Source organism: Pieris brassicae, chromosome 5 (assembly GCF_905147105.1).
Source record: "Pieris brassicae chromosome 5, ilPieBrab1.1, whole genome shotgun sequence".
Taxonomy (NCBI): Eukaryota; Metazoa; Arthropoda; class Insecta; order Lepidoptera; family Pieridae; genus Pieris; species Pieris brassicae.
In genome coordinates, this window is record NC_059669.1 from 11,729,056 (window position 1) to 11,952,691 (window position 223,636).

Here is a 223,636-nt window from a genome sequence, read left to right on the forward strand (position 1 = left end):
GACCAAAACCTGACGATGGTTTCGTTGTGGTAGATCCTGCAGTTACTGGAGGGTTATATCCGAACATCGGTGGATCGACGTATCCCCAAAGACGAGCACCTCCAGTCCCAGAACCTCCACACAAACAGAGTATATGTGACCCCACATTCCACTATTTGCAAGGAGTGCCGTTTTCATTAGCTCGTGAACTGCAATTGTCAGCTAATCAGGATTCAATTGCAATGCAGATGGGAGATCTTTTGGCTTTCTTATCCCATAAAGTAAACATAGACTCGTACAGTTACACTTTTACTGTTGAAAAAAGTGTATTGAAAGAGTGTTAAGTGTCACACTAAATATACTAAATTATTATATTCTCAATATATTCAAGATTGCATTCTAAATCTCAATTTCATTCGATTTGGATAATACTTGAGCATGATGATATGTTTAGGCTTCCAAGCTACATTTTTATAAGAGTTAGTTCACAACTTTTTGTGTAGATGTAAATTTTTTAATTGTGTTCTACAACTTAAGTATTTTTACCAACAATGACTCTTTGATATTTGTAATCTTAGAATAAATAAATAGAATTGAAAGCTCCTGTGACTTTCAGCTATATTTAATAGTTGATAAAAGTGTATTTTCAATGGTTATGGTATAAAGCTCTAAATTTGCCTCGTACTTGTGATACCAACAAAATTACCCTTTTATCCTTATTTAACTTATGAGTGTGCATATTAACCCTGGATGTGTAGATTTGAATTACTACTCACTCACAGTAATTCTTTACTACATTCTGAGAAAACCCATCACAAATGCTAAAATTAATGATCACAGAACAGATAACAAATACAGAAATTTGGGCACTGGTTTTTTTATAAATAGAAAATAAATAAATACAATTTACCATAAATACTATTTAATATATTTGTGATTGTATCTTTGAATTTAATAATTTATGACCAATTATATTACAAAAATATTTTTATTATTAACAACTAAGATACTTCAGATATCAAGAATTAGACGATTACAATATATTTAATTATACTAAACATTAATTGTTATAGTTATTTGTTAGACACCTTTGTAGTGTTGGCCCATAAGACCAATCTGAGGGGTTACTACAATCATTAAGAAAGGTAATCTTATCACTGAAACATGTGAAACAATTATCACTGGTGTGAGGTTCTCATCAAATTGTCACATGCTTTATGTAATCCTATTTTAACTATTAAGTTTTATTGTTTTTAAAGTTTCTATTTTTTGTATAATGGGTGATGTTGTCACTCCAAGATTGTATGGGCCAGCTGAAAATCAGTAGCTGATGACTACAACTTACAAGCTGAGTAGGGCTCATTTTTGGATAGTGATTACATTTTTATATCTTTTAGTTACTTTAATCAAATAAATATATTGTAAGTTCATGTCATAGCACAATTGACAATTTTTGAATATAGAAGTTATAATTTTAAATTAGGCATTAATTTCATGTTTTTTTTGCCATTTCAGTGTGTTGTTAGTTTTTGTAATCTATTTTTCAATCAGATATGATAAATATTAGTATACATTGTCAATTACAATTATAGGTGACAATCTCTGTTGTTTTCTTTGTATTAAACATAATAATTTAAAAATGTAAACCTAAAAAAATTCAGTCTCTTGCTATATTACATACAGAAAAGCTTAAAGGAGCGTGAATCATCTTCAACAGATTATTGTTATTGCCATTTCATATATAAAACTTTTTATCAGCTATTACATATATATTTTTTACCTCAGGGGGGTACCACACGTTTCCGCTGTGGAGAATCCCCCTCTGAGCGTCCATCATCGGAACAATGAGTATTCGGTGGTGGATGCACAAGCTGCCCTTCGTATTCTGGGGGGGGGGGGGGGGGGGCAAAAACTGCGCAAAAAATTTGGGTTTCGATCTACCCTTCCACGCTGTCAGTGGACTTTACCAATATTAGGGGGCTCAATTCTAATCTTAACGCGGCTCACTTTCACCTCGAAACTGCGAAGCCGGCATTATTCTTCCTTACTGAGACTTAGATATCCTCCCCGGCTGATACTTCCTACCTCTCCTACCCGGGGTACAAATTGGAACATTCATATGTTCCGCGGGCGGGAGTTTGCGTGTACGTCAGGGAGGATATCTGTTCTCGTCGCCTCGGGACGCTTGAAGGAAGGGACCTATCTAGCCTTTGGCTGCGCGTAGACTGCGATGACCATCCGCGATTCTACGCATGCCTGTATAGGTCCCATAGCAGAAATACCGAAACTGACTGACTCATTGAGCACATCCAAATGGCTACAGATTCCCTGCTCGAAGGGGTTCCTACCGCTGAAATCGTGATACTTGGCGATTTTAACGCTCACCATGCCGATTGGCTCGGCTCGGAAACCACCGATTACGCGAGAAGATCCTTTCACGACTTTGCTTTAGCTTACGACCTGTCACAAATGGTCCCTGCGATTACGCGAATACCAGATGTGGAACATCCTCCCACCCTCTTTGTTGGACCTTCTGCTGACCTCACATGCGGAGACCTATCAAGTCTCTGTTGACCTGCCATTGGGTTCATCGGATCATTGTGTGGTCCGGAGTACTGTGCCTACTACGCGCACTCCTCGGCCCCGTTTTTCGAGCACCGGAACAAACTTGTGTCTAAAGTCGAAACTCTACTACGTGGAGTCTCGGACTGGGGTAGACTAAACCCAGTCCAATTTAACCCTAAGAAGACACAAGTTTGCGCGTTTTCCGCGAAAAAAACATCCTTTGTCGCTACTGCTCTTTTCAAAAACACTCTTCTTGAAGCCACAGCCAGCATCGAAATACTTGGCGATGACATATCGAACGACGTTCAGTTTCGCGGTCGGTCATTTGGAGGGAAAGGCTAAATTAGCCTCCAAAAATCTTGGTGTGCTCAGCAAGGCGAGACGGTACTTCACTCCGGGCCACCGCTTGCAACTTTATAAAGCGCAAATACGGCCCCACATGGAATACTGTTCTCACCTCTGGGCGGGGGCTCCCCAGTACCAGCTTCTTCCACTTGACGGTATCCAACGAAGAGCGGTTCGAATCGTCGATGACCAACCCCTCTCCGAGCGGCTCGATCCTTTGGCGTTGCGTAGAGATGTGGGGTCACTCTGCATCTTCTACCGCATTTACCATGGAGTGTTCAGAGGAGTTGGGCGGATAAATACATGCAGCTGAGTTTCATCATCGCACGTCGAGGCAGAATACAAAATTCCACCCGTATCACCTCGACGTCCGACGTTCCACGACTGATCGTTTTTCAAAGCAATTTTTGCCGCGCACCACCGCTATGTGGAACTAGCTGTCCTCTGAAGTATTTCCGAACCAAATCGACTTAGGGTCCTTCAAGAAACGACCGTACAAATTCTTAAAAGGCCGACAAGCACTCGCGAGCCCTCGTATGTATTCAAATATTTTTTCTCAGATAGGGATATTAAATTAATAATTCAAAAATTAAATCCTTTTTTTAACGCGATGTGTATGACAGATGTAATGACGTGAAAACACATGCATTTTATGTCGCATGCCGAAACTTAAAAGAAATAATATCGCGAAGAATTTGGTCAGGTTCGCGATATTATCACTTATTGTGTTTCGGAACGCAACATTGCTTAGACAACAGTGAGTGCATGTAATTTAATATGAACTTTATTGAATAGCAATAAAGTTCAAATTGACTCTACATTTTATTTACAAAACGTTTATATGGGAAAAAGAAAAGGGCTGTTTTAGGGTTTTCCCGGAAATTATTCGAAATTTTCTCGCCGTAAAAACTATCCTTAGACTTCAACGAACACTTAAAAAAAATTGGTACAATAATTGTTCCAGGCGTTGTAGAGTTATGCGCTTACCAACACATTTTGCGATTCATTTTTATATTCTAGGAGATGTTCCAGGACATGCTGTTTTGTTAAAAAGTATGTTTTTTCAAACTATGTTTAAGAGATCTGTCATTCATCCCTAGGTTCTTATGTCAGAATAGATTTAGTATCCTAATAGGAAACTTTTTGCACATTAATCACCCTTAAAGGATAATAGGCCTCGTGGGCCTTTCTTTCTCAGCAAACTTCTCTGTATCTGCAAACTTAGGTAAGTACCTATCTATGTCAAGCTGTTGAATAAATATATTTTCTAACTACATAGTGAAGAGACAAAAATATAGGCATGGGAAAGACAAGCACTTACCTGGAAAATAATGGTTAACATATAATTTGAATGTAAATTGAAGTTTTATAACTTTTTTTGAATTTATCCATTTATTACTATTTATTTGAAATTGCCAGTGCCAATACATTAACAAATGGTCTATATGATTGCAGCCAACCCACAAATAAAGGAGGCTATTAAACAGAATGGTAGCCATGTCTTTAATAACGCTGCAAAACTGAAAATGAAAACAGAAATTAATTTATTTTTAAGTTTACATTTTTAAAAATATTTGAATTAGTATATTACATTATGTATATATGTTTAATACCTAGTTTGTACATGCAATTGAATCTAAAAGGTAAAATAGGATTCTTTGGCCAGTGATTGTGTTACTTACCTTACATATTTAGAATATGGTATCATGTAGAATGCTAGTTTTACCATATTCCAATTCTTGCAACCTCCATAATTCATCATATTTAATGCTGTTGCTACATGAGAATGGCAATTGTCATAGAATATTATGTGCTGAAAAACGATATATAAAGTTAAATTGCGACATCAATCTTATTTATACACTTTGTTACACTACAATATAAAAAAAATTGAACATAATTAAATCAAAAGGAGGGCAACTGGCGGCCTTATCGCTTACGAGCGATCTCTTCCAGGCAGCCACTGTGAGTAAAGAAAATATAAAAATGTATTAAATTACATAAGATAGGCAAGTAGTGCAAAAATACATGTTATACACATTTATTAAGACAAAACTAAACAGGAACCAAAAAAAAACAAACTAATCCAAAAAGATGATACATTAAAAAAAGAAAGTAAAAAGACACATAAATCACGATAATTTAAGGTAACTACTTAAAATAGATTTACTGATTTATTTGTAGCTATAAATATATTCTATATACCATTCTCTTTTTATAAATCTCTGAAGCTTCAGTAACTCCTGCGTCCCAGCCTGCTGGACCATTAGAAGCTTTTTGAGGAGATAGTTGCCAATATTTGGTTGGGTTTCCAAAAGCCATTAAATCTTCTGATACAAAATAAGGCCCAGCAAAGTCTCTTATAATTCCGTTTGACATACAGATTCCCATATGGCCCAAAAATGGGAATAGCCATCTGAAAATTATTAACTTAAAAAATCTACAATACTCTGAGGGATTTTTATGACCATTGAGATATTTGGGATACTCATAAATCTACATGGGTTCCATTTTGTAGTCATAAGGATATAAGATTTATGCTATGTGCATTACACTTTTAACCCTATTGAGCAAGGCTGGATTGTTGTTAAAAACTGTGATAGTTTGTGTATCAGCTTTCTGTGTTATCCACACAGCATAGTGACTATACTATAGAATGATAATATTCATATATAATATATTGCACAATAAATGTACTTCTTTTATAGCTTAGTTAGTACAAGACTGGTTAAAAAATATAGGATGTCTTACGTTAGTACTGGTATAGGGGTCCAAACTATGCAATAAGGGTAACGGGCTCGAGAGTGATCAATACTGTCCATTAGAACGGTTTGGTCGAGGTCTCTTAACTCTATTGGAACGTCAGGACTAAGATCACCAAACATATTTTTCATGCTAAATAAAAGCCATTGCCATCTGTGGCCTTGAACCTATATTTGACGACTTTTTTCTGCTAACTTTGCATGACAAACAGGCTCCATAAAAAAATATAGTTTTCGGTAGCTTTCCTAGAAATTGTAATGGCGAAATTATTAAAAATTCAAACGCTAATTAAACATTAAATATCTATGTAATTTTTTTTTTTTTTTTTTTTCCTTTCTTGGCCTGCACGGTTTGTGCGTCAGCCATGCAAAAAAGTTAGGGAGTGTGTTATTAGATTTATTTTATTGGTTTGGAAATTGGATCGGAATTTTGAAAAGGATCAGATAAATTAGGTATATAATAAGTACATAAATGATTATAATTTTATATTGTTATGAAAAATGAAACTGGCTAAAATTCTATATACATCAATATTTATATTAGATAGAAGGATAGAGATTGAAGTAGGAAAAGGAATTTTAATGGACAAAAGCGAGGAAATAAAAGCGGAACGGTCATGTTGAGGACAGGCAAAGAATATATGATTAAAATCCCCAACGTCATTGCCACAGTGACATATATCGTTAGGTAAAAGTTTAAGCCTTGCCAAATGCAAGGGAATGCATGCATGGCCAAGCCTCATACGAATAAGGGTCGAAGTGATAGCTTTACCAAGCGTCAGAGTTGAAAACCACGGTTTAGGAGGTATATCGACCTGAATCGTGCTGTAATATCGACCTTTAGTCTGACTTGAAGAACGCCAAATGTTTGTCCAAGAATTCAGTAACTGAGATTTAGGTAGGAGAGCCAAATCACAAGAAAAGTTTTTGTACGGAACCAGATCTCCGTCATTGACCGCAGCCTTGGCAAGGCTATCGGCCTTGGTATTGCCAAAAATACCTGAGTGCCCCGGAATCCAAGCAAAAGAAACTGTGCAATTCTTGATGCAACATCGATACAATAAATCACGACATGCAATAATGACTGGATGATTATTTCGGTTACTGTTAAAAGGAAATCTTTCCAAGGCTTGGAGGGCACTTTTAGCGTCAGTTAAAATTAATGAGTTTTTTAACTTCATGATTAAAATATACTCCAGAGACTTCAGCAGACCAAAACATTCTCCAGTAAATACTGAAGTCTCTGGAGGCAATTTTATTTTCTGTACAATGCCAAACTGTTGATGGAAAACTCCAACTCCCACACACTCCTCGGGTCCGGGTTTGGAAGAATCACTAAAAATTAAATGGCAATGTTTCCATCGGCTGTTACTGTTAATAATATCTATAAATTTGGCATTGGCAGAAGGGTCTTGTTTACATATACCAAAATCAAGCAAAATAGAAGGATTTAATGTTAAGGCATCATAGTTAACACAAAATATAGGAAGGAATTGTGATCTATGTGTTGGAGCTTGAAGAGCTAAATATTTTTGGAGACTAACAATAAGGCATGGCGGCGATTTATGAGCCCAGTACGGATAATCCATACAATCCAACAGAGACCATAAATTAGAGTAAAGAGGATGATTATAGACTTGGAATGCTCTAAACAGGAACCTGTCAGAAAGAAATTGTCGTCTGAGGTGCAGAGGGGCTTCAGAGCATTCAACCTGCAAAGCGTTAATAGGGCTCGAACGCATAGCCCCAGCAATTATTCTTAGAGCTTTAGACTGGATAATGTTTAACTTATAGAGAGCTACTGCATTACAGGGTTCAAGTATAAATGTTCCATAGTCTAAAATACTTCTAATTAGGGCATTATATAAAAGCTTTAAAGAGAAAGGGTGGGCTCCCCACCAAACTCCAGAGAGGCAACGCAGTATATTTAGAATCTTCTCACATTTGGCACTTATATAGTTGCAATGAGGGTTTCCTGTAAGTCTTGAGTCTAAAATTACCCCTAGAAATGTTGCTTCACTTTTAACGGGAACTCTAATGTTATTATAAAATACAGACACTGATGGAGGAAGTCTCATACGTGAAAATAAGACCATAACACTTTTAGGAACCGAAAGACTTAGAGAATTATTGTCAAGCCAGACTTTTAGCAACTTAAGGGAATATGTCATAGTATCAGACATTTTGTCAACAGAATCACCTGAGATATATAGGAGTAAATCATCTGCATATTGGAGTGAGTTAACTTTACCCTTAAGGGAGGCTTCCACATCATGAGAATATATATTGTAAAGTAAGGGACTTAAAACTGAGCCCTGTGGTAAACCTTTCCAGGCAATACGGGATTGGTAGGAGTCTTCTGATATTACTTTAAGCATTCTACCAGAGAGAAGATTTATAGTGAAGCTTATAAAAATTTGAGGGATTTCTAAATTAATCATTTTTTGTTTCAGAATTGAAAGGTTAACATTATCATAGGCTGCAGACACATCTAAGAATGCTGCTAACACAGACTTATTACATGAAAATGCCAATCTTAAGTCTGTCATAAAAATACTGATACTATCCATCGTACATCTGCCTTTCCTAAATCCAAACTGGTTTTGAGATAGTAAGCCTTTACTCTCAATAAACCATTCTAATCTATTTTTAACTAAATGTTCAGAAATTTAGGAAATAACTGAAGCTAATGCAATTGGTCTGTATGATGTTGGATCATTAATCGGTTTGTTGGGCTTATGTATAGGGATAACTTCATGGATTTTCCATGATGAAGGAATATTACCTGATGTTAAGATAGAATTAATTAAACTGAGAAAATAAGAAAGGCATGTGTCATTCAGGTTTTGTAGAAAAGAATATGGAATTCCATCACAACCTGGGGCTGAGTCCCTAAGTTTTGAAAGAACCCCTTTGAGTTCTGAAAGGCTAAACGAAATGAATGAATCGCTACTATCATGCTGGGAGAAGAGAGAAGGCTGTGAGTCAGAAGAAATATTTTCTATAGATGGGACATATGGTGGAGCTAATTTGTCAAGAAACAAATCAACTGTATTGCCATCCATAAAGCGAGACCTTTGAGGTTTAAAAGCAGATCTGAATCTACGAATATTTTGCCAAACTTCAGATGAAGAAATGTCTGGTGAAATTGAAGCACAAAAAGATTTCCACCCATTGAATCGTTTTTGTTTTAATAATTTACGTGTTTTAGTTATAAGATTACAAAGAATATTAAAATGTTGTGTTGTAGAATTTTCTCTGTAATGTTTTTCGGCCATCTTTCTCTCAGCTATAGCAGCAGAGCACTCGCTGTCCCACCAAGGAGGTGATGGAATATGCCCATTGCCACTATTATTTTTAATTGGAAAAACTTCCTCAGCAGCCTGTAGTAGTGCCCGTGTAAAAGCTTCAGCACAAAGATGATTATTGCTGTCATTTACTGGAGGTATTGTTGATAAATTTTGTTGAACTTTATCTCTAAATAATGACCAGTTGGCATCCTTAAGTCTATATTTTAGCCGGGGAGGAGCCTTTAACGTCTTTTCGCCAATTTTTTGAGGAAATGATACAATTAGCGGAAAGTGATCGCTTCCATATGAAGACGATAGAGGCCACCAGTTTAATATAGGAGCAAGGGAAGGACTACACAGGGTAAGGTCTGGTGCACTGATACCCTCATGGGGCTTTGTCCTTCTAGTAGGACAACCAGAGTTTAGAAGGCATAAATTATTATCATCTAAGATGTCTAAGATTCTAGCCCCATAATGATCAGACTTAGAACTTCCCCACATAGAATGTTGTGCATTGAAATCTCCCATGACCAAAATAGGGCGCGGGAGGGAAGATAGAATGCTACAAATATCGTCAAAGACTTCAGTGGAAGGGTGTGGTATATACATATTTACAATACAAATATTATTTACACTAGCAGCAATAATGGAAAATTTATCACTGTGATTAGGCATGGGTATGTGGACAAAGGGCACACTTCCCTTAAGAATTAGTGCAACTCCACCATACCCATCTGTTCTGTCTTCTCTAAGACAGATATATCCTGGGATTCTAAAATTGAATCCAGGACGAAGCCAAGTCTCTTGAAGAGACACAGCAAATGGTTTGTAATTATTCAATAAAAAAATTAGGTCACTTTTTTTACTATTAATACTCCGGCAGTTCCATTGAATCACCAGAGACTGGTTTCGTGGATGGTCCTGTCTGTCCATGAGTTAAAAAACTTTTTGAAGAAGTGGCATCGTTGGACGGTATTTTAATTATGTCAGATTGTGAAAGGTATTGAATTATAGAAATTATGAGATCCTTTGTTATGATTTCTGACAAATCATTATAATTTTTGGGACAACCTGTAGAAAAGGAAGGAATGTTGCTGTAATGTTCAATAAGCTCTGCATGTGCTTTTTGATCGTATCCCTTACTAGTATTTCTGGGACGAGCTTTGGGTTTCATGTATACTGTTTTCCTAAATGACTGTGTGGGGCTTTTAGAAGGGCTTGTTAAATTATAGGGACTGGAATAAGGAGTAGTCGGACCAGAAGGGGCCGATGAAGCAGAAGCAACAACGTCTGCATAGGATTTCGAAACTGGTGGATGTACTTTACTGGCTTCTGAATAAGATATAGAGTTTCTAGCCATTGTTTCTTTGATAGCTTTTTGTCTAGCGTACTCTGGGCAATTTTTGTCTGTTGCAAAATGAGAACCAGAACATAAGATACACACAGCATCATCTCTTTCAGTCTTACAGCTTATACTTGGGTGGTTGTTAGCACATTTGTAACACCTTGGAGTGCCTCTGCATTGCATTTTTGTGTGACCAAAACGGCAGCAATTAAAGCATTGCAGTGTGGGGTAAATATAAAGATCTACAGATAGGGAGTTGAAACATATAAAGACCCTGGGAGGTAACACCTTTCCATCAAAGGTTAAAACTACGGTCTCAGTTGGAATGAACTTGGGCGTCTCGCCTTCATATACCTTTCTGTTTAGTCTCCGAACTTTCAAAATACTTCCACAGTTCTGCGGAAGCTCAATATTTTCTATAATGTCTTTCTCGTCCCAGTCACATGGAACACCTCTCACTATTCCCATGCGAGTGATAGTGAAGGCCGGAATAAATGCTTTATATTTATTAATTTCTAGAGATTTGTGATTTAAAAATGTGTTAGCATCCTGAAATGAATGAAATTGCAAAGACAACATGTTCCTTCCAATTTTTTTGATGCTTCCCTCTACTATGCTTTTTATAGAACTTTTTTTCAGGAAAAATCCAAATTGTACTGGGTGAATAGACCCAGTTTGATTTGGTTGTAATATTTTTTGAATATGGACAACATAAGGCGCAGGGTCTGACGCCTGGTAAAGCGACCTAGCAGCGCGAGGGTTACTTGAAGCAGATTGAGCAGCCTCATTATGGTGTATTACATTGATTTTATCATCAAGCACTTTAGAAATAATATTATCCTTTAAATTATTCGGGGAAAGTTGGGATTCTGACGGACTCGTATGTCTATGATTCCTTCTCTTCTTTTGGTTTCTACCTGAAATTCTTTTTCTTTTAATCGATTTCGTGCTATCCGAACAGTCCGTATCTAAAATTGAACCTTCCGTTTCCATTCCCGATGCATCGATTGTGACTACATGAGACACCTGGAGGGATGTCCCTCCAGGGTCTTCAGGCTCCAACATGGACGCCTAAAGAATATTCCTATTTACATATAATACAATTCAATTACTTACCAGGGGAAGAAAATAAATAAACAATAATAACTACTAATATATACACTTTACAACTTAACTGATCCTGCGATATCAAATTAAATTTAATTTTCAAAAGTTTGGCGCCCGCCTATTTCAAACACTTCCCGCCTTTTTTTCCAGTGTGGTGTTTCATACAAACTTAAGTTCAATTTGTGATTGCATCTATGTAATTGTTAATACTCATTTGATTTTGATGTTACAGTTACACTAGACTTGAGTCTACCACAGAGCACAGACCAAGTAGAGATAAGATATATGCTAACGTTATAACGTAGGTTAATCTATCGGAAAACTAATTCATATTTGAGGTGAGGCGTATATCAAATCACAGGTTTTGCTTGAGACGTGCAAATATTAAGTCCATCATTTGAGCACGAAGGTCCGTGATCTAGATGCCGACTCTCAATGTAAAAAAAGGCCTGGTAGACGTACACGATTACGCAGGTACCTGATTGGGCAACTTTGAAGTTGGCCTCGCAGTATTATTTAACATAAACGTTAAATACTTACAAAATAATGATATCAAGTAAGCAATAAGGATTTTTACGAATCTGCCTGTGTAGCTTTGACTTTCTTAGCTTAAAACAATTTTATTGCTTGGTTCTTCTAAGACTTGAATTTATTAGTATTGTCTTTGGTTAACATAGCTTTTACACATTGAAAGAAAACAATTTTTAACCGGATTAAATATATTTGTATTATAAGTTTATAATAATACAAATAGCTTTAATCCGGTTTAAAAGTTGTTTTCTTTAAATTTATTAATCGAGCATTAATTTACTCATATACGGGATAAGACTGTGCTATTTTGTGTTAATAAATTAGTTCAGTTTCCTATTAACTCTGAACAATCAAATCGAGAAGGTAAGAAGTAAGAAAACGCTTACCTACTTTTCTATAACGAACTAAAAAACAGCTGCCGAACCATGTTACCGCGATCTATTGAGCTGTTTGCTTAATATTGATTTGAAATTTTGCAAATTTAAAATTTTACTTTAGGAAAAATAACGAATCCTTATACGTAAACGATAAATGTCGACAGTAGAATATTTAAGCAATTATGCGCTAAAATGATAACTACCATTAAGTCAGTTACATCCGTCCATAATTCAGCCTTATTCATAAAAATCGTATTAAATTATGTTGATTGCATTTTTTACAGCTTACTACTTAATGCTAATACTTATTGCTCTTTTTATTTAAAAAAACATGTTGTTTGTGTGAAGAGGACCGTGACTATACAAGGATAGTACTTCACCTTATTTGAGATCACACCTGTAAACAGCCTTCTTCCGTCAGCGCCGTATATGATATACATATATACTAACAATTGTTGACATTATTATAGATTCATATAGGAACATAAATTATTTATTCAATTATTAACCCGATATTATCTAAATACTACACTTATTAAGCAACGTAAAAATAACATGCTTTGAATCTAAAACTAAAAATATTAAAAAAAATATAATAATGTTACGAGCTAGGGGATCGGATAGAAAATGTCGTAGATTTCTTCAATGGTTTATTTCTTGATAAATCAATGAGGAATTTATGAACACAAATATTACACACAAAAACAGTCACTAATTGCTTAATTATGCACACTTCACAAAGTACTTTATCACTTCACTTTATTCAAACTTTATCGCTTCGGTGTTTATCCCTTCATATCGCATTCTTATATATCCCTCGGAATAATCTTGTACCATATTCGAGCACTCTCTAGGTGGGATTGCTTCTGAGTAGCGATTACACAATTATAGAACGTCCGCACTCTTTATCTCTTTAGCACATTGCTCCGTCCTTGTCGTACGGCGTTCTATAGTGCTCAGCCTAGCTTCGAGAAGGTTCCGATCTTCCCTCTCTATCATTTCTTGCTTGTCCCTACACCTAGAAGATTCGGTCTAGAATATTCCTTCATCAAAGGGGTATAATAAGGCCTGAAAACGCCTGAAAACGGGTGTCGTAAAAACTGAACCACTCGACTACACATGTTCTGAAACTGCCAGAAAAATAAATATTCCTAATATATGATTGACCCTCTCCCGAAACGGTCAGAAATCATACTTCAGCCTGCTGAAAAGTTCTCTAAGTAGTGGAAATATCTAGAAACATTCCAGTCGACCCGTCTTCGTAACAATATAATAATAGGTTCCGAAGATACTGGCAGCGTTCCCTCTTTAAAAAGCTAGTCTAATTCTTTGTCCGAAGGAGCTGCCAGCTCTTCTCAGTCTCCTGTGATGTCAACTAACCTTTTACTATTTTCTAAAAAAGCCTAGCGCTAGGGTCTCGACACCGAATGGGACAAAATACTATTTGGAGCCTAGACCCCTGTATTTGCATGCCTTTGGTTTTTCAGCCGCTTCGCAAGCCGCACCATCTCTGTTGTGGGTTCATCAACAAAAAAAAAATGGTTTTGACTTCTACCACATGCAAGCCAAGGCGGATCGTGGGTCATTCCCCCCCCCCCCTCCTTTAAGCTCTACTATTTTTTCAATGTAATACGATGCAAACAGGCAGGAAGCTCACCTGATGTTAGTGATACCGCCGCCCATACTCACATTGCCAAAAGTCTCGCAAGTGCGTTGTTGGCCTTTCAAGAATTACGCTTTTTTATAATAAAGCCCATTTATTTCCAACAACCATAAATATTCATCTAAAACTGTGTTATTGAAACCCCATGTAGGGTAATGGCCTCCTCTAGTTCACTCCATGCTTTTCTGGTCCAATCTTTACGAGCTACTTGAATTATTTCGTCGATCCATCTGTTCCTTGGGTGGCCTCTTTTGCGTTTTCCCGCAGGCCCTTCCCATGTTTTGGTTTCTTATGTCCATCTGTTGTCCTTGTATCTCGCTAGGTGTCCTGCCCATCGCCATTTTTGCGTACGAGCATGATGAATTAGGTCTATTAAGTTGGTTTTGGCTCTTATATCTTTACTTCTTATTTTTTGCATTCTTCTTACTTTCAGTATAATAAAATTTGCGTTTCTTATGGGAGGGACTTAAATTTAAACCTAGATTTTTCATGGCTATCTTTGCACTTTTGCCATCTTATACTAAAACGACTTTCGGGAATCAATAAAATTTGACAGCGGTTCGACTGCCCCAACATATTGTATAGAATCTCTGTATACCTTGCATTATATAAACTTCTCAGCCGATTATTACTATTGTAACCGAGTCTTTGTAAGCTAAACCATTGTTAAAAAGAGTGTCCATGGAGTTTCTTGCCGGTTCTTCTCTATAAGACCCACTTTTTGGAACCGTGCAACTAGACGTTTCATAAGAGCCTGCAAAGGCCTATTTGAAATAAAAACTTTATATTTTGATTTTGAACAAGTTGAATTTTTACCTATATTAAGTTATCCAAATTTCGAATAAAATATAATATGTTGGAACAAGGTGCGAGGAGTACGATGGATGTCTTAGACATTCTAATTGCTGCTACTCTAATTCGGTAGCAGTCACAGCAGCAGCAGCAGTGGCTTGGAGCGATTGACCAGCCTTGGTCGTTTAGTAGCCAGCTTTTCCATCATGGTTTGTAGTTGCTGACAATAGACTTCTACCTTAATCGTCTAGCCAGATTTAAGAAAGTTATAGTGAACGACTCCGGCACTAGTCTACCAAATCCTAACAAGTAACTTTTTCGGAGTCAATTTTTGCTTGGGGCTCGATTTGGGTGGTTCGGCTGTGATCAGCCAATGCAATGAGCGCTTCCGATTATTGTACCGATTATTGTCAAGAGTTAGTACACTCTTTTCTTGAAGGACCCTAAGTCCAATTGGTTCGGAAATACTTCAGTGGGCAGCTGGTTCCACATATTGGTGGTGCGTGGCTAAAACTGCCTTAGAAAACGCTCAGTTGTGGAACGACGGACGTCGAGGTGATACGGATGGTTTTCTATTTTGCCTTGACGTCCGATAATGAAACTCAGATGCAATTAGATTAGATGCAGAGCGACCCAACATCTCTACGTAACGCGCAAGCCGCACGGAAAGTGATTGGTCAAGTGGAAGGAGCTAGTACAGGGGGAGTTCCCGCCGAGAACAGTATTCCGAATTTGCGCTTTATAGAGTTGTAGACGGTGGCCCGGAGTGAAGTACCGTCTCGCCTTGCTGAGCACACCAAGCATTTTGGAGGCTAATTTAGCCTACCCTTCAAAATGACCGCGAATCTGAACGTCATACGGTATGTCAACGCCCAGTATTCCAATGTTAGCTGAGGCTTTAAGTTGAGTGCCTTCAAAGGGGAGTAGCGACAATGGGAGTTGTTTTAGCGGAAAACGCGCAGACTTTTGTCTTCTTAGGGTTAAATTGGACTAGATTTATTCTACCCCAGTCCGCGACTCCTCGGAGAAGAGTTTCAACACAACACAACAACACAAGGTTGATCCGGCACTCATCGACAATAGACCCAGCCTGTGTAAAAAGTATCCCCAGTGCTATCATCCGCATAGCAATGAATGTTGCTAAGTTGCAACATATCATTGATATGCAGAATAGACAGGGTCGGGGATAGGACACAGCCTTGACACCAGCATTGAGGAGTTTAAGATCATAAATAATCTACTTTTTACAGGTAAATTATTCGATTTAAAATCCTTTCATTATTGTGCCAGTTGAGTAATGTAACGCAGCAGTCGACGCGCGTTGGTCGATTTGCTTCAATCAATTTGTGACTCCTCACAAGCTTTTTTACCTTCCCAATTTGCTTCAAGTAGATTAATGCAGTTTTATCAGCCTGCAGCTAACTCCGACGTAGTTTGTGATGGATCCGCCGCGATCCATTACTTCAATTTTCCATAACATGCTAATGAAAGGCTACCGGCAAACGCCTACCTACTTCTGATGTTTTTTAATGTGCTCCGAGGATACAGTCAGTAAAATATATTTTTTGTTTTATTTATTGTAGTTTTGAATGACCTCTTGTAAGATTACATGCCGAAGCTGGTTCATCAAAGCGCGACGTTATTGCTTTTCGGCTAATATTAACATCTGCTCGTACATGTTATAGTTTACTTCTTTTAAGAGTTTGCCTGAAGTAGACTTCTACTGCTAACGATGAAGGTGAAAATGTAGGTAACTCTTTTTGTTTTTATATTTATATAACATATTTTTGGAAAGTCAATTTAAATTTTCAGTCCATTAAAAGAAAAGGTGTCAGACCAGACCAAGGCTAGTCGCTTCGCAGTTTTTAAACGGAGAGGGAAGAAAATTAAAATTCACTTAATTAAAATAGTATCCCAGGGTAAGTATCCAGAATTCATTGGCTATTTTCTTACCAAAGTACTATCCGGTTAACAACCTCTTTGTCTGTTGAACCATTTTTACAAACAACATAGAGTGTGAAGTTTGTACGGTGTCAAATGTTTTTATGTCAGCAGTGTTCACTCTTCGCAAGCGTATTCCACAATTATTTAGCAGTAGTACCTATTAATATATAACGATTTTATTGTTACAAAAATAATAATAATATTTAAGATTGATATTTAATTTGATAGTCTGTAGTAATTTCATAGTACATATTTATTATTGATGTTGAAGGAATGGTTTTAGTCAGGTGCTACTGTCATTATCATTTAATAACATCAAAGACAAATTAGTTTGCAACGATTAATACGAATGGTTTATTTATAAGTGTGAATGTTGCTAGATTTATAAATTATTGACTATTCTAAGGTGACTCCATAGTCATTATTATTATTAAAAGTAATATATCCTAATTTTAAATATCAGAAACTTAATAGCAATAGATATTAAAGTTCATATGACTACCGCTTGACTCTGTAGTCGATTCGGGTTCGCTCGTGGAACGAGTACACGAAATGTCACGAAATTTGTTTATTACAAATTCTGGTTGCCATAAATACAGGAACTGGTTGGTTCAATTTAGTGGTCGAACCAAGCAGAAGCCTTTAAAATAGACTCTAATGTCGGAATTAAATGGCCGATGCCAACAAACTAATCTACTGACGTCATTATCGTCAAGAGTTTATCGGCAGGTCTTGTCTTTGTTAAAATTCAGATCGTGTTTTGGAAGACATTTTTCCGTTCAATAATCGATCCCTGTCTCTTTCTCTATATAGAGGTGTCTCTCCGTCATAATTAAACTAAGCGATATGACGTGTGTGTTTTATTATAATGGAGTCTGTACAGGATAATTGTGGCGAATCGCCGACATAAACTTAGTACACTTGAATTGATTTTTTAAATATATTTTTTTTACTTAATTACAAAGTTGGAATAGGTTAGGGAAAAAGTTTCTTCGCATTTTTTATTAAAATTCACAACATTTTTAAATATAGTCTATTTACATTAATTACCATTTTCTTCTGATCAAAATACAGGTTTTGGCAGTCCTCTCGTGATGTTAACCTGACACTGCCTAAAGAATTCTAAAGAGACCGAAACAGGTGGAAATCTGAAGGTGCAAGGTCAGGACTATAGGGCGGATGCATTAACAGCTCTCAGCCAAGCTCTCTTATTTTTTTCTGAGTGAGTTTAAAGATGTTTGAGGTCTAGCGTCATCATGATGAAAACCACACCCCGTCTGTTGATTAATTCCGGCCGCTTTCTCTGAAATTTTTGCTTTATCTCATCAGTTGTTCGCAGTACAGTTCCGAATCAATGGTCCTGCCTGGTGGTAACAGCTCATAATGAATAATGCCCTTCCAATCCCACCACACACACAGCATCACCTTGTAGCGAGTTAATCCGGGTTTCGCCACAGTCTGTGAAGCCTAACCGGCCTTCGACCATGAACTTTTTCGCACGTTCTTGTCGTACGTGATCCACTTTTCATCACCAGTTATCAGCTTTTTTATTAATGGTTCGGTTTCAATACGTCGTAATAAAGAATCACAAATATGTACACGGTTCATTAGGCTTCTTTCAGTGAGCTCGTGAGGTACCCAAATATCGAGCTTTTTTGTGTACCCAGATTTTTTCAAATGCGCCAAAACTGTTTTGTGGTCAATTCCGAGTTCATCAGCTACGTCGTAACTACTGATATGCTGATCTTGCTCCACTTTTGCAAAAATGCTATCCATTTTATCCGTAATAGGATGACCAGAGCGATGTGCATCTTTGACATCAAAATTTCCCGATTGAAAACGCTGAAACCAAATTTATGTTACTCTCAGCACCAACTCTGTGCTACACTGCACTAGGTCATCGTCGTCGTCAACATCGCAATTTTTTTCGCGGTTTACGTTGCAGTTTTACCTTTTTTGTAGTAAAATTTAAAATGCTACATTTCTGGGTATCATATATACAGAAAGAGAACAGTATGTAAACTACATAGAGTCCGTGTTGTATGTCGATTTTCTTTCTATGTGCGCATTTAACATTAGCTCCAACAGTGAAGGAAAACATCGTGAGGAAACTGGCTTACCTTAGACCATTGTTTTTTACCACTGCGAGCGGAACGGACCCATTACGGACTCTGCTATACTCATAACGTTTAGCATGAGTTTTACCCGCTCTAGCGTGCCTTTACTATACACAATAGAATCGAAATCAATCAAATGGTTGACGCAAGTACAGACTTGATATTTCGTCAATACAAAAGACAGATTTAACGAAAATCCTACAGACAAAACGAGGGTTTGTATCAAATCAAAGGATTTTATGAATATTACTACTGTGAGAGTATTATATGATGCCCTGGTTACTGGTGAGAAGTCAATTGGAGCATAATTCCGCGATTTGGGTTCCCTAAATATGTAAATATATAATAAGGTGATCTTGGAGCCTGGACCCACAACGCAAATATTGGAACCACATTCATTTTAGGAAATACGGTGAGGATCCTATTTAATCTTGGTTCTATGAACTCAAACTAGCTTCGAATTCGCCACGCTTGCAATGTACTTAATAAAAAGGTTACATGGCAAGCACAGCAATTCGGCAGAACTACAGCTTAGCTGATGGGCACATTGCCCATCAGGGTTGTGTCAGGCGCCGACATCATCCAACGTTGCTGAATGTGGCCAAAGCAAGGACTCACCTACATAAAACGGCAGTTACTCGTATTATTAGCTGTATATATGTTATCAGACCTTGTTTTATCGTCTGTTTATTAAACTAACAAAATTTCTACTATTTCTTAGTGCGTATAATAAAAGTTTTTTTTTCATTTTGTAAATATACTTTAGCTTGTTTTGCCTAAGTAATTTCTCATATTTGTTTTTATTTCGTGTGTGACCTGAAAATTATGTATTTGGGGTGATGAACGCAGACCGAAATTTAAAGCGTTACATTGTATAACTTCATTGAATACAGGCGCCTTTGGAGATTAAGCCTGTAACAATAAATAAACTGCGGTAAGAAAGCGTGAACTATAAAAACATGGAAATGATTTTTATCTTTTCAGGAAGCAGTTTAATATGCTTGACGCTGGCATGGGTGTCTCTGGTGTGGGTTACGTCGCTCGATCTCTCAATTTCTTCTTTCGACTCACCGGTCTATCCGGAAAATGATATTCATGGTATGTATACTTTCTGGAACTTTATGTAGGATTATGTTCGCTACCTTTTCAAAATCGTTTTCTAACTGTTCTGTACCAGATGGAGAAATGTTCGAATACATAGTTGTGGGCGGGGGTGCTGCGGGTGGCGTAGCAGCGGCTCGACTAGCACAAGCTGCACGCGGTGTGCTGCTTTTGGAAGCGGGTGGTACGCCCGGCCTGTTGACGCGGCTACCAGGAATAGGCGGGGGTCTCATCGGCTCAGCTGCGGACTATAGCTATCCAACGCAACCCAATGGTCGTTCGTGCCTATCGTCTATCGGCCGATTCTGCCGATTTAGTCGTGGCCGCGTGCTCGGTGGCTCTACTGCCATTAATCTAATGATGTATACTCGTGGGCACCCCGCCGATTACGACTTCGGCCTGCCCGGCTGGACCTGGCCAGAAATTCGTCCATTCTTCTTGCGTTCTGAGGGGCTACAAAATTCACATCAGTTACCGATGTCGTCAGCGTCTTATCACAATACGGACGGCGTCGTCCCTGTCGGGTTTTTTGGAGACTCGGAAAATCCATGGCAAGTTCGGGTCTTGAAAGGTTTTAACTCTCTGAACTTTACATCTAACCCTGATTTAAACGCTGAGTCCCAAATCGGAGTGTCTCGGGTACTATCATTCACGTCAGGCGGGGAGCGCGTTAACACTGCCGAGGCATACCTGCGGCTTCCCGGTGTTTCACCACACCTGCGCCTCGCTACACATTCCACCTGCCTTCGTGTGCTTATTAACGATGTTGGTGAGGCTTTTGGAGTCGAAATCGCTCGGAACGACCGAACTTACCGGATATTTTCACAACGAGAAGTTATTCTCGCGGCAGGGGCCATTGGTTCGGCTGAGATTCTACTTAGGTCCGGTGTTGGGCCAGCGGACCATCTGCGGCGACTTAATATCCCGGTGCGAGCAGATCTATCGGTCGGGGAAGGTCTCATTGACCATGTCGCGCCACTACTATTTATATCGATAAACGAAAAGGCTAAGTCATCGATCGAGATGATCCTTTCTAAACTGAAGGAAGGAATCCGTTGGGTGGCGATGCGAGAAGGACCTCTCGCCACATCCGGCTTATCGGATCTAACGGCTTTTCTTAATACACAATGTTACGACTTCAAAACAAAACAATTGAGAAACGATGGTAATCAGTGCGAACGACCTACGGTTCAATACATACATTCGTACTTTGAGCGGGGCTTTATGGGAACGGGAAGATCTCTATACGAGCAAGTAACGCGTCACGAGGCGGCTTTCGTGCACCAGCTCGAAGCTGTCAACGAGCGACATGCTCTACTGGTCGTAACGGCGGTGGTACTGCAGCCTAAGTCACGCGGCCACGTGCGCCTGGCGAGCACACACACATTTCAAGCCCCACTAATTTCGCCCAACTATTTGGAAGACGAACGGGACGTTGAAGAAGCTGTGCGTGCTATTAGAATTCTGGACGATTTGACACAGACACCAGAATACAGGAACTATAATGCGTCAATACTAAGGCCTAAGCTACCAGGGTGCACAATGCTGGAGAGCACAGATTATTGGCGGTGCTACGTCCGCCACATGACGGTTTCTGTGCACCACGCGACAGGCACGGTGGCTCTGGGGCGTGTAACGGATGAACGAGGGCGCGTGCGGCAGGTGCGGGGGCTTCGCGTGGTAGACGCGGGGCTCTTTCCACGCCCACCTTCCGCCAACACCGCAGCCGCCGTCATTGCTCTGTCTGAGCGCATCACACAATTCATTCAACAAGACAATATATCCGTGTCGCATTATATTGACAGAAAATAAAATTATTAAACAATTTCCATATTTTTTAAAGATATGGATATATGCTAGCTAGTGGACTGTGAAATGAAATGTGTTTAAACTTTATATGTATTGAATGTCGGGAGTATCTGTATAGTATATGTAATGTATGTATGACCAAGCTACTCTAGATAACTAAATATATGAGGGTGCAATGTAGGAACCTAACAACCCTAGGGATCCCTAAGCCCTACAGACGGAGCCCTATGGGTAGGATCAAAGGTTCAAGGTGGTGGGATTATCTCAAGGGGTAAGGGCTTGAAGCAGTCTTCGCCACTTTGAGAGAAAGCGAGAAATTAATACGACAGAGCAATATTCAAATCTGATTTATTGTTCAAAGACAATATCTTAAATACTACTTATACCTATTCAGACATATATGATATTATTTTAGTGAGCTGTTGCTGTATTCCTTTACACATCCTTACTGCAGGCTTGGTGTTTGATTTTTTTCTATGTATTGTATGTTCTGTTTTATGTACTGGAAAACACTTTGATGACTTTCTTCCAAGTTTCTATCGCAATCGTAAGTATCTATCTTTTTGTTGGTAAAGTTTATGTAAACTGATTTAGTCTTCTCCGCCATTTTGTCCACAAGCCAACAGTATTTATGACTTATAACAGAATAACTATTAAAAACACTTAAAAAAAGAATCCAATACAAAATGTTTATGGGCTTTGTAACTGTTAAACATTTAAACAAACCGAATGCTGGATCGATCAAAATTTATGGGGCCTCATGAACGCTATACCTACCTGCAAATACACCGCACGTATGTGATGTGATGGTATTTTTAAAAATCGATTACGACATAGCAATACTAATTATAGTATTGCTACTATCGATTTCCATTCTTCGCAAACATTGAAAATTTGTTGGAATCACTCATTCAAACTTTAAATCAAATTCAAAACAAATACACCTTGACAGTGGGGGACAATAAGATTGATATAAAGGAATTGTCTACTAATATCAGCCTTGATCAGAAATTATATGGTATTGACGAAACCTAGAACAAGAATATTTGCTTATAATCGATTAACTATCTTAGTGTGGTCAGCAAGGTGAGATGGTTCATTCTGGGCCACCGCTTGCAGCCCTGCACAAATTTGGACCCGCAGGAGTACTGTTCGGACCACTGGACGCGAGCTACCCGGTACCATCCCCTTCCACTTAACCGTATACACTTTAACGAAGAGCGATTTGAGTCATCTATGACCAGACAATTTTCCAGCGGCATATGCAAGCCTTCTGGCAGTGTTAGTGCCCATGGGCGATTTCACCGGTCAATGGATACGATACGATAACAAATAGGTCATAAGAAACTAATTAAATAAAACAAGAACGAGAAGCTTATCTAATACTATATATTACAAGCACAAAACTTTAGTCAAACTAGCTAGCACTTAGCTTGGCTGTAGTATTGATGGTTGTTTGTAGTAAGTTTTACGATATCTGAGGTAAATGTCTCTCCAGAGGCGATAGGCACTGGGGTTTGGCATTGCACCCATGTGGCTCACTTGCCCGATATGCAAAAACCGTAATTGTCCCGTATGGCTTGGCTCCCAATGGACTAGACTAGGTTGCTTTGCCGGACTCGGATTCCTGTAATACAATACACATTTTATTAACGCTTTACTTATGTTTGTTTGCCTCCGAACATGATTTGACTATGTCAACTAACCCGTATTTCGCGAAATTAGACCAAAGGGAGGTAAGGAAGTCTACCATAGCACGGTCGGCGTCGCTCAGACGAAAGGGCAGCACGGCAGCATCAAACAGATAGAAAAGCTCGTCCCCATGACATGCGCCCTTCTCACCTCCGCCACTTCGCGACGAGCGAAACTTTAGCAGGTTACGCTCGCCAGAGTAATCAAATATATAGTTGAAAACTGGCTCACTGCTTGCGTTTAGCAGAAGCTCTGACTCCAGAATAGAAGGAACTTCGAAATATAAATGCGTATATAGATCTGTAATATTATTAATTCTTTCGATAGAAATACGATCGGAGCCGAAATAATAGTCTTGCGCGGCGCGGGATACGCGCATGCCCTCCTCTACGCTGGAGAAACTTAGGTCACTTGCAACGATGTATTTACCGTTCCTTCCCTCAACAGAGCCATCCACCTCAGCAGTCAGGAACATTCCCTCTCGTGAGTTAGTGCCGTATACGACCGGAACGCGATTTTTTTTATTAATAATTAAATTCCAAGGCAGATCTGTGATCACCGACATCTCCCCTGGGATTATTTCCTCGACGCAGGGCAAATGGAGTAATTGAGTCTCGAAAAACAGTTCTTCAGGTTTACCATGCATAACTGGAACCAAATCCCGATAATCAGTTTTGTTTAAAAATTCGTAGAGTTCGTGTGGGTCCTCTGAATGAAAGCCTAATTTGGAGGCGACGAGGCTCGCCACCCGAACAGGTTCCCGATTGATAGCCCAGTTCGATATCGCACTACCGCTCTGCAGGATAGCGCGTTTGAAAAGGCCGGAGGCAGCGTTACTCGCCATCAGAAGAGAAGCGGAAGTGGCACCCGCGCTTTCTCCGAACACTGTCACGTTGTCCGGATCACCACCGAATGCACTAATATTATCTCGAACCCATTTCAGAGCGGCTATTTGATCCTTTAAGCCGGCATTACCGGGAGCCTCTTTTAAACCGAGGCATGTGAATCCCAGAGCGCCGAGTCTATAGTTAAACGTGACGAGAATTACGTCTTTTTTCATGAGAAACTCCGGGCCATAAATAAACCGACCACCGCTTCCGACGATAAAAGCTCCACCATGTATAAATACCATGACGGCGCGCGGACGCACCACCGTCTTCGCTGGCACGTAGACGTTGAGTTTAAGACAATCCTCCGAGCCCACCACCGAGCCCGTCACGATGCTTACTTGAGGGCAAACCTCAATATCGTTGACAGCTCTCAGCATGCCTTCCCATTTAGGCGGCGGTCCTGGGGCCTATTAATCATATCGGTTATCGTTATTCTATATGTAATTGCATTACCTTGCAAGGGTACCTTATAGATAAACATTCACAATTAACATACTTATATTATGCTTTCACTCAATTCGCTCACTAGTTGCTTTGAAAACTCAATATTTAAGGGACAGAGCCCCAAGAGAGAGGGTGAAGTTTTGAGCCAAACTAGGTTTCAATAGTACTAGATGATAGTGACCCTGATGAACTAAAAAATGAAGTACTTTAACAAATACAAAAGGCATTTTATGAGAATAATTTTCAAGGGGAAGTAATTTGTTTCTTGTAGAGTTGGAGACAAATCATATGAGAACCAAAAATATGAGGGTTACTGGGGAATTCGAAGGCCTTATCTTGTTTATCTTCAATGGGGTTGGTTCAGAATTTGTTACTGAATCATGACATTTTCCATTATCTTAGTTTGACCTATGTTTCTTACCTCAATCTATAAGATTAAGTATTATTATTGTCTTGACATCAATGTCTTTTAATTGTAAGAGACATTATGCAAAAATATCTGCCACCATGGTCACGTCAAGAAATAACTTATGCACATAGGCTAGTTAGATGGAAATCCAGTTTTATATTTTCCTTTACAGTTTAATGATTATATTACTTATATGATTTTTTTAAATGGTTTTATTTAAGCCTCAATAACATTTAATTCACTATTAAATTTAAAAAAAATCTAAACTAAACAATGTGACTGTAAATGTATTCCACCAGTGTCATCAACATATTGTTAGTATATCCTTCTACCTATATTAATTATATTGTTATAAATTATCAGCTCTTTTCAAGTGTCCGAGTGAACCTACTTAGACAGTAAACTACTCCTTAAAGAGTATCATTCCTTTCTATTAAGCTCTCTCTAGTACAAAAAATAGTAGCTGTTGTAAACATTTGTAGAATATCATTATGAAGATAGACTAGTAAAATCTTAAAAATAAATATTTACAGTTATTCTCCAACATGGTGAAAAAGAAGATATTTATTGTACCTACATTTTAAAATAGCATAAAAATGTTGAAGCTAAATTTTTCTTGATAAATATAGATATTGACAGATACAGTCATACATTTTTCTGTTTCAATCTGAATCACACAGTAGTAAGTTTAAATTTCTAGTTTTTAATTTCAAGACCACACTTTAAGTATAGTTGATAGTGTATACCTATGGTGTAAAAGACCTATGTGATAATAGAAGGTGTGTAAGACAAACCCTAAAACGGGTGGCGGTAGCGTAAGGAATGCCAGTGTACAGAAAGAAGGAGCCATCAGCACTGATGATGCCCTGAACCCAACCGCCGCTCACTCGAACCTCCGGTGACGGCTGCTGCACCAGGGACGCCGCCACGAACGACCATAGTACTACGCGCTGTTTCCACTGCATAATACTCTATAACACTACACTACCATCTTCTTTCACATGAAATCCTTAGCCCTCACGGTATTATGCTTACAGAAACATCAATAGTAGATAAATATAAACTACTAAGTTGTGCAAGAGTGTGATGTGATATGTAATTAACTACTTCTGATTTGTCATCCAATCCTTTAGATGATAATAACAAAGTTGAATAATTTAATAATCACAAGGTAAATGATAACGATATCGGATAATAAATACTACTCCGATATTACGTTTAGTTTATATTAAGAATTATAAACTAAAGTAAAGCATAGAAAGCGTCTTAAAAACAATTTCGAGTTTAATATTATATTTCTTCGGACTTCAACATTTTCAAACTCATGTTTATTTTCTCGCTGTTTCAAATAACATTAACAATTACCATGGACTATGGAGTATGTACGATGTGGCTACTGGCATCTGACAAGACGCCTTGGAGTCAAGACAGATTACTATCGAAAAGTTTTCGACATACAGTAAGGCTTTCTTACAGCCAAGCAATATATTGCGATTCTACTGCAATATTTTAATTTTAATTGCATGTCAAATTTATTTAAGGGTTGTTTCATGTTCCATCAGAAATATGAGGGTATAAATAATTAAAATATGATGAACCTGTATTGTTGCGATTGACTAAAGCTTTTGATTTGGTTTGAATGTGAATTTTAATTCAAAGTTGATGTAATTTTTTTTAAATAAATTTTCTCTGCACGAAGTAGTACTAATAAAGTAAAATGCCATCCGAGCAACCAGTACGATTTACGGTGACGAAGACCTATCGATATACCAAGCGGAATTTTGAAATTACACTACGACGTTATCAATATATACTGGCTGATAATATTTTGATAGTTTGTTGTTAAAGTTTATGTAAACTGCTTTAGTCTTTTATGCAATTTTTTTAACAGTATTTAAGGCTTTGTGTAGTTTTTCTGCCGCTTCCTTTTCAGTTCAGTTAAGTTATTATTATCGAATAACCATAGTTTATCTTAGTGACTAGCTGACCAGGTAAACCATCAGCAGCAGTTCGTACCGCCCAGTAGTCATTAAAAGTCGTGTTAATGAATTCGCAACCATCACCGAATAGTAATACTCAACATTATATTGTACCTTGATTTGTTGTATATTTGTAGCTTGATGTAGTTCACACTAAATATAATTTCTGAACGCACTCATAAATATTTGCGCATATAAATGCGCTTCCGTATTTATATGCACGAAGGTTTGGTGTGGTAAGAAAGTAGAACGTTACTAGTAGTTTCATATTCTGAATCAGGTAGATCGTTCCGTATGTATGTAATGTATGAAGTGATGTGTAAATCCGAAAAATAATTGTTCTTATTAGGACAGTGAAAGTGCAAATTACACTCAATATTCAGTTTTTAAGCGCATGGTAAAGTTGTCAGGTATGTTGGACTGTGTGGGTTTGATACTTTTAGTTTATATTATATTTTTCATCGGTACTTAATTGTGACTTCTTTATAGGGGTTTCCAATACTACAATACTACGATACGGCGAATCGTAGCTGAGGGCTGAGGGAGAAAGAAAATCGACTTGGACAGTTATGATTTACAGTTAATTGGGAATAAAGTTAAGGAATTCTATACAGTAAAGAAAAAAATTCCAACAGTAATGAAATGTTACATATTCTTTGACAAAATATTAATTTAAACATCATAACATAGAGTGTGATAGACTAGTGGGAATTCCTTTACTGAGAATTAATATAATCGAGTTTAAAATAAAACGTAAATATACACAAGGATATCGCGATGAATGGGAGCAAGATCCCTCATTTAAAAGTTGGTTATCTAAAGTAAACACTACGAGTACTCATGCAACTGTGAAGTACTGAGTAGAGTGGCGTCTTTACAGGAACACATGGCTACATCAAAGCATATAAAAAATATGAAAGGACATACGCAAGGTACTTAAATTAATATGTGGAATGTAATTCTTAGTTAATTATTCTTGTAAAGATTTTTTTTATACTTCGCTGTTTTAAGTACGTTTATTATCTACACATTTACATAACATTTACTATACAACTATGTGTGTTTATGCATGTTAAATGATATGTTAAAATTGTTAAGTTTTTGATACTATATAGCGCTATATGAAATGTCCTGCATACTTATTTTTAACTTTTGTTCGTTATAGATTGATACGATTTTTAAAACATCAACTATTTCGGAAGAAGTAAAAAAAGCAGAAATCAGCATTGTAGCTACCTTAGTAGAACATAATATTCCTTTTCGCGTAATGGATCACGTAAGCGAAGTTATTTTAGGGCATTTCATGACTCTGAAATCGCAAAACGTTTTTCCTGTAGAAGAACCAAATTTGCCGCAATTTCCTACGTCTTAGGTTATAACTTCGAAGAAAAAATGCTTGCAGAATTACGTCCAAGACTGGAAAATGAAACTGAGCCCAGTATTTTCGCTCATTATCGACGAAAGCACAGATGTCAGTACTACCAAGGTACTTGCAGCAGCAATAAAGTACTACTCAGAAAAGATGCAGTCTCCACAAACAATTTTTTTGTGTATGGTCGACTTAAAAGGTGATACTGCGCAGTATTTGTTTGATTGTTTAACATTGCATTGTTTAACAGTGCATTATCTGAAAGAAATCTTAACATACCCAATTTAATAGGGTTCACTGCTGATACAACAAATGTTATGTTTGGCGAAAGAAATACCGTGGTATCTAAAATTAGGGAAGTCAACCCAAACTGCATTTTTTTTCGTCTTTCAGTGAGTTATGCATGCAAAAAATTACCTCGTTGTACAGAGTTGTTTGTCAAAGATATTTATTCATACTTCTCTCACAGTAGCCAACGACAAAGAGAGTTTACCGAATTTCAAAATTTTACTGACCCTCCAACTCACCATATGAAGCATATGATACCACCTGATATCATGATATAAGGTGGCTTTCTCTACATCAATGCATTCGCCGAATTATAGAGCAGTGGTCAGCATTAAAAACTTTTTTCAAAATGAGATTTTAGGCAATGCAAATGCTACTTGTCAATTTATATTTGATCACCTTAACAGCGATGAAACAAAACTTTATCTTTACTTTTTAGATTTCATATTACCCATAACTACAAAATTTTACGTTAGTTTTCAAAGTGATCAGACCCTTATTCATAAAATTGAAACATACATAAAAAACATGATGAGTTCCATTTTGAGTTGTTTTATGAAGATAAATTATATAAAAACTACTTCGCTTCAGTCAATAGATCCAAATTCAAGAATGCATTTCCTTCTTATACACAACCTGAACCTGGGCACAAACGTAGCAATGACATTGGAATTATTCAAAGATGATGTTTGAATGAGATCTAAAATTGAAGAGTTCTTTAACAATGTCAATCATTTTTGATCAAGTTGAGTAACCAATTTCTCCAAAGACTGCCTAGTACAAGATAATTTCTTGTAGGATTTGTCGTTCATCGATTCCCAAAAAGCAGTGTATGGTGAATTTCAAACTTTGATAAAAATACTCCGGTTTCCTAACTTAGTTGCAACAAAAACATGCAAATTGCTGACAATGAATATAGGGAACTAAAATTAGATGTTTCCGTGTCTAATTTATTGTCAACTTCAAGTTCAACGTCTGAAACTTTTATGGTAGATAAATTTTGGAGTGAAGTCAGCCAAATCTGTGATGCGAATAGCAAACCAAATTTGTCCCGATTTGTGAAGCAAATGACGATACTACCTTTGTCAAACGACATAGTAGAAAGAATAGTTTCCGATATTAATAGGATATAATAGGATTAAAAATCAAGATCGAAATCAATTTAATAATAAGAATGTTGCTGCAATAATGCATGAAAAAGACAGTTGGAAGGAGGATGTAGCCGATATAATCCTGACAGAAGTATGATCAAGTTAATGGACCCAAAACAGCTTTATGACAATGTTACCCAACATAAAGACGAACAATCTTAACTTTAACTTTCTTTTTTTAATAGTATGTTTATTTAGAATTAAGTTTAAAAAAATTGGTTTCTTTAATTAATCTTTGTTACTTTTATTATTTTATCGTTTAATCAAGAGAACATTCACGTTGTAACACGACAGCAAAAAAATATAATAGATTTCTGGTAATTTCTCGTTCCTTTCGGTAGAATTTAGTTGTTTTTAACCTGCACAAGCAGTAGATTCGATTAAAATCTGGTCACACTGCTGATAACCGTTTCTGTCAGCTTGCCGTTTCCAGTCGCTGTGATCCGAGGTTGTTTATTTTGATTATTATAACCAGTTTTAAAAGATTTTAAAACTGGTTTAATTGGAAGAAAAGTTATGTAGAATTGGGAAGGCTAAACTTTCCAATATGGACCGTCGATTTAAAAGCCCATATTTTTATTGTAGTACTCACTAAAAGAATGAGTTTTGCAAAGTTTTAGGTTGCGCAAACTTACGGTTCATGAGATACATTTTTTTAAACTTTTCATACAAATTGGTAAATAACACGCCATTACAAAATATATTTGACAAATAATTGATGTCAAATGTCAATCACTTACTGTAGCGTTCCGATTATTTTGAAAGTATCGATACTACTCTTTGAAGAATTTTGATAAATCATTTGGATGCATACGAAGAACTACTAAATTAATTTCATTGTTTGTAACTTTCTGTATTATCTAATTCTTACTACAATTAAGTGTTTACTTACTTATTTAATATCCAAAAAGTACCCAACCAATCCAACCAAACCTATCCAAAAGTACTATCCACGTGGTCTTGTCTGACCTACCCCTAGAGTGTATATAAAAGCTCGGCGCGCAGGAAGAGCAGCCCTCAACCGCTGTAACAAAGCACAGGTATTATGCAAGCCGTAGCGGCTACGGCTGGCTGGCTGGACCAAAAAGCCGAAGCTACGGAGGCTTGAGTAATGCTGGGCTGCATTTCCCGTAGCGCCGGAGCAGTCCAAAAACCAATTATTATCTATTGTTCGGTTAGGTTAGGTTAGTATATTAATATTTTTTTTAATAACTGTTTCTGGCGCGTGAAAGTGGTTAATATTCTAAAACTTAAAGTTCAAAAATTAGGAAAAAATCGGTAAATATAAAAAAAACGATTTTTATACAGAATGTCACGTCTCTAATAACCAATAAAAAAAAGTAGAAGATGTACGATTTATTTACGAATTTGAATACACTACACAAAATTTCAAATCATTTTTTTTTAATACTTAGATGCAACTCTGGCAGCAAAAATCACTTGGAGGTGTTCCAATCAAGGTACAGAGTACCTACATAATCAGTATCATCGAATTTGGGCCACGGTTTCTAAATCGTTACCATTCTAACCTCAAAACTTTAACCATGAATATCTCCATAACCCCCCATGGTTATGGAGCAGATTGGGGATGGCATAGGAGGGTAGCCCTCAACCCCTCCCCTCCTTTCCACCCCTAAAATCTCAAATATCGACGGTCCATATTGGAAAGTTTAACCGGATCAGATAAATTAGGTATATAATAAGTACATAAATGATTATAATTTTATATTCTTATGAAAAATGAAACTGGCTAAAATTCTATATATATTAATATTTATATTAGATAGAAGGATAGAGATTGAAGTAGGAAAAGGAATTTTAATAAACAAAAGCGAGGAAATAAAAGCGGAGGCATTATTGCGAATTAGTGTTGCGCACCTCATACATGAGGCACCTCAAATGTCACCCTCAAAATTGTCAAATGTCGTCAAACTCGTTGAGGTACCGAATGCGAAGAAAACCTGTTCACATTGTAAATTGTAATACAAATTATGAATCTGTGGGGCACATTATCTTTAATTGTCAAAAATTTGTAAACACTAGGTCATAAAAAAAAGAGTTTCATATTCTGTGAAAACATTCAAAATAATATATATAACAAGGCCGTATTTCAATTTCATAACAGTAGAAAACTTTTACCGATTAGCCCTTAATAATAACAATAACAGCATCTAATTGGTTTCACTTACCTTGCCTGATATTGTGCTATCGAAACAACTGACCTTGTTTTTCTTAAAGGCACAAGCTGGCTATAAGACGCTTGTTTATAACTGGACTCTGTAGTATATCCTTTAGGCGCAATATTAACAGGACTACTATAAGGTAAGAATTTAAGTGTTAGTAGATAAGAACTTAGATTACAGGATCTGTTGGGTTAGGTTAGGTTAAGCAAAAAAATGTACTGAAAATCTTACACATTTATTACTATAAGATTTCCATCATCCTTAAGACATCAGTAACACATAGGCTGTAATTTTATTAATTTATAACATATGTAGAGTCAGAGAGAGATTCAGATTAAATTTTGAAATGAGCATTGAACAATTTCAGTATTGGCCATTGAAACATGATAATTTAAGATATCAGATACTGTTTTCTTAATTGATGTAGTGACTTGCATGCTTGAGAGCATTGTTTTTTCAAAGCAAACAAAATAAGTAACATAAAAAAAATATTTGAAAGAAGTCAAGAATAAATTGCTTATATGAAAATGGTTATGATTTAAATCACATTTACTACATAATCACTTAATCATATTCCACTATATGAGGTTTGTCTTAATGAGGCTGGTATACCTATACAACTTCAAACTGACATGGGAGCAAGATTTTTTATGTCCAATTAAGTTTTAAGACATGGACTGATGACTCCAGCAGTGTTCATGAGCTAAATCTTACTGACTGGCAAATATAAAGGAAGAGAAGGTGTACTAATATCAATAGCCGCTTCTGAGGGGTCTACACCTGTTTTACTTACTGTAAACAAATCAGGAGGAATAAGATTGAGATTATGTGGTGACAGAGTACTATCAATGAGGCTTTAGAAACATATACATATCCGCTGCCAACCAACCGCAAATTATGTATTTGCTTCAGCGAGGGAGACGTATTTCACAGCACTTGATTTAGGTTGCGCATTTACTAATAACAGTAACAGAGTTAGTCTGGGTGTTTTTCAAAGATGATTTCATTGTTGGCAGGAGGAATGCTGCAAACTGGGTAGGGTGGCTGTTCCGATAATGCAATGTAGTGTGGACTCAATTTACGCACTTAGATACTCATTTGGTCCATATTGCGTCTCATTGATATTATAAGTGGTTCCAAAGAATCAAAGATTAGATCACTTAATTAAAGTTTCAGGAAAACTAATTAAAGAACAGAGTGAGAGGGGAAACAAAGACCAACAAAAGAAATGGACTCTGCTTCATATAACACCAATGGTGGCACAAGTGTGTGTGATGAATTGGAAAGGGTAAATAAAGGAAATGAATATGACAATTTTATAGAGATACCCAACGTAGATTGGTGGGCCGAGGTGTTAATAATACTTCTAGGGGTAAAATAGAACAAAATCAATGTACATTTTAAGAGACCTCAATTATATTATATACAGATATAAAATTTAAATTGTTTATTTTTTATATATTGTTTATGTACTTGCTCTATATTTTTTAGATTATAGTATAGTGTTGGAGGACTCGCTATTATTATTATTTGATAATATTTCGTGATATGTCACTGTTTAAATGTGCACATGCAGTTTCATTTATATATTATGCATTTGCATTATATATACAAATCATGTTGCAGTTGGCAGACAAGTCGAGCGCAGCACAATATGCCGGAGGCGGCATTGGGACGTGCCCCGGGCACTCCGGCCACTCCGCCATCTTCCGGAGGCAGCGCTCTTCCTGCTACTGGAGTCGACCGAGTGCTGCGACGCTATGAGAAAATCATCAAGAGTCCAGAAGACAAGAGAGTATACCGGTATGATATTTTCCAAATACGTAAATAAATAAAGTGACCCGAGCGAGATGGCCAGAAATGTATACAGGAAACTGACAAAATTATTCACATAGACATAACATTTATTACTAACAAAACACAAAATAAAAAAAAATTAAAGAACAAGGCACGTTTTAAGTATGTTTCTATGGTCTCTGTTTGTGCATAGTGATTATTTTGCAGAGGGCTGCAGCTGGGCAACGGCATGAAGGTGTTGTTGGTGAGCGACCCCGAGACCGAGAAGGCGGCCGCCGCACTCGACGTCAACGTCGGTACGTATCGCGCTCGGCCGCGCCCTTCGGACCGCTCCCTCCATGAAAGGTCCGAGGCGTATGGGCAATGACGAAGTGTTGTGGCAGGGTACCTCAGCGATCCCGAGGAACTGCCCGGCCTGGCGCACTTCTGCGAACACATGCTGTTTCTAGGCACCGAGAAATATCCCCAGGTGATGCGCCATTTTAATGTCAATCGTTCGCTTTGAAACCGAGTAATACTTTCCGACTTCTATTCGGTAGGAGAACGAGTACAGCAAATTCCTGTCGGAGCACGGCGGGTCGTCCAACGCGAGCACGGCGGCCGACCACACGACTTTCTACTTCGACGTGCTGCCGTCGCACCTCGGCGCCACCCTCGACATGTACGTACCAATCGGCCCGATCGCCCCTTTCGCCCCCTGTCGGCTCCCGTCACTCTCGCTCACCTCACGCCCTCTGCAGCTTCGCGCAGTTCTTCATCGCGCCGCTGTTCACGGAGAGCGCGACGGGCCGCGAGCTGAGCGCCGTCGACTCGGAGCACGAGAAGAACCGCGCGTCGGACGGCTGGCGCCTCGAGCAGCTCAACAAGAGCACGGCGGACCCCGGACATCCGTACCACAAGTTCGGCACCGGTTGGTATCTCGCTTTGCGGTCCCCGCGATCTCATCGTTCGTTCCGCTGACGCGCCTCGTCGTCGCAGGTAACCGAGAGACGCTGGAGACGATCCCGCGGCGGAAGGGCGTCGACGTGCGGGCCGAGCTGCTCGCCTTCCACGCGCGGTGGTACTCCGCCGACATCATGGCGCTTGTCGTCGTGGGGAGAGGTGCGTCTTCCTTCGCGCTGTCGAGCGATTCCCGATTCCTGACTCTCGTTAAACTCTCCTCGATCGCGCCGGCAGAGTCGACGGACGAGCTGGAGGCGCTGGTGTCGGAGTTGTTCGGCTCGGTGAAGGCGGGCGGCGCGTCCCCACCCCGCTGGGACGAGTCTCCCTTCCCCCGAGAATGCCTGCGCAAGCGCGCCTACTGCGAGCCCGTCAAGGACCTGCGTTCGCTGTCCGTCGACTTCCCCCTTCCCGACTTCCGTCGACACTACAAAAGCGGGGTGAGGGTTCATATTCACCGCCACACTGACGATACACCACACGACGGAGAATACATTACTGTTCCTCCGCCGTGTGAAATAGTTTCTCGTGTATCGTCGGTCCGGGCCTTCGAACGATACCGTCGTCAGACCTGATATCAAACGTGACACAATTCGCACGTCGCAGCCGAGTCAGTACCTGTCGCACCTGCTGGGCCACGAGGGGCCGGGCAGCCTTCTCGCCGCGCTCAAGGCTCGCGGCTGGTGCAACAGGTGAGTTCCGTCCTCGACCCGCGTGCGACCGAGACGAGCCCCGGCACCGAAACGTGTTCTCGTTCGCCAGCTTGGTGGGCGGCAGCCGTCTGGGCGCGCGCGGCTTCGGCTTCTTCAGCGTGCAAGTGGACCTCACCGAGGAGGGCGTCGAGCACACGGACGACGTCGTGACCCTGCTCTTCGAGGTGACCGCCCGACCCGACGCGCCGCTCGTCGATCCGAGCCGATCGCGTCTATTGCGTCCGTCTCTGTCCGCAGTACCTGGCGATGCTTCGCGAGGTTGGCGAGCAGCGATGGGTGTGGGACGAGCAGCGAGAGCTGTCGGCCTTGGAGTTCCGCTTTCGCGACGCGCTCGAGCCGAGGACCCTGGCCCACGCGCACGCGCATCAGCTGCAGGTGCCTTTCGTCCGCGAACGCGTGGCTCGTCGCTCGCGACGATCGCCTTTACGGTTTCCCCTTACGAACGGACTCGCCCGCCTCGTTTCAGGAGTACCCGACGGAGGAAGTTCTCAGCGCGCAGTACCTGCTGTCGGAGTGGCGGCCGGACCTCATCCGAGAGACGCTGGAGCTGCTTACGCCGGACCGCGTCAGATTGGCCGTCGTCGCCAAGCGAGTGACTTTATCCGTTACCGAGTCTCGCGAGTTCTAGTCAAGTTTAAAATATATATTTTACGTCAAATTGCAGACGTTTCGCCGACCGCTGCGTTTTGACGGAGCCCTGGTACGGCACCAAGTATCTGCAGGAGGATATCGACGACGAGACTCTTCAGGTACGACCGCGGCTCCGGGCCCTCCCGCGCCGCACGCGCGTCCCTGTCCGTCAACTGCGTTTCCATTCCAGAAATGGCGGACGGCGCGAGGTGGCGCTGAGTTGCATCTGCCGCCGCCCAACGAGTTCATCCCCCGCAGACTGACGATGATCGAAGACGACGACCCCACGGCCGGCCAGGCGGCGCCGCTGATCGTCAAGGTGAGGCCTCGCCGGGACGCCCTCGAGCCCCTCGAGCTCCGATCCGCTGACCCGGACGCCGGTCGTTCCAGGACACGCCGCTGATGCGCGTGTGGTACAAGCGAGACGACGAGTTCCGACTGCCGAAAGCGTTCATCACCCTGGAGTTCGCCAGTCCGCTGCTGTACTCGTCGCCGACGGCGGCCGGCCTCGCGGCGCTGTGGGCGGCGCTGCTGCGTGACGCGCTGCAGCAGGAGCTGTACGCCGCCGAGCTGGCCTCCCTGCGTTGGGGCGTGGCCAACGCCAAGCGCTCGATCAACGTGAGTGTCCGGCCCGCCTTCGTCCCTCTTCCGCCCCCGACGGCCGATCACGCGTCCGTTTCGCGCAGGTGACGGCGGCGGGCTTCGACGACAGGTTGGCGGCGCTGGCGCGGCGGGTGGCGGAGGCGCTGCTGTCGTTCCGCGTCGACCCGCGCCGCTTTGAGATCCTCAAGGAGGCGCATCTGCGAGCCCTCGCCAACTTCGACGCGGAGCAACCCTACCAGGTGGGCGTCTCGCCGACCCTCGCCGACCTCGGTCGACGCGGCGGACGAGCCTTCTAACCAATCTGACGCGCTCCCGCAGCACGCCGTGTACGCGCAAGCGCTGTGCCTGTCCGCCGAGGTGTGGACGCGCCGAGACCTGCTGGAGGCCGCGCAGCGTGAGTTTCGCGCCCCGCTCGTCGCCCGCGATTCCCGTCCCGACCCGAAAGCCTAACGAGCCCCGTCGCGTCCCCAGGCCTCACGCCGGAAATGCTGGACGACTTCGTGTCGCGCGTCCGCCGCAGCCTGCACCTGGAGGCGCTCGTGATGGGCAACGTGAGCCGGAGCACCGCCCTGGAGCTCGCCGCGCACCTCGAGGCCACGTGAGGCTCCGTCGCGCTCGTCGATCGCCCCTCCCCGGGTTCCCGGATTGATCTTTCCGTTCGCAGGTTCCCGGTGGACGCCGTGCCTCTGCTCGCGGCGCAGTTGACGCCGTCTCGTGAGGTGGAGCTCGACGCCGGCTCATGGTACCTGTGCTCGCGTCCGCACTCCGTGCACCGCTCGTCGTGCGCCGCCGTGTACCTGTGGTGCGGCGGCCGCTCGTCGCGCGCCAACGTGACCCTCGAGCTGCTGGCGCACGTGGTGGGCGAGCCCTGCTTCCACGCGCTGCGCACGCGGGAGCAGCTCGGCTACATCGTGTTCAGCGGCGTCCGGCGCTCGGCGGGCGCGCAGGGGCTGCGCGTAATCGTGCAGGGCGACCGCCACCCGGCCCACCTGGACTCCCGCATCGTCGCCTTCCTGGACTCGGCGCGGGAGTACCTCGAGAAGATGAGCGAGGAGGAGTTCCTCAAGCACCGCTCGTCGTTGGCGGCGGAGCGCCTGGAGCGGCCGAAGAGGCTGTCGGACAAGGCCGGCCGCGTCTGGGGAGAGATCACGTCGCAGGTGACGCGTCTTTTCGGTTCTCGTCTTTCGATTCGCTCCGACGAGACCTTTCCGCTCAGCCGACGTCCTGTCCGTAGATGTACAACTTCGAGAGAGCGCGCGTGGAGGTGGACGAGCTGAACGCGGTGACCAAGCGGGAGCTGCTCGACTTCTACTCGGTGAGCGTCTACTCCCTCCTACCCTCCTCGCGGTCTCCTCCTCGAGGCCGTTCTTCACGCGTCGGTCGGGTGCTTTCAGAGACACGTCCACTCTTCGTCGCCGGAGGCTCGGAAGCTGTCCGTCCACGTGGTGTCCGTGGCGGAAGGCGGGGCCGGACACGCGGACGCCGGAAACGCGGACGCGGAAGGCGAAGACGCGTCTCGAGCGTCCGAGGACGAGCGTAGGCGGGTGAGCGCTCGTTTCCGATTTATTCCAAGCGGTGAACCGCCCTGATAAACGAGTTGGCCGTTTGCAGCCCGCCCTCATCACGGACCTGGTGGAGTTCAAGAGCCGCAGAGGCCTGGGGCCACTGCCCGCGCCGCACGCGCCGGTGCCTCGCAAGGGCGCGCACAGCAAGCTCTAGCTCGCTCCTCGCACTCGCTCGCGCGTCTGTTGCTTAGGTAATAGAGGACGCCTCGATCGTTCATGTCAAATATAAAATAATAATTGTGTACAAATTATTCTCCTATAAAATATGTTTCTTGTTTGTGACACGTTCGTTAATGATGCCTCGAGCGCGATGATCTCTAGTATTAAATGTGTGATGTACGGGTTTTAAAGAGTTCCATATTGCTTGACATGTGGAACCGAGGGATAGTGTAAGAGGGATGTCTAGAAATAAAAAGATAAAGATGTATGAGAGTTTATTTTTAATCTTTGGTCGAGCCGAGGCTGTACATAATTGTCGGAGTTACGTCCCGAGAGCACATCCAGGGGTGGGCAATCTCATTGCGTTCATTATTTTCATAGTGAGTAACATTACATTATTTCGGATATTCTATGGTACGGAGTGGATAATTATAGAGTAAACATAAAATCGTCTATTGTTTAAAGCACCCCGATGACCTGGAACGGTACAATCCTAAAAGTATAAGTACTATTGGGCCTAAGCAAAACAATTAGCTAATTTTAATTTGCCTCTACGGCTACGTCATTGTTTTTTAATAAACAATAGTCGTAAAGAGGTTTCATAGATTCTTGAAATTTCAAAGAATTCGTATGAATTCCTTTCACGGTTCTGTTACACATTTGTTTTAATTCTTCATCTAGTACAGTAATTTTACTTATTAATTTAATAAATTCACATCGGATGTGCCGTTTAGTAATAGTTTGTGACGAGTTAGGTTCGGCTCGCGACGTGGTATACGCAGATTTGTCCTTAGGAAGTGTCGGGCGAGCGACGGAAGGGGAAACGGCGGTTACGGCAGAAGTAGCAGCTTGCGTGGGAGTCACTACGGAAGTTGAAACAATTAAGGGGGAGATTGATGAGGCACAAGAAGCTAGTGTAGTGGATGCCGGAGCAGAAATCTGCGTGAGGTCAGGGGTTGTTGAAATAGACGGAAGTAAAGAAGTAGCGAGATTAGATAATGGAAGAGGGGTAGGCGCTGAAGTTGACCCAAATGACGGGATAGAGGTGGCTGGTGCGAGATTAGATAATGGAAGAGGGGTAGGCGCTGAAGTTGACCCAAATGACGGGATAGAGGTGGCTGGTGCGAGATTATATAATGGAAGAGGGGTAGACGCTGAAGTTGACCCAAATGACGGGATAGAGTTGGCTGGTGCGAGGTTAGATAATGGAAGAAGGCTAGGCGCTGAAGTAGACCCAAAAGACGGGATAGAGGTGGCTGGTGCGAGATTAGATAATGGAAGAGGGGTAGACGCTGAAGTTGACCCAAATGGCGGGATAGAGGTGGCTGGTGCGAGATTAGATAATGGAAGAGGGGTAGGCGCTGAAGTTGACACAAATGACGGGATAGCTGGTGCGAGATTAGATAATGGAAGAGGGGTAGACGCTGAAGTTGACCCAAATGACGGGATAGAGGTGGCTGGTGCGAGATTAGATAATGGAAGAGGGGTAGGCGCTGAAGTTGACCCAAATGACGGGATAGAGGTGGCTGGTGCGAGATTAGATAATGGAAGAGGGGTAGGCGCTGAAGTTGACCCAAATGACGGGATAGCTGGTGCGAGATTAGATAATGGAAGAGGGGTAGGCGCTGAAATTAACCCAAATGACGGCATAGAGGTGGCTGGTGCGAGATTAGATAATGGAAGAGGCGTAGGCGCTAAAGTTAACCTAAATGACGGCATAGAGGTGGCTGGTGCGAGATTAGATAATGGAAGAGGGGTAGGCGCTGAAGTTAACCCAAATGATGGCATAGAGGTGGCTGGTGCGAGATTAGATAGTGGTAGGGAGATAGGCACTGAAGGTTTTTGGAGCCTTCTTATCTCCGACGCATGAGTAGATGGTGCATTATGTACCATAACTCTCGCTGAAGTAGAAAACGATGTAGTTTTAGGTGATTTCATAGCAGCAGAAGAGGAGTTTGCACGGAGTGAGGTAGATCGTAAAGGTTGTACATAGGGAAGATTAGCGAGTGAGCCCATAACTGGTGTAGGTGCGACCGTGTGATCTGGTACAGCAGTCGCGGGTCGTAAGGGCTTCGGGATACAATTATATGTTGTTATTAGTTTCCGAAACTCTTCTGTATCATACGGCGCCGGCAAGAATGAAGGGCAGGCGTTTGTGTCATGACAGACTGATAGTTCATGGAGCTCATTGACGACTGCGCTTATTGACGGAAGTGGCGCGGTCGTAGACTGGTGACCGGTAAAGCGGCGCGAAGAGTTGTAAATGCGGGGCACCTTTGCCAGACGAGGGTCACCTGAAACATAAATCGGCAATTCTAAGACAATATCGAGAAGACGCGTTTCCTCTTTATACCCTAAATTAAACTAATGTTCGGTGATGACTTGTCTATGTAGTGACATACTGTCCGACACCAGGATGTGTCTGAGGAGTGTAACTTTTACTGAGTAGTCAATGAGTTTTATTGAAACCCTTGCCGCACTACTCTCACACTCTCTTCGAAATCACTCCTTAAAGCCTCAGCCAGCATCGGACCACTGGGCGGTGACATATTACGCGACGTTTACCTTTGCAGTTATTTGAAAGGTAAGTCTAATTTAGCCTCTAAGAAGTTTGGAGGCTCCTCTGTACCCGAGAGCTCCGCCGGAGGTGTGTTTTAACTCCCTTCTTCCACTTGACCGTATTTAACGTAGAGCGATTTGAATCGTCGACGCCAATTCACTTTCCGAGGGGCTTGATACCTTTGCGTTGGGTAGAAATATGCGGTCTCTCCGCATCTTCTACCGCATTTACCATTTCGAGACAACACCGTCCTACCTCGTTTCTCAACTGAGCATTTATATGGCACTTTTTGACGCGCACTACCACAGTGTGGAATCTCTATAAAAAAATAGATTACCTGAGAAAATTGGCTGATCATTTGTCATTGTCCGAATCCAATCCTGGCCAGCGTCATAGTTATCTGCATAAAAAACAGACAGCATCTTTACAATTATGTCGGTGATTGCAAAAATATTAAATGGATATCAATATTAATGATTCGATATTATTCGTTGGTACCTGTGCCGTAGACGCAGATTACGCGCCGCAAACCCCAATCGGGTGAGGGCGAGCAGCCAAGGCGAGCCCAAGGGCCGAGCTTCTCCATGTCGGCCGGCCAAGCCGCAAAACAGGAGGCGCCGAAGGGCAGGCTAGTGCTGGTTCTCGGCATAATCCAGCTTCTCGGCACACAAGCGTACTGTTTACGCAAAGAAACATCTGCTTGTACCACGATGTATCGAGGCATGTCCGTCGAGTCTCGTGGCCCGCCGTGGCCTAAGTATGTAATTATAATAATAAAGCTTTTCGGAAAATAAAGTAGTTACAATATTTGATTATTATTTTTTTTCTAAAATCGTTAAAATTAATGTAAGATGTCGTCAACGGGTTTTAGTCCATAGATTTTAGTGTCTTAAACTTTAGTTGAAAACTCAAATCTCACTTTAGTGAATGCCTTTTACCTTTATTTAACAAAGATACAGCTAATTGTTTTTACCACATTATTACCAAACTTGCTACTCCTCTGTCACCGAGCACTCTCTAGATTGTTGAATAATAGCCCCAATTGCAAGAGGTGTACCTGTATGTCCTTTTCCCACACGCTGAACTGCCGGCGGCGAAAGCTGTCTTTGGCGCTTTCTTGAGGCTTTGTCGCTATGGACCACAGCGTTCTTCTCCGATGTGTTTCTTGACAGCAATAGCCACATCGAGATAATCTCAAAATCGTCTATAATATAGAAATATAAGTAATGCATTATTTAGAAATCACATTTGTTTTATAATCTTCTTTCTATAATATAAAAATGAATCGCAAAATGTGTTGGTAAGCGCATACCTCTACAACGCCTGGACCAATTGTACTAATTCTTTTTTTTAAATGTTCGTTGAAGTCGATTCGAATAATTTCCGGGAAAACCCTAAAACAGCCCTTTTCTTTTTCCCATACAAACGTTTTGTAAATAAAATGTAGAGTCAATAAAGTTCATATTAAATTACAAGCACTCACTGTTGTCTAAGCAACGACAAGACAGGACAACGTCTGTCGGGTCCGCTAGTTATCTATATAAATGTATCCAAATCTAAAGCAAAGGGTGTCGAAATAATATGTACTCGTATTCAGAAAACATATTACCATTATGGAAGTGCAAAACAGCAGGAGAATATTGGTTAGAGTCCGTGAATGGTGAACGGACTTTGCAGGCGCCAGATCCTCGCTCAGGCTGTAACTGAACTAAGTCCCGCGAGACCGTCTCGCGCCGACCGGCTTTTCTGCCCTGGATCCACTCTACTACACAGAACTTGCCGAGCGGAGCTGTATTTACCTAAAAAAATATATATTTTTTCTCAGCATGCAAAGACAAAGCGTAACTGACTCACATACGCAAGGTCAAATAGACACTTAGATACCAAAATATCTTATCTCTAATAAAGCATATGCACAGCTTGTAGGTATGTAACATACGATAACATCTACGTATATATAAGTAGATACTCACATTCATTTTATCTCTGTATTGTGGCGGCTGATCCCCTGATGTGCCTCAAGTGGCACAAAAACACAAAACTCCAGACGAAAGTCCGGCCCGGCTGGCAACGTTTAGCCAGTAGCGACTGACTAGTGACGATATCAACATAACAAGAACGTAGTCGCCAATTTGGTGGAGGGGCTGCGGGGTGTAACCGATAGCATTCGCCCCAGTGTTGCCAGATCAGAGGATTTCCCCCTAGTTTTAGGGGGTTTTCCTCCGAGTTGAGGGGCAGAATAGGGGAATTTGGGGGATTTTAAAGGGTAAATTTAAAAAAACATGCCAAATACAGTTTTTTTGCTATTGTATATCACGTTTCTGATTTTGGAACTAACTTGAAGTACGAACACATCGTAAGAATAGGACCCGTGTGGTTAACCTTACTAATTGTATATTCGTTTAACCAAACACCAAATATACTTGAACAAGTCAATACATTTTCTATTACTATTATTATTAGATACTTTGCGTAATGTCTTTCATTTCCGAACAATCCCAACATGACCGCCACTTTAAACAATTGCGCCTTGGTCCATGTCACCATCCGCTTGGTGAGGGCGGGGGTTTTCTGCGGGGAAATCAAATTAGTCCAGGGGTACGTCGCCGAGACCATCTGGCAACACTGATTCGCCCATATGATGGTGGGTAAAACCCGCCTCGAAATTACGTTTGTTATTTTCCTAGAAGTTCCGAGTAAGTTGACCTCGTAATCAATAATATTCAATTCAATCAAGCAAGATTCTGTTACAGAGGTTATATGACGAAATAATCACCCACAATACGTAATTTGTTACGTTAATGTTGTTCCAATGAAATATGAGAACAACTATACTGATATATGCCATACACTAAAAATGCAAAAAACTACGACTGTAAATGAAAAAACTTTGGTGTGCGAAGGAATGACATAGACACACTACACTACACGACATAATTTAAGTGGATTATATAAAAAATATTCCCCTATATAAACAAGGGCTTGACAAACTCCGCCAGTCAACTCAATATCTTGCAGTTAACTTCAAGATATGATAAGGACATATATAAAAATAATTATTATCCAAACACATCACCCAAATCACGAAGACTTACACAAACATTATTAATTAATGTAACCTATTTATACTTTATAATCAAACATATTTATAAATGGATTTAGGTTTACGCAATCAATATAAATTCTTATATAATTTACTTATTAATTAAACATAGAGGTAGTTAGTTGGTTAGTTGATTAAGGACATTACATTAATTATAAACAAACGCCTGCTGCAGAGCTATAGTGAAACAAACGGTAAAACAATTAACAAAACTAATCTCTAATTAACAAAATTAAAGTATAAAATTTTGGTATTCTTCTTATATCAGCTAACCAAAATACCATTTTATAATTAGCCCAAATTATCTATATAATTTTGCCATCTATATTCTATATGTAATAGGTTTCAAAAGAATCTGTGTAGTGTATCTGCTGTAAATAACTAAGTACATGGGAGTCTGAGAACCAAGAACCTACCAACTCTGCGGATCCCTAAACTACAGCTGACTTCCCCTGAACTCCTCGGTCATGTTTCTTATCCTCTCTGTTATTGAAATACTTTTGAGTTATTGTGAAAATCTCTACAATGATTTTTTTCTTAACGTTTACTTAGACACAATTTCGTGCTCCCCCTGATTTCAGGTACAAATAAAAAAAATCATTATCCCCAAATCGATTTGTTACTGGTGATATTTTGTTTTGTAATGTATTTGAAATCAAAAAAAAATTTAAAATATGTAATTTTATGTTTTCCTTAAAATCTGTTCTGATACGTCTCTTTATTTTAAATAAAAGCAAATTGATTACACCATTTGTTATGTTTAGCAGTCTTGGTATAATCAATATCTATGCAATATTAAGGGTGTGACGGTCGGGACAGGTGGCCTGCAAGATTTGAAGACGAGAATAAGACCGCGCTTATGAAGCAATGATAATACCTGAATTTTAAACCGATAAGATTGCGTTAAGTTTTTATAAGCGCGTGTGAATGTTATTAACACAACTTTCGCCATGATACCGACCCGTTTGTATCTTATGTTCTGTTGTCTCCTTGCGAGAGCTCGTGCCGACCGCTATCATTCCGCGGCTTCCGAGCAAGACGTACCGGCATTCGCCGCCGTGGCCGCTGAAAGCACTGCCGAGTATTGGGCGTCAGAGGCGCGAGCCGGAATCGAGGAACGGTTGCACCAGAGGTACTCTGGGGATACTAGAGCCGCTCGTAATGTCATCATGTTCTTGGGAGACGGCATGTCGGTTCCTACGATAACCGCCGCGCGCACACTGCTCGGCCAGCGCGCTGGAGGAACCGGGGAAGAAGCGCAATTGTCATTTGAAAAGTTCCCCACTGTCGGTTTCAGTAAGGTAAAACTTGAGTGCTTCTTGGGTTTTGTTAGAAATCTAATTGTTATAAGCGTGTGAGCAATAAAATTTTCTTTTAGACGTACTGTATGGACGCACAGATCGCGGACTCGGCGTGCTCGGCGACGGCGTACCTTTGCGGCACTAAAGCCAACGAAGGCACTTTAGGTGTCACGGGTGCTGTACGCCGGCGGGACTGCGCTGCTTCTCAGGTCCCCAGCTCTCGCCTCACTTCCATCGCCGCCTGGGCGATCGCCGACGGCAGAGACGCGGGTAAGACAGCGCAACAAATCTGCTGCAAAACTAAACATATAAATATTGTTTTTTCATAATGATTTTAATTAAATAATAAAATTTGCGATCAATGTACAACTCTTTCCTATATATACAGGTATTGTGACGACAGCACGAGTAACACACGCCTCCCCGGCGGGTGCGTACGCACGCTCCGCCAACCGCGACTGGGAGAGCGACACTGACGTGACCACGGACAACGTCGACTCGACTCAATGTCCCGACATTGCTGCGCAGCTCGTAAACGAGGAGCCAGGAAAGCTCTTTAAGGTATTACTACGTTTACATTAAACATATAACTAAATACTTTATACAGTTATAGATAACTATACTACTACTACTATGGTCTACTAATGGTAGACCACACAAAATATTAAACGCCACAATTTTAGGTTATATTAGGAGGAGGAAGACGCGAGTTTCTACCGTCCGGAGTAGTGGACGAAGAAGGAACCAACGGTAGAAGAAGCGACAACCGAAATTTGATTGAGGAGTGGCAGGTTGATAAGAGGAGTCGTAACGAGACCTTTCGCTATGTGTGGAACCGTAAGCAGCTCTTGGAGGCGCGCGAGCAAGGTCCGCAATATCTGCTCGGGCTTTTCGAAGGTAGCCACATGCAATACCACATGGAGGCTGACAATCACACAGAACCTTCGCTCGCGGAGCTTACGGAGACCGCGATCCGGATGCTTTCGCGCAATGAGCGAGGATTTTTTTTATTTGTGGAGAGTGGCCGTATCGACCACGCTCATCATGAAAACCAGCCCGAGCTAGCATTGGACGAGACCCTAGCGTTGAACGCCGCCGTCCAGCGGGCCACCGCGCTTCTGTCAGCCGAACGGGACTTGCTCGTAGTGACGGCCGATCACGCGCACGTCATGGCCTTCAACGGATACAGCGCCCGTGGCAACGACGTGTTAGGACCGTCCGGGACGCGAGATTCGGATGGTGTACGCTACATGACTCTGTCTTACACCAACGGCCCGGGGCACCGCGCATACGGAACGCGCCCGCGAAGTGATGTCACGCTCGAGCCAAACTACCGTGAGTCACCACGATTTCTATTTTGACGTTTCGGTAATATAAGGATTTCTATTAACTATTGTCGTATGAAGGGTCGACACGATGGATGTCGCACGTGGATGTTCCACGGTCGTCGGAGACACACGGCGGCGACGACGTCGGTGTGTACGCGCGAGGGCCACAGCACGGGCTATTCGGGGGCGTCTATGAGCAAAGCCGACTTCCGCACCTCATGGCTTACGCCACGTGTCTGGGACCCAAGCCGCACGCCTGTAGCGGCGCCATAAGCAACACCGCATCTGCAGCGCTGCTCGCTTCTGCCGCTCTGCTGCTCTCGTTGTGCCGTGGGGCAAATTGAGTACTGTGTACTACATGAACTGATTATTTTTAAAAGGATTTAGTAGAGGATGCGATTGATAAAAGTTAATAGACTTAATAGTTAATAGTAAGATAGACGCGTCTGTAATATTGTCTCGGGATTTTTATACGATAATATTATAAGTTAAAGACCTATGCAGGGAAGGAATTATGTATTATTATGAGTTCTTTATTATTTCATCTATATTAATCAAATAAGTAAACAACAATAGCCTTTCTTTTCTTTAATATAATGTAGGTACATTGTGCCATGTTTAGCTAGAAATTAAACCTCATTCAACTACATCAATTCTTAAGTGAAATGAAAACGTGAGACTACCTATATCCCGACGTTATCAAATCGCACAATAAAGGTTTACGATACATTAATTATTTATATATTATTGCTGTTACTCGATAAGCATTATCCAAGTTAAGCTATTTTTATCTATAATGTAATATTTATATTAAAAACGGCTGTTCGCTTGTTTGCTTGATGGTGCCGATGCAGTATTGAAATGTCGAACACCTGACTAAAGATTCATTCATTGAAAAGGGAATATAAATATATGGCGTACAAATTGATATCGAAGAGATGTCAAAATCTAACACAGACGTTTAATGCAAGCTATGTCATACTTGTAGTAAATAAAGCCGTAGATGAGTTCACTTATGGGACTATGGTTGAATTTCTTTGACTACTTTGATTCATACTATTGTGTTGTAAAAACAAACAGATAGTAATATTGAGTAGATATATGTCCGTTACTCCCCATTCTTCAAATATTGTATGTAGGTAGACACTTTGATTGATTCTGATTGAGCACACGTGCCGATGATTATCACCCCGTCAAAAGTGTAGGGACTTAATATAATCTAAAAACTGATAATATCAATTAGGTATTATGTTAACAATCCTTACGAGTAGATAATAATGGTATCATTGTAAGATATGTACCTACCTACCTACGCTTTCCTGACATGGTTTCTGTCTTGAGTTAAATGATTTGCAAATAAAAAATACGTATAGAGAATAATGTTCGGTTCGTGCTTGTGTGTGACCGAGACTGGTTAGAGAATGCCACCAACAGCAATTCTGTGCATCTGCTTCTAATATATACTATTGAGACTCGATCTTGATTCTTGCAACGGTGGTGGCATTCCTAAATCTTCTTTCAATACAACAAAATAAAGATGTCTACAGCATTATATGTCCCATAACAACTGCGGCCTGTGCCTAAGTTTGTGAAAGAGCTTTTATGAATTCACTTTCGTTTATGTTGTGGGTAGGTACGTTTGAAGAAAGTAGTTTAAACTGTCCCACGTAGTCCGAGGCTAGTTGAATATAAAATTGTTCGGGACAGTCTCCAGAACTAGTTTTACAGCCGACGGTATTTCTAACTAGTACTAGTGCCGCTTACATCTTATATATCAAATTCTCGTGTAACGGTGTTCTAATAAAACTTCTCCGAAATGGCTCGACCGCTTTTTGAGGAATTTTGTGTGCTAATCGGTTAGGTCTACTTATCGGACAACACCTATTTTTAAACTAATTTAAGATGAATAGGATGCGATTGTTTAATTTTTACATGTTCTGAAGTGTCGTATGAATATTTCAATAAATCATTGTGCCGTGTAGACGTAGCTTATGACAAATGTATCTTTGTAATACATCAAGGTTTAAGTTTAATTAAATTGGGTTAACTCTCGTTATTAAATTTAATGTATAAACCATACGTAGCATCATATGACTGTGAAAAAGCGGTGTTCATAATATTGTGTTTTATAGTAAGCTGTAGTGCGAAAACGTTCTGTTTTTACGTACGACCCAAGTCAGAGGTTATACGTATACGAATGCCCTGCGTGTGTCTCAGCAGTTATATCTTTTTCTGGAATAACATCCGGCCATTTCGTCACTCTACGGATAATAGTAATCGTATTTGTTATCTTCGAGAGTTGGTTAGAATGGTCGGGAGAGGGAGGGAGAGGAGGAGAAAAAAATAGTTTTTCAGTATTGTAAACACCAGTTGGACTTTATCAATAAATGAAAACCAAAAACAGATTATGAGCACTAATATATTTGATTTACACTTTATAACTTAAAACAACTGTCTAATGGTGTTTGTCTTTTGGCTCGTCCTTGCCAAACTCTTTCTCCCACAGGGCTACAAATTCCTTCTTACGTTCCTCGCGCCGCTTGAAGTATTCAGGGTACTGCGCCTTTTCCAGGGGATGCCAGTAGTCCAGTACCCAGTCGGGCGGAGTCACAACTCGGGCATATGCAACACCGCCTGGACTCAAAGGAACTGGAATAAAGAAGTTATACATTAACTGTCTCTTGTAGTAAATTGCTTAATCAAATTGTCAAGAAAAGTATACTTTGCTCAGAGCCAGACCGAATGTTGGTGATAATATCACTGAATGATAATTGAATATAGTAGGAATTACATGTGCCTTAGAAATTCTTTGTCGGTTGTGTGCCTGGGTACACCCCGGGGCCCCGAAGAGCTGGTTGATCAGACTTGCTCATGTATTACATTACTGTTTTAAGAAGGTTTCTGTTCAGTCAGACTTCCTAAATGCAGTATTTAGAATACCACTCTTCACACATGGTTAAAATATTTGACTAAGACTAAACTATGACTAGCTATATAGTGGCACTTGCTTTAAAGGCTCTTTGGAGTAATTATCCTATTGTCTTGTGATTCCATTTTCCGGCATTATAGAGCTATTGCTTCCATGTAATGACAGAAAATGGCAGTCCCTTCAGCACCACTATTATAAAATGTCAATCCCAAGGACATTAGTGTTATTTCCTATAAAAGGTAAGCAAGGTTTATTATTAAATTTGTAAAATTTAATTTTTAGGTATATTTAGGTACCAACCTTTTTAGCAGGAAAGAGTTTGCTAAACCTTAGATAATAATACTAAACATTTGTTCTACTCGTGGTTATATATACAGGTAATAGGTATATTGTGGCAAAGAACTTACACTTCTTCGGTATAGGATGTATGATTGCAAAGAGTGAGTCTTCTTCTTCTTTGAGGCGTTGATTAAATTCACGCTGGTCTTGCAGGGCAGCGATTTTGTCAAATCTGTCCCTTAGCAATACTGCTTGGAAACGGAATACATGTCTAAAAATATAGGTGTGTTACCATGGGCTCTGTTGTAGGCACTATATACTATATTACATAACAATAACAAGCTACTATACTTGTACTTTCTAGATTTTAATGTAGTAACCTACCTACTATTTACCTTTATAATAAATTATGAATATTTTGAAAGTGTCTTCCAAGCACAATATAATACATATCAACAAACATACACATAACTAGTATGTAATACAATGATAAAATGTGATTGTTTTTTTACACTACTTCACTTTATACAATATTTGTTTAACATTACCTCTCAACTTATGCAGGGTAAATCATTATCATGAAGAACATAAGCACTAATGCATTAGCATTAGCGATTTGCAATATTTTTGGAGATCAGAACTGCAAATGTATTTTGTGAATTGCAACAGTCATAGCTTGTATACAACTTTAGGTTTTTACACAAACTACTTGAGGAATAAAGAAAGCTTACCTTCTATCATAGTATGACTCCAAATTACGTATGGCTCGTTTATATAGGTTACATAACTTTTGTGTTTGTGTTTTGATACCCAGCGGTAGGGTCGCCATCTCGCCAAAGCCTTATTTTAAATAAATATTATTTTAAAAATCTGACTAACCATTAACTGTGTAATGAGTATTTATTAAATAAGGATATCTCGTTTGTAAATCGGGTTCAGTACTTCAGTACTTACTTATTTTTTGTTAATTATAAATAACAGCTGACGCTTGACAAAATATGGTGACAGCTAATAAATGACATTTGATATATAATACAAATTGAGTAACCTGTGGGAATCAAATCTTCCACAAAAAATGTTGCCCTATGCAATTTGATATTAATCTCATGCCCCTGGGGGCACGCTGACGTTACCCATTGTCCTGTCAAATAAATTTTGAATCGCAATTTTGGCACTTTGCATTTTCGATATATTTAATGATACATAAACAATGTGTAAAGGTTTTTGTGTTTGCAACCCTCGTTAAAAGTTGAAATTGTTTAAAAATGTTTTTTTTTCAATAACTAAAAAACTGTAAAAGTAAGGCAAAGTTGTTCAAACAAAATTAATTTCAGGGTAAATTATAATATGAAAGTAATAATATTCTTACGAGCGTGTCCTTGTCGTACGGCGTTCTAGAGTGCTCAGTCTAACTTCGAGAAGGTTCCGATCTTCCGCCTCTCTCGCGTATCATTCCGTTCTTGTCCACACCTAGAAAATTTCGTCTAGAATATTCCTTCATCTTAGGGGTATAACTAGACCTGAAAACGCCTGATAGCAGATCTCCTGAAAACTGCACCACTCGACTACACATGTTCTGAAACTGCCAGAAAAATACATATTCCTAATATATGATTGATCCTCTCCCGAAACGGTCAGAAATCTTATTTCAGCCTGCTGAAAAGTTGTCTAAGTAGTGGAAAAATCTAGAAACATTGCAGTCGACTCGTCTTCTTAATAATAATAATATGGCCTTTATATTCCGAAACTCTATATCTGTGATTTAATATATTTTCCCTTCAGTATATGTCGGAGTTCGGTGTGCCTCTTTGCAAAGGCCTCCTCTAACCACTGATCTCTTTTCTTTGCGACTCTTCTCCAGTTGTAGTGACTAGATAGTAGATAGTGATTCAGGAGTTCTTAAAGTCCTGGTATTGAGCGACGCTAGATATAGGCGGTAGTCTGAACTTCCCATTGCGACCAACCATTGAGGGTAGGCTTCTTGATTAGGTTGTTAGCGACAAAGGGAGTTTTTTAGCGGAAAATCCGCAGACTTGTAAGACACAAGTTGGGGTTGAATTGGACTAGATTTAGTCTACCGCAGTCCGAGACTCCACGTAGAAGAGTTTCTACTTCAGTCACAAGTTTGTTCCGGCACTCATCGACATCAGTCCGAGAAATACCTGTCCGGCCAGTGTAAAAAGTATCCCTAGTGTTGTCGTCCGCATAGCAATGAATGTTGCTAAGTTGTAACATATCAGAGTAAACAGGGTCGGGGATAGGACACAGCCTTGAGGGACACCAGCAATCAACTTCTCCATATCCATACAAAATATCTATCAAACAAATACAATTAAAATTTTCTCATGACGTTGTCACGTTCAACTGTCGTCAGATGACCGACTTTACAGACAACCGTTTTTTATTGAACGCAGAATTGCTCCCCCTCCCCAAAATACGAAGGGCAGCCTGTGCGTCCACCACCGGGTGCTGAGTGTCCCAGTGGTGTGTGTGTGTGGTGTGTCCCCGGGGTAGCTTCTGTTTCTTCTACACCTTCACATTTCTTTTAGGGGGGCATGGTCTCTGGGAATCTTTCTTGACTTTTCTTTAATGGCTCTCACAGCATGGCACTCCTAACAGGAAGAGAATAATGTCTGTCGCAGGTTATTTCACCAGTGGGCGATGGTATTGTCAACACGCCCCGACGCCATTAATCGTGTTTTTAAATCCTATAGCTAGGAAAGTGGATAAATTTATATTTTTCTACTTCTAGAAAATATAACTAGGTGGAGGCGTTTTAACGAATTTGTCTTACAATCTATGTTTTGTAGGAACAAATAAAATTCATAAATATTGATGAGATTGAGAGCGATATGACTTATTAAACAAATATTGAGTATAATAGATAATTTTGTTACCAGTTCGTATGGATGGCTAATGTCTCTGTAGTATTTGTATTTCATTTTGCACTTAGATTTTTCAAGAAGCAGTGCTTCAAGTTTAACAGTGTTATGAATCAGTTGGAGCCTCGTTAAAACACTTGAAATTCTGATGTATTTCGTTCTCTTGAGCACTGACTTTACATCTAACTATTACTATACTATATAGTAGTAGGTATTCTTGGACGTTTTAACTGTTATTAAAGTCACATTCATAGCAAATTGTGTTATTAAAAAGAAAAACAACAAGGAGCCTATGTTATGTAATAAATTTTATTGTTTAAAATGAAATTTAACAATTTGCACGTTTTACATCAAAATTTGAAAGCGTACAAGTTTCTCGTAAAATTGCCGTAATTGTACGATAGAAAATAAAATAAAAAAAATTTTTTTTGTGATTCTAATTATTACATTATGTCGTATTATGATAAAAATAGAGCACTATTGCAAACTCGCTATTTTATTAAGTTCAGGATTGACTTTCTAACTAATCCTTTGCGACCCGTATGCAGTAATTGTGGAATTGTAGTAGAAGTGGTAGTACGTAAGTGAGATGGTGTTACTTAAACACGAATTTTTAAACTTCTAGTTTACGCGTCATATCTCTGGAATTGTATCAGAATCACGAGGTAAGTTGTTACTGCGCCAAAAATCTGAAAAATAAGCATTTCATATATTATTTCATCGGTTATTTAGAAAAATAGAATGTGGTAAAAGTCTCTTGAAGATAAGAGTGAACCCATCCGAGAGATATTCCTCGTGCTCGAACTTTTTAAATATGCGTAATTTTTGCGTTTTTCCACAATTATGTATAGAGTTTACCCCTTAACAAGATAAACAATTTCTAATAATAACAGCAGGAATGTACAGTAAACCATTTAATTGGCGTTTCGAGTTAAACATATTTTCAAACACAATATCTTTTCTTTTGTGTTTTGTGAAGTTCCAAAAATGATCATATTCTACATTTTTATTTTCACGAGAATGATTCACTAGAAAAAGGAATATGAAATGTATTGCCATTTTACCATGGGAGGGGGAGTGAACATACTACAGTAAGCCTAATATAGTGATTCTCTTACAGAGGCGACGAGTGGGCGTCCCAGGGTGCAAAACCCCATAGGTGAGTAGCAAACAGATTGCAAGGAGAGTTGTCGCGAGAAAAGGTCAAGGCGTCCGACCAGCATCGAAACGCGGTCGCTGCTCGCTGCCCGAAGCAGCCGACACACCAGCTCCGCCGTGCGACGACCCTGCACATATATACGTGTGACTCATAGGTCTGACGTAGACACACAAAGTGAACCTTCGAGGGTCACCTCCGTTATGGTGTAGTGGCAGGGCTCCACGACGACCAGGATACGCAAAACGTGCGTCGCACACCACAGGAACTGCAGCACTAGAAAGTGGATGCGGTGCACCGATACGACTGTAACATACATACAAGTATAACAAATGAGTTTAAGGAGGCTTAAGTGCGAGTGGACGGCATGCTTACTGATCTCCATTATGAAGAAGTAGGGTGTAACGATGAGGTGCATCAGTGTGGATATCAGAAGCAGCGCTAACGGCAACCCATAGGCGGCATCCAGTCGGTGCAAGGCTTCGCATAGTGCGCCTTGCAATACTGCAAGTCGTTCCAAAGCTTCACCCGCCGGCACCGCCAGTTGTCCGCAGTGTCCACCGCGTTCTAAGTTTTAATCTTATTTACAGTCAGCGCCACTCAAAGCTCTAAGCTCAAATTTTGTAAGACATTAAACTCAAGCATGTAAACGTAACGGTACAAGTGTAAAAAACCTCTTCGGACGATGAGGTGGTTTCGCCTGGTGTCCGGCGCGGTATGGCGCCGGCTTCGGGCACACACATGGAACGCAAACACGTTCAGCGCCCCTTGATTTGTCTTTTCTACTGGGAAGTAGTTTCCTGTTCAGCAACGTTTTCATTTTGTTATACCGATTTCAAAATATATAAATTAGTCAATTTGTTCATAATGTTTATTATATAAGAAGAGTACCGGGTCGGCAGAGATGGTCAGCCGTGAGCGCCAGCGCATCATTGAGGGCTCGAAAACGAGCACGCACCGACAGCGCCGTGAAGGCAAACTGCAACTCCAGAACGATAACAACGAACCACAATAGGTAGAACCCACCGTAGTTGCGGACAACCTCCCCTGTGAAGCGCATGTTTAAATAATTAAGTATTTCATAATAGCCGACCCATACGCTACCGACGCTGCGAGTGAGGACACTCACAGTGCCTGTCGATTTTCTTGGCTTGGAGTGCGTAAAAGCAGAAATCGTCGGCAACAAGCAGCGTAAAAAACACCAGAATAGCGAGCATAACGCCGCTCACACGCCGCTCTCGCGCTCGCGAGAAATGCGCCCCAATGCTTTCATCCACCTGCGACATAAAAACATTTTGAGGATGGTGGAGGTGGAGGAGGTGGCTGCGGAGACAATGTGTGTAGTATACGTACATCGGCGACGGTGTCCATAAAAGCTATTATGATACGCATCCGCTCGGGCGCATGGTATACGGCAGCGGCCGCTGTTAGCGTCACCACCAACACGTCGCATGCAGAAACCAGCTGTGCCGTTTGCGAAGCCATGCGCGGTGACGCCGCCGTTCCCGCCCGCAGCTCCGCGCACAGCCCGTACACCGTGCCAGCCACTACGATACCACATCGCACTCCATATAGACACTTTAGTTACTTGCAGTAGTCCTTAGAACTAGACTCACCGAGTGCGGTAACCAGTATGTAGCTGTAGAGTGAGGCGGCGGGAGAAACCCGCACAGCCCAACTCTCGCCGCGCGCCTCGAACCGCAACGGTGCCAAACCGAACACGCGCGATATCTGCAATAACACCACGCCCCTTTCGCCCTACAAATCTTAATTTCAGGGTTTACTTTTTACGTTGACGTTTACGTTTTGGAATAACTGATTTCCGATAACATACCCGCAAAATAAAGGCATGCGCTCCTCCAATGGTACACTCCCCCTCGGTGTGGTACGCTCTCGGCCCTTCCGGGGGAAAACTAAACGATGCCTCGGTTTCGGCTTCTGGGTACATAATGTGAGCACGTAAAAATTACTTGTAACAACAGAGTTGATACGATACGATAAGAGATGCGTCGTTATAGCCTCAGCAATAACAGCTATGATGAGAGTCTCGAGTTTTGAAATGTTAGATTGCTTCTCATTCACACCTGTTTTATAACTTTGTTTCCCATTTATAAACTTCGTTCGCTTCCATTTTATACGATATCTTTAACAAGTTTATTCGATACAACTTATTTAAAAACATATTTGATAACTATGAATTATGAACTCAGCCGATTTTTATGTCTCTGCGACGTACGTATACTTATTTGTATAATGACAATGTGTCGTGAAAGCATCGGTGCTCACTCACCCCCATAATTTAGTTATCTTCCAAACATTTACTTGGTGTAAACACTAAAATCAGTACACTAAATCTACGCCACATTATCGAGTATTGTAATCATAAATAAAAGTCTTGAATCCTATGCGTCATGATCCTTGTGATAGGCCTGCTTATATTTGAATTTAAAAAGCAACTTCTCATTCGTCTTTATGAATTCTATTTATTTATTATGAAAAGGCACACTAACTATAATTTGTATGACCCACTACTTGGCGATTAAAAAGAGTGGCGGAAAGTTTCTCGCCACCTCTTCTTGCCCGCTCTACGCCTTTGACTTGCGAACTTGGTAGTAAAATGTAAATTTACAATTAATTTAACTTCTTTTTGACGTTCAGAAGTGTACTTGTTTACGTATAACGTACAACTTTTAAAGGGAAATGTTATAATGATAAAAGAGAAAAGAAATTATACAATAACAGACAATAAAATAGTTTAAGAAATTAGAATAGAATAAAAAATTTATATATTTCTACTACGCAATCGTTTTTATTGGTGATGGATCATGAGGGGCTGCAGTATCTTACGTCTGAAGACACAGGGACTATCATGAAATGGATCTGCTTATATATAGATATCTGTTTAGAGGAACATTACAACCGACGTTGGTCCTCACTGCCCGAACGTAAATTCTCGTTCTCTTCTCTTCTCTTTCAGAGGAAATTCACTCAACCGTAGACGTTTGGTAAATCTACTTTAAAGGTTAAAAAAGCTTTGATTTTTACTGTAATAATGAAAATATGCTTTAGATATATAATAAGTTTTATATTACAGAATGAGTTCTCTCTCAAACACTCTTAACTGTGAAGTTCTATGGTAAATTGCTCAATTACAGAACTCGTTTGTTAAACCTCTGTTTAAAAGGAAATCATATTTTTTTTGAAAAGGGGCCGCAAATAGGTGCGATGAGATTCAGAAGCATTTTGTGAACATATATTATGAAACTTATGAAATATGTTGACGTTACCTTGTATGTTCAATTTACAGTGTTTAACAATTATAAAAATGATGTTTCGTGTCACGTACCGGCTTTCCTACGAAAATCGACCACAATAATAATTACGAGTTTCACATTAATTCTCTTGTACACGAATAATATTTTATCTAGACACAAATGTTCAGTTTGTACATGCAGACTTCAATGAAATTGCATTGAAATAAAACTAACTGTAAGTTTACCAATAAAAGCACGAACCTTAACAAGGTAATTGGTATTGGTAACAAAACTGAAAATAAATAAACCAGATAAGTCAAACATATGATTATACAGCATTATCAAAGATGCTATTATGAAATATCTTATAATCTAAAAGATTTCAGGTCGATAATTGGGTTTAGATTAAGCAACAAATAAAAAAAAAATACCCATGTATATCGGGGTCGTTCACCAAAAGCAACGTTATTTCAAGTAATGATAGGTAATACTGGGCGAGGACACAGAGCGCTACGAGTAGCGTAGAGGATTCGCGATGACCGACTGCGCTTCATCCGGAAGGCGTAGGCCTGTAACACGGGATATATTAATGCAATATCATATTACAATAATATACATTACTGACAATAAAATCTTGAAATATTATTAATTTAATGTATTCATCAATTAGAGCATGCAATTATTTCTTGCAAAGGTATATCTGATAATTTAATTTGGTGAGGCTAAATCCTACGCCTAGCACAAAAATATGGCAACATTGTGTGTACGACATTTTGCTAGATATCGCTCAGCTAAACTCATAAACCGTCAAATTTTGGTCTTAGAAATGGCAGATTCCTTAGCCTTAGCCACTAAGCTTACTCTGCTGAGAAATAAATATAGGCTCCATTAAGGACCCCAAATATCAATCGTACATTTCCACATGTTGTTATTGAATTCCACGGTCAAAAAGGTTTCCGATACGAGATAGTATCAAGACGTAATGTACGTCGCGTTCATACAGTATCTTACATTCACAGCTTGCCATTCTGCGGTTCTCGTTCATCAATCCTCAGTTCACGTAGTTCTCCTAGTTGTTTACCTTCACTTTAGAGCAGTTTGTGTTGTGTGTCGACAACGATCAGGCTCCGTTCAGATTACGGTGAGATAATTTTTACAATTGTTTTCAAAATTGTACGTTAAATATTTTTGTTGCTTTGTTAATAGTTCTTAGCTTGTAATTACAAAGGCTTTTTAGTCTTTGTAGATACTGTTTTCAATATGCTTTTTCATATAAATTTCGCAAAAGTAATGATTAAATGTTGTCAATGAGTTGAACTTTATTTATTGACTAATTTAATGGTCCATTTTAGAGGAATTAAATTATTGAGCTTGACAGTGGATTATTGTTAATACCTTCGGTTTTAAAGTTTATAAAGTTGATTTAGTTACGATAGTGATCGTTTTCTGGTACTTCAGTATGTGTATCTTATCATACTCTAAGCTTTACTTGAAATGCTTGCGATTCAAGGATTCCATGTGGATCCGTTGTTATATTTGACCAGAGGTAACAAAAAATGATAAAATGTGATCGTGAATAAAATAAACTCCGCTTTACCGATTCCAATCGCTAATTATTTAATTCCTGGTTCGTTATACTTACACGAGAAGCTGTCAGTTTCTTTTCGCGTAAATGTTGGTAGAAAAAATGTTAGCTGTATTATTTGTAAAAAACTCAACATGAGTTGAATGAGTGAATTACGACCCAAAGAGGTGCCTCTCATGTGAATGCCGAATGCCAGGGTTGCACAAGGCAGATCTAACTCGCCGATATTATACCGCGCTTAAATAAATATTTAGGGTTATTTAAATAACCCTTTCTGTAACTAAATGTAGTAAGTAAAAAGTACTAATTGTAGACTGTCGAGATTTTGCATAGAGCAAAACAAAACTAGATCCGATAACATGAGTTACGTAAGGCTCGCAGTGCGACCTTTCCTCCACATTAGCAGCACATCTCACTTCTAACATACGCCAGAACAAGGTCAACTGTTGTTTTACCCATCCGAAGTATTTCTGCGGTACATAATCACGTTAGTTGCACTGACGTCGTGAACTGCATTTGAAAATAACAATATAATATACGTAACAAAGTCTTAATTCAATGAAAGTTAGATGTCACAATTAATCTCGATCAAGAGTTGAAATAGGAAATAAATAAAATCCATTTTAATTTTCTCCTTATATTTTTAATAATTATTGAAAGATACAATTTAACGGCTGCAGGTGAATGGAGGAGTGGAAACAATGCCTCAGTGGGAGGGTAAAAAATGTGGCGCGGAAGTTGGTGGGAAGCCAACACACGTTTGCGTTTTTCTAATAATAAGATAAAATAAGACTAAATCTAATAATATGGTTTTTGAAACTTAAGTAGAATTAGTTGCGGGCGTCAGTGTATCGGTGGGTATCAGTGGTCGAGCGATCGGGTTGCGTACACGAGCTGCTGCTCAAGTGGGCCAAGGCCCAGATGAAAGTGATAGGCGCCGGTCAAGGGCGACTTTGCACTTTCGCTGGGCTCCGTAATGCAACAGATCTATATATCAACAAATGATATACATTGGCTGTTCATACTATTTCTGTCGAATAAGATGGACGTCACAAAAATACATGCCGTATTCGTACTTCGAAGAAAAAGTAAAAGTTCTTTAGCCTTCTAACTGCCAAAGGATTTCACACAAATATGCTATAAGTTGCGCTAACCGAGTGACGCGTGAAATTATTAAACGTCATTAAAATCATTTAAAACAACTTAATAATAAATACAATTTTCATTAAACTGTTCAATGTATAAGTCGTAGAAATCATGATCTGATGTCATCGTCTGAGAGATCTATCGATAATAATATATGATGATGCGCAATATCGACTCGAAGTGCGGAAACCTCTAGATCATTGACGCGAAACAGGATCTTCCTGCGAAACTAACGTTTCTTAGCGGGCTTAACTCGGTCACAATTACTTATTACTAGTGCATATCTCGTTTGTAGGTGGTACGTTTAAGCCGCAATCGTTTCGCCAATGTCTAACTTATTTCTCTAAAGGCTTCGCGGATAGCTGACACATTAGGTAACGCAAATATTGTTGACTTTAACAATAATTATTTGGGGTTTATTATCAACGAAAACACCACCTCGTGTATCGTCCGCGATGCGGAAGAGTGACGTCAGCATGAAGTTCACATTCCGGCCGTGGCACCGGACATTTACATGAAACATATTGCTCTTTAATAACGGGCCAAAGACTATACGTAATCTGACTTTCCGTGTGGTCTTAAATGAATATTGATGGTTTCAGATGTTAGCAGCGACGTTATTCATATGCTCGGTGGCGCTAAGCGGAGCGCGTGCTGACGCAGATGCCACGACGACAGAACCGCCGCCGCGACCCTACGCCTTCTCGTACACAGCGGGACGCTATCCCGGACACACTGACCGACAGCACGCCGAGGTCAGCGATGGCAGTGGCGTTGTAAGAGGTGCTTGTTTTCTGTAATTAGCACGTACAAGCGTCTTATAGAAACCCACCACTGTACTATCTTTGCTTTTTGTGTCCAGTTCGTGTATTGCAGAATATCTGCCCAGAAATGTATTATTTTATGAAGGCTAAATATTAAGAGTTTAAGAGCATCTCTCGACCTAAAACCCGTTCTGATGATGTCGTCGTATATTCGATTCATTTGAATAAATTCTTACGTCCAGTTTTCGGCACATGAGTGACCTTTTCAAGCCTTGCTTTATATATTTAACTCTCTCTGACCAGATAGTATTTTATGAGTAGTATAAGTAACTTTTTACTTAGTACTATTTTTTTTTCTAATATTATACCTACAAAAACTTATTATGTGTGTGAATGTCGATGCTCCGGTGGACAGAAATTTTTTAACCAAATTTTAAACTTTTATTCCAATAAACTTCATACATATATGCTAAAGGTGATAAATTCCTAAGCCTTGAGCTTCAATTACTAAACTGAAAAATGAATAATTATCAGGTACATTTTCGTACGTGGATCCGGCGCAACGTGTTCGTACCGTGGACTACGTGGCTGACCGGGAGGGATTTCACCCAGTGCTGAGTGATCCACTACCCGCCCTGCCCCAAGACTCCGAAGCCGTGGCCGCCGCCAAAGACCGGCATCTCTCTCTCTATGCTCGTATCGCGGAGGATCACGCGACTCATCCGCATCCTGACGGTAAATACTAAGCTATTTTTATGTTCTTACGTACGTAGCTTAATAAAGAGTAGTCTTAAGTATAAGACCTTGAACAGGTAAACCAACTATTACGTAATCCAATAAATACGTAGATATGAGTTATATAATATAACGATAATGTTACTAATGTCTTCTCTTGATTTACTCAAAATGTAAAATGCATATTTCAGAGTCGTACGTGCCGCGTCAGTCCGCAGCGGTTTCGGCGGCGGCAGCGCGACACGCGTCCTTGTTCCGCGTCATCGCCGAGCAACACGCGCGCATCGCCGCCGAACGAGACGCGCTTCAGCAGGAAGAACAGCTCGAATAAACCGATTAATGACTCGGTGTATTTCATTTTATTAAAACCGCAACAAAGTAAAGAAAACACATTCTGTATTCATAAAAATTACTAAACAGAAATGACTATTTGTAACACATATTTACTTAATTTGTATAACCGGGTAAAGCCGAGTGATTCAGGCTAACATATGTAGATGTCCAGTGACATAGCATAGGATTTTATGTAAATTGTCATCTTGTATACGTATTACATATCAAATGTGTGAAATGTACGTATTTCTTCTTAATTATTGTGGATCATAATTTGTGGTTAGTGTATTAAGTGCGAAACTTGTAGTGCAAACACTACACTTTTACATAGACAATTGATGGCGAATCTCTCGTTTCGGAATTCGCGTTTATCCGTTATATCTCTTAATTATATACATTTTTATTTTTACCAATGTTACCATTTCATACTTTTATATTTTTATACAATTTCTGAAACATTTTAAATAAGTTTTAAACAATATTACTAATTAGTACAATTGTTTTTTTCAATAAGTTTCAATTGTTACAATAAGATAATTTGTAACGCAATCTACGATTAAATCATAAATATGAATAATTTTTTGTTTGTTTGTTTGTGTAACCCTATAAAAATAGCATTGGAACTTGAAAGAAAACAGAAGCGATAGTGTTATACAATTTATTCAGTATCCGTTGTCGAGAGCGTACGTGTTGAGCCAGAAGATATCGGCATTTAGCCCGTTGAGTCTGAAAGCAAATTGAAACGTCTCAGAAATCGTCGAGGTGGTCCGTTATCGTTGTCATCCTAGATCATAGCGAATAATACGTGGGTAACCCTGAAAATGTTTAGACCTATCGTTTTTCGAATTTCAACTTTAGAACTCTTTGGTTACCTGATGTAGTATATTGCATTCATTTGTCATTTGTTTTTCTGAATTGGCGGTAAATCTAAAACGTGAAAATGGAATCCTCCTAACGCGAGAAAATTTTCGGTCAATGATTTATTATGACTTTCGTTGTGGGCTTATTCAACGACAACGCTATGATAGGCTGCGATTAGCATTTCTTAATGAAGCAACATGTCGTGCCACTCTTTACAATTGGTTTAACGAGTTTAAGCGTGGACGTAGCAATCTCAACGATGATCCGCGTGAAGGACGTCCTTTAACAGCGACTACTGAAGATAACATCAGTGCTATGCGACGCATGATAGAGTAAAATAAGAGAGTGATCTATCAGCAGATACGTGAAAGCCTAGGCATTGGTATGAGTCACGTTCAAAAAATATTACACGAACATTTAGGCGTCTGGAAGCTTTGTACCGAATGGATGCCCTGGAAAGGTCATTTCGCAACAGTTGTGCTAGAAGATATAAGGACAGTTACTGCAGACTGGTATGTCAATCACTGTTTGCCTGTTGTCTTGGAAAAAATCGACAGCAGCGCCCTCGAAGCAGGATGCTCCTCCACCACGACAATGCTTTGAATATTTGACTATTGGTATTCGCTTTACGAGCCCTGAAGATGCGGTGAAAGCGTACGAAAATGCAATAGAAGAGGAAGAATGGGCCCACTGCTTTTTTCAGTGGTTCCATAGAATGCGACGATGTGTAGAGATGAATGGAGATTAGATTCGAAAAACAATAAAATTATGGGCAACTTTATAATAAAAAGCCGTTTTTCAGTGTTACCTAGGTAGTTAACCAACATTATCAACAGTAGATCTATTTAATCTGTTCTAACGACTTTGTGTGTGTGGAATAAGGTCAAACATCTGCCAAGTGATCCTGTATATAAGTTTTTCGGTAGGAATCAGCCTTCTGGTACAAGCGAGGGCTACACTGTCTGCCGACACCTAACTACTGTATGTCAAAGACCTATCCGCTTACTAGCGGCACTAGGCTCTTAAAACTTTACAATTCACTTTATAAAACCAACTTACTGGAAGGTGGCGGCGGCGGCGGCGGCGGTCCTCGGCCGTTGCATCCGGCGGGCGCCTCAGGACCTTGGAAGCCCACGCTGCGGCCTACACTCATACCGCCCTGCACACAGAAGCTTTATAAAAACCTTATACCTGCTGCACCATATGCAACAGTGGTAGGACCACCCACCATCATCCACTAATAACTATGACTAAGCCTACTTGATAAACGATATACAGCAACTTACTCATTAGTAAGTTAACTACATTTACTCACCACAGCTGCGACTATGACCGCCAGCAATGTAAAGAACAGCACCAGAACCTTCATTGCGATAGCGAAATACAACTGGACACCGGTACACCAACACTTTATATAGGACGACACCACTGTTTCGGCTGCTTATTGTTTCACACAAAACTAGTCTCAAAGTCAATGTGACAGAGTCAAAAGTAACATTATCCTTGAGTGATGAATAATTCTAAATAATTGGTGCGTTTAAATCTGTTTGAATGGGCGTCGAAGCGTTTATAGAGTCCATTTTAGTAATTACTTTATAGAAAATCGAGCGAAATTTCGTTGTTTAATTGCAAATTGAAATTCACACACTCGCACCTTCAACAGAGCGACAGTTCACTTGATGGCGCACGCGTCTACGTTATACTCGTATTGTGTGTCTGGTTATTTAACTATGGTCTGAAGCTTAATTAGTTTATAGCCAATCTAATATAAGGTAAGGTTTAAATGTTGTACAAAATTGGAATAAAACACGGAAGTAAAGCCATACATAATGTTACAGTCGTCGAGAATTCTTTTGGCGTATTTTTTATTTCCTCAATAAGATTTTTGTAATATTAATAAATAAAGAATTATTTGTATCTTTTAATATTACATTTTGCATATTTAAGTGTTAAAACATTCCAGTCTTGAAATATTAAACTGAAATAAACCGTTTGCCCATAAATTAACTAAAACATCTTTGGGCCTTCAACGGACTTAGTGGGCGTATGATCATCTGTGATCGCTGTCAATCTATATCGAGTTTCTTAAAGCTGCCTTGTATTCCGAACACATCTTCGATGGTGGTCTTTTTTCCCGGCCGAGCTGACTCGGCCACTCGCTTCTTGCTTTCTTCCTCGAAAAAGTCCAGGTTTGCTTGGATTCGAGTTATCTGCTCTTCTGAAATATTAAAAGAATACTAAATAATTGTATTATTTATTATATTATTTAAATTAATAAAGTCATAGCTACAGAGACTGATTGACTAAGTTAGCCATAAAAAAGAAGAGCTGATGGGTACCTTAAGGGTATGTTATGGTAATAGTTGATGTTAAAGTAAACAAACACGTGATAAGTAGGTTTAGGTTATATCGGTAGAAGGTAATACATATGTATTAAAGGATATGATGTTATAACTTATAGAGAGTTTGAAGCAGCAAACAAGTATGCGTAGAATACTTTGTACAGTTTTCCGGCGTTAAGAGATAAACGTGACGAATGACAACACATCCGATGACCTAAGTGCTATGAGTAATAAAATATAAATAATAGACAACTCCTCGTTTCACGCTCACTTGGTGAGTGTAATGACTGTGAGACTCCTCGTCAGTTCCATTCATGTGGATCAGTTAAATAGCAGCGCTTTATTCACAAATGAGTTTATTAAAACTCTACCATGTGTGTTTTGAGTCTTAGATGCATTTATTTCTCGTAATTGCGAACTATTTTATTAAAATAATATTTACTTTTTCAAATTATTAGATACATAATAATAATAATATTCTGTAAATACCTTTAAGTATGTTCCTACTCTTAAAGGCGCCCCCGTCCTCTTGGGGTAGAGAGTGAGTATGAACGAAAGGGTTTAGCGTGTCCGAGTCTCGCTGGTGGATGCGAAGGATGTCAAGCAGCTCCTTCTTCATGAAGGGCTTGATAAGCATCATCAGTTTGTCGATCAAAGGTGTTGCGTTCAGGAAGTGTAGCTCCTTTAGCTTCACAAGCATACTCTCCTGCAAGTATAATACACTATTTTACAATACCTTTGATTTACAGAAATACAGCGATAATCTGTTGGTCTACATGACCAAGTACTTTTAAAAAGACTTACTTAAAAAAAGTGGTTGAAGTTTAAGGTTCAAAGTAACCATTATCCTAAGGAAGTAGGCCAATTATAAAATCTAACCTGCAAGAAGTATAGCGCCTGCTTTACGCTCATGATGTCCAGCTGGGCGATATGGGCCAACGTTGCTTGGTCCATATCGATCATTATTACGAAACTGAAATTTAATTAAAATGTAAAAATTATAACAAATCAGCATATTTAATGATTATTGGGTTAGTATTGATACCATGCAGTATGTGTTTATAGTTCGCGGTCTTTCAAATCGTACTAACCCTGGCCATGTTCCTTCTTCGTACTGCCACAGCTCGAATACCATTAAGAAAAGCTTGACGATGTCACAAAAGATGAAGTTTTTAGAGTCAGTGTCGAGCAGACGGCAGTATATGACTCTGTAGCCGTTTACGGAAGGTGTGGGCAGCGGCTGGATCAGACTGTAACCGTAACCAAACATTCGCGCGTCTAAAACGACTCGTCTTTGATTAAAACAGCTGAGCTGGTGGGAGAGGTACATACGCAGTTGAGAGTGCCGTGCGCAGGCGTTGATCGAGGACGCGTCGGCTGAAGAAAGCAGTGAAAAGGGTCTTAAGCGTGAAATGCAAGTCCAACACCTGCTTGCTCACCTCGGCACTATTCTCGCAACAGTGGTACGTCAAGATTAGATCCAAGTCTGTCGAATCACACAATTATATTTCATTTAGCATAAACGACAAGACGGCATATGTTAAACATAAAAGAGTTTGAAGCGTCATAACAAAAGTTACACGAACTTACCTCTTAGGCATGGCACGTACGAGTAAAGTAAAGAGCCGTGTCCAAGGTTTCCCAACTAGATGTGAGGTACGTGATCATGATAAATATTAAAGTAGATGTGTTTAGTAGGAGACTAATCTTGTTGTTAAGATCAGGCACATTTTTTCGTATTATTATTGTAAGTCGCATTCTTATGAAGCCAGAACTACTGGAATGTACTTACTTGGCTAAATGCGAATAAGTACATTCCAGAAGTTATTAATTTTAGATTCATATTCAAGCCGTATATATATAGTAATACTGTGTCCACGCAGACAAGTCGCTACAGCCAGTAAAACAATAAATATTCAGTAAACAAAATACAAAACTACATACATTTAAAGCTTTAATGTATTTTCAAATGCCATAAACCGTTTCTACAACAGTGAAAATGACATTACACACTCTTCCTCCATTGCTGAATATTTCGCCATCACCTAGATTATATCAATAGACTATAACGTCAAACGAAGAATGCCTTTAAAAATACTTCTAGCGATGAATAATCTGTACTGTTAATTATAAATAAAATAATATATATTACATACAATGAGTATTTTGACTTTTAAATATACTCTAAGTTATTAAAAATTTAAAGTATGTACTAATAAATATTTAGTTCTGTTAATGTAATAAAATGGATAATAACAGATAATAGTATTATTTACGGTTAAATAGATATTGTAAGTACGTACCGGTGATATATTTGGACGGCAGATGAGGTTGTGTGCTCAGCCATTCACGTAGCTTTCCAATGTCATCAGGTGTCAATCCAGGGTTCTTTTGGTATTCCTGTGCCAGCTCAATCGTTTTCACACGAAACATTTTGCCCTTCAACAAACTGATAAAAATGTATCGTATGGTTGGTTATTTCATAGTTGGTATAGATCTATTCAACTCAAAATAAAGTCGTACCAACGACTTGTTACAAATTACCGAAACTGTGAAATCCCTGAAACTGAACGTGATTCGATATCTCAACGCCCAGTATTCCGATTCTAGCTGAGGCTTTAAGGAGAGTGCCTTCGAAGAGAGGAATAGCGACAAAGGATGTTTTTTAGCATAAAACGCGCAAACATAGACACAATCTTTTCACTGGCTCGCTGGATAAGCTGGGAGCTTCTAACCTTACCATGTTGGTCATGGCTGACTAGACTTACTATCAGCGCCTCCCCTATGGACGCAATGATAGTCGCTTATCAGCTGGTGGCCATCTAGATTCCTTAGGAGCTGGCCGTTGATAATGGATTTTATTTTGGAGATCGAGAGGTTTTACCTATTGGGCGATAGTTGGACGGATCAGAGCAATCGTAGAAGCCTAAAATCGGTTTTTAGGGGTTCGGGTGTATAGGTCTTCCAGAACTTGGGGACAATGCGAAGCGACAATATATATTAATATCACTCAACTTTTATAGAAACATTTATTTAAAGCGTTGCGTAACGGTGTTATTGAAAATAATGATATTTAATTGTCACAGTATTAATTATGGACAATGAATATCCGCCAATAAGGGCCATTATGTTTTGCCGGGGACACATAATAGTCGTTATTACAATAATTACATTAATATTATATTTAGATTAAAGTAGATCAATCTCACGCTCTTCAAAACAAATTAGATTTTTGTTATGCGACTCGTTGTTGAAATGACATTCGTGAGAATCATTTTGAAGTACATGAAATAGTTACTTTAAGTGAGATGTTTTTTTTAAAATAAATATGTTTACGCTTGACATTGAGTTGATATGAAATAATAAAACATAAACTGTTATCGTTTAAATGAAACTTTAAATGCGTATTGTTAAACCACGGAAAGTCAATAAAACGTATTGGCAGAATTATCTAATTTAGCTATTGCAGCTCGCTCTGCCCCGCGGATTTACGTACCTCACGATTGTTTTGGGATCATTTTAACACGTAAAATATAAATGTAATAAATATGTAATTTAAAACGACACATACGCTAGTATTAAAACAATCTCGTTTGCCATAAAAGGCTAATGTAAAAATACCCGAACACTTACTACATTATACACGAATTCTGCATAACTTTTACTATTTTCGCAACGAGTGTTCATAATGCAATTATTGTTCACGTTTTAACGACACTTATCATTGTAAAGGGATTTTATCTCGGTTTATGTATTAAAGGATTTTATTTTATACATATATACCTCGTCAATACGAATAATAGTATTATGTGTCAAGTATACTAACTTAAGTTTTAAAACTAGTACTACCTTATATTATGCACTTTCCACTATTTCTAAGACACTTACTTCGACGACGGCGAACTATATAATGATTTATAAACAAAGCAATTAGGTAACTAATTGTTGATTACAAGCAATATCAATAATTATTGCGGTCTAGAAAAAAAGGACGGAGTGTCGGCACCTGCGCGTGCGGCTGTCGGCGTGAATGAGACTAACACTAAAGTACTTTACTCCAAGTAAGCCTTTTAAAACAAGTACGACAAGTATTCGCGTCCTTTTTAAGATTAAAAAATAAAGCAGAACTTACATTTTTATATTGATATTATAAAAGTAAACACGTAGACAATACACGAAACCAAAACACATTACATTGATAAACAATTAATGTGAAACAGAAAACATAGCTTCATTAACACTGTTACAATTTATACTTAAACAAAAGTCAAGGTCCCTTCCGCTTCTTCAAAAGAGCAAATGTCTTGCTTGCAGGTATACTACCCCTCTGGACCTACGCGTTAAGGAGGCCGCGGGCGCATACCTGGCGCAAAAGTGGCAAGACAATGGAGACGCGACTGCTAAACGCTGAGCTGACACAAAAGACTTAAAATAACTTACAAAAAACTGGTCGACCCGTCAGAAATCGATAACAGACGGGAGGAAAACGTCCGCGGGAGTAGGAGCGGCATGAACTGAGTGGCAAGATAGGACTGAGAGTAGAAATATAAAATAGGTGAGGCTGGCTCCGTACTGCACAGTGTACCAGGTGGAGCTAGGCGCACTGAGGTACGCAGTGACATATTTGACCAAGAGGAGGCGAAATGCGGCTCTGTTCAGCGACTGTCTCGATTGCGATAACGCTCGATCTCCAAGTTGCCGAGATTCGCCAGAACCTAGAAGAGTGCCATGAAAATGATATTAAAATTGAATTCTTTTGGGTGAAGGCGCACGTTAGCACACCGGAAAACGAGGGGGCAGACGCTCTCGCGGGGCGCCGTCGGGGAGACGGGGGCACGAATACGTTACGATGCGTATCCGCTTTCCTTCTTGCGACCACTGACTTTAGACATCTGGAAAGAGAGCTATGTGGGGCTTGAAAAAGCCTCAGTTATAAAAAAGTTGTCACCCAGTCCCGGCGGGAGACGCCAACCCTTTCAGTTAATAAAGTCCCTTTTTAGGAAAGGGTAGATTTCGACACTCCCCTGCTACTTAGCCTCTCGGTCATATATCTGTTTACATATACATATATATGTTTATATAAAAAAGGTGAAAAATATAATTTTCATTTTAATTACGCTAATAATTTGTGTTCGTATGGGGCATACGGTGGACGGGTTCTTTGAGAAATTAACGACAAGTTAAATTCAGTTTAAAAAAAATAGTACGTAGTCCCAAAGTTCCATGATTTTATAAAAAAATTGTTGCATATTATTGAGTTTGACTGTCACCATTTTCAAGTTGCTCAAAAATTTGAATATAACGCTTAAGTATTGTATTTTGTTAACATGGCTTTTACACATTAAGAAAACACTTTTTAAACGGATTGAAGCTATGTACTATTATTATAAACTTACTCGCGAATTTAAATGACATACCCGTATTAATAAATCTATTATACGTATTTCGTATCCCGTATTTCGTATTTACGTATTTAATATTAGATTGTGCCTGATTTGGTGAGAATGATCATGCGTAATTAATACCTACCTACATCACTTTTTTCTAAAAATTCTTTCACAGTTAACGTTAGTAATAAATCTGTTTATGGTTGAATTTAATCGTATTGTTGAAATTTCATTTTATTTTAATATTTTATAAAGTTAATTTTGGAATCATTAATAATTATTTGTTGATAACATTGATAAAAGAACAGAGGCCGGTGAATGTTCACCAAACGAGTTGGAACATGTTCCAAGTTCCATATTATTATTGCAAGCACGACAAAATTCGTATTTTTCTAAGATTCAATCATTATATGATTTGACGTTAAACCTTAATAGTAAGGAAGACGAAAAAAATTCCAAATCAAAACGTCTAATACGTAAGCACTTCGTACTGAATTTAATGACTTAGTATCTCAATTAAATATTGAGCAAATGAAGCATAATCCTCAATTCACTCCTTCTTTTCACACATGGTAGTCCTTTCAGGACCTGTACGCAACCATTTTTTTTTTTTTTTTTTTTTTATAAAATAGGGGGCAAACGGGCAGGAGGCTCACCTGATGTTAAGTGATACCGCCGCCCATGGACACTCTCAATGCCAGAGGGCTCGCGAGTGCGTTGCCGGCCTTTTAAGAATTTGTAATATACATATATACATACAGGCTAAGCTACAGCAAATTAAAAGTACTACAGTTGAGGAGAAATTAGATCATCCAAAGTTAAAATTGCCTTCAATTAAATTACCAGAATTTAATGGCGACCCAAATAATTGGCTTCATTCTACGAAGCCTATAACCATTTAGTGCACAACAATAGGGAAATTTCAAATTCCGAAAAGGTGTTCTATCTTTGTGGGCAACTAACGGTTTAAATAGTTTTCTTGATAATTTTGTTACATCAAACGCAGCTTTTGAAAAACTAGAAATACCTAACAAATTGGATTTTTGGTTTTATTTTTGGCATTTAAAAAATTAGACAACGAAACAATTATTTCATTTGAGAATTCCTTTAGAAAAGAAAAAATACCCTGTTATAAGCAAATATTTTTTTTAAGGGAACAGTGCAAAGTTTTGGTACGAAAAAATTCTATTATGATAAAACCGGCTAATAATAAATATTCCAAAAGCGTAAAATCTTTTGTAACTTCTAATTCTGTTCAAACTAATTCAAAATGTCCTTTATTTAATAGTAAAATTCACGATCAGTTATACAGTTGTCCAGATTTTTTAAAATTAAATACAAAATAACGATTCAATATCATTAAAAAACGGAATTATTGCGTAAAATGTTAAAGCGTAAAACATAAAATCACCAATTGTAATTCTGTTAAAAGTTGTAAAACGTGCAATACCAATACGCACAATACATTGTGCATTTTTCGTCAAATCCCAGTTTATTTGAAAAACAGGCGAAACCGTTCGAACCTGTTATAGGTGGACTGCGATCAAACGCTCGAGCCATTGAGTCGCAGCGTGAGTCATTGCTAGTCGATAGTACTCCGCGTGTCGCATCTGGCTCTTTAGACGAACCTAATAACATTCTCTATGTTCATTGCAGAATGAAGCGAATACTTTGATATCACAAGCGTCAACGGTTTTACTTGGTACTGCCCGCGTATGTACTTTTGATACGCGTGGTAATCCGCATATTTTGCGTTGTCTTTTAGACAACGGCTCTCAAAATCATTTTATAACAACTGAGTGTTGTACAAAGTTACTATTAAATTACAATACGTTTTCCGCACCTATGTATGTGAACGGGTTTGGTGGCTGTTCGAATGATATAATAGGGACAACTAATATAGTTATATCCTCTCGTTTTGACAAAAATATTAAATATTCCATTAATGATTTAATCGTGAAACGTATTACTGATTATTTACCCACTTCTAAGGTTGATAGATCGAAGTTGGAATATTTGTTTAACGTACCGCTTGCCGATGATATATTTCATGAACCCGGTCAGGTTGATATGTAGATCGGTGTGCAGCTGTTTTTGAAACTACTCAGGCAGGGCAATCCAGGGACCGCCTGGATACGACCTGCCTGATGCTGTTCATACAACATTTGGTTTTATTTTAATGGTTGAAGCGCCTATTTTATCTTCAAAGTTGAATATAAAAGGTTCGTCGGCTTTATACGCTTACTCGGGTATCCCTTTAGAAAATATTTTGCGTAAATTCTGGGAGCTTGAGGAGCCGTCATCTAAGTCTTCCGCTTTCCTAAGTGAGGAAAAGGAAGAGTGTGAACGCATATATAAAACTACAACTTATCGTGATTCGTCATGTCGATATGTTGTACATTCAAGAAAAACCCTCTTAATTTGGGTTCATCTATAAGACATAGCTAAAGGCGGTTTATGTCACTCGAACGTAAATTACAGTCATCGCCTACTTATCGCGAGGAATATGACAAAATATTTATTGAATATCTGGAAAAGGATTATATTTCACCTGCAGTAGATCGGTGCGACAATATAGGATACGTTATCACGTTCACATCACGGCATAATTCGTGAGTCATCTATAAGCACCAAAGTCAGAATGGTGCTCGATTCGTGGATACAGCTTCCGGATACCCAGGCCCACACACATGCAAAACGAATAGATGTATTCGCTACAAGAAAAAAAAGCGCCTGATAATAACTTAATAGGAATGCTATTAAATAACTATGTCCCAGTTAGTTTTATAAGGCTCAATTTGTTATGAATGTCAATAATGAAGCTAAGTATAATTTAAAAAATTAAAACGCCCCGAAGGTAGGTTACAACTCGGATCATGTGTTTTTTGTGGACATCCACATACACAAAATATCGGAGTGTTTCAAGCACAGAAGACGAATCATGACTTGCCTATTGAAAAAAATAATTGATCTCCGAACAGAAACAGAAATCTGATGTTCAAACCTAAAAGTTTGACAAGGTTGAATGTTTTCGTCTGTTAACGAAGAAACTTGACAATTCAAATTTGACTATTTATAATATATTTTATAATTATACACATTATTGAATATTGAATCCTCCTTTAAGTAATGTGATTATGATCATCATTGAATTAAAACCTACTTTACTCAACAAAGCTTCTAGGAAGAAAATCCCTTCTCATGTCAGTTCTGGCCTTCATCGTATTTAAAATGTCACTGGGCTGAGTTTCTAAGACATCATTTGGAGCGAACGAAACTCACGGTTTGGTTAAACATAGTAATTATCGATAGTGGTGGTGGCTGCTCCACGATTTTAACATTCTTATAACATAGTTCTTTAAATGACATTATTATTTCTAACTAACACATAAACCGACTATTTTCAATATTAAATCGAGTTCTATTGTATTGTATTCGATTCTTTTTATATAATTGCATTTTATCCGACTTAGAAATGGATTTAATAACGCATATTATTTAATTGTAGGAGTTCAGAAGAAAATGGTTTTGTTACGTATCCCAATCGAAAAAAACAAATACACTTGTAAGACTATAGGTGCATAGTGGTAAAATTAAACTGGGTATTTTAAAAACAAAAAAAGAAAGAGATAATTCGTTTAAATCTTTTGCTCTATGTAAATCACATAAAATATTTATATTTCGCCTAGACATCATTCGCCTAGACCAAGCGTTGCGTCACTACAGCGTGACCTCTCAGTGCGTGAAACTGCAAGCCATGCCCGTCCGTGGGAAAGTGCGATATTAAAATGTTAAAATTGTGAATTAAATGTGATCGTAGTTCAATTTTGATTAATCCAAGTGAGGTACAGAAAAGTTCACAATTCTAAGTGTAACTGAACCTAATTACACATCCTGCTAGCCAAGCACACACATCTAATTTGTACTGGTTTTGTAATTGTGTAACACATCTCGAGAAAAACTAGTCTTAAGAGCAACTACGCACGCCCTCCGCGTGTTCGAAACCCGCGGGCGTACGTAAGCTCTACGAACTAGTTAACCTTAATGTATACCACAATCGAAGCTTGCTCAATTACATAAAATCACGTTTTTCTAAACTATGAATTTGAGCATTCGACACCTTCCCTTATATTGTTCAACTCAGGCATGGTGCCACAACGATAAAACCACGAATAAATGAATGAAATATTTGCTTTTGCTGTACACGGCACATCTCGGGTTAATATGGAAGCGACCACTTACAGAACTGGAGCATTAAAAATAAATTATAATCAATATTTGTTAGACAATTAAAGTAAACCTTCATTTACGGCTATAAATCTTTCAAAATGATCGCAGTTGTCATGGAATTTTTCGCGTAAAATATTAGTTTTTGTAATTTATATTATGCTGTCTACAATCAAGACGAGATCTTTGCACGACATTTTTAATTATTACAATTCTATTATCGCCTTAACGACTGCTGCACAAAATAATGTGAATGTCAACCAGCTTCTACTAATGTTTTTAACATTTATTGGACAAAATGTCACGGCTCAAATGACATTTGGGATTATATTAGGTTGGGGAAAAAGTATAATTTTCGTATTATAGTATGTATGAACTTGTAATAAAATCTCTTTGGCTACACTATTTGTATCTGGCTGGTTTTGGGATTATTAAAAGTTTAAATTTTAAAGAACATAATTCCAAATTCAAATTAGGATTGTTTTGTTACTGTCAAGAGTAGTGAATCTAATGAAGAAATTCGATACATTATCTAATTTTACTACAAAAATGGTAAAAATGCAACGGAAGCCGCGAAAAAAATTTGCGATGTTTATGGACCTAGTGCAGTGTCTGTGAGAGTAGCACATATTTAGGTCTAAGCGTTTTCAATCCGGAAATTTTAATGTCAAAGATGCACGTGGCTCTGGTCGCCCTATTACGGATAAAATGGATGATTTTTGAAAAACTGGAGCAAGATCGGCGTATCAGTAGTTAAGACGTAGCTGAAAAACTGTGAATTGATCACAAAACAGTTTTGGCGCATTTGAAAAATGCTGGGTACACAAAAAGCTCGATATTTAGGTACCTCACGAGCTCACTGAAAGAAACCTAATGAACCGTGTAATCATTTGTGATTCTTTATTGCGACGTAATGAATTCGAACCCTTTTTCAAGAAGCTGATAACTGGTTATGAAAAGTGGATCACGTACGACAAAAACGTACGAAAAAGGTTGTGGTCAAGGGACGGTCAGGCTTCACAGACTGTGGCGAAAGCCGGGTAAACTCACGACAAGGTGATGCTCTGTGTGTGGTGGGATAGGAATCACGTAGGACCATCGATTCTAATCTCTATTGCGGACAACTGATGAGATTAAAGCAAGAAGTTGGGAGAAAGCGGGCGGAATTAATTAACAGAAGGGGTTTGGTTTTTCATCATGATAACGCTAGACCTCACACATCCTTAGCCACTCAGCAAATAGAGATTAAGAGAGCTTGGCTGGGAGGTGTTAATGCATCCGCCGTGTAGTCCTTCAGATTTCCACCTGTTTCGGTCTCTTCAGGATTCTTTAGGCAGTGTCAGGTTAACATCACGAGAGGACTGCCAAACGAATTATCGCGGTATTTTGATCAGAAGCCCCAAAATTTATATGCGATCATGTCCCTACCTACAAGATGGCAAAAAGTTATCGAACAAAATGGTACCTACATACTTTAGTTAAATGTAAATAAACTATATTAGAAAATGTTGTGAATTTTCTTAAAAAATGCGTAGAAACTTTTTCCCCAACCTATTACCTAGTCCACCCATAAGTTATGTTACAAATGAAAATTATTTTTTTTCCGCTCTTTAATTATTTTAAAAACTTCTTTCAATTTTGGGCCAATTCACATTTTTTCGTGTTCATTATCAAATTACAACATGGAATGGTTGAAGAAAATATTTCATTCATTTTCCAGAAACTTCAAAATCTTTTTGTCGCTATACGATGATGTCAGTTTCCTCTTTTCCGATGAATTTTTTTGTCACGATTGAAGAACACTACAAGAAGCAAAATGATAAGGTGTATGCTCACAGTTCTAAAGAAGCTACAAGAAGAAGAAGGTACAACGTATGGCTAGACTAGTTAGTCAACTAAACTAACTAGTTATCATCTGAAAACATTCCATATTACCTTTAGAAAACATTGTTTAAATCATTAATGATAACTAACACGTGAGTATACTGTATGTTAATTATATAAGACATTTTTCATTAAATCATTAGGAATTCTCTTCTCTTCTATCCTAAGCTGGTTAAACTCCCTTGAAATTAAAACATTTTTACTTTTTACAAACTCTGAAGAAAAGTTTAAAAGTCCACAATAACAGCTGTAAAAATTACTCAGTTGAAACCATCACCTTAACCATTGGCTGCCTTCACGGTAGTTAACTTTGAAGGTTTAAAATTTAGAGACTAAACACTTACAATAGCTCGTCTCACTGATTAGATTATTTCTTCATAAAAAAAACCTTAGTTGCTCTCATAGGTACATATATTGAATAAATTCACTCTAATTTTAAGTAATTACTTAACAAGGTGCTAAGTGGAGAGAGGCAAAGTTCCGAGACTCGTGTATCGCGGATCAATTCGAAGTGAATAACATGCATTGTCTCGCTAATTAGATAATAGAGTCGTCACAGTTCCGCTCGCTGTGAGGACCGTCCGCAATCAAATGTTAAATCGCGTCTTTTATGTAAAACAATTCTCTTACAAAATACACATTACCAATCAAATATATATAATTTACATCATGATTAAAGAAGTTACAACAACTTTTTCTTCAACCCGGCAACTTCGGCGACTCTTTTGTAGTTTACAAATAGAATAAGTTATTAGAATAAGTATAATAAATGTATAGAATAAGTTTCTATTTATTACCTAAAACCGGCAGTATTTCTGATCAGAAATGCTGACGGTACTGGTGAGAAAAGCATATGTATTGCGCATGCGTGTAGATCGCATATATGACGCAAGCGGCACGCCCACGTGCACTATCTAGTCTCAATGAGGCTTTCCCTCGGGGTGCATTGTTTCACCTCATTAGCCACCGCTAACAGCTTGCTTAAGGAAATAAAATGATCTACCAAAAATCAACCATAAAACCTTATTCTCATTCAGTCGTAACACATAAATATTATATACTGGATGAATATGCCGAGGCCAAGAAATTGTATCATCTATTCCTTACCAAGATACTTTACGTACCTTCTCTCTAGAATACGTTTTATGAATATTGATTGAGAATAGAGCCTAATAGGAGGTTAGAGGAGGGAGTGACAATTAAAAGTCGCCAAAATATGACCTTTTATGAAATAAAGTATATAGTAATTGTTTCTTTTATTATATAATTGATGATACATTTATAAATTTTACCTTTGTAAGCAGCACTTTTTCCCGCAGTGGTGGGCCCAGCGCGGCGAGTTTGCGCCTGCACTTGCCTTTCGGCATTGGGCAGTAAGTGAGCAAAGCGCGAACAATATACACGCGCCATATTGTGTTGCACTCGTTCTGTACTTCAAAGGTACGTACATTACATTTAAATAATCAAAAAGCTTTAAATCAGCAAGAATAAAAAGAATGTAATATTTCTCTTTAAGTAGTATTTTATTTTGGAGCGAGAAACCATAGGTCCCAATTGAATGAATCTAATTTAGTATTTTTAAGGGTTTATGTCTTAAGTAGACATGTTAATCAAGTTCCCTATTTCAAAAGAAGTCACGAAACATTATTTTCATACATTGATGTTTCTGTTGCTCTAATTATTTTTCACGAGCCCGAAACCTGCGCAACACGACATAATAATTATTATACAAGAATTAAACTATCAAATTATGCTACTTTAATACGCAACGAGAAAAGTAATATTTAAGATGTAATTAAACAGTAATAACAGGATTGCGAAACGATAATTAGGCAGAGCGGTGGTGCCAATAGCATCTTCTCTTGCCTTTACCTTTCTCGGTGCATATTTTTGTTCGATGTAACAACCGTTGAACTAATTGTCTAACGTCATGTTTTTTGTAATAAAAGCGGAAATATAGAGATAGAAATAGAATTTAAAAAATACTGCTACTAAAGCTCGAGTATAAAAGCGCGCGCGTTGCGCTCTATTGTTCGTACCGTATATTATCAACTATTGAAATATGTTTAAATTTTGCGTATTACTAATCGGCAAATTTTATTACTTTAATTTTCCGTATTTTCAAACAATCTTATGAGTTTTTTTAAGAATAGGATGCGTTGCTTAAATTATTTACTATTAAATGGCCATCAATAATTGAATTTGTGGCTGATAATATTGAACAAAATAGTCTTAAACTTGTATGTCACGACTTTTAAGACCTTGCGTAGCCTCTCCAATCTGCGGTTTGTAATAATCGAGCCTTTTGGTATTGTTATTTTATTTTAAAGAAGGAGTTTAAATTACATCGGTATTTGCCAGCTTGAACACAATTGGAATAAATGAATTTGCATTGCATAGAGCTTTCGTGACAGCTTTCGTTTAAGATAATTGACAAAAGCACGCAGTTCTTGGTATCGTTTCAATTGTGCGTAAAGGTGCGAAGCTTATCACATAATATGATTTCGCAGTGGCGTGCGGAGGGAGCTGTAAGGTTATTCAACGGAACAGATAAGCGCCATTGTTCATTCATTGCTCTGACCATTGTTTTCTACCGCTTGACCTCTGCCATACCTCATTGTTTTTTATAATAATTTACAATTATATAATTATAATGATGAAAACGAGTATCACTACAATTTACTAAGAGTTGTAAACTGCATGCTTTAAAGATAAAGTAATTAAGTAGTATATATAAAGTGAAAGAGAAACATCGGTGTTAATAAATTTAAAAAAAAATCAAAGTAGTCTTTACCCATTAAAACTTTTTAATAATTATTATACTTCTATAAATTGATATGTTTAGTTCGTTTCTAGATCACGAGTAGCGAGGAAATAGTGTGATACGTTGGGCTCTTAATGGAATTGTGCAAGTTCCTCCATAATCTATCTTCTCGTATCTCTATTGTTTTGTTCTTAATAAACGTCATTACGGAGCATTGCCTAGTTTTAATAGACATCATACCTAATGGGGTTTTAAGCCTATTATAGTAATGTATCGACTTCATAGTAATTTGTCATTTCATTATAACATACAAGACAATATCAAGACATCCTGACAAGAAGTGAATTGAGAAGTGCGTGTTCCAAACAATCACAAGACCGCTGATGTCGGTCACCATTAGATTAAGCGCAGTGATGAAGCAACCTCTACCGCTTCTAATCGCTTGACTACTTCTATTTCGACCATTAATTTTTATTTGAACATATTTATTTATTGTAGGAGATTCCGTAAAACTAAACATTTAATCAACAAATCTGACAATTAAATAATATATTTAATATATTTATTAATTTCAAATATTTGTGAATATACTTTTACAATAAATGTATATTTATTTACAAATCTTTGAAAGGTGATGAAATGAAACGTGGTTTTTCTTTACATTAGGCGCTCATTGCGATCTAAAAACGGAAATTGTGTCCGAAGAAAACACACTGCTACAAAAACATACAAAACATTTTACAATTATAAGATAAATGAATATTCCAGATGACTTTCTAAAACTACGTAATGAATATTGGAAGAACTACTACGAAAATCCTTAGTGCTGGTCGTGTTCATAAATTGAGCTCAACATTGACAATACACGGAGTAAGGACTTCAAGGGAAAGTTTTCTTAATCGAAGAAAGGGTTCCATGTGTTTTGAAATGGAATTCGATTCAATACATCATTTAATTTCGTTAGTTTATACTTGGAAACTAAAATAATATGAATAATCCTGTTTTTGTTTCCCTGTTCTTACTTTTATAGCCTTATATGGAAGTTGCATGAACTTGATTTTTCTCTGATAATAATTGTATTATTCATTTAATTTTAATCACCTCATCAAAAGGGCCGACCTAATTACGGTTCTAATTAATATTAGTTAATTTATTTTTTTCAATTAAACATTAAACTGATGTATAACTCACAAAGTATCACATTACTTTGATTAGTATCATCGTAGCTTTTTATTACAAATAGAATGAGAAACCAAATATTGCATTCACTCGCCTTCTGCCTCAGTTAGTGATCAATGATAGCCATGTATGTAAGTTGGTAAAACCATCACTCAGATAGCTGACATAGAAATAAATTGTATGCTGTATAATAATATTAATAGCTAATTAACAGCATTGGTTGTTCATTTTCAAGTGGCCGTATGACGTCCATTTGAGTAAAAGTTGCATAAGGGCAGTAAGCCCGTTTAAAACTTAAATTGTTCAATATGCTATAAATATCAATGTCAATTTGAGCACAAATATGTTTTCTTATTCTTAACGCAAATTTCAAGGCGTTCAGGAGAATATTTTTTATATTATACTGTGATAACTTCGATATTTTATTTTTCCAACCAATAAATCAAAATTAAGATTAATAAATGAAAAATGTCTTAGACTTGTTAACTATGACTTATGGAAACGATAACGTAACATATGATAGTCATTATAATTTAATTTATAATGTCAAAAGTTGTCGAGTTGTACGGACCGATTTTACCGGCTTATATGTACTACTAGTACATCGTAGATATCGTGACATTTATGACATGTCATGTTATAATCGAAAAATGCCTTCAGAACGATTTAACTGTTTATTAGATGTGCATCGTCCAGCGTTTCAAGTAGATTAAACTGTCTTGAATTGCAAAGTACCTTGACATTACGCGAGGATCCTCTCACTGCACTGTGGGATTGAAAGCTCATAACTCACCATTTGTAAATACTTTATAACATTGTATGCCGTCCATAATCGTAAACTCGCATTAATGAAAACTTAATTAATCATTTGTAAATATAATTTTTAAAGGGATGTGAAGAACGAGAAAGACTTGACTAGAAAGGGGACAAAAGTGCTAAATGAATGTAACATATTATATATTAAGTTGAAGTTGAACTTTCCTTGCACATACAACATACAGTGCGTTATGTAAGAGTAAGTACATGGTGACACGTCGACCCGGTTTGTGACATGTCGATACCAATTCATTTATATAAGCAGAACCGTTTTCTTTCATGTCCTACGACTAGGCCTGCCATTAGAGCCAACTTTAATCAAATACGATTAAAGTAATTTAAATAATATTAATTATAATCATTTTTATTTATGGGATGTAGTTTGACAAATGCACGATATTTAATGCAAGTAGAAAAGATAAGATGCCTAGTAATTTATATATTGTATTTGTCAAAAACTCAGTTAAGCAGCATTAAGAATTTAAGTTACGGTAGAAGTATGTTTCGATAAGAATAAAGCTAAAAATAACGTAAAATCGTAGTCAAAAAATTGTCTATAATCGGATTAAAAGCGTAAAATAGATTGTGCCAGAGCGTGTGAAGCGGGACGAGAACGATTGTGGTAAACGTTGTCTTAGTTTTCAACTGAATTCACTTTGAATGCTTGTTACTTAGTTATAATATAATTGAGTACTTTTAACAACACTGGCATATCACGGGAAGTTCAAATACGTCGAATAAGTATTAGATATTAAAAGACAAAGTTTTGAACCTATTTTTGTGGAATGCAAAATTAATTAACAATTAAGTGGCGGGTGTTTGAGACGAGAACCTTCATATCACAATAGTTACGAGTTGCCGCATTCGCGTCGGATGCTATCTCGGCTTCCGCATTAATTGCAAAATTGTCGTGAAAACTTATTATTCTTAAAGCTTGCTTTATATTAATAATTATACATGAATAACATGGCACGTTTGGTACTTTTAATGTTGAGTAAATGTGAGTCAGACTTAAGCAGATTGTGAGCTTCGGACACGTGTTTATTTTATTTTTTATCTAATGTGAACTATGTCAACAATGTAACATTATATTGATAAATTGAAGAAAGAACGAGAATGATGACTGTTGTCGACTACAAAAAAATATATATTCGTAAAGCTATTTTTTCTTTCAACTTCTAGTTCGACAATACTATACGTACTTAATATCAGGCTAAAACGTTTTGTGTGGTTAATGGCTTATGTTAGCCACACAAAAGTCACCTGCTGTCAACGAAACAATGTGGACGCGCAACATAAAAGTCCGGAATGACTAGACACAGCTGAAAGGGTATTATTCATACGCAATGAGCAATTTTTTGGTTACTAAACTATCCATTATAGTCTTACGAATGCGTACTCGAAGGGTCACGAGGCCACGTTGCGAATCTTTTGCAATAACTCTTGATGATCTGATTTGATGATTAACATCTTTTATACGTTAATTACGCAAAATAAAACACTTATTTAATTAGAATATACATTTAAATATAAAAAAAGGAATTCCTCATGTAATTATCCCAGAATTTCAAAGATTTTTCCGAGAATTCTAAAGATTACATTTTCTCCGACCATATGACATATATTGCATGTCTTGGTTTAATTTTTATAAACAATGGATATGAACTGTTGAAATGTGATACTTGAAAGAAATGTCTATTATTTATGGTCAATCAATGAGTACCAAAACCCCGGTTGAGTAAGCACAGAGGCGTAACTGATTGACTTAATATTCAAACTGCTGTATTTGGAGCAATATTTCATTGTAACTATTAGATAACTTGGTCAGTTCAAGTTTAAATAATGATTTCGTTGCGTTTTTAGAGTTTTACGCATCTAGCCTATTTTGCTTTTAAAGACTTTCAAGAGTTCAAATAAATAGACAAACACACTTGCTTCTGTTCAGTAGAGTGAAAACTTATTACCTAACCAAACAAAACCTTGCAACTAGATCTCAATACTGATAGCTAGTGATATGTGACCCCGTCATATAAGTTATGTTTGTAACCAGTTATAATGGATGTGTTCTGTCACTCTGTTTCTATGACAGCACTTTCGCCCAGCCTTGACTGCATTAGGTGAAGGATATCATGCCCACGAATGTAAAATTACATTCAAAACGAAAATTAGTAGTCATTTAATTAATTAGAGTAAGTGAAAGTCACTTATTTCGAAACATTTTTAAATTCAACACATACAGATGGCGCTATCATGCGACTGTCCAATGTCGCAGCCAGGACCTACGTTGGCGGCGACCTGCGGCGGCGGCGCCTTCATGCTGTTCATGGGACTGCTGGAAGTGTTCCTACGCAGTCAATGCGATCTTGAGGACCCGTGTGGGAGGCCGCAGGTAATAAGATAAGGGATACTTGTTTACAAACTTAACCTTAACGAAAAGCTTAACCGAAACCTGAAATGATTCCTATTTCGGTTAAACATTAATCGTGCTTATCGTGTTACGTGTGTCCTTATTGCCTTTATTTTATTGCGTTTCAGAAAAGTACATAAGTCCAATAAGATGTCTGAATGTTATATAAGTGTAACCATAAGTCATTGTGGTCCGTCGTGTCTTTGCCCCAAGCACCTGAACCTTCGCCTTTGATTTCGATAATGGCACGTTATGAGAAAAGGGTAGAATTATGTAAACAACTTACTTAAAAATTTGTTTATATAAGGTTACATACTCAAATGCTAGATAGAAACTACAAATTTATGGGAAACAGATAAATCAACACGGAAAAGCACTCACCCCGATCCGAAACAATGGCTGAAAATTTATACGCATTGATAAACATCCATCTTTTAGAGTGTTATATGCGTGCGTGTTGTACCACACTTGTTTCTGTACTTAGTGGTAATTGATAAGCTACTCAAGTTCTTTTTGTATAATAGCTTTAGTAGTAAAGTCACATCACTTTAGTTTAACCCACATCCATTGCTTTATATTACATACCTCCGAACAATGAAATAAAATAAAACCGAAATTACATGTAAAAGAACCAGACTAGTTAAATAACCAAATTGTTTTTTACTATTATTTGTAAAAGGAGATCCAATATTTGAAATGTATTTTTCAGTATCGTCGCGAAATGGATTCAGTTTATGACTTCATCGTAGTAGGAGGTGGATCAGCGGGCTCCGTGCTCGCCGCGAGGCTTTCGGAGGTGCCTCAGTGGAGGGTGTTATTATTGGAGGCAGGTGCGGGATAACTACGTACTGCAGACTGCAGAATATAAACTTATTACTTCCAAGTGTTTAACAAATAAAAAGAACTGTGGAAAAGTAATAAAAACAATTAGAAAAAATAAGTAAAATATTGCTTTATAATTTGTTGGTGACTAATACCAAATATAATTTACCAATAACAATAATTTGCCGCATTCATTGCAGTGATTACCTAGCCATTGATCAATAATTTTGCAAATATAGTAACCGCTGACCACCCGCCATTTTATATTTATTCAGGCTTCGACGAGCCGACGGGAACGCAAGTGCCGTCCATGTTTCTGAACTTCATCGGATCTGCTATCGACTGGGGGTACCACACGGAACCTGAGCCAGCCGCGTGTCTTGGGGAGAAAGACCGCAAATGTTACTGGCCGCGTGGGAAGGTATGGTCTAATTATTAGGATAATAAACATATTGATGGAAGGAATTCTTACCTAGTGTTTGTAAGTTATTTTTCTGAAGTATTAACCTTCTACATCGTTAGCCGATGTATGTACTTAATTTTTTATCGGACAAAGAAACAAACAATGCCTTTTAAGGCTGGGCTGGTTTCCTCACGATGTTTTCCTTCACGAGTGTTAAATGCGCAATTAGACAGACGGTCAATTGGTGTACCGCCGGGGTTCGAGTTTACGACCTCAGGAGTGAGAGTCGCACTCCGAAGCTACTAGGCCAACACTTCTCTTTTGTGTCGGACAAAGATTAAAAAAACGATGTGACGTCATTAGGTGTTGGGCGGTACGTCGGTGATGAACGGTATGATGTACATGCGTGGCTCCCGGCATGACTACGATGGATGGGCGGCCGCCGGCAACGAGGGCTGGGCCTACGATGATGTCCTTCCTTACTTCATCAAGTCTGAGGATAACCGACAGATGCATGACGTCGACGATGGCTACCACGGCACGGGTGGCCCTCTCACAGTGGAGCAGTTCCCCTATCATCCACCTCTCAGTCACAGTCTGCTTAAAGCCGGAGAGGAGCTTGGTAACTACCCGCATGTAGCTTTGGATGTCTAGCTGACGGTAAAAGTCACTGTATCATTTTATAAATTTAATATAATCCCTCGAATAATAGGTTATCAAGTCCGTGACCTAAATGGAGCTATCCACACTGGCTTCAGCATCGCTCAAACAACGCATCGCAACGGATCTCGAGTTAGCGTGGCGCGGGCTTTCTTGCGTCCTGCAAGGCATCGCCCCAATCTCCACGTGATGCTTAATGCCACAGCATCCCGAGTACGCATCAATACCACTACGAGGCGCGCCTACGCTGTTGATATTGTCAACTCTTACGGCCGTTCCGAGACCGTCTTTGCTAATAACGAAATTATTCTAAGGTGACTTGATAATGATATTTATTAATTAAATGACCAGACGTGGGTAAGATAGGCAGGAAAACTATATGATGAATATCTAAGATTCCGCTTAATCTACAAACAACAATTGAACGATACTTTGCTGTCGAACAACATATCAATTGTACCTTATTTAATATAGAATATAATTGATATAAAATTTAAAATAATCAGGAGATATAATACCTTAATCTCTTAGATTTGAATATCTTACGTACTTTGTATGAGATGGATGGACATAATATGAAATTGGCGTTTAGTCGACTTTGACCTCGATATATCTCTTTTTTGGTTAGGAATTCCAATTTCAACTATTTACTCGTGTATTTGTTTTTCGAAAACCATCATTCATTTCTTTTTCCCGCTTTATTTTTTTCTTTGCGTCACTCTATTTATAAAACGGAAAACATGAAAGATCGCGTTATTGACGAGTACGAGTTCCACGATGGCACTAGTGCTGCAGAAACGGCTCGATGTATTAATGATGTGTATGGTGCTAATGCCGCAAATAAACACACAGTGCGTTTTTGGTTCCAACGTTTTCGTTCTGGAAATGTCGACCTGTAGAACAAGCCCCGTGGGCAGCCGGAGATCAAAGTTGATAACGAAGAATTGAAAGTTATTGCGGAAGCGGATCCATCGCAAACTACGTCTGAGTTAGCTGCAGGCTGTTGTTTTACTTAAAGCAGATTGGGAAGGTGAAATAGCTTGAAAGTGGGTACCACACGAATTAAGTGTAGCAAATCTACAAATGCGCATCGACTGCTGCGTTACATTACTCAACCGGCACAATAATGAAGAGATTTTAAATCGAATCATTACCTGTGATGAATATTGGATCTTGTAGCGATCTTGATCAAGCGATAATTGACACATTGAAATATTTACTTGTGAGCGTTTGGTGGACTAGTGCCGGGGTTATTCAATATAACTTTCTTAAATCTAGCCAGACGATCACGACAGATGTCTATTATCAGCAACTGCAAAGCATGATAGAAAAGCTAGCTGCTAAACAACCAAGGCTGGTCAATCGCTCTAGGTCACTGCTGCTGCACGACAACTCAAGAACACACATTGCACAACAGACTGCTTACAATTTAGAGGAGCTTAAATTGGAATGTCTAAGAAATCCACCGTACTCCCGGAGATTATCATTTTATTTTCGAAATTTGGATAACTTCTTCAAAATTCAACTCTTATGGGGCAGTCGAAACGGCCTCCAAAGATTTGATTGATTCCTTTTCGAATGTTTTTTTTAGTAAGGGGATCACTACCTACTCGAATAAGATGGCACAAGCGCATAGATAGCAATGGTACATACTTTGATTTATTCAATACATTATATTTCAAATAAAATCTACTTTTTGATCCTCCCATATAAAACGCCAATTTCATATGTAAGGGCCTAATATTTTATTGGCATTTTAAAGAAAAGAATTTGTGTACTGCCTATATTGTTGTCTATTAACAAATACGTGTAACTTAAGAAGAAAGACTCTAATTACAGCGCGGGCGCCATAGGGAGTCCGCAATTGCTTCAGCTAAGCGGGGTGGGTCCCGCGGACGTGTTGAATCGGGCGGGAGTGGAGGTCATCCATGAGCTGCCTGGTGTGGGTCGCAACCTACACAACCACGTCACGCATTTCCTCAGCTTCTACTTAAAAGACAATAACACCGCGCCTCTCAACTGGGCCACCGCTATGGAATATCTTCTCTTCCGTGACGGGCTCATGTCCGGAACCGGTCAGTGACGGAATTTATAATAAATAAAATTTTGATGTTTGCTGTATATAAAATCAGTAAACACATAATGAACAATTATTATAATAAAAAATATAAATTATTGAGTATTCTATTAATGTTATTTATAGTATGTTTAACTGTCTGTGCAGAAACAAGCCTAGATAATTAAATACTTACCAATATTTAAGTAATTCCATTAAAAGACCCTATAATGTTCTAGGAATTTCTGAAGTAACCGCATTCATCAACACGAAGTATGTGAACCCGGAAGAAGACAATCCCGACATTCAAATGTTTTTCGGCGGGTTCCTCGCAGACTGTGCCAAGACCGGGATGTTGGGGGAGAGTAAGGGAGAAGGCGCCCGTTCTGTACAAATGTTTCCTGCTGTGCTGCGACCAAAAAGTCGTGGCCGTCTGGAAATCGTTAGCCCTGACCCTTTCCAGCATCCCAAGATTTTTGCCAAGTTAGTAACTGGTGCTTGATCATAATATATACACATACGTACGAGGAAATTAAAACGTTAAGTCTGTTTGCAACATTATAAATTATTAATTCTGTGATCTCGCCTACATAAGCGACAATTAATCATTTATTTATTACATTATTCTAAAATATGCTGATGTCTTTGACATCAATCACTTTAGAACAGTCTCATTTAAGATCTACACTATTACAGCCTAAAAACTTTAACCTTCACGCAGAGAACCATATTGGCCGTGACAAGTATTATTTAGTCACAATTTGATTTGATTTTCGTCTACTGTTAACTGTTTGCTATACCAGCTGCAGGGTTCTATGATGGAACAATAGCTATTTGCTTCTTACTTTGATTTATCTTCTGCATTTCACGCGCAGTCATGTAGCGTTGGTAACTACATGGTGCCGTTCCGCAGAGTGAAAAGTGTTGATTCTGTTTTATAGCTATTTATTACAGTATCTTTAAAACTGGCAAATACGAAGTAGGTACGTAAATATACGAAGGATATTCAATAAATAGTGTAATGCGATACATTCTCCTTGGAAAGAAAATAGATAAATACTGTCAATCATAGCCCTAGATTTTAATAACAAAGAAATCTTTGTTGTTTTAAGGTAGAAGTCATTTGTATCGTGTCGGAATCTGTTCTTAAACTAGGTAAAATTTCAGTTCGTGAGGTAATAAGATTATTTAATGAATATAATTAAATATTTCTAGTATAATTATTACAACAGTAAAAACTAACAGTTATTTCATTTACTTTTAGTTACTTGACCCATCCAGATGATGTGAAGACCCTGATAGAGGGCATCAAGTTTGCGGTCCGCTTGTCCGAGACCGGAGCCTTGAAGAAGTACGGAATAAAGCTTGATCGTACCTCAGTGAAGGGATGTGAAAGGTATCGGTTCGGGTGCGACGCTTACTGGGAATGTGCGGTGCGCATGCAGACTGGGCCGGAGAACCACCAGGCAGGCTCATGTAGAATGGGGCCTCGTGGTGACCCACTCGCGTGCGTCGACCCGCTCTTGCAGGTTGGCTAATATTCGCTATGTTATTAAAAGTTATTACATCAGTGCCAGGATTAGTCCTGCAAATGATTAGCGCTTTTGCTAAACTAGGTATACCAGGCCCATAAATTTCGAACGTCTATATGTCTTAAGTTCATTTTAATTTAAAAATAGCAATATTTTATAAAGGGTTGTATTTTATTTTGATGACTTTGATAAGATTAAAGTTTTCTGAATAAAATTATAAATGTATATTACATTGTACAGTTGGTTGTGTTAGTATAAAATATTAGTAATATTACATAATATTTAAATATATGTATATCAACAATACAATATAATACATATGTCGCAGTAATGTAGTTAAATAACATACAAGTTTAACGACTTCACCATCTACAAAAAGCAAAACACAGAATTTTCAATTTCTCAGTTCTTCACGATCACACCGAAATAACAATAACAAATGAAATAATCATGACGGAGTCTTGTTTTACCATCTTATTGTTAATCAACACGCTGGCTTTCGGTCAGGCAGATAGTGAAATGTTTTCGACGCTGCTTTATTTAAATCAAAATGCTAGACTTGATTGAATATCGGCATTTAATTAATTGTCTAGAGATTCAATTAACTCTCTTATTTAACTACTTTACTTCGACATATATACCGATAAATTATTTTAGATTCCTTGTCACCTGTTTGGTGTATTGGCCTGAATTTATTTTCTATTTATTATGTCTTGCAGGTGCAAGGTATAGATCGGCTCCGCGTGGTGGATGCTAGCGTGATGCCAGCTGCGCCGTCCGGGAACACCAACGCGCCAACTGTCATGATAGCAGAACGCGCTGCAGACTTCATAAAGCAACGCTGGCTGGGCGCGACACAAGTATGTATTCACTTGTAGTGAATCATAATATAGAACCAATCGGTTTTCTGACTAAAAACAGGGGAGTTAGAAAGCACCCAGATTAATTTCTGTTATTTATTACTCCTTTATCACAAAACTATTAAAGTAATTTAAAAACCAGACTCATTAGTATTGAATTTATCCGAAAATGTTGTAATAAAACAATATTGGAAATTTCACTCTATTGGTTTGCGGTATCTATATCTTCTCTATCATGAGGGCAGTGGCCCCCCCACCGCCGTTACACGTGGTAGCCACGCCCAGCTGTCCACAACGCAGTACATGGCTGAGATGTGCTACGAGTCGTGTACCAGACATGCCCAGTGGGTGACCAAGGCTCACTGCACTGCCGTGCACGTTGACATTGCTAGTCTCTAAACCCAATATACGCCGGTTAGCGATCCCCACAATGCTGAACGGCTCATTTATCTCCCACAGGGATACACTCTCCTTTGAAACGCCGGTTTTCTCTAGTAGTTTAGTGACAGCATCAGCCGGTGCAATAGGAAACTCGATAGGTTCCCTCTCGGCATCCGCGTACCCCACTACTCTGGCCAGCGGCTTCACTTTTAGTCTGTCGGCAGCTTCTGAGGTCATCATCAGCACAGCAGCCCCTCCATCGCTGAGACCAGCCGAGTTTCCAGCAGTTATCGTGCCTCGTTTCTGAAATGCCGGTTGCAGTTTTGTAAATGTCTCGAAATTGAACCTCTTATATTCATCATCCTCTGCCACGATAATTGGCGTTCCCTTTCTTTGCGGCACCGTGACAGGGATAATTTGCTCCGCGAAAACGTTATCCTCGTAAGCAGCGATAGTCCTTCTGTAAGTTTCAATGGCGTGGTCGTCCTGCTCGCACCTCGGGATTTTAAACTTGTTGGCGACGTATTCGCCGCAGTCTCCCATATGTATATTATGCTCGACATCAGTCAGGCCGTCGTGAAGGATGCCATCCACAAGATGCAGTCCGCCGTACGGGGTGTCACCGCGCCGCAAATAGAACGGTACATTCGACATGGATTCGATACCTCCGGCTAGGACCACATCGTGTGTCCTAGTCTGTAGCGCTTGCGCAGCCAATGTCACGGCTTTGAGACCCGATGAGCATACTTTATTAATTGTGGTGCAAACTGTGCTTGCAGGTAGACCGCCGTTAACTGCAGTCTGACGAGCTGGCGCTTGTCTCAAATACGCTGAGCACACGTTGCCTATGAAAACCTGCAAAAAATACAGCATATCACAGATATGAAGACTGTACTACTATCTGTCTCCTATATGTTGTTCCTAGAAATATCAAGCAAAAATACATAGATTAATACGTCTCGATGTAGTATGAGTACCTCTTGGACTTCTTCGGGTGATATGTGGGCCCGATCAACGGCGCCCTTAATGGCTATACCGCCTAGTTCGGTGGCGGTGAGAGTGGACAATCTGCCTTGAAAACATCCGATCGGAGTACGGACTGCCGACACTATTACCGCCTCGCTAAGACCAATTTTCGACATTGTAATCGATTTTGTTGACAACAAACAATCCTTAAACTGATCCACAACAAAACAAATCACAATTCATAAATTCTAAGATTAAAATACAACGTTCAATGTTCAAGTACCGCATGACATTGAATGATTCAAGTACATTGCACAATGGAATATTCTATAACGAGCTAGATACTGCAACTGCCTCGTAATACGGTAACTATATGCATTTTGCATTGCGTATCGGCAATAGAAAATCCCCAGTAACATATAGTGATTTGTAATTTGTATAATGTAAGAATATATTGTCTGAAACTTGGTTTGTTTGTATGTTGATAATGGTGTTATCTTAAAAGTTGATAGTGGGGTTATCTTATGATTTTAGCCAACTATGTTTGCACAATCGCAATATTCCACATTTCCCAATATAATTATTTGTCCAAAAGCAGTTTTCAATTTTGGTAGATCTGTTTTTTATAGGTAAAACAATTTTTAAAATTGATTATACAAGTTTTTAATGTACAGTACCTCTATGAATAGCACACAATTTGGAATTGCGATTTGCGACTGTGTTTAGCGTAGGTACAGTTATTGCGCGCGGCGAGAGCTTTTCACATAATTATATATAGAGGCTCAGATTCATTATTTAATATGAAAAAGAATGTAAGCATTGTGTATTTAGTATTATCAATGATTATCTACCAAATGTATACATAATTGCTTGAACATTCATTATATTAGCTACTAATGTTTATAGTTACATTTGCCAGTTATTTGTGATTTACGTACCTACCTACATTTTGCTAATATTTTTTTTATTAAAAAATTATTCTAACTCATGAAATCAGTCATTGGTAAGATACAACTAAGTTTTAATTATATCATAATTATGCGCCATTGTCCTCAGGTACCTAACCCCACGCAGGTGTCAGCAGACATCTCTAACGTGCTGAGCCCCAGCGAGAGTCGCTATCCAGGGTGGCTCTGACCCGCCGTCCTTAAATCTCATCTCTCGATTCAGAGGTTTAGCTATACATACAATTATTTTAAAATGATACCCTGTTACCCATCTATATATATATAACGGCAGACACACTAAGAACTAAGACTTATTTATTTTGAAGCGAGTGGTAAGATCATATATCATATTTACATAAACGTTTTTTTATCGAAGGATTCGGATGAATCATTCTTATGTTTTGTATTAAATTGTATACTGTAAATCTAGTGATGTAGTCGGTAATGTAGTTCCGAGATAGTTGCTATGGTTACGGTATCTGTTTTTAAATTAGTAGTAAAAACTGAAATTTGTAATTGAAAGTGTAATATTTTTTTGTAAAATAATGTTCACCGTAATTGTCATGTATTTTAGAACAGACAGATTGTAACTTATAGTGTAGAAAACGTATGATGTGGTGTACTTTAATACATAGATAGATACAAGAAATGGTATCCTCGGAAACATATACGGTACGGTATTTCCTCTTCAGGCCGGTAGAGTTTAGAACTTGATGATGATACATAATAATTTTTGTACAAAATACTCAATTTAGTTAATTTATTAAACAAGGAGAATATATAAACGTGTTTTATTGTGTTTCAACGATTGTGAGAGGTCGGGCTAGAGATGCAAGTTGTTGAGGTTGGAGCCCGAGTGCTGCGGCAGCGCGTCGGCCGGGCGCAAGAGCAGCGTGCCCACCGGCGCCAGAGCCCGATCTCTCTCTTCCAGCCGGAGCATGTCCTGGCGTAGCTTGCGAAGGACGGCGCGGTTGGGCCGGTGCCGCCGCGCCTGCTCCTGCAGCAGCGTGATCTGCTGCTCGTGAAGCTTCCTCTCGGCGCACGAGGGCACCGAACGCGAGCCGTACAGGCGCAGCAGCGAACCCCACGAGCGCACGTGAGGGTGCAGCGACTGAAGGATGGCCTGCGAGGCGCGCTGCTTGGCCGCTTTCTTGTTATTGCACACGACGACCGCGCTGTGCTTGCCCACCTTCATGGTCAGCTGGATCTTCTGGTACTCCAACTTGTCCACCTGCAACGAGGGATCGGTCAGAGGCGGCAGGGCGAGGGCGCGGGCGGCGGAGGGGAGGGGGCACCGACCGTGACATCGATGTGGCGGTCGCCGGCGCCGAAGTTGCGCAGCAGGCACGTGCGCAGAATGGCGTGGGGCGAGGGCTCGCAGGTGGCGACGCAGAACTCGGCCACCCGCGGGTCCTCGACGCCCACGTAGTCGAAGAACGAGAAGTCCGGCTCGGGCGCATCGGGCGCGGCCAGCTCGTCCTTCATCTCGGGGATGAGAATGCGGATGGAGGCGCGGGCGGCGGCCGCTTTGGCCTGGCGCTTGGAGCTGCCGACGCCGACTCCGTACTGCATGTCGCCTATGAACACGGTGGCCTGGTAGGGCGTGGCGGCGTTCTCCAGCTGCGTGAAGTGGTACGCGGGCTGTTGTTGCAGGGCGCGGTTCACGTACTCGTGGAACACTGACAGGTAGCAGCGCCCGTTCATGTTCATGACCCAGTCCCTCTTGCCGCGGACACCTGAGTGCGACAGACTGATAATACAGATCTACCATCTAGGAGCGATCCTCGTTCGGCAGCTATGTCGAGAAGCTTTTCATTACCGTCCTGTCCCGTGGTTGGGATGGTGATGAGCTTGGTGCCTTCGGGCAGAGACGGGTACTGCAGCGCCTTACGGGCCTTCGTGTACTTGCGACGATCCGCCCAGCGACTGAAACGTAAGTATTTCCCGAGAAGTGATTGTTTTCTCAAAATTGACGAAAAACTAACGAGAGGCAAGGTAAGCGGGTAGAGGCTCACTTGAAGTGCATGACTTGGACGGTCTTGAAGTGGAAAAGTGCCTCGCAGTACCGAGTGATATGTTCCGGCGTGAGATGCTGCGTGCGCCAGCTGGAGCTCACCGCTTCCACCCTGGGCGGAGGCACGGCTCTTCCTCCGGGCACTATCACCGGCTGGATCTTCAAGGACTCTTCGCTCTCTTTGTCCTTCTCTTGGCTTTGGGGATCGTTCTCTATTATTTTTCCTTGGAAGGGACACCCGACAACAGTGTCTTTATCAGTTCCTATGTCGACGTGAGCTTCCGTGATGAGGTCATCCACGGCTCGATCGGCCGACCCGGAGGCCTGAGATGATAATGGATCTTTATCGTTTTGTAGTTTAGCGTTACAAATGTCGACCTGTTCTTGTATCTTCTTATCTAACTCTTTTTGTTTCTCTTCCTCCTCTAGAGCGCGCCGATACGCCAAGCACGGGATCGCACTTATTGGGATGTCGTGACGCTAAAAAATTAGGGCAATCTTATAAAGCGTGTTTGTGAAAAAAGGCTTGAATGACTACGAAACACAAAAGTTTACAATATAAATAATTAATTATCCATAATTAGATAACATTAATGATTTATTGCAATTGAGTAAATAAAAAAGATCAGAAGATGTGACAGAAATAAATCTCAAGGAACTTACCTGTATGTTGCTCTTACCCAGGCAGTAGGGCTTGGCGAGGGTGACGATGCGCGTGGGTCGGTGCATGTACACCGGGATGCCGCTCATGTGACGCGCGCAGATCCAATCCAAAGGCAACACTTCGAACGGATTGGTGCCTTTCTCTGCCGCAAACAGTAGATAATTCAATCAGACTGTGCATATTGCCAAAAATTTCTGTTAGGGTCTTTATAAATTCATGTTTATATCCAGTAAGAAGTTACCTACATCAAAATGGCTAATAATTTAAATAAAAATCAAAAATACTTGTTTTATATCTGTAGTTTTCAGCAAACAAAATACCATCAATTGTTACACATTCAGAGTTTATGCTGCATTGCTAGCTGAAGGTTTGGATTAGATGTTGCCAAGTTGGCCGTCCAAGTCTTACCTTCCATAACTATTTTAGACCTCAAAACATATGGCTTCTCTTTAGGCTTTGGTGCTCCTTTGAAATCATCAGGAAGATCATCCTCTAACATCTTTTCAATCTCTTCCTCTGGTAGTTCTGAAATTTATTTATGTAATAATTTATTAGAGATATAAAACCCTGGATGTTTTTTATTTCTTTAATTATTATGTTACCCTGGGAAACATCGGATTCTCCACCATCACTCCCGGCTTCTTCATCATCGGACTTCACTTCATCAAGAATCTTAAACTCCTTCAATTTCTGTAGCTCCTCTGGAGTCACATAGTTGTTGTACTTGTCATCAACCAAAAACTCATTGGTACTAGTGCCGGGATCCTCAGTGAAGTCTTCCTCCGTTTCTTCCATAACTTTGGATTTTTTTGGAGGTGGTGGAATTTCTGAATCACTCATTTTATCTACAATATGAGGTAATTGTGGTGTAGAGCCCTTAAAGCCCAAATAATTCACAAAATAAATTATCATATTATATAAATACTTCCCTAAATTATAATATTAAGAACTGTTTTGAATAGGTTTAGAATTAGACCAAACAACAAAAAGTTTATATATGTTTATATATTTTAATAAAGCCAGTTGCCCTCCTATCATTTACTTATGTTCAATTTTTATATTGTAATGCAACAAAGTGGTAATAAATAAATAAAGGATTTTTTTCTAGGATATTGTTTATTAAACCTTTCAATTTAAATTATACCTTCATCAAATGCAAGCTTTGTCTGAAAAATTATTTTGTACATTTAAATAAACTTCAGGTAGTCATGCATTAACATTCTATAAGAGCCTACAAGGCAATGAATGCATTTATTAAATATTTCTTATTGTCAAATTAGGTCACACACATACAGGTCTGACTTTATTACTCAAAGTTTCACGAAAGATAACACTAGCAATTTCATTTTAAAAAGCACTAGTTGTATCTGCCGCTATTTTGTAAATTAAATTTTATTAATTTAGTATTTTGTTTCTGTTTATTAGTATCCTAAAACACAACTGTTTAAATTAACTAAGTAAAACTCACACAAGACACAAGGGCATAAGATACTTATGTTGTGCATAAGTATTTTTCCCTCACATATTGTAAAATGATAAAAATATACTGATGATAATAATATATATATAGGCCCTTAAATAGATGATATTATGTTCAAAACATTACAGTTAATATAAATTAATGTTAACAATCCTGAATTCATTAGTTACATCAAACTATTCAGCTATAAATAAATAAGTAAGAAAGATTTTTTTATTAATTTTTCTTATTATTTTATAATCACAAAATCCTTTAACCAGTCTTACCTCACTTACCTTAATATTCAATATCTCCTAAGTGTGAACTTAATTAAACTGAAATGTGAGAGAAGAAAAATATTATGTCAAGATTATTTAGTTTCTTAAACAAAAGTTAAACTTGCATTATTTTTATATAATAAATATGGTTCTCCTGTGAGCATCAATACCAATATAGGGCTAAAATTTACAAACACTTAAGTTTTAAATGCTTCTTTAAAAATAATGTTCTTACTTTAATTGTAGAAATGGTTCATAACACAATAACTAGAGGTGAAACAATTACAATTTGCGATAGTTACAAAAATCCAATCAAAATAGACAATTGAATTTTTACCATCATCAAATGTAAATGTTAAGAAGAATATTTAAATAGTAAACATGGTTATAAACTGAGGCTTTTAGCAGATTTCCAAGAGACTTCCTATGAAGAAACACAAGAGAAAAGCCTTTTGTAAAACTGCTTACAAGATATGACAGATGGTCACCAGATCCGATGTTTGCTCCCTGAAAGAAATATCCTCCTATTAGGATAATATAATGCAAATAGCTAGAAAATCTGGAAATACTTACATATCAAAAAACGTAAATCTAGGAAAGTCCTTAATCAATAAACTTATGATCACTAACGTTCAAATGTATAATCAAATATCAGATCTAAATCATGATGATTTAAATTTTAATTTAACTACCTCCATTCCGTTATTATTAATCATTAATCAAAATCAGCAAAAAACAGCAAGCTCTACTATATTGTGTACCATCAAAATATGAATCTGAAACACATATTGACAATTGACATAGATTACATTTTTTTGGGTTTATGGCCTGGTATCTAACCTTTTAGGCTTAGTCTTCAGTATTTCATTCGGTTCATTATAATTTCCATACTGTATTTTTGATGAATTTATATAGAGGTATGTAATAGGATCTATTAGATCTTGCACTATCACTTGATTTTGCACTATGTCACTAATTTCATCTGTCAAACGAAAAGCACTCGCATTTAAAATTTAAATATGAATAATGAAATGTTCGATATCACCAACAGAATTGTTGCAAAAGTTACAGTAGTCGCTCTCCACTATGCCCAACCGAGTCAGGTGGGCTGGGACGATGGAGTGACCTAAACGCAGTCAGTTTATAGTCATAATAAAGTCCCGACTGGCCATTTTCAGTTTATTATACCATGGTGCTACAGGTAGGTTTGCTTGAACATTTCTATACCGTTTACCCTTCTGTTCTTGGTCTTGTTTTTAAAATTCGATCCATAAACGATTGACCTGGTTGTCAATAGATTGATAACAGTCGGTCAAAGGTACTTTTACTATGGACCTAACATCCAACATGTTGGTTCCATCACATTCAATTTTATCTACTATCTCATTTCCTGTTATGCCCCTATGTGATGGAATCGACATGAAAGAGACCTGTATACCCTTTTGTGCATAACTAAATAACAGTTTTTTAATGTTATACAAAATATAGTTTTTTTAGAAAACTTTGACCAAACTTGGATTGGGAATCATAAACAGCACAAAGAGCTCACTGTTGCTACCATCTGTATACAAAGTTTAGTAGTTATTGTCGGAAAGAAAACTTAATAATTCATAATTATTAAAAAAATGTAGTAACAGTAGTGGTCTTAAATATATTACAGGAATATGGGTATGAGTAGCATGTCCACTTTGATTGTTTACTTACATTTTTAAAATCTTCATTCTTTTGCAGTACAATGAGAGGCAGAACTGGGAAATAACCTCTTAAAAGCTCACCATCCGAAGTCTGCTGGGAGCATTGTGCAAAGGTAAAAATTTTGAATTATGTTAATAATTATAAGTTTTTAATAATAATACATAGCTTTAATCCGTTCAAAACGTGTTTTTCTTAAGGAAAGGTACTATTTTTTAGAGAACATTATCATTACCAGATAACAGCTAGTAGGTAACAGATGGTAAATATCTCTATTAGCAGAAGTCTTCTAAGACACAGTGGCATTTTAAAGCTTGTATGGGAGTTGAACACATAGCCCCAGAAATGATTAGCAGATCTTTGATTTGAATTATGTATAGTTTTTTACACAACTACTATTTGAGTAGGCTAAACAATTGTAGTTGAAGTGACTTCTGACTATAGATTTATATAGCATACTTAAAGCTTTGGGGTCTGCACCCCAAGTCACACCAGCTAAACATCTTATAATATTTAAGGCCTTAAGAGAGTTTGTTATAATGTGATTGATGTATAAATGAAAACAAAGTTTGTTATCAATGACAACACCCAGAAATGTGTGGTTAGGTACAACTGAAATTGAATGATTATTGTAGAGTATTCCATTAGAGGGAAAATCTTTACTAAAAATCATGGTCTTGCTTTTGTTGGGGTTAATCTGTAGAGCCAACCTGTCATTATAATATATGTACAATTGATCTAAAGCATTATTTATACTATTTACAGCTCTATCTACAATATGGTCTGAACAATATATTACAAGATATTTATAAAATTAAGAATTTGACTAGTATATACATTGCACAGCAATGGAGATAATGTAGCCCCCTGCATAGGACCTTTGGAGACCCTTCTGGGTCCATGGAGAATATTATTATGCCTTATATACAAAATTCTATCTGTTAAAAAATTAAATACCCATTGGCAAAGTGTACCAGATATATCAGTGTCAGAAAAAACTTGATCCAAAATGCTAGGGTCTACATTATAAAACACACCTTGAACATCCAGAAAAACACAAACACTGGACTTATTATTATTGTTGGCATATTTCAGATCTGACAAGAGAGAAATGAAGCTGTCACCACAACTTCGAAGCCATATTGAACATGTGGAATGATATTGTTCACTTCGACATAACATTCAAGACACATTTTTATCATGTTTTCATTAAGCTATGAGTTAGGATCTTCAGGTGGCTTATCAAGCTTAAGTATAAGGATTACACACTGTGTTTATTATTAGCTAATAGTTATTTTTGAACAGACTGATTTAGGTTTTTAGGATCAAAATGTATGGACAATCATCTAAACCAGGGGTTGTGTTTCGTCGGGATTGTAAACTTGTACAAAACTCACTCCAAGTAAAGGATTCTATGAGGAAATTAGACTTCTCAATTAATTTGAAAATAACTTTCTACTTTATCAATAACCCTACTACATCCATTTTGAGATAATTTTTCTAAGAGAGGGACAACAAATTCGTCTTTATATGTTCTATTATTGCATTTTATTTGTTTAAATAACTTGATGTATTTCCAAATAATACTAAAAATAGTTCGTAATATAAAATAGTTCTATTAAAAGTATTACAGATATTTGCACTGCCATTGCATTTATGTTCTGAAATAGTCTTTCTTAACAGCATCAAGTCTTTTGTAATTAATGTAATTATCAATAGTTGGATCCCTTCTGTAAAGTTTTAATAATACTCTGTTCACACATGTCACTCCACCAAGGTGCTGGAGGTTTGTAACAATAGTTATTTGCTTTTACAAACTTTGGCACAGCGTCCCTTTTAAGTGCAAGCCTTTCAATAAATTCGTTGTATGACTGTAATGGATTCTCATAATTAACTTCAAAATTAGAAAAAGCAATTATAGACAGCTCATTGTATGTTATCCAGTCTGTCATGTATAAGAATTTTTCAATGGGCGGATTAATTTGGTATCTATCAACGGACAATAAAACATGAGTAAGCGTAGGAAAATGATAGCTCCCCATACAATCATCATGCATGAATGCGAATGGCAGATTCGTGGACATAGTGGAGTGATTGGAGCACTACAAAAGCTGACATCAATGATGTATTCCGGTTATGATAATTAATAGTAGTGAAACTACCATTGTTAAGGACACATAGATCAAATTCATCAATTAAATCGTATAACTGATGACCCCGACTTTTCTTTTCTTTTTATATTGGCTTAGGCAAATCTCTAATTATATCACGTAGTTATTTTTTGTTTTATGTGCGGCCATAAAACAAAAAATATTGGGTTTGTGCATTGTGGCCCAGGGTAAAAAAATTGTAATTATCAAATGGAAAGGTATTTAAGAATGGAAATTAATCTAAAAAATAAAAGATCAATTCTTATAGAGCTAGATAAAAAAGGAAAGAGAAGACAAAATATTTTCATAAATTAATTTCATATTGTCTAAACTTAAAATTAATGATATAAATCATTATTTAAGATAAAAGCTGCTAAAAGTTTATATACATGTGGGTCCAATGTTGCAAGTAAACAGAATATGGATGAAGGGAAATGAGACCTTCGAGATGAGCCGACCGGTCGCGTCGAGAACAAGCAAACATGATGTGGTTCAAATCAGCTTCATCATATCTGCATTCCCACGTAGGGCTGTCAAGCAAGATGAGCTGGGGTGCAGACGTGTCCCAGTCGCATACGAGACAATATTGTTGTAAGTCGCTTGCCGAATCTCAGACTCCAAAACGAGGGCTTAAGTGGTATAGAAGGTTGATTGGCACAATAATGGCGACCTTTTAGACTATCTTGGGCCCAGGATTCAGTCCACGAATTCCTGAGATAAATCCCGGATAGAGCCATCAAGTCATGCGCATAGTTTCTAAAAATATCCACATCTCCACTCACCACCACCTCATTGGCTATACGATCGGCGTTCTCATTTCCAGATATTCCACAGTGACCAGGAACCGACGCAAACGAAACGGTAGTTTTCTTTTATATATTTCAATAGCAGGTTTCTAATTTCGGAAATGACAGGGAATTGATAATGTGAGCCAAACGGGAACCGGGCTAGGGCATTTAAAGAACTCCGTGAATCTGTAAAAATTAACGAAGGATGTTTTCTATGGTCTTAACTAGGCCAAGACATTCGCCAGTGAACACGGAGGTTTCATAAGGGTTTTTAGTTTTTTTGAACAATATTGTAATTAGAGTGCAGTACACCAACACCTACACCGCCTTCTTTGGAACGCTTAGATGCATCTGTAAATATTCGTTGCCATCGTGGCCACTTGGTGTCAACAATATAGTTAAATGTTAACTTTTGGTTGCTCAATTTTCACAAGACCCGTGCTAGTATGTATATCAGGAGAGATTACAAGGGAATCGTAACTATATTTAAGCAGCGGATTAGAAGTCGCTTGGTGAGTAGGAGCCTCAAGATAAGTAAATCTTCTGTAACTTTCAACCAAACACGGTGGGCGTTTGTTTTTCCAATAACTAAAAGTGGGGATTATAGATGCTAGGCCATTCAGTTTAGGTGTTAGAATATGGTTACTGAATTGAGGAATTGCCGTCGTAAGTTTAATGTAGGCTCTACACATTCGGCTCTCATACATAAGAATATTCAAGTTACGTTCACATCTCGCAGTTACATATTCACAGTGGGATACACCGGTAAGCTTGGAATCTAGAACTACTCCCAAGAATTTGACGTCATTAGTCAAAGGACTGAGTACAGAACCCTGTGGTAATCATTTCCATGCAGTCCGAGATAGTTTGACATCTACAATAAATAAATTAATGTATCTTTCACTGAGCATATTGATAATAAAGCTTGATAGAATCGGTGGCACATTTAAGGAAAACATTTTTTTTATCTAAGAGCCGATATAAGAAAATTGTCATAAGCTTATGTCTAAGATTAGTGCAAAAAGATTCATCGGCAGATTCAATCAAGACCTGAGAAAGAATTTCGGCGGATATCTTCTTCTTCAGAATAAGTACTAGTTTTATGCTCTACTCTTTAGTTGAATAATTCCTAATCAGCGTTATTCAATCTGTATTTAAAACGAGGAGAACGAGTGGTTTTGGTTGGTTTCTGTGAAGGAAAAGTAATTAAAAGTGGAAACTTGTCACTACCATACGAAGATGCAAGAGGGTGCCAGTCCAAAGTTGAAGCTAAATCAGGTGAACATAAAGATAGATCAGGCGCACAAGCCAACGTGCACGCTTGGACCAGTAACACTAGTTGGCAGCCCAGTGTTTAAAATACAGATACAATGAGAATCTATAATATCTAATAATTGATTTCCATAATAGTTGGAAGAAGTGCTTCCCCAGGATTGATATTGGCAATTAAAATCACCTAGGACCTAGGAATGGTCTTGGAAGGATGGAGAACAGTTGATTGAGATAAGAAAAAAAATTTAGATTGGGACGAGAAAAATAAATAAACACTATACAAATTTTATTTACAATAGCAGCAATGACTGACAAGTCATCACTGAATGTGGGGAGTGGAAATAAGGAATAAGGTAGATTATTTTTGATGACTAAGGCAACACCGCCATAGCCGTCAGGTCTGTCCTGTCGGAGAATAACATAACCTGGAATTCGAAATATCGGTTCCGGTCGAAGCCATGTTTCAGACAGAGTTGAGACAAATGGTTCAAATTGCTGCAATGCCAAATGCAAATGGAATAAATCATTTTTATTGCAAATAGCGCTTCTGCAATTCCACTGGATTATTTGTTCGCGTTCGTGACGCATAAGAGGATTTTAATGGGGAAGAATACTGACTTTTTATCCCGACAGAGGGCGTAACGACTTTACGAGTGGGCCTAAATGATCTGTCAAAGCTGTCAAATTCCATAATTTTTTTTTTGTTTACGTTAGCGTTTTTTTCTTAACTTTGTCTAAAATGACGTTATGTGCTGGCTTTGGTTGCAAAAATAAAGGAACTCATGCATTCCCGAAAGATACTAAACGAAGAAAGTTGTGGGAAAGGGCCCTAAAACGGAAAAATTGGACGGCTTCTAAATGGTCCAAGTTATGTTCAGATCATTTTACATCCGCCGACTACTACTGTTGTCTGGTACTTCTTTCAATGTCAAGTATTCTCAACAGCATATGTATTAGCTGGCCTGATCGTCTGTAGAATGGGCATGGTTGTGTTACCATAGGAAACTGCCATGTTTTTTATGTGGTCATTGTAGTTTTCCATCATGTCCTCTTCTTTAAGCGGCAAGTAGTTAACACTCCGTGTCCTTCTGCATGGCAGCTTTTGTACTTGCTTGGGGGAGTCAAAATAGACTTTCCTGGGTCTTTTAAAGGCCATTAATTTTTGGGTGCAAACTTGATGTAATAGCATGTTTTTTGTACGGACCATGTCTTCAACTCCATGTAGTAGCACCAACACATGTTTGCAATGGGCCTCTACTCCGCTCCCAGCAGCACATTCGCAGTGGCTTTGCTCAATGGAACCATCGGGGTTTAGTTTAACGTCGACTACATACAATATTTTCTTCATCTGTGCTTTGCACTGGCCTTGGATAAAGGTGAAATCACCATCAGCTGCAGCACGAGCGGTTAGCAGAAAACGTTCTTCATACATTTGTCTGCCTTTCAACTGTGCTTGAAATCTGAAACAATAGCATATAATTTAGGTGTTTTTGGAAAGTTCAGTGCCACTTACGCTATCCGAATATTCATAAATATAGTGGATCAAAGAAGAATTCCTGTAGTTCCATGTTTACCTTTCAATAAATGCTTGAATAAGTTGTTTTGTGATAGGAGGTAGAGGCGTTTTTCCGTTTATGTCACCGAAATATTCAGCTGCTGGAGCATTGTAGGCTTCGTCTTCCTCGACTTCTTCAGCGCCAAAATTGGCATTCCGGTCATAGGCTTCCAACCTATACAACAAAAAATCGTAGTTAGCATCCAAGAATGAAAAAAAATAAGCTGAAAAGATACAAACAACAATATTAACAAAAATATTCAAAGTTTAATTTTATCTACTGACCTTTGAATCAAAACAGTTTTTTTTACCAGCTGCAGAAGCTTTCCGTTTTTTCAACTCATCCTTTAGCTGCGGCACCGTCATAAAGGAGTACATTTTCGTCACCAAAAAGCAAAAAGAGAACTCAATGCGAAAGGTAAACAAAACAATATGGCCGTGACAAGGACATCTCGCTGGTGGCGACATCTGTAATTAGCTTTGCGTTTTGTTCCCCATTGAGCTAAGGAAGCAATAGTTGGGCGGCGTTGTTCGGTTACATTGTTGTCAGAGTTAGAAATGATTTTTATTTCAGTCAAAAGTTGGATTACATCAGAGATTGAGAACATAGTTTCATTATTGTTAAGGTTACTGTTTATTAAAGCGACCCCGTTAGAAGGAGCTGGAGCATCGTCGTCCTTTATCCAATTAAAGTGTTCTGTTTTGTTATATCCCATTTTTTTTTGTTTGGGGGATGTTGGTTTAGAATATATTGTTTCCTTATAAGATCTACTATACGACGGAATCGAGAGAGAGTAAGGCGATACAGGTGGCATAGGAGAATTAGGAGTATTCTGCTTCTGCTTTCTTTATTTGCTTCTGCGTACGATACACATCTTTGCGCCATATATAATTCAATTTTAGTATGCCGTTCGTATTCTGGACACTTCCTGTTTGTAGCAAAGTGTAGACCAGAACACAGACAGCAAGACGCGGCATCATCTTGTATGATGCATGTGTCCCCTGTATGACCTTGGCCACACTTGTAACAGCGGGGCCGAGAGTTGCAATTAGACTTAGTATGACCAAATCGGCAACAAGAATAGCACTGAATAGTGGGGTATGAGTAAAGTTCCACGGGCAGAGCATTGTAGCAGACAAATACATGTTTAGGAAGGGTTTGACCATCAAAAGTTATGACAATAGTCTAGGATGGCTACCACTCAGGAGGGCTGCTGTTACGCACTTTATAATTTAGATGTCTAATTTTTATAATTCCTCTGCTGCCTATAGGCAGTGATATATTGTCTAATATTTCTTCAGGCGACTATTCCGCGGGAACACCTCCCACCAGGCCCATTCGGGTCACATTAAATGAGGGAATAAAAGCTTTGTAGTTATTTCTTGTCAGGAAAGGGTTATTATTGAATTCGTTTGCACATTTGTGGTCTGAGAATCATAAGGAAATTCGGTTTCTGCCTATCCTTTTAATGCTACCATTAATAATATTTTTTAAAGATTTTTTTTTTCGAGAAAATACCCAAATTGGACGGGTTGCAGGGAAGGGATGCTCGTATCTGAAGAAAATTTTTGCGCATGAACTACAAATGGCCCTATGTCATAGGCCTCATAAAACGTTTGGCCTGTAGGGTTTTTTGGAGGCGTATGATGGCGGTGTTGGGTGCTCTTGGGTATTACAGTTATAGAATCTGCAGAGTCTACTTTGTTCTGAAAATTATCTAGAGCATGAGCGTTCTTAATCTCAGTATATATTGAGGGAATTTCAATTTCCGGTATTTGGCTCGAACAATTAAAGTCATTTTGTTTGCTCCGACGCTTCGGATCGAATCTTCGTTTCCTTTTGGTGCAGTGTTTGCAAATTTTTCCTAGTCGCATTATTTTTCGGTCACTCCGTTGATCCACATCTGTATCTACACTGGACTCGTCCAGTTGGTACCCTACTGCATTCATTTGTCATTTGTTTTTGTGAATTGGCGGCAAATCTAAAACTCTTGTTCCACGTGAAAATGAACCTAAAGCGAGAAAATTTTTGGTCAATGATTTATTATGACTTTCGTTGTGGGCTTACTCAACAACAAAACTATGATAGGCTGCGATTAGCATTTCTTAATGAATAAATGAAGGGCTTTCAACGCTCTTTTTCTAAACAATCATTGCAGTCAGCAATCACTCGTCGCATATGAATTTTGTCGTGAAAATGGAATCCATCTCCTGTCTCAGCTCATAAATCACATAAGATGGTGGAGCGGTTGCCACTCGATGTAACATTTTTTGGCCCATTAAAATCTGCGTATTTTCGTGTGTATGATTTAATAATGAAAATGCACCCATTAGAAAAAAATACACATGACCATTTATCTTCAATTTTTAATAAAGCTTATACTCGAGTGGAGAAGGCCGTCAAGGGATTTGAAGTGACGGGGATATATCCGGGGATAAATCCCCATATTTTCGACGACGACAATATTTTAACTGCTGATCCTAACATTGAAGAAGAATCCAGGCAAGTTAGTCAGGTGTATGTCAATGTAAACGCCACCTTCAAGGCTTACCATATTTCTCTATCTCGAGCTATTGCGAACTATGCATCCATTGATGATGTCATCATCCCATTAACCGTCCGGTTTGCCTCAATACCGTTTGCCTGGTGGCCCTATCCATGTAGTTACTACTTTCGTCCACCTGTGATCTGTAAGGCGCGCTACATGACCCGCCCACTTCCACTTCAGTTTTTTAGCGTGGATTAGAGCATCTCTGATCTTATTTTTATGTGTCTTATCTTGTTTACCTTTTAGATTAGAGCTATATAGTTGTTAACATTGACTATTTTACTATTGTTCTTTGTATAAATTCTTTCTGACCGCACCATATACCGATACCTTAATGATTGTTGTAGAAGCAAACTCAAAACATGTGATTACCTATAAATTTTGTTGATTTTAATTATTTTGAAAGGACTTCAGTAGTCCTTTGGAGGGTAGCTTATGGTGAATCTGTTTTGCGATTTTGAACCTAAAAACGTCTCAATTAACTTTACGATTAAGCAGTAGTTGCCAATATACATTTACGGAGGAACGACATGTTTCTCTAACTGATCTGCCGGCACAAGCCAAACTGAACCTTACGATCTCACCACATTGATAAATATCATAATTACTTTGTAACGAGAATAAGATTAGTTTGGGCAACAACAAGACGATCACAAGCCGATGGTGCGTAAATGAATCGACTACAACGTACATCCTTTCCGACAAAAAGGCCCGTTGAACAGAATCAAATGATGCGATCACAGTTGCTTCGCGTAACGAAGTCAATTCAGACCAGAGCTAAAAATCAACTTCGCCGGAAAGGATTATGTTCATTGCTTCGTACTTCACTAACTCTAGCGAGGTTCCATTCCACCCTTCAAGCAAGTGCGACGCGAGCTAACAAGAGACGCCATAGTCCTGGGAAAAGCCCATTTTGTGTATTCGTATTTTAACAGGTCGGTTATTCAGTTTTACAAAACTAGAAAGACGTTAAAAAAAATGTCTTAAGATTTTGAATATCTTGTATTTCTTCCTTTCATTTACGTATATCTAACCTTTATTATATAGTAAATAAAATTTAATTACATCTGATTTCTTTCTAAAATTTATAGAAATACATAAAATACGTAACAAACAAACAACTAAAGAAAAATAACAACAGCACAAGTAAAATGACAGTTTATAGCTGTTGTTAGTTATATTAGTTTTGATGGATCAAAATATTACAGTTTGGAAATATAATAACTAAATGGTGATCAAAAAAGGAGTTAAGTAAAGTAAAAAATATTGAATTAGTACTGTCATTTGTGATATGAGTACACACTAAAAAGAAAATCATAATTTATACCTAATATTGATTAAACTATTTACGTTTTAATTATTATACATATTAATGTGTGGTGTACATAAATAGGAATACATTATGTTACTGATCGGTCTTACAAAATGGGTTATGTAGTGTACCTATTTACTATTTATTCACAATTTACATCCTTAATTAAATGTTTTACGAATCTACTTACTACAATTATTGGCACATAATTTTATATTAATGAGTCTATAGTTATCTATAACGAATTGTCTTGATAATAAATAAAATATCTATGAAACCTCTGATCATTGACAATATAACAAATGCGTATATAACGATTATATGCATATATATGTTCGATTTTGGGGAAATATCGATTCAAACGAAAACTCATTTTAGTTTTACTAACTCACATCAATATCAGACAGTTGACACATAGCTATTTTTAAATATTTATTATATAAAAGTAACACTTGTGCTTGAACTTTAAACATTTATTTAATACAAATCCTGCTATTAAAATTCTAATATTATTATGTACAATAACAATTTTTATAATATATTTTTTAAATCTCTTAAAGTTTTTGTTTTACTATTTACCCTTTGTGCTACATATTTTGCAATTCTAGTAAAACATAATTAAGATTAAGTTGAAACTAAAGCATTTTGCAACAACTTTAATGGTATTTAATTTGGTAAAAATGGTTGTATTGTTTGGGACGTTCTGTATTGGACTGACGTGCACAAGGCCCACATTTGAGCTTGTAATAAGTACGTCAAAATGATCTACCGAGGTACACAGAAAATGTTCTTATAAAAGTTCGTTCAACACCTTTGTTTTAAAATTATATTTAATTGTTTTTACTACTTCAAACTTTTATATTTAACGTTTTCTAAAAGTTTACTTTGTTATCTGATTAAGTAGAAAATAATTATGGTTGGGTTAGCTAACTTTCTCTCGTCCGTTACTATGTTCCTTAAATGCATACATATATTTATTTTTATGTTAATAATTTGGCGTATTGGATTTTATAATTGAAATAATAATCAAAAGATCAAAGTTAAATATGAAATATTTCTCAGTATTCTGTCACATTTATACTACATATTAAATTGCTTAAAAGGCAATTTATATAAGACTAGAACTTACGATATATTTTTTATATTTTTTGGTTTAAATAAAAACATACAGTATGAAATACTCGTACAACATGATTAAACGTCAGTAATGCGTGTATCACGTAAGCAGTGTATGTGAAAGGGGTAAAAGTACGGTCGCGGATCATAGCCGTTTGCGATGAGTGTCACTGCAGCTACGAAGCGAGGTGGCGCGGCGGGGAGGAGGTGCGGTGCGAGGGGCTGGGTCTAGGCTCGATGCTCGCACCATCATCCGGGAAACCTCCGTCCTCGGCTGAAACGATGTAAATTTTGTAATCGGATTTTCTTTTCATTTTAATTTACAATTTCTGCTGAATTCATTTAATTTTTATGGTAACCTGGTCTCCTAACGAGCCGAGGCGGTGCGGGATTCTTCTGTGTTCAGTGAAGGAAGTTTCCAGGTGGTCACTGAGGGACTGCGATAGTAGTTGCGTACTCGAGGACGACTCCTCTAGGTTGGACACGTCGTCCGCGCTGTCCTCGCGTTGAGGACTGTCAGACTCCTAAAAACACAGGGAATGTTATTTATTTTAATCATAGATTTTAAATTATACTACAACATGCATTACGTACACTACAAACCCAAAACATCTTTAAAACAAATATGAGGTATGTTTGTGATGACAGGACAATAGGACACAACCAAAAAAGTCACCTCCTCAAGGTCCCGAAGAGCAGATGGATAGGGGGGCAGTAGGGCTCGACCATCGTCGCGCCTTTCCCGCCTCTCCAACTCATCGGCCAGCATCATTAACTCCCAATCTCCTCCACTTCCAGAGAAACCTGAAATATGTTTTAGATTTTCCAATCATTGAAATATATTTGAAATCATTCCCTTTAAAGTCTTAAAATGTTCCAGCTGAATGAGATGATTAATAGAATACGTAGACTAGGTTAGTACTAACACGAAAATTTATATATTCATAATCATGGTACCTTTTTTCTTTGATCATACTTTTTAGGTAATTCCATGATATGCTCCAATTTGTTTTTATTTTTATAACCGTAGCGTAAGTCTCGAAGGCGGCGATTTAACTTAGGATGAGATACGCCTCCCGTTGAGGCTAACGCGTAATGCAGTTTAAGCATTATGTTTTGTCGATGAGATTCGATGGTTTCATTCCGAGTTACCTACCTCTAACAGTAGAACTATTTCCATGTCCCGATCTTTGACAAAGTCGCTTGCTGTCTACGAACTCCTCAAATACTGGGGTATGAGGAATGGACTCTGAATCGCTGGACGATGTCGATGTCCTGATATAGTCATAAGACAAATATAAATATTTAAAAAATGGCGAAAGGGATAATTTACTGTCTTGTTAGTTTATATAAATGTCTTACGTGTTGCTCCAACTGGCATCGCTGCCGATATCCAGCACTACATCGTTGCAGTGAGATTTCTCTTGTTGTGACCCGCTCCCCCCACGTGACCCAAAAAATGATCCTAGGCTAAATTTGCGTTCGTCCCGACTTTGTTCTGCAAAAATTATAAAATATATCCGTGATTTTTGCAGTCTGTTTTTACCTTTGGCGATACAAATATAAATAAATAAAGCATATAATATATTGCACATATTATTGTGTAGTGAAATACTAAGTTTTAAAAAGAACGAGAACGAACGTTCAACTAGAAAGTTTATCATTGAACCATCGAACAAATATTATTAATTACTTTTTTTTCTTCCAGTATGATGCATGCCAGTGTCTACAGAAAGAGTTTTCTTGATTTTAGACTTAGTGTTATCCAGATGTGAGCCGAAAAAGTGGAATGGCATTCCTCGTCTGCTGGACCTCAGGCTCGACTGCTCGGGACTTAATAACGATCGATTTTCTGATGTTATTTGTGGTGATATTGATCTGAAAAAAAATTCTCTGTTACAAAACTTCTCTTGAAGGCAACCATAACTTACAAAAATTTTAATTATTTTATATATATATTTTTTACAGCTAAATGGTATATTCTGTTACATATGTATGTACCTACTTAAGGCTCCTGTGTATATTCACCTTGTCAAATCCTGCATTTCTACCGTTTCCTGATCACTCTGATCTTGATCCCACGATTTTATTTGTTTTACTTTGGCTGCGCGTTTCCTTGAATAAGTCCCGGCTTTCCCATCGAGATTTAAGTCCAGCCTTTTTGACTTGCTGACGCTCCACGTCTCTTTCTTGGAACAGGTTTTAGTAGTTCTACTTGATATAGATTCAGCTAAACTTTGTAATTCTGAATACGTTAATTTGGAAAGTTCTATCCCTCCAGTTAGTTCTGCTAACTTTTCTTCAGTTAAATCGTCATTTGATACGTGTTTACTGGATGACTGAGCTGATTTGAGAGGCGGTTTGATCTTATCATCATCACCCGGAGATGTTGCAAATACTGTATCAAGAGAGTCTCCTCTCTGAAAAACACGTTCTGATATTTATATAAGTTTGGTTGTAGATTGTTATAATAATAACATTTATTATTTATATTATTTATGTACTGTATGATTCATAAAAAAAACTATTTTGAGACCAATTTTTTTGTATAAGTTCTTTGCTGTTTTGACTAAGATAAAACATTATTACCATAAAACCTTCATTAACTTCTGACCCCTCACTAGCTGAGCTATCATTATTGAGATTGGGTATGTTTCCATTTTCTTCAAGCACGGGCTCATTACTGGTTTTCAGAGACAATGGGGCTGATGAACCGAGTCTCTCTAATTCCTGAATTCTATTCTGTAGCTGACATATTATTTCGTCTCGTTTTCTTACTTCACTTTCTAAACTAGCGAATCTGTAACAAAGCCATGAAATAAATTATAAGACTCTCTTTTATAGTGGCATGTATTCTATTTGTTATCCGTAAAATAAAAAATTTAAATAGTTATTTGATATTAAAATATATTATTTTTCATATTAAACTAGATAAGTTACCTGTGATATTTTATTTTATTTGTAGGCATTGTTTTAGATGAAAGAGTTAAGACAAACCTTTCTTGAAATTTTCCTTGCACTTCGTATAAATGCCCATCAATAACTTGTTTGATGCCCAACAATACTTCTCCAAAGTATTCTTGTTCTTCTAAAGATGCTGCAGAAGGAAAAATAACTTAGAACATGACACTCGACTAAAAAGAAAACAATACTTATGTAGCCAATAAATATCGTTACTGGCCTACTTATTATTTTAATTACCTCGTAGAAGTTTCCTTTGGTTAGCAACTGCTGATATTAATGTGATTTTCGGTTTTTCAGAAGGCAGTTTTATATCTTCGGGCCGGAGCGACGGAAAATCTAAATTTTGCTGTAATTCATACTCAGATTTTATATTTATGTTGTAATCTTCCCGCGGTATAATTACATCAGGACTTGATTTAACAATTTGATTTTGCGAAAATGGAGTCAGATTCAGATCAGATTCTGTCTGTATTGGTGGCTCTTTCTTTGGTTCTGGCAATTCGAACACATCGTCTACTATATCAGACAAGGCACTTCCCGGTGGAGAAGGCAGCGTATGACGATGAAAAGTAACGCTTTTGGCAAATTTTGAATGCCTTGCAGCATAACCTTCCAACGTTGGGGCCCGAATTAATTTTCGTAATTCTTTGCCTCTTTGTGGTCTCTCTGCAGGTGTTACGTCTTCTGACAACTTTTTCAAAATAGACTTTAACGTTCGTCTCTCTAATGTCTCATTGGACTCATGGCTTCCTATAGATTCAGAAGATTTTCGTTTGTATTTTCTTTTGTCCATTGTGCTTCCTTCTGAATTACTACGAGTAAGGGTATCGGAAAGCAAGTCTTCCGAAGAGCTTGCACAATCTAAACTAGAACTTCTTATTTTTACTACTTTTTCTAACTCAGCTAATTTTTGCCTTTCGTTCAATATTTTTAATTTTTTTACAAAAGGGAGTCCTCCATACTCCGGGGACAGATCGTCTATTGATTTGTATTTTTTTACTTTAGGCAACAACATTGTTTCTATAGTAATGACTTTTTTTACTTCGTGGACTTTTATCTCCGTCTTATTTGGGGAAGAAGTTAACAAATCTAAAGATTTTTCTTCATCGGTTTCAGAGCTTGTAACGCATAATTTAGGCTTATCACTATTAATGCAGTCTCTATTAACTTCTACATTGTTATTGTCTATTTTGACAAGCTCTGCCGTGTTAATTACAGGCGTATGACTACTCAAATTTACACTTTCAATTTTCCTCTCATTGGCACATTGTTTAGGTGTCTCACCATTAATTTTGTCTATACTACTCTTACTATAACTTTTAGTTTCGCCTAATATTGCAGCTTTCTTTAATTTACTCCAAGGTTTCTTAGTTTTACTTTCCTCTTGGCTATCCTTTTTTTGAACTTGAGTACCTTCAACTGAACTTTTATCAGGTAAGGGCAATTTATTTCTATCGATGTCTTTATTTGATCCATTTTGCAATAATCTTAACTTATCTCGGAATGTCGAACCGACTACTTTAGCTGGTGATTTTATTTTACTGACTACTGAATGTGGAATTGATATTAAACTACTTTCTGTTTTAGGAGTAGGTTCAACGACTGCAGCCGGTTTTTCGGTAATTTCTTTATTAAGCGGTTGACATACAGCAGTGCCGTCGCTCTGCACTTGCAGTATTTTATTTCTAAAACTGACTTTTGGTTTGGAAGCTCCGTCACTGGACCCCGAAGAATTTTTCCTTGAATTTGAAAATTTGCCAGGTGAGCTTGATTCTGAGTCTTTTCGAAACGGGCTTAAGGTTTTGATTGTTGGACTTAAGGGGCTCTTCAGAGAATTGGGGCTGATGGTGTCAGAACTTGAGGGCTGGTTACTTAACGTAGGTGTAAGTTGATTTTTTTCTCTTTCTTCTTTAGCTTTTAGAAGAAGTAATCTTTGTATAAGAGGAAGGCCAGCTCCGATAACTTCCTTTTCCGTATCCGGGGCGGAACTAGTGGAGGGATTCGGTTGCGGTGGCGGTGGCGACACTACCGATGATGATAGATGCCACTGCTTTGCCACTTTCTCCTCTCGATCCTTAAACAGTGGTAAAACAATATAAATATATGTATTTTTTAACTTATTTTTCAGTCGGCAGGCATCTATTACCCCGTCAAACCTAATTTTATTTATTAAGTATTCGCAGTCAATTTCCTAGCATAGTTCTATTTAATTTCATTTTCATTAAATTAGTTTTAATAGACTTTTTTTTAACTTCGGCTGTACTTCGTAAATCGTTATTAAATTACTTGTATTTTTGTACAGATGAGTATAATGTACTCTTACAATACACGTACCTGTTTTTCCTTAAGGAGTTTTAATCGTGAAAGCAGAGGCAAACCCGCTCCGAGAGGAGATACTGTTTTTTCACTCTCTTTATGCGCAAAATCACCAGCCTGATCCTGAAAAGTGTTAGTGCTTCGTAAAAATTCATATCGAGTAAGCATTCGATGCTTGATGAGTACGGTCGATGAGTCGGTGTACATGTACTCACATCATAAGAAATACAAATACTTTGCATTGAATTTCCAGACCGATAACAGCTATGTTTGAGAGCATGAATGATAAAACTATTTTTGCAATATAACATATATCCGTTCGTATTTTACCTCTTGGTGCTGTGAGTCATCGCTGTGCACGCGAGGCATGCGGCGTAGTACTTTGGGGTCGGACATGGCTCGCATCTCCAAGGTTTCGCCCGATCGCCTTCCACCGCGCGATCGGCTGCGGATTGCATTGCGGATACCCTGATAACAAATAGACAATTATTGAACAATATAATATTGGTAAAATTTTAAGTAGAGAAAAAGAAAATTTGCTCAATCCATTTTATCTGGAATTCATCGTAGGATTTCATTAACCCGGACCCTTAGTGTGTAAAAGTAAGTTTAACGAAAATATATTAATGTTCTCTGTTTGAAATAACGTGATCGGAAGTAAAACTAACCTTGACATCAGTGCGCAGCTTATGGACGATTCGCTTTGAAGTGCTATCGTCGCCTCCCGTCTTGTCGGGACTAACTTCGTCTGAAAAGTAATTCAATTCCAAATCACTTATTCATTTAAATAACACAATGTTCACATATGAACGTCAATACTATATAATACTAAATGCGTATAATTTTGATTTATTGCCAGTTCTCAAATCAGGGGCATAGAACAGACGATAAGAACTGGTAAGAAACTCTCCGCCACTCTTGACATCTTGAGTAATTAATAGTAAATAATTATTAAAAAATAATAAAAATTTGTCCTCTATCAGTGGTAGGCATAGTAAAATAGGACGACGCACACACATTCTCGTGGGAACTACACGGAAACACTTAATCGAAATAACTAACATCACCGCTTACACGAATTCAAGTCCGACCAGGCACCACTAATTGTACCTGTTCACGAGTATGACGCATGGCCAGCCATCGGCCCCCTCGCCATATTTTAGGGAGAGAGACAACCCGAGGCAGGGACGCCGCCACAAGCAATGACATTTAAGCGAGCATGACGATCCTTGAAATGTGAACTTGGGTACATAATAAAATAATAATAATACTAATTCTTCTGACATTGTTTGATACCACATGGATCTCGGTTTGCTCGAATTTGGATTTGCATTCCCTTTACATTAAAACAGCCGTGGATATTGACGATCGCTCCCGTGTCTGGAAATGCAGCCGAGAGATTCAGTCACGTTACCTCTTTATACTGGAGTAAATCATATCCAAGCACTAGGATCGTTTAAATATTCATTTGTATTATAATAAGGTTTATCAAGCAACTTTACTTTACGTACGATTTAAATTTATATAACGCTCTGTAATGAACGCTGCAGATCTTAGCCTATTCGAAAGACTTGTATGTGGAAGCCCCATTGGAGTTTAAAGTAATTCCCAAGAGCACGGTATTATCAACAAAGTCTATTTCCTCATGAATTATTATTTGGGCATTACTACTTTTTACATTTGTAGTTACTCAATTAATACATTTGTCTTATTTTCGTTTAACTTAAGGTTATTACGTATTAAACCAGGGAACTACACTGGAGATGGCACTGTTTATAAATAAAAGCGAAGTGTTAGCTGATGCTAACAGTACTATCTCGTGAAACTCCATTAAAAGAAATGGTCACAAAAATCTCCAATGGCATCATGATAATAATAATAGTCCTTTTTTATGTTCTTTATAAAAAAATAATGTTATAATAAACATATATATAACTCAGATATTTTTTAAATCTCTGTAAATAACATACATTAATTAAAAAATTGAAATCCTTTCCATGATGACAGGAACATCACATTATAGTACTAACTTTTGGGCTTGTGCCGCGACATGCTCTTGGCCTCCTGAAGTCTCTTTCGGCCGAGTGTCTGCAAAATATCCTGCGCCTCTGGATAGTCTTTCATGGCTGCAAGGACATCTTCGCGAGACAAGGAAAACAACTCAGAGTAACCCACAGACCGTACGTCTGCGGTACGCCTAAAATAGAAAAAAAACATTCAAACTTAATTCCATATTTATTATAAAAATATGCCTATAACTTGCTTCGAACGACGAATGATGTATAAAATAGTTGAGATTAAAATCGAATTATTATCTGAGACTTATTATTCGTTACTTTAGTTCCGAATGTACAATACAATACAAAACTCACTTATTTAAACCGTCGAGATTTAGAATACCGATTTCCCCAAAGAAATCTCCGGCCTTCATGGTGGTAAGGACGTGGCCTGTTTCTGAAATCACTTCTAGGATTCCATCAGCTATGATAAACATCTCCCGTGCTACTTCACCTGAAAAACACCGAGTACAATGTTTTATAAAACCCTTATAAAGTATGTTATATTCCAAACCTTATGCGTACCTTTTCTACAAATAGAGTCTCCGGGTGTGAAAATATAAGCTTTCATTTTTAACACCAAATCATGAAGAAACTCCGGCTGGCACTCTTGAAATATTGTTACCTGAAATATTTGTAAACATATGTTTGAAATTTTGTCAAAGTCGTGCTCTAAGGAAGGCTGTTACCTTTTTCAGCACGCTAAGATTGACGTGAAGTGCGAGCTCTGTCTTTAGCTTATCGGGAAGTAGACCTAAAGCTGTGTTGATGTCACCTCCACCCTGGATGCGACCCCTGGACCACGAGTAATCATACCAACGGAGCACACGACGCTTCATGCCACCCGGAACCTAGAGCATAACAATAATCGCGAAAAACTAATTATATGTATATGTACGTTATAAACTTTTGTAATTAAATAATATTCATAGTAAAATGTACCTTGTGATGTCTCATGTATGTCTTGGCTCCATCGAGAAGCCTCTCAAACTCGAGCCTGTTCGCATTTCTGTTTGTAATGACATTGCCAACTTGGCCCACTATGGTCGCAAATATAAATACACCAATCAAGTAGCTCACTATTGTAAACACATACCTGAAATTAACCAAAGAAAATTAATGTTAATATAATATCAAACTGTAAACTACACTTCCTAAATGATAAGGAAGCCTTTGGTTATGTGATATTTTAAGATGAAATATTAAAAAATGCAAATCGTTTGAATTGTAGAATAATATGAATTAAAGAAACTATTTCATAAGTAACTATTTTTGAAACGGGCAATAATAGTTTGACACGTTGGCCCATACTCCATAATATAAAAATAGCAGATAAGAGAGGTAGATGAGAGCCATGCAACACAACAAGTAAGCGGTGCAAAGTTTTCGAACAGTTACAAATCACAAACAAACAGGCGTGGCCGGAAGCGATAATAAAATGGCGGTTAGATTCTATGAAGGCTGTTCGAAAACTTTCTGACTTTGATGAGCAATAAAAAGAAATAACAAAAGAATTCGATTAGGGACGAACTATTGACATCAATCGCCGCACCCATACTTTATCGCTGCGAAGCGAACAGCCTCCAAATTTCTGCCGCCGCCATTTTTATTGTGTGCATGACAATGGCTGTTAATTTAATCCAAAGTTGATATGCCAATATTGCATACATTATGTCTCTAGGACACACCGGCAGAGTTTTTTTAACTAATTCTTGGAATTAGAAGAAGTTCACACTGCGACGACGCTTTCCAAGTTAATCATAAAATTATATATAATTCCATGTAGTTGATTATAATGTGGCATAAAATGTAGTAGATGGTGATGTATGAACAGCCATTGTGCGCATAAATGTATTGGATAATTAATATTAGAATATACTTTATTAGAGTTACTTAACTAATACCAGTGATTGATCAGATTACGTAACATTATATCGAAATATATAATATTAATTACGTTTAATACCGTATTTTTATCAAACCACATATTATAATATGTTCGATTAGTAGTTCGTACAATTAAAATAAATATAATTCCTCGTAATATAGGTCCAACGCAGGAACTTAACTAAATAAAACTATAAACTTATTAACATTACTTATTAATATTACATATTCTACCAAATCTATGTCAAATCCCTGTCCTCATTACAGCTACAACTAATTTGAGTTACGAAACGAATTTAACTTTACAATATTGAGTTTGATATGAAATTTGTCACCTTCGTGTGGTGTGGCTTTGTAGAGATGGGAATAATAATAAGTTTATATTGAGCTGTTATACGTGTTCTTGGACTGTACGGGATTTCATTAGTGACTAGGTATTCCGCCCTATGCTATCAAAAGGGATTGTCTTAAATTTATATATACGACACATAGAAGGCGCGTACTTGCTTTATTTAGATTAAAATAAATAATAATTCAAAGTAGGAAGAGTATGATGATAATGGCTTTGCCAGTTAACACAGTCGTTATTTTCACACTTCAGAAGAGTAAATGGAAATTAACCTTACATTAGATACTGGAGTTACCGCAAACTGATGTAAGTTAATTGATTAAAAGCCTCTTCAGAAAGGTGATTTATTTCATCTTGATTTATATTCCATCTTGCAGCTAATTTGTCTGTTTGAAACTTGCTTTTTTCATTCAGGTTTAAGCTTAAACTTATATACGTTATGTTCATAATAATTAACGACATGGAAAATAACCTAAAGCAATCGTTAAATGTGTATAATAGAATTACTGTTTATATCATTCGAGTGGTGAATTCACTTCGTTTATCAAATAAAATACCAATCACTTTAAAATATTTCATCGGATCAGTAATATTGAATTGAACGACGCGTTTAAACGCTTAAATTAATTTGTCCGCTTGAAGTCTAAATAATTTAATGCATAAAGATCTTTTCCTATGTGAACTCCTTCATCGAAATACGACATATTAAGGTTCCCAATGATTTAAATACTTAGTGCTTAATCGAATAACTGCCGTCTTCTATAACATGCGATTGAAATGGTCAAGAATTATTAACCAAGTATAAATATGACGAACCCTAACGATCGGCAATTTAATGACAGCCGCAGTAACTCACAGACAATAGTGGCTCGCTTAATTTATGACCCGATCCCTGGCCGGTGACCCTGCTTAATGACCTCAGGACAGATTTATCTACTCGTGCCCTTTCCGAGAACCCGCATTAATTTTTTTAATGCAAACGAAAAGTCTAAGTTTTTAGTTTTGCCATTTTAATTATTTAAATATATTATTTACTTTTTCAGCTACTTAATTAAGACAGAAATTCCTAAATGATTTTGTTTTATCGTATTTTCCCTCATTACAGCTAGGTAAATACAATATACGTATATGTAAACAAAATACATAAAATAGAACCGCGACATGGAGAACATAATCTGACCAATCAAGGGGCAGCCACATACCCGCGGTTAGACCTGAACTGCAGAAGTCGGGACTTGAGTCCCCTGCGTGGCAGAAATTTGGGGCGTCCCAGCGCGCTGGTATAACAGTTTAGTACTTGTGAGTGGTTAACGTTACCTCCGCTCTGACAATTGACTTAGCTTAGTATCAATATTATGACTGGCCCAGCAAGATAGCAATTACTTGCCTAAATAATAATAATTATTAATAACATGTTAATCAAGTCTGCCATTTGTCTTTAAAAGCAGTATTGTATGGTTTAGTTACAGTTATGCTAAATGCCACAAGTATTAGATACTGAAATAAAAGTTATTTTAGATAGATACATAACACTTCGACTTCTTTGTTAGTAAAAGCGGCGTCTGTAACATCCTTGACCAAAAATTAGGCTTTCCTTCAATTATATGAAAATTTAAAAAAATATTCAAATCTTTCGTTAAATATACCTATCTTTCCGTGCGAATATTACTCCACAGTTTTCTTACGGCTACATGAAAAGATCCACGAATATTAACTAACTCAAAGTAAGTAAATTTATACGTTACTTAAACGTCACTCTTGAAATATTGATTTAAAATAAATCTCAAGAATCACATAGAACGAGACTTACTCTTCAATATTTTTAATATAACTTTGGAATGTTTCGTTGCTGATTAGGGTTTTCACAGACAAATGTTACAAATGTACTCACTCAGCATTAGTTTCGGGTGTGGGCAAGTCTCCGATAGTTGTAAGGGTGAGTGTGGACCAGTAGAGAGAGCCCAGGTACTTCCGGGTAAGAGTTGCATAGTCACCTGGTCGGTGGGGGTACGCCCAGTCGCCCTGAAAATTGTATAAATCGTTAATTTAGTCTTTTCTATTCTAATTAAATATTATCAATGACTAACGGAATTAGGTTGAAGACGGTATTTGCCAATAGTTAAATAAATATGTAGTGAAGGAGAAGTTTTCAGCCTGGAAGGAGATGAATATTACCAATAATAAAGTCAATTAAAGCGAAGTTTCTGGAATTCCGACTAAACAGATCAGTAACTTCTACATTCATTAAGAACTTTACGATAGCTGTACGTAAACTTTTCACTGTTAATGAAAAAACTTTTTTATGACATTTGTGATGCTTTCGTCTTCGGAGTTGCTCTGCATTTGTCTTCTACCATATCCATGTTGAGGTTTTTATGTTTTAAATAACATTTTTAATCAAGTTACATAATAGATTTCTGTTTTCTGAAGTAGGTTAAAATTTCCTAAGATATTGAGAGATTAAGGATAATTTCATATTATATTACCAACTGACAGAATCCGTGTTAAAGTTAGTTCATTAAGTCACCTGAAAGCCTTCAGCCTCGGAGAGCAGGAAGTAGAAGCAACCAAACCAGTGTGCCAGGATGAGCAGGATGTGGATGAGGTTAATGACGCGCCAGAAGTTGGGGTATACTGTCCGTGACTCAACTATGTAGTAGCAGCTTACAGCTCGGTACACCTGCAAACAATACCTTTATTATTTACATTAAATATAAATAATTCCTCAAGATAGTCTTAGCCTAGGATTTCTGTATCTATTTTATAAGTATCTTTCTCTAAAGGCAGGCAGGTGCCTTCTGTGTCTCGCACATGGAAACAATAACACACAAATAAGAGGTCGGTCCCCTCCTTCCTGCATCTAAGTATTAATTGATTAAATTAAATGAGATCCTCGGCGTCCTAGACACTACAAATAGAGGTAAAAAATCATTATAAGCAAATGCTTATAAATTAAATTAAATAATTGGAAATAGACAAGACTGCTAATGATAAAAATATTTGCAGAATCAAATTGGGAGAATTGAACTAATTTAATTTACGGTTTTATTTTTTCTCTCTCAAAAAATAATGTTCTATTGATAGTTATCAATTATTGTTTACTGGTTATAGTCAAATAAATTAATATAACATAGTTAGTTAGTTTACTGTTGTGACTAAATCTGATGACAGATCAGCTATTTCAGCATGATGGAAAGTATTCCTTAAAATGTTGAGAGAGGTGTATTATTTAGAGGGTACAGAAGCCCTAATGGACAAATCGAGGACATCGCTTCAGAAGAGTGACAGCCTGAGTTATACGCGGCCTTTACTCGACCCTTCGAGGCACAGGTTATGCATTGTAAACAGTAAGCGCGTTAAGTGTAGAGACAGCATTCTTGTTATTCTCATACCAAGCCATATTCGACGATATGCCTATATGCTTAACTTTTAAATGATGGCCATATACGACGAGATATTATTTAGGAATACAAAGGAAAATTTTCTTTGAATAAAGCGAAGTAAAACGCTGCCTATATGCTAAGTAAAACCTACTGTTCTCGCAAGTCCTGTGACCGCGTAATATATGGTTATATCAAGGAAGACATATTAGGAGCAGCTTATGTAGCAATATCGTTGATTCGTTGAGACACTTGATGAAATTGTTTTTTTATTACCAAGGCTTTATGAAGAAAAAATCTCTATACTAACACTTATCCGTTTCAATCCTCCTATAAACAATTGGGTTAGTTTGCATTAAAATTTTATATTTTATTAAAGCATTTTTTTTCGAATTATTAATGAAATCACCAACAATTATTAATTAACGAAGGTTATTTTACATGGGTCATGTCTCAATTGAGGGGAAAGTCTTTTATTTTATACAGATAACAAAAGCGTAGTAAACGCAAGGATAGCTACATATAAAAGCAAAGTATATCAGACCACAACCAATTATCTGATTAAAATGCCACACAAACGTCTTGTGGTTAGCAGTAGAATTAAATGTATGTACCTTGAGAAACCTAGGAAATCGTATGATGGGGTTAATGCCGATGTGCAGTTGCAGCAGATCCAAGGGCGTCAGCGCGGCCAGGTCAAGAAGGAACGGTCGCGATGTCAGGTAGTGCTTAGCTAGCTTCTTTGAGTCGTACACCTGCAATACGATATTAACTCCTATTGACTAGCTTCTTCTAAACAAATTATAAATAATAATAATAATTACATACATAATTTTATATAATATTTACTTTAGATAAAAACTTAATTATGTCATGTAAGGTACTGTGGTTCATCAATCAAGGTGTTAATTAAACATTTTAAAATAATGAATAGTAAAAATAATATCATTTTGAGTCTCGCTCAGTTAATTAACGGTGCACTCGAAGATAATGAAGTAATTCACATCAGGATTTAAGTTTGTTTGTCTGTTAAGAGCTTGTTGAGAATTTTGTTGCCAGATCGAGTGTGCCTCTATGCCGGATGGAGTGAAATCTAACAATTCACTTGAAAGTTGTTTATACTTGTATTGAACAATATATTACGGTTAAATTAAATATTAATGCAAGTGTTACAAGGACCCACTCTCACCATAAGCCCTTGCTCCAAATACCCAGTGCGAAGCTGCACCACCAGGTCCAACGCGAACACCAGGTCACCGATACCGTCACAGGTTAACCAGAAGTAATGACACATCATCTGTAAATAAGCCGTTTCACGGAGCTTTTTACACGAAATTAATTGTCGTGTTTGAATGAGGTTGCCACTAAAGTCGCAGCTGTCTCGAAATAATAAAAGTTTGGCTATAATTGTGTAACAATATAAAAAAACAGTACTTTATATATTTTTTTAACGTATATAACAATATTTACATATCGCGACGGCTATAGCGGGGATGATCGACGTTTATATCCGATAGTTTTTTTTATTTATTAGAAATATGATGTAACATATTTTATGCATAACCGTTTCCCCGAAGGATTTCTTTATACGTACAAATAATCCAGTTATAACTTAATACATAATTTAACGCCAACGTAACTTCATGGAGTGTGTGAGCCACACATTTCTATACTTCGACCTTTAATAATCAGCGCCCACAAATTTACTTACAAAATAAGCTACAACAGTATAGTTCACGGTAAAGTGAATTAAACAATTAAAGCGAAGTTTTATCATCGTCTTAAAATGGCCTGGGTCTTAGTGTGAAATTACTTAATTTTCTCGAGACGGTATCTTGGAGGCAGCTGTTTTACAAACATTTTCCTTCGCCCACTTAATTTCATTAGGAAAGCGTCACGTACAACGAACTTCATTGTTTGTCTTCATAGAAGATATTACGAATCACATCTTTGAACGTTTATCACCTGTTTTGAATGTATACTTAGATAAGAGAGACTTTCAGATTTGAAGTAGATTTGTAGGCTGTATGTTTAGAATGCTGTTTGCGTTTCAGTTGTTCCTCGTTCTTGAAGCAATAAATATTATGTTTAATATTTTATCAAATTAATATACAGGTATTAGTAGCCCCTACTTTAATATGTTGAAGCAGTTTACGGCAGTTAAACCTACGACTAAAATATCTAGAATATTCCATACAAACATTTCATTTCCACATTCTTTATAAGTATTTTACTAAGGGACAATCGCATACTATTAATTATATTCTGGCTACTTTAGTATTTCACAAGGTACTTTTTATTTTCTGCTCTAATTATTATGATGAGTCTCAATTAATTAAGAGACTCGTATTTCAAGAAAACGGTGGCCGGTGAAAATTTAAAATTATGTAAAATTTATAATAATATATAGTTTCAATCCGTTAAAGAAGTGTTTTCTTTAAATGTGTAAAAGTTATGTTAATAAAAGACAATACTAAGCGTATTTCAACACGAAGATACGTAGTATTCGATTATCATAGTACCGTAAAATACTCCAACTTTGCCACCAGGGAAAACTTTTCCCAAAATACAATTTCTAAGGAAATCATCTCATGTCAAAAAAAGTATCAAACTTATGACAACATTGATAATATTGACAGAAAATAAAATATACATGTGGCAACATAGAATAACATGTGTGCTTTCAACTAGACTCGGTTACCTGTCGGCACTTGTTAAAGACGGGGTGTGTTTTTGCGGGCAAATTTCCGTGGATATTTGGAAGTGGATTGTGCGTCATGGCGAAAACACCGATACGTTTAATGGATTGTTTGACATGTAAAACAATTTGATGAGTATATACTCATGCTTTACAAAAGTTATGATAGCGGGCAAAGTTACTAAGTAATGTGCAGCAGTATCATTGTCAAAATTGCCCGCCGTCAAAAAACATCCAGGATTGTCAATTTAGTTTTATTTTATATGACTGCCAAAAAATGAGAGTAATGTTTTCAGAGTTTATGTCTGTATGTTGTATTTTATATTTCACCAGTCATCCACATAATATATTATATATAAATAAAATAAATAAATATTATTATGTAGGTATGATGTATCGTTGGAATCCTTACATCATCTAAATTCTCTACAAAACAGAGTGAAAACACTTTGTAGGTAACGTTCTTTCGAATAATGGTGTAAACTACTCCTACAGTATTTTTTTTACGAAAAGTTAAAAAAGGAATGACCTTTTCATATCCAACAGTTGATGACATTTGCACCATAAAACATTTAGAAGATATCATAACAGTTTTACCCGAGCCAACTATAACTCGACGTGGTTAAATATTATATCACGTGGATTTTTTTGGAATAAAATTATTATGTTAAATGACTGAAGTGATATCTTAATGACTGTACTGTCCAAAGAATATTTTTAATAATAACATAAAAATAACTGAGAAAAAAAATTGAAAATGCTCATTTCACCTACTCATAAACTTGTTTTTTTTTTTAATTAACGTACGACACAAAAGGAAAGGTACGCCTTGAACTTTTGAGGTGTACATCTCTAAGTTTGTTTTGTTATAAGCACTTGTTTAATTTATTTTCAGATTTTGTTAATGTTGATTTTTGTCTATTGAAAAAAAATCACAACTGTAACTATTTTACAATAACAATTTAAGTCTTTAGTAAAAAGAAATATATTTTTTTTAATTATATTACTTTCCTCTACTTATGTAGGTATTTTCTTATTCGCTCAAATATTACAACCCTAGCACATTTAAATCATTACAAACCGTTTGTATGGAGAAGTGAAAATATATCAGGGTAACATTGCCCACTAATTTTAGTAGAAAAATATATATGATTTCGAGTAAATCTTTTGATAGAACGCTTTCATTGCCAAAATGCTTTACGAGTTCTTTTGGCCTCCAAATAAATGCTATAGTTTCGCTACAAATCACCATGGGCAATGTTGGCTAAAAGTCCAGATAACTTTGCCCGCCTCAAAAATTGTTCATAAAATGGGGAAAACAATGACTAATGTGATATTTTTATAAATCAATGCATGGTTATGATCTTAATATTGCCACAAATAAAAAATATGTTGGCGGCAACATACAAAAATCTTGAAATATTTAAGTTTATTTTAAAAATGTGGGCAATGTTGGCATGTTTTACGGTATTATTTTGATTGTTCGATTAAAATATTTATAATTCAGAAACTTTAAAGTACCTGAAGCTCAGGAAAACTCTGGCGCACTATAAGAGTCCATAAATTATAGAGCACACAGAGTGTAATGAGCCAGAGCCAGTAGAAGTAAAAATTCTCATCTGGGTTAACGACAGTTCTAGGCGCACGCACTTTCCTCCGCCTCTGTCGCGTGGTAGATCTGTGCTCTCCGGTCGCCCCCTCAGATCCAGTGTCTTCCACCTAAGCAAACGAAATAAAGTAATCCAATTAGTATTTACTATAGCTGTTCTTCTATTTCACATAAACATATTAGGGGTCTTCAATAAATTGTGAAATGTGATAAATTCTCCTTGGAAGTAAAATAAATAAGTACTGTCATAATCATAGCCTTTAAAAATTAGACCTTAAAAACAAAAAATACTTCTTTGTTTTCTTTAAGTAGAAGTCAGTTCTATCGTGTCGAAAGCTGTTTAAAAAAAAGGTATATATCCAGTTCGCGCGGTAATAAGATATATCTGCATGAAATCTTACTACGGAGCTGGTAATTTAAGACTTGAAAGCAACATTAGCGGTTTATGCTCCTCTATGTGTAGAATATAGGTTACGTTGGTGAGCTGAGTTCAAGCCAGAAAGAACTTTCCTTAAGGACGATCCGAGCCGCTATACATCGGTAGTGATTAAACAAATGACAAAAAAGCTTATAACATTGTCTGGGTGAATCAATATACTGCTTTTCAGCAGATTTCTATAGGCAGTGTCCATACTATTTATCTGACGCGCAGAAACACACGACACTGAAAATTCTATAAAACTGTTTAAGTTTGTTACAGCAAGATCTGGACCGATTTTTGGCTCGATTCAGAACTATGGTTCACCATTATGAGCCGGATACAAAAAAAACAGATAACAGATAACAAGATACAAAATAATGACTTGGAACGGAGCGTCATCTCCAACTGCGAAGAAGTGTACGGCGATACCATCCCGTCTCCAGGACGGCCAAGGGGTGATAAATATGGATGACGCCACTATAACAGGGACTTTGTACGCAGGACAACAAAGCTGTGTGAAACTGTAGGCAAGCAACGGCGTAGCAAACTCGCTTGTTGCAGTTGTTTTGTTTCACCAAAATAATCCCCGCGTACAAGTGGAGAGTTGCAAAACCGACCGTTCAAGCTTCCCTTTTGGTGGAACATGCATATTCGCAGAAGCTAGCTTCTACTAATTTGTACCTATTTCTTCGGTTATAAGAACATCTCACGGTCATTAAATTTGAAAATGATGACGCAGTAGGCGGTAGATCCCTGAAACGTACCCGTTTATTGAAAGGTTCAAAAGGTTCTTCTTGAAAGGTCGAAAAAAAAATAACATTAACTACTACATACTAATTATTACTTTTTGTTGAACACCCCTAGAACTTTTCAAAATGAATAAGATTCAATGTTTGAATTTGTTAATATTTATGTAATTAGCAAAGCAATATATTAAAATCTTACTGTTTCTTGTGTTTCCGGTATCTGACGCGTCGAAAACCGCTTCAGAAATGAATCTTCTCTCTTTAGGGTCGGCTTCTTTTGGATCGCTGAACTGAGTTGTACCGTAGTTCGTAATTTCATCCATCTTTGATTGGACTTTGTTCTACAACGTACAAAAACATTAGTAATTCTGAACAAACTTATTTAAAATTCAAATAAAACCATTTTATACAGTAGTATAAAATGTTTTAAAGCCTCGAAGAACCCACATTTCGTTCGTCAAATTAATTCTCTATTTTTTAAATTGTGTCGCCTCAATGGTATACGCGAAGGTCATGACAGAGTGATTGGTTATCGTGCACACAGTAATCTAAAATGTATCATGCTGCATGGCATACAAGAAAGGAAAGAAATTCCATACATAAGTCAGACGTGGAGTGAACTCTGAAAACACAAACGTATCTAAACTAAACTAATCTAAACTCAGGAATCAACTAGATCTCGCAGTTTGTATCATTCAAATGCAAACAATAAAATTTAAAAAGATTCGATTATTAAGAATCGGAAAAAAAGTCAGTAAAGATAAAACTAGTAGGCACAATAATCACAAGAAACACAGAAAGTCCACCGATTATACATTCCCGAAGTCCTAGATATAAGAGGATAGTTAGAACACAACGATTAAATACAAAGTTAAAGATGTTGTCGTTCTTCTATACAATCGAACCTCTTTATTTTCCTGAGTGCCTGGTAGTATGCCATGACAGCTTGCACGTGTCTCCATTTATGGCCGCGTGAGTCTGAGTCAGACCTGGCCCTCTCGGAGTCCCCTTCGGACCTCCGAGCGGACGAGCTCGATGCAATGATCGGTCGCCTACAAAGGGATGCTCGTGTTACGTGATGGTGTGATTATTACAAGAGTCGCGGAACAACTACGCTGTAAAGGAGAAAAGGGGAGTGGTGAAAGGTATCGACGGGTAGGTTCCTCAATATTGAAATGCCTTTCATTAAGCCTCATTGATTCCAGACTCAAAATACCGCGACCTAAATATTGACAAAGCGAACGAAACTCACAGCTTTTGCGATTAGACTCCACAAAATAAACTAAATCATGCATTATCTAGTCAAAACGCTCTATTGTGTATCGTGAATGGTATCGCTGTGCGCTTCGTGCCATTGCCTCTTGTTGATGTAATCTCGTGAGCAGTTGTAGTAGCCAAAGGTAGATATGCGTGCTGAATCATGCAGGCATGTTCCTCTATGTGAATGAAGTGCCTGTCGACTCAATTCTAGTAAGTAAGAAATTATCCCCTCGCCTATTAATTACCCTCAATTACTTCAGTTCTTAGTTCATTTGATTTATTGTAACGAATTGTTTTACAGCAACATAATTGACTATTTTATGTTGTACATAAAAAGCTATTTATATAACATTATAAAAACCTTTAAGAGCACGCAGACGACAGTTTTATTTGATACCACGTGAAATCGTCTCGACATTGATGATTGGTGACTATATTACTCAGAACCCACCACGAAAAGCGAAGTCCACGCCTAGTGCTCGACTAAGAAGCGTAAGCAAACATTTACAAATTTCGTACACAGTTTACAACTTACACGTCTTCATTGGCTGTATGTGATGCGAATGGAGAAAACTTCATCAACCTAGAATTAATTCGTTTCTCACTTAGATGTTCGTACATGGAAATTAGTATCCGTCGTTCACGGGATCTTTAACACATCGTGTGGTTATTTTTAAAATATCTCATGTCATTTACTTAAAATTGTCAAATTATATTTTACATATGATGTTTTGGAGACTATGTTAGCTCGTTGTTGTTATTTAAATAGTATTTCTTTGTAAGGTGAGATTAAAAAGCAGTCGGGCATGCAGGGATGTTGAAGAAATGTTTTATGACTCGTTTGTTCAAAGAATCGCTTAGCTTCAGTAATAGAAACTAGTTGCGATGGCTGCTTACAAAGATATTACATAAATCGCATTTTTGAGAACACCAAAGATATTCATTAATTCTAATGTTATATTTTTGAGCATTAGAATTAGACTAGAACATTAGAACATTGTTATTCTTCCAAAGTGTACAAGAGGCAACATAGTGCGACTGTAGTAGGTACTAGTCTCTTTTATCAACAACAATTTAACAAGGTAATTTCTATATTCAATGGTGCAAAGCTTTCAAACGAGTTTGCAAGAATAAGAATTTTGCTTACTTACAAGTTTTTTTGTATTTTTGTTTTCTTACATTAAACAATCAATAAGTATATTAAATTCAAATTAGGTTTCGATTGCAAATTGATATCGAAAAAGCTTAATAAACAATTCGTTAATTTTTCGCCGTAAATAGGTGCCTACTACTCCTGTTTTAGATGAACTTGAATCACTGAAACAGATCGGCCGGTAGACCTTTTGCCTACCTAATCAGACCCTGTGTGATCAGGTCAAGCAATGGGAATAAGGCCGAGATTATCTCTATTAATTCCATGTCAATACTACGCTAGCAGTTGTATGCAGGTGTTCTTAATATAGTAAACGATACACGAGTAATATGTTGTACTGTTTAATTTATTTAGTGATTTTCTAATAGTAACTATGGAATCGTCTACATTTTGATACATTTTTTATTCGTAGAAATTACATTTAATATTTTTTTATTCATTTAATTTTTGAAGACACACAACAGGCAAATTAACTTAGGTATTTGAACAGTAATATCATATGGTGGCGGGTTTGTTATAAAAAATAAAAACGTATTAGGAAAAGCAATAAAAATGTTAAACAGTTGTGATAGGATCTTAAATATCTCTTCACAAACTCTGAAACTGAATTGACTGAGGTTTTGTTGTGACGAATGACGCTACAAACATATCGAGTCCCACGGGACACTCGACAATCAATATGGTAATCCGTCATGAGCACAACTGAACTATTCAACTGATTCGTTAGTGATCTTGACATGATTCACTATCTTATTAAGGGTTCTCAGGTAATAAAAGAGATATCCTCTTAAAGTTATAAAGAAGACGAAATACATCTACTGGAGGGTAGATATAAGTAAAAGCTGGCTTTCGAATCAATCCATTTAAATTTTTTAATAAGTTCAGTTCATAGGATTTATTAAAAATAATATGAATAGGAAATTTAATATTACGTAGTTTTCTTTTTTTACAGACAACTGTTACGCTTCCTTCTATGTTTTACAGTTTTTTAATATTAATAATATTATATAATAAAAACAAGAAATCGGTGGATCTTGGAAATATAGGATAGTAGTTAATTACTCCACATCACTGCACATTTTACTTTCGAGCCATTGACTTGAAGCTAACTGTCAGCAGAAACCAGCTGGATACTCTTGCATTCATTAGTAAAATAACATTTTACTTGTTCATAGTTTAAGGGCAAAAATAACAAAATACTTTAGATCAGCTAGCTATGAAAAACCTCAAACGTTGACGTAAATTAGATCAATAAAATAAAGAGGCAATAAATCTTAGAAGGAACGAAGCTATAGTGAGTCACACGCGGTGTTCGCCGGATTACCTTGACGCGTAATCGGATCAAGCGCATATCGTGTGACGTCACATGAGAAAATAACTACGACCCCAGTCTCTTTGCCTGCGAATGTATCGATTGACTATTCTTACGTTCTAGACTGGCCTTCTCACCCCAATAAGCCAAAATAAAAATATAATTCTATCTATCGATTGTAGTTTGTTTTAATCAAACGATATACATTGAAACATTCATTGGTGTATCCCTTGTTTAAATCAAATGTATTTGAGGTACTAAGTGCCAATGTGTGTCCTTTTATCTACAAAGTGTATTCGTTGTGGAAATCATGCGTTACATAAGATATGTGTCAAGCTGTAGCGTAATGGCGTCATTGACCACTCAATGTATTTATAACTTAGGTATACAAAACTTCATTATATATGTATATGTACAAACATAGTTTTAAATGTAACATTTGTTCATAGCTCTAATGAGAGATTTCCCAGTGCCAATATGCATATGCATATACACAACGTAAACATACCAAAGAAAGCAAAGAAACCAATATTTCCGTACAACCGAGGTAAAATGAGTCAATAAACTTAACACCCTTGCAAATTTATTCATACTAGACATCAGTGAAAAACGGCAACTGGGCATTGACCTGCTAGTTCGGTAGGATCCTAAGAATACCTACAAAGTACAATCGGGATATAAATATTAAAGCTAAGTTCACTTGTGTCGATCAATACTTAAGATTCACATGAATATTTGAATAAATCTCCACTTTACCTAATGTGTGCCATGTAGCCTATAATAAATGTATCTTTGTAATATATTCAATAGGTTTAGGTTTGATTAAATTGGGTTAACTCACTTTATTAAACTTAATGTAAAAACCATACGTAGCATCATATGACTTTGTGAAAAAGTGACGAAGCGCGCGACAAGCTATGAACTAGAGCTGTCGGCGACAACAAAGAATCTTGTGCATTGTTCAAATTTCTTATAATAACTAAACCCATCATAACAAATGAGTCGATCTACTTTATTTTTCGTGTACGATGATTATGTGTATGGAAATTATTATTTTATGACGTAAGAGTACTTGTTCAATAAAACGTTATCACCTTTAGAATAAAATCAAATACAATATTAAGGTTAGCAAGTTGATGCTCTTTCCAAGAAGGTTTTTATTTTTTTGCGACACTACACTTTAACGATTGACTTTTAGTGATGTATAAGAAAATTCTCTTTGTTGTTAGCAAATATTAAGTTACATTTATTTGTACCTCTAATTAATTGGTGTTTCTATTCCTAGGGTTTTTAGAAATCACAACTTCTTAATAATTAATCGCGCGTATTAATCTTGACTTAAGACTAAATACGGGATAGGGATCTGCGCGTGGACAAATTACATAACCAATTTCGGTTACAGCGACAAATCGACTGAGAGCCTGAGAGGTCAAAAGGTAAGTAGGCCATGGGGTGGCCGGCGTGGATCCGACTACTAGATTTACATTGTTCAACAGCATCTCAAGTTCATCCACAGACACGCGGAACTGTCACTTTTTCAGATTTTTCAATTACAATCAAACGAACGCGACGCCGTTTCGCCTTTCTTTTTCGTTACAATTGAATCAGAGGGGTTTCATAGTACATATCTATTAGTTCACTTTATAGTTTTCATACAGTATATTTATATACTACTTATGAAATTTTATTATTGTTTTATTTAATTATTTTGCTGCTATTCTATACTTTGTTCACTTCACTGTTTTCAGAAATACAAAAATTGTTCCCAATTTTTCCATTCCGAAATTGGGGATATAAACACAATGAATACTTTTAAAGACATTTTGTGATTGCCCTCCGGCGAGGCTAAAGTCTAACGATAACGTCTGGTTTAAAGTACGCGCCTGTTTATCTAAGAATCTCCGAATCCCAATGTATATTTAGTGTTTTATTTTTATTTTTTAAGCTTTACGATAATGTATGGCCAATGGTAATGATATATGATATATCTTCCAGTTTAAAAGGCCTTTACATCACCAATCCGACAAATATAATTTCAATCAATAATAGGTAAAGTACTTTACCTCTGTCCTGGACTCTTGCTAGCGTTGCTGGCATTAATACTGGAGTCGTCATCCTCTTCCCGGGACGTCGCAACAGACACTCCTCGGGAGGAATCGACATTCACTTCACTCACGTCATTGTCCTCTCCCTCTGATGTTCTGCTAGTACCCTCTTCAGCCTGAAACAATGAAAGTCGTCTTTATAAGAGACCAAACTAAATCTATTTTAGAGGAAGACAAAGCGTGTCCAAATATATAGACATAAAACCTCTAATTGGCTCTAAACCTCCTGAAGCGAAAACATGTTTGTATTTTATCGATTAACGATTTCTGTAAAAAAACTGTGACAGGGAAGCGTTACTATATAATAAAAGAAGTTCATTGTCCGGTGTCCATTTTAAACTTTTGTCGGAGCAATGGCGCTGATGTCAGCTGAAATTGTCATTATATGCCACAGAGATCGTAAATTAACAACGTCTAAGCCTAATGATTTTAAAACCGTTAATACTTGTGGTTCATTCGATTTGCCAATATTACTAGATCTACAAAATAACGTCTATTTTATAGTCTGTAGTAATATTAATTTAATAGACATTATTCTTAATGATGGAGCTGCCATTGTCGTTATAATTGAATAAAATCAATGTAAAATTAGTTCAAAACTGTTAATTTGATTTGTCAATGATGCTAGTTGAAATTAACTAATGGTCGCTAATAATAGTGACTCCTAAGTCATAATCATATTTAAGTAATGTTTGACACTGACACTTTCAAACACAAATTCGTTGCTACATTAACTAGCTGCTGCCCTCAATTCGATTGAGCGGTCAAACCAATCTGAAGCCTTTAAAAAGTAGACTCCAACAAAGTAATTTTTCTCAGCATTGACTGACGTCATTATCTTCTGGTCCTGTTAAAATTCAGGTCGGCTTTCTAGTAATTGTTCAGGTTCTCATTTGTTGCTTTGTCAACAAGCGCTGCCTTTGCCTTCATGTCATTACACGACATTTGGATGTTTTATCAAAATTTAAATATTCTGTACCCTCTAGATTACCCAGGCATCTCATAACTCCACTCCCTCCTTTTCGAAGAACGCGATTCTGATAAACGAGCTAGGTATGGATATCCAGGATATATATAGTTGCTCCCCTCACAGTTTAAAATCCATTTGCATTTTTAGTCCTCGCTCTTTAATCTACTTCCCTATGTCACTCCTAATATATAATATATATATATATATAATAAAAACCAAGATTCTATTATCGTTTTGCAAAAAAAAACACCATTAGTAGTAGATTTCATTAAAAATATTTTTTATTTAAATTCTTGTTAGGCTGTATTTGTATTCGATGCTTATGTACATATAAACAAACTTTGAACAAATGGCGATTGCTGCCCGAGCCACGTCGAAAGGCAAACCACTTCAGTCCTGGAGAGGAGTGATTGGAACCCTAAGTGCTCGACGCTCTAAGCACAACCGCTCCTCCCGCACTTTAACCCCCTTTCTCCTAAATAAAACATTATGGGGGATGTTAATTGATTATTCTAAATAACTTACATTTTCCAGATATCTGCATCTTTGCCTATGACCAATTAATAGTATCCAGCTCGTCCATCAGCTGCGAAGCGCACTGTGCATTGTGATTGTGAATGAAACTTTCTTATTTGAAGCTGGATTTCCAATCATTTATTGATACTGAATTAATTTGAATTACTGTGTTTCTATTCAGAAACTACGACAAAGTCGCGGTTATTCGCCAAAAAAGCAAAGAGGTCCTAAAAGTTATATGGGCTGCAGCAAATATAACGTAATAATTCGATTTTAAAAAGTAAATTTCTTGAAATATAAGTTATTGTCGCAAATAATAGACAGTCGCTGCGTACATTACGACGCTGCATAGTGTATTTTATGACGTTACAATTTACATTCCTTGCTGTTGTATTTACCAATGTGGTATTCATAAATTAGATTGCAAAACATATTTTGCAAATGAATCTTAGTTTTCCATTTTTCCATAAAGTTTAAAACTTTAAAGATAGAACTTTATATTTTTCCCACGAGTTTGCAAAGTTCCCCACCAGTTATCGATCAGACGTCATCATTATTTAGTTAGGCCTTGAGCCGATTGACTAGACATAGAACTACATTATTCAATCTGGACCTTACTTTAATCACTTTCTTCATTACACTTGGCAATGTTCATTACATTTAACACAAGATCAGTAACCAAAAGAATCCATGTATAGAATAAAATGCTTTATAAGATTAAAAAATATTTATGGCTTTTCAGTTCTAAAATTATGTTCATTAAATCCGAAAAATGTTAATGATCCCTATTAACCCCCTAGTAACGTCATTAAACTTGTAAATCCATTAACTTACCATTTTTAATTACACTTTCTTTCATTGAAAGCCAGACGAAAACTTCTCCCATTAGTGTAAGGGAATTTCAAAGATTTGAACTTTTATAAACTATCAATCACCCCATAATTAAAATCAACAGCCGCATTTGTTTCAAATATTAGGTCCTTACAAATGAAATTGACGTATTTCGTGCTGGCCACTTTAATCACGATGTTCTCCTCTTTGGTAAGGAATTCCAAAATCAAATTTGTACAGCTATTTACTCATGTGCTTCGATGACCGTCATTCATTTGTTTTTTTCTGTTTGCGTCACTCATTTTACAAAATGGAAAACTAAAACTATCGCATTATTTACGAGTACAAGTTCCGCCGTGGCACTAGTGCTGCGGAAACGACTCGAAGGGTGAATGATGTGTATGGCGGTCATGTTGCAAAAGAAAACACAGTTCGTTTTTGGTTCCAACGTTTTCGTTCTGGAAATTTCGACCTGCAGAACAAGCCCCGTGGACGGCCTGAGACCCAAGTTGATAATGAAGTATTGAAGGCTATTGTGGAAGCGGATCCATCGCAAACCACGTCCGTTAGCTGCAGGCTGCGGTGTTAGTGATAAAACTGTTTTAATTCACTTGAAACAAATTGGGAAGATTAAAAAGCTTGAAAGGTGGGAACCTCACGAATTGACTGAAGCAAACCGGCAAACGCGCGTCGACTGCTGCGTTACATTACTGAACCGGCACAATAATGAAGGTATTTTAAACCGAATCATTACCTGTGATGAAAAATGGATTCTTTACGATAATCGGAAGCGCTCAGCGCAATGGTTGGATCCTGGCCAGCCAGCCAAATCCTGCCCCAAGCGAAAATTAACCCCAAAAAAGTTACTTGTAAGCGTTTGGTGGACTAGTGCCGGTATTGTTAAACAACCTAGGCTGGTCAATCGCTCCACGGCCCTGCTACTTCACGACAACGCTAGACCTCACACTGCACAACAGACGGCTACCAAATTAGAAGAGCTTCAATTGGAATGTCTAAGTCATCCTCCGTACTCCCCGGACCTTGCTCCAACAGATTACCATTTTTTTCGAAATTTGGACAACTTCTTGCAAGGGAAAAAATTTAACTCTGATGGGGCAGTCCAAACCGCCTTCACAGATTTTATTGATTCCCGTCCGACTGGTTTTTTTAGTAAAGGGATAAATGAACTACCTATGAGATGGCAAAAGTGCATAGAAAACAATGGTTCATACTTTGATTAATTAAATATATTATATTTAAAAATATTCGACTTTTTGTTCCTCCCATACAAAATGCCAATTTCATATGTAAGGACCTAATACATACTTATATTGACCTATACTGTCGCATTTATATGAGTATCCGCTAAAGAATATTAAAACAGGCAAAATATAATAAAACGCTATAATAAACTTACCTCAATACGAATAAGTGGTATCGACTCTTCTTTAAACATATTTAAACACATACTTCAGGTGTTTTACATGCATACTCCACCAGTGTATTGCAATTTAGTGCGACTGTTTAAAAGGAATAGGATATAAAATAAAGGCTGACTGATTCCATTGTTGACAAAATATTTGCAAAAGTAATATAATAAAATAAAACTAATTTTGATATAAATAACAAAATATATTATGCTAAAACTAAATTGACATATAGCTTTGGGCTCGTATAGACACGATGTCGAGTGAAATGTAGGTCATATTAAAAGAATACGGACTTCCAAAGACTATAGACATACAAAAAAGACATGAGTTTTCTTACATAAGCTTCCGGTTTTAATGACGCCAGTGAATATTAGTTTTCAAGAACGGTTTTCTTAGATTATAAAATTTGCTAATTTACAAATGTATGATTATCTCTCTACTTGAGCTTTAATTGAACGAGGACAATATAAATGGTCAATTTATTGTACTGAACTATTAAGGCGTTAGGTTAGGCGTTATACCACATAAGGTGATTAAAAGACAATAGATAGTATGACATATACATAGGTACATTAAACGTAGCAACTGCTACAGATGACAGATAAATGTTGTTATCGGATTTCAAAAACAAGGCGTTTGAGTGTCGAGAGGATGCGAAATAGACTGTCTAAGCTCAAGTGACAAAGTGACGCGATGCCCAGATTTGACAAGTTAATTGGAATTTTGTCCTTGGGGGTCCTTGTTTAGAAAAGGGATCAATTTCATGAGCTTGAACATTTATATTGCACACGAATGTGTCGATTGTAACCGAGACTACTATAGTACTTCTGCAATCTTGTACGTTTAATTGCTTTTGTTTTCGACATCTCAACATCATAAATGATTAATCATTATTTGCCCGGGCAAGACGCATATGTTAAGGGATAATGTAAAAAAAACTTCAATCTGATAATCAATAGAACACTTTGAATTTTTAATTTGTACTATGGTTAATCATCTTTGGAAAATAATCACATAAATTTAAAACCTTAATGATTTCTATATTAATTATGAGTATTAACAAAAAGTATCAATTATCCGTTATGCCCGGGCGATTCGGGTTTGAATTAATTATGTTCCCACATAACAAGTGCAGTCTTTATGCGCCCAACTTCTGCATCGATTAGATCAGATCCAATTTTCGGCTGGAGGTTCAGCGTATTTTCAGCACACTAAACAGTAAAAATCTGATTTCGGGTTGTTATTCGATTGTTTGACTGAGGATTTATTTAGTTTTAGTCTTGCTGGGACCTGCTAACTCTGAAATTTTGGACATCTTATTATTTGGCTTCTGAATTTGTAATGCTTGCTAAGCTCAGACGGGAGAAGATGTCCACACCTCTGACTTCTGCCTTTTAGTAGGTAAACGAAAGGTAACAATCACAAATAATACTTAAATTATATAATAGCCCAAGGACTAATATAAAAAAAATAATGTACAAATCTGGATAAAAATCGTAACAAAACAAAGATATTTCTTTTTTTTTCTTTGCCGGTCGTACATGAAACGACACAAAAAAATTCCAAAGCGCTATCTATTATATATTTATAGAAAAAACAGTTATGCTTCTTGCCCGAGCTTCCCCTAATTAAAACATGTTTTTTTACATAAGTTTTTTTTATAGCATCTAATAAACTTTGAATATTGTGTCGCTGCAAGTTGTGCGAATTTTTTACCAACGTAGGCTTAAAGCAGCGACTCTTAAACTGTCAGGGCTCTGAGAGGGATTCGGGTAGATTCCGATTTATTGTTGTGAAAGTTTGGAAAACGATCTAACTTTTTATATACTACCGGTGATCCGGATTGCTTTTTAAGGTGTTATATACGTGTTCACGCTTTAAGATAGCTTACGATAGCGTATCTGGATTTGTTAATCTTTGTAATTGCAACTCGAACCGACTGTACATCATTAGAAACAGGATAATGATAGCCAGATGTCTCCCGCAGGTTCACTTGCACCACTTGTTATCGCTCAGCTGGAAGCTCTTTTGTTACATCTCGTAATACAAAAGACTGAACGAAGAACTCGGAAAGTGCGCTGTAATTGTTCATCTTTGTACCACTTCAATACATGATGTCAGTAAATAAAAAAATTTCATAGTCCGATATGAACATGGACTTCGATACGATATTCAGTAAAGTTCTATTGGAAATAGTAATTTTTTATTCCGAGTGATCGTATTTTCAAATCATTGCTCCAAGAGACGATAAGTCTTATTTGCAAGTTGCAACTAAATTTATTAAATATTGATTCCTTTAATATAGTTTTATCACATAAAATGTCTTAAATGCTATGAAAAAAGCAATAATCAGTTCTTTCACATGTCTTATATGTTATTATAGTACTCGTATAAAGCAGTTACACTCTCAACTAATTAAACCAATGAGATGCGCGGTGAACAATAAGAACGCTCTCCTATTTTTAACCGGAAGTATCGAGCATCGTTTGTCCAACGCCTTATTTCCCTCGGGACATTACTATATTTCCCGTCACTAAGTGTATTAGGGGATATTGACCTAATCTTCACAGAATCGTTTGATGCCACTTCCCGTAAACAATATTATCTTTGATGGATTTATAGACGCATTTTTAAAGGATATTTCGACATGATAAAGTATGGAAGCGTCACATTTCCCTAATAACCGTTGAGCAAAAATATATTAAGGATGAATTTTAGAGATTGTTGCCGAATCTATCTCTTTTCGTTTCATCGTAGTACTTTAGTTACAATTCGTTCTTATGAAAAAAAGGTGACAAGGCTGAATTAGGCAATTGATGTCATTATGAATACAATCAAGTAGTTCTGTTTATTTTATATTCTGATAAGCGATGAATTTGAATTATTAGAATAATAATTTAAGTATCAACATGTCTCTATTTTACAATGAAAATGTCGGAATAATGATGCATCAAATCAGATAATACAATTTGTTTTAAAATTATATTCTGTATCGATTAATCACACTACAATCGGTTCTATAATAATGTTTTTATTAACCGAAACTGTGAAATTGTTTCTTACTTAAGGATCTCGGGTGTACACGACTTATGCATGAACCATTGAGCCCCAGAAGCGGGTTTTTGTTGTAATAATTAGCACCAACATAGTTCAATAATGAATGGTCAACCTTCCCATTTCCCTTAGTATCGTTAATTAGATAGGCTAAGTAATGACTTCGTAAAGGTGTGATCGCCTTTACATGTCCCAGCGGTGATGTATAATTCACGACATATCGCTTCCACCCACTCGTCTTAATATGAAACATATTTGTGCCACATCTTTATTGTGGGAATAGGTAATGAGTTATTCATGTTTGTGTATATGTAATATTATTTCACTGGTAATTGAGCCAAAGGCCTGCCCTTAAACTTTTATACATCAACCTTTGTATATATTTTCTTACGATTAAATGAAATAAAATAAAATGTTTGGCAATACATTTCTGAAATCAATAGGTAATTTGGTTTAAAGCTGATTCTAATAAAAGGTATGTGTTCACTGAGCCAACTCGCCTGTGTTCTGATTATAATCGAGTAACTATTTCACTACACTGACTTACACACCAATAATTGTTTGTATACTTCTAAGCATTTTGTCTCATACATAAGACGCGAATCTGAGAATTAAAATTGTCAATAAGGTATCATTTCGTACTACGGTCAGCTTTCAAATAAATAATCTCAAATCATTTAGTTTAATGTAATACTTATGTAAAATTTTGTTTTATTTTGTAATTAAGAATCTCTGAAACCACTGATATGGTTTCTAATATACAGCTATGCTATCAACGAAAGGATATTACAACGACTTTTTGAAATTTCAAGCAAATATATTTATTTTTGCGATCTCCCCCCCCCCAAATTGTAAACAGTAAATTAAAATAATTCTGCTGTCATATTACTTCAATAGAAAAATACAGCATCAACCATTTCTGGAAAATTGGTGATAAAATCAATTTCTTCCACCGTTCTGGACATACAACATTAAAAAATCATTCTTGCTACCTTACAAATAAGGTCTTATTTTGTTTATTCGTTATTAAGTGAAACCGCCCTTGTCCCTAAATAACACAACGTTACGGCTCCCATAGCGTTCATGTTGAATGATATTGGATCGAAAAAACATCAAATGTTATCGGTTTTATATGTTAAGAATACAAGTTATATAGTTATAAAATTAAAAGAAAATAATATATCGTGAATATATAATAGAGTGGGTGTTATATTTCCAATAGGAGTGTAGATTTTAGCTGATCGATATGGAATACTTCATTTGATTTATTACTGAGTAAAGTGACAGATAAAGTGGGTAACTTTAACATCATCATATTTGCATTACTAATTTCTTTCTAGTGGTACTATTCAAACGAAAATAGTTGTTAAATAAAGTCGGGTCGACTTAGTTGTTAATTAAAGTTATAAGATTATAAGAGGTAAAATTCTTTAAAAAATTTTCTATCCTTAGATGGTCTCACTGAAGAACGTCTTTAAGATATGTTGCAAATTGGCGTACGACTGTGAAGCTGCGATATATATACACTTGAAGTTTTAATTAGCATGTACTTTTATTGCATAGACTATAATAGCGTTTGCGTCCTAAAATATGGTTTCATTTTTTTAGAGCTTTAGGGTTCCACAAGGTTTGTTTGGGTAAACTGTGCTTGCAACTGAATACGTTTATTATGTCCGGCTTGTCGCTTTTAGGTGTAATGCAGTGATTTTATGTGCAAAAATATACTATTGTATATCACAACAAGTGGTACAATGTTTGACTGTAGATTAAAATATTCAAATCCCAGGAGGGGCAAAAAATATCAAACACAGTCAAGAAAGTCAGGAAGTTCGCGGTGCTTAAACGCTCACATATGCCCGTAAAGAGCGTCTTATCGAAGTTTGAGAGTTATAGAATATAAAGTACACTAGTCGGGGCACACACTCCAGGATTATTATATCTCCAGCTAAAAGCTATGCGTTTGAATCGGTCTGACGAACTTTCATGAAGATTTTGTATTTTCTTTTAAGTTTTTTTAGCTAGATAAAAGAATTATTTGAATAAAGTTCAGTTACAAGCTTAATAGACAAAAACTTCAGCAATATACTTCAGTATTAGCTATTATAACCAGTGATTGTCGTATTATTTTGTTACAAACTGGGTTTTAACATTTCGATACGAAATTGTAGAAGATTACAGCTTAATAAAATACAAAAATATGTTGATAGAAGTCGAGGGCACTTGTCAGTAATAAAGCAGACTCGTTGCCCAAACCTATGTACCAACTACTCGTGTCTAGCATTTCGGGGTACCTCTCTACCTCTACTCGGAATTTCACGTTTTCCCGAATTATTAAAGCAGATTTATACAGGCTTCTTCATAGTTAATCAAGTTTTATCATACTTTTTATTGCTAAGTGGCACAATGGTATTAAAAACAAAATCATGACAAATGAAGTTATGTAATCATATTACATAACTTCAAAATCACAAATCATGTTTAAAATTATATTTCAGGTGCAAAGAGTTTTTTATCTCTCATAAACATACGTAGGTATTATCTGAGTAAATTATACATTGTATGTGCTCTTCTAACATTATATTAAATAATAGATGAACCCCGTGTTTGGTAACAGAACCAAGGATCAAAGTACTTTACATCAGATAAGCTTGTGAAATGTTCAGATGTCATTTCGACTATTCAGTCGTCTTGGGAGACTTTCACAATATTAATATATGTGAGGCCACTATTATGAGATGTTTTTCTGTACCTAATCCACTCACATAGAATGTAAAATCAATTTACTATAATCGTCTAAACTCTTGCTATTAAATCTATTTCTTTGTTCTTGCAGCAAAACTATGAAAAACTACAATTAAAACTGACCTTATTTCTGAAGCTTCTAAATCGAAAGCGAAACAGTAATTATTGCGGCAAAAATGAAGAGAAATGCAATAAATGAGACATTGTTAGTTTTAGTTCTGTCATTTCGTATCTCTTCCCTCATCATTCGATTAAAATCGTTAAATGTACTTTAAAAATAAAGCGATAGCAACTATCAACAACAAACAGTAATAAAGAAATCTTTCCCTTTTAAGAAGACATAGAAAACTAATAAAACTGTAAATACCTTAGTAGAGAAAATAAAGTTTTCATGGGACTGCTATATTCTTCGAGCGATAACTTGAAGAACATATTACGTAAGTAGCGATAGCGTAACCGAGCACTATTATATATGCTACACAACAAAACAATATTTTAATAATTTTTATAACCGTTTGTAACTTAGTAAACTCATCATACTCTTTGAATAAAATAATGATTACAGTCTGTATTATACGTAATATAATAAAAAAATTAACCCCCTTTCTAGTGGGATTTCAAATGGTGTAGATTCCAGGCTTGTGGGCAGTACGGGTTCAACGAGGTCACAGCAATTACGGCGAGAAATGGTCGCACCGGCTGCCCTTTGTCCAGTTCAAAGGCACCCTCTTTTCACGAGATGCGATGTGAATGTGATCCAAACTGCTACAGATTCCCTGCTAGCAAGGGTTTCAACCGCTGAAACTTGGCGATTTTACCGCCCAACATGCCGATGGCCAAAGCTCATAAACCACCAATCGCGCGAGAAGATCCTTTCATGACTTTACTTCGGCATATGACTTCACACAAATGGTCCCTGTGATTACGCGACTACCAGATCTGGTCTGGATCTGATCTGGACTGCCCTGGAAACCTCTTTGTTAGACCTTCTGGTGATTTCGCATCCGCAGAGGCAATTGCGGTTTGGACATAACAAAAGATTTCAATCAGGTGCGGCACGGAGCCCTTCTTTCAAAGCTTAAAGCCTATGGGCTCCATGAGGAATAATGTAATTGGATATGTGTAATGTAGCTTTCTGGCCAAACGGGGCATCATGGTCGTCATTCAGCCCTATCCCCGACACTGTTTCGTCTGCATATCAATGATAGGTTGCAACTTAGCAACTTTGTTCAGAGCAGTTATTCGGATTTATATCTTCAATACCCCTTAACACCTCGACGACCGTTGTTCCACAACTGGCTTTTGCCACGCACCACTACTATGTGGAATCAGCTACCGTATCGTTCCCGTACCGCTGACGTATTTCTGAACCAATTCTTAAAAGGCCGGGATTGCACTTACGAGTTTTCTGGCAGTGAGAAGTGTTCTTAAGTGTTCTTAGTTTCTCAAGTGTTCATGGGTTACAATTTAACATCAGACGAGCCTCGTGCCCTGTTGGCTCAAGTTCCAATTCCTTCTATTTTATCTAAGGTTTTTTTTTTGTAATTAAAGCTTTCTTTCAGTTTGTTATGTGTTTCACCTACGGTTTTCTGAAACTAGAAAACACAACACAATTTTCTTAAATTGATTTATTATTGTTTCCGCTAACAGAAGAAACCTAACATTTTTATGATACACGTACGAGAAAATTGTTTTTTTTAGATGTGGTCGTAAAGTTCGCGCGTTTTTATCGTACCTACTAATACTTAAAATTGTACATTAAACTTAGCAACAAAACATGCATTTAAAATTAACACTTTTAGTTACTAAGTCAAAACTTTTAACGTTTGATAATTATTAACATAATAATTAACCGAGATATTTTACACATACCTTTGGGTCAAATATATGTGTAAAATAAATTTGGGATAAATATATTTCGTTCGAAAATCTCATCTTCCTTCAGTTACCATACACTAGTAATTAAGTCAAAAATCATTTCGACGAGTTCTGCTTCTCATCATTTGGTATGTTGAATAAAACCTCTAAGCGATATTTCTTATTTATTTAGCCATTTTCCTTCCAAAAACGCCATGATTCTCCTCACGGCTGTCATACAGTGCTTTATTGAAAATAATTTTGTGATTATACGCCGTCCTACCAAATCTGAGAATCTTAAACATAAATGTTTGGTAATTTTATGTATAAATTTAAGAAGACAAAGATGGAGGTGGACAGTTTCATTGCTGAAAGTAGTTTCTTCCAGGCAAAATTATACTTTGAGTGAGTGGGTCGGCAATAAAAAGGAAACTAAAAAGTAACTCAACGAAGTATGAAAATCATTTACTAAACCCCTACCTAAGGTCTGACACCTTACCATTACCATTCACACGAAAAAGTTTAAGCAACATCGTATTTTTATTTAATTGAAGAAGTATGCTTAACTGTATTTGTATGAACTTTAACTTTTAGTTTCCAGAACTTTGCAATTTGATATCTTAGTAGGGCAAAACTTCCAGCTTAGTAGAAACAACATCTCAAAATACAAAAAAGTAATCTCAGCGCAGCTTAATTACCGGTTAAGCTAATGAAGGCTGGCACAGAGTGAATGCTCGAGTGAAGAAAGAGTCTTGTGCAAAGTGTTGCTTATTATGATTACGTCCGCTGTCAATTGAAAGAAGCTCTTAGGACGGTAGTATTTGTAGAACGTCAGCATAAAGACAAGAAAATATTATATTAAAAGGATTACATATAAGCTGTCAAATTGTGATAATACTATTACGTACAACGTTCTTATGGTTTCTTTTGCAAACGCAAAAAATACTAGAGTCAAGATTATTCAGAATATGCTAATGTAATTTAAAAATCCATGTCTGACACGCTACAGTTTTGTTCGACTATTTGGTAAGGATTTCAAATTCAAAACGCCCTGTAGGTAAAACACACAGCAATTAGCAGCAATATTCCAGAGGTTGCTCTTCGAAGCCATACAAACAGAGAGAGAGAGATGTTAAAGATTTAAGGTTGCTTTCAGTGTAGATATGTTGATCATATACATTCTACATTGGAACTACATATTTGATATTGAGTGATGTTTTAAAATACATTCATTGTAAATGTATGTACCTATCTCATTTGAACTCCAGTTCACACTTGTGGCCACTGACCGTAGGCTCCCAACTGTGTCTACGCCAAAGGCTTTTAGAAACTTTTATCAAAAAGTCAAAATCATATATTTTTATTTATTCATATAAGTAACACTATGTACACTTATGAACGTCAAAAAAAGAAATATACATTAAATGCTTCTAATTTTACATTTACTGCCAGTTCTCAAACCAAGGGCGTAGAACGAAAGAGAAGAACTGGCAATAAACTCTCCGCCACTCTTTTTTGTTGTATCACACAACGTTTGTAAGGAGCTGCAACCATTACACCATGTTCCACATGACATCTTAAATAATAAATAATAATAAAATAAATTAAAAACAAAGATTTGTCTCAGATTATCAAAGATCCTCCATCAGCAGGAGGCATGTACATATCACACGTCGAATTAAATAAAAGCTGCAAATCATATTCCCTACACCAATAACCCCCTAATACTGGGAACTCGGAGCGTAATCTCCAACTGTCACGATGTGAACCACATTGTCATGTTTAGCCTACAACTTTTGTGATCCTGATACCTCACTCTGATACCATTGAATTATAGAAAAATCTATATTTTTTTTAATATTTATATTTATATTATTTTTTTTAATATTTATATTTATATTATTTTTTTATTTCTTAGCTGACGATTTTAAGTCTAAAAGACTGGCTAGCAAATATAAAAATCTTCGAATGTAAAGAAATCATCATTCAAACTGTAAATGTTATCCGTCAATTACTTTGGGATGTTCGGGTCCCTTAAAATGAGATACTTTAATTACCTTAACGTTTCTGGGGCCTTAGTTCTTACATGAATCAATCAAAACTTCAGCGAAGTTCTCGGTTAACTTTGTTTAACATCGCCAAATTTTGTTTGAACAAAATGAACCTCCGTTAAATTAATTGGCTACAAATTGTGTTTTTGTTTATTTTAAAAATATCCTCAAGTAAAACAAGTATTGGTATTGTTTACTGACTTTGGTGAAATTCGTATCCACCGAATAAATTTTATTTTTCCCATTTGTCGCAAAGCAAAGGGAGAATGTCCCATCCAGTGAGGACTTAAGTAACGTTTGTGTAATATGGCTTATGTCATGCATATAAATAAATGAATTCTTATAAATTAATGAACATTATACAACTTACATCAACCAAACCTACGCAAGCAAAGCCACGAGAAAAGTTAATATAAAATGGGTCATGTATTTTTAAATCGGTGACCTGATGTAGCATATTGGGTACCCACGGGATATCTTCTTTGCTACGCCTGATAGAAGAACGTTATTTGCCGTAAATGAATAAATAATAATGGATGAATCATGTACCTCGAACGGACCTATTCCGTGGGAGAAAAGAAAAAGCATTATCCAGTTTCAAAGAAGCACTGTTGGCACATTTTATAAAAACTTTATAAACATAATCGTTTGTATCAAAGTTCTAACGCAAAACAAAATGCGAAGCCTTTGTATCAAACTTTTTTCAGTATTCTTTCGATAATTAAAATTAATTCACTAGCCAGATATCTTCCTAGAACCGAGCATTATAAAGATGCAAATCAGGGTACAAGTTAGTTAAAGTATAACATTATTAGGCCTCATCCATGTTAAACACCCACTTGACATAGATATTCCATTTGCCGAGAGCGACCTTCTCTTTGCATTTCTTTTTATCTCAACTTTTTTCCTCATAAATATTCTCTTCTGAGCTTCTTTATTGCAACTCTTTTTAGAGCAGTATTTTACTAAATCTAACGTACTATCGATAATATATAACGTATGAACTGTTATGAACAAAATGGTGTTTTCAACATTCGTTATTTCTAACCAATGTGAAAAGCTGTTATCCAATCAAAACTAATACATATTTATTTGTATATGTATTAATTATATACGTAGATACCTATTGAATGCGCAATTTGCTGTTACTCGGCAAACATGAACAAAAACTGAATCGCTATTTACAAGTCTAAGAGAAAATTAGTTAAATCATAGTAAAGTATTTTTTTTAAAGTTTTTGGGTAAAACACATATCTTAAAAGTTTTAATTAGGGATAATGGTACCGTAATATACATTTCTTATGTTTCTCAGTAACTCAGTCTCTTCTCAGTATCTCTGTCACTCAGTAGGTAAATACGAAAGCGATAGGAACGATACGAATGAGATACCTTACTCATAGAAGTAGTTCATTAGTTCTCTTAGAAAATTGGTTAATAATACTATTTTTATGTGAAAGTCCTGCAGCTGAACGTCTGACAATCGTTTGCTAAGAGAATAAGTTTTAATCCCTCTGACCTCTTTAATACATATAATGAAACATAGGATCATATTTACGTGAAATAGATATTGTCCAACGGTAGGAAATATTATTAATTAGAGAATGTTCAATCAAAATCATTATAATAAACAAAATAGCTCCGAGACAGAGCAGTAACTATTAACTCCAACTGTTAACAGACAAGTAAGTATTATTTTAGTTATAGCGACAGTTTCGTTTGTGAGGTACGCTAACTCTTTGCGTTTTTTTTATTTCTCTAAGTACTTGTGTAATATATTATGTGTTTCTCTTGTGAGTTTTTGATTAGTTTATCTTAGATATTAGTTTTAGAAATGCTCTCAAACCCACAATCCTGAAGTTATTGGCAATGCTAGTAACTACGGTACTTTTATAATTTTTATTTAAAATTCCATAAGATATGCCAACTAATTGGTAAATACTGGCACAATATTGTATAATTTTTTTTTTATCTAAAATAACGAAATATAATCACGTATATAATTATAAGCATACCTGTTCATTTCCCTAGTATCAAGTTATTGTAACAAAATTATCTTCAAATTATGTTCTGTTAGCATATAAATGAGAACGACTGACAGCTGACGGAATATCTCTATGTTAGAGAAATTTCGTGGAATAATTTAATATGGAAATGTCGGCATATCGCTGAATTTTGCTACTTCAAGAGCTGTATTTTGTTTTGTGTTATGACGTTCCTACCTTAAAGTTCATTTGCTCCAATCAACACAATCATTTACATATGACAAACGTAATAATTAAGGTTGTTGATTAAATTTTCGTGCATGTGCTACTTATTCCCTATTGTAACTGATAAAATAAAACTGTTATAACTGGACATCGGACAGATATATAAATATATTTAATAAATGTGACTTTTCTCGTCATAGCACATCTTTGCCAAATAAAATCGTTTCCGCTGAAAATTAATCTGTAAATTAATTATTGAACAGTATTTAGGAAACTTCAATCTGTTCGAGCTTTTATCTACAGTCCCCATTGCTTATCAAATGAAACAACATAAGACTGAGTTACGACATTAAATCCCAGTTAATAAAATGTATGCCTAATTTTGTAAAATTTTATATTATTGTTGTGTAAAAGAATATAATTCGAAAGCATCGATTTTACAAATGACTATAACAGATCACTTGACATCGTGTATATACATCAAGCACATATTCTCTCTTTTTCAATCGGAGTAAAAGCACACAGAGGCCGGATAAAAATAAGCCGTAAAAATAACGGGCAGAAATCGAAGGCCGCTCTATGTAAAAGGTTCGAGGAAATTGACAATGTCTCAACTTAAAGAGTTACATGCGAGGATTGAGAGAATAGGTAGGAATGGTGCTTTGCTATTATAACAGCAATATTAGAACGATACCAAGCGAAGGTGATTTTATTGGACACATGCCACATTTTCGAACACTTAAATCCTTACCACAGACGGCAAACGAACTATAGTTTTTTTGGATGCCATTGACATTTGGCAACTGTCAAATATTTTTCTAAATCACGCGGGAAACATTGGAGGGCTGTTGAGTCGCAACAGTTTTGAAGCGAAAATGGAGGCGTTTGAAAAGTACCACCTCGCGTCGCGGCCTAAGTACTACTGAAAGCGTGGCGTGCAGGCGACTCGACTTGGATTGAGCAAATATTATTATTATTTATTAATTTGTCTATTAAACTTACATACAAACCTATTGACACTTAAGTCTCGGTGGCCAGCTAAGTGATAAAACTATACGATTGTGAAATTGTATTTATAATTTGTCTTATTTTTTATCATAATAATATGTCAAAATCAAAATAATATTATTTATCATTACCGACAACATAATTATTTCTTGCATTAAAAGTCACCTAAATCGTTCAATGGGGCATGGGGCATATATATTTTCGCATCTGTTTGAAGCAGTCCCTAGAACCACTACCAAACCGACACTTTTAAAACAACACTGATAATACAATTGGTACTGAAAGAAATGTCAGTCACGATAAAAGCCCAACTATTCAAACAGATCAGACATAAGTAATAAATATTTTATGGGTTAAGTGAGTTTATTTAAAGCTGTATCATAATATGAGCAATAAATATCGGTTCTGTATAAGATGTCATAAAGGCCATCTATTTATAGGTGTTGAAGAATAAACACTTACTATCACTCCACTGGCTACCTACCCTACAATCATGTATTTTAGTGTACAATGTACATAGAAAGTCCCTACTCGCATAGAAATTCAAAAAGTTAAATGTACGATGGAGGAAGATCGTCAGTTACTATATGCTGTTCGGTAACCTAAAGGAGTTTAATAAAATAAATATTTTTGGTAAAAAAATTATTTCCATTATTATAAATTCCATTTCTATTATTATAAATTTATAATTATTTACATAATTTTAAGTTTAAATTTTTTCGACGTTTCAAAATTATTAAATAATGTTGTAAATAATTATAGTTTACAATAATACAAATAGCTTTAATCCGGTTAAAAATTGTTTTCTTTCAATGTGTAAAAGCTATGTTAACCAAAGACAATACTATATTTTTGGTAAGTTAAAACCAGCGGAGTGCCTAAGGATTTTACCTTTTACAAACAAATCGTTCAAGACATCCAAACAATCTGATGGCAGTAAACTTATTTAACCATCTACAAAATAAAAAAAGTACATGTAAGGATAGTATAACGTTTAGTTAAACCGTCACATAGAAAATCGAAACAAGAGATCTCAGAGGGACAGTAATCACATTAGTGCTACTAATGGAGGTTGTACGTGTCCCGACTGCTGAGAGGACATTAGGGTTAATCGTTGTATTTCAACAAATTAACTTGTCTACTATATGACAAGTGTTTCAACGTTTCCCTATAGTGTTGATTGGTGTAATTCCGAAGATTAGTGAATTTCAACTGTATTATGATCTTAATAGAGGCGTGTATTCAAACCACGCCGAGCACCAACTGATTTAAGACGAACCCAGAACGATTTTGCCTTTAAATAAACATAAAAAAACTCATATATAATAGATAGCTAAATGTCCTAAACATGGGTTGTATCGACAGTTTCTTTTCTTCTTTTTTTTATTATTTTTTTAGTGTCGTCACAAATCACAAATAGCCTGCGTAACATTAGGTTTTCTTGTAAGCCTTGAATTACATCATCTTTACGCAATTATATTAAATGAAAATAAGTCTTGCCTATTTTTTTAGTTCGTAGTTAACGTTTTACACTTTACATTAATAAGTTCCTACAACAAGCCTTTGCATTAGATACAGAAAACTAAATCCCATTCTAGCATAGGATCTTGTACTAGAATAGAATGTAGATATATAATACTATGTTTACGCGTCCTATAAATTAATATTTTATAATTATCTTATATAAATTTTATACTGTTATGCCTCGAACCCGACAGCATACTTATTTATTGAATGAAGAAAGTTCTTAAACAAAAAAAGACATATGCTATTTCGGCATGTCTGTTTCACTGTAAGTAAATCCCGTAGGTTTGATCTTGATACACCGTCTAGACTCCGAGTTTTCGTTTTAAAATCTAAGCTGATGCACTTTGAAAGTTAGGTCAGTTAACTCGTTATTGGTTAAAATTATATTATTTCCAAAAAGTTTGGGTGAAAAACAAGAGATAAATCAGTATCGGTTACAGTTGGTCACCCGCGGGAGAACCTCGAATATCGTAAATCTTTTTCCAGCTGAATCAAATGAAAGTTTCAATATAACTATAAGATTTGTTTATCTCTAATTTATTAAAAGATAAATAATTTTGTTTAATGTCGTTTACAAACAAATCAAATGTACACAAGCGTATTTTATTTAGAATTACCTATGCACACATTCAAAACATAGAAATCTAAAACACATACTTTTCTATTAAAGTTAGTTAAAATTATTTCTATATTTCCAATATTACGTAAAACTTTCATCGGTTGGATAGATTCCAGTGTTGTTGTATTGGTAATTGTCGCGCCGCCAAATTTATTAGCTAAGGTTGACCATCAAAGCCACACTCGTTTGCATAATGAGGACGCTACATTCCCTAATTGAATTGGTAGGACGAGCTTTACTTGTTCATGTTACCCATGTCCCAAATTAGTATAGATTATGATAAAAATAAATTAAGTTACTAAAAATAATATTGTAATTTAAATAAATATACAAAAATATTATGATGATTTAATCGCAATACTAGTAAGTAGTTATAAACATAACGGAAGTTTAATATTACATAATGAAAACCGTTCAAAACAAACTATACTAACTATTAAGTAAAATATGAATTCACCGGTTTTTAAAATAATTAATTATCCATAAAACAGAATTTACTTTGCTAGCACTAAGAAAATCGAGCGGCAAAGTAACTCAATTTTACTTATACTAAATTTAGATGAAACTCGCTTAAGACCAAGCAGCGTAAAGCTTTTACCTTTAACGTAGTTTGCTGTGACCAAAGTTCGACCGCTAACATCTAGATGGCGCTGTTAAAAATTTCTACTAAGACTTCTACAAATTACTAGGGCGTAGCACTCTACTTATTTTTACTAATACATTCGTAGTCTCACATTTGTTTGTAGTGACGAAACATTAGCTGAACAGACTTGTAGCTAGGTGCGCCACTAAGGTCTTGCATTTAAAACGCGAGTTATAAAAGTCGAAAAGAAGTCTCAGGTCAAAGCCTAACTGTGTTCAACTAATTTTATATAATATCGAATTTTAAATTAGCATTTTGTTAGCGTGAAGGAAATATCTTTTTCGTAGCCTTTTCTTAAAAAACAAACTTGTGTAATTTTTCAGCGTCATGAAAAGGTTAGGTTTCTCATAAATATAATATCTTCGTATCGAATGACTTCGTACTATCATTATAATGTTGACGAAGTTGTTAATATTGTTAAATAGTCAAAGCAAATAACTGGGAATCTATTAACTAGATAGCTATCATGATGGCGAAATGCGGCAGTTAGGAATATTTAAAAAAAAATCAGTTTTGGTAGCACTTAGTAGTTAAGCATCTAGTATTTTTGATAAGGACCTATATTTTCTGTATATTATATATTATGTAATGCAAATGAACGACTAACTCCTAATCTTGAAGCGACAGAAGTTTTTTCTCTTTTATATCAGTCTGAGACAGTCTATTCTTACGCTCTGTTGTGATTTTTATTATTATAAAGATACATTCCGTAGTATACCCGATACAGATAGGTAACTTATATCGTGCAAAGCAATCGGACAGGAACGATTCCTAATGTGTTTCACACATCATTGAGTTTCGCCGAATGGAGAATTATTACAGGGCAGTTCGGATTACCGTCCGGATAATCGTGTCCAATATATTTATATTGTAAGGCCATTAAATTTAAAATTTAATTTAATATTTGACGAATACCGCGATCATCATAAAAAGCTAAACCATTATTAAAAAAGTTAGTTTACTTTCAATCAAATAGTGAGTACAACCTCCAACTATTCCAAGTTAGAGTGTACTCCTCCATGAACGGCCACGAACGCATCCACTAAAAATGGGTCCATGGGCTAATTAATATGACTACCCTTTTTGGGCATCCCGTAGGCTCGTTGGTCCCCCTACTATATACAAAATATAAAAAATATGGAAATGGAAAAGGCTAGAACAGTGTCTTAGGTAAGCAAGACTCTTCTTCTATTTATAAATTCCTACAACAGTTAGTCTTAATAATAACATAAGAATAACATGACATATTCAATGGAATTTATATTGCTTAAACCAGCAAATATAGACAAAAATTCTGAAAACGTGTAAATAAGTAATTAAAAAAGATTGCACCGACTCTTTACCTGTCCTTACCACTTTTTCAATTATTTATTAAGGATAGAACACGAAAAAAAATTTTATGCAATAATTGTGTATACCAAATATTGTCACAAAATTAAAAGCAACTATACATTTTGTCTAATGATTTAAGTTTAAGCATCGTTTACGAGTTCCAAACCCTCGGATAGAGTTATTAATTAAAGTACAGCTTTCTGTCATCATAATTACATTTTCCAACATAATGTTCAGAACTATGTTAAAGTTTGTCGCACCTACGTGGAGTTTCGACAACAATTTCGCTCGTTCCACAATATGCTATGGAAAATCACTTACTACTTCACTATAAGGCGTCATTTTGGTTTTGTTATTTGAATCAGGGGTGTATTTAGGATAACTTCAATATAACAAATGGGAACTACTGAATAATAACACTGTTATTGTAGAAATTTAATGGTTTCAACATCGATAATAAAATTGACATGCAGATATAAAAAATATGTTTCATAATATTTTCTATGTATAATATGGCAATATGCTGCTCTCATGTAATGTAGTTGAAATATTGTTGTCTAAATAACATTGTGCTTGTAGCGGTCTACAGAAGGTGGTTTTGGGATTGTCTCGGCTGAATTGAGGCTTACATTCATCTCATACAACTAAGTACAAGCAACCCAAGTTGTAAGCTCTCTCTAGCCACACACTTGTGTTGTTGTTGTCATGTTAGTATTGGAAGACACATTAAAGTTACGTCGACAAAACAAGTGCCTTTTATAAAGAGTTTTAACTAGTTGTACAGCAGCAAAACAATTTTAGGGCTGTTATTGTAAAAATTAAGTTCCTTACAAAAAATCTGGAGAATCTAAGCTATATAGCAATAAAGCTGTAACGTTAATAATTTTCGTTAGTTTTAGATTTATTTCTTTGTATATGCATAATATTATAGCTTATCTGCCAAATATCCAGTTTGTATTCAGTTAAATTTATGAAATTTCAATTCTAACAAGCTTCAATATATGTAAGAGTATGTAGATTCGATTAATATATAACTTTTAAGTACTGTACCGTACCATATTACGTGGAGGGGATAGTATATAAAGTATTAAAATAGATATAAATACCCTATAGCTCTAGAATCTGTATCGTGTAACGAATTTCTTCGCATGGAATTTAAAAGTTATATCAAGTTGGGAATGTGATCCTCTACAAAATATCAAAGTTTGTTCGTTAAGATAAGCAATTTGCGAGTACTCAACATAAACACGATTCTCAATTTACTAAGTTCAATGAACTGTCATTAGTGTACTTATGCAGCTGTTTAAAATACTGCTGTTGAAATAGCATTATCTAAAAAGAATTTTTGGTACAACATAATTTAGTTTCTATCACTTTATAAATAAAAAATATTAGGAAACATATGTCTGAGGCCACTAAATTAAATGCAAAAAATAAATAATAATGCGAAAAGGTGGAATTACCTGCAATAAATTGTATAATAATCCCTAACACGACGTAATATTGCTCCCACGTGTTTATTAACAGCTATTTGTTAGACCGTAGTAATTAAGATTTTATGGAGCCGTTGAAGCAAGCGTAATTTGTTAATTTCATTACCATAGTTGTTTGTTCTACTTGAAACAAATGAAAATACGGCTTGAAACACATTTTTACCTTTAAATTTAAAATACTTATTGATAATTAATGTACATACTTAAAATAGTTTGTAATATATAATATGGGCTTAAACTTCTGCGTGATGAACACAATACTTAAGCAAATATATAAAAATAGAATAGTACTCGACTTTGACCATAGCAAATCTCTCATTTTGGCACTGAGACTTTATAAATTAAATTAGAAGCACGGCCCACTGATTGAGGGCTTACAGAGTTAAGCACAGATTAGTAGAATCGTCTCTTTTTTGTTTGGGTTCATAAAAAATATATTTTACTTAGTAAAGGGATCTTTTTAATTCCGCCACCAATTAGATACGTAACCTTTTTAACCCTCGACATAATTAAGAGGTAGATTTCATAAAAAAGGAATTTAACAATCATTTCTTGGGTCTCACAATATAATCGTCACAAAAGTATATTTTGTACTCCCTTTAATTGTTGTTTTTTATTGAGATTCTTTTCTAGAGAGTGGTAATTATCGCAACCATGATAGAACCCCTTGATATTTCTATTATTTTCATTAATAGTTAATTTAATTTTAGAAGAAATCGATTAACGAAAAGATACTAAACTACCATAAAATGCTTAATCATTATAAACATTCAAATCTATTTCTTTATTGAACGGTAAAAGCACAGAAAGCGGAACGAAGTCTTAAAAAGTGTTTAAAAGTTAACGACGCAATTAGCGCCGTTATCTTCCTTAACGCGGTTTATACTTTAGTCAATGACCATCGCTTTAGTAAAACTTATTTGATACAATACAATATATACAATAAGCTGTTTTGCGAATATGTATTTCTTGAAAATTTTTCACCTAAACAAAAACCTGCACCTTAACTACAGTAGTCGCCAAAACATGAGTGACCTCTTTCCTTAAAGCGCAAGGTAACTGCAATAAGGTAGTTTCATATTGTCAAGCTAATGGTTGCTAAGTTATTATTATAACTATTAGGTAGAATGTTAATATATAGTTGTACTGAAACGTCACAGAACTAATTACTGAGTTATATTCACCGCCACTTTGTCAAGAGACCACAGACTCTGGTTAATATTATGTTGTTCTCACTTCCGTAGCCGTATTTGCACCGTTGAATATTATATTACAAAAGGACATCCCAACATAAAAACCCCTGTTAATTTACAGCAGTTGCTTTAAATTCATTTTTATGTCTAGAAAGGAAATGTAAAGGGGAACAAGATATTGAAAAAAAGGTCTTGGTGACAATATTACTGAACTGTTGCGGACGCCTCGTAAAACTACGATACCTATAAAGTCCAACTTTATTACTAGACTTCGAAATACAGGCGTTAGCGATTTCACTAGTCAGACATACATCCATTAGTAGCAAGTAATTATTACTCAAAAGCATCATGCGGCAAGTCGTTATTTTATTTACGCTCTCCATCATCACACATTTTAAAACGAGAACAATCAGATACTAATGAAAATATGTTATAGAAGGTGTGAAAATTATATGAGAACTTACTGAGTAGCTTTTGTATCAAAGAGGTCGCATAGGTCCGCCAAGCCTATGTTAATTAGGTAGGAATATAATAATATTAATAATTCAGAATGCAATGTTGCTAAAACTACTCGATGAAAGGTCTGTATATTGTCTGTAAGATGCTGAGATGTTCACTGACACATTTTTCATAATTGTTTTATTGTAACATTAAACTAAGTAGGAAAATGTAAATAGTTTTGATTTAGTTATCACTTAACAAGCAGATAAATATATACATAGCTAAAAGAAAATTTCGCAACACATCGTTTTATTACAAAGCGAATCCTCAGTACTAGTTCAACTCTAGTCGTGTAAGCAAAAGCTATGATCTGGCTCATATGAGATTACTTCACTTCACTTTTGATGAAAGACGATGTTTACTTCGCTATTAGCTTATGCCGCGAATCAAAAGCAATAAGGACGATATATTGCGGATACTTTAAACGATAATGTATTATTTTTACGACATTCGAGTACACTTCCGAAACATTTATAAAATTGACTCGTTGCTTTACGCCTGTACCTACGTCTCTCCTTCATTTAGCCACTGACCCCTTTTTTCAGCAAGGTGTAGTGTTTTTTGGTAATGTGTGTGTACACCTAATTGCAGCGTAAATTTAAAGGACCTAGGTCTATAAACGTACATATTAGCGTATACCGTCCTGAAATGCGTGGTAATTCTGTCAAGTAGATGATTGGTCCCATAAATCACAAAGTGTCATCCCAGCTAAGGCTAATAGGGTTACAAAGTAAACTTCAATCCTATTCCATTAATCACGTCGGTATATCAAAATAGACTCGACAAACGTTACATGTGTCAGCATATTTTTTTTTTAATAAAAATAATAATAATATTCAGCCTCCGTTGATGGGTCGAACCCAGGATTATACAATGTGCCGTTACTATGTGGCAGCCATCGATAATCTTTTAGGTGTAATAAGGACTCCATAAAGTATTTATTTTAATCATACACTAATTCCTACTAAAATTGTTAGAAAACGCCTCAAGACGAGGTCCTTTTAAAGAGATTTCGTCGTAAAAGCAGATACTTAATTATCTGTTTTTAATGAAAAACAAGTCGGCTATAATAATATAATTGTTTATAGTATTTAAGAGTTCTAGCCTTGGTTCGTGATTAGCAAGCAGAGGGAATAAGCGTTAAGGGTTTTTAGAAAACAAATTAGTTTGCTTACAAAAGGTAATTAATAATAAAAAAATTAAATTAAATATTTTTAAAGTACTAAAACAACTTGGATTTATAGCAAATAAATATATTACTAAGCAGGAGCTTTATTCGTACTTCAATTTATTCTGAATAGCTATTCTATTCATAACGGTGTCGATATAGGACAATAACTTAGGTAAACGAGATGAGGGGAGGTATTAATAATACATATATACATAGTTTTTTTAAAGATAGTTTTTATAAGTATTTCTTTAACTAAAATAAAACAGAGAATACAGAATAATATTATTTTTAGTAGAAATTAAGGGAATTTAAAATATATATTTCGAGTGCTCAACCATTAGGTGTCAATTAACAATTGAGTGTCATTACGCATTGAATACTTGTTGGTTTTTAAAATATAAAAGGAATTGTTATTTCGCGAGGCTTTTTATAGAATTTCTGAATTGAATATCGGAGGCGGGAGTGCTAATAAATGTAATTTATTATAATCAGACCGAAGCGGGATTGGTTTCCTCCGAGGCGAATGGAAATCCGGAGGCCGGTGACTGGGAATCCTAATGAGCTGGGTTTTTAACCTCTAAGTGTTAAAACGTGTTTAGCCAACGTTTATTTATGTATTTCTCGGTATGCCAATGTCACTAAGGCTAATGGATAGGGAGTAAAGTCACGTTTCAAGATATTTCTAAGTTAGCACAAGTCTAAGATAAAGTAGTTTACAATGATGTAGTCTAGAAATAGAAATATTATGAAATCCCGAATTTCATCCTTTATGTATGGCATTTATATGACTCCAGGACAATGGGATTGCACCCGCGACTCGGATGAATTACAAATAAAAGCGTCCTCAAAGATATTTAATATCATCCACTGGAAATAATTAATTCTCCAGAGAATTGCATTGAAACTTCGATGGCACAGAGCGTGGAGCTGTTTTACGTCTCGATCAGAAATACTTTTAAGTTTTTTATTTCAAGTTAAATAGGTTTTTTTTAGGAATTACCTATTATCTCAAAGACGTGGTGCGTTGCAATGGACAAACATCAAGTAAAATACCTAATTGGTCGCACGATTAAGTTTAAACAGCCTCCAACGTTGAAATGACTTAGCTAAACTAAGAACATTGTGTGGCGCCGCGCCAAAAGTTGTGTTAATTTGAACTTTCCGAATACAATGAAACTCGCGATAAGCGCTTTAAAAACTCACTTCGAAATGAGCTTCCACAAGCTTTCCAAACTCTTTTTAACTACATAGAGATGCTTAATGCGTTTTTAAAATGTTGTTATTTTGAATGGCACTGTACTTAATTGTTGATGAAAGTTACGAGACATAAAATAATACAAATTATGGTTTTTATTTACGAATTGCTTACTTGGCGATATGATTCAGCAAATGTATTAAACGTACAAAATTAATCTATTATGGTATCAAAGAACTCATTTTGTATTTTAAATTCAAATCATCAAATCAAAAGGAAAATGCTAAATATTTGAGAGACGTATTATTTTTCATATTATTTCTTAATTATCTATAATTGACTTTTATTTTAATGTTGTATCTTACTAATATTATGCCGGTGTAGTATATTCTATACTGCCTGTATTGCTTCAAATGAATGCACTTTTTTAAGGGAAAAAAAACTACTCTATTGCATGATCAACTATATCGAGTAAATCGTAAATAAAGGGATAACATTATTATTTTGCAGCTAAGTTACTTCGAAATATACAACAACTTTATGTATGAAAACTAAAGAAAGTACTCTAATAATTCGTTCACCTTTAGACATTAATTGCTTTTAATATCGGTTCTTGACATCTACGATTTAAAGAATGGTTTAAAACACCGTGGAACTAAGGATCAAAATGGATCATGACTAAAATAAAAATATATGCCACCAGGTTAATAAAATATGGAATCTTATCTACACATTCACATCCATTCAGCACCGTGCACCGTCGGTTTTTAAAACTTAATTAACGTAAAGTAGAAATAGAAAAAACAGAAAATACCATAACTTGCATCTTATAAGAACACAAAAGAAAAATCTATTAAGACTCTCCGTTTTCTTCATATTTTTATTTTTTAATCGTATTCCCACCGCAAACATTTTCTTTTTCATTATCGTTAGTAATGCGTTTTCCTTGCTATGAATTTAATTTAATTGTAAGGTGTTCCTGAAACTGAAAACAAGAAAAGTAAAATGAAAATGTAATATTCAACGTCTTGCATTAGAGTACCTACACGTGGCCTATGCAAGTTGCGAGATATAGGAACAAAAGGAAAATGCTAAAAATACCCTTTACTTTATATTTCAACTGTACACGAGTAATTTTCAAGACAGTGTGATCAACTATTTACTCACTGGCTGAAATATGTTTAATAACATCATTTGTGAAATATAATTATACAATCGTCATAAAAATCTTATTATAAATTATGCTTGCCAAAGGAATAAATCTAAAAAATAATGCTCTGTAAAACCGAAGCTTAAACTGAAGATGGTCGTAGCTTAGCTGAGTCCTGATGGGCCATACTGTTGATTAAGGAATCAAATCAAGGAATTTAGCTAGGTACCAAAAGAGAGTTTAAAAACTTTTTATAAAACCAATTCATTATTACTAAATTCAACCTTTGTTTACGTCATTAGTCTCCACACTGCAGGATATTAGTTAAAAATGTATGTAATTTTTATTACATTCTATAAATCTTAAATATAACTCGGATATATATATTGTACCGAAGGCAATACGATGTCGGGATCAATTTTACGATCGGGTTCGAATGATACAACTATCTCCATCTTTATTAACAATTATCGCAAAAATCACAAACACATCGGCAGTTTCAGTCACATTAAAGTTATTGCCGTGCCCGCAGCTGGGCGACACATCAAATTTCGAGTGATAAGGGACAGTTTAATTGTTGAGCAGGGCTTCTAAGTGGACTGTTCCCAACGGAATGTTCTGGCTTTTATAAACATTTGCCGTTACATACTAACACTTGTAACTGCGAGATTTATTATGGTTTCGTCTGTCCTGTAGCTTCTATCATCCGTCATTGTCCATCTGCTGCTGATCAGTTCATTTAGTCAGGTCATGGAGGCGAGAGAGTACCGGTGGATTGCACATATTCCTTCGCCTGTATAACCTTACTACCTGAACGTGTAGCTCTTCATCTTCTTCATTTGTATTCATAGTGTCTCATATACCTATATATCTTATTAGACAATTATGAACTGTAACTTCACATTTCAAATATAATATGAATTCAATTATATAATTAATAGTAATAATACTTTCTATATAAAGTATTTATACTATCATTTATCAATAAATTACAAACAAAAACTACGTATAACATTCTACCTTGAAATGACATTATTACTTTTCTTCTGATTTACATAGAAAATTGTAAAATTACAACAATTGCCTAATTTGTTTTATTATCAATGTCATTAGCGATGTTTCTCGCAATCACAGAATCTATTAGAATTAAGAAAAAGTCATGTCTTCTAATGTAAGACGTCGTAAAAAGCTCATTTAGGTGGTGTCCGGAATTCCCGAGGCGGACTTAATGAAAATAACTCCACACGTCACAGTCAGAACGAATAAATGGCTCGGTGGATGGCCAATCTCTTCCGCATAATATTGCAATCAAGGCCGAGTGTTTTGCTGTTTTACTGAAAGCATTATTTTTTTATGGATAAACTTAGGGAATACATTATATTAGCGTTAAGTAGTTTTTTATTCGGTATAATTTTATAATTTTTTTTCATAAATACAAGTATATTTCTACTATAGTGAATTTGCTCGTCTTTATATTGAGAACTACTGCACCGATTTAGTTGTGATTAGTTTTTATGTATTTATTACTACACAGATATTTAAAATTATGACAACCCCTACGTATTTTTCAATAAATTAATGAAATTTTGAACAATCAAAATTTTATTTTATATAATATTACTTTCTGCTTATTAAGCTTTCTCAAGGAAAATATATTCAAATAAAATATTCTCCAAGCCTAACAAGAGAGAGTTCACATCTCGTACTAACAAAAGCCAGTGCTCGCATGTGCAAAGGGCGTCTTATTTCACACCTTACGATCATATTCACCTACATTTTCCTCAGTTAAAACTTCCAGGCTACATTGCTGAGGATAGTTTATTAAATAATGTTTTAAATTCCAATTTCGGTTGGGTAACAAAACCAAAATCGTAAAGTAAGTGCTTTGTAGCAAATCATCTTTAGGGACAGTTTGGCGGCTCGGGCAAGCGATATCGCGAGGCATTTCTTAGTATCTTCCAAACCAATACATGCATAGCTCTCTGTACAGCGTCATAAACGTCATGTTTTTCTATATTCATGTATTCATGTATTTATTTGCATTCCATAACGTTACAAAAGATGTTTATGAGGCTTAAAGCTAGGTACAATATTATGGACCCTGTTAGGGCACAGCAAAAGAAGGCATTACAAAACCTATATAACATAACTAATAGCAACAAAATAGCACATAAAACTTCACACTCCAGGCTAGTACCAATTACATAGAATAACATTTTTTTTTATTTATTTAATTTTGAATATTTAGGGATTAATAATCATGAAATTAAGCTATATTTTTATCTTCTAGGTACCCATTAACGCTATAATAACATTTACGTATAAGAAGTTTTTTTAGTTTGTTTGTAAATATATGTATCTTTTTTTCATTTCTTAGTGTCTCAGGTAGTTTATTATAAATTTTGATTGACATGACTAGGGGGCTTGATGCATGTATTTGTAATCGGGAAGATGGTAGGTGAGGTTAGGTTATTCTCTCTTAATTTGTATCTTATTATTAACGTCTATTGTCCTATAACTTGTATTTCTTGAGGATCTCTCAGTCTCTGATCTCAATGACAGTTGACTTTAAACATGGGACTTTAATTCATTTCTAAAAAATGTGATATGAAACAATAGGTTCCACTTAACCTAATACAACATTTTATTGTTACATACAGTTACATCATCGCAACGTTATTAGAGAAACAGCGGCAATCACAACTAAAACCAAGACCAACTTTAAAATAGTAACATCTAATCCAATTAAACACTTGCATACTTCACATAACCAGAGACCTGTAGCAAAGTTTGTTCTGCATTAAGCACCAACCCACGACTTTACCGACAATTAGTCCTGATTGTTCAGATTGGGTCTAGATGCAGCTGATCTATCAAAGAAATGATTCTTGATTTACGGTCTATGATTCGAAAGTACAATGAAGAACAAAATAATTATAATCAGTAAAAAACAATTTAACTTTAAGCTCTTGGTGACTAATTATTTGCAAGATACTTTATCGTTCGTTTAAAATAGTTTAAAAAAAACAATATTAAGAAAAGTGATTGATGTTATGACTTGCGGTGCTAGATTTTCTGGATATAGATTTTCAGTAGGCGGCCGATAGTGATTAATTCGAAGCGTAACAGAGGAAGTTGCGAAGTAATTAATCACAGGTTATACAACGCTGCAGCCTTCCACCGAAGCATGATAGATTAGATTGAGATAGAGAAAAATGTGATCTATAACTTTGCTACCAATAACTTTAATTTCCATACATTACGTATAATCAAATAGACCATTTCCTTTTATCGTGCGATATTTTAAAAATAAAAAAAATGTCAAACAAACAACAACAAAGTTTCCCTTAGTCGTTTTGTACATACTACACATAATACACGTTTAATACACGCTTGTGTTTTCAGCGAAACTGTTTACCATGATACGCATATTAGCAGCATGATGCATATGTTTCATCTATACCTACTTTGATATGGAATTATAGCTTGCGGAAATTCAGTAGTAAAAGGGTATTGCAATCAAGAGGCTTAACCTCATAAAAAAATATTAGAGTAATTTGTGGAGCAAACTATCTCGTACCTATGTTTAAGAAACTCAATTATTTGTCTCTTTCTATTTTATCTCTTTCCTGTGTGTATATTTTAAAGAAATGTCCTTATTCGTTTCCAAAAAAGGTAAATATTTTTGAGAAAGGAATTTTATAGGAAAAACACCTTTTGTATGACAATCACGGTTTATAATAATTTACCAAAAACATTAAAAGATGTTCCTACTAGAGTTTTTAAAGTTCGACATAATGTACTACTTCAAATAATCATTAAGAAGAAAAAAATGTGTTATGATTATTTGCGTGAAATATTAATTTGACAACGTAATAATACATTTTAATAAGGTGCCGATGTAGTGATAAAATAATATTTACTGATTGACTATAATTTATAACTAAATATTATACAATTAAGTCATTTTACAAAATTGACAGAAATCCTCCTGCTATCCACTAATCTTTTCCAAGTATATTTTTAAATCACAGTAGATTACTTCCATACCCTTCAAAAATAGGTCCCTGGCGCTCTTCAGCAAAGAGTCGAGTAACCCATTGAGCAGCGAGAGTAACCAGTAAGACGTTTGAATGAATTATACCCTAAAACCCCCATCAAGAACTTAGTTGTGTAGAGGTAAAGGTAAAGGAAAAAAGTTGTACCTACGTTCTTTTATACAAATTTCTAAGGAACTTCTTTTGCACTCCTTCAATCATTTTCCCATAATATCCTTCATAAGGGAACCATATGACGCAGCTGGTTTCAAGAATTGACCTTACTTATGATGAATATAGAACCCTAGTAGCAGTGACCGACAGACCAACTAATTTCCACAGGACAAACCCTACTTCTAACCTCCTCCTAAACAAACAAAACATCCAAGTCGTGAACTTTGCCTAATAACTTTAGATCCTATGCTATAGTCGCAGAGTATTTTATTCGGAGAGGCACTAAAGGTCATAAATTCACTTTTGTCATAGTTAAAGTGGAGTTTATTTAATTCCCTCCAATGCAGCAGTTTATCCAAGTCAAGTTGCATACGCAGACAGTCATTGTTTGTCTTGATTACTTTAAAAACCTTAACGTCGTCGGCAAATAATAGGCCTTTGGAAGATTTAATAACATATGGAAGGCCGTTTATTTTTATAAAAAATAGCAACGAACTTGTTGGATAAGGCTGCTAGATATATTGTCCATATTTAATTGTGGCTAACTATTGGATAAGAATGTCATTATCTATGATCGAACGCTTTGCGAAAATCCAAATATACTACATCTACCTGACACCGCTTAACAATTTATCTCGATACCGTGTCTGTCAACGACAATAGATTAGTATTAACTGATATATGTGGGAAAAAGGCGTACTGGGAAGGAGTGATGAGGGGAATGCATTTAGGCAACATTAACGACAATAAGGATAGAAAAAATGCTATATAGGCTTATAGGATATTAAATAGTCTGCCAGTCCTTTAATTATATAAGCCGGAATTATATCTTTACCAGGAGGTGTTTTAGATTTTAGTTTATTTACACTTCGTGCAATACCTTCTATTTCGAAACTTTTGATATCAAAATGATTAGACTATGCTTTTGGGTTACGACTGCCAGTTGCTGAGTTTAGTTGCAGGGATCTGCCAGAAATACAGAGTTAAACACACCAAATACCATACCATCGTAATAAAACATTGCATACTCTTTGGCTTTTGGATTTCTAAGAGAATTAATATGTTGCCAAAATTGTTTAGGTTTATTAACTAAATTTAATGAGATGGTATGTAAATAGTTAATTTTAGCTTTGCGAATGTCGTTATTAATGATTGCGCTAAGAAGTTCTCTACGAGATAGCGAGTTCTAGAAGAACTCTAAATACACATTATTATCATTAAGAAACGTTTAAACTGCAATTTAGTTATTAATTTGGAAATTATTTCACTACTAAAATATACAAGTTACCCTTTGTTTAGTTAACTTTAAATTGTTTCTAAGAAAACATTTATCAAAAGAGCTGTATAGAATGCTATCAAATGTTCCATCGTTTTGTAAACATAATCAATACCAAGAAATTATCTATAGTCTACATATTTTAGAATAAAAAAATAACAACAGAAAATTTCCTTTAATAATGTTCCAGTCATTCTAATAATATTCGATGGTTCACGGATTTGCGCAGGTTGGTAGAAATTGTAATTAAGAGTTACTTTCAAGAGAAGATGACCGTCAATTCGGGACAACTCATCACCTGAATTTACCGCTACCACATTTACTCTGCTGTAACTCGACTCTTCACCGGTACGGACTGCATCTGCTACCCTTTCGTTCTTATTCAATTTATTGAACTGAATTACGCCTAATTCAGCAAGGAAACAGTTAAAATTCATGAAACAACTTTCGCTACAGCTATAAAAATTGAGATCGCCTAATATTCAAATATGTATTTTTACTATTACTAACTATCTTAACAACATTAGAGTTTAACATTATGACTCATAATGTAATTGTAACTTCTATTCTACCTTTTAAGACAAATTTGCACGCCATTAAGTGTGGCAGAATATACGAACTTTAGATTGAATCACCATAAGATTTTTATACCATATTCTTGTAAATATTATTATTATTAAAACTCTTTTATTTACAAAAAATAGTTAAAGTGTATGGAACCTCAATAGCGCAAAGAATCGAAGTATCAAGAAGACACGATATCTTGAACTGTCCAGTTGCTCAACCCAACTGTACGTGTTGACCTGGATATTCAATAAAACTTTCATACTTTGTACTGGGAGCCTAAGTGAGTTTGCGAGTGGAGGTTATGCAACACTGTTTGGAGAACGTTCGGAATGCCTCTTAAATATTTTCCAGATTTATAAATTGATCTTGAAAACTTTTAAGCATTTATTTAGAAATCAAGAGCAAATAGACCATTATTGTTCTTAGAGGTGATCGCCCTTGGGTGCCCGGAATACATACAAGATTGTTAATACAAACTAATATTAACACTTTAAAATCAACACTTTATTCGTTCATAAAGCTACTCACTCCCGACGAAATCATATATCTAGACGTTTTATTTTTGTTTACAACAGACCTCCGTAGTTCATAACTCTCTTCGAGTGCGTTGCAACAAAAGTTGGCGGAAATTCTTAGAACGTAATTACATTGGTCTGTTTTATTTCATGGCCACTTCGTTAGGTTCATTGTAGCTTCCCTCTTTCGTATGATGTTATAAAGTCGCTATATATATTTTTAATGTCAAGAAAATTTATTAAAGGCTCCGTGTTCGTACTTAAAACTAAACGGAATGACAAATTTTTATTAGTGAAACTTTTTGTGGATATATCCAATGTGTTCATTTTATGTTATTTTTTTTTGTTTTATACTTTAAGAGATGTATCTGTTTTGTTTCCTAAACGAATAAATAAATAAACATCCATCATTCAATTAGAAGAAAAATGCTGAGCTGTCAATAACTAATAATTTAGTTACTGTCGTATACAAAAAGAGTTTGCGCATTAGGCTATCGTTCATAGATTACCAAAATTGCCAGATAGAACATTTTATTATTGAAGTGTACTCGACCAAAGTCATAATAACAGAATAGAATATATTATTGAACTTATTGATTGTATCAATGCTCGTAGTAAATGTTTGCTAACAATATAATTTGTTAAATCAGCGCGGTTTAATCAAATGTTAGTAATTCTGATTTCTACGTGTCTCGAATATAAACTCGCGTGAACTACAATGGTCCAGGAGAAGTTCGTGGTTTTACTCGTAATGGGAAACACGATTATTGTTCTTAAACGAATTTAGTATATCATTATTATGAATTGTAGACACAAATAAATAATATAATATTGTAGGAAAATCGACACAAAAGCCAATCAATTAGTTTTCCATTTCGACATAATGAAAAGAAACAATTGGCTGGCTCAGCTTTAAAAAAAAAACACAATTCGTTTACTTCGTTACCATAAAAAAGGGTAAATAAGTTATTAGGAAATACTTAAGCCCTTTTGCGCACCAGCACTATGTGGAACCAGCCCACTAAAGTATTTTCGAACCAATTCGGCTTAGGATTCTTCAAGAAGAGCGTACCGTAATTCTTAAAAGGCCGGCAACACACTTCCTTCTGGAAATGTGAGTGTCCAAGGGACAGTATCATTTAGCATCGAATGAGCCTCCTATTACCATTTTGAAAAATTAGGCCGTATTCCCAATAAGCGATTTCTTCCAGGCAAAATTAGTATGGAAAAATAATAACCAAAAACCAAGAGCCAAGATTGTAGCTACTATTTACCTGCGGAGTAAAAGGTGTCTGCAAAGGGTTGCACACAGGTGGCGCGGCGGTGCTCCCATAGTGTTGCTGGTAGGATGACGTCAGGATCTTCTTATGGGCAGACGCATGCGCACGGTATGCACTAACACTTAGCTTCATATTTCGCACTTGATTGATGCTGATGGCATTTGAGTTTAATAGTTTTGGTTTTTGGGTGATTTTTTACGTCTTAATTATCACATTATTCTAATAATTATAATTTAATTCGTTCAAATACAATTCTTACGAAAAATACGCAACAATATTGTATTTCTTTCTGTTAACATAATGTTTTCACAACCTTCTTCTTTCAGCCCACTCGCACCTGAAACAGGAAAATTAATATTATTTCAGTGAATGAAATATTAAAAATTATACTTCCATGTTAACTTGTGTTTTGACAAAAAGCCTTAAAAAAGACTTCTGTTCACCTTGGTTGCTTTGAGCCTAAATGAAACACGACACATACATATATTTATATTTTATACGTACCTTTATTTATTTTAATTAGCGTACTATATATTTACCTAAATTATATTATCCTACCCCAATTCAATTATATTCAAGTATATATTATACTAGCTACAAATCAAGAGACTCAAACAAATATAAAGAAAACATTCTAATCTCACTCTCAAAGCAAATAACGAAAATCGAAGATGTCAAGTGAGTTCTTCGTAGACACCATGTTTTAGTGACGTGCTTCAAACATCGAGCGACATCGAGTTGGCCTTAAATCAATTAAATTATGTATTAATGGACTTAATTTGAAGGACATTTAACTGTTCTGTAGACTTTCTAGATATTTTTTGGCGTTCTTCACATTATTGTTGTTTGCGCTGACAATTCTTACGCAAAATGAGAATGAAAGTAACTTTTAAGTATACTTTTATTGCTTCTTTATAAAATACAAGTATGGATCAAATAGTGTAACTGAACTAGCGATACTTTTACGAAAGTTTTTTTTTTGTATAAATTAAGTGTTAGATACAAATTATTAATAAAGATTGAGTGTACAATGTCAATATTTTATGTAGGTTTAACGAATATTCATTATAATTCTCTCAGCTTTGTTCAATAAACAAACTATAAATATAAATATAAAGCATCGACAAACAGGAGCATTCCTATCGAAAAAGTGGCGCCATCGTGTCGAGGGAGGAAACTCGCGAATAGAGCGGGGGAAATTAAAATCTCACTTTTACTACAATACAGTCATCCATAATTGGCGTCTGCCGTTGTTAGCCGCATTTGATGCCTCGTTTTAATATGACTCTGGGAATAATGAAGTATTAATATTAATCGATTATATCTTCTATAAAGATGGAGTTATTTTATTTTCGTTACGTCCTTTTCCTAGTAGTTTCTATTAACATGAATATGATTCACGTCTACTTTATTATGTAGACACCGTAATTAATAACTCATACGGAATTTAAAAATTCCCATTTCCAACCTAGAAAATAATAATATCAAGCCGCTAGAACCTTTAGGCTTAAGATAACATCTGTTTCTTTGTTAAATGACATGGGCAAGAAGTTGGTGGAAGCCTTTTGTGCTCGACTCAGACACGTCGTCGATTCTCATCGTACGTGACGTACCGTCTTACAAATCCAAAAACGGGAACAAAAATGCATTGGTGCAGAACTCAAACAAATCCTTTAGGGTTAAGCCGAACTTTTAATCACAATTCTATTAAGAAAGTAATTTCTGTATACAATAAACATTTTACTGTAGAAACTCGGGAAACCTGCGCGTCATTTTGCTAAAACTGTTAAAACTTTCACACCTCAGTTTGGATTTCATTTGACTAAATGGCTGATAAAAGTTCCACCGGAATTCCGTGTTCACTTAATATTTAATGCATGAGGACGTGTTGTGTGAATATTTTAGTAAAACTAAGAAAACGAAACTGTAATTGAACTTAATATGCGACAAATCAGCATTATAATAAGTATTAATGGGTTGGATTTAGAAATACGTCGCCTAATTTGATGATACTGATTATATAGGTATCTCGAAGAACCTAGATTATAATATTGTATTGTATTGAAATTCGTCAAACGAAACGTACATTTTATACTTTTTTCTCATTTATTATAATAATTCAATCCGTTACTTTCAAGTTTACGTGGATGTGCTTCTGCGTTTATTTTATTTGGATTTTATAGGACCTTGGCTATATTTTACAATCGAGGTAATTGTTTTAATTAATATTTACACTATTAATTACTATTTATCTACATTTGAACTAGATATTTGTTAAGTTAGGTCCGCATTTGTGACAACATCGATTCAGTCAACATCAACTGATGTGAAACTTGTCTGTTTTACCCCTAGTTTGTTATTTTAAATCCGTAGGCGCGGAGGAGAGCAGCCCTCACCCGCTGTAACAAAGCACAGGTAACACTTTCCGTTTTTCAACTAATTTTCATTTGTACGCCGATCATCTTCAAATCTACGTTCAATCAAATCTCAATGATCTCCCGCAAGCCAAACAATCTACTGACTACATGCTGGCAAGGATAGTTGATAGAATTTTCTTCCTTTTAACCCTAAAACCACACTGGCACAATGTCTCCTCCTGCCATTACTGGAGCACACCGATTCTTGCTCTTCTGATCTAAACGAGGAATTGCTAAATAAACTGGCTAGTCTCCAAAATTTCAGTATCCTATTTAAGAAAGTACGACCATATCTCTGCGTTCCGTAAGCGGCTAGGCTGGTTACCAATTTGTCAGCGATGTGGTGCTCATGTTCTCGCTTATATTCCACCCTGTCTAACCCTAAATCGAATCTCAAAAATGATTAAAAAATTTTGGGAGCCTATAACAATAGCTTATGCACTATTTATTTTTCATGTATCCTTTTTTTAGTTTATTTTGTTTTTGTTCCTGTTTAGTTGTGTCTTATTAAGTATATTTAATATGTATTTTTGCAGTTCTTGCCTACCTTATCTGATTTAATTTAAAAAAACTCAAAGTGGTTGCCTGGAAAGAAAGCGAATCCTCCTTTTAATTTATGTACAATATTTATATTGTTAATAAAAAATATACTTTTGCTTTAGTTAATTTAATTATAATTCTTATAAAAAAACTACAGAACTATTTACATAATAGCGACGCCTGCCATTCTGGAAAACAATGGAGGGCAAAAAATTTGCAATTCATTCATTGAAAAGAATGAAAATGTAATTAAAAGTGGTATTTTTAAAGCTGTGGTCTCGTTAAAATGTGAGCTTCATAACAGGAAAGTGCTAAATTATGATGTGAGAGAAACATGTTGACATAACTTTTGTAGATTTACCTAGAAAATTGCAGTAAATTCATGCCGAAAGATATTTTCTATTTAAATCAAAATTTATATTTATATATATATATACTTGAAACAATACTGTATTATGTTTCAATGTAATTTTCGTATGGTATACGTCATAAGTCATACTTTGATATTAATCTGACCTTGAAATCCTAAAAATGGTGAAAACTACTTACTTTTTAAAATACCTTATTAAAGTCACTGTGAATATTTTAAAATGGAAAAATTAAAGTTCTATAATTATGGAAATTCCTTCTCGGTTAAACTCTTATTCCGCGCCTCCGAATTATATACACCTATTATATCCATCCTATTATATACACTCTAGGGGTAGGGCAGACAAGACCACGTGGATAGTGGGGTGCTCTGATTCGGTTTTTGACAAACAATGACTGGACGCTATAAACAAAAAGAATGGCCTAAAAACAAATTTAGTGATCCGCAAAAGGTATCGATACCTTTAAATACTTTAGTAGTATCTAAAAAATAATATGGGCATTTAAATCGATGGACCATGTTGGAAAGTTTATCGTCGATACCCGAGTAGTATCGATATTTTCAAAATTTTAGGAACCCTACACCAAGCGATTGACGTTTGACATCAATTATTTGTCAAATATATTTTGTAATTGTATGCATACCAATTTGTATGAAACGTTTAAAAAAATATATTTCATGAACCGTAAATTATGAAACCATGAAAAATTTAAATCAATTATTTAAGAAAAAAAATTAACTTTAAAAAATATTCAACTTACCTAACAATCTCTAAAAATTGTGCAAATTATAAAAAAAATATGAATACTATAAGAAGACAAGATTTGATTGTTTGCTTTGAATAGGCCCCGAAACTGGATGGATTGACAGGATCAATAATACAAATTATTTTACGATTAGAACCCTACGTTATCTCGGATGAACAAGGGCTAAAGAATATTTTTACAAATTACTATGGCATTCAGTTCACACCCAAGGCGTAAAAAATACTATATATTAGTTCACATAACGAGTCTATAACTAGCTAAATAAACGCTTCACTATCCTAATAACCTCTTATAAATAAAGATTATAAACTTTTCTATATACTTATTAAATTTATTTCGACTTCATACAAACGGTAAGTATTATAAAAATAGTACTAGTAGTGTAACAGCTCTTAAAAATAAAAAAATAACGTAAAATGTTCTTTGCGTTCTAGAGCGTTAAAAGGAAATCAGACACTTCAAGATCATAACTACAATTAAACAAGAAATTATATTAGATAAGACTTCTTTTCTTTCATATATGTTAGGTAGGTATCAATGCCTGCAGTTGGAAAGCTTTGATTTTTATCGATATAACTAATACGACAAGACAGGGCCGAGAGATTATAATTGGTAAAAACTTTAGAAATCTTAAAACATAGCACAGTTCCACACTTCCTACGCAATAGCACAGTCTTCCGTTAATAAAGGAATAGAGAAGGAGATACTCTTAAGCTACTATTGATAGCATAACAAATGTAGAGAGAAAACCTAAAATACGAAACCAACGTTACTTCGTAAAATAATTTAGCTTTATATGAATTGAGTGACCTTTTATTGCTTAATATACTTCTGTACCACCAACCGTTCGGTGGCCGTCGCTACACAATCTTATACTTGAATAATAAGTCCTGAGTACATACCTCGTTACAATATCTTCTTGCCAGGAAGAAAGGCACACAATATTATCAGCCGTATTTGGAGAAATTATATTAGTTTGGGAACAAAGAGAGGTTAGACTGATGCTAATACCTTGCCTCACGATAGTTCTCAAAAACGCACTAAACACTCACTATGAAATTCTAAAAAGTGGACGTAACTATTATCAATTATAATTAACAAAAAGTATATATCCAAATAAAAATGTATCTAACGTAGCCCGAGTAAAACTCAACAATGACTCAACTAAACAAATGTGACGGTCGGCGGAGAAAAAATATTTGGGATCAACTTCATCAAAAATTATTAAATTTAAATTATGTATTTCGAACAACTTCCATTGACCTATTTTACGGAATAGTGAAGTCATACAATTTAATGATTTATGTATTAATTTAGATAATATTGCTATAAATAAAAAAAGTTAATTCCTTTGTTCACTTTTTATACATACGGGTAGGGGCTAAACTTTCCAATATGGATCATCGATTTAAATGCTCATAGTTTTTTTGACGAATTTTGATAAATCATTTGGCTGCATGCGAAGAACTACTAACTGCGATTAAATATGTATATAAAATATAATAAATTCATTTCATTGTTTGTAACTTTCTGTATTATCTAATTCTTACTACAATTAAGTGTTTACTTACTTATTTAATATCCAAAAAGTACCCAAAACCGAATCAGAGCACCCCACTATCCACGTGGTCTTGTCTGCCCTACCCATAGAGTGTAGATAAAAGCTCGGAGGCGCGCAGGAAGAGAAATGCTTGTGCTTTGGTACGCAAGGGTGGAGGGGCTGCATTTCCCGTAGCGCGGAGCAGTCCAAAAACCAATTATTATCTATTGTTCGGTTATATAGTATAAAATATTTTTTAATACCTGGCACGTGAAAGTGGTTGGGGGCTATTATTCTAAAACTTTAAAGTTCAATAATTAGGAAATAATCGGTAAATATAAAAAACCGATTTTTATACAGAATGTCACATCTCTAATAACCAATAAAAAATTAGAAGATGTACGGTTTGTTTACTAATTTGAATACACTACACAAAATTTCAAATCATTTTTTTTAATACTTAGATGCAACTCTGGCAGCAAAAATCACTTGGGGGTGTTCCAATCAAGGTACAGAGTACCTACATAATTAGTATCATCGAATTTGGGCCACGGTTTCTAAATCGTTACCATTCTAACCTCAAATTTTTTACCATGAATATCTCCATAACCATGGGGCTCCGCAGGTTAGGGATGGCATAGGAGGGTAGCCCTCAATCCATCCCACTTCGGGGAGATGGTCGAGTCTCTCGTCTCGATTCTTAAGAATATGTTTCATAAAAATGTTCAGAATTTAATTAAATAAATAATAGAAGTTAACAATATGTACTTCCTTGTTGCCCTCTGTGAAATCATTCACTTCTATTGCGTGATTCGCATAAAAACTTCTTGAAAATCTATTTTAAACCTGCGTTTTGAAACAGCTTCTTCAATATCATTCACATGGAACCAGGTTTCACAGGGAGTAATTTACTTTGGCGGCAGAGGAGTACGCAAGATAACAAGTGTAGCTCTTCTGCGTTTCTCTCATCTGCTCACAAATCTAGCAATTTGATAGGTAGAATTCTTAGACCTACAAACTACAAGACTGCAGATTTAATAGATGCGTGAACGTCAACTTTCAAACTTTGTGTTATTCATAATTTAGATAAACTTTTCATAGATAAAGTTGTGGTTTATACAATTTTAATTAATGTTCTACTCGTAGTAAAGATTCACTAAATGAAATATCATTACTTTGAAGCAATAGTAATAATAATTATTCTTACGTTAAGGTTTTAATAAGGGATGTCAAACAGCGTCTGCTAGAGGCAGTAAGTAATCAGACGACAGGTGCAACGACTGCATATGAGGAACCCGCGGATATTAATCGCTACAACCGAGTATGGTGCGGCACCTGACGTTATGTGACGCAACGTGTTCAATGTACTACTCGTATTTGTTTATTATGGATTAATTATTATTTTGTATAAGGTATATATAATTGGGCGAAGGTGTAAAGTATTAAGCTTAATATTTTTTAGTAATTGATTGTTATATTTCTTTTTAGACTTTATAAACAGTTAGCTTTTAAAAAAACTCTTGTTGTATCAAATTAATTTAGAGTAAAGTAGTGACAATAGTGGAGTTACGAAAGTATCAACTGGTCCCAAACTACAAAAAACGCAAGAGAGAAAGTCAATTTAGAAGGTAAATAGACCAGATTAAGCAAACAGGTTTAAGCAAGACAGACAAAAATAACGGGATTTTGAGGAGACAAAAAAGGGCACAGGTACCTAGGAATGAATGAGATGATATCCGAAAAAAGGCTTTTATTATTATTATAAACTATCATATCCATATCATATTAAAACTTTGCTTCATTGTAATCAAATTTTTCTGCATGTTCCTTCCAACTTTCAGATTTTAATTTTTTTCATCCGTCGTGTCGGGAGTCCATCTATTGCAAGTTATCTTCTACACATTATACCGGCTAAGATCCCGCTTGCGTGTTAGGGGACAGAATTGTGTCACCAACGGATTAATTTCATGTTGAATATAAATCCTATATTATATCTATAATAGTATTAATAGAAATAAAAATAGAGTCATCTTAATAAACTAGAATAGAGAATTACCTTATTTATTTTGAGCATAATATCGGTAATCTTACTGAGAATATTATTTAGCATTCGTTGAGCATTTTGTAAAGCAACAGTGCATTGTTACTTTACTTTTTTGAAACATTAATTTAAGAAGTTTTTTTAAGCTATTTTAGTTAAGATAATAATGAAATAATGGAGAATTTACTCCAAGCTTCTTTCACCGACAGTCTGATCTCCATCAGTTATTAAAACCAAAGAGTTGCTTTGCAAACTAGTAGCTTTATGTAGATCTTTTGATAGGATGTTGGAACTATCTAATGTGTACTCGGCATTCGACAAATATGGTCTTGAGCAAGCCCTAGAATCAATAAAGTCACGATGGGATTTTTTTGGGGAAAACCCATATCGAAATAGATGCTGATCTTGTAAGTTCCAACTCGGAGTATCAGAATAAGTATAACGTGTGTGCGCCAAAAGAGAGAGATACATCTCAAATCACATTCTATGGGCAGCATGATGAGCATTTTCTAAAAATTCATATGGAATCACCGGTACTTCACCGGGATTCACATAATTCGCAAAAATGAATATGCCTTGGGAACGCCCTCACAAAACAACAGCGACCTATATCAAAATCAAGCATCGCTATTGACGCATTTCAATAAACGAGGTCAAGGAAATGGAAATAAAATAAAATATTGTCAATTGTGCAACTTGCCTAACCATGGCCTCTTTAATTGTCAGTAAATTTTAGCAAACGATTATAACGTAAGGTTTGATACAATTTTACATTTAAGATTTCAGCTTTGCACAAATTGTTTACTTAAGCATGAAGTGGAAGGCTTTTCACATAAAACATGCAAGATTTATTAAAAAAAAACATAACACGATATTGCACCATGCCCTATTTAATTCCATTATAAATTGTTATCCTATGCAAGGAGAACAATTGATAAATATAAATCGGATAAGAAAAATTATTCGTCTTCGGCAAAGGTGGAAAGGTTTAGCAGAAAATGGCAACAAGCACAGTATACGTGCAGATATTTATCAAGGCGGAGAACTATCCAAATTAGCAAAAAGCGTGGTACAAATGATAACCTCAGACAGCATGGAGAATCATAGCATCATCTCCGGGTTAGGAAAGATCCTACATATATACTACATAGTACAGGTCAAGGGACAATGTCTGGTTCGTTAATACATATTAATAATACGTTTAGTTCCAATGTGTGTACTCAGAAGAACACTGGTAGTAATTTATCAATTTAATCTTTTAGCAATCCGTCATGGCAATGCATAGAGCAGCAAATGCAACTTGGTTGTAAAGTAAGCGGAGAAGATAAATCACATGGTGTTAATGTGGGTATCATAAACATGAAATGCTTACAAGACATTTATGCATATAATGAATTCATCTTGTAAAGCACTACATATCTTGCACGTTTTCCTTAGGGAATATACGAGCCAAGGCTGTAAATTTTGCTCACTCAGGCTTTTTTTAGTTTTATGAGCGTGGCGATTTCCTAAATCGTTGGAGTTTCGCCCTGAGAGAGCCTCTCTCTCTCACTCTCTGCTACTTTGTATTCCTTCGTTACATACCAATTAACATTTTATTATTTTGCTTATATTCTATTGTTATACATACTCAAATGGTTAATATAGAGTAAAAATAAAAACCTCTATTATTTAAAGTACCCCGATAGCCCAGGAACCGTAGATAACGATATGTTTATTTAATTATCATTCACTCGAAAGTGGCAATATTTGCGTTTCATTTTATTTACTTGTATTAGTATTTATTCAAATAACGTGTTGTATTATTAAGTAAATTTTTAAAAGTATATATTTTTGTTTAATGTAATTATTATATTAGCAATTGTTTGCGCTTAATCGGTGTCAGCCAAAGAAGGATGACAATTGTTGATTTTGCATTTGACATACGAACCGGAGATGGTAGGTGGCGTTTCGGCGTAAAGGCGCAAGGATGTGTAGTTAAATTTTATTTATATACTGACACACGACAGCCGAACCAGCGCATTTAATTTCACCGAGGGAAGGGAGCATCCTGTATATAGCTTCCGGATACCCAGGCCCACACTCACACAGTAATCATAATTAAAAATTTATAAAAAGTTAAGTTATTAATTAATATAATTTTTTTATATCGATAAAGCTTGCGTCTACACAAAACTTTACATTACTACATACATTATTATGTATGCATACAGCAATCGAGAGAAAACATCAAAGGCGTTCACTAAATGCAAATGTAGGCGTTACCGCCTCGAATGCCGCAGACTAAAACGAATTTTTAACTTATTCCATCTTTTAATAGATGCAGTTCACACGAGAAGTACTCATCTCATTGAAAATATTTCTCGGCCCCAAATTTAAAACATTACAGTAGTACATTTTCCCCGTTAATAATATTCGCAAAGCAAATTTAATATTCTTTCACATTGTAGAAACTATAAATTGAAACAAAAGACGCAAGCTATGGAAACCACATATTTTAAAAGTTTTTTTTGTCTACGTCGTAGCATAACTTTGCACCACAATGCCCACGGTGTAGGTAACCATAATGCCAACGTAGCAAATCTGTCTCAGAATATTCATCGTCGTCGTAGCTTCGCCGCAATTGCCTCGTCAAAGGGCTAGAGTGATATACTATTTGGTGGTAGAATATTTCAAATAAATTTACACATTGGCATGCCTCTAAACATACAGTTCAATCAATTGAAAAAAGCTTGCGCGGGCCATTTGACTTCAATCCTTTTTGTGATCACGTGTGAAAAGTACAGTATATTTTATCGAAGCGATGTAAGAACCTTTCAAGCAGATGAACATTTCTTATGTAACTACAGTTTTCCAATTGAGTTATCGAGATTGTATTTATTACATTTTATGAGTAATAACTTATAAAATGTAATATATTTTTATTATTATTACATATTCTGTCGCATTTTAAATTCAGAAAAATTCAAAAAAATATTGCGTACAATGATATCTGTCAGTTTTGAAGTATCAAAGTTGTACAATGGGGGCAGTATTTCTCGGCCGCGCCAGGCTGGCGCCGAGCCAAAATTTTAATCCTACTCAATTGTATAACTTTATAGAACAGATCATAATGTCAGGTTTTGGCAGTCAAATAAGAGTTTTAAGTCTAAGGCATTGTTCCTACGATTTCTTCCATTGCCGTATGAGCGAGCGAGCGAGCATACAAAGACAGGTAGGAAAAAACCACCCAGCTGCGATTCTCCGCTCTCCCTCAGGGTTAAGATTCGCACGCTCAAACCTCTGCTACAAATTACGATTTCAAGACACTTTTAATTTATATACAAAATAGTAAATTATTTATTGTCTCTCGAATGAAAATATGGATTTTACTCTTTTCTTAAGGGTGGGTTTCTTCAGAAATCGGATGTATCTCCCAACAATACTAAAAGAAGTGCTTAGTATTTGTAATTTTCATTGATCGTATATTAATCCAGTCCGAAAGCATTCAAAAGCAAACATCTCTCGAGATAAAGTAGAATGATTGATGACTCCACGTTCCGTACATCTTTATAGCAAGGATTGGCAAGAAAATATACGATAAAACCTTCATTTTGAAATGAATAGAAGTGAATGATATAATTTTCTGTATAATATTACTTGAAAGTTACATACATTTAGCGTCAGTTTGTATAAATAACGTGCTGTTTTATGTACATTTTTATTAATACGACATAATATCTACCAAAAGGCATTCTTACATATATTCTAAAGTAGTAAAAATAGCTTCGCGGCAATTTCCAAGTAATATGGTAGCCTGCTTTGAATTGAAAATGCAGCGTTTTGTATAATAATAGAAGGCAAACCTTGTTAAGTGAAGCCTTCCACTATTATGAACTCTGCCAAGGAAATATCAACCTAACAATACATACGATACAAGCGTTTAGAACTTATGTATGGATCTTAAATAAATTGCGTGGACTAATAATAAACACTTTTAGTTATCGTTGATTGTGCAGAAAATTTAACATAATTCTTTTATTAACATAATCTTATTATTAAATAGCCTTCAAATATTAAATTTGTCTATTTAGGTATAAGCTACCACCTACAGAGCACGGCACTGGTGCATGTGGTATATCTCAATAAATTTAATCATTGAAAAATTTCTTAAATGTATAGAAGTGAAAAATTATATATATGTAAGCAGAACCTTATGTTTTATTAAAGTCTCCAACAAACGAAATTAAGTTAAGAAGGTACAAACTTTGTATTTCAGTAACGAACTGCCTTTTTCGTCACCCAAGACGAAATTATAGTAAATTGTATTTTCAACAATACAGGGCAAAATAAGGACGCGAATACAGATTGATAAGCGTCAATGACTGTTTCATCACACTCGTTTAATAGATTAACTAATATTTAACAAGCCAGTGAGTTACGTATTATAAGAAACTGTTAAATAATATTCAAACGCTATTACGTTAACACCTCAAAGGTCACAAAACGTAACTTGTTAAGAAATCTTGAAAAATATATATCAAAGTAAGGCGATCCCATAAAGAATTTACATTTAAATTGATCCCTCGCTATCACAGCGATTAGCCCCAGATAAGCGGGTTTGGCCATTTAGGAGCAATTTGTGCCTTAGCCAACACGACACCAGACACAACAATCGTAAACAATTTTACTTAATTTATGTTATTTAATACCTAGTTCTGAAGAGATTTCATTAATGTTCGTCTGATGATTTGTTAACTATCATCTTAGATGATAATAACTTTCAGTAACAAAAGGGAAAAAGTTGGGTCATGGCAAATAAAATGCTGACTAAATTCCTGTTAACATAAAACTTTCTTCAAAAAGAAATCCAAACAAATAACTGAGTACGACACCTCGTACAGAGTTTGTCGTCACTTCATATTTACGCCGTCAGCTAGTTGCTTCTCATAAAGATCACAAAATTCTAGATATAATATCCAAAGATATATTAATATTTGTATTCTAATTCGTATGTCAATTCACACTCTGTCTTGTACTTAATAAATGTCGTATAGAAAAACTGATTTAACAGCTCTTAAATCTTGATTACAATACAGAATTCGGTCATTAACTTCGCTACAATTATTCTTAGTGATACGCACTATAAGTGACCAAGTAATTATTGCTCTTTACGAGTTAAAAATCCCTTTTTTTAAGAAATGGATGGCAAAAAATGCTTTTAGTTCATTTAAAATACTTCGATTTCACTAAAAGTCATCAAGCAGTTAGCTATATCATTTGTGTTATCCGAGATATTTATCGGATGCAGACCAAAATAAGGTTTCATAAATTATTTTAAAGTATTTGTCGCATCTAGTTTGTTTTGTCGTGTTTTTCAGAGTTTCATTCCGTCTAAGTGTATGTTTTATTCAAAAGTAGGTTGTATTTGAATGGGAAGAGACAATATTTGGAATTAAATTCTCGATGAAAATGTCTGAATCCCAATGACGAAATTTTAAGCGCTCTTTGCCTGTAGGTATACCTAAAAATGATATTCACAATTTAAGTTGAGGCAGTCAGGTCAGCCCTTTTACTTTAAACCAGTTCTTATTGTTAAAAAGTCAACTCAGATCATCTACCACTAAAAAACTTACAAGTAATACACGCTCGGAGTAAACAAACGTGTAGCTTCTTATCTCGACATCAAACCACTTCAGACTCTTCGCTATACACAACAACTATCGAACTCCTCATACTAATGAGGCTTTCTTCAAACCTGTGTTCTCGTAGTACTTTAAAATGAAAAAGCAAAAATAAGGTCAACTCTATATTTAAACTAAGGAACTCTTAATAATTATTAGACGAATCTTAGCAAAGAAATGGTTAAATTCTTTTTAAATGCGGTCGGTAACTTCTGCTTAAATACTAGCAAGGTTAAACGGTTTCTTTTAGTTTTTGTGTGATACTAATAATCTGAGACATGTTTTATAAACGTGACATTTTAACTAAAACAACGTACAATGAATAGTTTTGCTCGGAATTTTCAATCAATTTGCAATGTAATTTGTTCCCAACTCCGAGAATTGATGGCTTCATAGTTGTTTTATTACGCTAATAGAGTTTTGCAAATTATTGTCGACATGCTTCGAATAACATTTTGCAGCCTCGTATTTTAGTAACGCAACTTTTATCCTGGGCAATATTAGTTCGCCCCGTACTTCTGGACTATTAAACTAAATAATAAAAATAACTGGCTAAAGCCTTTTTCTAGCCTTTCTGCCACTGTACATTTTGCCTCGTGCGAACTTGCGACTAAAGTAGGTCGTCAGACGAAAAACAATCGTTTCAATTATTTAGATTTAGAACGCTCTATCCTAAGTCAAGAATTTCTACATTTATTTGAGATAGAACACGTTTTCACTGTTTACATAACCTAAAAGTTAAATAAGGTTTTATAAATAAACGTATTTCCAGCCTCATTTATTTAAAGCTCATATTCAGTGCAATAGCAAATAAGTATTAATGTTAAAAAAATATCCCTCATGTTAATCTTGTAACGAACCGCAATGAAATGTATGAAATACAATACCATAAATTGCTTTCAATATAAAACAATGTCCAATCACCAAACAATATCGATATTACTTTGAGAAATAAATGGTGGAGTTGGCTCAAAAATACAATTTATCAATTTAAAAGAAAATGCTTCTGAAACGTCGGGAAATGCGCGGAAAGCGGATTCAGAGTATTATGTTCTTTGTTGTCGGACACGTTTACAAAAATATTGAATTTTCGCTTAAACATTAATGTCTCTTTCACCCGCAGCACATATCGCACTAAAATACATAGATCCAAGGAGTGCAACCACCTTCGTCTCCTTCCTTCATATACCAATATTCCAGTTGTATTTAATTTAGAAAGAAAATGGTACATAAACAAAAATTTTGTCAGTAAAGGTATAGCAAACGTCCACTTTTATCTTAAATAGCACAAGTGATAAATGAACTGTACCAAGTCGAATGTGGAAAAACGAGACGTTTATTTAGTGAGCGGGCTCTACTCGGTGATTACTGAACCGATCGAAACGATACGTTTTACGTATTTTCTAAACATTGCTTTTAAAACATCAATGAGGCCGCAGATCACTCATGGAGGATAAATTGGCTGAAGTTTAATACAAAAGTAAGAATACTTACTTTATAACATGAATTGTTTGAGGATTTTACGGATAAAACAACTTTAAGCTTCTTTGCATATTTTGTCTAAAAATTATGACAGCTTGCGTATTAGTTTCAAACAAATAATTGTTACATGTGTTCCAAATGCTTTTTGCCAACAAAACCTTTTAGGCAGCAAGGCTTTGGTTACAAGGCAAACGTTTGCGCTGCAAAAACTCAATCCCCAAATATAACAACCCCACTCCTATACGACGCCATCTTTTAAATGTTCCTCTGTAACAGATATATACATTATTAACATTCGTACTTATAAAATCTAGGTTCAGCATAAAGGTTCAGGATAAATTAATGGCAAATAGAAATAATTTGGGAATTAATACAAAAGTATACTAAAAGTTGTCTGAAAGTTATTGTCGCTAAAGCAAAACTCATTACAATCAGTTTAATAATATTGATTCCGTTTAGATAATAATTTTACTTATACATTAATGTTAATTAAAATCTGTTCGGAATTGATGTGATATGGGCTAAAACTAATTGGAAATCATTCATAAACCAGTTTCCTACATTACCTCGAAAGAACGAAAGATTCTCTTGATAATGATCTTTTTTTGTACGATGCCAGTCAATTATTGATCAAACCCAAGGCCGCGGTCAATTTATAAAACATCCCTTACATCTGAGAAGAAAGTTTCTTAGACTTTGTGCTCTTTATAAGTTTATTATAAATATATAAGACAGTATTAAATATTGTTTTGCTGGAATAATTTAAATTCAAATACACTTATCGTCAAGTAAATTTTCGTGATTGAGCATTAATTACTTTGAGATTGTAAACTTTGGCTTTCAATGTGTTTGGTGCTGAAAGTGTTATCTTTCAAAATGACTTTTAAGAGCTATTCAGAAATAAATAACATTGAAAATAATAAAGAGCTTTTAGTGTATTTATGAATAACATTCTAAGTATAGAACAACTTATTTATTTACAAGCTTTAACAACCTTGCTAAATAATAAATGCAACTAGGCTGACTTATTTCTCACGAATATTTATAGCAGTATTCGAATATATAAGAACAGCGAACCTGTAGGTTATTATGAGTACCATGCTAATTAAGATCTATAAAAAAAATAACAATGTTCTTAAAAGTAATTTTTAGTCGAGTTAGAACTAATGAAGTTCCCAAACGCCTTCTTAATTAGTTATTTGCACTTTCCAATTTGAAAGAAAATTTTAGCATGAATTGCTTTCAGGATCCTGAAGTCTCAAGTACACTGCAAACATTTTGACAGATACAATCACGACATATGTGAAAAATAAAGACGTCATAAAAATAACAATTTAAACGATATTGTAGTCGTTCATATATTCCATGTCAACAAGAAAAAATATCAGAAGCCATTTGTCAGTGTACCCTTCACAAAGTGCGCCGTTCCTGTATTTTTATGGTTGACGGTGTAGGAGAAAACATCGCAACATTGCTGGCACGGCTTAGTCTTTATAATTTATTTGAAAAATGTTGTGAAAAGAATTTTTAAATAGATTTACCGTGAGTATTAAAAAGGGTTTCATATGTGTTAACCTAAAACATACATTGATTGATTGATTTATTTTTAGTGTTTAACCCGAAGATGTGTTTGTACCATCAAGTAAAAAAATACTATTAAAATATTTTATTTTAGGATTCAGCTAAAAATAACATCGGTCATTTATTTCGAAGTGGCAAGATACTGAGATTTATGGTCCAAATTTCTTTATTTTCACCTGTGTTAGCGATAACTTTAAGGTTTAAAATATAATTATATACCTAGTCCAGCGTTCATAAGTTTGGTTACAATTGCATTTTTTCAACGAAGTAATGTAATATTATTTAAATGTATATCTACATATTTGTTAAAGTCACAGCAAAAAATAAAACAATATTCTATTAGAAATGGCCATCTTTGGCTTTTATACAGACCTTTAATCTGTTTGCCCACGAATCTTTGGATTTCCGCATTGTTCTAAAGGGAAATTTCGCCACTACTTGCCCCAAAGATTTTTTAAGAGGTTCAATGTCGCCGTGTCGTTTAGAGCAGGCCATGTCTTCTAAAAATGACCATAATTTGAAGTCTAAAGGATTGCGGTCTGGGCTAAATGAGGACCAGTCTTCAGCTCGTATAAAGTCCGGAAAGTTGGTTTCAAGCCAGGCTTGGGTAGTTCGTGCTTAGTGACCACAGGCAGAATCCTGCTGGAAAGTACAAAGTATATTTTTAAAAAGTATTACTAAGAGGTTTCACAACATGATCCAAGACAATATATTGATACACTTTGGCTGAAGTTTTCCTTTTTTGCAAAATGTTGTTTTGTGACTCTTTGATAAGACACGCAAGTCAAGTCCAATCCAATTCCAATTAGACCACCTAAAATGGCACTTTTGAACGTTAAATAAAATATGAATACCTCCAAGAGGTAGTTTCGTATAGAGAAGAACGGGCATGAAACTCCACACTTACTCTTTTAAAATAGGTTTTACAATATTGTGTATACATTAGTTAAATCATTATACGTGAAGTCAGTGTACTCCTGCAATAAAACTACTATACTAAAATAGGCATAAAGTATTACATACAAATGAAGTAATGCAACGCCCCACCAAACCATCATTGTCGCAGGATGATGACCAGGTTGTACCTTTCCGACCACTTGAGCAGCTTCTTAAGAACTGTGAGCATACACTTCATATCATTTTGCTTAGTGTAGTGTTCTTCCATCGTGACAATTTGTTCATCGGTAAAGAGGATATTTCTGTGCCTTTCACCTGCACATCGCGACAGAAGGCGTTTTGATCGACCCACTGTCTTTAATTGTAAAGATTGATTTAATCCTAGTCATGTCCTGTTTATTGACAATAAGCATCGAGCTTCAAATCTTGTTTTATAATACGCGAGAGGGTCCTAGCGGAAATCTTCATTTCTGGCTATTAGATTTTAGCTTCCTAATGGGGCTTTGACAAATTCTAGTTTTATGAGCATTAACAACCTTTGTAGTTCAAACAGCACGCGACCGCCCCCAGCTTTTCTGACAAAGTGCTGTATCTGTTGATAGTACGATATACGAAAATACGGCTGATACCAAGCTTTTGAAGTGTCTGGAATATGACTGACGGCTACCCACTTTGTGCAAGGCGATCACTGCATACGTATTTTCTTTGCGCCCCATTCCATATTGTAATTTGATAATGACACAAAAATATGTGATATGGCGCAAAATCTAAAGAATTTTTTAAAATAATATCACGTATATTATTTTAAAAACTTCTTCCAAATTCAAAAAAAAAAATTGAAAAAAAAATAATTTTAATTTGTAACAGAACTTATGGGCAGACTAGTTTTACAGTCCGTAAATAGCGAGACGAAGGGCAAAGTGATATCGAATTGCTGAGATTTGTTACAACTGATCAAATTTCTGATAACCGTTCAATTTAAACGTTAAATTCATAACCACATATTGAAATATCCTAGATTTTTGAGAGAAATATTGAATGAAACCTTTCTGTGTTTAAAACTCTTTTGCTCAATGCCTTCTTTCAATATAATTTAATAATATTGAACCTTGCTGAGCTTATTATTTAATACAGCTAAAAACAGAAAAGCAATCATAAGGATAACATGATAGTTTTTTTTGTAGAATCGAAGGCTTTGTTTATTTATTTTAAAAAAAAGTAACATGCACAATTTTTCTCTTAAAATTAGTTCATAAGCTACCTCATTATTAAAAGCTCGTAAACGGCTCGACTGACAAAACAAACTTTATATCGATACAATACTATCAAGCCAGATCAGGCTGTGAACAGACAGTAAGATCAATCGTGAGATACTGAATTGCGCAACGCAATCAGTCGTAGTCCTGGTTACGCCGACATAAATCAGAACTTACCAACAACAGCTGGGAAACACTGATTGAGAACTGTTTAATATATCTCCTTGTGGAATACAATTCCAGGATTAAAGATTTTAAAGTAAGTACGGTAAAGTAATCATTTCCTAACTGCCCATCTCAATCATAAGTTTGATGTATGTATTTGCTTCTTTATAAAAGTTCAAATGAGTTTATAAATTTAATGTCATGAAAATTGGTAAAGTCGATAGGGTATATAAAAGTTTCGAAGAATTTTCAGCAGCTTTTCGGTTTTAATGATGTGAATATTACAGTTAACATTAACATAACCTTTACTCATAGCCCTATTCGTAAAGGTTATCTTTCCGAAGAACATTACCGGATTCTGATCTTAATCGGTCCTATTAGATTTTATAATATCCTATATAATACTTTAAAATAAAATTCTTATTTAATTTTACTAGTAAACACTTAAACACCTAAACTTCACTAGTAAACACAAACTTAAAAACTGAAACTATTTTATTTATTAAATTGATAGATTGAACTTCGATTTTACTTTAAATAGATTTAGTATTATATGAAAGTGATATTTCGCTTTTCGTAAAAGACGTGGAATCCACCGGATTGCAGGCTGTATAGGAAGATATCCTGAATAATGTTCAATGAAATGGAAATAGAAAATGGCGTAGTGTAGGGGATAGTCATAATATTTTAACGTAACCATATGTATCAAGAGGAAATTCGTCTCAGAAAACTATAGGTTATTAAGGTCCGTATTCACTCAGATCAAAAATCACCTGAGACACTTGAAATTAGATTGGTACTCAAGTACCAACTCACCTACTTTATTCCAGAATGTATTTTAAGCATTGTTCCGCTGAAACTAGGAAGTTTTACGTGAGATTTGATCATCGATCAATAAGATTTTGGTTTAGTCTGTGGTGCAAGTTAGCATTCCATTGCGATTTTAATGCAATTAAAACATTGTCTTTTTATACTATGTATTATTAAACGGATTAAATTATTGTGAACTAAGTGATTGAACGTTAATTCGGGAAGCATTAAAGTGGATAGGAATAGAAAGATCAAGAACGGAAAAGTAATAATAGGATAAAGAGATCTAGAAGAAAAAGAGAGACTCAAGCAAAAATTAGAGATCGGAAATGAGCACCTGGTAAAAGTATGAGAAGACAAAGACCCATGTATTAGTGATTCAATTAGAGTTTTATACGAAACACAAAAAATAGGTCTAGTATTGGACATTCTCAGTTAAATGCGGTCTGCTTAATAATTTATTTTATTAAAAATTTCTACCTTTCATCCTTAGCTTGTTTATAAGCTGTAAGAAAATGGTAATGTTGATAATGACTCACCATGCCTCCTGCTGATAAAGGAGAAATCTTTGTTTTTGGTTTATATTATTATTATTAATTACTTAAGATGTACTTGTAGAACATGGTGTAATGGTTGTAGCCCCAAACTTTGTGTAAAACAAAATCTAAGCGATTAAAAAGAGTTTCGGCGGAGAGTTTATTGCCAGTTCTTCTCCTCCGTTCTACGCCCTTTATTTGAGAACTGGCAGTAAATGTAAAATTAGATGTATTTAATATACATTTCTGTTTTTGACGTTCATAAGTGTACATTGTGTTACCTATATGAATAAATTATTTTAAATTTGCATGTACTCGTAAAATACCCTCAAAATAAACTAACACATCGAAACTTACTAAAATAAAAGAGTTATAAAAACTTAACAGTAGAAACCAGAAAATAACTGAAAAAAAAATAATATACACAATCATATCTAGCAACCAAATTACGGGAATCGTCTCTTTGACATATAAGTCTGTTCTTGATTTAAATGATATGTTGGTCTAATGAATAAGGCAGAGTTCTGACTTGGCCATCTGCGAACAACGGAGGCGTTCGTTTAGTCGAGTAGCAAGCCTCTTTTTAGTATACAATCTTTTATTAAATCTAAAATCAATGTTTAAAATGGAACTTAGGATTTAGTCTGTTCGCAAGAAGGAGAGCTTCTGTATATAAATATCATCACTAAGCTAAGATTGTATGCGTTAGTAATTAAGCGAGGATATTATTTCATCGTTATCGGATTTACTATGGTGCTTTCTTAGAATACCATAACCAAAACTGTTTTTCCCAGCATGATATCTAATCCGTAATAAATAACTATGTTAAAATTTATTCCGTTCAACCTATTTCATAACCGCTTTGCGTCTCTGCTTGGTCACACTGAATTCTCCTGAAAAATGCCCAAGATGGGCATAGAAATAATCTGAACCCTTTCTCATAATAGCTTGCCTTCCATAATTATTCACAACGTTTGACACATTGACACGGGTCGCGACAGCTAGCGCCATCTGTCTAAATCCCTGCAATTGATTTATAAGGGCTGTTCACACATAGTACCGCTTGACGTCGCACTAAGAGGATCACAAAGCGTAGAAGCTTCAATAATTACGAGTCAATTTAAGAGATACTAGAATTCGTGCTTTTGGACAAGAAATAACAGCACTTTTATCGTCTTGCACATTATCGTCACACGTAAACCGATGACTCCATGCAAGACCGTTTGTTACACACAAACCACGACCAACCAGGCTCCATAAGATAAACCGTATTCGTTTCGTTTTTACAGCAAGCGAAATTAGAGAATTATCACTAAATAAATTCAAAGCCCTCGTTAAACGTAAATTATTCAATAAAGCTTTTAATAAATTTTACGAATATTTAAATGATCCTTATCCTTGGTATTGATTTGCTCCAGTTTAAACAATTTGTATGACTCAAAACTTAGCGATTAAAAAGAGCTCCGGAAAGTTTCTTGCCAGTTCTTCTTGCCCGCTCTACGCCCTTGACTTGCGAACTGGTAGTAAATGTAAATTTACAATTAATTTAACTAATTTTCTGACGTTCATTAGTGTACTTGTTTACCTATATTAATAAAGTTATTTTGAGTTTGAATTTGATCGTTACGGTTTGTAAACAACTATATAGTATTTGTTTATTAACTAAACTATAAGATACAGTTGTGTAACAGAAGCTTAATAAAAATTGTGTTTAAGAAACTAGTAGTATTCGGTAGTAACCATTTTGGTTTGTATAGTTTATGTATTACAGACAATAATAAAAAATCAGCCGAAATCAAAAACTTAAACTTCTATTTAAAAAAGTTTATATACGATTATAAAGTCTTTATATGGTGATACGTGACTTTTCCCTTGTATAAGCTCTACTATCTCCATCACTCCTCCCTGTCATATATCACTGGACAGGGTTAGCATAAGGTATATCTGTCCGCATCATTAAGCCCTCTTTTTTGAAATCTACCCACCTATCTATTATATATATCATACGTATTTTCGTGCTGCTTCTTAACTATCCAAATCAACAAACTTATTTTAGTCACAATTAACCTATAATTAGGCACCCCCAGTGCCTGCACGTCGGTCCATCTTAAATCCCAAGTACAAACAATCGGACTTTGAAGAAATTTCCTATGCGTACATGTTGTGTCTAGACTGAATTTTAGTATTTGCAACGTAAAGTGTGAAAAAGTTTTTCGAAGCATTCCAACCGACGAATATTTCAAGGTTTCTGTGTAATTGAAAATAAAATATATTCAATTGTAAAGAACAAAGCAATCCTGAAATTAATTGGCGTGTTACATAACACTGAAATAAATACAGTCTCCCGTTCAGCTCCACAAACAACTCCGAGGAAATCAAAACAATCGAGAACAATAAGAACAACACTGAACAAACAAGACACTTCAATATTTAGCATTTGTAAGATATTCATTTCCAATAAAAACTCTCAAACATGCTTTAATTTATATTCTGAATGATTTCGCGGAGTTCATGTAGATTTCAGCGTTGTCAATATTCAACGCTATTTGCAACGGTTTAATAATTGACTGCCTAAACTTATTGTTGCTTTTACTATTTCACACCCGTTCTTCATACAAAACAAGGCAAACCCAACTATTTCAAATTCCGCGGTCTAATAAAAACTATTTACGTAACTCAGTCATGTATCGTATACGTTCAGATTATAACACAAATTGCCAGGAAATAGGTGGGAAAAATATAAGATGAAAAATACTTTAAAAATATTAGTAAAAACTCTGCTATATTTTATTAATTAATTAATGGCTTTGTTATTAGTCCTTTATATTAAATATAATTATGTTGTAACTAAGAATATATAATTTATTATAAATATATGTTTTGTGTATAACGTATTTGTTTGGATATTGTTCGGTAAGTATCTGTAGGAATACTGATGAGCAAATAAATAAATAAATAACTCAATTGAGTTGAATTAGACAAACATCAGAGAACGTGAATGTAAAGCACATGCACAATTTGTGGGGGAACAAATCTATACTATATATAGAATAAGGTAAAAAAGGAAATATATAAAAATTATAACCTTCAACTGTAGCACTGTGGAATGTAAATTTGTAAATTAAAAGTATAAAATATTCGGTTCATTTTATTCTCAAGCGTTTGTTAGTGAGCCGTTGATTAGTTCGACGTTGACTGGATTACTTTAAACAAAATAATTATAGCAAAAACCGATTACCGGTATCGTTAATGAACTCGGTCGAGCTCTGGGCGACGATTATTCAAAATTAATTACTTCAAAATGTTTCAGCGACGCGATGCCCGATTCTTTCTAATTTTTCAAACTCTTTAAATTAACTAAGGTTATTCAACTCCTAAATTGAGATAAAACAAAAAGAACCCGTTTGTTCAAGAGTTTGCATTTAATTGGAAAACAAGATTTTCTTTTTTAAGAAATTTTTGAGTGTTTCATTAATTGGGTCTTAAAGATTTTTTAAAGCAAAATCTTCTAATTATCTCAAATAACGGGAAAGCTAAGCAAAGCCAATTTAAAAAGTATTTTACTTTTATACTTTGTATAAACAACCTGACTCGTAATCTAAATTGCTAAATAAATGTCCGACATGTGTATTATGATGTGGACGTGTTATACCGCAACTGGGCCACGCCAGCCACAGATTAATGGCTGCCATACATCTCGCCCCGCGCCGAAACGTTTTGTTAAATTGGTGTGCGATTTGAATTGTTGCCAGATACGTACATCTATTTTTCTAAAACGTAAAAAAACATTTTTTACATCGTTATCCTGACATTTTCGGTTTGCTTTTATTAATTGGGTTTAAGAATCTGTGAATGTAATAGAGGGAAGGAATATAATGTCATAAATGGACGATCTTTTTAAATGTATTTCTAACTACGTATTAAAAAGTAATATTCAGGCATATGGTTAATATTAACCTACTGTATAATTTATATTTATACATTATAATATAGAAATTCAATGGCGGTTTTGCGAAATCGCTCTGCTTGACCGCAAATAAGATTACTTTCCGCCGTCTCAAATAGCCGTTTAGTATACTTTAAATATACTTAGTTTTTGCAGAACACTAGAATTACGGAGAATTTCCTGACAAACTTGAATAACTTTGCAGGCATGCTGTAACTTTCGTTTGGTTTCTTGTTGTATCCAACCATCCCTAACACGAACAACGTTGAGTACATTAAGCAATGGAGAAGAAACACACGTAACAAACATATTACAAGTAAGAACAGCTCAGTTAGCCTAGCAGTAGAGCGTCTCAACCCTGAAGGTCTTTAGAGAGAAGCCGGTGGGAAAATAAAGCATTAAATTGATATTTTGATCGACAATAAATCGTCGAATACAATTTAAAAAGTAAAGAATGAAATCTTGTCACAATGAAAACGTTTAGCACGTTTTCGTAGTTCGAATAGCGATAATACTCTATGATGAGCACGTCATACTCATTACATAGTCCCAACACGTTCTTTAAAAAAACATGTACAAAGAAAATTTAATAAAGTCCAGTTTAAATGTAAATAATGAAGGTCGGTTAATTATTTTGAACGCGGCGAGAGAGTTAATTAACGTTGTTGTAAGTGCAATTTATTGAGCCTGACTTAAGCTGTTACTATTGCTCCGGTGAGGTTCCCACTGGAGTACATTGAGGTGTACTTTAAACCCCTAAGCATTGTTAAGAACTCTTTACACATAAACTCATAAATATGTACCCATAATATTCTATGACCCTTAATTATTAATAATGTGCCTGTATTAATAGTAAATAAGGGTAATAAAAAGCTTCAATAGCTAAAGGAGGACAAAACAAACAAAACAATTAAGTTACTCTCCTGAGACAACACAGAAAAAGCGGATGAACGATAAGTGATGAAATAACTCACTATAAACTGTAAACTCTTCATTTCTATTATACACAGGCAAGTGTTGGTAGGACAGGGTGGTTTTCAAATGAACGTTGTCACAGTTTTGGACACAAAGGAAGCTCTTCCGCTAATGACGTTTTAACAACGCAGACGTGACGAGTATGTAACCAACAAGTAGAGAGCAATACATTCCTTGCTACCTTGGTCCCTTCCGCGTTTTGTAATAATACTAGTTAACTCCTGAAGTTGAAGAAACATTTATTACATATAAACATATAGGTTGCCATCGGGTTCATTTGCATAAAATGCTTCAAAATTGCACTAAATTACTATGGATTTGTACATCGCAGCCTAAAAGTAAACAATGTGTTAGTTGCTCTGTTAATCTCAACAGCAATCTCGTAATTAAATTGATTAATCAAACGCCTGGATCGTAGCTTTACGCTCATTCGCTTCTATGAATTTATCGAACAGGGCGTGCCAAGACATACGAAGCCATTTATTACCTAATCCTACATTTTATTTGATCTTAATATACAAATATGTACAACGGAGACAAGGCTAAAAGAATACTTTGATATTTTGAGAAGAAAGAATTTTTCTGAGAGAAAAGAAAGAAATTTAAGAATACGTTGATATACTATTGTCTTCATTTATAATAACACGACTGTACTTCAAAGCCTCAAAGCTTCAAAGTAGAGAGAATTATTATGTTCTACTTAATCATTCTATCAACTTTGTGCGATGCCTTTTAGGATTAAGCATCCCACACTTAAACCAAAGTACATAGTTTCAACTTTCAAACCTAAAATATTTATTTTATAGTATAAATATATGTCAGACACTATGTAATAAAGGAACTCGATATCATTTTTATTATAAGAATGGCAACACCACGCAATATCACAGACATCTTACAAGTTGCAATATCAATGTGTCAGTAGTGCGTAGAATCAATCGTTGAGTGGAGTTGCTCTCTGATCGGAGCCTGCGCCGGACGTGCGCACCGACTGTGTTAAAATATTAAGTAAAAATGTGGGACGATGGTAGTGACAACAATTTTGCAATTATTCATCGCGGTGAATCTATGACATATATTACATACTAGCGGTTTCCTGCGGGCTCATCTGCGTTAATTTTAGATCCGTGCACATGATTAGCGAGTCCCGCCGTGAGTTCTGAATTTGGTATTAGCATCAATGCGAAAAAGTCAAAATATATGACAATAAGCCGAACTATAATATACAACTCAAAAATGAGACCTTGGAACGTGTCACGAAAATACGATATCTAGGCACAGTGATTGATGAAAAGGGTGACCAATGGCATCGAAATCCGCTGCAGAATCGAAACTAAAAAAAGTACTTTAAAAGTAAAAGTACTGTGCTGCTCTTTTGCGAAGAATCTTGGACGCTGACAGTGACGTGTTCAAAAAACTGGAAGCATTTGAGAGCTGGGTCTATCGACGTACACTTAAAATATCTTGGCCAGACCCCGAATACGAAATACAACCGTACTGGACAAAATGCAGAAGAACAAAGAAGTGCTTATGACGGTTAAAAAAGGCAAGGCAAAGTGGTAGGTAGAAGAAGACCTGGCCGTAGACGCACGTCCTGGTTGAACAACTTAAGTCGATGGTTTGATCAAAGCACCAAGTTATTGTTTAGAAGCGCGGAATCCAAAATTAAACTAGACATGATGATCGCCAACTTTCGCAAGGAGACGGCACTATAAGAAAAAGTAACAATTATGCAAAAGCCATTAGTTTTATCAGTGATTATAAAATTTAATGGTGAATAAAGCTGAAGCATTCCAAATCTGTTCATGTCAATTTTACTTATGGATCCATACAGTACATACAATTATTAAGAAGGCAATCACCCCTGTCAATACATAACAAATTGCTTCTTTATAAACAGGTGATAATGACTGTGTGGACATATGAGGTTGTACAGCGAAGAGCGATTTAAAAATAATACAACCGCGGTTTCAGAATAAGGTTCTTCGGGACATTGTCAATGCACCATGGTATATTAGAAATGAAAGTATCCATAAGGATGGATGTATACAGTTCTATATACGGCGAAAAGGTTTGCCTTAGCTCATTTTAACAAGTTACATAGCCATGTGAAACTTCTTGAAACAACGGAAATAAGATGCCTAAAGAAAACTAAGCCTTTTGAGGAATTAACCCTAGTTTAGTGGACACACGAACATAGGGTCAAAATATTATAGAACACGAAGACTGTTAAAGAATATTGCCTTAGTTTAAAATACTGTAGAAAATTAAGTCAACATAATATTACTTACTAGCCATAATTATTGTATAGAGTAGATTGTAATTGATGTAAAGGCGCACTCTATTTTTGTGAACTTTGCTATTGGAAATAACGCTTATTTTAATGTATATTACTTATACTTAGGCAAAAAATACCCTTGAATCGGGTTGAAAATTAAAACTATGTTAAAATTTTTACAAATTACTAAAGTTTTAAAAACCTTAGTTTAACTTCGAGTATTACTCACTAATGTGGTGAAAGAAACAAGCACAATCAAGAACAGAAGAACACCATGTTAGAGAAACTAAAACCTGAGGCCAACACCAGGAGTGCTACGGGTATCACTAGGCCAGAAAACGCATATAAATCATTTACATTACAAAAGGCATATTAATAAAACTAATAAAACACGCCACAGAATCAGTTGTCAGCTCGCCATATGACATTATTAGTTGTGCCAGGCCATGTGTATAGATCGTATCAGAGAGTTGATAACAAACAAGAAACGCAATTAACGGGAGATCGCAACTTAATAAACATACTTTACGTTTAATACAGTACACAGATTTTATGATTGTTGCTCAACACAAGCATATATTTGTTGCAGAAACACAATTAAACACTTGTAGCCTCACCGGGATCGACTACCTATTTAATAAATTTCTGTAATGTGAGATGTTGAGATACTTATGCCCAAGTACATAAGTCCAAAGCATCCGTCATTCTGTTCATAGACAATTGTTTCAACGTTCTAATTTCCCGTACAAACTGGTGTGGTTACTGTTATTCCGCTTCTATGTCTGTATAGGAAATTCATATACATCAGTTATTAAGGCAGGTTTTCTTACCTCAAACATCTATTGTAGTGCTGTTAAATAATGTTGCATTACAACTTTATATTTAACAGGTTGTTAGTGACATAGTTAGTAGTTAGTAGTTAGTAGTTAGTAGTAACATATTGATAATATTGTTATTTACTAAATGCCAAGTTTATACAAAATTAGTTAGGAGCTATGCATGACAATGAAATTAAAAAATGACATGTAAAAAAAGGTTTGTTATGGTATATAGGATACAGGTATTACTTATTTCAAGTCATTAAAAAACTCTAAGTAATTTAATGACGTGAAATAAGTAGAAAGCTCTAAGTAATTACTACAATAATGCAAATATTGAAAAATGTCGATTTAAAATCTTAATTCCAAGTTCAAAACGGAATTCGGATATTCACTTGTATAAGAGAAATGCACAACTGAAGTGAAGTACATGTATTATCCAAAAAAAATAACCTTAGTCTCCGGTTTGACATCAAATACTATTTGTTAGCACGGCAATATATACAATGTCTTATTATTGAAGATAGGCATATGTAAATAAACACGATTCTCGTGTAACATCAATATTGTACGTCAAACTCAATTTCAGCAGCATACAGAAAGCTTTTGCATTGATTGGATGATAGATCAGTTCTCGTATATGTCGAGACGGTCATCTATAGTAATGTTGTTGCTTATGGAACGTAAAGATACATATATAGGAATTTATAAGAATCTTCGTATATTTCGTAATTTCAATACTAATCTAGTGTATAAAATAATCAAAATCTAATCAACATTTTAAATCATTCAGTCATATAATTTTCGCTCCAATCCAAATAACTTTTAAAATTTCAAGTGAGGTATAAAAAACTTAATTACTTAATTATCGTGTGACGTCCAAATATAAACGTGTTCGTTTAGTGAAAAAGGTTTACCTGTGGCGACGGAAATCAACCCTTAGCTAACTCCTGTCCCTTTGAGATGTTATCTTTTACCTTTATTTAACGTATTATCCTAATGTATTGAGGACATTTTTTTGCAAGGTCTATGCCTTAACCTCATAATGTATCTTGTGTTTGCAGTGTAGTACCCCCTACCTAACTTCGTTTTGCAAATTCAAAAAAACAGTCAATTCACACACTTATCAACTTTCACAAATTTTATATCATAAGAAAAGTACAGAATTTCTATACGGAAACCCAAAATAATTTTAGATCACGTATCTAATAGACGAATGCGAACTAATTTCGATGAATCCAAACGTCCAATATTAGATTTACGAGGCCATTGAAATGAAAGCCACAAATATTCATAATTTGTGATAAACAAACACATTCGTCGAGTAATAATGTTTGTATACGAGAGTTGAATGTTAAGCCGGGCTGACATGTGAAGCTCCGGTTTCTTCGGAACATATTATATTATATGCAAAACTTACCATTAACAACATTTGTTATAATAGAACAATATAACGACTGCACAATAACAGGACTCTCATAAGTGGGAAGGGGGAGCGGTTTTTTGGTTCTCAAAATGTATTGAGTATTTTGTTCATTTGTTTTATGTTTGTTAATATTGTTTGTACATGACACTATTATTCAATTAACAAGATTTTTTATAAGGCTTCATGTGAAAGTTCTTCACAAGCATGTTTCTTATTAACGTTTTAATGGCTTCGAAACTCGTTGAAATGTAATCACAAATCCAATGTAAAGTATAAAATGTAGATTATTAGTTTTGAAGAGAGGTCGTTTGAAAAGACTAATTCCAATTTATGGAGCTATTAGTGGTGTGAGCCTTGTGCGCAGACGGACCGACAGAATACTAATTTAGCCATGCAAATATAAAATACAGTTTCTCAGGAAATTTTAATTATTTATCATTAATTTACAATATGAGCATTTTGGTGCTAATGGTTAAATTAATCGTTGTTAATTAAAGTTTAACATTGAGACACATCAAATCATTTAATTGCCAAAATCTGCATAAAACATTAGTATACAAAGAGGCATAATGCTGCAACGTTTGCCAGTTAATTTCATAACTCGAAATCTAAAAACGTATAATATAGTATGAAAGCATATATTAAGGAGATACAAAAATGATAATAAATAAAACTTATAGAAATCGCTGAGAGTACAAATCGGGATAAGAATTTCTTAGGACAAAAATTGGAAGAATCCCGGTTCGAATAGGATTTATGATTATGGATGAACATTTTTTACCACATACAACCGGCATTACTTTTACGAAATCAGTCATAGATAAGAGTTCACTTTTCATATTCATGGCATAGCATTTCTGTGATTTAATAGGAAAAACTAATAAATCTATTTAACCAAATCCGTTTCTCGAATGAGCAAGTGTGCTTCGTGTCTTTCGTTCCCTTGGTCTTACGATACTCTGGTTGAGTCGAACATCTGCATCTTGAGCTATGAAAGGTATGCCCAAAAAACAATACTACAATCAAAGTGAACAACATTTAGCACATATTCAATGTAGAATCGACAGCTTCAGAACAATCCAGCAGTTATCACAGCCTGACCTCTTTAATATCACATGATTCGTTCTATTGCGGTACAATTATTATGTCTGAGTCGTTTAAACGATAAAATCTGAATATTCAGATGAATCGGCTAAAGCGTTTCATTGATGTCAGATATATAGGAGATATGATATTCAATTATTGAATTATGTTTTCAATCATTTTTTTATTTTTAAGGGAGTTGAAGATACTGTGTGCAATTCTTATTCTGTAAATGTTTCATTGATCATCTTTTATAAAAATTATATTATTATGCTTATTTGTCCAACAACTCAAGACTATTCTATATTATTATATATTTTTCAGAGAATTTAACCCAAGACTTCCAAATTACACGCGTTTCGGACGAAAAAGTATTGTAATACTTCGCAGCTACTAGTATACTTTCTTTTTTCTATGTATATTGTGGTTATAGGAAAGTGATCGTTCAAAAGAAGTTACAGTACAGTGGACTGCTTTTAGGTATTAGGATTACATTATCAACAATAGCCACGTAGCAATATGGTACACGTAGCTACAACCGTAGCAAGACATTCTAGATCGCTTTTTCAAAACTTTTAGGAATGTTTCACTTTTTTGTCAAATTACATTTTAATCTTTACTTCTCTTGATATGTTTAAACATTTCTCTATAGTTTAACCTTAGTCAAGCATATCAAATTAAATAATGTATAACAAAGATGTCATACGCACAATCTGTGAGGTAATATTTCATTCCATTCAAAGTATACAGTTCTATATTTGAAATGTATTGTTGAGCAACACCGCGCTGTCTACAGCTTCTGCATTGTTCCGTTTAAAAGATTCAGGCGAGCGTTTAACATCAATTATACGGATTCTCACCTCACAGGAAAACAAAAGTGAACAGACTACTATGTAAAATGAAATAAGTAAGTAATATACGTTATTTGGTCACCTTCTGCCTTTGTACTACACTTTGTACTGCCTTGTAAACCAACCCACCAAGAAACCAAATGTATTCATCGATATTAGACAAGGGAAGCCAACATAAACAGTTGGTAGACTATGCGGCTGTAGCTAACGCGTTTTTATGGGCATTACCTCGATTACAACGTGCAATCTAGCACGTTTTTAAACGGATTATCTAAAATCTTTAATGCAATTTTCAGTGGTCTTAAAGTAAATAAAATTTAAACAACAAATCACTTATGAATTGGCAATTTCAAACTTTCTATTTCTACAAGTGATTTTCAGTTTTTACTTATATACGTATACTTCACAATTACTGTCAATTAAAAATCAGACAGAGATGATAATTAAGAAAAGTTTGATTTAAAAATGATTATTGATGAATGAAAACTAGCTAATAGCTTAATTCCGGAAACGGAACATATCATTTATTTAGTTTCCAAGTACCTTGACAACGTCATAGATATACAAGTAACATTAACGGTATGTATTTTAGTATTTCACGATAACAATAATTGTGCGAAGTGGCAGTTTGAGGTGATTAGCAATTCAAATGTGTACCCACGAGGCTGCCAGCGATCCGTGTGTAATGCTAAGGGAATGTGCTCATTCGAATATCTGTTGTTCGTATTTTATGATATTATACCAATATTATTTTAATGATATGGTATAAGAAAATATATGCAAACATACACATACACAACAATAATTATTTTGAACCTAAAATTTATTACTCATGCTAATATAGTTTGGAGAAGAAAACTATGATGTTTGACACATTACAGTGCTGAAGCCTACGATCTAGATCGTAGTTTCAACTAATTGGAATATCAGCTTACATGTTCTCTTTTAAATAAAAATATTATTAAAACTGGCTCACCTTCTCACTTTAGACTCCTTAAATGTGCCTAGTAACTATACCTTCTCATTAATTCTTAGTTCAATGCGAATATAATCCTGAAGATCACAATATATAGTACAAATATCAAACTTTTGATCCGAAGAAAAATGTATACGCTATTTTATTAAATCCATTGTTTTCGATCGATTTAAACGACCACTAAGTTATATTTATTATTTGAATAGATGACAGAGTAGTATCATAATTTTAGGTATTATTTAATTATATTATAACGGTTATAATAATAGGAAGGACGGCCCAAATTATCTTAGATAAAAACCAAGAATTGAAGCATTATATAATATAGTAATAGTTACGATGATGTTATTTAGCAGCGTCCCAAACATAAATATAATCCACCCTCACGTCAAACATGTCACGAGTTGATAAATGACCTGCGGATCGATTTCGCGCTTTTTGTCTTGATTGCTCGATATCATGTGTTATCAAATTTGGCAAATTTATTTTATTTATTAATGGATGGTGGAAGTCTCCAAGCGCGTAAGTTTAATGATAGGGAGAAGTTTATAATACTCGTAACAAATTAGTTTCAGATGAAGAATTTTCACGACTTTTATGAAAATGTAACAACTTGTGTGATAAATAAATTACACAGCATTGGACTCTTGAAATGAATTTCAATGTTATGATTACCGATAAGACGCTGTCGCGTATTATAAAACAAGATTTGAAGCTCGGTGCTTTTCGTCGATAAACAGGACATGCCTTAAATCAATCTTTACAATTAAAGACAGTGATCGATCAAAGCCTTCTGTCACGATACGCAGGTGAAAGGCACAGAAATATCCTCTTTGCCGATGAACAAATTTTCACTTTCAGCCAAAGTGTATCAATATAAAGTCTTGAATCATGTTGTGAAACCTATTAGTAGTACATTTTAAAAATATACCTTGGCCTTAATTATACGTGGTGACTAAGCACGAACTACCCAAGCCTGGCTTGAAACCAACTTTCCGGACTTTATACGAGCTGAAGACTGGCCCTCATTTAGCCCAGACCGCAACCTTTTAGACTACAAATTATGGTCATTTTTAGAGGACATGGCCTGCTCTAAACGACACGGCGACATTGAACCTCTTAAAAAATCTTTGGAGTAAGTAGTGGCGAAATTTCCCTTTGAAACAATGCGTAAATCCAAAGATTGGTGGCCAAACAGATTAAAGGCCTGTATAAAAGCCAATGGTGGTTTGTAACAGGACTTATGGCTGGACTAGGTAAAATAGTTATTAAGAAATTCAGATATTTCAAACCGTACATAGCCTAGTCAGTGAATACACAACTGAACAAACCATTTACGCTAATACAAATCTACCACCACAACAAATAGTCACCCGAGACTAATGTCTGGAAGCAACATTATGCTACACACAGAAGCAGTTAAACTGCAGCTGCAATTTATCAGTTTCTTAGCTTTTTGTCTCCATTCAAGACTGGAATCGTTAGATTTAGTGGAACTACTCCCGTTAGAAGGATTCCCTAATCCTTTCCCGTTCACTGACAACTAACTAATGTTTCGCAAATGGAGATTTAACTTGTCAGAGATTAAAGGAGATGTAGGTATACAAATTTTATCATAACAAAATCTTGGTTTAAACGAGAAACTGAGAGTTTTTTCCAGTTTTCTTGTCCGTTTTATGCCCTTGCTTTAAGAACTGACAGTGAGTGTTGATTTAGAAGCATTACTAACTTAAAAGAACAAATTCTTACGCATACACATACGTTTTTATAAAAGTACCTTGAGTTACCTACATAGATATAAAAAATACATTTTTATTGATTAAGTATTACTACATTTGATACCATTTTAACTCAATAAAGGCGAGTTTATTATAATTTTCAAGGCATGTTTTTATTTGGAACTTGGAGAATCAGTCGCTACACATAGTAGTACTAAAGGTCTCGCAAGGACAAGCACTAAGGGTTTTATCACACGTCTTTTTGTGGATGTTCCTAAGTTGGATCAGTTTAGAAATACTGGTATTGAATATTGAATGAATGGCAACTACAATTGATCTACAAAGCTGTGACTAATTACATAACTCTTACATAACTTCAAAAGGGTTTTTTTTTTAAGTTCATATTCGGGAATTATCAAGAATATCATTTAGTCGAAACCTTTTAAGCTAAAAAGGGATTTAAAATAACATTTCCAAAACGAATATCACTTTAAGAGGCTCTAGGGTCTCGGTAAGTAAGATTTATTATTTTAGGCACTTGCGTATTATGATTAACGTAATCTAGTTAAACTGTATTGGTTAAATTCTACTCAAACACATCTAGTTTCTTTTAAACGTATAAATTATACTTTTTGGAACTCTTTTAATGATGATTAAAATCGCTTTTTCATAATTCAAACAAATTAGAACACTAAATATGTATTAGCAAATGTACGTTACATAACAAAAACCTATCAGGAATAAAGGCATGTTATCCAACTACCGGTATTTTTTACGGAAAATATTAAAGGAAAACGAAAACGTTTACGAAAGTAATTGAAATATAAAACTTTCAACTACATTTAAGTCTCTGGATGTTTAATGAGAAATTTAGCCGTACTTTTACACAATCCAGATATATCATAGACAAATTGGGGTAAAATAAAGAAAACGTCAAAAATCAACGTTGTAAAAAATTAAGTTTTCTTCATAATCGTGTTGTTCACACGACAATGTAAGTGTGTGCTCCGATTTCACAATTCCTCCAGCTAATAGAGAAGAAATCATTTGTTTTAATTTATTTTATTATTATTAATTACTTAAGATGTCATGTGAATCATGGTGTAATGATTGCAGCTCCTTACAAACTTTGTGTAAAACATCGGAGAGTTTATTGCCAGTTCTTCTCTTCCATTTTACGCCCTTGATTTGAGAACTGGCAGTAAATGTAAAATTAGAAGCATTTTATATATATCTCCTTTTTGAAGTTTATACGTGTACATTGCGTTACCTATATGAATAAATAATTTGAATCATTTGTTATTAAGTATCCTCTAGATATGGAATAGTTTGTTTAATACTTATTTTTTGTGTACAGAAATATTAAAAAATGTAAATATAAACGAGAGGAAAAGAGAGAAAAAATTAGTTCCGCCGTGGAAACACTCAGGCGGAGAATTTGAGAAATTGATGTAATTGAATAAATTAGCGACGAAGCTATTACTTTGCTTATCTGCCGGTTACGGGGCCACGAGCGATAGATAGAAATCACTTTAAGGAATATGGGTCACTCTCGTAGCTCTCAATAAAATTCTATTAAGTCTTATGGCATTTATTGAGGTAATGGTGGACTGAATCCGAGTGGTTTATTTAGTGCGAATACTAATTCAAAACGTTAAATTAAATTAAACAAAATGTTAAAAAATAAAAAAACATTAACTACTATAACTTCGTTAAAATCAATCCTCAGAGATTTAAATAATATATTAGTATTTTGTTTTTCTTATGTATTCACATATTATATTGAACTGAAATACGTCTAGAATTCCTTCTCACGAGTTGACCTAGAGATTCCAACGTAATGCGTGGTCAACAACGGATCAGCGTTTATAGATAAATATGGGCGAACTAATTTCATACTTCTTTAACTTAAATGCCCAGCGACTTGCTACCAAACTGCCAAACTGTCAACTACCGCACTACTACGAATCTTCCGGAAATATTGTTCCGTTCTTAAATCATTTTCCCGAAAATACATAATTTTTCTTATTGGTTATATTAGTTACTTAACACGAAATCACAACACCGAAACATGATGTGAATAAGCATTACAATTCGGGCCTAATATAAGGGGGCTTGTTTTCATAATTAATTGTATAACACGAACTACACTGATGAGTTTATAAGACAATGCGTGCTTAGATTGTTTAGTTAATACGTAATGTATGTTACGAAAGGCAAGTTTCCCGAATAAGCTTTACGTGGTTCATCCCTGAACTGTAGATACTTAATTAGACAACCTCAAGAGATTTCAATAGTTCAATACAGCACTTACGCTGAAGTTTCTCTAGTAAATATTCTGCTCAAATATAATTGATACGGGTTTCGTATAGCTAAACTGGATTTATAACATTGAAATTATAATTTATTGTTTACAAATATAAATTTGACTGCCGTAGTTGCCTTAATTACGATATTTAGCTTCATATAATAAGATAATAAGCTAATAAGATAACAGATATCTGTAAAAAGTTTGAATACCTTGTCACGCTTGACCTCCTATTACACTAAACCATTTTAAAATTTGGCTCACATTTAAGTACAAGATATAGGTACCATCGTGTGTTCGTCATCTGTCGCAATTACAGTGGCCCGTAACCCCCGCCAGGGTGAGAGCAAACAGAGCCGAGCCTGCGGCAGTGACCACAAACTACTTCCTAATCTCACTAATTTACCACTTACAGAATTCCAATTGTTAAATTCCAAAGTGGAATCTGCATAACTAATGAAACTTGATTATATTACCGTCTGACTATTTGAATTATTAAATAAATATAATGCATCGGATGACAGAGAACGTCTTTATATTTCATTTTGAGAGTGGCTATTGTCGCGTATGTAAAATTTTAGCTTTGTTCATTTGCCTCTAAATTGGGAACTCCAAATAAGGAAATTCCATATTTGGTGTTTCCGTTTTGCATCGAATCACGTTTGTCATCTGTTCTCAATTATTCTCGCAATTAAAACGTATTATATTACATTTAAAATATGGCTGATTAATAAAACAATAAAAAAAGTATTTTCTTAGTTGTTGACGTAAATTGTCAAATAACATGGCACAGAGTTACCGTCTAAGTTCTAAGTTCTTGCAGATGTTTCTTTTAAAATTTGCGAAGTTAAATTGCTTGTTATATTATGGGATATTTTGGGAAAATTGCTAGAATTTCTACTAGATAGTATAGATATACCTTACTCTGTAAAAGAAACTAATCGATCTTCATGGTTGAAGAGTCTTGCACCGTACGTTCCTATAAATATAGAAAAACGCAATTTTCCATTATAATTCAGATAACATATAAGAGTACTCTTGTACGTCAATATTTAAATTTGATGTAAAAGGAAAGCTATATAAGGGCTTACATCAATTCCCTATAAAACTTGCAACCCGCTCCGAACTTTATCTCGAGCGATTCTTGATGCGATTCTCACACGAGACTTTATTGCTTAGCATTTGATGCCCACTCCGTCTTATTGATTTCTCAATCAGAACAAATGTTCAGAAGAACAGATAGCTTTATCGACAGCAGAGTCAGGTAATGGTTTTTGTCTATTGTGTTAGTTTCGTCTTGTTTAATAATATTCAACGTAAAATGAAATGATGTGAAAAAAATATCAGTGGTAAACCAAGGTAGTTCTGCTAACCACGCACTGCCTCCGAAGAGGTGAAACGGTCCTTCAGGTGATGAAACGATCTTTTTATTCTTGAGTAGATAAATTTTGCTTCTTCGTGACAAAGTAGCTGCAAGGATATGCAACAAAAATATTTTTTTTTATAAATTCTGAAAAACTTAATATGTCTCGAAAAACACGATTTTCATGGTCATTTATTGATTGTTATCGTTCCGAATAGTAGAATAAATAGTAAGAACATTGGAAAATTTACGAAAATGTTTCGTTCAACCCGTCGATACGGTAATTAAAGAACGTAAACAAAAAAATTGATAATCGAATATTTATTTTATTATTACGTTAATTAAAAACTTCATATTTGTTTTGTATGTAGGTGCTTTCATGCAATCATAAATTAAGTTTAACTAATCTATAACACATGTTTATTGACTGCTAAGCGGTGGGAGCGGTTAAAACCCTCGCCGATTGGTTTATTTATATATTTAGCAAAGATACACACGGTCTATTTACATTGTATAGCACGAGTCAGGCACGCGGAGTATTTACGAACGTGAAAATTGCTTTTCTATCGGGTTATCCGTAATCTTCCCACGCGCCACCTACAGGTAACCAACTTTTTCATTAAACACGACACGCAGACACTGTGCAGAGAGAAGGTTTGTGGTTTTATTCAATTTAAAGCATTTTAAGACTAACCAGTAAGTGTAAATCAAACATGATGGACCATAATGGGCTTAAATTATTTAAAGAAAAATTCACCGAAAGATTACTTGCCGAATTCAGTATAAGTTAGCTATTTGAATTGATATGAACAACTACAGACAAATACAGACTCTTGAAATATACATCAAGGCGTCAAACACCTACACTCCACCCACAAGGTATCGATACATATAGAATTCACTAGAAATTGGTCGCACAAAGCAAATAATAGGAGCCATTTTATGTATGGCGCGTTCATTGCACAATAGTTTCAGTATTGGATTATTTTTGGATCTCTGAAGATACATGTAGTTTATTGCAAGACACGATAAATGTTTTAATGTATCCGAATACCTGTAAACACGACTCAGACAGCTTAATACCGTTATTTGTTTGAAATTTACAGGAATGCACTAAACCTTAAGGATGTAAACAGTAAAACCCTGCAGTATTTGTATAGAGAACCTGGCTGATCCTCGCTCGCAGCTGCAAACAATTCAAATTCTATTATTTTATGTAAATTTCACTCGTTTTAACTTCGCTTGTAACTCGAGTTTCACTTTCCATATTACAACAACATTGTAATTATATTAAAGTATTCATTCTTAATTAGATGCTAGATTAATAATTCTGTCTGCGGTTCACTTATTTATTTTCTAATGTTTAAGGAAATATATGGATATAGCTGTATTGGTGAACCTCCCACAGCACCATAATTATTTCATTCTTTCGTTTGTATCTCTATAAAATATACCTTGAAACATATAACGTGGTTCTTTTTTAGAAATTTGATATTTTTTTAAATATATTAAATACATTTTCATGTAAATATGTCCGATTACAGGAAAACTATATTGCATACCCGATAAAGTAAAGCCGATTGCCCTTTCATATCGCTCTCATTAAGAAATCCACTCACACCGCTTTTATACAGACTTGACTTGAATGCTAAAAGTGTACTCCTGAATCCATTAAGAAATTATGTTGTTATTACCATTTTTACATTGTGTTCGCTGTCGCGCTCTACATTAGAAGTATTTTACCGAAGTAATGTAATTATATTAAAATTACGGGTCGGTCCTGGTTTTTATAGTAATTTGAATTAAGCTTCCACTTCGATTTTTCTCCATTTAAACTTAGGCGTAGGGGACTTAATTATTTAGAAAGATAGTCGTATAGCGTGATTACGCAATACACACAGCGAGGAAATACTGCTAGCATTAAGAGGACTCTGCTAAGGACCAAATACTTTAAATGTCTTTTAATTTCATATTATTGTTTTAGTATCTTGTTATGTTATTTAAAAATAATTATCATTAATTTTGAAAATATGTATTTCTGTAATAACAATAAAAAATTATCTTTGTCAAGAACATGTTTCATTTTTAAAGTGCTATTGCGAAATATAAAGTTACAATATAATGAAGACTATTAAAACAAGTTTGTATTGTCATGACTCGTGGGTTAGGAAATTGTCGTCCCGAGTAAATACACCCTTTGCCGCAGGTGATATACCACCAAATCTAAAAAGTGAGATTCCTATTATTATCAGGATATCTTCCCTAAAGATACAGTTAATACGTAGAAACTCTTAAATAACATTTTCGTGTTAAATTATTAAAATGAGACGTTGCGTGAGTCATATTCATAAGTTCATTTATCGGTGTAGGTTTGAACTTTGAAACTTAATTTTCCTCAACGCAAAGTTTCCGCTGCAAATATTTATTGGATCCTCTGATCTCCTTTGAGTTATACAGAGTAAGAAAAACATATTTACATCTTTCTTTAATTCGTACAAAACACAATTGTAAATAAGATATTATTAGGAGAGTAATTGAACTTAATAGTTTTAATAAGGAATATGGCTTAGTTTTCAGAATTTTGTTTACCGAGACCGTGTAAGAAGAAATGGTTGTGAGTAAGTTGTGATAGCGTTCCAATCAGTAGTAAATAATCCCATTCCGGTAAACAGGTAATCTGCTGGCGAGAAATGTCGCCACCCTCGGCCACTGCACATGACTTCCTCGTAGATTTAAACCGACTGAACTTACATGATATGGCCATTTCTCGACTATTGCTGATTCGAGCGATATCTCCGGGAAAAATTAAAACTAATCTTTTTTTTTTTTATTCGAACGAAAATATTTAGATTATTCATAAGACTTGAACCAGCAATTTCTTTGCACGGGCAACGGAAAGCGGTAAAAAATATCTACCCTAAACCTTGTTTATATTGGTGAAATTGGTAAAAACCGAATAATTTCAATAATTCCGTCCTCACGAATAAAAGTTAATCGTGTGATATGTAAAACTCACTCAACTAAACATATTGAAAGAAAGCTCACACCTACTAATCATGGATCCGTTTTCGTTTTAGCATCCCAAAATGTTAAACGTACATTGTGGACCCAATATAGCACAAGCGAGGCGAGATTGCTCTTGTGAAATATGTGTGAATTGGGAACAATTTTCCGCTAAGCCTTAACGATATCACTGAAATCTTTATTTGAATATCATGAGGGTGAATTTTATTATGTTCCCGATTTATTAAATATGTTTACGAGAGAGTTATGTAACCTAACATTAGTTAAGTGACATATGTATATAATAAATAAATATACAAATATTATATAAAATAATATGTTAATAATTAGCAGCCAATATGAGCTGTTTAGTTTTGACCACTCATAAATTAAATATTAACATTCTATTTCTATTTCCGATAAATCCCAAAATAAAAGTGTCACATAGATTTACGAACTCATTAATTCAATAAGTCCAGTTAGTTTTTTGTTTTTCCAGCGTCGCAACGCTCCTAATATTATCTTAATTATAAGCTCATGTTTAAAACAATTAAAGCCAGTTGTTGGCTTCAAATAAATTGTTTTATTTGATCTTATCAATTCAATTCAAATTAATTTATTTATGTAGGTAATACAATATACACTTATGAACGTCAAAATATAAATATATACGAAATGCTTCTAATTTTACATTTACTGCCAGTTCTCAAATCAAGGGCGTAGAATGGAAGAGAAGAACTGGCAAAAACTCTCAGACACTCTTTTTAATCGCTGTAATGTTGGTAAAGAGATGCAACCATTACACCGTATTCCGAATGACGTCTTAAGTAATTAATAATAATAAAATAAAGTAAAAACAAAGATTTGTCTCAGATTGTCAAAGATCCTCTATCAGCAAGAGGCATGGTGCAATAGGAGCACGCACTTACATTGTCGTGGGAACAACACGCAAATACATAGACGAAATAACTAACATCACCGGATACACGAATTCAAGTCCGACCAGGCACCACAAATAACACACATGTAACGCAAATATGACGCATGGCCAGCAGTTGGCCCCCGCGCCATATTTAGGAAGAGAGACAACTCGACGCATGGACGCTGCCACAAGCAATGACATTTAAGCGAGCATGACGATCTTTGAAATGTGAATTTGGCTACAAAATAAAATAATAATAATACTAATTATACTGAAATAATTTGATACCACATTGATCACGTTATCCATACAAAAACCGCTACCAAACTTAATTAGAGTTAAACATGTATAATTTTTAATCTTAAAAGCCTTAAAAAATATGACTTGTTTCACTTGAATTGTGACGTCAAGGATCTAGTGTGTCTACATAATAAATTCATACAAAATTGCGGACCCATGCGACTTTTTCGATACAAAGAGTTCCCTTGGGAATTGTGTGCTGCGATATTGCAGGCTACTCGATTGTGAGGAAGTTCACAAGAGCACAGACCCGGTTAGTGCTGCGCCTTTTTAAGTTCTTATGGTATTTTCACACGTGTCTATACTTTTTCTAACATATTTGCATGGTCCTCATCACATGTGTGATGTTGTTGTCACTTTATTCTGATGAATTTGAATGGTTGGTTTGAGAACAGTAATCTCAATCAAGTATTTGAAAATATTATTATTTAAGATATTTTTATAAGTAGCTGCCTCAAACATCTAATGAGAGAAAAAGTTGAAACGCAAAACTTGTCGCAAGCTCTCCGTTGGCGTGGACCAACTTCCTAACAAACTTAATTTATTTAGTACGGCTCTTAAGAAAGATTCAATATTAAGACTAGTTATATCCACTCTTATTTACTTTATCTATTTAGATAAATACCTTGCCTTTGAAGAGATTTCTATTGCAACTTATGTTTTTTGAACTGAAAATCTTTATGCAACAAATAAAATATATCGTCTACATAAGATTTTTAGAAAAGTCCACGACCGTATATGTTTGATTCAATTAATTCGAGTATAATTCATTATTTCGGAGGCTGTTAACAGGATATGAATCCTCCTACAAATAAATTGTTCTTGACATTATTTGATAGCAATTAATATCTTACAAAATAATACTCATGACTGAGGCGCGCATTTTTATTGTTTGATTTTGGCCTTTAATAATCGCAAGAAAAAGTTAAACTTATTAAAGAGGACTTTTAACCAAAACTCCATTGCAACTTCGTAATTCTAAATGATGTGATATTTTTTATGTATCCTTAACCTGCGCTGCTGAAGTCCAACAATATAAAAAATTAAGATGAAATTAGCTTTTAATACGAATACTAATTTTTAAAAAAGAAAAGTCTCAAAGGTTCCATTTCCCGTTATGCGCAAATAGTAACAAAATAATACGTTTAAATAACCGCAGAACTCCGGCTGTAACTTCTACAACAATATAGGAACAGTAAAGTATGGAAATTCGTAAACAGCAAAATCAGGCTAAATTGTATAATTTAAGCCGACTGACATTTCGCCGACAGAGTTTAGTATTCTAGATAAATATCTACCGGACGAGACTTGAATCTGTAAGGCACACCCTCACTGAATGACAACTCCACCGACAGACCTTTTCAAAGATATTATGTGTTTTTATAGCGAGAAAGTCATGTATATATTTTATTTGGAAAATATAGATGTCTATTTTGGCCTTTGAGCAGAGAAGAAAGTCGTATCTATGTACTCCATTACATCAGACCCCTAAAATAACATCGCATATCAACGCAAGTTTTTGATTATTTGTTGATTTGATTCGTTTATACAGGAGTACATTGCTTACTTTATGTGAGTATAGTATATCTAATGGTCGCTGAAGTCAATTAGTATGGTGCATGTAAGTAAACAAAAATTTAAAGCACATTAGGTTTACAAATTAGTAATATTAAACATATAATAGGATTCCTAAAATAATTCAGCCCAGTACCTGCGACATTACCTGTAACGTAACATTATTACGAGCCCGCTGCAATCTTATTACTGACTGAAAGTTATTGAGTTATTGGTGATATGAAGGTACTACTAGTGGTGTACATGTAAAATGCCTGATTGATATAGTTTCAAATGTGCTACCGTTCGACTGCAAGTCACAGCCATTGGGGTCTAACAATATACAAACTGTAGTCATACATTTCATTTAGTTATGAATAGAGCTGTCTCACACAATAGTAACAATTAAAATAAGCGGTGGCCGTGATAAATGAAGTTCTTTACGAGTATTTGAAGAAATAAACAATTCAAAATTACCAGACAAATTAAGAATCACGTGACTCATAACTAAAAGACTATTGTATCATTTTAATACACTTAATTTGATATAAATGTAACGGCAATAGATAAATCGCGGTTGGTCGCGCAATTGTAGGTGATTCGTCCGTAAGCGGATTTAAATTCGTTTCTCCGTCGCAGGGCAGATAATCCGGATGAAAATGGTGGCGAGGACCGGACATCCTTACAATCCGGTATTTTCTCTATCAGCCAGATAGAGATCCAATTAAAATTACCAATACGAGCTTCCGCTCTCATTCAGATGTCATTTAGAACTTGAAACCTAACATGTACATTCTGACATTAAATAGAAAAGTGTAGTGCATTTGTGTGAGAACTTTGAATATACTATTAAACTAAGTCTTACAGTATGTATTTAATTAATTGCAATACTACATGTTACATATAGAAATAGGTATTTATTATAATAATGTCTCTGTAGTTATATATCATTCTGAACTACGATATACCATTGATGATGATAAGTTTCTAACAAACAGGATCGCTGCCTCCTCATGCAAAACAGGCACTGTCTCAAACTCTCAATTCTTAGTCAAAGATACTGAGAATAGGAAACGAACTTGGTAAAGCAAAAGTAATAAAGTATTTATAAAGGAAAGGTTCTTAGCGAGTTGGGATATCAAAGAAAAATAATACTGTTTAAGTATAGAATCTTACTTGCAATCTGAGTGGAATGCTACTGGAACTTGGAAGAAAATGCAATGTGAAAATTGACAAGAAGTAAAAACGATTTAACTAAGTTAACCATGGAATTTATTTGGTGTGCAATATTTCTTCAAAAGGAAATCGCAGTGTATGTATAATGATATTTTTTTAAGCGAAAACCGAGTCCAAAAGTTGTTATTTTTTTATTTTGCTATTTCCATTTCTATGTTCAAAGAGAAATTACATAGCGAGTGAGACAGAATATACCTGAGTGCAATCCCCAGTTTCCGTTCAACGAAACAGGAGAGCACGTGCGAAACGTGCTATAGGGAAAGTTTTTAGTAATAGTATAAATGTGGAGTAGTGTAATCGCGTATTGGAAACGCTACGTAATTCATGTCAGCCTGGTGAGCTGCCGATATATGTATGCGGTAAATAATCCGTTTAAATTGTTATTTCATAACCGACTGTTGAAAGTGTAATAATAAAATCTAAATATTGGATTGGTAAAAATGTCATTTGCGCCGACGACACGTTGTGGTTGCTTATAGGCAGATCAAGGAAGCGCGGCTACTGCCGCAGTAGCCAGAGTAATGTATGAAATTAGAAGGCTTAGTCTCACAGTCACCCTCGCCAAATCGGCGATATGTTTCGACGGTCAGCGCAGGGCACCACCCTAAGGTGCAAGCATCGTAGTTGGTGAAGTATTTATCGTAGTCAGCACCTCGCAAATATATGGGACTGGTCCTAGATCCGAGATGGACGGTTAAGGCGCACTTCGTAACACTTGCCCCCTGAGATAATCTTACAGCATCCGCTTTACGGTCTTAAGAATTTTAAAAAGTACTTACTACAAAAACTAACAACGCATCCACTAACAAAGTCATTTCCATGAGCTGTGGTTGCTGCCTTTTCACCACAGAACATTTAACATCTTCACTCCGTCCAACACAATCAGTTTTTTCTAATCATATTAACTAATTAATTCGTCTTGTCTTTTAACTATTGAATAACGTCGATAAAATAGCACAATTATTATGCAATATTTATTCAGAACGCACGTATTTAACATGTAATTAATCATTATTAACTCTGGAAAATATTCCCGTTATAAATTAATTAGGATGATAATGTAAGTCGCGGTCAGTGAAATCGTTCGCTGTCATCAGTTGATAACGATGTGAGTGTTAATGTGATTGTTTCATTTCCACGTAACAGACATTACTAAGAATGAAAACTACAACGCTTTTAATAACTGCAGAATGATCACCTCTTTTGAATTAACTACAGCGCAACGAATATTATTTTGACCACACTATACTCAAATTATAAAAAAATATATATTTTAAGAATATTTACCCTGAAATCGTTTAGAATCTCTGTATTATATCTCATCACGAAAGGCAATATTTAGTACGGATTTTACATAGAAACAACGAAAATGACACAATTTGTGCATCCGAAAATCTATTGCATGATATATAAAATAATTATTGGAACAGAATTTGTTTTAGATAAATGAAAACATCAAACAAACTTGTTCTTTTGTGTTTGTTATTTAATTATTACAACCTAAAAAATACTAGATACACAATTTATATAAGTTTTATTTTGTAATTTTGTATCATAATAATTATTTATTAATTTTCATATTATTAACAAACTAGCCCATACAAAAGCCTACCTTTCCTTGAAGGAACTTTAGTAAAGATGATTTACTATAATGTCGAACTCGTACAAGGGTACTGTAGTCGAAATCGCAAGAAGTGTTGAGAGGTTAGAGTGTCGTAAGCAGCGGTTCTCCAAACGGGAGGTAATGGCCTTCCTCAAGACTCTTCAGCCTCCAGATTTCTGTCATAATAACCTACTGCCAGCTCTACAGTCTTAAGATAAGCCTTAATCAAATTGTTGCTTTATTTATTCTTTACATTTGTCGTAAGAACATTATGTAGACAAAACTCGTAAATATATTTTCTATTTAAAAGTTATACATATTAAACATGTCTATTAAATGTATTTAAAAATAAATATTACAAAAAGGACGTTATATTTAATATTTTACACAGCAAGTAAGTTTACTTCCATATATGGTGAAACATATTCCTCAAATTCCAAGACTCTACTATTGATAACAGATAATTTAGATATGTTTTCATTCTTAGTGCTAGTATCGTTTTGTTAAAACCAAAAATAGAAAAGGATGAAATTAATTTTTCGGTAATATATTTTCACTTGAAGGTAAAAGTATGCTCATATAAAGCCTCGAGACTTTTCATCTGAGTTCTCATTACAGTGAACCTTCACTAAGATTTTAATTAAAAACACAACACATGACACTTTTGTACAGGCTTAATTTGTCAGTTTTTGTAAAAACGTGTCCACAGAATATTTAAATGTATTTTCAATTTAATATAATAAAGCACTCTTACTAAAGCAATCACTTCGTTTCGATCGCTCAAGTACTTTTTATTTAACTCCAGTCACACTTGTAACTAGAATGTCATTTAAATACAACACATGTTGTAGATTGGTGGTAGTTTTGGAATTAAGGTAAGTAAGACTATACTCAGTACATTTTTCAAATGTAGATCTTTCTTGTCACCTTATGGTTTGCACGTGTAATTTATATTTTCACTTTTATGTTTATGTCGCGTAAGACACTTTTTCAAATATTGTTGATGTTCTTATGGAACAATATTGAGTCATGATCACGTAACCCAATCAGGGATTAATCCGGGGATTAAGAACATCGAATGTCCGCTGTAGGCTTATCATGTGATCCTCTAGGGCGCTTGTAATGTGCTCGACTAATCTTTATTATGATTTATGCCAGTAAAGTATAATGCCGTTCTACAGGATATATCCCTACATTGATTTATTCTAGATAGACGATATTTTATACTTAAGGCAACATTTGTGACTGCATATTCTAAATACTATTTTATATCTTAACTCAATTTTAAGAAATATGTAAAACATACATGGCGGGAGGCAGATATTAATAAATAGTGATTATATAACTTTTCTTGGCTATATAGTTAACTTCTGGCCAACCTATTTATCGGAACCATATATACAACCTATTATATTTCACGACAACAGCTGGTGGGTCTCTACTAGTGTTAAGCTGTCATCGTGTTGTGTCCACGTTGTTAGCTAGAGTGAGATCATGTAAGCAACGGTTTATGACGCCGTTAGGTCAAAGCTCCATGAAATTGTCTATTATCTCATAAAACAGTATGGAATATATACTTGTGATGAAAAATGGATGATAGTATTGTACATGGAGTTAAAAAATTACTTCATAACGAGTAAGCCTTAGAAAGCACCACAGTATAATCTCCATTCCTTCGTGGCTTCGAGGCTTAGGTTCTAATTCAATAATTGTTGAACAAACGACCAATGTCCAGCAAAAAACTAGGGAGTAAATCCATCCCAATGCACAATCGAAGGAAGTATAAATAATAAATGTAAAACAACATTAAGAATCTCTCATTACAATTGATACATATTATTGTTGCCGTAGTAGTTCGTTGGCTTAGTTATCTTGTTTCTAGATATAATGACGATCAATTCAATTCACCAATAACTAATGAACCCTTAATGTATAAAATTATCTCAATAAATAATTCAGTTAAATTCGCTGTTGGAATCAAAGTATCAGGAAAGTCTTTTGATGTCAGATATTATCAGAAAGAAGGAAAATACAAGCAATAGAAATATTTGTACTTAAGCAATTTGCTACAACAACATTACATAAGAAAAATATATAATTTACGTTAAGGAATATTACTTTCTTTCGTTAGACTAGTAATTCTTTTTTTTTAATTCTTTTTTGTTACTAATCCTTTAAATAGTGAATACATTCGATTTTGTTTATGTTATATACAAATACAATTAGTAAATTGCAAAAACCACTTTCGTAGGAATAAAAGGCGTTATATAGGACAAATTATTAACTTTCAATTAGATTTCTCACTTGGCAGTCTCTTGCTGGCCTTACTTTAAGTAGAATGAAGTAAGTAATAATGTTATCAACATTTTAATACAGTAAATAAAAGTGTTTTAAATGTGGAGTAGGTATTCACAAAATCCCCAAGACCATTTTTTATATCGCAAATGAAAACGACCTTGGCATATCTCCAGTTAAAGTGTGGTTTAAAATACAAAATAAAGTCTTACAGTGGCCTGTGTACAGTTTTAAGAGATATGATACTAAAATATAAACATGCGTTGCTGGTCACTGAATATATTGTGTTACATCTTAACACCTGCCATGATGTGTTGATAACATTTTTCAGTGATTACAATGATTATCAATTTTAGAACTACTTTAGCTATCAATGTTAAGATACGACAAGGGAGAAGTGCTTCAATAAACTGTAACAACTATAAACGTAACCTTGGGCACATTCTTGTATAAATGTTTGTCAATTGTTTTAGTCAATTTGGTTGAAATAAATTTGTTTTAAATGAGACTAGATCATTCTCCCACGTTAAAAAAATATTAACTGTAGAACAACAAAAGGGAATTATTCGCTGTCCATATATGATCAAGAGTTAAGGTTAATGCTGTTAATGTTTATCGTAAAAAGGCGTATTTTAATGCGACGAAGTTCATCGAAATCAGGCTTCAAGATGCTCTTACGCTTACGACCTTAGTCAACAGTAAATCTTGGCATTATTTATATAAGCTCGCCTGCGTGCCTTGATAAAGTTACCACGCTGAGCCTAATACATAACAGCCCGAGACACATTACAATTATGAAATCAACAGATTTAACATATCTATCATATTCTACCAGCTGCTGCCTTTTACATATACCTAGACCTTTATCTTTATTTTATAATAGGTCTTTTTCTTTATGAAATATTTTATAAGCGATTGTTTAAGTTACAATTCAATTAAACCATTGGATGAGCGGAGTACCCTGATGTACAGGTCTCCCTAGACTTAGTTCAGGGGCTCCAATACCTGCTAAAATAATGTAACTTGATATTGAATAAAGTAATTTTAATTTTTAATTTTAACATATGTATCAAGTGCGACATCAAAATATTTTTATATGACATTCGGTTAACGTCTACTTCATACCCAAATTAATCATTAAAGTCCTGGCGTGATTTTTTTCATGGTTCATAAAAGGTTCCTTAGTTTCAAATCAACTCGTAAATACTCACATTTGAAAAATCCATTCAATATTACCAACTACATGTACAACGTATTCCTATACTTGGAAATCGAACGATTAAGCCGCCATTTTGTAATGAGCTTAGTAATATGTATGAATGCAATTCATGCATACAGTAGACTTGATAATGAGATGACAAAGTCGAGACACTTCAGCGTTCTTCAAAGAAATTTAACGTCTCAAACAGAACTATTTGATGAAGTTGTGAATATGAAAGTTGAAAAGTCATATGTGCAAGAATTTTCACTGTCATTCATGACTATATTCGTAATATTTCCACAAATTCTCTATAAAGAGGTTGTTAACTTTGTATTGAACAAAATATCACCGCTGGATTTAATATAAAATGTTAAGGCTATTATGAAATAAATTGACACCTACACATTTGATTTCACGTTGAAAATGTTTTACACCTAATAAGGTTTATTTACCGTTTATTTTAAATAGAACGAGCGCAAATTAAATTTGTCTGTTGTCTGCACGGCTCGCTGCAGTAACCATGTTACCGGATCACGACGAATTGGGACACGTTACCGTGTTTATGTTGACGATTTGCTAACGTTTAGCTCTATATTAACATGTATAATTAAGTGTGACGACATAACATCCAAAACTCGTACTGTACCACAAAGAACGGTTCGATGGCCGTCGATACACAATCTTATACTAGAATAATAAGTCCTGAGTACATACGTCGTTACAATATCTTCTTACCAGAAAGAAAGGCACACAATATTATCAGCCGTAAGGATTTGGAGAAATTCTATTGGTTTGGGAACAAAGAGAGGTTAGACTGATGCTATCTTAATATATATAATGAATACCTTGGCACACGATAGTTCTCAAAAACGCACTAAACACTCACTATACAATTCTAAATAGTGGACGTAACTATTATCAATTATAATTAACAAAAAGTATATATCAAAATAAAAATGTGTCTAACGCAACCCGAATAAATTTCAACAATGACTCAACTAATAAATGTGACGATCAGCCGAGAAAAAATATTTGAGATCAAAAATAATTAAATTGAAATTATCTATTTCGAACACGTACATCACAAAGAAAGCTTGTTTAAAGCGTTTCATTATTTTTCTTAATTGTCAATGTAATTTCTTTAAGACTTTTCAAATCATTTTCTTCGCAATGAAAGCAGATAAATATGCTATTTAATAGAGTTTCATTTGAATCCAATGCCTGACACCTCAGGCAACAAAAGAATGGATTATTATCTACCTTATTGGCTTTTTTCAATTACTTTTTGACGGCAAATAATCTCTTGGTATCGGTAATTCTATATTCATGCTTATAAATAATATTAAATGGATTTGCATTCACATTTATGAATTAACTTCATTTTAAAAGCGTATATTTCAGCTATATAATAATAATATTAATAATTTATTTACAATATGGTACAGAAATATTACGGTGCTACAATCTAAAGCTTCGCTTAAAGGTAGAATTTTACATAGAATTATATCGTTATAGTTAATTCTTATATAATTCTATCACAACATCAACAACTTTCTTAAAATATATTATAACGTTATCAAATTAATATTAATTACAATGTTCACGCAAAAAATCATAAAAATACATTTTTTACAGAAGTAAAAACATTAAGTACATTAAGTCGATTTTAAAAACTTTAGTAGGAAGATCTTTTAATGTTTTTTGTTTAAAATTTGATTGCCATACAAAAGGTGCTTTTCTTATACAATTCCAGTTTTTTTTTATATAAAATAGGGGGCAAACGGGCAGGAGGCTCACCTGATGTTAAGTGATACCGCCGCCCATGGACACTCTCAATGCCAGAGAGCTCGCGAGTGCGTTGCCGGCCTTTTAAGAATTTGTACGCTCTTTTCTTGAAGGACCCTAAGTCGAATTGGTTCGGAAATACTTCAGTGGGCAGCTGGTTCCACATAGCGGTGGTGCGCGGCAAAAATTGCCTTGAAAAACTCTCAGTCGTGGAACGGCGGACGTCGAGGTGATACGGGTGGAATTTTGTATTCTGCCTCGACGTCCGATGATGAAACTCAGCTGCAGGTATTAATCCGAACCACTCCTCCGAACACTCTCCATGGTAAATGCGGTAGAAGATGCAGAGTGACCCCACATCTCTACGCAACGCCAAAGGATCGAGCCGCTCCGAGAGGGATTGGTCATTGACGATTCGAACCGCTCTTCGTTGGATACGGTCAAGTGGAAGGAGCTGGTACTGGGGAGCCCCCGCCCAGAGGTGAGAACAGTATTCCATGTGGGGCCGTATTTGCGCTTTATAGAGTTGCAAGCGGTGGCCCGGAGTGAAGTACCGTCTCGCCTTGCTGAGCACACCAAGCTTTTTGGAGGCTAATTTAGCCTTTCCCTCCAAATGACCGCGAAACTGAACGTCGTTCGATATGTCAATGCCAAGTATTCCGATGCTGGCTGTGGCTTCAAGAAGAGTGTTTTCGAAAAGAGGAGTAGCGACAAAGGGTATTTTTTTCGCGGAAAACGCGCAAACTTGTGTCTTCTTGGGGTTAAATTGGACTAGGTTTAGTCTACCCCAGTCCGAGACTCCACGTAGTAGAGTTTCGACTTCAGACACAAGTTTGTTCCGGTACTCATCGACAACTGCCCGAGAAATACCTGCCCGGCCAGTGTAAAAAGTATCCCCAGTGCTGTCGTCCGCATAGCAATGAATGTTGCTAAGTTGCAACATGTCATTGATATGCAGAAGAAACAGGGTCGGGGACAGAACACAGCCTTGTGGGACCCCAGCATTCACGGGTTTAAGGTCGGAACATGCTCCGTCGACGACGACCTTGATGCTCCGATCGGCCAGAAAGCTGGAGATCCAGTCGCATAATTTCTCGGGAAGCCCGTAGGCTGGAAGCTTCGAGAGCAGTGCTTTGTGCCACACCCGATCGAAGGCTTTCCCTATGTCCAAACTAACCGCTCGCGCCTCCCCCTTGGACTCAATTGCCTCTGCCCATCTATGTGTAAGGTATACTAGAAGGTCAACAGCCGAACGACCACGACGAAAGCCGTACTGATAATCGCTAATCAGCTGGTGGCCCTCTAGGTACCTCAAGAGCTGGCCATTAATAATGGATTCCATTATTTAGGAAAACAAGGAGGTTATAGCTATTGGACGATAGTTGGACGGATCAGAGCGATCGCCTTTTTTAGGGATCGGATGTATCGAAGCGGTCTTCCAGCACTTCGGGACAGTGCCGAGCGAGTACAGGTACCGGAATAGGCGCGTCAGGACCGGAGCCAACTCAGGAGCACAAGTACGCAGCACAATTGGAGGGATACCATCCGGCCCGCTCGACTTATGAATGTCCAAGGAAGATAGTGCCTTGCGAACAGCACGTTGCCGGCATGTGATTTCCGGCATTGAATAATCACACCGCGAAATCGTCGGTGGTGATCCCCCTCGGTCATCCAAAGTCGAGTTGGACGCGAAGAGACAGCCCAAGAGGTCGGCCTTCTCCTTCGCAATGTGGGCGAGCGAGTCATCCTCCCTGTGCAGCGGTGGAATGGATGGCTGACAAAAATTCCCTTGTACAGCTTTGGCGAGAGACCAGAAGGCTCGAGTCCCCGAAGGGAGTTGGGCCAATCTCTCGCCAAATCTGGCGATGTGCTCTGACTTTGCTTTAGCGATTTCCCGTTTGAAGGACCTGGAGGCTGAGTTATATGCTTTTTTTATGTTCGCTGGTATTGGCATCACGAGATATCGCCGCTTCCGCCCATGCATTAAAGCATTCTCGCTTTCGACGCGATGCTGCCTTGCAAGAACGCTTAAACCAGGGCTGTGACTTGCCACCGATCGGCGCCGCAGAAAATGGAATAAAGAGTTCCATGCCCTGCAGAACCACTTCGGCGACAGAGGCAGCGACGGAATCTGGAGCTTCTGACGAAAAGCACATAGGCCCCCAAGGGTAGGACGCAAAGAAAGACCGCATCCCATCCCAATCTGCTGACCGATAGTGCCAAATACGGCGACAACCCGAAAAACGGGGCCGAGGTGGGCGCGTAGTAGGCACAGTAGTCCGGACCACACAATGATCCGATGAACCCAATGGCGGGTCAACAGAGACTTGATAGGTCTCCGGATGTGAGATCAGCAGAAGGTCCAACAAAGAGGGTTTACGACCATCCACATCTGGTATTCGCGTAATCGCAGGGACCATTTGTGACAGGTCGTAAGCTAAAGCAAAGTCGTGAAAGGATCTTCCCGCGTGATCGGTGGTTTCCGAGCCGAGCCAATTGGCATGGTGAGCGTTAAAATCGCCAAGTATCACGATTTCAGCGGTAGGAACCCCTTCGAGCAGGGAATCTGTAGCCATTTGGATGTGCTCAATGAGTCGGTCAGTTTCGGTATTTCCGCTATGGGACCTATACAGGCATGCGTAGAATCGCGGATTATCATCGCAGTCTACGCGCAGCCAGAGGCTAGATAGGTCCCTTCCTTCAAGCGACCCGAGGCGACGAGAACAGATATCCTCTCTGACGTACACGCAAACTCCCGCCCGCGGCACAAATGCATGTTCCAATTTGTACCCCGGGTAGGAGAGGTAGGATGTATCAGCCGGGGAGGATATCTGAGTCTCAGTAAGGAAGAATAAGGCCGGCTTCGCAGTTTCGAAGTGAAAGTGAACCGCGTTAAGATTAGAGTTGAGCCCCCTAACATTGGTAAAGTCCACTGAGAGCGTGGACGGGGATACCTTCGGTAAATTCTTCCGTTTGCCCCGAGATCGAAACCTAAAGTTAAAGTTTTTTGCGCAGTTTTTGCCCACCCCAGAATACGAAGGGCAGCCTGTGCATCCACCACCGAATACTGATTGTTCCGATGATGGACGCTCAGAGGG

The 223,636-nt window shown here is 36.1% G+C and overlaps 14 protein-coding genes, 1 long non-coding RNA gene and 1 pseudogene across 43 annotated transcripts; 7 read left to right on the forward strand and 9 right to left on the reverse strand.

Moving 5' to 3' along the window:
- Positions 1-3,831: 3,831 nt before the first annotated feature.
- LOC123709934 (transmembrane protein 222) lies at positions 3,832-11,651 on the reverse strand. Of its 2 annotated transcripts, XM_045661560.1 has the most exons (5): positions 11,604-11,651; positions 5,641-5,897; positions 5,095-5,305; positions 4,572-4,702; positions 3,832-4,409 (listed from the first exon to the last, which is right to left on the reverse strand). In XM_045661560.1, exons 2-5 carry the CDS (start codon positions 5,781-5,783, stop codon positions 4,331-4,333), a joined length of 564 nt encoding a protein of 187 aa, XP_045517516.1. In that variant the 5' UTR covers positions 5,784-5,897; positions 11,604-11,651; the 3' UTR covers positions 3,832-4,330. The 2 variants fall into 2 exon arrangements, with proteins under 2 accessions (XP_045517516.1, XP_045517515.1); XM_045661559.1 differs by lacking the exon at positions 11,604-11,651 and having other exon boundaries at positions 5,641-5,959.
- A 4,818-nt stretch (positions 11,652-16,469) lies between these two features.
- Positions 16,470-22,360, forward strand: LOC123709695 (glucose dehydrogenase [FAD, quinone]-like). The gene is made up of 4 exons (XM_045661189.1): positions 16,470-16,502; positions 16,569-16,675; positions 19,802-19,915; positions 19,995-22,360. Exons 1-4 carry the CDS (start codon positions 16,489-16,491, stop codon positions 21,728-21,730), a joined length of 1,971 nt encoding a protein of 656 aa, XP_045517145.1. The 5' UTR covers positions 16,470-16,488; the 3' UTR covers positions 21,731-22,360.
- A 737-nt stretch (positions 22,361-23,097) lies between these two features.
- On the reverse strand, positions 23,098-26,577 carry LOC123709696 (bile salt-activated lipase-like). Of its 4 annotated transcripts, none has more exons than XM_045661193.1 (3): positions 26,528-26,577; positions 23,434-24,716; positions 23,098-23,354 (listed from the first exon to the last, which is right to left on the reverse strand). In XM_045661193.1, the coding sequence occupies exons 1-3, from the start codon at positions 26,528-26,530 to the stop codon at positions 23,156-23,158; spliced, it is 1,485 nt and encodes a 494-aa protein (XP_045517149.1). In that variant the 5' UTR covers positions 26,531-26,577; the 3' UTR covers positions 23,098-23,155. The 4 variants fall into 4 exon arrangements, with proteins under 4 accessions (XP_045517149.1, XP_045517148.1, XP_045517146.1 ...); XM_045661192.1 differs by lacking the exon at positions 26,528-26,577 and adding an exon at positions 26,050-26,519; XM_045661190.1 differs by lacking the exon at positions 26,528-26,577 and adding an exon at positions 25,957-26,519.
- Positions 26,578-27,918: 1,341 nt separating this feature from the next.
- LOC123709515 lies at positions 27,919-29,211 on the forward strand (annotated as a pseudogene).
- Positions 29,212-31,980: 2,769 nt separating this feature from the next.
- Positions 31,981-38,804, forward strand: LOC123709449 (insulin-degrading enzyme). Of its 2 annotated transcripts, XM_045660815.1 has the most exons (23): positions 31,981-32,271; positions 33,303-33,420; positions 33,759-33,935; positions 34,137-34,225; positions 34,313-34,398; positions 34,469-34,590; positions 34,670-34,839; positions 34,908-35,030; positions 35,106-35,308; positions 35,475-35,560; positions 35,631-35,745; positions 35,819-35,956; positions 36,048-36,169; positions 36,246-36,330; positions 36,402-36,530; positions 36,602-36,829; positions 36,898-37,053; positions 37,133-37,208; positions 37,286-37,412; positions 37,479-37,971; positions 38,049-38,129; positions 38,209-38,358; positions 38,426-38,804. In XM_045660815.1, exons 2-23 carry the CDS (start codon positions 33,386-33,388, stop codon positions 38,531-38,533), a joined length of 3,099 nt encoding a protein of 1,032 aa, XP_045516771.1. In that variant the 5' UTR covers positions 31,981-32,271; positions 33,303-33,385; the 3' UTR covers positions 38,534-38,804. The 2 variants fall into 2 exon arrangements, with proteins under 2 accessions (XP_045516771.1, XP_045516772.1); XM_045660816.1 differs by lacking the exon at positions 33,303-33,420.
- Positions 38,801-43,231, reverse strand: LOC123709450 (mucin-2-like). Its single transcript, XM_045660817.1, has 6 exons — positions 43,072-43,231; positions 42,708-42,897; positions 42,156-42,302; positions 41,597-41,851; positions 41,436-41,498; positions 38,801-40,832 (listed from the first exon to the last, which is right to left on the reverse strand). Exons 1-6 carry the CDS (start codon positions 43,075-43,077, stop codon positions 39,079-39,081), a joined length of 2,415 nt encoding a protein of 804 aa, XP_045516773.1. The 5' UTR covers positions 43,078-43,231; the 3' UTR covers positions 38,801-39,078.
- Positions 43,232-44,874: 1,643 nt separating this feature from the next.
- Positions 44,875-47,403, forward strand: LOC123709451 (membrane-bound alkaline phosphatase-like). Of its 2 annotated transcripts, none has more exons than XM_045660819.1 (5): positions 44,875-45,502; positions 45,601-45,772; positions 45,891-46,063; positions 46,186-46,837; positions 46,909-47,403. In XM_045660819.1, exons 1-5 carry the CDS (start codon positions 45,152-45,154, stop codon positions 47,172-47,174), a joined length of 1,614 nt encoding a protein of 537 aa, XP_045516775.1. In that variant the 5' UTR covers positions 44,875-45,151; the 3' UTR covers positions 47,175-47,403. The 2 variants fall into 2 exon arrangements, with proteins under 2 accessions (XP_045516775.1, XP_045516774.1); XM_045660818.1 differs by having other exon boundaries at positions 44,891-45,502; positions 45,580-45,772.
- A 1,828-nt stretch (positions 47,404-49,231) lies between these two features.
- Positions 49,232-51,013, reverse strand: LOC123709453 (NADH dehydrogenase [ubiquinone] 1 beta subcomplex subunit 9). Its single transcript, XM_045660820.1, has 3 exons — positions 50,770-51,013; positions 50,167-50,309; positions 49,232-49,479 (listed from the first exon to the last, which is right to left on the reverse strand). The coding sequence occupies exons 1-3, from the start codon at positions 50,865-50,867 to the stop codon at positions 49,286-49,288; spliced, it is 435 nt and encodes a 144-aa protein (XP_045516776.1). The 5' UTR covers positions 50,868-51,013; the 3' UTR covers positions 49,232-49,285.
- Positions 51,014-53,546: 2,533 nt separating this feature from the next.
- On the reverse strand, positions 53,547-57,806 carry LOC123709516 (gustatory receptor for sugar taste 43a-like). The gene is made up of 11 exons (XM_045660907.1): positions 57,762-57,806; positions 55,911-56,014; positions 55,693-55,807; positions 55,430-55,623; positions 55,206-55,353; positions 54,968-55,123; positions 54,751-54,861; positions 54,452-54,643; positions 54,273-54,382; positions 54,039-54,206; positions 53,547-53,609 (listed from the first exon to the last, which is right to left on the reverse strand). Exons 1-11 carry the CDS (start codon positions 57,763-57,765, stop codon positions 53,547-53,549), a joined length of 1,365 nt encoding a protein of 454 aa, XP_045516863.1. The 5' UTR covers positions 57,766-57,806.
- A 575-nt stretch (positions 57,807-58,381) lies between these two features.
- LOC123709666 (cuticle protein 16.8-like) lies at positions 58,382-61,910 on the forward strand. Its single transcript, XM_045661155.1, has 4 exons — positions 58,382-58,471; positions 60,664-60,844; positions 61,360-61,560; positions 61,752-61,910. Exons 2-4 carry the CDS (start codon positions 60,664-60,666, stop codon positions 61,889-61,891), a joined length of 522 nt encoding a protein of 173 aa, XP_045517111.1. The 5' UTR covers positions 58,382-58,471; the 3' UTR covers positions 61,892-61,910.
- A 625-nt stretch (positions 61,911-62,535) lies between these two features.
- Positions 62,536-69,122, reverse strand: LOC123709664 (clavesin-1). 6 transcript variants are annotated; one of them, XM_045661154.1, is made up of 9 exons: positions 68,985-69,122; positions 67,400-67,535; positions 66,429-66,582; positions 66,188-66,346; positions 65,976-66,069; positions 65,586-65,802; positions 64,070-64,972; positions 63,814-63,913; positions 62,536-62,619 (listed from the first exon to the last, which is right to left on the reverse strand). In XM_045661154.1, exons 2-7 carry the CDS (start codon positions 67,527-67,529, stop codon positions 64,821-64,823), a joined length of 906 nt encoding a protein of 301 aa, XP_045517110.1. In that variant the 5' UTR covers positions 67,530-67,535; positions 68,985-69,122; the 3' UTR covers positions 62,536-62,619; positions 63,814-63,913; positions 64,070-64,820. The 6 variants fall into 6 exon arrangements, with proteins under 6 accessions (XP_045517110.1, XP_045517105.1, XP_045517109.1 ...); XM_045661149.1 differs by having other exon boundaries at positions 67,400-67,545; XM_045661153.1 differs by having other exon boundaries at positions 68,946-69,122.
- Positions 69,123-77,987: 8,865 nt separating this feature from the next.
- Positions 77,988-95,635, forward strand: LOC123710500 (glucose dehydrogenase [FAD, quinone]). 3 transcript variants are annotated; one of them, XM_045662491.1, is made up of 13 exons: positions 77,988-78,034; positions 83,593-83,742; positions 84,470-84,590; positions 84,858-85,003; positions 85,349-85,607; positions 85,698-85,959; positions 87,485-87,720; positions 87,941-88,184; positions 88,966-89,230; positions 89,953-91,883; positions 92,497-94,073; positions 94,163-94,320; positions 95,086-95,635. In XM_045662491.1, exons 2-10 carry the CDS (start codon positions 83,593-83,595, stop codon positions 90,109-90,111), a joined length of 1,842 nt encoding a protein of 613 aa, XP_045518447.1. In that variant the 5' UTR covers positions 77,988-78,034; the 3' UTR covers positions 90,112-91,883; positions 92,497-94,073; positions 94,163-94,320; positions 95,086-95,635. The 3 variants fall into 3 exon arrangements, with proteins under 3 accessions (XP_045518447.1, XP_045518448.1, XP_045518446.1); XM_045662492.1 differs by having other exon boundaries at positions 89,953-91,805; XM_045662490.1 differs by having other exon boundaries at positions 89,953-90,093.
- LOC123710501 (acetyl-CoA acetyltransferase A, mitochondrial-like) lies at positions 90,176-91,616 on the reverse strand. 2 transcript variants are annotated; one of them, XM_045662494.1, is made up of 2 exons: positions 91,452-91,616; positions 90,176-91,329 (listed from the first exon to the last, which is right to left on the reverse strand). In XM_045662494.1, the coding sequence occupies exons 1-2, from the start codon at positions 91,614-91,616 to the stop codon at positions 90,313-90,315; spliced, it is 1,182 nt and encodes a 393-aa protein (XP_045518450.1). In that variant the 3' UTR covers positions 90,176-90,312. The 2 variants fall into 2 exon arrangements, with proteins under 2 accessions (XP_045518450.1, XP_045518451.1); XM_045662495.1 differs by having other exon boundaries at positions 90,176-91,335; positions 91,403-91,536.
- Positions 93,133-97,590, reverse strand: LOC123710499 (microprocessor complex subunit DGCR8). 11 transcript variants are annotated; one of them, XM_045662483.1, is made up of 10 exons: positions 97,376-97,590; positions 97,271-97,309; positions 96,821-96,859; positions 95,668-95,941; positions 95,474-95,590; positions 95,065-95,207; positions 94,403-94,881; positions 94,207-94,313; positions 93,687-94,123; positions 93,133-93,618 (listed from the first exon to the last, which is right to left on the reverse strand). In XM_045662483.1, the coding sequence occupies exons 4-10, from the start codon at positions 95,903-95,905 to the stop codon at positions 93,211-93,213; spliced, it is 1,929 nt and encodes a 642-aa protein (XP_045518439.1). In that variant the 5' UTR covers positions 95,906-95,941; positions 96,821-96,859; positions 97,271-97,309; positions 97,376-97,590; the 3' UTR covers positions 93,133-93,210. The 11 variants fall into 11 exon arrangements, with proteins under 11 accessions (XP_045518439.1, XP_045518441.1, XP_045518436.1 ...); XM_045662485.1 differs by having other exon boundaries at positions 95,668-95,910; positions 96,812-96,859; XM_045662480.1 differs by having other exon boundaries at positions 97,140-97,309.
- Positions 97,591-97,604: 14 nt separating this feature from the next.
- On the forward strand, positions 97,605-100,339 carry LOC123710502. Of its 3 annotated transcripts, none has more exons than XR_006753833.1 (4): positions 97,605-97,719; positions 97,854-98,003; positions 98,534-98,609; positions 99,590-100,339. It is a non-coding gene; the product is annotated as an uncharacterized LOC123710502 (long non-coding RNA). The 3 variants fall into 3 exon arrangements; XR_006753834.1 differs by having other exon boundaries at positions 97,623-97,719; positions 97,868-98,003; XR_006753832.1 differs by lacking the exon at positions 97,605-97,719 and having other exon boundaries at positions 97,745-98,003.
- A 7,664-nt stretch (positions 100,340-108,003) lies between these two features.
- On the reverse strand, positions 108,004-169,114 carry LOC123710503. 3 transcript variants are annotated; one of them, XM_045662497.1, is made up of 28 exons: positions 168,827-169,114; positions 133,452-133,609; positions 129,459-129,506; positions 127,863-128,004; positions 126,409-126,606; positions 123,379-123,486; positions 122,804-122,944; positions 121,337-121,489; positions 120,701-120,831; positions 120,012-120,086; positions 117,516-117,669; positions 117,263-117,424; positions 117,099-117,198; positions 116,889-117,027; positions 116,547-116,713; positions 115,185-115,264; positions 114,847-114,984; positions 114,535-114,639; positions 112,438-114,274; positions 112,234-112,333; positions 111,826-112,036; positions 111,265-111,656; positions 110,930-111,114; positions 110,599-110,734; positions 110,393-110,511; positions 109,913-110,040; positions 109,596-109,760; positions 108,004-109,510 (listed from the first exon to the last, which is right to left on the reverse strand). In XM_045662497.1, exons 1-28 carry the CDS (start codon positions 168,962-168,964, stop codon positions 109,382-109,384), a joined length of 5,739 nt encoding a protein of 1,912 aa, XP_045518453.1. In that variant the 5' UTR covers positions 168,965-169,114; the 3' UTR covers positions 108,004-109,381. The 3 variants fall into 3 exon arrangements, with proteins under 3 accessions (XP_045518453.1, XP_045518454.1, XP_045518452.1); XM_045662498.1 differs by lacking the exon at positions 129,459-129,506; XM_045662496.1 differs by lacking the exons at positions 120,012-120,086; positions 129,459-129,506 and adding an exon at positions 128,569-128,715.
- Positions 169,115-223,636: the final 54,522 nt, after the last annotated feature.

What these genes read in the sequence shown, in the direction of transcription:
- LOC123709934 (XM_045661560.1), bottom strand. Translation starts at nt 5,783, where the DNA reads ATGAAAAATATGTTTGGTGATCTTAGTCCTGACGTTCCAATAGAGTTA. An exon ending in AGATTTATAAAAAGAGAATG is followed by an intron (nt 4,703 to 5,094) that starts GTATATAGAATA and finishes ATCGTTTTTCAG; the next exon opens with CACATAATATTCTATGACAA. An exon ending in CCATATTCTAAATATGTAAG is followed by an intron (nt 4,410 to 4,571) that starts GTAAGTAACACA and finishes TTTCATTTTCAG; the next exon opens with TTTTGCAGCGTTATTAAAGA.
- LOC123709695 (XM_045661189.1), top strand. An exon ending in AATTAAAATAGTATCCCAGG is followed by an intron (nt 16,676 to 19,801) that starts GTAAGTATCCAG and finishes TTATCTTTTCAG; the next exon opens with GAAGCAGTTTAATATGCTTG. An exon ending in TCCGGAAAATGATATTCATG is followed by an intron (nt 19,916 to 19,994) that starts GTATGTATACTT and finishes GTTCTGTACCAG; the next exon opens with ATGGAGAAATGTTCGAATAC.
- LOC123709696 (XM_045661190.1), bottom strand. Translation starts at nt 26,127, where the DNA reads ATGCAGTGGAAACAGCGCGTAGTACTATGGTCGTTCGTGGCGGCGTCC. An exon ending in CTACCGCCACCCGTTTTAGG is followed by an intron (nt 24,717 to 25,956) that starts GTTTGTCTTACA and finishes TATGATTAATAG; the next exon opens with GCCCCAGGACCGCCGCCTAA. An exon ending in TCTAATTTCGCGAAATACGG is followed by an intron (nt 23,355 to 23,433) that starts GTTAGTTGACAT and finishes ATTGTATTACAG; the next exon opens with GAATCCGAGTCCGGCAAAGC.
- LOC123709449 (XM_045660815.1), top strand. Translation starts at nt 33,386, where the DNA reads ATGGTGGCACAAGTGTGTGTGATGAATTGGAAAGG. An exon ending in GCTTGTCGTCGTGGGGAGAG is followed by an intron (nt 35,031 to 35,105) that starts GTGCGTCTTCCT and finishes TCGCGCCGGCAG; the next exon opens with AGTCGACGGACGAGCTGGAG. An exon ending in CCTGCTGGAGGCCGCGCAGC is followed by an intron (nt 37,209 to 37,285) that starts GTGAGTTTCGCG and finishes TCGCGTCCCCAG; the next exon opens with GCCTCACGCCGGAAATGCTG.
- LOC123709450 (XM_045660817.1), bottom strand. An exon ending in TGTTTTGCACTTCCATAATG is followed by an intron (nt 42,303 to 42,707) that starts GTAATATGTTTT and finishes TCTATATTATAG; the next exon opens with ACGATTTTGAGATTATCTCG. An exon ending in TGATCAGCCAATTTTCTCAG is followed by an intron (nt 40,833 to 41,435) that starts GTAATCTATTTT and finishes TTTATGTTTCAG; the next exon opens with GTGACCCTCGTCTGGCAAAG.
- LOC123709451 (XM_045660818.1), top strand. Translation starts at nt 45,152, where the DNA reads ATGATACCGACCCGTTTGTATCTTATGTTCTGTTGTCTCCTTGCGAGA. An exon ending in CCACTGTCGGTTTCAGTAAG is followed by an intron (nt 45,503 to 45,579) that starts GTAAAACTTGAG and finishes ATTTTCTTTTAG; the next exon opens with ACGTACTGTATGGACGCACA. An exon ending in CACGCTCGAGCCAAACTACC is followed by an intron (nt 46,838 to 46,908) that starts GTGAGTCACCAC and finishes TGTCGTATGAAG; the next exon opens with GGTCGACACGATGGATGTCG.
- LOC123709453 (XM_045660820.1), bottom strand. Translation starts at nt 50,867, where the DNA reads ATGGCGACCCTACCGCTGGGTATCAAAACACAAACACAAAAGTTATGT. An exon ending in GAGTCATACTATGATAGAAG is followed by an intron (nt 50,310 to 50,769) that starts GTAAGCTTTCTT and finishes CTATATTTTTAG; the next exon opens with ACATGTATTCCGTTTCCAAG. An exon ending in ACATCCTATACCGAAGAAGT is followed by an intron (nt 49,480 to 50,166) that starts GTAAGTTCTTTG and finishes TCTTTATTCCAG; the next exon opens with TTCCTTTGAGTCCAGGCGGT.
- LOC123709516 (XM_045660907.1), bottom strand. An exon ending in CAAGAAAATCGACAGGCACT is followed by an intron (nt 55,124 to 55,205) that starts GTGAGTGTCCTC and finishes TGCGCTTCACAG; the next exon opens with GGGAGGTTGTCCGCAACTAC. An exon ending in GCCACTACACCATAACGGAG is followed by an intron (nt 54,207 to 54,272) that starts GTGACCCTCGAA and finishes ATATATGTGCAG; the next exon opens with GGTCGTCGCACGGCGGAGCT.
- LOC123709666 (XM_045661155.1), top strand. Translation starts at nt 60,664, where the DNA reads ATGTTAGCAGCGACGTTATTCATATGCTCGGTGGCGCTAAGCGGAGCG. An exon ending in TGGCAGTGGCGTTGTAAGAG is followed by an intron (nt 60,845 to 61,359) that starts GTGCTTGTTTTC and finishes AATAATTATCAG; the next exon opens with GTACATTTTCGTACGTGGAT. An exon ending in GACTCATCCGCATCCTGACG is followed by an intron (nt 61,561 to 61,751) that starts GTAAATACTAAG and finishes TGCATATTTCAG; the next exon opens with AGTCGTACGTGCCGCGTCAG.
- LOC123709664 (XM_045661154.1), bottom strand. Translation starts at nt 67,529, where the DNA reads ATGTTTCGTGTGAAAACGATTGAGCTGGCACAGGAATACCAAAAGAAC. An exon ending in GCCGTCCAAATATATCACCG is followed by an intron (nt 66,583 to 67,399) that starts GTACGTACTTAC and finishes GTGATTCGACAG; the next exon opens with ACTTGGATCTAATCTTGACG. An exon ending in GAGTAGGAACATACTTAAAG is followed by an intron (nt 64,973 to 65,585) that starts GTATTTACAGAA and finishes TTAATATTTCAG; the next exon opens with AAGAGCAGATAACTCGAATC.
- LOC123710500 (XM_045662490.1), top strand. Translation starts at nt 83,593, where the DNA reads ATGGCGCTATCATGCGACTGTCCAATGTCGCAGCCAGGACCTACGTTG. An exon ending in GGTGTTATTATTGGAGGCAG is followed by an intron (nt 84,591 to 84,857) that starts GTGCGGGATAAC and finishes ATATTTATTCAG; the next exon opens with GCTTCGACGAGCCGACGGGA. An exon ending in AATAACGAAATTATTCTAAG is followed by an intron (nt 85,960 to 87,484) that starts GTGACTTGATAA and finishes CTCTAATTACAG; the next exon opens with CGCGGGCGCCATAGGGAGTC.
- LOC123710501 (XM_045662494.1), bottom strand. Translation starts at nt 91,616, where the DNA reads ATGTCGAAAATTGGTCTTAGCGAGGCGGTAATAGTGTCGGCAGTCCGT. An exon ending in CACCCGAAGAAGTCCAAGAG is followed by an intron (nt 91,330 to 91,451) that starts GTACTCATACTA and finishes TATTTTTTGCAG; the next exon opens with GTTTTCATAGGCAACGTGTG.
- LOC123710499 (XM_045662486.1), bottom strand. Translation starts at nt 95,905, where the DNA reads ATGAGTGATTCAGAAATTCCACCACCTCCAAAAAAATCCAAAGTTATG. An exon ending in TGGGTAAGAGCAACATACAG is followed by an intron (nt 94,882 to 95,064) that starts GTAAGTTCCTTG and finishes CTAATTTTTTAG; the next exon opens with CGTCACGACATCCCAATAAG. An exon ending in ACCGCCACATCGATGTCACG is followed by an intron (nt 93,619 to 93,686) that starts GTCGGTGCCCCC and finishes CCCTCGTTGCAG; the next exon opens with GTGGACAAGTTGGAGTACCA.
- LOC123710503 (XM_045662496.1), bottom strand. Translation starts at nt 168,964, where the DNA reads ATGAAGCTAAGTGTTAGTGCATACCGTGCGCATGCGTCTGCCCATAAG. An exon ending in TACCGGAAACACAAGAAACA is followed by an intron (nt 126,607 to 127,862) that starts GTAAGATTTTAA and finishes TCGTTTGCTTAG; the next exon opens with GTGGAAGACACTGGATCTGA. An exon ending in GATTTCCTAGGTTTCTCAAG is followed by an intron (nt 121,490 to 122,803) that starts GTACATACATTT and finishes TATTGTTTGCAG; the next exon opens with GTGTACCGAGCTGTAAGCTG.